We start from the raw sequence: 288,358 nt of genomic DNA, 5'->3' as shown, positions 1-288,358 counted from the left end.
AACTCATATTATTGTTCAAAGATATGATTGTAAAAAACAATTGTCATAGCAATGAGGTAAATTTCATATCTCAGAAATTCTTCTCAAAAAAGGAGGTAAATATCTTGAACATTATGTTTTGTATTTTAAAATACTTTTTCTGTAAACAAATAACTCACTCTATAAATTAAAATGTATTTTAACTTTTCTGTCCTTCATGTTTCCTAAAATGTTAGAATAAAATAAATGTTTTTGATTGCATAAATGCTTCTTAATGCATTGCACTAAAATTGATTATTTTAGCTATTTCTCAAAAATGTAGTGAATATAAATATGTTGGGAAGTGTTAAGACTAAAATATCCTATTGAACTTTGAATAATTTACTTTTGGGGAGTCCTGTTCTAATGTGTACTTCTACCTGGAAACGACATAATATTACAGACCTTCTTTTACCCATTATCATACATCAAATTGAAGTTGTTATGCATAATAAAAAAAGGAATGTAAACTGTACTAACTAAAGTGGAAAGGAATGTAAGCTGTCCAGACTAAAGCTGAAAAGGATTTTTAAATGAGCACACATTTTACCACTTACTACAATAAGGGCAAGTTGAAGTCAGCATTTGCATCTAAGCTTTAATGGAATATCGCATAATTTGTTTAATGTTTAGTGAGTCGTTAGATAAACCTAATACATACACAGCACAAATCAACATTAAGGTACTACTAAGAAGAGACAGGAAGATCCACAGCTTCCTATTTTACTTCCCAGTGAGCCTGAAAACCCTCAGAGGAATATGATGACGAGAACATCGTTTCCGCAAAGGCACTGGGCACACCCTGTGCATGCTGTGGCTTGTTGACATGAAGCAGGGCAGGCAGACACCAATAATACATGAAGTGCGGTTCAGAGGCAATTAGGATCAGTTGTCAAGGCCAGGCCATTAATGAAAGAACATGTCAGAGGAGCTGGAGACTTCAATGGTTGAGGGCAAGAAGGCGATTTAGTGTGACAGATCGAGTCCTTCCAATGTCCTCAGTGGTACATGCTAATACCAGCCTTAACAACCTTTTGTGGCAGTGTATAATGCGACTAACATGGACTTTGATTCAGCAAAATGACTGCTGCCACTGTTAGTCTGTCTCATTTTGAACAACAGTAAAAGCATTGCTACAAATAATTACCCACTTCCGTCCCTCCCTCTGCCATTTAAAACACGCGCCCTTTGTGCATGCCATAGTTGTGTTACTAGAGGTTAGGGTGTATTTCACTTTTGGTTCATGTGATTTTTTTTTTTTTTTTTTTTTTTTGGTCAGTACATATAATCTGGACTAATTAAGTACAATGGATTTCAGAAGGTAAAATAGGTAATAACACCCATCCCATTTTCATGTTGTTAATCCCAACACAAGTTAAGTTTGCCTAAAAGAAACAATGTCCACCATATAAGTTACCAAAAGGCAAAAAGGAAAGTTGTTTTAGGCTACAAAACCATTAAGAGAAAATTAACCTAATCCTCAAAGTGAAGCAGAATATTACAGAAAACCACTCCACTGCTACTTTTAAAAGCTACTTTAAAAAAAGTGTTTGTAATTTGGTAGGAATTAAAACATATGTACCTATAACTTGACAGTCGGCAATAAGTAGGAAGAACATACTAAGCACTTACTACTCCTAAGTTGTCTTTATGTACTGAGGTCTGTTATTTGTTACTCTTTGGCTCTTCTACATTTTATTTTCTGTTTATTTGAATAAGATTTTTTTTAAAAGGGGACATAATTTAAAGGAAAAATTTAAATCAGTAAGAAAATTAATAATCTCTTAATTATGATCTCTTAATGTTCCCACCCCTCCCAATTTTCCAGAATTTACTTGTAGCATGTCAGCTACAAAAGATGATATTATGATATTTTAGGGTTTAAGGGAGATAGCTCAGCCTTATCTACTTACTAATTACTGCAGACATAAAGAATGGTATTTAGGTAGAGATTAATGGGAATTATGTTGTCAGGGTGGGACTTTATGATACACAGTCCCCTGCCAGGTCTTATTTTCCTTCTCTTTTGAGAGTATTCATATCTTTATTTCCTATCCCATATACTACTGTTCTTTGTTATTTCGTTCAATTCTCTTTGTTCATTTTTTTTTCTGAACTTGGCCACTGCCATTCTTTCCCTGTAATATGTGATTCATTACCAGCTTTCTTGATTCTTCATATAAGAACTTTTATCCTTTTGAGGAGAGCTTTCCAAACCTAGCCTTAAAAGGAGTACTAGCAAAAAAAATATATCTAAACATTCACATATTTACATATATTTGTATTTGTATATTGGCAAAGGCATCTCAATATTCAAACTACATTTTCATAATTTTGTGATAACAAATATTTAGGAAAAAAGTTTAAACAATAAAGGTAAAAATATATTCTTTGTACCTGTGTTCAAAGAACCACAGTCTAGACACCTAGCAGTGCCCACAAGCTATTAATACATTAGAAAATAAACTACAAATATAAGTGTCATAAATGTCTACCTGGTCTTAAGCAATGATGAATACAACTCTTTCTAGAGAGAAGCTCAGTAGACCAATGAACTACTCTTGCTCAGTCTGCAAATCATTTAGCTTACAATCAGCCCTCCATATCTGGTCTGGGTTGGGAGACATGATTATTTCTCTACCTTAATATAAGAATATTTGATACCTGTTCCCCCCACTAAATATTTAGGACTAATATAATAGAACTGATTCAGCTGGTGACAGGTATGATCTTCCTTATTTTTTTTCAGACTTCTAGGCTTCATGATACAGACATGAGCCTACTAGGCTAAAGTTAATATGTGAAGTTAGTTTTAGTTCTACCCATTGGTGGGATCTCGACTTTAAAGCTCACTGAAATAAAAACCATTATGTATTTATTCATTTGGTTAATAAAAAAATCAAGTCTATTAAAAGGAAATCCAAGAGACTTTCTATTTTCTTTTTTCAAAAAAGCACTTTATTTTTGAAGTGAGCAACTTTTTTTTGAGATGGCATTTGATACTGTGTTCAGTCTCTTCTACCCTTTGTCTGAAAATCTGGCATTTCTCATCTGTCATAATGTGTTTACCTTGAATATATCATTTTAAAGGTATTATTTTGCCCTCTAAAAACTTACTCCGAGAAGGTTTGTTTTACTTCACAAGCATAATTATATCCAGTTTCTTCAATCATTACCTCATATTTTAATAATATGCTGCCATTTGGGTACAGCTATAACTATAATAATGAACACAGAGTTCAAAGATCAGTAGATATATAGATGGCATGAACCATTAGCAAGAAATATTCTACAGCATAGCAATCTCACATTAAAAAACTCTGAAATGCACCATAGAATTTGCTATTCTGACTAAGGCATCTTCCTGTGTAATTAACATAAATCTCTTTATAAAACATGCTAGTTTTAATAACAAATAGGGACATTTTACAGGAAAAATAAAGAATAGAACACAAATAAAATTATAATATGAATAATTTAGTTATCTCCTCATATCTCATAATGACATTGTGCAGCTATAATAGACCTAAACCGGAACTATTCACTTAAAAAAATAGGTTTATCTCCTTTTCCTATATGTCATTGGTATTCATATCACCACTTCCACACAAAAACACATAATTAATTCTAATTGTTTCCAACACTCTGCAGAGGAGAAATGGAATCTGTGGTTTCTCTTTTATGTGTGTTAAGCCTTTCTGGCCACAAGGGCATCATTTAGTAAATTACTTCCTCTGAAATGCTGGCCAGTGCCCTCTTGGCCTGAAGGAGTTAATGCAGTTGCAAGAGGTGATTCACTGAATTCCTGTGTGACAGAAAGATGAAACTCAGTGATTGCTCAGAGGTGTCCTGCTCTGTTATGAATGATGATCCAGTAAGGGGGAAAAAATCACTTCTCACACGCAGGTCTTAACAAGACAAATGAAGAATATGCACTGTAAATGCACAGGGTGTGTGTGTGTGTGTGAGAAAGGAATGTAATGGTGTCCTAACTGGCAACAAAATTAAAATGGAAAAAGGATGAAATTTTCCCTTGTTGTGATTCTTCAATGTTGTTATGACTTTTGTCCATGATGCCTAGTTATATTTTACTGTCTTACAATATTTGTCTTGGGTGACACCTGCTAGCATAAGGTGTGAGCACCATTCCTATAAAACCTTTAGCATTCCATCCTCAGTTCTAAGTCTTACTTGGTGTGGGGAGAGCCCCACATTTTAGTCAGTCAAGTTGTTTGCTCCAATTCTCCCTAACTCTGTCATTCCTCAGATAACAGTCTTTGGCACAGCCACATTTCTAGAAGTGCCCCAGTTCCTGAATCTCCTCTAAATATATCCCATTATTTCCTTGCTTCAAAATATTCAATGTTACTTTCTGTCCTACTGACAACCTAACTTTCCTTACATTTTATCTCCTTTCATCCCAACCCCCACTTCTTCTTTCCTGAATCCACCATGTTCTCTCAGATGCTTCCAGAACCATAACAGTCGTCGTTTCTTAGTCAAGACTAGGTTTGAAGAAGCTGACTTAAGTCGCCTCTAGACTTTCATTGTTCACCAAAATTTCCATCTCTCACTCATTTGGTGACTATTATTATTATTACAATAGTGTTTTTGCTTTCAGACACTACGTTCTTAGTATTGTCCCTTCAAGACCAGCTGGTCATATTCATAAGGATTGAGCAATAGACCTTCAAAAGAAGACATACTGATTGGGGTAAGAAGCCTCACAACTTAAACAGTATCTCCTGTTGGTTCTATTTAACTTCCTATGACTTGTTTTCTGTTATCAATTTCTGAAGTAGTAATTAATTTATTAAATGTAACTCTGCTGAGCACCTACTATATGTCATACATTGTGTTTGAGACACAATAATGAACAACAAAGGGTATAGCTCCTTTTATACAGAACCTAGTCTAGTAAAGTAATCAAACTCACTAAAACACTCCCACAGACAGGTGTAAAACTGACATATGGGGAAAAGGTGAAGTGCAAGGTGCTATGAGTCTGGTCAGGGAGATCCTCCTAAGGGTGTGAGGCTTGTGCAGAGATTGGACAGAAGTTGAACAACTAGCTAGTCTCCAGGTTCAGGGTAAGATATGTGCTAAGGTCTTGTCGCTGAGTGAATTCAAAGGGCTCAGTGGCATTGCCTCTGCTCACAGCTCCAATCTTCCTGCCTATTGCTACACTGGCTACTTCAGGTTTGAAAGGAAGTTCCCAGAAGTGCTTTGCTATTATAAGGCCACTCTTCCTCACCCAAAATGCCACTATTCTCATCTCTACAAAGTAGCATGGAAAACCAAGACTGAAAAAGAAGGATAATATGGAGTGACTAACAACATTTCCCTAAATTCCCAACAAGACTAAATGGGTTCACCTTTACTCTCAGTTCAAGCCTCCCAAGTCATTTTCATTTGACCTCATCTCCCACCCATCTCTATCTCCCAAAGCCTTTCCTGCACTCTAAGGAATCTCTCATCAACAAGATCGCTCCCATATTCACAATCCTTTCCTTTAACTTTACTTCACTTTTCTGCTTATAATGAGACCAAGCTATATTTTAAGTTTACATCTTTCCTTGAGTCCTTCGAAATGGAGTTGTTTTTCCTTTTTTATCCCCATTCTAGGACCTGGAGCTGGGGAGTTTTCCCTAGTGCTTTAAAAATTCCAACCTCTTAGATTCACAAACCACCACCAGCTTGCTACCACTTCTCCTCCTTAATATTGTAAAGGACTTATCAGCTGGGCACCATAATCTTTAATGAACCAATTGAGCACCTATTTCACTGTCTACCTCCATGCAGTTACCCTATCAGCATCCTTGGTGGCCTCCACGTTTAGGTAGATAATCCATCTTCCATGCTTTGAATGTGTCCCCACCACAGTTCATGCATGTTGCAAATTTAATCCCATAGATTTGTATGCCAATAGGATGTAAGTGGTAATTAGTATTAGATGAGGTCATGAAAGTGGGCCCCTATGATGGCATTGGTGGCTTTATAAGAAATCAATTGTGTTATATGCACGTACAGATATGCTAAAATTAAGTCCATTATCCTACATAATATGTGCTAATAAAAAAGATCATATCATATACCAAAAAAAAAAAAAAAAAAAAAAAGATCTAAAGAGACTTGAGATAGTATACCTGCCTCATCTCACTGTGGGTTGACCTCTGCCATATTATAGTGCAGCAAAAAGACCTTCACCGGCTGCCAACACCATGCTCTTGAATAATCAGATTTTATTACATGAAATAAGGTAAAGACTATTTTGTGCAAATTTCTTTCAGATGCATGTCCTATACAAACATGTGAACTGAGGATGTTTGAAAGCCACGTTACTTATTGTATCCTTTCTAAAAAGTTTTAGAAACATTTATCAACCTTTTTATTACTAGTAACCACATAATTCCAAAATCCTGGTTTAAACATCCTATTTGTTAACTACCACTTCCAAATTTTAGAACATAATTATTCTAGTATACTTCCTCTATAATTTTTTAAACTCATTAAACTCATCCAGGCTTCCAATTTTGTTGACCCTACTACTTCTTACTCTTACTCCACCATGATCCCCATACACTCACATCCCTCCTTACCGGGTTCATATTCCACATTTTATCACTTAAATTATATCCTTAATTCCTTTGTTTCTTGCTACTTTGTTGTATTTTCTTGTTAAAATCTCAGAAGCTACATCCACCTCTCCAGCGTTGTGTTCCCATCCAAGCTACTGAATGTTGCTAGATAAAAACATAACTGTGCAGACAGACATCACATTAAATTTATGATTACAAATTTTGAGCAGGCTTTAATGCTGTTCAATTCTACTACACTTCACTAGTATTTTAACTTCCTCATTCTTCTGACACCATTTTATAACTCACCTTTCTAAAGTGCTTTCCTGGTTTCTTGTTTCCTCTGATAAGTACCAATCTCCAAACTGAGTAACCCATATACTGCACCTTCCCATAGATCACAACAGAATCATTCTCCTATTTAAGACTAATCACTCCAAGTTTCCACCCATCTTTCCAACACAAAGACTTCTATTCTGAAGTCAATTTTCACTGTCCTGTGTTCAGTTTTATTCTCTATAATAGATTACACCTGTTAACATAAAAATGTTGTAATGACTTCCAACTTAAAAATATTTTTTTACTCCTTCTACCCAATTTCCACTGTCCACTGCAATATTTCTGTTCCCCTTTTTTAGCAAAATTCCTTGAAAGTGGAGTTCATATCCACTGTCTCTTCTCCCACTTTCACTATGAAAAAATATCTATCAGGCATTTATATCCACCAATCTGTTGAACCTAGGCTTGTCTAAGTTCTCAACAATTTTGATTGTCAAATCTTGAGCTCAGCTCCTGGTCTTCATTTTATCCTTTTCAGAGCAGTTTGCCCCATTACCTCTTTCCCTCCCTACTCTTTCATCCCCAAAATACTGTCTTCACATCTGAGATGTCATACAGTCTTGGTTTTCTTTTTATCTTTAACAGAGATCCACATAAGGAGATAACTTGATTCTATAAAAAGAACTATAGGCCTTGATCCCTTTCTCTTTTTAAAAAATTTTTCTTTATTTTTTATTTTTTTATTGTAAACAAATGGGGTACAACGTGTCTCTCTAGTTGTACATGAAGTAGAGGCATATCATTTGTGTAATCATACATTTACACAGGGTAAGGGTGTTTGATTCATTCTCTTATTTTTTCCTCCCCTCCACCCCTCCCACCCCTCTTTTCCCTTTATACAGTCCTTCTTTCCTCCATACTTGCCCCCCTCCCATCCCCCATTATGTGTCATCATATGCTTATCAGCGAGATCATTTGTCCTTTGGTTTTTTGAGATTGGCTTATCTCACTTAGCATGATTCTCCAATTTCATCCATTTGCCTGCAAATGCCATAATTTTATTATTTTTTCATGGCTGAGTAATATTCCATTGTATATATATATACCACAGTTTCTTTATCCATTCATCAAATGAAGGGCATCTTGGTTGGTTCCACAATCTGGCTATTGTGAATTGAGCAGCTATGAACATTGGCTACATCAATGGCTACAGTGGCTACATCACTGTAGTATGCTGATTTTAAGTCCTTTGGGTATAGGCCGAGGAGTGGGATAGCTTGGTCAAATGGTGGGTCCATTCCAAATTTTCTAAGGAATCTCCACACTGCTTTCCAGAGTGGCTGCACTAATTTGCAGCCCCACCAGCAATGTATGAGTGTACCTTTTCCCCAACATCCTCACCAGCACCTATTGTTGCTTGTATTCTTGATAATCACCATTCTAATTGGAGTGAGATGGAATCTTAGGGTAGTTTTGATTTGCATTTCTCTTATTACTAGAGATGTTGAACATTTCTTCATATCTGTTGATTGTCTGTAGATCTTCTGCGAATGTCTGTTTATTTCCTTAGCCCATTTGTTGATTGGGTTATTTGTATTCTTGGTGTAAAATTTTTTGAGTTCTTTATATATTCTGGAAATTAGTGATCTATCTGAAGTACAAGTGGCAAAGATTTTCTCCCACCCTGTATGCCCTCTCTTCACATTGCTGATAGGTTCCTTTGCTGAGAGAATGTGTTTTAGTTTGAATCCATCCCAGTTATTGATTTTTACTTTTATTTCTTATACTATGGGAGTCATGTTAAGGCAGTCTGATCCTAAGCCAACAAGTTGGAGATTTGGACCTACTTTTTCTTGTATAAGATGAAGTGTCTCTGGTCTGATTCCAAGGTCCTTGATCCATTGTGAGTTGAGTATTGTGCAGGGTGAGAGATAGGAATTTCGTTTCATTCTGTTGCATATGGATTTCCAGTTTTCCCAGCACCATTTGTTGAAGAGGCTGTCTTTTCTCCATTGCATGTTTTTGGCACCTTTGTCTAATATGAGAAAACTGTATTTATTTGGGTTTGTGTCTGTGTCCTCTCTTCTGTACCATTGATCTACCTGCCTATTTTGGTTCCAATACCATGCTGTTTTTGTTACTATTGCTTTGTAGTACAGTTGAAGTTCTGGTATTGCGATACCCCCTGTTTCACTCTTCATGCTAAGGATTGCTTTAGCTATTCTGGGTTTCTTATTCTTCCAGATGAATTTCATGATTGCTTGCTCTATTTCTGTGAGGTACATTATTGGGATTTTAATTGGAATTGCATTGAATCTGTATAGCACTTTTGGTAGTATGGCCATTTTGACAATATTAATTCTGCCTATCCAAGAACATGGGAGATCTTTCCATCTTCTAAGGTTTTCTTTAATTTCTTTTTTTAGAGTTCTGTAGTTCTCATTGTAGAGGTCTTTCACCTCTTTTGTGAGATTGATTCCCAAGTATTTTAATTTTTTTGAGGCTATTGTGAATGGGGTAGTTTTCCTAAATTCTCTGAGGATTCATCACTTTCGTATAAAAGTGATTAGATTTATGAGCATTGATCTTATATCCTGCTACTTTACTGAATTCACTTATGAATTCTAAAAGTTTTCTGGTGGAATTTTCGGGTTCCTCTAAATGTCTAATCATGTCATCAGCAAATAAAGAGACTGGCAGATTGGATTAAAAAGAAAGATCCAACAATATGCTGCCTGCAAGGGATTCATCTCATAGAAAGAGATACCCACAGACTAAAGGTGAAAGGATGGGAAAAAACATACCATGCACATGGAATCAGCAAAAAGCCAGAGTAGCCATCCTCATATCAGATAATGTGGACTTCAAGCCAAAGTTAGTCAGAAGGGATAAAGAAGGACAATTCATACTGCTTAAGGGAAGCATAAATCAGGAAGACATAACAATCATAAATATCTATGCCCCAAATAGTGGCTCATCTGTGTACATCAAACAATCCTTCTCAGTTCCAAGAACCAAATAGACCACAACACAATAATACTAGGTGACTTTAACACACCTCTCTCTCCACTGGACAGATCTTCCAAACAAAAATTGAACAAAGAAACCATAGATCTCAATAACACAATCAATAATTTAGACTTAACAGACATTTATAGAATATACCATCCAACAAAGAGCAAATACACTTTCTTCTCAGCAGCACAAGGATCCTTCTCTAAATAGACCATATATTATGCCACAAAGCTACTGTTAGCAAATACAAGAAGATAGAGATACTACCTTGTATTCTATCAGATCATAATGGATTAAAATTAGGAATAAAAAACAGAAACTACTCCAACACATGGAGATTACATAATATACTATTGAATGATGAATGGATAACAGAAGCCATCAGGAGGGAAATAAAAAAATTCTTAGAGGTAAACGAGAACAAAGATACATCATATCAAAATCTCTGGGACACTATGAAAGTAATACTTAGAGGAAAATCTATTTCATGGAACGCATTCAATAAAAGAAGAAAAAAAATCAACAATTAAATGACCTAACACTACAGCTTAAAGTCCTAGAAAAAGAACAGAGCAACACCAAAAATAGTAGAAGACAGGAAATAGTTAAAATCAGAGCTGAAATCAAGGAAATTGAAACAAACGAAACAATCAAAAAAATTGACAAAATAAAAAGTTGGTTCTTTGAAAAAACAAACAAAATTGATAAACCCTTAGCCACACTAACAAAGAGAAGGAGAGAGAAAACTCAAGTTACTAAAATTTGGAATGAACAAGGAAATATCACAACAGACATGATTGAAATACAAAACATAATTAGAACCTATTTTGAAAATCTATACTCCAACAAAACAGAAAATCTCAAAGACATCAATAGGTTTCTAGAGACATATGAATTACCTAAACTGAACGAGGAGGACATACACAATTTAAATAGATCAATTTCAAGTAATGAAATAGAAGAAGTCATCAAAAGCCTACCAACAAAGAAAAGTCCAGGACCAGATGGGTTCTCAGCCGAGTTCTACAAAACCTTTAAAGAAGACCTCATTCCAATACTCCTCAAAGTATTCCATGAAATGGAAGAGGAGGGAACCCTCCCAAACTCATTCTACGAAGCCAATATCTCCCTGATACCTAAACCAGACAGAGACACATCGAGGAAAGAAAATTTCAGACCAATATCCTTAATGAACATCGACGCAAAAATTCTCAACAAAATTTTAGCAAATCGCATACAAAAACATATTAAAAAGATAGTGCACCATGATCAAGTGGGTTTCATCCCAGGGATGCAAGGTTGGTTCAACATCCAGAAATCAATAAATGTAATTCATCACATCAACAGACTTAAAGTTAAGAATCACATGATTATTTCGATAGATGCAGAAAAAGCATTTGATAAAACACAGCATCCCTTTATGCTCAAAATACTAGAAAAAATAGGGATAGTGGGAACATTCCTTAACATTGTAAAGGCCATCTATGCTAAGTCCATGGTCAATATCTTTCTAAATGGTGAAAAACTGAAAGCATTCCCTCTAAAAACTGGAAGAATGCAGGGATGCCCTCTTTTACCACTTCTAGCAATTAGACAGACCAAAGAAATTAAAGGGATATGAATAGGAAAAGATGATCCCTGTCTCTTGACTTCTCTCTTTTTCTTTTTCTTTTTTTTTCCCCCTGTGGGGTGGGGGATTCGAACGATGGCCCTTGCGCATGCTAGGCAAGAACTCTACAAAATGAATCATTTCTTCATCCCCGGCTTCTCTCTTTTTCTTTATAGGAAACTTTAATTCCCAGATTTTAATTACCATCTATATGCAGTGACTTTCAATTTCATATTTATTGCCTCTCCTTTAGTTCCATACTCATATAATTATCTACATGTTAAATATGACCATTTAGCTATCTATCAGATACAGAAAATATAACCTAACCTACCCCAATCAATCCCTACTCCCTAAGAAAATTTGATTTTTTCCCACTCCTACCAAACCTGCTCCTTCTCTACTCTTTTGCATTTCAGTTTATAAGACTACAATTCACTTACTGACCAAGGCAAAAATCTAGCCATCATCCTTATTATCTGCCTTCCCTTTAGTACCCCATCAGCAACCTCTATTAGCTCTACCTCCAGAATATGGGCCAAATTCATACACTTTTATCTCTTATCACCACCTCCAACCTCTCTCTCACTTTATCTCTATTTTCCTTCAAATTCACCATGTTCCTCTCCTACCCCAGCTCCTTCCTGCCTCTCCCCAATTCTTCACCTAGCAATTCCTTGGGGAAAAGACTTCCTTAACTTTGTAACTTACAAAATGGATCCCCCACAATTATTCTCTATTTCTGTGTCCTGATTTATTTTTCTTATACTATTAGCCAGAATCTGAAATGATTCTATTTGTTGGTGTGCTTACTATCAGCTTCTCCACTAAAATCTAAGCTCTTTAAAACCAGGGATATATGTTCAGTTCATAGACTGCAATTGAATGGAATGGGATGGAAAAGGAACATAGGGGTTCACACATACATACCCTTAAAAATATTACCCTGGTTAGAGAGCCAGATACCAAGAGACAGGTAAGGAAGCTGCTAGAACAGTCTGTGTAAAGGATAAGGGAAACCTATGCTAGCACTATGGGGGGAGATATGATAAAAAGTGAATGGATTTCACAGATATTTAGGAAGAAAATCACTTGTATCACAATTGAATAAGAAAGATGAGGATAAGGGAAAGGAATATTTAAAGAATGTGATCAAGATTTTGTTTTATACCTCACGGACTTAAGGACATTAGAAGAGGCCAAGGTATAAGAAATAAATCATGAAATGTTTGGGGGTATGCTGTACAAAATTTTTGTCCTTGAGTGCCAACCTTTTTTGTAGTGATACTGGCCTTCAGATTCCCCAAAGATTCTCCTGACTATATAACATGGTTCACTTTATTACATGTGAAGTAGCATAGTGTAATGGGGGTAATGAGTAAGAACATCTGGGTTCAAATTTTGTTTCTGTCACTTTCTAGTGAGTTACTTAATCTTCCTGTGCTTTGGTTTTCTCATCTATAAAGAGAGAATAATAGTAGCATCTATCTCATAGGACTGTTGTGAGAAACAGAATTTATTTAAAACACTTAGCATAGTCCTGGTACATACATAGGAAGTGCTCAATAAATGTTAGTTATTAATATGCTATTTGCCATAGTCACTGAAAAATCTGGCTTCAAATCATCATTGCTGGTCTATAACCATCACTGGTGGTAGGATAGGGGTTAGAGTGAAGGGTGAGTAGAAATAATATTTATTAGAGTAGACAGGCAGGACTCTGAAAAGATAATCTGATTTGCAAAGAGAAGCCAACCATACAGAGGCAACAGTAAATGAGGACAAGCTTTGCATGCTGAATGAACCTAAGTAAAAGATGGTGTGGCTGGAGTATAGTGAAAAAGAAGAGAGTGGCAGAAGATGAGGTAGACAGGGATTCTATCATGTACTGCTCACAGGCCACAATGAGGAGCTTAGATTTTATTTTAAATGTATAGCTACTGAATTATGTGATCAGATTTATTATAGTATTAGAAAATCATTTTGAGTTCTATGTGGAGACTAAATTGTAGGAGATGGGACAAGAGAAGTGGGGAGACCAAGTAATATGGCTACTATAAAACCATGGAGATGAATAAAGGCATCTTGACCTATGATTGTACAGGTGGAGATGAAAAGCAGCAGGTAGATTTTGATGGGTTTTGGGAGCAGAAGTGGCCCAATTAGTTGATGGATATAGTGAACAAAAGAGGGAATGTGAAAAATCTAGGTTTTGGATCTGAGCAACTGAGTGAATATTTACCCTTTCTTCTGAGATGGGGAAGGAGAAACAGATGGATCTAGGAGATGGGTGGGAATTCAGTAATAATGAACCATCATGTTGTAAATTATCTTTTGCCCTAAGTCATAAGTCTGGATATTATTTCCCACATGACTCTGGGGACTGTTTCCTTCAATTAGTACCAAGGACTGGGCTCTCATATTCTCTGCAACACTGAGAAGTAAAGAATCCCTTTGACCTTGATTTTCTGGAACCCACGTAGGTCTCAGACACCTATGGTATCATCATTATGCTGGGTCCTGGACTTTACTTCACTCCACTGAATACTAATAGGAGGATTCAATTATATATTTCATCTTTATCTGTCAAGATATGAGAAAAATCATGTACTTTCCAAGTGTTAGAACTGAAGGGTCACATTGGAATTATATGAGATTACTTCTTGACCTGAGCAACAACAAAATGGTTTCATTTCCAAGTGAAATAAAGAATCATATGAATCAAGAACCAAGGATTTTCAACCTAACACTAAACTTCACCAATTATTTTAGATAGTGCTATGTATGTTAAAAGAAATTTTAAAGTACATATATTATTAAAACATTTCCTCCCACTATTCTTAACCATATACTTTAATGGAGGATCATGCATTTTTGTTATTCAAGCAAGGACATTTGTGAGAGTAAAAGAAGGTGCTATAAATAATTACAAGTAAATGTTAGGACTCTCTGGGCATACTGGGATCTAAGATCATTCCATTCATAAAGCATGAGAACTTAAGAATAAGATCTCAGATAGCATCTGGCTAAATTAGGTGGTAATATAGAAAGGATAAAATGAAAGTAAAGTCAAGGATTCTGCATTTGCTTAATTTTCTCTCTCTTCTTTATCATTTAGTTGATTTAAATGCTAATTATTGACCAAGTTTGTTAATTTAAATTTGTAGTAGCAAATTTAGGTAAAATCCTCATTTTATTAGGTCAACCTAGGTCTTATATTAGGGCTTTAAAAATATAAATAGGATGCTAAAAAAACCCCATTATCTATATCTTAAAAGGAAAATTAAACTAATTTCAAAGGCCAAAACAATAAAATGATAAAGATTAAAAGAAAAAAAAAACTAATGTATTGTAGTCAGTACATAAAATGTTTATAAAAATATAAGCATATAAAGGAAATGTTTCTATATAGTGTAAAGTAATCATATCTAAAACTAAGCCAGATCAAGCTGAATGCCACATGTTTAGTAACCAAAGGGAAAAGGTTCCCTCCTAATGTAAATAGATACTTCGGATGTTTATTTTCTCATTTTCAGTTATCATTTTCAAAATATGCTGTATTTTCTGTGTAACCCATTTTTCATCTGCCCAATTACTAGCAATCTTTTTTCTACTATCAAAAATGATCATTTGTTTCTTTATTGTAGTAGATAAAACATCCTTTCATTGTTTCAGCTCACAAGCTGTGCAGATCCTACCCACTGTTCTTGCCTCCAGCACTTCACATTATTGGTGTATTATTTCATGCATGCCCTACTCTTTTATCAATTGCTTTTGAAGTAATGTTAATAGACTAGAAAATTGAGACATTTATGAAGTATAGGCAGTGTTTATGAAAAAATCCATAAAATATGACACAGGCAAGACAAGATAAAAGCAGCATTTTAATAGATTATGGCAAAGAGATCCTGTCAGAGTTGACAACTGACTCCTTCGAGATCACTAATTTTTATGGGATTAATTCTGTGTTATAAAAAATGAAGTTAAATGTCCTAATTAATCTGTAAATAGCACACCCACAATTAAACCTTGTGGCCCTTTCTTGGATTGGGACTGCAATTTTTGAAAAGTAATTATCTCATATTCATAATGAAGAAGGTTTTTCTTTTTTTTTTTTCCTTGTGACATTGTAGCTAAATATGTACCTGGATTCCAACTAGAATAGCAGTCTTCTGATATTCAAATCAGTTCACAGCTTGGTATGGAGCCACATCAATAATTGTAAGCTATATATTTATTAACAGTTTATGTATTAAAAATAAAATTTGGGGAAATAGTGTAGGAGTGTGATAGTAGAGGAAAGTTAGGATTTCTATATTTGAGGGCAACTATTCTTTGCTCTACAATTTATAGCAACTAGGGAGGAATTAGTTTAGAGAAGGAATAAGTATTTTTTTCTTATAGAAATTTGATGTGGTATGACCCTATGTCTTATGAAGGAGTTAGAAAGTCCATTATGTAGTAGTTTAAAAATAAAGTACTGTCTGGCTTTTCTATCATGCTGTGGCAGAGTCCTCAAGAAATACCGGTTCCATCCCTCTTCCTTCCTCTCACCTTTAATATTTGAATTTGATATCATTTTCTGTAAATGTATGATGTTATCTGTTTGTAATTAGATGGAAGTAATGCAATTCGTTAAATATAAATATTTTTAAATATTTTAGAGAGTATTAATAATAATGCATACCAGTTTTTAGGATTTACCTTCGTTATTTCATTTGATCCTAACAGAAGCTCCAAAGACAAGTATTACTGCTACTGCCTTATTAAAATGAAGAAATTGAGGCTCAGAGATGTTAAAAGAATTACCCAAATCTCATTGCTGCTCCTTTATTTAAGTTGAAGTTATGTCCTAGTAAATCCACAGTAAAGTAAAAATATCATAGATTAAAAATACATTTATTACACCTAACCTGCTGAACATCTTAGCTTAGCAATATGGTATCCTCTAGAGGTTTGGTTGTTCCCCTCATGATCCCATGACTAACTGGGAGTTGTGGCTTGTGGGTGTTTTCCAGCAGCACAAAATAGTATTAAACTTCATATCCTTAACCTGGGAAGAGACCAACATCCAAAGTTTGAAGTATGGTTTCTCTTGAATATATATATATATATATATATATATATATATATATATATATATATTTGAACCATCACAAAATCAAAACATTATCTGTAGAACCATTATAAACTTGAGAGTGTCTGTATATAGTAGGTAATAAAACACATTCTGGAAGGTAGCTCTCCTGACTCTAAATTTTATGTGTTTGTAATCATAAGTATACCCTAAGGTTATGTTTTTGAAATTAAAATTAACCTGTTGATAAAGTATCAGTTTTTGTAAGGAGTAAATTATTAAAATCAATAGTTCTTATATTTAAAAAAGAGGGTTAGTTGTGCATTCACCTGTTTTTCATTACTACATGAAGTACCTGAGATTAAATAACTTTACAAAGGAAAAAGTGTCAAAGATGAAGGTCCAAGACTGTCACACTGAGGGTCAGTCTTCCAAAACATGAACCCTTGAGAGATAAACCACATTCAAACTACAAGTGACTACTTTCTTTGCATTTAAATATTCTGCTTTTTTGAGGAATAGAAATATAGACGTCTTTTTAAAAAGAAGGACAGTTATATTCTTCATGAATTCCAAAAGAAAGATTGTGAAAGCTAATCATTTTATCCCATTTAAACTCTATAGTCCTGGTAATAGATAAGTCGTGGTGTATTCTGAAGATAATACTGCAACAAAATGGTATGATACTATGGTGTTTGAGAGAAAGATCTTCTTTATATTTTTCCATTATTGGGAAAGTAGTGCAAATATTAAGAAAGCAAATATTGAGGATCCCAGATATAACAATCTAGTTTTCTGATACTTTTAGTCTTAAATTTTAAGCCATCTATATAATTACCATATCAACTGATGATTTGATTAAATGGCATATTTATCCGATTATCTAACTGAATGAACTATATAAACTTAGCCCAAACCTCTCATATTTCACATGCAAAAACAAAGAATTGAGATACCGTATGATTTTCTCGAGAGCATGTACAAATTATGTTGCAAATATTTTACTGGGATTCACTGCTTCTGATTCTAAATCCAAGTTCCTCTTTAAATCAATTACCTTACTTAATTTTATTAGATGATTATTCAGTCAAACCCTCAGGAACACACATTCTAAGATTTTAGAACATCCTCTGATGGAACATCTATCAATGGGTGAAATACTAAGAAAAGATAGGCCCAGTATTATAAACAGGATTGCAAAGAGAAGTCCTAACCTGATAGAAAGAAAAAATAATAAATGGCACCTTTTTCATCTCTAAACTCTCTAATTCCAAGAAAACACCCTAAAGCCTTTGCCTTGGGTAAAAAATATTTGAAATGCCAAATCTGGTTATCAATTCATCTCTATGTATGTTGGGAAGGATTACTCTCCTTAAGCATATTCTAAGCCTGTTTATACCCAGCATTACTCCTGATGTTCCAATAAGAGTGCCTATTTTTATTTTCAAAGTGACACTAACCTGAGAAGAAAGGAAAAAAGGATATGTTTAAGCCATATTTAAAGCTCATCTCTATGAAGCTATTTTGATAGTCAAAAAAAAACAAGCTGCTGCTACATTAGTCTCACTCTCACATTCTTTGAATACAATTAAAAAATGAATACGAAGCACAAAGATTATCAAACTTGTAATTCTGTTTATTTCATACTGTAACTATGCCCTAGAATTAAAAACAGAGACAACAAGTCACAGAGGGACACTTTTAATATTGCTGTTTTCATATCTTCAAATGAGAATGAATGGGGAAGTCTTCTTAGTAGCCTGGTGCATACACCATGGAATTTTCATATGACAAAACCATAAACTCAAAAATGCAAAAGAGATATGAATAACGGTTTTTAAGTGATTAATCATATTTGTTGAATTAACAAAATTACATGCCTTTGAGTCAGGTAGTATGCTATTGATTCTGTGATATATGATGCTTCATTTTAAACATCTTTACTGGTTTTATAGTAACTATTTTCTAGGATGTATAATGCCTCAAAAAAATTATTAATAACATTGCTTACACTCAAAAAGTGTTCAATACTATTAAATAGAAAACCGTGACTACAGTCTTAAAGAACATAGAACTATTTTTCATGACTTCAACCACATATCTATCCATATTCTACAACATTTTCTAAATCACTTATGTGTTTAGTTTCTGATTACTCTCATGATTCAAACCACTTACATTTTCAGTTTCAGATTATTCCTTTTTATATTCAATTACCACTTAAAAGGTTGATAATTGATTTGAGATCTATCATCTATTTGCCACAGAATGCTGTGTTAGGGTTTGAGGAAATTTGAGGCAAATATAGAGGAAATTACAGATTCTTGGTTACCATGTTTGACTATATTAAAAATCTATAAAAGTTCTCATACCAATAGAACTGTATGCATATTTCTAACAAAGATTAGTTACAATTTTATTTTCAACTTTTATAGGAAATTCTGTTCTTTTTTTTTAATAGCTATCATCCAGGAGACACAAACTAAAATATATTAAGATAAGTATAGAAATTTAAAAATTAGCATTAAGGAAAAGAAACACACAAAGAGACCTTAAGGGTCAATGTGGTAAATAAAGTTCTACAGTTTTTTTAAAGATTATTCTGTTATTCTTATTCTTGTGTTGGGAAATAGTTTTCTTGGAGCAGTGAGTCTTTAACATCTGTGCACTCTGGATCACCTTAAGCCAGCTGGTTCCCCTCAAAACTGTTCATCTTTTGTTCTTAAGATGTTCTGACCTGGGCCTCTAGCCTTAAGACAGCAATGTGCTTTCTGAAGCCAGGATATCCTCTTCAAGAGAGTCAGACAACTTCAAATGATTGATGTGCTAGTCTGGTACTCTGGTATTTTTCTCTTCAGTATCAAGTAAATCTACAGCTTATTCTGTAAAAAATGCTAATTAGACCTACTCTCACTATCTTTCTGCACATTTTTCTTCTTTTTCTGTTTCTTGAAGGTGAATTTGAAGTTTATAATACAGTGTGTTGCCAAAATAGTTTTTACAATATTACATATAAATAAAACATATTTCCCACCATGGGAACCAATTCAAGCAGTGAATTTAATTGGCTCTCTTCTTTCCAGGACTCTGCTATGCATCCATACTGCAAGCCTGAAGCATGATTCCTAGTCCTCTGAAAATTAGAAATCATTTCATTACTTGTTTCTTACTTCTTTTCTCCTATGAGTCCTTACTGTGTATGTTAGTTATCTTTCTGAACAATAGTAAATACCTGGGATAATCAACTTATAAAGAGAAAAGATTTATTTTTGTTCATAGTCTTAGATATTCTAGTCCATAAACCTCTGGTGGAGTTGCAGGAAAATATGATAACCATTTGGTAGAAAAATTGGGAAATATCTGACTGAGTTATGAAAACACAATTTCACTTGCTTTGTATTAGATACAGGTCACAAAACTTCAGTTTGCCCATTAGGGAACATCACACACAAACAAGGCAAAGACTTTTTATTATCAAAATTAGAATTCAGGCTGGGGCTGTAGCTCAGGGGTAGATCACTTGTCTTGCCACATGTAAGGCACTGGGTTTGATCTTCAGCACCACATAAAAATAAATAAATAAAATAAAGGTATTGTGTCCATCCATAACTTTAAAAAAAATTTAAGTATTATTATTATTTTAAAGTATTATTGTTTTCAAAATTGTCAATGCTATAAAGACAAAGAAAAGCTTCATAGAAATGTTCCATAGAAGAAAGTAAATGTAGTGATCCTAGGTTAAGTCCTGTACTATAGGAAAAATAATACTGTAAAGAATATATTGAGTTAATTTATAAAATTATAATACAGATGAAAGATTAGAATGCATCAGTTTTAAATGTATGTAAGACAATATTCATATTTTTAGGAAATAGACACTGAAGTATATGGGAATAAAGGGCTGTGCCACTAACTTTTGAAAGGGTCAGAAAAATGTATGTGTGTATACATACATACATGCTTGTACATACTATATACATACATGTTTTATATATCTATATGCTATTAAGTAATGCATATACATAGGCAGAAAGAAAAAGAGTGATGAATGTACTCTTCTATAAAGCAAATGGGGCAAATATCAAAAACAGGTGACTGTGGGCAGAATGTAAATATATGAGCATTCTATGTACTATCTTATTTTTGCTATTTTTCTTACAATTAACTGCAAAATAAAACTCTGAAGATACAAAAACTGCTTGAGAATGTCAAAAACTTCTACAATATACCATACCAGAAAGCATGTGATGTAACGGATATGTTGACCAGCTTGATTTAATCATCCTACAATATAAATGTGTATCTTCTATAAATATATATCTATATATATATACACATATATATAATTCTTATTTTTCAATTAAAGATGAAGTTTTAAAAATCCAAAAACAAAAACCAAAACAGAAAGATACAGCCAGCTATAGTAAGAGGTAGGGAAGACCTGAAAAAGGGATGAAATTTGTAGACAGAAACCTCTTAAGTACCTAGTAGTTCAATTGGAAAAGCAATTCCCATTGAGATTAGAGTATACACTTACGCTTATGGAAGATTCTTTCTTCTTCACATGCCATAAATACTTAGGAATCAAAATATCTTGCATTGTTTGTACTACTACACACTTAATATAATAAATGTAATTGGACTGTAACAATAAGATGATCATCACTGTGAATAGAGTTAATATGTGTTTATCTGAAAATTAGCAGATAAAGAGACATTGCCGTAATAAATTAGCCAAAAACTGAGAAGGGCAGTCAAAGTACATTATTGTGCTACTAGAACATCTGGTACTAACACTGTCAAGTTTACATATGTTCTCAAATACTTATTTATGTAACAATCAAATGCTAAGCATTCCAGCTGCACTTGTAAACTTTTTATGAACTGAAGTCATATGCACAAGCTCAGCTAAATATACTTCACGGAGGAAGGAGCGTGAGGAAATTATTAACTCTCACAACTGAAGTTTGATTGCGGTCAGGCCTTCTGGCAGTGTTATGGACCTGGGACTGGTATGAGGGCTGAGCTGCTGGCTCAAGTGAGATTCATTTCATTTTAGCAGGTAGAATCATAAATATCGAACCAATGGGTCGTGACCATGACCATGACAGTTACCTTTTTTGAACATTATTTACTCAGGAAAGAAAATGGTGTAAGGGGAACAATTAGAGCAAATGACACAATAAACTCATTAAGAGAAAGAGCATTTGATATTAAAGTGAACAAAATATTGTTCTCAATCTATCCTAGAGCTAGAATAGGTAGATTGTGGCAATGAAGAAAGTAGAAAAGATAGCAAAAGAGAGGAGCCATTTTGGTACCATAATTATCTAATATTACTCTTAGTCAGAATTTGTTGTGTGAAATTCCCTCCTTGGATGCAGAATCAGTAGAAATAGCCTTAGAGCCATTTTTTTAAAAAATAAGAAGGCAGAAACAAAGAAACAAGTATTTCTATGCTCTATTTTTCTCTTTTTCTAACAAGGAAGCAGATACACCTATTTTCGCCAAGGTTTACCTAATCATTGCTTTACTGCAATTTCTAGAATATGAAATATTGCAAAATAGAACTAACTCGCCATGGTCTTTATTTTATGAAGAAGATCTTAAAGTGATTTCTGTTGAGTTGTGGTTAAAAGATCATATTTGGGGTGGGGATACAATCCCTTTCCACTCTTGATATGACTGGCCGGATTCTGAAAGTTCACCTTTGAATTAACCATATATTTCAGAGATCTGTTGATCTTGAGGGATGAATAGTTATAATCTGTGGGATCCTTCTGCGTGTACTTTTAAACTGTCAGTAGCAGTTTACTGGTTCCAGCATTGCAATCACAAATCTTGAGCCTGTCATAGTAACTTTAGCATGGCAGCTCTCAACTTAAGATGCACATTTGAATCATTTGGGGATTTGGGGAGCTTTTATAAATTGCAAACCCAGGTCCTATTCCAGACCAATTAAACTGGAATGAAACTCAGGCATCAATACTACTAGATTGTGATGCCAAGGTTGAGAACATTGGTGAGAATGAAGATGGTCATTCTTTATGGATCATGGCATTTGTTTCACAAAAATGGAATTTTTGCAAAATAATTGAAGCACTAGGCACTTCCCATTGTGCCTTTTCACTGGGCTCTGGAAATTTGAGAGTTATAATTACAACAGTTCTGACTCTTCAAACTTCACCTCTTTTCAGATCTTGGAAGCAGCTTCAACGCACGTAAGTGACTATCTGAGGCCAGGCATTCTTCTAGCCTTCCACACCCTGTGTTTTCCCCTATTTTCACAGAGGAAAGGAGGAGCAAAGCAAAACAAATTGACCCCCACCCTCTGCATTTTTGACATATTATGAAAAAGTGGAAATTTTTACATTCGAAACTACATTGCATAATGGTAAATGTGAAGAGGGTAGGATATAGGTGGGAACATAAATAATAAGCAGAATAGGACATAATAGCTTTTAGGAATGCCTATTAGAGCTATTTGAAACAGTGTGGCATATATATGCAAATTTCCGGGTAAACAGCATAACTAGTAGAATTCTGTTCAGTTTAAAAAAGGACTGTAAGACCTGGTCTGCCTGGATTGTGCCCATTAATTATCTACCATCTCAGTATAATAACTCATAGTATCTTCTTTGACTCTCAGTGTTTTAGATCATAAATTATATTTAAAAAGTTGAAGAGTTCTTATTGAGCAGAAAAGTCCAAAAGTAAAGACAAGATACATGAATTGCATATGGTATGTACTCAATAAATATTAGCTGCTATATGGTTATTGCCATTATTATTAATTCAGAATAGGTTTTTAAATACAATCTACAAGTACGGAAAGAAAACAAATGCATGCCCCTTAATTCATTTGCATATTGGAAATTAAAGATTAGTTTTCTTTACATCCCCACAAATGGTTATGCAGCAGTCTTCTTACTCTTTTTTCTATACAAAAATATAATTTAAGATTATTATATAGATTTCTGTCTTCAGAACGTCAGAGCAATTTGTATATGATAAAGACAGTGTTTTAATCATTACCAAAATGATGCCCTGCCTATGATTATTAAATCAAATTCAGTAATTTATGTTCAATGCTTTGGTACAAGAAAGCAAGAGATGGGGGAGAAGGAGGGGGCAGGAAAAGGAGGAGTGGCACTTAGATCTGCTTTAAGTACAGCTATCTGAAATGTTCTCTTGTTTTGACGTATTCCAGAAGGACAACTAGTAACAATGAGTAAATGCGTATAAGTTACAAGGAGGCATATTTTAGCTCAACATAAGGATTTTTAAAATAGAGTTGTCCAACAGAATGGATTGTTTCAGGAAATGATGAGCTCCTTTACTCAAGATATCCAAATTGAGACCGGATGAGCATATGCCAAGGATGCTGCAGGAAACATTTCTGTACTGAGTGGGAGGTTAGCCAACAGAAGATGATGTCTTAGGTTCCTTCCAACATTAAATTTTATAATCTCATGACTATTTCCAACATGAATAACTACTTTAATGATAACAAATCTCAAGTTTGGTTAAGAAAATGAAAAATGACAACAACAAAACCTAATTCTCCAACTGAAGAACAAGAAATTATTTACCAAATTTTTAAATTGTACAATAGAAGAAGATAAGAATTTAGGCAGAAAGCCAATGAAGGGCTGAGCAAGGGTTTTCACAGTCTCACAGTCCTATAGAGACAAAAACTGAAGTTCAGAAACTTCTAAGGGGGAGAAATCCTGACTAAAATTCCCAAGATCACAACTGGGGATGCAGGTGTCCACATACTAGAAAATCAGAGATAAATAAGGGGCAGACTGAGTATTATGAAATCTGTAATTGAGTCCCAGAATTAGAATAAAGCAATTGGCCAATACTCTGTTGCTTAACCAGATACATGGAACGCAGTAACATTATCCAGAGGCAGTATAGTTTAACAAGCATAATACTTAGCATTAATAAAAAAAAGATGCAACAGATAAGACACAAAACAGGACAGGAAACAAAACAGATACATAGATGTCTCATTTATTAGAGTTATCCAGTTGGATAAAAGTAGTTATGATTAAAATGTTAAAAAATGAGGGACATGGTAAATATTTATAGATTCCTAAGGATCTAGAATTTATAAAAAGGAATAAAATAGAAATTCTGGAACTAAGGAAAAATAAGAACTGAAATCAAGAACTCAATAGATAGGCTAAGTAGAATATTAATGTAAGGATAATGATCTGGAAGAAATACCAGAAAGTATTTGTGCTAAAATTAGGTGATTCAAAAGGGTGGAAATATTGGAAAGATTATAGCTGCTAGTATTGCACTGGTACAAAGGCATACCTAATTGGAGTCCAGAGAGTATGCAAGAGAAAAAATTAGAACTAATTGAAGAAATAAAAGTAAAAAATTTCTAAAGTGAAAGATATTAAAGCAAAGAAAAACACACCTGAGTACATCACAGTACAACTATTAAAAATAAAAGACAAAGGAAAAGAAAAAGAAAAACTTGAAAATAGCTAAAGGGCAAAATATATATTACCTTCCAAGGTACAGCAATAAGATGTACAGTTGATTTCTCATGAGAAATAATAGTAGACAATGGGATGATATTTTCAAGCTGTTAAATGAAAACTGTCTTCCTAGGATTTTATACCTAGCAAAAATGCTCTCCAAAAATGAATATAGATAAATACATTTGCAAATAAACACAATTCAAGTAAAAATTTCACCAGCATATATTCAGTAAAATAAATATTAAGGTGAATTCTGTTAGCAAAGGAAAATAATTCTAAATGGAAAGACAGAAATTTGGTAAGGAATGAAGTATGACAAAAAGAATAAAAATATGGGTAAATACAAATGATTATTGACTACATAAAATAGTAATTATTATATCTTCTGGTGAATAAAACATGTGGGACTAAAATGATAGAAAACAATAATACAAAGGATGGTGATATAAATTAAACTATTCTAAGATCCTAGTCTCAGTCAGGAAGTGTCAATGTGTGAAGTTATATTTGGTTGCAGTAAGTCTTGGCATTATGCTGCATTCATTAGGTTATGTACTAAAAACAGTAAAATAATGTTTAACTAACAAACCAATAGGGAAGGGAACAGAATAATAAAGGATTTCTAATCTAATTACCCTTATATGATGTAAAGAAAGAAAGAAAAAAGGAACATTAAAGCAAGTGAGACAAACAGAAAATAGATAAGCAAATATATCAGTACACAATATGTCAGCAAATATATCAGTAGTTGCATTGAAATTATTCCAATTAAAAAGTAAATGTTTTAAAATTGGATTACAAATGCAACAGGATGCTACTTAAGAAATATTCCTAAATGTAGAATGGTGATTGTCAAAAATACTAGCAACAATAGGTGTTAGTGAGGATGTGGGGAAAAAGGTACACTCATACATTGCTGGTGGGGTTGCAAATTAGTGCAGCAACTCTGGAAAGCAGTGTGGAGAGTCCTTAGAAAACTTGGAATGGAGCCACCACTTGACCCAGCTATCCCACTCCTCAGTTTATATCCAAAAGATGTAAAATCATCATACTACAGTGATGTCTATAGCAGCTCAATTAACAATAGCTAAACTATGGAACCAACCTAGATGCCTTTCAACAGATGAATGGATAAAGAAACTGTGGTATATACACAATGGAATATTACTCAGCCATAAAAAATAATAAAATTATGGCATTTGCAGGCAAATGGATGAAATTGGAGAATATCATGCTAAGTGAGATAAGCCAATCTCAAAAACTCAAAGGACAAATGATCTCACTGATAAGCAGATGATGACACATGATGGGGGGTGGGAGGGGGGCAATAATGGAGGAAGGAGGGACTGTAGAGAGGGAAAAGAGGGGTGGGAAGGGTGGGGGGAAGGAAAAAAATTAACAGAATGAATCAAAAACTATTTAACCTGTGTAAATGTATGATCACACAAATGGTATGCCTCTACTTCATGTACAGAGAAACAAGATGTATCCCATTAGTTTGCAATACAAATATTTTTTTTAAAAAAAGAAATACTCCTAAATGTAAGGAGGAATAAGATATACCATGGAAAAATTAACCAAGAGAAAACTGACATATTATTGTATTATTAATGTAGAACGTGATAAAAGGAAATCTAGTAGCATAATAACATAAATTTAAATGTGATTTCACGTACCTTCAATATCTAAAAAATTTGTAAAAGAGGATAAAATAGAAATTCTGGAACTAAGAAAAGAAAGTCGGGCATGGTGGTACACACCAGTAACCCCAGCAAATTGGGAGGCTGAGACAGAAGGATGGCAAGTTTCAGTCAAACCTTAGCAACTAAGTGAGACCCAGCCTCAAAATAACAAATAAGAACAAATAAAAAGGATTGGGGGTGTGGCTCAGTGGTATAGTGCCTTTGATTTCAATCTGTGGTACCAAAAAAGAAAGAAAAAATTAGCAGGGATATAGATCTAAAAGATGTTTTAAAAATAAACCTTATTTAATTGGCATATAGAGAATATGACACACAAAGACACAAAGATAACAGAGGTAAACATTCTTTTTAAGTATTTATGATCAATTGCCAGAACTGGTCACGTGCTGGGCCATAAGGCAAACCTCAAAAAGTTTTAAGAGATTAAAATCATATACTGTACATTCCTTGATCACCACTTAATTAAGCTAGAATTCAATGACAAAAAAAAATAACAAATAGCTTGCTTCACATCGTAAACTGTTTACAAAAAAATATCTGCCAGTCTTCCTTGTAGAAAAGGATCCAAAATCATTTTAAACATTTAAAACTGAAAATTATAAAATTTAGAAAATAAATTTATATTTATTTTCAATTACCAAAAAGTATGTATTGCATGTTTCAAATATCTTTTTATAGATGAAATCATATATAGGCTTGTTTTTCTTAATTTTTTTAGCCTACAGATCAAGTTGCCCAATTTTAATGTTGTCAATATACATACCTGAGATCACTATGATTTATTCGTAAATTTGGTTAATACAAGAGCTAAGTGGTCAATTTACTTCACATACTTACTTGTTGCCACAAAAGAAAGAAAACCTTAAACAAGTCTACTAACCTTGACCAACCAATTATTTGGTCCATGCTAGCTGGTGCCCACAGAAAAATAAATACTCTTGAACATGAAATGTCTGGAGTGTTCTCACTCCAAAGAGATCCTGCATATTCAGAGTATTGGTCTCATCACCAAGTCTCCATGTCACTTGGGTAAACAATGCAATCTATGAAAAAATACTGGTTTCTACACACTCCTTAAAAAAAGAAATTTAGCAGAAAGGAATAATGTTAAGTGAAAGGAAGAAGGGAAGGCAAGCAGACAGGCAAGCTACCTATTAAATGTGGAAAGATTGTTCTCTCCAATCTTAAGATTATTGTTGTGATGAAGGACAACTAGGTTGGTTCCATAGCTTGACTATTGTGAATTGAGCTGCTATAAACATCGATGTGGCTGCTTCACTGTAGTATGCTGATTTTAAGTCCTTTTGGTATAGACTGAGGAGTGGGATATCTGGGTCAAATGGTGTTCTGCTGCAAATTTTCTACGGAATCTCCATACTGCTTTCCAAAGTGGTTGCATCAATTTGCAGTCCCATCAGCAATACATGAGAGCACCTTTCTCCCCACATCCTCATCAACATTTACTGTTGCTTGTATTCTTGATAATTGCCATTCTGACTGGAGTGAGATGGAATCTCAGTATAGTTTTGATTTGCCTTTCTCTAATTGCTAGAGATGTTGAACATTTTTTTCATATTTTTTTAACCATTTGTATTTCTTCTTCTGTGCCTTCAGCAGATGAATGGATAAAGAAAATGTGGTATATATACACAATGGAATATTATTCAGCCATAAAGAAGAATGAAATTATGGCATTTGCTGGTAAGTGGATTGAACTGGTGACTGTCATGCTAAGTGAAATAAGCCAGTCCCCAAAAAACCAAATATCTCCTTAATATATGGATCTTAACCTGTAACAAGGAAGGGTAGGGAGGGGAAGAATAAAAGTTCATTGGATTAGACAAAGAGGAATGAAGGTATAGGACGGAGGAGGGCAACAGAAAGAACAGTAGAATTAACTGGACATAACTTCCCTATCCTTGTATTTGAAAATATGACCAGGGTAACTCGGCATCATGTTCAACCACATGAATAGGATCCTAATTAGAGTAAGTTATAATCCATGTATGTATAATGTGTCAAAAATATTCTATTGTCATGTATATCCAAAAAGAACAAATTTTTTTAAAAAAGATCATTGTTATGGTTCAAGGAGACTGATTGAACCTAGTTTATTTCTTGTCCCTCCACAAAATCCAGTGAAGTAACAGTAGAAATACAAATCTAAAAGCATAACTTTAGTAAAACTATAAGTTAGGGATGTACTACCAGCATATAAGGAAAAGGAATTTATGGAGGATATGAAGCAAGAGTAAAAAGACTGATAAAGAGTTGAAACAAGGATAAAAATCTTCGGATTCCCCTCTATGCCATTTTACACGGGGTTATGTGACAATTAGGTGTTCATTCTTCTGGTTCACCAAAGTGAACTTTAGTTGCTTCTATTATTAAGCCTAATTACTGATTATATCATTTCCACCCCATGTCCTCCCTCACCAGATGTATTATCTGCTTGAAGTCACTAAAGATAAAAAGTAAAATAATTTTGAAGTTCTTTTTGTTTACAAAGTTAATTTTGTTTCCCCACAAGTTATATTAAGTGTGATATCTCTTTGAACTTATGTTGGTTATTCTTCAATGTTTGATTCTTCATTTTTTATTTTTATAAACAAGGGTCTTGACAGCTGAGTATTATTAACTGGAGTGTATTTTAAGAGAGAGTGTTCGCCTGGCTCTGATGGTGAAGATGATTAATGACTACATGGGCACTGGGCACTGTTAGGCTGGATTGAGTAGGTGGTATGCTGCTATGGTTTGGATGTAAGATGGGCCCTGAAATCTCACATGTGAGACAAGGAAAGCAGGTTCAGAGGGGAAAAGATTAGGTTGTGAGAGCCTTAACCCAGTCAGTGAATAAATCACCTGATGGGATTAATTGAATGGTAATTGAGAGCAGGTAGGGTGTGACTGGAGGAGGTGTGGCATTGGAGGTGTGGCTTTGGGGTATATATTTTTATCTGGCAAGTGGAGATGTCTTTCTCTGCTTTCTGATCATCATGTGAGCTGCTTCCCTCTGCCACATTCTTCTGCCATGTTGTTTTGTCTCACCTGGAGACCTGAGGAAGAAAGCCTGTTGTCAATGGACTGAAACCTCTGAAACTGTGAGCCCTCACATAAACTTTTCCTCTTCCAAAGTTGTTCTGGTTGGGTTTTTTAGTCATAGGAGCAAAAAAGCTAACTAAAATAGAAAATAGTACCAGAAGTGGGGTTGTTGCTGTGACTAACCTGACCATGTAGTTCAAAAGATTTTGGAGCTTTTTGGAATTGGTGGGAGGAATTTTGAGATGGTTAGCAGTGCAAGCCAGAAAGTTTTAGATTACTGTAAGTGGAGCTTAATGGACAATTCTGGTGGGAACTCAAAAGACCAGAATGCCAGTAAAACTGTTAACAGTAAATACAGGGTTCAAGAGGTAAAAAAGGATACTACTGGAATTTGGAGTAGAAGCCATTTGTGTCATGTTCTAGTTGAGGTCCTGAGACTTCCTGTGAAGCTGATTTTAAAAGTGATGGCCTTTTGTTGTTGTTGTTAATTTGTTGTTTTTGATATACATGACAGTAGAATGCTTTTGACATACCGTACATACAGGAAGTATAACTTCCCATTCTTGTGGTTGTACATGATATGGAGTTATGCTGGTCATGTATTCATATATGAACATAGGAAAGTTATGTCCAAATCCTATCTCCCTTCTCTTCCCCTCCTCCCCCCTTGTCCAAACTGGTGAACCTCTTAAAAGTGATGGGCTTCTTAATGTGATTTTAAAAGTGGTGGACTTCTTAATTTGGCAGAAGAAATGACTAGGCAACATAGCATTCAGGTGGTGACATGGATATTGCTGGTGGATTTTAATCAAATTTATTGTGATAATCAGGAACAGAAAGCAGAGCAGAAAGATTAGAAAAACTTGGACTGAGACCTCTGAAATTGTGAGCCATCAAATAAATTTTCCCTCCTCTAAAGTTGTTCTGTTTAGGTCTTTTAGTCACAGCAGTGAAAAAACTGACTAAAAACATGCTTTTTTGGGTGAGTACACTTGCTTCTTTTTCCATGCCCATACTCAGGGACTTTTTAACCAGTAAAAGTCTACTTTGAGAGTACCCCTCATCAGATTTGGAGTTCCATACTTGTGACTTTATTCTGTACGTAGGTAAGTTAACTACTGTGAAAGAAGGGCAAATGCAATTGCTCTACCAGCCTATAATTGATTAAATGACTAAACATACATAGTATATTCCTTCCAGTTCCCTATAGTCTTTTTCTTGGGATTATTTCCATGATCTTTTTGGTTTGGAGGATCTCTTCTACCTCTGTGGAACTGCAGAGTCCACTTTGTTGGAATTTGCCATTCTACTTACACTATTTCTTTTATATTGTCTAGAATTCACACTGATTAGCCTCAAAAAAATAAAATACTTGGGAATCAAGCTAACATAAGAGGTGAAAGACCTCCTCAATGAAATCTACAGAACACTAAAGAAATAAATTGAAGAATACCGTTCAAGATAGAAAAATCTCCTATGCTCTTGGATAGGCAGAATTAACATTGCCAAAATGGACATATTACCAAAAGTTTTATACCAACTTAATGTGAATTCCAACCTTAAATTATACTATCAAGCCATAGTAACAAAAATGGAATGGTATCAGCACCAAAAAAGACAAGTAGACCAATTGTACAGAATAGATGACATGGAGACAAACCCACATAAATACAGTTATCTCATACTAGACAAAGGTGCTAAAAACATACACTGGAGAAAATACAGCCTTTTCAACAAATGGTGCCGGGACAACTGGAAATCTATATGTAGCAATATGAAATGAAGCCCCTATTTCTCACCCACCACAAAAATCAACTCAAAGTGGATCAAAGACTTAGACATTAGAACAGAGACCCTGTGCCTAATAAAAGAAAAAGTAGGCCCAAATCTTCATATCAGCTTAGGAACTGACTTCATTAACAAGATTCCTGAAGGGAAAGAAGTAAAATCAAGAATCAATAAATGGGATGTATTTAAACTAAAAAGCTTCTTCTCAGCAAAGGAAACAATAATGCCATGATACAGCCTACAGAATGGGAAAGAATCTTTACCATGTACACCTCAGATAGAGCATTAATCTCCAGAATATATAAATAACTAAAAAAAAAAAAAATACTAGGGCTGGGTTATGGTTCAGTGGTAGAGCACTTGCCTAGCATGTGTGAGGCACTGGGTTTGATTCTCAGTACCACATATAAATAAACAAAATAATGGTCTGTCAACAACTAAAACAAAAAATCTTAATACCAAAATAATAAACAAACAAACAAACAAACAAACAAACAGATTACCTAAGCAATAAATGGGCTAAGGAATTGGACAGACACTTCACGGAAGAAGAAATATAATCGATCAACAAATATATGAAAAAATGTTCAATATCTCTAGCAATTAGAGAAAGGCTAATCAAAACTACACTGAGATTCCATCTCACTCCAGTCAGAATGGCAATTATCAAGAATACAAACAACAATAAATATTGGTGAGGATGTGGGGAGAAAGGTGCTCTCACATATTGCTGATGAGACTGTAAATTGGTGCAACCACTCTGGAAAGCAGTATGGAAATTCCTCAGAAAACTTGGAATGGAACCACCATTTGACCCAGCAATCCCACTCCTCAGGCTATACCAAAAGGACTTAAAATCAGCATACTACAGTGAAGTAGCCACATCGATGTTTATAGCAGCTCAATTCACAATAGTCAAACTATGGAACCAATCTAGATGCCCTTTAACAGATGAATGAATAAAGAAATTCATGGTATATATTCACAATGGAATATTACTCAGCCTTAAAGAAGAATGAAATTATGGCACTTTTCAGTAAACAGATGGAACTGGAGAATGCCATGCTAAGTGAAATAAGCCAATCCCAAAGAACCAAAGGCCTAATGTTTTCTCTGATATTTGGATGCTAATTCATAGTAAGTGTGGCGACTAGAGAAGAATAGAGGTACTTTGGATTAAACAGAAGGGAGTGAAAGGAGGAGAGGGGGTATGGGGATAGAAATGATGGTAGAATGAATAGAACATTATTACCCTATGTGCATATATGATTACATGACCTGTGTAACTCTATATCATCTACAACCAGAATAATAATAAGTTATACTTCATTTATGTATGTGTCAAAAATGCATTCTTACTGTCATGTATAACTAATTAGAACAATTTTTAAAAATAACAACAACAACAAAATAAATAGAAATTCACATTGCTGATGGTGTCCTTCCCTGCTTTTTAAAGTTGGTATGGATTTATTACTGTTTTATAATTTTCTTTCATTTCAAGGGAAGTTTGATAGAGAGGAAACTAAAAAACAGTCAAAATGTTCAGTGAGCTCTCTTGAACCAATATATAAATTTCTCTGTCACTTCCTTTGCATTATCTGAGCAATTAAACAAATGAAATCTAATGGGACTTTTTTGGTTTACTAAGATGGGAGCCATCTGTCTTAATTCCAATTCTGTACTCCACTAATGTTTTAGTAAATTCACACAGCAGCTCCTTCTCCAATCATGCTTCAGCTTAAGTACACTAACTACTCCCCTCTCATCCACACATCTTCTTCTCCTTTCTTTTGCATCTCTTTCTTGGGCTTCTTCCTTTCTACTACTATAGATGATAAATCTTCTCTATTCGAAAGCAGTTTCCTCCATTTTACCTCCTCCTATCCTGCACAGAGATATATTTCACAGAAAAATAGTATTGTCTCATCAGTGAATCATTTTTTGTTTATTTACTTATGATGGGTCTTCAGTTGTTTTATAGGAGGCCTATTTTTTTATCTATAAGCTTGTCAAGAAAATGTTTTCCTTTCTTTCATCATTCTATTATAACACAACATATCAAAATTACATGAATGTCTGCTTTTTTTTTTTAAAAAAAAAAGCAAAAACCTTCCTATAAAATTGACAGCACTATGGAAATTACTGGAATTTTCTTTAAGTATTTTCTATTATACAATACAAACAATGTTCTTTTCTTCTTTTCTTTTTTACCTTGAAGTTTATTTCAAAATATTTGGAATTAAATATTAGTCAATTTCCTTATTTAGTCTCATGTAAGCAAAGAAACAAAACCTAGAGTTTGGTTGTTTGAGATTATGTCTGAATCCGGGTCTGAAAACATGCCCAAATTAGACCATTTGAAAATAAGTATAGACTGGAGGTTTAGAGGAGAGATGAACAAGGGAAAGAGTCTACTAGATCTGTGAAGAGTCCATCTTTACCTGTCCAATATTAATTTTTCTCTCCTTATCTCCCAGAATCCTTTTACTCCTTTCATTGTCCTTTCCTTACATTTCTCTTTTTCCTTGGAGTTGTAGAATGTGACCCTGACAGCATCCAAGAATAGTTCTGGGTGATGAGTTTTAATATGAATAATCATGTCTTTTTAAATTAAGGATAATTTTCTTCTATTTTCAAAAATTATCTTTTCACTATTACCTATTTGGCTTTCTTTAGAAGTAAGATCTCCTAGAATTTTCTTTCATATCTTTAATTTTTTGCCCATATTATTCAAAGAGTTTTATATTTTGGAATATATCTTGGATTGATGTGAAGTTACCAGAATAAGTCATCAACTTATTCATTCATTTTAAACTATGTTATGTGACTCTGAAAATTATGTCAGTCTCAGGTTATACCTACTCGATTGCTGGAATCTCATCAAAATCTGAAAACTCTACAGGTTTCAGAACAAATTTATCAATGTCTTTGAAACATCTGCATTTTCGCCAAATTTAAAAAAAATTATTCAAATATTATTTAAACAAATGAAAGAACAAAAGAAAATGATAAAGAAAATGCTCACGGATGAGTTTGAGAAGGATTTTAAACCCTTTAAAAAAAATCTCATATGGTAGAGACACGAAGTAATTAAATTGAATTTTTAAAAAGTTACAAGGATCTAAATGTGGCATATAAGAAATCTATTTAAAGATGATGTTTTGAAGGTATAAGAGGCTTTAGACGTGGCATTTCCCCATGAATGCCTTTGAGTCAATGTTCTTATGGACAATTCTGATTTTATGTTGGCTTTAAACATTTTTTTGGTTTTCTTTCAATGAACATATTTGTGGGACTACAGCCAAGAGAATGTTCCACTTAGGGAAGGAGGGGAAACGTTTGTTTCCTTTTTTATTTTTTCCCTAGGGATATTTTTGTTTAGAATGAACACAGGATGCCATCTAACTTCCAAATCTCAACAGTAGAGGTGACTTTGTCAGTATCACTTTGCTCTTGAAGTTAGTAGCTTTCCAAAACAGTGCAGTTGCCAACTGACCTCTTTAGTTACTGTCACATTTGGATGCTGAAATAAAAGCCTATTGTTCACTTTAAGATGTATCACTCTATCTTTACACATTGTGTACCAAAGGTGAATTTATTTATAAGTAAGGATTAATTTGCCATCAAATTGCTTTCACAACACTGGGGAATTATTTTCAGTTACTAATAGACTAAACACAGCATCAAACTCCACCAGCATTTGCTGAATGCTGAGAAACTACTGCTATCAACATTCCATTTAAAATAATTGTACAGAATATGACAAATTTCTATACTTAAATTTCATGCTTAAAATTTCATATCAAAGTACTTCTATTCTTACAAAATCCTTCAATAACAGGTTATAATGTATGTACATTGCTGACCTGTGGAGTAGACATATTGCACAGAGTTAAAGTATAGGTATTAGAGTCACTGTGGTTGAATATATTTCACCAAGTTATGTAAACTTGGCTTAGTTAACTTCTAGATGACTCAGTTTCATCATCTGTAAAATGGGGTGATAATAACATATAACATATAGGATTGTTGTAAGGATAAATGAGTAAATAGAATACCTGGCACAAAATAAATATTGTATAAATTTAGTTAATTCCTCATCCTTTAGAGTGGGGAAATGACAGTAGAGATACAAATGTATCATACAAAGTTATAAGGCAGCTTTCAAAATAAATAAAAATTGTTAATTATAGAAATAAGAGAGATGGAAGGGAAAACAGACCATTATTTTTTCTTAAACTCAAGAAAAATATAATATAGAATATAATAAAGGACATCAGTTACTAAAATACAAAATTGCTCCTTCCTCCCACTGTCTTTTAATTTTGTTACTTCTGTTATTCTCAATCCTTTCTAGCAGTTACCTCTAAGACCAGATATTTCATCTCTCCCTCTCTCTCAAACTTCTGGCATTTAGACCTGTTTCTTCTCCTATTCATCCCAAGTGCTAAGATTTTTGTTGTATTTAAACTTATATTTAACTTTCAAAATGGCCAGTTTTGGTTAAACAGATATATCCTCCTTAATTCTTCTGATACTAATTATAATACTTAGTTTTCTTTTGTTAAGCCTTTTTGTTTGTTGAGTTTGATGATTTTCTTCCCTACCTGTGTCGGTTTTACTCAAATTTTGATGATGTCAATTGCTGTTTATAGTTATGATTAAGCATCTAGATTCCTGATTGTCACTAGTTACCATGTATATCCCCAGTTACAGTGACAATCTTCTCTCCTGATTTGGGTGAAGTCTGACTGAATGACTTTGTTCAAGCTGCCATATCAGTTCTAGTAGGTTCCTTATCTTTTGAATTTTAAGCATAACTTTTTTTTTAAAGCTGACCCTAGCCTACATCCCTGGGTCCAAATCTCCCTCTAATAATTTGTTCATGGGAGTTAGATTCACATACATACAGCTTTGACCTGGGTTTAGATGGCAAATTCAACTGCTTTGAGAGTGAGAACCCGATGGAATTGTTCTACCATTTATAATTGAATAAGAGGCCAGACAGATCCTATCTTTCCTAGTTTACTACTGCCTTTAATCGCGGGTTTAAAAATTTCATGCTATTTTGCTTTATATATTTCTGAAAAATCCCCCAAAATTAAATATGGAATTTAACAAAAATTAAATAAGTAATTTAGCAAAGGTATATGAAGAATATATCAAATTCATGAATGAGAAGTTTTAGTATTACATAAATCTCAATTATACCCTAATTAGTTTGTATATTTAAAGTATTTCTCATCTGAGAAATATTGTTGAGGGATGTTGAAATTGATACACTAATTATAAAGTGTTCGTGGAAATGCAAAAGATAAAAGAGAACCAATAGAATTTTTAAGAACAAAGCTGGACAGCTTATTCTACTATCAAGACTTACTTACAAACTACTATGATTCAGATATTGTGGTATTAGAACAATGATAGGCAAATCTACCAACAGAATAGATCAATGAGTTTGGAAACAAGGTTACAGTTTTATAAATACTTAGTTTTTGAGAAAAGTAACTCTGTAGAACTCTGGAGAAAGAATTGTCCTTTCAATCTTTCTTTAAATCAATGGTGCTGTTTCAACTGTATATCCATTTGGAAATCATAAAATCTGAACCTTACTTCATATGTATAAAAAATCAACTCTGAGGGTAGAAGACTATAGATCTAAATGGGAGACATAAACAATAAACCTTCTAGTATATGTGATTACATTTCTTCATAGTTTTGAGCTTATAAATGTTTTCTTAAATAGAACACTGAAAGCAGTAACTATAAGGAAAAAGTGATAAATTATACTATAATAAAGTAACAAATTCTGCTCATAAAAGATACCATTAAGTGAAAATGCAAGCAACAAAATGGGCAAAGATATGTATAGCACATGTTTGACAAAGATATAATATCTAGCACATATAAAGGATTTTTATATATGAAGAAAAGGGGCATACAATAGAAAAATAGACACTTAAAGAGGCATTTCACAAAAAAAGTATCAAAATAATTGATGAACATATAGGAAGATGTTCAATCTTATTAGTAATTAGAGAAATACAAATTAAAATCAAAATGAAATACCAAAGCATACCTGGAAGAGACAACATTTTAAAAAATCAAAACAACTATACCAAGTGTTGGCAAGGATATAGAACTAAAACAACACTCTGCTGTTTGAAGTGGAAATTGCACCAGTATTTTAGAAAACTGTCAGTATCTTCTGAAGTTGAACATTTGTAGATTTACACTACCTCTTACCTTTACTTTTTTATTGTATACCTTTTTGTAATATTTAATTTTTTTCACATCCATACATAAAAGTGTGGAAAAACATTAAGTTTTAGGATTTAGTTCAGATATTTACTAACTTAAAACATTACACCATTATTCTTGAATACAAACAAAAACATGCTGATTCCTATTTGTCAAATATAAAATATAATCACCTATTAAAGTTAAGTGGTCTTTGAAAATCATGTAATGGAAATATTGTTATAATTTCAAAATCAAATTTTCTTTTAATTTCTTTTGAACTTATCAAATTTATCTCATTATAATTTTTTTACTGTAGAATTCAATATTTATTGAGGACCTTCCTCCCTACTCCACTGCCTCGACCTGCGTGGCTGAACCCGAGGTCCAGGAGAGGGGTGATGGGGGAATAAGAAACACACACACACACACACACACACACACACACACACAGATAAGAAGAAAAAAAGGCAGGGATCAGGTGGAACACTGCTCTCTGATGGAGGAACAGAGTCTAAGGAGTTGGCCCAGCAAGTTTATTTACATAGGGTCTCATAATCAAGAAGTAAAGGACTATAGAGGCATTGCTCTTTGTGCACTACAAAGTTACAGGGCAAGAACTATTCTTGTAGCTATTTTACTGTTGCAAAGTTTGAAGCCCACTGTAGTACTCAAGAAGCCCATTGTCTAAAGTTACTGTTAATCAGGCAGGCTGGAAAGTAGCAGCACTGGTGAAACATCTAGTTATCTTGCAATGTTCAGAAACTATCCCTGGGAGCTGGCATCTGAACTCAAAGCCATGAGCTAATGAAATCTATGGAAGCACAGAATTCTCCTTTTAACAGGGGTCACCATCAACTGGGCAGTTTTCAATCAGCACCTTCCTACTGAGAAATTCCTGGGAGTGGTGTCACCTCTGTCCAGGGATCAGTTCAAAGTAATGATTCATTCACCACTCCTGATATTCCAAGGACTTATATTCTAGCTGAAAATCAGAGACAACAAGTAAAGCTGAAGACATAAAACATATTTCATGCTAGATACAGATGAGTATCAAAGAGATATTTAAGACAAAAAAGCAGTAAAGGAAATATCAGAATGAATGTAAGGCATTCATAGATAGAGTAGCCAGGGAAGACCTCCCTGAGCCAGTGACTTGCCCCTAAAGGCAATGAAAGAGTGAGCTATGCCCATACTTGGAAGAACATTCCAGGTTGACTGAACTGCAAGTACAAAGACTCTATAAAATACTAGAAACTTCAACATAAGAAAGCTGCCTTCTAGATTTAATCATTCCAATCTTGTCTTCTGGTTCAGTGGTAAAGAATTTGTCTAGCATGACTGAGGCCCTGTGTTCATTTCCTAGCACCAGACACACACACACACACACACACACACACACATACACAAAACCTTGCATTCTGGAACCTATACTGGGTACATATTTGCTGTATGCTATAATTCCAGATGTGGCAAGCTTTTGCAGCAATACGGATTTTAGTTCTTCCTTAGCAGTTATAATCTTGGTGGTAAAAATTTCCGAAAATCAACTTTCTAAAATCAAATATAATTTTTCTACCTAAAAGTAATAACTAAAATCTCTAGAGGAGATTCTTTAAATAAAGTTGAGTGTGAAAGTCATGGTTCTAGTCCCATCTCTGCTACTCACTTGCTGTGAGACATTGATCTCTAACTTCTTCAGTCTTCAGTGTTCTCACCTAGGAAATGAGATAGGTGGGGTGATTCAGGGATCTTAACTTCATGCTTCGTTAGATGAATAGAGTGTTTTGAATAGCTTCAGATTGAGCATACGTTCTCTAGTTTATCTTTCTACTTTGTCATGTCACAACTCAACACCTTATACCTGCCCAACTCCTGGTCAAATGATCCCTGTGGGCTTTCCCAGGTGTAGCACCATGATGTCATATCTCGGCAGAAACATACCTGGGATGCAAGCAACTACCTTTTTTTTTTTTTATTTTTATTTTTTTTTATTTTTTATTTTTTTATTTTTTATTTTTTTTTTACGTTTACATAGGGTAATGATGTTTATTTTATTTTTCCCCTCCCCCCACCCCTCCCACCCCTCTTTTCCCTCTACACAGTCCTTCTTTCCTTCATTCTTACCACTCTCCTTAGCCTAACTCTAAACCTAACCCTAAACTTAATGCTACCTTTAATGAAGTTCCCAGAGGTCAGGTGCTGGGAGAGTTCACAGAACAAAAGTACAATTAGAAACAACTCATAGAGTTTATTTTTCTTACAAAAATACTCTATCTTAAACATTAAACACAAATTGGATATATAGATCACAAGGGCAGGTCTTCTTCCTTAGTTGTCTTTGTATCTCAGTGGTACAACAGTACCACATACAATACAGGCTTAATGCATGCTTACAGGATTAATTTATGTTAATTTTTTGCCTCTTCTGTCACTATTTTCAGGTACTATAATTACACTTTTTCTTACTTCTAGGCCTTAAAATGCTATTTATTGTCCCAGATAATTCCTTGTCTTACAGGCACATTTCTTATTTCTCCCATCTTTACTGGTAACTATCTAGACATCTGGAATACAAAAATCTAATATACGTGCATCTCTTTCTCTTGCTCTATATTTGTTGCTGAGTGTGGTAGCACACGCCTATAATCCCAGTGGCTTGGGAGATTGAAGCAGGAGGATCCTGAGTTCAGCCTCAGCAAAAGCAAGGCACTAATCAATTCAGTGAGACCCTGTCTCTAAATAAAATACAAAACAGGGCTGTGGATGTGGTTCAGTGGACAAGCACCCCTGAGTTTAACCTCTGGTACTGAAAAAAAAAAAAAAAAGATAATTTGAAATTAAATCTTAAAAAGTCTTTTAAAACTAGCGCGACATAATGATTGCTAAAAAAGCTATAAAGTTGAAGACTCTTTATAGATTACCATTCTTAATATTAAGATTTATTTTCTATGAATTGTTCCAAATAGGAAGGAAAATAATGTCATTAGTCCAAGAAAGGACACCTCCTTAGGGGTCAGTAAAAAACATTAGAAAATATAAACTAATGATTATTGAGGTGTAATGAAGCTGGGTAAACCATAGTCTCAGCTGATGGCAATGTATATTAGCTATTACTAACATTCTGAACACATTGATTCCTAAGATTATAATACACAAATGCTATCTGGCAATATTTGTTTTTGTATCGTATGTAAGAAAACAGAGTTGAAAATTATGAGAGAAGCATCTGCTTTCAAGAAATTAATACAAGACCATAAACTATTTGCATTAATAAGCAACTTAATATTATTTAAGCTCAGTTGTAAAATTCTAAATTCCTAAATTTCTAGGTTTCTAAATTCCTCTGACAAAATGTATCTTCCTTGGGGATTATTAAATCAATTAACCTTGCAGAGGGAAGGTTAAAAGGACTGTGTGTACTACATTCTCACAGCATGAAAGAGAGCAGGCAGAAGCCTGAGTGAACTGCTGGTAGGGTTCAAGGCAAAGCTTGTATAAGCAGATGATCAGCTCTGTTCTTGCTAAAATTTGGCAAAGAAACACATTGTGGTTTCTTCAGATGACAGCATCGTAATTCATTTAACTCTCCCCTACCTTTTCACAAAAAGGCCAAAACCCCACAGGAAATGTGAGCACTGACATTTTCTACCGAGGATCAAAAACTCACCATTTTGCCAGAAATTGAAAACAATATAGCTAAAACAGTAAATACGTGGTAATACTTTGAAAGAAACAGCCTGCTGGACTGGTCAGTGACACAATTCATCATTTCTATTTTCACTTCTGATGGATAAAAAGGTAAAAAATATGTTTGGATTGGCAGACTTCCATGCAAATATAATGAAAACCAAATAAATGTTAAAGAATCCCTTTGCATTAATTTACAGATTATGTCCCAAAGATTTATGCTACACACTGTGCCTTTAATGGCAAGTTTGATTATACATTTCTAGCTGATTTCCAGGCAGTTAAAAGCTAGCTTAAGGGCCATCTAGAAGGCATGATTTCTTTGCTTCTTTATCATTCTGTATTCAGTCATGAACTCAGCTGCACAAGCCAAACGTAAAGATTTTATGGGTCAATCTATCATGCGAATTCGTGAACAAGAATACAAGCCTATTCATGCAGACACTAGGGGTAATTTCCATTTTTATGAATGAAAAAGAAGCCTGCATAAACATTCTTTATTTAAAGTTTTAAATGAAGAAAGATGCAAAACAAAATGGGAGCATTTTGTTTTATATGTCAATATCTTGTGAGAGGAGCAAAGTAAGGAATCTGGCTCACATGATTCCCAAGACAGCAGTATCTCCTTTGCATTAAGTACATAAATGAGATTTATGGCCACTGACCTAATCTCGGATGCCAAAATGTACAGCAGGAACAGCTTTCTGGAAAACTTAATTTAAAATTATGGCGTTAACAAAAGCACTTTAGGAAGCAAGACAACCTACCCAGAACACATACACACATGCATCTAAGAGACCTGGCCATAGAAAGGCGCCAGGGTTATTTGAATATGGCTATAGAATACATTTCAGAGATAAATTCACAAATCTTACATCTTCTCCCTACAACATTGTTGTTTATGAATTCCAAAAAAATTCATATCAAACACCAATTTTAATCATTAAAAGTCATTTAATATCAGATATTCATAGGTTCAGGTTTGGGGAGGATAAAGAAACTAGTAAGTCAGTCAATTTACTTTTCTGTGTTTTAAAAGTGACTTTCCTCCTCACTAAATATTAACTAAAGTACTACCTTCGAGAGAAGAAAAAGCTTGAGCAGTTACATAAAATATACTTTCTTTACTGATTGAGAGAAATGGGCTGTGATGCTGCTAATCCACAGGTAATCACTGGGAGATTTTCCTGAACACACTGGTTTCTGACCTTGAAAAGACCAAACAAGAACAATAATACCAACAACAAAAACCAACCCAGTAAGTGAGAGTTGTAATAATAAATGTCAGATCTATACTTTCCTAACATAATCCTAATATAACCCCATAAAACAGAATCTTGGGGAAAAAAATAACATCCTGAAGAATGAAATGTCATGTTAAAGAAATGTGTTACATTTCTTATCACTGGGTTCTAACAAGGTTCTAACAATGCATGCTTTAGAGAAGGTAAATATGAAGTAACCAATATTTCTCAAATGATTTCAAACTTTTATTTTTAAATATGAATTTGAGCCACTTGTGGTGGTATGTGCCTATAACTCAGCTACTCAGGAGGCTAACAAGTTCAAGGTCAGCCTTGTCAAAATAAAATAAAACGGTAAAAAGGACTGAGATGTAGCTCAGTGGTAGAGTGCCACTGGGTTCAATTCCCCAGTACCCACCCCCATACATATTTATGGAAACGATATGAACATTTCAATGATACATAAATCTATTGTCTCTCTAAAACAGATAACTCATGATACTATGTAATAAGTACAGAGAGCTAAAAAATTTTTAAAGTGCATTGAAATTTTGAAATTAAAATGTACTATCCAAGAAAAATACTGCATTCCATAAATTATTAGATCCAACTTTAAATTTCTATCTTAATTTGGATTATCCAAAAGGTGTCTAAAACTAGAAGTTGGATGTAGATAATTTATTTGGTAGATGAATCCCAGGAAGTAGACAGAGGGAGCATATGAAGTGAGACAGAGAAGAAAAAGCCTATAATAATGCTATTGAGATGGTTTTTGGAAAACTTAATTTAAAATGATGATGTTAACAAAAGTACTTTAGAAAGCAGATGACCTACCTAGAACAAATACACACATGCATTTGGGCAACCAAGGATCAATTGTACTAAGGATTGTCCAGGGAACTCTGTAGTATGTGCCTCAAAATTGCTCATCTGAAGGATATTAGACTGGTGCACGTATTCACAAAATCCTGCCCTGTCTCCCTATCTGAAGGTTGCTGCAGATGGCAGTGACTCCCTCATTCTTTTAGACTTCACTGACAAGAACTAAGTAAACTCCTTTGGCTTCAGAAAAGGGCCTAAGGCAGAAGAATAAAGAAATGCACAGCAGGAATGTATGGTAGAATATTGTCAGTGTGCCCAGATCTACTTGGCACCACTGTAGCTGGGATAAGAGCTGGGAAAACAGCCTGTGATAGGGGCACAAAAGCCTGTGACTTAACATGCCAGGTCACCTACAAAAACTTTGATTATGCTACTTTGAATCAGCTCCCAAGATGGAATTGGTAAGATTCTTCATAAATCTAATGTTTGTGTGTTCTAAAATACATTACTATTTCTATTTTTTAAATCTGAAAACATCTGATTCATAAAAATAATTCATATGTCCATATATTCAATCTGATTTCTCTTCCAACTAGCATATATTTGACATGTGAATGCACATGGGTTTTTGAAAGAAACTGAATCTAAAAACAAGGCCAAATGATAAACTGAAATTAAAAGAAAAAGGAAAGGAGTTGATGACAGTAAAAGAGGAAGAAAAAGTATAACAACTAATTTTCACATTGTATCTGCACTATAAAATGACTTAAATGATTTTAATGGAAAAGAATTTGATCAACTGTATTATTTTTTATCTCAACGAATAATCTATTTTGGATTAATTTCACATTTTTAGAATCAGGAAAACACTTTCTTAATTGTAATTTTAAAAAGTCCATGTATCATAGGGGATAAAATTGCTTAGGCCTTAGGGGTCAGATGCTTATGTGAGAATTCCCACTCTAAAATTTACCAGGGATAAAAAATGGTGATAACAGTACTTAATAATATATTTAGTAATTGTCACTTTAGGATTAAGGCATATAATGCATATGCAGCTTTCAGGAAGGTATCTATTTCATAATGGTCAGTATTATTAGTAATGATGATTATTATATTAGGAGGTAAAAGTCATATCAGCACATTTGTAATTATATGTCCATTCACATACAATTATACTAATAGGAATAAAGAAGAAAAAAAAAGAATACAACTGAACAAAATATTCACTCACTCTTATGTAGAAGGGGAGTCAGTGATGATCAGATGGAATAAAATTTCACTTTGGTCTTCTTCCTCTAGTAGAGTAAGGATCTCATCCTCATTATAGTTCACCGTCACATGGGCAGTTATCCACAAACATCTTGTCTCAGGATGCCAAATGCTAAGAAAAAAAAAATATTAGCAAGCAGAATAAAAATAATCAGTCAGGAAACCAAAAAAAGCTGATAGTAAAGTGCAATTTACATTTACTCAGAGAAATACATAAAATGAGAAGTTTATCCATTAATACAAAAATAGTAATATCTTCAAGAAAACAAGTTGGTATTGATACAAATGTTCAATAACCAATGTAAAATCATGGAAAGCATACTGTAATCATATGCATACTTGGTACATTGCAAAAATACAAGAAATAAAAAGCATGTTATAATAGCACAGAACTGTGAATTACTAAAAGGGAAAATATTATATAGCTCTTAGAAAACACAAATGTAAAAAGCATACATTAAAAAAAATGCTAGTAGAAAAAATGTTGATCATCAGTAGAAAGTCATAGGCTAGTACCATTAAAAAATGAGTTCAATTACACCAAATTAACAAATGAATTCATAACATTGTTTGAAGTAGGCCACTGTAATATAAATGAAGAAACCAAAAGAATACTTGTAATAAACTAAGTTTACATTCAATCTGGAGTAAATTTGTTATTGCAAATTGGTACAAATTGATCTAAAATACCAGGGATGCATAACGGGCATCAAACAGGCAGGAGATATCTATTTGCAATCCTTAAAACTTCTCTAATTTTATATTTAAAAGTGAAACAGGAAAGCACACTTATTTGAGATTTTGGTAATTTCAGTTTTAAAAGGAACTTTTTTAGAAGATGAAATGTAAAGTCAAAGAAATACTTTCATCAATTAATTCTAACAGGCTCTTGAATTTCTAACCATGTTTAGTTTAAAATAGACTATATATATATATACACACATATATATGTATATATATATATATATGTATATATATATGTACATTTTATTTTCCTATTTTAATATACAAATTTACTTTCAAGATATATTTTATGTTTATATATATATATGTATATATAAACACACACACATGCATATATATATATATAAACATAAAATATATCTTGAAAGTAAATTTGTATATTAAAATAGGAAAATAAAATGTATTTGTCCAGTTTTTCAAAGTAGTTTCTTAATGGATTTTAAACTGGAATTTCATATCAAAACAGTATTCTTATATGAGTTTTTAAAATATGAACCTTAGAAAAAAATGTCAAATGTTTTCCTGTACAACTAGCCAATAAATTGAAGGTTATAGAAAAGTCAAGATGATTAATTCATATTCATCAGCAACTGTAAATGGAAGTAATTCGTGGGTTACTGGGTTCCTTTCTTCAGATAAAATCAAATGAGAACTCAATTCAGTCCGAAATTCCTCCTTCCAGCTTTATAAACTTTTAGCTCAGGGAAAATCCTTTTCATTTATACTTCCTACTACTTCTTCCTTTACCATGATTACATAAAGGCAAATCTTAGATTCAGAGCATTTCATTTGTATATATTTCATAAAAGATAGGGAACTCTTTTATTTTTACATATAACCTGATTACTATTATCACACCTAAAAGTAATTCCTTTAATGTTAACATAAAAATTAAATAATCATATGATTCTTAACCTTAAGTCTATTGATGTGGTGAGTTACATTTATTGATTTCCAGATGTTGAACCAACCTTCAAGCCTGGGATGGACCCCCACTTGATCATGGTGCACCATCTTTTTAATACGTTTTTGTATGCGATTTGCCAGAATTTTATTAAGGATTTTTATATCTATGTTCATCAGGGATATTGGACTGAAGTTTTCTTGCTTTGATGTGTTTTTGTCTGCTTTTGGTTTTAGGGTGATAAAAACTTCATAGAAAGAATTTGGAAGGGTTCCCTCTTCTCTATTTCATGGACTACTTTGAGGAGTATTGTATTAGTTCTGCTTTGAAGGTCTTGTAGGACTTGGCTGACAATCCCTCTGGTCCTGGGCTTCTCTTGGTTGGTAGGCTTTTGATGACTTCTTCTATTTCATTGCTTGAAATTGAACTGTTTAAATTGTGTGTGTCCTTCCGATTTAGTTTGGGAGGATCAAATGTCTCTAAAAATTTGTTGATGTTTTTGAGATTTTCTATTTTGTTGGAGTACAGATTTTCAAAGTAGCTTCTAATTATGTTCTGTATTCAATGGTGTCTGTTGTGATATTTCATTTTTCATCACGAATTTAGGTAATTTGAGTTTTCTCTCTCCTCTTTATTAAGTGTGGCTAAGGGTTTATCAATTTGGTTTATTTTTCAAAGAATCAACTTTTCGTTTTGCCAATTTTTTGAATAGTTCTTTTTTTTAATTTCATTGATTTCAGCTCTGGTTTTAATTATTTCCTGTCTTCTATAGCTGTTGGTGTTGATCTGTTCTTTTTCTAGGGCTTTGAGATGTAATACTAGGTTATTTATTTGTTGATTTTCTATTCTTTTAATGAATGAGCTCAATGCAATGAACTTTCTTCTCTGCACTGGCTTCATAGTGTCCCAGAGATTTTGTTTGTTGCATCCTTATTCTCATTTATTTCTAAGTATTTTTTCATTTCATCCCTGATTTCTTCTGCTATCTATCATTCAATAGTGTATTATTTAGTCTCCAGGTGTTGGAGTAGTTTCTGTTTTTTATTTTATCATTGATTTCTAATTTCATTCTGTTATGATCTGATAGAACACAAGGAAGTATCTCTTTTTTTGTATTTACTGAGGGCTACTTTGTGGCATAACATATGGTCTATAATAAGGAAATAAGGTTAAAAATTAAATCAATCAAATGTAAACATGTAATAGACTAACAAAACCTATTCTTGGAAATGAGATTGAGTTATGGATGGAGAAGGCACAAATAACCTGCACCAGAAAAATTTTAAAGAATCATTATAGTTTCTTCTGATGGTAATATTTCCAAATATTCTGTATCAATAAACTTGAAAACAGCTGAAATGGAAAAAAAATATCTAAAATAATTTGACACCAGAGAAATAGGCAATATGGTGAATAGTTGCATATTTATTAAATAAATTAAATCAATTTCTAAAAACCTTCATTACTTCCAGGCCCAGATGATTTCATTTACATTTTATAAAGTAGTTAAATGGTAAGTTGCTTGATTTAAAGAAAATTTTCTGGAAAAGAGGAGGGATTCATTTTTTTGAGATCCATATAATCCAAATTCTGTTAACCATAACTAGCATTTCTGTTGGAAATATTTTAGAAAGGATGACTAAATGCCCTTTCAATGTTATTCTGGAGTACTGCTGAAAAGACCCAGTCAAGGAATATTCAATTCTCTAAGAGGTGAACTTTTTTTTCACTTATTCTTTACTGATTATAGACTAGATTCAGTCAAGTTACGTATTAATATGTAGATTTTTGTCCAGTAGTAATATAAATGGCTTGTGTCATGTAGAAAAGATAACTCTCAAATTATAATTTTATTGTCTTATGGGTTATTTACAAGTTTTGTATATTATCCATCAATCTTGTTCCAAAATACTTTCATTACATATGTATTTTCTCTGAGATTCTCTTGAACTAACTTTTCTCAATGGGTCAGATCAGTGTTTATTGATATTGAAAATACATTCAATCTATATTTTCATTAGTCTCATGTTTTTCCAATTTTTTAAAAATACAGTTAAAAAATAATAAATCCTGGTTATAACCTGAGGAAATAGGAAAATTTTATCAGTCTCACTTATTAACATGGATTCTTAAAATCATTAATAAAAAAATTAAATGGAATCCAACTATATAGGAATAATATAACCACTGAATTATTTCAGAGATGCAAGACTGATATAACATCTGCAAAGTAGAATGAATTCACCATATTAAAAGAAAAGCATGTGATAATCTGCAATAGATATAAAAAAACTTTGTTTTTCAAGGTGAACTGATGAAAGCTTTTCTTTTAAGTTTAGAGGCAAAGTAATTATGAGTGAATGCCTAAATCTATTCAAAAAGGGAAAAGGGAAGAAAAATAAAAGCATAAGCAAAGGAAAGGAAGAAACAAAACTATCATTATTTGCAGATTATGACTATAAAAATAAAAATGCAAAACAAATCTGCAGATATTCTTTAAACTAGTACTGAATTTGGTAGGTTTTCTGGATACAAGTTAATATCCAAATCAATTTTATCTATATAAACCAAGAAACAGAAAATATGTAAGGTCACCTTCTATTTTCATGTCCAGTGACTTTGAACATATTTTCTAAACCCTCTTGACTCAGTTTCATCATCTATAAAATAGAGATGGTAATGTTGTATTTTATTATTTTTCTCTTTTCCATGTTTTAAAATTCTTAATTTTATTCCATATTTTAGCATATTTCTATATTTTTTTCTAGTCAAGCATGCAAAACACATTTTCCTCTCAAAAATGGTTCTCTTTTCAAAGAGCATACCAAAGACAAATGATTAAAGGAACGTTACAAATAAGATTTTTCTCTTTTTTAAAAGCAATTTCCCTGGATTACTTTCAAAGATAGTTCAAATTCAGTTTGAAATAGGAGAGGAACTAGTAACTGCTTATGTTTTTGCACATTCTTTAACTGTGACATAATACATAATGAAGACTTTCCATCTTCATTGTAAATGAATTAAGTTTAGAACAGAGTTACAAACTCCAGTACCTACTTTTTGTTTCTAATGTGGAGTATGGATCACATATATGGAAAATTATACATTGCCTTATATCATATACTATTTAATTATTTTTGTTAATCCAATTTGACATCTATGATTTGATCATTTGTTTGCCTAAATATGGGCATATCTAATGAGGGACTATAAAGTCCTTTTAGAATGTAGCATTTTTGCAACAAACTTTCTTTTAAGCCTCCTTCAACTTATTTGCTAAAAGACTAGGGGGATGTCTTTCCTGAGAACTTTCAAATATACAGTTTTTACTTAACTGGAGACTTTCTTTCCTTAGGTCAAGTATGCATGTGTACTTTGAATTTTTGGTTTATATTGTTGACCCAAAGCTAATTATAAGTTAAGGGTCAGTTCCCTTGCATATAATGGGGCTTTCAGCTTAGAACAAATATTTTTCTAAAGACAGAGAACATTTTTAAGTGGATTTAAAATCAGCAATTTACATTTCCTCTTTGAACTTAGTATATGTTCTGCCAATCCATTTTCTTTCAGTCTGTCCTCTCTTTATCATTAGTGATAATCATAAACTTCTGAAAAAGAAAGCCATTATTATAATAAAACATAGACTTGATGTTTCAAACTTATCTTAATTGATTACTTCAGACTTAATTTCAAGTTGTTTAACTTGCCTTAAACACAGCTATTATTGAATTTTAAGAGTAATGCAGTCCTACCCATAAAAAAAAAAAAAAAAACCTAGATTAATCAGTTTAGTCCTACTAGTATTGGTTGAGTGGCCTTCTGTATGCAAACTTCTTGCCTCTCCTCATTTTTCCCTAGCAAAATCCTATTTTCCACATGTGAGACACATGTTGGATATTGATTTAAACATCACATTTCCTGATTTTAGAATAAGATTTACTTGAGCCTTCCTTTGGCATATTTTTTGTGTTTTTGTACTAACCCAAATGATAAGATTGACAAATAAGGAGATCCTTTTTCTCTTATTGATTACTAACATCAATAATACATATTACATCATAGAACATTAGATATCACATAGGCATTAATAAATATTTGTTGAATTAAGTTGAATTGAGTTAGGCTTTACGTTTGTCAAAGGATAAGTAATTTATATAACCCACCTTTTAAAGTAGTCTAGAGTCCTATCTATTCATCACTACCACAGATAAAGTAGTTACTGGGACATAAGGTAGTATGAGGCTGTCATGTAACTAGAAAGATCACATGGACTTTTGTGTGGTGTGCCTAGAAGCAACACTGCCCCTTTTTAATTTGTGTACATGTATAAATATAGGAAGTTAAGGTGATTATTCACAGAAAGAAGTTAACACAGGAGATATCTCATTAGTAAATGCAGAATTTTGAAGTCAAAATCCTTTTGTAGCCAGGCATGGTGGTGCACATCTGTAATCCCAGTGGCTTGGGAAACTGAGGCAGGAGGATCACAAGTTCAAAGCCAGCCTCAGCAACTTAACAAGGCCCCAAGGGACTTAACAAAACCCTATCTCAAAATAAAACATAAAAATGGTCTGGGGAGGTGGCTCAGTGGTTGAGCACCCCTGGGTTCAATACTCAATACTAAAAAACAAAAAGAAAAAAGGAAAAAAAACCACTTCTGTATTGATTATCAGAGACTTCAAATTTAATAATAGTGGGTAGTTAAGAACTTTGCCTGATAATAAATCATATGAAAGGAATCATTAATTACTAAATGTGTTGTAAGAATTAAGGAACATATTACCTGTGGGATTTGGTATTGGCCACTTATTACACTATTTGTTGAGATGTCTTATGTTTTGTTGTATTTCATTCAGTTTTTTAAATTTTTAAAAAAATTTTTATAGACCGCATTTTGATTCACTGTACACCAATGGGTTACTACTTTTCATTTCTATCGTTTTACACAATGTAGATTCACACCATTTGCGTGATCATACATGTACATGTAAAGATGTCTCTCAGTTCACTATCTTTCCTTCTTCTGCCCCCTGCCTCCCACTTCCCTCTACACAATCCAAAGTTCCTCCATTCTTCTCTTACCTCCCAGACGTCCCCCTATTGTTGTGTATCAGAATCCACTTATTAGATGCTGATTTGCCCTTTGTGGAGTTTTGGGGATTGGCTTATTTCACTTGGCATGATATTCTGCAACTGCATCCATTTACCTGCAAATGCCATAACTTTTTTCTTCTTTATGGCTGACTAATATTCCATTGTGTATATATATGTGTATATATATATACACATATCATAGTTTCTTTACCCATTCATCTATTGAAGGACATCTAGGTTGGTTCCACCATCTAGCTATTGTGAATCGAGCAGCTATAAACATTGATGTGGTGGTATCAATGTAATATGCTGATTTTAAGTCCTTTGGGTATAAACTGAGGAGTGGGATAGCTGGGTCAAATGATGGTTCCATTCCTAGTTTTCTGAGGAATCTCCATACAGTTTTTTAGAGTGGCTGCACCAATTTGCAACTCCATCAGCAATGTATGAGTGTACCTTTTTCCCCACATCCACACAAACACTATTGCTTGTATTCTTGATAATAGCCATTCTAATTGGAAAGAGATGAAATCTTAGGGTGGTTTTGATTTGCATTTCTCTTATTGCTAGAGATGATGAACACTTTTTCATATATTTGTTGATTGCCTGTATGTATTTTTCCATGAAGTGTCTGCCCAGTTACTTAGCCCATTTATTGATTAGGTTCTTTGTACATTTGGTATAAAGATTTTGAAGTTCTTTATAAATTGTGGAGATTAGTGCTATATTCAAAGTGCATGTGGAAAATATTTTCTCCCACTCTGTAGGCTCTCTTTTCACATTATTGATTGTTTCCTTGCTGAGAAAAAGCTTTTAAGTTTGAATCCATTCCATTTATTGACTCTTGCTTTTATTTTGTGTTCCGAGAGTCTTGTTAAAGAAGTCTAGTCCTAAGCCAACATGATAAAGATTTGGACCTACTTTTTCTTCTATTTGATGCTGGATCTCTGGTGTAATTCTTAGTTCCTTGATCAATTTTGAGTTCAGTTTTGTGCAGGGTGAGAGATAGGGTTTAATTTCATTTTACTGCATATGGATTTCCAGTTTTCCTAGCACCATTTATTGAAGAGGCTATTTTTCTCCATTGTATGTTTTGGCACCTTTGTCTTGTGTGAGATATTGTATTTATTTGGGTTTGTGTTCATGTCCTCTATTCTGTACCATTGATCTACCTGTCTATTTTGGTGCCAGTATCATGCCATCTTTGTTACTCTTGATCTATAATACAGTTGAAGGTCTGGTATTGTCATACTTCCTGCTCCACTTTTCTTGCTAAGGTGGCTTTGGCTATTCTGGGTCTCTTATTCTTCCAAATGAATTTCATGATTGCTTTCTCTGTTTCTATGAGGAATGTCATTGGAATTTTAATTGGAGTTGCATTGAATCTGTATAATGCTTTTGGTAGCATGGGCATTTTGACAATATTAATTCTGCCTATCCAAGAACATTGGAGATCTTTCCATGTTCTAAGGTTTTCTTTAATTTCTTTCTTCAGTGTTCTGCAGTTTTCATTGTAGAGGTCTTACACCTCTCATATTAGATTGATTCCCAAGTTTTTTTTTTTTTTTTTTTTTTTTTTTTTGAGGCTATTGTGAATGGGGTAGTTTTCTTAATTTCTCTTGCAGAGGATTCATCACTTATGAATAGAAACACATTCAATTTATGAGAGTTGATTTTATATCCTGCTACTTTGCTGAATTTATTTATTAGTTCTAGAAGTTTTCTGGTGGAGTTGTTTGGATCCTCCATAGAATAATGTTGCTGCCAAATAGTGATAATTTGAGTTCTTTTCCTATTCCTATCCCTTTAATTTCTTTGGTCTGTCTAATTGCTGTCTAGAGTTTCAAGGATGATGTTGAATAGAAGTGGTGAAAGAGGGCATCCCTGACTTGTTCCAGTTTTTAGAATTTCAGTTTGCTCCATTTAGATTGATATTTGCCTTGGGCTTAGCATAGATAGTTTTTACAATGTTGAGGTATATTTCTACTATCCCTATTTTTTCTAGTGTGTTTTGAGGATGAAGTCATACTGTGTTTTATCAATGCTTTTTCTGCATCTATTGAAATAATCATGTGATTCTTAACCTTAAGTCTATTGATGTGGTGAATTACATTTATTGATTTCCAGATGTTGAACCAAACTTTCAAGCCTGGGATGAACCCCACTTGATCACGGTGCACCACCTTTTTAATATATTTTTGTATGCGATTTGCCAGAATTTTGTTAAGGATTTTTACATCTATGTTCATCAGGGATATTGGACCAAAGTTTCTTTCCTTGATGCATCTTTGGTCTGCTTTTGGTATCAGAGTGATACAAGCTTCTTAGAATGAGTTTGGAAGGGTTTCCTGCTTCTCTATTTCATGGACTACTTTGAGGAGTATTTGGTATTAGTTCTGCTTTGAAGGTCTTGAAAAACTTGGCTGACAATCCCTCTGGTCCTGGGCTTCTCTTGGTTAGTAGGCTTTTGATGACTTCTTCTATTTCATTGCTTGAAATTGATCTGTTTAAATTATCTATGTCTTCCTGTTTCAGTTTGCATGGAGCATATGTCTCTAGAAATTTGTCGATGTCTTTGAGATTTTCTTTTTTGTTGGAGTATAGATTTTCAAAGTAGCTTCTAATTATGTTCTGTATTTCAATTGTATCTGTTGTGATATTTCATTTTCATCACAAATTTTAGTAATTTGAATTTCTCTTTGTTAGTGTGGCTAAGGGTTTATCAATTTTATTGATTTTTTTTCCAAAGAACCAACTTTTTGTTGAATTTTTTGAATTGTTTCTTTTGTTTCAATTTCATGGATTTCAGCTCTGGTTTTAATTATTTCCTGTCTTCTATAGCTGTTGGTGTTGATCTGTTCTTTTTCTAGGGCTTTGAGATGTAATACTAGGTCATTATTTGTTGATTTTCTATTCTTTAATGAATGAGCTCAATGCAATGAACTTTCTTCTCTGCACTGGCTTCATAGTGTCCCAGAGATTTTGTTTGTTGCATCCTTATTCTCATTTATTTCTAAGTATTTTTTCATTTCATCCCTGATTTCTTCTGCTATCTATCATTCAATAGTGTATTATTTAGTCTTCAGGTGTTGCAGTAGTTTCTATTTCTTATTTTATCATTGATTTCTAATTTAATTCCATTATGATCTGATAGAATGTCAGGTATTATCTTCATTTTTGGCATTTGCCAAGAGTTTCTTTGTGCCCTTAGATATGGCCTATTTTAGAGAAAGGTCCATGTTCTGCTGAGAAGAAAGTGTATTCAATCATAGATGGATGGAACATTCTATATGTCTGTTAAGTCAAATTACTAATTATATTTTATAGTTCTATAGCTTCTTTATTTAGTTTTTATTTGGAGCATCTATCCAGTGATCAGAGATGCATATTAAAGTCATCTGGTATTATTGTGTTGTGGTCTACTTGATTCTTGATATTGAAAGGGTTTTTTGGATGTATGCAGATGCCTCAATATTTGGCCCATAGATATTTACAATTGTTATGTATTTTTGGTGTACATTCCCTTAATCAGTATGAAATGGCCTTATTTGTCTGTACTGATTAACTGTGGCTTGAAGTCCACTTTATCTGATATGAGAAAACAAATCCCTGCTTGTTTATATGTTCCAAGTGTGTAATGATTTTCTCATTCTTTTACTTTCAATCTGTGAATATCTTTGCCTATAAGGTGAGTCATTGAAGACAGTATATTGTTGGTTCTTGTTTTTTAATCCAATCTGCCAGTCTTTGCCTTTTGATTGATGAGTTTAGGTCACTTAATTCAATGTTATTTTTGAGATATGATTTTTATTACCTGTCATTTTGAGTTATTTCCTGTTTTTAATTTGTGTTAGTTTCTCCTTTGATTGACTATTCCTCTAGTGTAGTTCCTCCCTTTGTTGTTTTCACTTTTATTTTTCACTTCTTCATGAAATATCTTATTGAGTATGTTTTGTAATGCAGGCTTTTATATGTGAATTCTTTTAACTTCTGTTTATCATACAAGGTTTTAATTTCATCATCAATTCTGCAGCTATATTTTGCTGCACACAGTATTGTAGGTTATCATCCATTTTCTTTCAGAGCTTTGTATGTTTTATTCCAAGACCTCCTAGCTTTGAAGGTCTGAGTTGAACAATCAGCTGAAATTCAGATTGGCTTCCCTCTAAATGTTATCTATCACTTTTCTCTTGCAGTCTTTAAAATTGCATCCTTATTCTGTATGTTAAGCATTTTCATAATAATGTGCCTTGGTGTGGGTTTTTTGTAATTTTGTATATTTGGGTTTTGTATGTCTCCTGTATTTGATTTTCCATTCCATTTTTCAGGTTTGGGAAATTTTCAGATATTATTTTCTGGAAAGGATTGTGCATTTCTTTAATTTGTACCTCTGAGCCTTCAACTATTCCAATAAATCTTAAGTTTGGCCTTTTCATGTTATCCCATAATTCTTGGAGTTCGGGTCATGGTCTCTTAACATCTGTTCTCCATGGTCAACTTTATTTTCAAGATTATAAATTTTGTCTACATTAGCTGAAATTGTCCTCCAAGTTGTCTAGTCTGCTGGTGATACTTTTCAATGAATTTTAAATTTGACTTATTGATTCCTTCATTTTGAGGATTTTTGACTGATTCATCTTCAGGATCTTGATCTTATTGAAGTGATCTTTTATTTTTTGTATTTTTTCTCTCTGACTTCATTTCTTACATCATCTTTTACCTCATAGATCAGTTTAACCATGAACTTTCTGAATTCCATCTCTGATATTTCCTCTACTGTGGTGTCAATGGAGCCTATTGTTGAGGTGTTCTGTGTAGTTTGGGATGCTTTGTTCCCTTGATTTTTCATGTGGTTTGTGTGTCTACCCATATATCTAGATGACTGTGAAGTTGTAGAGTTTCAAACTTATGAGTTTAGAGTGTTGCTCTATGTTACTAGTACCTCACAGATGAGGGGGAGAAACCCAATGATAACAACAATCAAACAATATATAGCAGTAGACTAGGTACTTAGTTCTTATTTTCATATCTACACTGTTAATTGGTACAATATGCAAAAATAGTGGGATCAGCAATTTTCATCTGTAAAAGCAGTAAACAATCATGAATTATGCCTGGCTTAAAATCAAACAATAGGTGTTGTCTATGACTTCTGCACATGCCTATAACCATAGGGACTCAGGAGGCAAAGGTAGGAGGATTGTAAGTTTGAGACCAGCCTCGGAAACTTAATACTCAGCTACAGAATTAAAATAAAAAGGCTGAGGATGTGGTAGAGCACCCGTTGGTTCAATTCCCAGTAGCCACCCCTAACAAATTACAAATGAATAAACTCCAAGAGATATTGTATTATTGCTACATATAGTATATATACACATCTGCCAATGTGACTAAAATGTATTGTTATATATTCCCACATTTACTCTTTCATTGCTCTTCAATCTTTTCTGCATCTCTGACATTCCATCTCAGATTATTTCCTTCTGCCTCAATATCCCTAACTATCCTTTGGTGTGGAGCTACTAGTAGTACTAGGTTTTGTTGGAAAATTTGCTAATTTCCCTTTTATCTTTCTCAAATTTTATGAAGCAAAGTTTTAAACATACAATTTAAAGGATTTTACAATTACCACCTAAACTACCGTCTAAAATCTGTAATTATCATTGTATTATTTTATCATAAATCTAGTCATCCATTCACTATTAACTATCATATATATGAGCATTTTCTAATAAATTGCAGACTTTATTCCTAAAGGCTTTATTAGGCATGTTATTAATTAGGTTAAATATTTGTTTATTTCTTCAACAATGGAACAGAGTGAAATGTAACATCACACACTCACCATTGAGTTTTGTCAAATGTATTAATACTAGTTTGGAATTTCTGTTTTTTTTTTTTTTTTTTTTTTTTCTTTGTACTGGGGATTGAACCCAGGGCCACTTAACCAATGAGTCACAACCCCAGCCCTTTTAAATTTTATTTTGAGACAGGGTTTCACTGAGTTGCTTAGAGTCTTGCTAAACTTCTGAGGCTGGCTTTGAACTTGTGATCTTCTTGCCTCCACCTCTCAAGCTGCTGGGATTACAGGTGTGTGCCATTGGGCCTGGCTTGTTATTATAATTTTTTAAAATGTGCAATTGATGTTTATCTGAATGGATCAATGAGACATAGCTGTTAAGTCATTATGTAAGAAAAAGTTGCCAAGTGCAGGAGTTACATATATAAATATACCTGTGCATTATATTGCATGTAATTGTAGACATTTTGATTTACTTTTTGGGATATGTAATTTTTAAAATATTTGTTCTAATTAGTTGTATATGAGAGTAGAATGCATTTATACATTTTGATCGATCATATATAAATGGAGTGTAATTTTTCATTTTTCTGATTGTACATATTGTAGGATCACATTGGTCATGCAATCATATATGTACATGTGGTAATAATGTATGTTTCACTCTATTATCCTTCTTATCCCCATACCCTTTTCCCTCTTTAGTCCCCTCTACCTAATATACAGTAACTCTGTTCTTTCCCAACCCTCCTCTCCTTATTGTGAACTGGCATATCAGAGAAAATTTTTGATCTTTGTTTTTATTGGGGTTTGGTTATTTCATTTAGCATCATATTCTCCAGCTTCAAACATTCACCAGTATATGCCATAATTTCATTCTCTTTAAAGCTGAATAATATATATATATATATATATATCATATTTTCTTTATCCATTCATCTGTTGAAGGGCACCTAGGTTGGTTCCATAATTTAGCTATTGTGAGTTGAGCTGCCATAAACATTGATGCGACTGCATCACTCTAGTATGCTGATTTTAAGTCCTTTGGGTATAAACCAGAGTGGGATAACTGGATCAAATGATGGGTCCATTCCAAGTTTTCTGAGGAATCTCTATTCTGCTTTCCATAATGGTTGTTCCATTTTGCATTCCCACTAGCAATATGAGTGTACCTTTCCCCCCGCATCTTGGCCAACATTCATTTTTGCTGGTATTCTTGACAATTGCCATTCTGATTGGAGTGAGTTGAAATCTTAGTTTTGATTTGCATTTCTCTAATTGGAAGAGATGTTGAACTTTTTTTCATATATTGTTGATTGGATATCTTTGTGAACTGTCTGTTCAGTTCCTTAGTCCATTTATTGATTGTTTTTTTAGTGTTAAGTTTTTTGAGTTCTTTGTATAATCTGGAGATTAATGCTTTATCTGAGGTACCTGTGGTAAAGATTTTCTCCCAATTGGTAGGCTCTTTATATTATTGATTCTTTTGCTGAGAAGCAGCTTTTTAGTTTAAATCCATCCCATTTATTGATTCTTGATTTAACTTCTTTTGCTTTAGGGTTCTTATTAAGCAAGTCAGATCCTAGGACGACATGGTGAAGTTTCGGTCCTACTTTTTCTTCTAGTCGTCATAGGGTCTCTGTTCCGGTGCCTAAGTCTTCAATCCACTTTGAGTTTTGTACAGGGTCAGAGATAAAGGTTTAATTTCATTTTGCTACATATGGCCCAACTTGTTATTTTTGAAGGGTATATTTTTCTGGATTGTAGTTATTTTATGTAGCACTATAAAAGATATGATTCCATTGTCTTTTGATTTCAATTTTGTTGTTAAAAAGTTGGGTTTCATTCTAATTGTTGCTTTTTTGCAATTTTTTCTTTGCCTTCTTATTTCTAGTTTTACCATCATGTGCATAATTTTATTTGAAGTTCATAAGACTTATTGAATCTATACCTTGGTGTATTTCACCTTGGAAGATTTTCAGCTATTATCTTTTAAAATATGACACCTTCCCTATTTCCTATCTCCTCTTAATGATACTACAATTATATGTATTTTGGATCTCACTGTATCTGTCTCCTATCCTTTTTTTCTTTTTGGTACCAGGGATTAAATCCAGGAGTACTTTATCACTGAGCCACATCCCCAACCTTTTTTTTATATTTTATTTAGAGACACACTGTATTTTATTTAGGACCTCACTAAATTGCTTAGGACCTTGCTAAGTTGCTGAGGCTGGCTTTGAACTTGCTATCCTCTTGCCTCAGTCTCCTGAGCCACTGGGATTATAGGCGTGTGTTACCACACCCAACTTATGTGTCTTTTATCTTTTTCTTCATAACTTATTCTGAATAGTTTCTTTTGAACTTTCTTCTAGTTCACTGATTCACTGTTTGGCTTTAACTACCTCTTCCTCACCCCACCTCAGGCACTCAAACTCATAATCAACATCTGTCAATGTGACCAAAGTAACTGATGTTTTGACCCTCAATCTGGGTTTAAATCTATCATTTAATCATCACATCTCTGGGCAGTGAGGCAACTTTTCCACCATCCCCTCTACTTTATGTATGTGATTTATTTGTTTGTCTTTCTTACTCCTTAGGACACATGTTCCAGGAAGGCAATAATTTTAGGCAGTTCAATACACTCCTATATCCCCAAAAGCCTAAACAGGTCTAGGCATTCTATAAGCACTCAATAAATATGTACAGAATGAATAAATGATAAGTTGTTTTCATTTTTAAGTAATCACCAAACTTTCTGAAAAGACAAATTAAAAACTTTATTCCTTAAAATTACAACAAATGTTGCATGAAATAGCATAACAATAAAGTAAAAAGTTTGAAAGCAGTGAAGGAAAATAGTTGATTGCTTATTTGTTATTTTCTTCTCCCATATTAGTCAGCTGTCCATAGATTTAGGGTACACAATCTTCCATTTCCCACTTTGAAGCCTGACTCCCTGACTTATGCTTTGGATAGGTGATACTCTCCAAAAGCTCATGTATGATAATGCAAAAACATCCAGAGGGAAATGATTAGGTTATGAGAGGTATAATGTAATTGTTGGTTTAATCCACTGATAAGGAAACTGGGTGGTAACTCTAGGCAGGGAGGGTGTGACTGGAGTAGGTAGGTCACTAAAGGCATGTCTTTGGTGTATATACTTTGTCTCTGATGAGTGGAACTCTCTCTGCTTCCTGGTGGTCATGTCCTGGGATGATATTTTTCCACCAAGCCTTTTTGCCATAGTGTTCTGCTTCACCTCTAGTGCACAGTAATGGAGTCAGTCATCTACAGACTAAACCCTACGAAATTACATGCCAAATAAATTTTTCTTCCTCTAATCATTCTTGATAGGTCTTTTGGCCACAGTATAAAAAGCTAACCAAACACCAACACAATGATAGGTCACAGCTACTACTATAAATAGACTGTGAAGTCTATTTACTAGGGTTAGACATGAATCAAGTAGCCCTAAATTTGGGTGACTCTAATGTTTGATTTATTATTAGCTTCAATGATCACCTGCAGCATCAACCCAGTAGTTACTTATGGTGCAAGGCTCATCCAAGTCCCAAGTTATATCATTTAGGTTTAAATACCTTGTTTTAACCTTTCCAAAGAAGCTTTCTTTTCTTTAGACTGATGGAAAATGTTGGGAGAAGGTCAATTAAAAAAAAATTTGTATTAGTTGTAGGAGGACATAATACTTTTACTTTATTTTGATGTGGTGCTAAGGAGTGAACCCAGGGCCTCACGTGTGGTAGGTGAGTGCTCTACCACTGAGCCACCTCCCCAGCCTCAAGATTAATTTTTTTTCTTAATCAAATTTTTTTTTGGAATTAAAATGTATGCTCATTATAAGAAGACACAAATTACAGAAATAAAAAGAAGCTTCTCTGTGTTTTTCTCCTTCTTGGTCCCTTCCCCCATACCTAAATCCAATTTCAATATAGCAGTTTTATATGTAGCTCTTATTGTTCACATTCATACACAAATAAACATTTTTATAAGTTCCCAGTGTCTACTATAAAAACATGTAGATACAGGAGAAAAACAGATCCATAACCTAAACATTATTCTTCATTTCTGAATCAACAATATAGTATGGCCATAACTTTAGTTCAGATTAGCTAACCTAGTGATATTTGTTGCTATAATCACAGCACTGGGAATATAAATGCCAGTATAATTTGTACTTAATGTCAAAACTAGAATTATTCTGTAATTTGCCCATATTTATAGTTAATTCCATGTAGAACTGAGTAAATGCTCAAAGTTGTAGGTTTGATGAAGAGAAAGATAAAAGCACAAAGTTGGTTTAATGTTATACTGTTTTTCAAGTATTTGATGACATATCTAAAATACTGTAATTTTGAAAATAATGCAAAACAAAATGAAAGGCAAAAAAAAAATGATGATGAAAATGATGATGTCTTTCAAAGTTACAAATTCTAGGTTTTTGTGCTTTAATAATTATATAAAACATAATTTCCTATGTAATTATTTCAACAAAAACAAAGTGCTAAGCAATTAAAGGATAAAATTGTAATCAGATGATTATTTGCATAAAAGCAAAATTAACTACTAAGTCATAGTATAGAAAATTAGCAAAACTGAGACTAAATTTCTGTGAACCTTGCTTCTTTATAAATACATTGGCTTTGCTAACAATTAATTTGAAATACTATTTCCCAAAAAGCTATCTGAAAACAAAACAACTATATAAGGGAGAGTTTCTGAATAGCTACAAATAAAAGTCTTGATTTTTTTCTTTTTGAAGGTTATACATTTTAATATGATCTTTTGGTTGATTTATGTAAAGCTTTGTATTTTTCATTTTCTCAAGTCCATCACTGCAGTGATGTATAATACATTTTAATATCAAGTTTGCCAAAAGCAATAAAATCAGGGTCTCAAAGAAATTTTAATGTATTTCTCCTATTTTTAACTCAGAGCTTTCCATTATTTAACTATTTTGCTTGACATCTCATGTTTAGGTGATATTTTAATACTTATATAAATAATTTAAGATTTTAACTTAATGGTAATATTTAAGTAAATGAAAAAGTTTAATGGTGGTCATCATATATAAAGTGAAAATCTAAATGATAACTTAAAATACACACCAACAATCTCTAAATGTTGAATTTTATATTCTAGTTTGCTTACAGCATTTTTCTATAATGAAAAAAATAAAGGGACCCATAGAATGGTATTAACATGAAATGGAAAACATCTCTAAGAGTCTTTATGAAGAAAAAATGAAGTGTAAATAATTTGAGTTAAGTTGAAAACTTCTACCTAACACTTCAAAAGCTAAATCAGAGGATAAGACAATGAAAAAGGATCAGTCCTCAAGAAATTTGCAACCTAGTAGAAATAATTAAGTCCTTGATAACATAAAGCTGAATAAAGTTATCTGTCATAAAAAGGGAAGAACAAAGTGTTAGGGAAGTTTATCTTGTTGACTAAATGCATAAAAGTATTAGAGCTCAAGGTTGTATCATGGATAAAATGTAAACAGTTAAAGGGAAGAAGAAAAGAAAGCAGATAAGACAAAATAAGCAAAGATAAGAGAGGACAGAAGCAGAAGGGAATATTCAAAATGGTTCAGTATTATTAAAGCAAAGGATACATACAGGGGAGGCCTAAAAGAAAGACTGAAAAAGGATCCTATAGACATATGCCAAATGGCCTTCAATTCATGGCCAATCATTTTATAACTTTAGAAAGGAATGTAACACTATTGTGGAATTCTGTGCAGGGAAATGAACACTAGAAATGAAAATCAATACAGCAGTGGAATTGACTATGGAAAGTATGGAAGCTAAGAGTCAACTCAAACTAAAAGAATTTGGGTAATATACAACTTTAATTGGAGAGATGCACATAGGGTAAGAGAAATATTGAAACTAGAATATAAAAAATGAGATAACCAATTGAATGTTTATGGTGAAGAGATATAGTTTATAGAATGATGCCAAAATTCTGTGCCTGAATCATTAAGGGTATATCAGTTGTGCTAAATAACAAAATGGGGGAAAAAATACTTGGAGTAGGAAATGAGTTCAAATTTTATACATAATGACACATAGTCCTAAGTCCATATTTAATATATTCAATTTTACGATGGATATAAAAGCTAACTAAACAGAACTCTGATGAACTAAATAAAAGTTCTAATAAATAACTAAATAATATAAACTAAATCAAAGTTTTGAGAACTGAATATGTGGGGAGACAGGGCATATTCATACACAGGGAGATTCAACATTACCAAAATGTCAGTTTAACTTAATATGTCATTCAACACAATTCCAATAAAAATCCCAACAAGGTATTTTGTGGACTAGAAACAAAAGACACAGTATAGTCAATATAATATTGAAGAAGAACAAAGTAAGTCAGAAGACTGACACTATCTGATAAGACTTACCATAAGGTTAGAATAATCAAAAAAGTGTGGAGTTGGCAAAGGGGTAGGCAGGACAATGGAACAAAACAAAGAGTCCAGAAATAGTTCACACAAATAACTAAAATAACAAGGCAATAAATGAATAAAAATGGCGCTAGAACAAATGACTATTTAATTTTAAGAATAAATGTATACACTGATTTTATGTCCTTTACAAAATCAATTCAAAATGTATTAAAGACCCAAATGTAAAACGCAAAATGCTATCCAACTCTCAAATATAACAGAATAAAATCTAGGTAACTTGGGTTTGGGTGTGATTCTTTAGATATAACAATAAAGATCCAATAAAAGAAGGAAAGAGCTGATAAGCTGGACATTAAAATTAAAAATGTCTGCTCTGTGAAAAACACTAGTATGAGAAGGAGATGACAAACTACAGGATGGGAGAAAATATCTGCAAAAGATATATCTGATAAAAAAGTGCTATTCAAAATATATGAAGAACTCTTAATGTTCAATATTAAAGTAAATAATCCAATTAAAAATGGGCAAATGATCTAAAGAGAAATTTCACCAGAGAAGTTATATGAATGGCAGATAAGCCTAGGAAAAGATGCTCAACATCATAAATTGTTAGAGAATTGCAAACTTAAACAACAATGAGATAACACTACAAACCTACTATACTGGCAAAAATTCAAAACATAGACAACATCTAATGCTGGCGAGTATATGGAAGAAAAGAAAGTCATTTATTACTGGTGGGATGCAAAATAGTACAGCTATAATGGAAGACATTTTGTTAGTTTCTTACAAAGCTAAACATCCTTTCATTATACTTTTATAGTAATGATACTCATTGGTATTTACACAAATGAATTGAAAACTTACATTTACACAAAACCTGCACATGGATATTTATAGCAGTTATATTCAAAAGTGCCAAAAGGTAGAAGCAACCAAGATGTCCTTCAGAAGGTGAAAGGATATAATAAACTTTGGTATGTTCAGACAATAGAATATTATTAGGTACTAGAAAGAAATGAGCTAACAAGACTTAAAAAAACACAAAGGAAGCAAATTTATAAGTGAAAGAAGCTAATCGAGAAAGGATACATACTAATGATTTCAACTATATGACACTGTGGAAAAAGCAAAGGTATGGAGACAATAAAATGAGTGATTGCCAGAGGTTAAAGAAAACCAAGGAAGAAATGAATAGGTGGAAGAAAGATTTTAAGGGGACAAAACTATTCTGTATGATACTGTAATGGTGGATACATATCATTTAACATACAAAACCCATAGACTGTAACACATCAACAGTGAACCTTAAGGTAAACTGTGGGCTTTTAGTGATAATCATTCATCAAAACAGGTTTGTCGACTGTAAACATATAGGACTCTGGCATAGGAAGTTAATGGTGGAGTAGGCCATGCTTGTGTGGAAAGGGAAGTATATATGGGAACTCTGTACTTCTCAATTTTGCTGGAAATTAAAAACTGTCCCCTCCCCCTGAGTCTTTTTTTTTTTTTTAAGTGTGTAAGGTAAACATGGTTGTAAAATAACAAATAAATGTTATGGTATTATTTCTACTTGTCCAGTAATATTGATACTTTTGAAACATAAACATATTCAAAACAAAAATGAGAGATCACTTTGGTGATATGCAGTAAAATAAGCTTGACTGGTTAAATAAAGCGATAGACTTTTCATATGCCTCTGTATTATGACGAAGTTTGCAGAGATAGGAAGGAGAAAGAGGAAAACAGTGGGATGAAATAATTGCACACACAGGAGATGCAGTAAAATTAAAGGGGAACAAAAGGGACATATGTCACATAGAGGTCACAGAAAGTCTGTGTTAACCAAAGAAAATTCAGCACAGAGAAGTTGGCAATGTTAATGAATAAGCCACTGACATTTTTTCAATTGATCAATGTTTCCATTAATTTCTTCTTAAAATGCTTTTTCAAAAATTATGTATATAAGTAGATGTTTTGTAGTTGTCAGGCTCTGGAGATACCTAAAAAAAAGAGAGAGAAAGAAAAAGAAGAGAAATGCACCATTTTATTTTTATTCAATGTCAGTAGATATCTCACCTTAAAGATATAACATTGTAATGTGCTATAGGGAAATTGACTGTGAAGACTGATGAAATACCAAAACAGTAAGATGAATAGTGAACTGTTTAGATAGAGTAATGGGAGTAGTATCTAAAGAATTTAGTGGTTTCAGTATTGTGCAGCAATAGCTGAAGGACCTAAAAGTAAGGGGTTCCTTTCAGTAAGTCTGAGAAATGTTTGGATAGTATTACTTCATACTCTTGAGGGTTACCAGTTTTTTGATAAAAGGCAACTAACAATCATCTTCCAGCCCAACGGACTGACCTATTTTCAATCCTGTTCATCATCATCTTTCTGGAGAACTAGTACCAGTAACTATTTTCCATTATGAAAACTCACATTCAGACATTTTGGCATTACCATTCTTCTCCTACTTTTGATGAATCCTCATTAATCGTTTTGATCCTTCAGATTTCCTATCACATATATGTAAGTAGAGTGTGTCTCAAGATTTGGGGAAAAAAACAAACACACAGAAGACTTTTTCTAATCTTTTTTTCCTGTCACTACTCTCATTCCTTACACAATTTCAGTTAGTATTTCTATGAAGACAGAAATACATAAAGCAATATCTCAAGGATCAGACCTTTCAATCAGATGATCTAATCCAGATCTTTACCAATTCCAATGGACATCTTTAAATTGGTATATTGCTCTATTAAAAAAAACTCTATTGTACTTCTGCCTCACTTTCCATCTTTCTCTTGCACCTCCATTCTGAATATTTTCAGGAAAGCTGTTATAGCTCCTTTCTTATTTGTATGAAGAAGATCCAATTCATCATCAATCTTCCCTGTAATGCTTATGCCCAATAACCTAATTCTTATCCTGCTACATGATTTAATACTTGGTTTTATATTGTCCTTCATTTTCTTATTGTTTAAAGTATATATTATTCCCATTTCATTTACTGTAAGCTTTTCAGAAACATAATGTCTTTGGATCATAAAGCTCTTAAAATTATAAGCAGTTGTAATATTCTTAGTTATTTACTAAGGACCTGGAAAAAAAAATCACTAATGACAAAACCCATTTTCTTTTTCGTGTTATGTACTGTCATAGAATTATATATACAGAGTCAATGTGTGTATCTCAGTTTTCTAATAAAATCACTGTGAATTTTAGATTTACTTGCCTTGTCTTCCAAGTGCAATTCTAAAAAACGTAGATAAGCCACAGGTGCAAATGCATCAGCTGAATGTACAACTACTTCCGAGGAATCCCTGAAATATAATTTATAATGCATTTACTACACAAATTATAGCAAATCATTCCTGCTACTGACAGAAGAAACCAAAAATCCTCACTTTGTACTAATTTCCATTGATGTACAATATGCAGCGATTAACATATATTTTTAAAGATTAACTGGGAAATAGGATCAAGAACAGTAAATTTTTAAGAAAAAACAGTGAAGTTTTTCATCTTTACAAGGACACATAGTTCAACTTTCAGGTTCACTCAAAGCCCTGGGAACAATTTTAAGACTTAAACTTCTGCTCAATTTCATTTTCACAAATTTGCTTAGTAGGGGCTAAACATTAAACATTAGTGCTTTATCTTCATTATTCTTTTCATTTTCAAAAGGTAATTCATTCAATGTTTCACACAAAATTTCAATTATCCTTCACAAAAGCATTACCCAGGATGGTTTAAGCCTTGGCTGAACTCTTCACACTGCAATATCATTGCTATTAAAATTGATCGTCTGACATAGTAATTACCACATTCAGGCAAAACAGTATGAACTGCTTGCTGGCACCATATGGATACAGGTAAATTAACTCAACTTTTATCAGAGATACCCTGTAAAGCACATAAGAATAACTAAGATTATGTCTGAAGTTCTAATAACTAATTGTTTTTTATTATTGCTTATTGGCAGTGATAATGCTTTGCATTTTAACCAAAAATTCAAATAGAAATACCTCTTTTATCTCTTCAATGCCTTAGAAAGCAGTTCCATTGTTTGTATTAATATTGTTAGCATTTTGATCACTGTAGTAGAGCAGAGTAAATCCTTACTTTGACCCCTTAGTCACTAAGGCAAAAAAAATTTTTGAATCAACTTTTGTGATGCAAAGTTACTTAGTAGCAATAGAAGAAAACTCAAAATACTTGACCACAAAGTACTAAGTTTTCATGAGCAATATGTTTACTTTCTATTTGAAAGATTCAAGAGAGATTTAAAAACTATGTTTGATGCCAGGCATGGTGGATTATGCCTGTAATACCAGTGATTCAGGAGGGATCCTTGTCAGGAGGATTCCAAGTTTGAGGCCAGACTTAGCATCTCAGCAAGATTCTGTCTCAAAATGAAAAAATTAAAAAGACTGGGGATATAGCTTAGTGGTAAAGGACCCCTGAGTTGAATCCCCAGTACCCCAAACAAACAAACAAAACGAAAGTATGTATGATGATTTTTAGAGACTGAGTTACATTCATGAACCTTTATATCTTCTTTCTGCATTTTGTTAATTAGATTAGGAAAAGCAACATTATAAAAGACTTCTTTTATATACAATTATAATGTACCAAGATATTAATAATAACAATAAAATGATCTACTAGAGTAGAGGAAACAGATCAGGGGAAGGGAGGTTGGGTGGGAAAGTATTGCAGAATGTGACTAATTAGTTTATGTTATATGTGCATGTACAAATACAGCATAATAAATTCTATTACTGTGCATAATTATAAATCATCAATTAAGAGACAGAACTTCTTGGACATTAAAGGAAAAGTAAAGTATAACACATAGAAATAGAATCATTGGTGAGTCAGGATCCTGATGAAAAGATATGACTTACCTTCACAGGTTACATCAACCAAACAGAAAGATAAAGTATAGAGGAGCCCTCTTGCTTGCTACCACCTACCTCTCCGGATTGATCCCCACTTGGTTTGTTACCCCTAATTTGTTATTTCTTTATTTCTCAGAGTTGTCTACTCTAGTTGTATTTTGGCTCAGCAATCAGATTCAACCATCAATTCTTGTTACAATATCACTTAACAGATTAAATTTTAATCTGTTTCTGAACCTGGCATTGGAAACTGATCCTGAGCCTTAATTATGCCTAATTTAGGCAGCTTGGTTTTGATATCCTTGACAAAAAAGTGCACTAAAACTATACTTAATCTGAACCAATATTATCTACTGAAAGGATCTATCACAGTAGAAGGGGTGCATGTCTTCCCTTCTTATGTCAGTTATCTCTATTAAAAACAGAAGGATGACAGCAAATAGTTTACTTAATTGATGCAATTACTGCATTTGGAATCAAGGTTTTATCAAGAGAGAATACATTCTTAGCATTAAATGAAAAGGAAATGCGATTTTTGTCGATTCTATTAAATCAGTAATCTCTAATTGATTAAACATCATTTCATTCATTTATATAAAGCAAGAGTCAACTAGAAGAGACTAGATCTAAAACCAGAAGTTTTTAGTTTTAGAATATGCTACTATTGCTCTTATTTCTGAAGCTACTTTTTTTCAAGAATGCCTAGTCTCTATTTGCATCACATACTTCTGAGTTCTAAATGCAGGATCTGTCAGTACATCTTCAAATAACCCAGAAAATTAAGATCAATTGTGCCACAGCAAAAACACTTTCTAATTGGCTGCCGTCTTCCCCATTACCTATTAACACAAGTAATCAGTGTGTTACTACCTCTCCTACAAGTGAGGCTTTTCCATTCTAAGAGCTTGCCCATGTTCCCTTTCATTGCTATATTGGGCTCATCCCTACTTACTACTTTAAAATGGCAGCTAAGTCTGGTTTGAGCCTCTTTCCTGAGGCCACTCTACTGAGGTATGAGAGAACCTCAGAAGACACCCTCACCTCAAAAGAATCTCTTACCTCAAAAGAAAATCCCTTGTATTATCTATTGAGCCTTAGAAATGGCCTTTGTTCTTTCCTCTCCTCTAAAAAGACAACTGTGATAGGTTGGGGGCAAGATACTGTACACCACTCCTGTTCAAACATATGGTCTCTGTTTTCACTAACATATACACAGATAGTCTCTGTGGACTCACACCTACCCTCTGAACAAATATCTAGATGTGATTTCTGTGAAGCCTGTCCTGACACCCACAGTTAGTGCTGGTTTTCTTCTTTGTGTGTTTTAATATTGTCTTTCTAGCCCTCTTGTAAAACATTCACTGTAATTGTGTGAGAGGTATACACAGAAGTATATGGAACAAAGCATGTAAACAAAATAATAATGATGATTTAATTATCCTTAATATGCATATTACATTCATGCACACATACATATTAATAATTTCATATAATATTCCTAGCATAATAAAAATAAAGGTTAATGGGCCTAAAAATCTAAGTACAAGAAAAAGAGTTAATACATTTAAATAAATTCTCAGGTAATACAGGATCAATATGAGATGGCAACTAAGTTAAAGTATTTGTTTCCTTCTCACAGTAAAATGCCACAGTATGGTGTTCTGTACTGAATCATATCTTGAGTAGTAGCAAATGTGAGTAGTTTGGAAAAGTGGAAAATGAATGGATTTTTTTTAATCTTGTGATTTAGTCCTTCCTTTCTTCCTTCATTCTTGTTTTTCCATTACCCTATAAGTAACAACTTCATAGTAGTAGTATAGTAATACTGACTATTCAAAGGGAAATACAGGCTTATCTCAAATACTGACATTAAAAAGAAGTATTCATCAACAGAGAAAAGAAAGTGATTATTTTCATTATTATAACTTTAGGATTTAAGTTCTGATATATATGTATAAAATAAGAGAAGTTGTAATTTCCTGGCAATTGTCCTCTTTTTTTAAAAGCCAGGTTATAATTCTTTTCATCAGAACTTCTAAGGAAAAAAAAAGATCCTCATTTTCTGATCTAAAATTTGTATTTTAGAGGTAAGTGATTTTATATATTATTTACTATAAAAATGAATTAAAAAATGTTCCAAGTAGAATTTTTAAAAATTACTTCTAAAGGTTTGAGACTTTCATAGAAGAGTTTTAAAATGTTAAACTTCTAGAATCACTTCAATCTCTAAATTATTTTATCATACAAGGATTCAATCTGTGTTTAAAATATTCCTAATAATAATCAAATAATTTTGCATGTGAAAGTTTATTTTTGTCCTCTTAGATGTGGCCTTTTCCTTTTTTTTTTTTTTTTAAATAAAAAATGTTATTTGAATCAGACATTTGAAATAGGAATCCTGGACTGGGGTTGTGGCTCAGTGATAGGGTGCTTGCCTAGCACATGTGAAGCACTGGGTTCAATTCTCAGCATCACATAAAAAAATAAATAAAGATATCATGTGCAACTACAACTAAAAATATTTTTAAAAAGAAATAGGAATCCTTATAAATACTCATTTGTATGCTAACTAGGGCAGACCAGTATTTATTATATAAAACAGAAATTATTAAATTTTCCCAAAATGAATTCTAAGGTAGAAGAAGTTCCATCATTATTAATGGTCAATTATTAAAGTTATGTTTTGATTGTATCATATGGAAAAGTATCTCTAAGTAAAATCTTTCATTTATACATAGTTTTAGAATGGATAATGCATGTTAACTTACATTTGATGTATATTAGGCAGGCATGAGAAGGATATTTGTATCTTAAAGAAGAGGAAAGATTTTGTACATATTAAGAGACATCCTTTTTCTAATGAACCAGGATAATTCTCAGTCTGTAACCTCTAAATATAACCTAAGAGAGGAATACATAAAAATATGCGAAATAAAGCATGTAAACAAAAATAATAATAAATGACAATTTAACAACACAACATTTATCAGTGCCTACTGTATGTTTTGAGAGTTCAGGTATAAGAACAAGCACTGGAAATGATGGCAGCTCAAATCTTCAGAAAGGGAAAGGTCTAGCAAAGTGGGGAGAAATAGGAAGGTGATTTAAAGAAAAGAAATCAAGTAAGAAAGAAATGAAGCTGAAGACAGGTATAACCTATGAAGAAAAGAGAGAAAAGGATATGCTTAATAATCAGAATATGATTGGTGATAAACTGACAAATGAGTAAGAACAAAAAGGCAAGGCTTCCTTTGTGTTCTCACGGTACACATCTGTATAGTGGCACTTCTCATATATTGTTGATTTGTCTGTTCACCTCTCTTTTTACAGGAAGAACTCTTGCAGAGAAGGGAAGTAGCTTGCAGTTTCACTTACAAAAACCTTCCTCAATAAATGATTATTTGGCTGCAGTGAACAGTTCAGATGAACAGATGGTTCTAATACACCTTCTCTGACATCTTTTCTTGAATAGTATGACAAATTTTCCTCAAGTCATTGTCTCCATCAGGCTTAAGGGATAGAGATGTCCACAAAATTAAGAGGCTGAAAAACTTCATTTTCTAGGGTAAAGTACTATGATAAAGAGAGGTCCTGGTTGTGAACTGTAAAGCAATACATGTTTTATAATTATGGGCTGTCCATAAAGACTTCTGGAGTACTCAAGAACTTCAGTTTTTCAGGTAAATGGGCAGTCTTATTTGTTGGCATTTCTTCCTCTTAATGTCCTCCCCCGCTGCCAAATTTGGCTAGTCTCATATTAATAAGTAAATATATATCAAGTTTTCCATTATACTACAAATTCACCCTAGCATGTGGATGCTTTTCTTAAATAATCAAACAATGCTATTTCATGGAAGTGATACCTTATGCATGTTTCATTCATGAATCATTGTGTGATCACCATAGCCAGAAGAAGTATCTCCCATCTGGAGTTTATGACTCTTATTCCTTACTACCTTGTATTGTAATCATATAACAGCTATGTCTTCCTCCCACTCCTATGAAGGTAGACACTCTCTTTGGACATTAATAGTTTTCAGTAAAATGATCTGAACATAAGAGATACCTCATAATTATTTGTTAAATAAATCATCATTATGTTGATTATTAATAGGAAAGAAGTCAGGAAAAACATGAAAGAATACATGAATTTTGTACAGGAATTTTGTGATGAAAATATTTTGCCATGTTCTATTAAATAAACATATTTTTTTAGAAAATCTACCTTGAGCTGTCTTAATTTTCTTAAATCACATCCTCTCTTATTAATATGTACACAGAATTCAAATCTTATTTTTGAAAAGACCTAAAACCGTCTCTCTAGTCAAGCATAATTCAGACAATCTTTTCCAAGAAGCATAAGAGTTCAGGAAAAGGAGATAAAATGCTCTCTTAGCATATGAGAAGAGTGACATACATTAGAACATGGATAATGATGTAATAAACTGAGGAAAATTCCTGTTTTTCAGTATACTAATTTTAACAATTATGGTAAATAAATCAGACTACTCAACATAAATTGAACCCATTTAAAAAACCAAGTTTACACATGAAAATAACCACAAGTAACTGAAGAGAAATATTTAGCATTATTATTCTAACTTTTTAAAGCCAAAAATAAAAGGAAAAAGAGGATGGAGTTAATGGAACCTACAGGCTACTGATGTGGCAGTTTATCAAATGTAGCTGTAATGAAAGATAAATAATACAGGCAATTCACACTTCATGAAAGGATAAAAGTGTCAGTGTGTAGGTACCAGTTTTACTGCAGGCCATAATCAGCAAGTAAACGAAAGTGCAATGTCTAAAAAGTTTATAGCCTTCTATGAAGGCCTCGTCTTGTCAGGTATTGATTTAAGTATTCAGACGACTTCACTGGCATTAAACAAATTGAGTGTTTGTGAACTTAGAGGACAAGTTCTATTTCTCCCAACAAAAGTTGCCTCAAGCTTAATGTTAAGTTGCTTCTATCACTTAAATTTAAGGAAAGGAAAAAAACTTCTGAAATGATATCTTACACAATTATTTTCTTCTTAAATAGAGGGGAATCCAAAGTGAATGTTTCATATTCTCCACCTTCTCCACATATATGGACTCCATATTTCTTAGAAAGCTGAAAATAGGAGGGGGTGGAAAAGTAATAGAAAATAAAATTAGCAAAAATGCCCACTTAACCTGTATTATTTTGTACTAAAAAAATCATGCAGGAAACTTTGATTCCAAAATAGATTGCAAGCTACAGGAAAATAATCTTTCTGCTTAAAACACATTTAAAATACTTTCAAACATTTTATCATAAAGCATAGGATATTCAATAGTCTCAAAACCTTTACAAAATGGTGAAGGACCAGTATTTTTATTTCTAGTGTCAATACTTACAGATACTGAAATTTTAAGAGTGATACTAACTTTAGATTCAAAATGAGGTTAAGCTACTAAGAAGTAAATAATCTATGCAGCCAAACTGTGCTCTCCTTGTCCTTTGACCTTTAAGTGTAAGCGGGAAACCCTTTTCTTAGGCCTGTGAACAAAAAGAAGTCACATACATGGTTATTATACTTGAGGTTATTACTATTAGGTAAATTCCAAGGCTACTAAAAACCAGTGAAGGTCCAAAGTGGTAAGAAGTCTTAAAAAAGTTTAAGTCCAAGAAAGATTGAGAGAGCTTGTAAAGTTGTCAAATCCTACTTGAAATTAAAAGATAAGCAAAGAAGCAGAGACAAAATTTATGATTCTCACTTAAAAATAAGCCATGTTACTAAAATGAACCTGATACCAGAATTTTTAAAAAAATCTCCTACTTGGCTGGTTCATGGATGGTATCAATGCTGGGGAACATTCTCACTGGCTGTTATCAATGTGAATCTTTTGGCTCCTACGTGAAGTCTTTATCACTATGATTCCATCTCCTTTATTCTGAATGTCACAGCTTTTTCTGCTTATAGCCTTTCTTTGCCTAATGTTTTCATAGCCTAAAGAAGAGTGAATTGTTTGATGTTCTGTTACTGCTAGTGCTAGAACTAATGCCTGAGTCTTCAGCTTTACATACATAGTTACAAATTTATTAATTTGGTTATTTTTGAAGCTGTGATACTATTCTGAACTTATTAAATTTCAACTATGGACTATATGCCTTTAGGAATGTAAAGCATGGGTATAAGAGAATTCCACTTTTCCCAGTAAGGATGAGTAGTTATGTGAGGCATTATAAAGAAAAAAAAAAAAAAAAAAAAAAAAGAAAAGAAAACACAAGAAAAGTGAAGGGGAAAAAACAGAGTGATATTTTCTAAGAGGGTTCCCAAGAGTAAAGTAGATACATTTTTACCATGCTGGGTCATAAAGCAGAGAGTTAGCAAGGTCAAATTATGAGTTGGTCCCATGAGTCCAAACAAGAGGAACAGACTACTTTATATTAAACAAAATTTAATTTTTATCTGCTTTGCAGTGAAAACAGGGATAATAATGTGATAAGAATTATAGGGGTATTTCTCTGTTTTGTTGGTTAGTACCTATCCCCTTCTTTTCATGGGTGATCTCTCATGCAAACTTTCCACTGAGTGAACCTTCTAATCTCACATTTATGACTTACTGCTAGCCTCTTTATATGAGTCTACTTTATCATTATTAGTTTTCTTTTGTTAGAAAATGCTTCATTGATTCTTTACATTATTTTTGTAATCCACTATCAAAGAATAACTGGCTTTTTAAATTAAAATTTGGATGGTTGTTTTGTCCTTAGTAGAAATTATGGAAGCTGTTATGTTAAACCAGTACTCTTTACAAAAGACTGATATAGTCAAGATGGTGCTCATTAAAATCTGGACGTACCCTGTGATATTTTCAGTTTTTAGAAAATATTTCTATTCATTCAATTAATTCTTTAATAAATACTTATTGAACAATGATTATTAGCTAGGACTTGCTAGATGTTGAAGATCCAAAAATAAGCAAGACAATGTCCTTTGTCTCTTTAAGTTTATCAAATATATTTCAATACTATAAAATAATGACATGACAGTGATGTTGTCTCGATAAATGAATATATACAATTTTTTCTGCCTTTCTATGAATGATTCAACAGCATAGACACAGATTCCAAGTCACGAAATCTAGATAAAGGGCCTAGATTTTTAAGATTGAGAAACCAGTTAAGTATTCTGACCATGATTCCTTATAATGTCTCTTGTAGCTCCTCTAAACTATACTAGCTTCAAGCTCTAATATACACAAGTACTCAAAAGAAAAACTCACCTTTACTGGCTTACTTTTAGCCAGCTCCAAGGCCTTTTGATGTTGTGAGAGAATTGCCCCATGAAGCAAAGCCTAAGCTAGCCACATTTTGAAAATTTCACTATGAAAAATCAAACCCTTAGTGGCACAAAAGTATGATTTATGCATGTAATAGTATCATTTAAGGTAAATGAAGGACCCAGATATACACTTTTCAGAGACACATTTATGGCACAACCTTCAATTCACTTTTCTAAAACTCATAGGTCAATGTTACTAATATTTTGTAGAAAACAACAACTTTATTTCTAATACATCTCAGATACGTCTCTGGCTTACCTCAAAATTGGAATTAATGTATGCTATCACTTAGGCATTCCAAATGCAATTTTTGCAGTTATCTTTGATAAGTTTTTCTATCAGCATTATTACAAAGAAAATACTAAAAATCTACACTGGCCCCGGCACAACGCCCACGATCTCCAGCAATGACCAGGACCAGCCTGCAGTCTAGTGCCAGCACCCTGCGTTCCACATGGTCTAGCGCCCATGCTGTGGCTGACCATCTAGCAATACGTGGAGTCGCCTCTGCCCACTAGCATGGATTTTTCCCAACCTGGAGGCCACCGCTCAAAGTGGGGCAGCTCCCTTTGTGGGACACTGCATTATCAAGTACCTCTCAGGCATCCAGCTTCTGGAGAATAGGAGGTTTCAACAGTACAGTAAAGTTTTATTATAGATTATTTTTTAATAGTAGTATTATTACAATTATTCCCATTATACCTACTATTATTCCTACTTTTCTTTTATTAATATTTTTTCTCACTCTATTTTCCTCTTATCTATCTATTTCCTTAGAGACTTTTTCTCTCTTTTCTCATGCTAATAATCAATTTCTTTTAATTCCACTTTCACTAATCCTGTAACCTAGTACCTCTATAGACTCACTTCTTATTATCATTATATCCTACACCCTTCTCTATCTTAGAAATTGTGGTCCTCATTGCAAACCTATTTATGCTGTAGATAATAATCAAACTCGTCATCTCTGTTTAAGACAATACAGTTAATATCTTAATAGGGACTATTTGGGTTAAGGATGCATATTGTTTGTATGGTGTGCTGCTAATATTGATCTTCCACTTAAAGGTGAGGTATTGGAAACCTGCAGAGACACTATAAGTCTATGGGGGGAAACTGGAATAGCTCAGATTTGCACTGCTGGAGGGGAAGATACAAGAATAACATGAGAAAACAAAGGAAGAAAGTGTCCCAAACAAACCCAGATGCTATATTAAGAGAATCCAATGACAGCATGGAAGAGGAAATGTCAGAAAGGGACTTCAGAATGTAAATAATTAAAATGATCTGAGAAGCACATGATGAGATAAGAGAGCAAATGCAGGCAATGAATGACTGCACAAATAAACAGTTAAAAGAGCAAATGCAGGAAGCAAAAGATCATTTCAATAAAGAGATAGAGATTCTGAAAAAAACAAACAGAAATCCTTGAAATGATGGAAACAATAAACCAAATTAAAAACTCCACAGAAAGCATAACTAACAGACTAGATCACTTGGAAGATAGGACCTCAGACAACGAATACAAAATATTTAATCCTGAAAACAAAGTTGACCAAACAGAGAAGATGGTAAGAAATCATAAAAAGAACCTCCAAGAATTATGGGATATCATGAAAAGACCAAATTTAAGAATTACTGGGATTGAGGAAGACACAGAGAAACAAACCAAAGGAATGAATAATCTATTCAATAAAATAGTATCAGAAAATTTTCCAAATCTGAAGAATGGAATGGAAAATCAAATACAAGAGGCTTACAGGACACCAAATATACAAAATTACAACAGATCCACACCAAGGCACATTATAATAAAAATATCTAACATACAAAATAAAGACAGAAATTTAAAGGTTGCGAGAGAAAAGCATCAGATTACACACAGGGGGAAACCAATATGGATATCAGCAGATTTCTCAGCCTAATAAAAGCCTGGAACAACATATTTCAAGCTCTGAAAGAAAATGGATGCCAACCTAGAATCTTATACTCAGCAAAACTTACATTCAGATTTGATGATGAATTAAAATCCTTCCATGATAAACAAAAGTTAAAATAATTTACAAACAGAAAGTCTGCACTACAGAACATTCTCAGCAAAATATTCCATGAGGAAGAAATGAAAAACAACAATGTAAGCCAGAAAAAGGAGGAACTACCCTAAAGGAATAGCCAATTAAAGGAGAAACCAAGGCAAGTTAAAAACCAAAAATAAGGCAAAATGACCAGGAATACAAGTCATATCTCAATAATAACCCTGAATGTTAATGGCCTGAACTCATCAATCAAAAGACATAGACTGGCATATTGGATTAAAAAGAAAGACCCAACAATATGTTGCCTTCAAGAGACTCATCTCATATTCTATATATGTCCGTTAAGTCTAAATTGCTGATTGTGTTGTTGAGATCTATAGTTTCTTTATTCAATTTTTGTTTGGATGATCTATCCAGTGGTGAGAGAGGTGTGTTAAAATCGCCTAGTATTATTGTGTTGTGGTCTATTTGATTTCTGGAATTGAGAAGGATTTGTTTGACGTACGTGGATGAGCCAATGTTCGGGGCATAGATATTTATGATTGTTATGTCTTGCTGATTTATGCTTCCCTTAAGCAGCATGTAATGTCCTTCTTTATCCCTTCTGACTAGTTTTGGTTTGAAGTCCACATTATCTGAGATGAGGATGGATACTCCAGCTTTTTTGCTGTGTCCGTGTGCATGGTATGTTTTTCCCCATCCTTTCACCTTTAGTCTATGGGTGTCTCTTTCTATGAGATGTGTCTCTTGCAGGCAGCATATTGTTGGATTTTTCTTTTAATCCAATCTGCCAGTCTGTGTCTTTTGATTGATGAATTCAGGCCATTAACATTCAGGGTTATTATTGTGATATGATTTGTATTCCCAGTCAATTGACTCATATTTGTTTTTGACATGATTTGGTTTCTCCTTTATTTGGCTATTCCTTTAGGCTAGCGCCTCCTGTTGCTGAATTGCATCGTTGTTTTTCATCTCTTCCTCATGGAATATTTTGCTGAGATACACTTTCTTCTCAGCAGCACATGGATCCTTCTCTAAAATAGACCATATTTTATGCCACAAAGCTACTGTTAGTAAATACAAGAAGATAGAGATACTACCTTGTACTCTATCAGATCATAATGGATTGAAATTAGAAATAAATGACAGAATAAAAAACAGAAACTTCTCCAATACCTGGAGACTAAATAATACACTATTATATGATGAATGGATAACAGAAGACATCAGGAGGGAAATAAAAAAATTCTTAGAAGTAAACGAGAACAAAGACACATCATATCAAAATCTCTGGGACACTATGAAAGCAGGACTTAGAGGAAGATTTATTTCATGGGGTGCATTCAAAAAAAGAAGTAGAAATCAACAAATAAACGAGTTAACACTACAGCTCAAAGCACTAGAAAAAGAAGAGCAGACCAATACCAAAAGTAGTAGAAGACAGGAAATAGTTAAAATCAGAGCCGAAATCAACGAAATCGAAACAAAAGAAACAATCGGAAAAATTAATAAAATAAATAGTTGGTTCTTTGAAAAAATAAATAAAATTGATAAACCCTTAGCCACACTAACAAAGAGAAAGAGGGAGAAAACTCAAATTACTAAAATTCGGAATGAACAAGGAAACATCACAACAGACACGAGTGAAATACAAAACATAATTAGAAGCTATTTCGAAAATCTATACTCCAACAAAACAGAAAACCTTGAAGACATCAACAAATTTCTAGAGACATATGAACTACCTAAACTGAACAAGGAGGACATACACAACTTAAATAAACCAATTTCAAGCAATGAAATAGAAGAGGTCATCAAAAGCCTACCAACAAAGAAAAGTCCAGGACAAGATGGGTTCTCAGCCGAGTTCTATAAAACCTTTAAAGAAGAGCTCATTCCAATACTCCTCAAACTATTCCATGAAATAGAAGAGGAGGGAACCCTACCAAACTCGTTCTATGAAGCCAATATCACCCTGATACCTAAACCAGACAGAGACACATCAAGGAAAGAAAATTTCAGACCAATATCCTTAATGAACATCGATGCAAAAATTCTCAACAAAATTTTAGCAAATCGCATACAAATATATATTAAAAAGATAGTGCACCACGATCAAGTGGGTTTTATCCCAGGGATGCAAGGTTGGTTCAACATTCGGAAATCAATAAATGTCATTCACCATATCAACAGACTTAAAGTTAAGAATCACATGATTATTTCAATAGATGCAGAAAAAGCATTTGATAAAATACAGCATCCCTTCATGCTCAAAACACTAGAAAAAATTGGGGTAATGGGAACATTCCTAAACATTATAAAGGCCATCTACGCTAAGCCCATGGCTAATATCATTCTAAATGGTGAAAAACTGAAAGCGTTCCCCCTAAAAACTGGAACAAGGCAGGGATGCCCTCTTTCACCGCTTCTATTCAACATCGTCCTTGAGACTCTAGCCAGAGCAATCAGACAAACCAAAGAAATTAAAGGGATACGAATAGGAAAAGAAGAACTCAAACTATCCCTGTTCGCTGATGACATGATTATATATTTAGAGGAACCTGGAAATTCCACCAGAAAACTTTTAGAACTCATAAGTGAATTCAGTAAAGTAGCAGGCTACAAGATCAATGCTCATAAATCCAATGCATTTTATACATAAGTGATGAATCTTCAGAAAGAGAAATTAGGAAAACTACTCCATTCACAATAGCATCGAAAAAAATAAAATACTTGGGAATCAATCTCACAAAAGAGGTGAAAGACCTCTACAATGAGAACTACAGAACACTAAAGAAAGAAATTCAAGAAAACCTTAGAAGATGGAAAGATCTCCCATGTTCCTGGATAGGCAGAATTAATATCGTCAAAATGGCTATACTACCTAAAGTGCTATACAGATTCAATGCAATTCCAATTAAAATCCCAATGATGTACCTCGCAGAAATAGAGCAAGCAATTATGAAATTCATCTGGAAGAATAAAAAACCTAGAATAGCTAAAGCAATCCTCAGTAGCAAGAGCGAAGCAGGGGGTATTGCAATACCAGATCTTCAACTCTACTACAAAGCAATAGTAACAAAAACGGCATGGTATTGGTACCAAAATAGACAGGTAGATCAATGGTACAGAATAGAGGACATGGACACAAACCCAAATAAATACAATTTTCTCATACTAGACAAAGGTTCCAACAATATGCAATGGAGAAAAGATAGCCTCTTCAACAAATGGTGCTGGGAAAACTGGAAAACTATATGCAATAGAATGAAATTAAACCCCTATCTCTCACCCTACACAAAACTCAACTCAAAATGGATCAAGGACCTCGGAATCAGACCAGAGACCCTGCATCTTATAGAAGAAAAAGTAGGTCCAAATCTTCAACTTGTTGGCTCAGGATCAGATTTCCTTAACAGGACTCCCATAGCACAAGAAATAAAAGCAAGAATCAACAACTGGGATAGATTCAAACTAAAAAGCTTTCTCTCAGCAAAGGAAACTATCAGAAATGTGAAGAGAGAGCCTACAGAGTGGGAGAATATCTTTGCCAACCATACCTCAGATAGAGCGCTAATTTCCAGAATCTATAAAGAACTCAAAAAACTCTACACGAAGAATACAAATAATCCAATCAACAAATGGGCTAAGGAAATGAACAGACACTTCACAGAAGAAGATGTACAAGTAATCACCAGATATATGAAAAAATGTTCAACATCCCTAGTAATAAGGGAAATGCAAATCAAAACCACCCTAAGATTTCATCTCACCCCAATTAGAATGGCGATTATCAAGAATACAAGCAACAATAGGTGTTGGCGAGGATGTGGTGAAAAAGGAACACTCATACATTGCTGGTGGGGTTGCAAATTAGTGCAACCACTCTGGAAAGCAGTGTGGAGATTCCTCAGAAAGCTTGGAATGGAAACACCATTTGACCCAGCTATCCCACTCCTTGGCCTATACCCAAAGGACTTAAAATCAGCATACTACAGAGATACAGCCACATCAATGTTCATTGCTGCTCAATTCACCATAGCCAGATTGTGGAACCAACCTAGATGCCCTTCAGTTGATGAATGGATAAAGAAACTGTGGCATATTTATACAAAGGAATATTACTCCGCAATGAAGAATGATAAAATTATGGCATTTGTAGGCAAATGGTCGAAATTGGAGAATATCATGCTAAGTGAGATAAGCCAATCTCAAAAAACTAAAGGACAAATGATCTCGCTGATAAGCGGATGAGGACATATAATGGGGGGTGGGAGGGGCTAGCATTAGGTTTAGGGTTAGGTTTAGAGTTAGGCTAAGGAGAGCAGTAAGAATGAAGGAAAGAAGGACTGTGTAGAGGGAAAAGAGGGGTGGGAGGGGTGGGAGGGGTGGGAGGGGTGGGAGGGGTGGGGGGGAGGGGAAAAATATAATAAACATCATTACCCTATGTAAACGTAAAAAAAATAAATAAATTAAAAAAAAAAAAAAAAAGAGACTCATCTCATAGAAAAGGGCACCCACAGACTAAAGGTGAAACAATGGGAAAAAAACATACCACACATACAGACTCAATAAAAAAGCAGGGGTTTCCATCCTCATATCAGATAAAGTGAATTTCATGCCAAAATTAGTCAGAAGGGGAATGGAAGGACATTTCATACTGCTTAAGGGAAGCATAAATCAGCAAGACATGACAATCATAAATATTTATGTCCCAAACAATGGCATATCCATGTATGTCAAACAAATCCTTCTTAATTCCAGGAACCAAATAGACCACAAAACAATAATACTAGGTGACTTTAACATACCTCTTTCACCATTGGACAGATCTTCTAAACAAAAATTGAACAAAGAAACCACAGAACTCAGTAATACAATCAATAATTTAGACTTAACAGATATATACAGAATATTCCATCCAACAATGAGCAAATACACCTTTTCTCAGCAGCACATGGATCCTTCTCTAAAATAGACCGTATGTTATGCCACAAAATAACTCTTAGCAAATACAAAAAAATAGAGATACTTCCTTGTATTCTATCAGATCCTAATGGAATGAAATTAGAAATCAACGATAAAATAAAAACAGAAACTATTTCAACACCTGGAGACTAAATATATGCTATTGAATGATACATGGATAGCAGAAGACATCAGGAAGGAGGTTAAAAAAATCCTTAGAAGTAAACAAGAACAATGATACAACACATCAAAATCTCTGGGATGCAACGAAACAGTACTAAGAGGAAAATTCATTGAATTGACTATGTACAATAAAAGAATAAAAAGTCAAAAAATAATTGACCTAATGTTATATCTCAAAGCCCTAGAAAAAGAACAGATCAACACCAAAAGTAGTAGAAGGCAGGAAATAATTAAAATCAAAGTTGAAAAATCAATGAAATTGAAACAAAAGAAAAAATTCAAAAATTGAAAAAACAAAAAATTGGTTCTTTGAAAAAATAAACAAAATTAATAAACCCTTAGCCATGCTAATGAAGAGAATGAGATAGAAAATTCAAACTACTAAAATTAATGACAAAAAAAAGGAAATATCATGATAGACACTACTGAAAAACAGAACATAATTAGAAGCTATTTTGAAAATCTATACTCCAACAAAATAGAAAATCTTGAAGACATTGACAGGTTTCTAGAGACATATGATCCACCCAAACTGAATCAGGAGGACATACACAATTTAAAAAGATCAATTTCAAGCAATGGAACAGAAGAAGTCATCAAAAGACTACCAACCAAGAAAAGTCCAGGTCCAGATGGATTCTCAGTTGAGTACTATAAGACCTTTAAAAAAGAACTCATTCCAATACTCCTCAAAGTATTCCATGAAATAGAAAAGGAGGGAACCCTTCTAAACTCATTCTATTGAACCCTTCTATTCATTCTATGAAGTGAATATCACCCTCACATAAAATGAGACAAAGAAACATTGAGGAAAGGAAATTTCAGACCAATATCCCTAATGAACATAGATGCAAAAATTCTTAACAAAATTTTAGCAAATCGCATAAAAAGTATTAAAAAGATAGTGCACCATGATCAAGGAGGGTTCATCCCAGGGATGCAACAAGGTTGGTTTAACATTCGGAAATCAATAAATGTAATTCACCACATCAACAGACTTAAGGTTAAGAATCACATAATTATTTCAACAGATGCAGAAAAAGCATTTGATAAAACATAGCACCCCTTCATGCTCAAAACACTAGAAAAAATAGGGATAATAGGAACATATCTCAACATTATAAAGGCTATCTATGCTAAGCTCACAGCCAACATCATTCTAAATGGGGAAAAACTGAAAGCATTCCCTCTAAAAACTGGAAAAAGGCAGGGATGCCCTCTCTCACAATATTTCTATCCACCATCATCTTTGAAACTCTAGCCAGAGCAATCAGACAGACCAAAGAAATTAAAGGGATATGAATAGGAAAAGAAGAACTCAAACTATCACTATTTGCCAATGACATGATTTTATATTTAGAGTATCCAAAAAATTCTACCAGAAAACTTCTAGAACTATAAAAATAAATTCAGCAAAGTAGCAGGATATAAAATCAACACTCATAAATCTAATACATTTCTATTCATATGTGATGAATCCTCTGAAAGAGAAATTAGGAAAACTACCCCATTCACAGTAGCCTCAAAGGAAAAAAAAAAAAAAAAAAAAACAAAACCTTGGGAATCAATCTAACAAAAGAGGTGAAAGACCTCTACACAACACTAAGTAAAGAAATTAAAGAAAATCTTAGAAGGGGAAAGATCTCCCATGTTCTTGGATAGGCAGAATTAATACTGTTAAAATGGCCATGCTACCAAAAGCGCCATACAAATTCAATGCAATTCCAATTAAAATTGCAATGATGTACCTCACAGAAATAGGGAAAGTAATCATGAAATTCATCTGGAAGAATAAGAAACCCAGAATAACTAAAGTAATCTTTAGCAGGAAGAGTGAAGCAGGTGGTATCAAAAAACCAGACCTTAAACTATACTACAGATCAATAGTAACAAAAATGGCATGATATTGGAACCAAAATAGACAGGTAGACCAATGGTACAGAATAGAGGACACAGAGACAAACCCACGTAAATACAGTTTTCTCATACTAGACAAAGGTGCCAAAAACATACAATGGAGAAAAGATAGCCTCTTCAATAAATGGTACTGAGAAAATTGGAAATCCATATGCAGCAAAATGAAACTAAACCCCTATCTCTCACTCTGTACAAAACTCAACTCAAAATGGACCAAGGACTTAGGAATTAGAGCAGAGACCCTGCACCTAATAGAAGAAAAAGTAGGTCCAAATCTTCATCATGTCGGTTTAGGACCAGACTTCCTTAATATGACTCCCAAAGCACAAGAAATAAAAGCAGGAATCAATAATTGGGATAGATTCAAACTAAAAACCTTTTTATCAGCAAAGGAAATAATCAACAGCCTACGGAGTGGGAGAAAACCTTTGCCACACACTCTTCAGATAGAGCACTAATCTCCAGAATTTATAAAAACTCAAAAAACCTTACACCAAGTTTACAAATAACCCAGTCAATAAATCGGCTAGGGAAATGAGCAGGCACTTCACAGAAGAAGATCAACAATCAACAGATACATGAAAAAATGTTCAACATCTCTAGTAATAAGAGAAATGCATATCAAAACTACCCTAAGATTTCATCTCATCCCAATTAAAATGTCTATAATCAAGAATACAAGCCACAATAGGTGTTGGTGAGGATGTGCAGAAAAAGGTACACTCACACATTGCTGGTGGGTTGCAAATTGGTGCAGCTACTCTGGAAAGCAGTACAGAGACTCCTTAGAAATCTTGGAATTGAATCACCATTTGACCCAGTTATATACTCCTTGGTCTATACCCAAAGACTTAAAATCAGCATACTACAGTGACACAGCTACATCAACGTTTATAGCAGCTCAATTCACAATAGCTAGATTGTGTAACCAACCTAGATGCCCTCAATAGATGAATGGATAAAGAAACTGTGGTATATATACACAATGGAAAATTTATTCAACCATAAAGAAGAATAAAATTAGGGCATTTGCAAGTAAATGGATGGAGTTGGAGAATATCATACTAAGTGAAATAATCCAATCTCAAAAAAACAAAGGCTGAATGATTTCTCTGATAAGTGGATGATGATACATAATGGGGTGGGGGAGGCAAGAATGGAGAAATTATGGATTGTATGGAGGAAAATGAGGGGTTGGGGAGGGGGCCCGGGGGAAGGAAAGATAATAGAATCAGACAAACATCATTACCCTATGTACATGTATTATTACACAAACAGTGTGACTCTACTTCATGTACAACCAGAGAAACAAAAGTTGTACCCCATTTGTGTATCATGAATCAAAATAAAAAGAGAAAATGAAAAGAGAAATAAAATAAAACCCTTTGTTAAACTCTCAAAAAAAATCTAGACTGTTTTTCTAAACTTGTTTCTTGCTGAATTTTTGCAATTCCATAATTTAGATATATCAAATAGCAGTCTATATTGAAAAAATATTTTCATGTTGTCTATTCTTTCAATAAGAACTAATATTTTTAATGATTAAAATATATTCATGCTTTTTACTTAGTACTGTATATGAAAAGTAGAAGCTGACAGTGTTTGTCATCATAACAAAAATGTCAGATGGGTTATAAAACTGTGCTTTTATAATCCAGAGAGCTGAGAATGCAGTCATGTGCACAAACTAAATTACAGATCCATGAGCCTTTCCTACATGAGTGAAATTCCATGACTACTTTCTTAATTGGGAAACAGATGCAAATCTCCATAGATTAAAGGATTCTATCAATGTATATTGAAAGTAGCCAAACATTTATGAACAGTGGACTTCTCTGATGAATTATTAAGAGTCTTGAGGCAACCCATGGAGTCTTTTTAGTCTGCCAATTCTTTACCACAAATACTAATCAAGTGCACATAGTGACTACATGCAGTATGCTGGAGTTGGGACAGAAAGGAAGTAAAAGATCCCTTGGGAACACCTGCTCATTCAAATCTTTTCTATTAAGCTTCCACTTCACCAAAGACTGGGGACAGGGTAGGAAAATTGAGAAATTTCCTCTAGGGTTTGGAGGAGCTGACAGTAGTAAATTCTTGTAAAAACAGAACTGGATATAAAGTGAGGATGGGGCCTTGGGTTCCTTAGACTCACTGGAGTTGAACTCCAAGCCCAGATGAAAGGAGAGTCCTGATCTTGGACTCAAAACAACTTCACGAAGTGCATACTGAAATGAAATGCAACTAAGAGCAGTCCCAGTTCAACTAGAGATTAGTCTGAAGAGAATAAACACCCCAGACTAGCTGCCAGATGGAGAAAGGGGTATGCCTTTTTCTGGGGTAAGGATTATTTACCTCAGTCTCTACTATTCTGTTTTATTCAATATCTGACATAAAATATAAAAGAGATGTTAAAACATGCAAAATGTGACCTATAATCAAGAGAAAAAAGAAAAACTCAAAACAAAAGGAAATAGAAACCAACCAACACAATAAACAAATGTTGAACTCAGTAGACAAGGACCAAAACTATTATATTATAGTGCTTAATAGAAGAGGTAGATAAAATTCATGAAAGATGGTAACTGCAACAGAGATGAAAAATCAGGGGTAGATTCATCTAGTTCCTATAATGGCTGTAATACTTCTTGGGCATGGGACCTTGGATAAACTGCTTAACTTCTCTGAATTTTGGTTTGCCTAGGTAACAGCTTTTGGGGATGTTGTGAAGTTAAATAAAATGATATATACAAATCTCTTAATAAGGTCTGGCACATAGAAAGCACTCAGTATATGCTATCTTCTCCCCATTAGATTAATTTGCCCTTCCCTTGAGTCTTCTGCTCTTTTATCTATTACCACTACTATTATCCGTTACTTTTATGCAAATAACTCTTAAAACTCCAAGCAAACAATCTCTCTCCAATATATTAGTTCCCCCAAAATGTTTATTGAATGTTTTATTTGGAAGCATTATTTTAAATTTAACATGAATAAAACAAAGTTCTTGGTTTTTCTGCTCAATTCCCTGTAATAGTCTACATATAAAAAATTAATTCATTTATTGAATCAACAAATATTTGCTCAGTACTTAGTAAATGCCAAATCTATTTATAAATTAAAGGATACGGCAGTGAACAAGACATATAAAGTACACAGTCTCTTCTATCCTAATATTGTGATGACCACTCTGCACTTCAACCATTACAAGGATCTCATCTTCCTACTTTGTTTTCACCTCTCCCAAACTCCTTTACTTGCTATCACAATTACTTTCCTTAACATTATATTATTGTGGCACACATCTGCTTACTTTTGGTGGCTGATAATTTTCTATTCAGTAAAAATCAAGATCCTTAAACTGAAAAATCAAAGACTTCAGCTAACTCAAAAGGACTCAGTTGACTTGAACAAACCCCAAAGACTAATCTTATAAAATATAAAGACATAAAAATAAATTCCAAGATGTACTATTTTTTCTTCTCTTTAACTTAGAGAAATCAGCCTATTTTCTGCCTGTGGTACTATCCCATCCTACCTTGAGACTATATTTCCAAAATGCATCAGCATGTTACTTCTTGAATTCATATAGCTTACATATGTGACTTTTACATGTCAACAATTTCTAAATTTCCAAGACCCTCTCTAAGGGCCTTCTGAGTAGTGTGTAGCACATGGTTCTCAATGGTCAACTGGTTTTCTTCCCTATGGTTCAAACATTGATGTATGTCCCAGAAAATAACCTCACTGGAATGTACTGATAGGTCTAATCTGAACCAGAAATAAATGCTACATCTAACCAGATAAATTATTTTTAATAAAACAATAAGATCATTTTTATTTTATTGTACAATTTTCATTGTATAAAAGTATATTCATTGTTTCACATATATCTGAATTGTTATGTTCTTTTTCAGATAAAATTTTTAAAGAAAGAATACTGGTTTACCATCTAACTGTATTGTTAAGGTAAGCTTTAAAAATATTTTTGAACAGATGTGGCTAACTTGAGCATTTCACAGCTTACAGGAATGCCTTGGAGTCTCAGCAGTTAAAAATTCCTTATAAATGAAAAGTAAATTGCTACATAAATATGTTTTAATTATTAATAACAATGCCATGTGAACACCACTGATTATTGAACTAAAAATGTTAAGGGCATCGTGATTTCTCTGTTTAATTTTTTAACATCTTAAAAGACTGGAATAACACTAATGTGAGAATTTCTTATTAAAGACTTTTCTTCTTTTAAATGAACCTCTTCTGTAAGTCATTTTTTAAACTGAAGGAAAAAAAAAAAGCCAAATCAAATTGCACTTCTTTACCTTCTACCTTCACCTAAAAGACACCATAAGGTTTATAAAAAGCACCACAATTTCATTTTATAAATTGTATCTTAAAATTTCATGCTGTATAGATTTACTGATAGCACTTTTCAAAAGTATTTTTTGATATTTACTAAAGGTGGTACTGCAGATAGTAGTGTGAGGTACTAACACAAAGTTAAAGAAGCAGTTCAAATAAAGAACAGTGATTGCTTTAGCAGATGCATATGAAACAGTGGAGTTCAAAGCAGGGAACCCACCTAGAAGGAACCCAAAAGCCTCCTCAAAGTAAATAAAACTTGAGCTGAGACATGAAAGATATGTTAACTAGGAAAGGTATATGGCAAGAAAGATAGGAGAGAAGGAAGGGGTATTCCAGAAGAAATAGCATGTGTAAGTCACAAAGCACACAATGAATTCTAGAAACTAAATTAAGTTTGGTCTAGCTACAGCCAAACAAGATGAGTAATGGGGGGTGAAATGATGCTGAAAAGTTGGAAAAAGGACAGATTTTATTGCACTTTATAAGCGATGCTAAATTCTGTGAGAATCCATAGAGAAATTTTAAGCAGAAAACTGACCTGACTGCATTTTTATTTTATAAACATTGTTTCGGCTGCACAATGGAGAAGGGCCAAAAAGGGAATAAATTTAGAGGCAAGAAGAACTGAGAAGTTGCTGGGAGAATGTAGACAGGAGGTGAAGATTTTCCGATCTGGAAAGCAGCACTGGGAATACACAGGAAAGGGAGTATATCTTGAGAATTTTTTAGGTGGTTGAAAGTATACATAAGAAAAAGTGACACCTTTTTGTCATCCACTTAATATCTGAGACCTCTTTGAGAAAAGCCAAATTAATAACTTTTATTAATAAGTTTTATGTGACATGAAAGCTTACATAAGAAAATGAAGACACAAACAGGGAAAATGGTGTCTTCTTCAGGACAGTCATGCAGTTATGACTGGAGGACAAAGGGGTATGATGTAATGGTAATAAACTAGTGGGAACTTAGCAAGAACTGTTCAGATTCTTTCCTACATTCTGGTGTGATGTGCCTTTCTTTCATGTATAGGGAGGAACCCTTCAGAATGAAGGTCCTATGACTGCATTTAGAGGAAGGTCAAGAATTCTTTACGACTTGCTTCAGGGAAGAACAGCAGAAGAATGTTACAAGTGACTTTCCTGCTTCAGGTGTTTCCTCAAATGCCAAGGTACCATACTTTTGGGCAGCATGTCCTGAACTCTATGAAAATTAATGATTAGCTGCTGGAGGACTAAAAGAAATTTAAAAAGTAAGGGAAATTCTTAGTTTTCTGCATTGAGAAACTGAATGAATAGTGATCTATTCAGTTTTCTAGGTAATAGTTTTCTAGGAGGGTCCAATGACCTTATCCTTTTCCAATTTGTTTGGCATGCACCACCATTTAATTCTCGAATCTTTGTAATCAACTTCCTCAAGCTTTCATGTTGCTGTATTTTCTAAGTCACTGTTATGCTTCTTTGCCTCCTTTCTTTTCTGCTGTTCCTAAATCTTCCTCATGTTTTTTTTTTTTTTTCCTATAATGTTCTTCCCTCACAATGTATTCCCTCTAAGATGTCATGTATTTCATGGCTTCAACCATTACCTTGATGCTAATATGATCACTATAAATTACAGACTATTTGCTTTATGCCTTAAAGTTAAGACAATGATATTATCTTATTTAATCCTTAAAATAATTTTTCAGAATAAAAAAGACCAGAGACTCTGAAACCAGATAGGGTTAGGCTTAAATTCTAGTTCTGCTATCTCCTAGTGTTGTAGCTTTGGAAGTACTTGCCCTATGATTGATTACTCATCTGTAAAATGCAAACATTAATAGTACCAACCTCATAGATTTGTCAGATGATTAAATAAAATAAGGCATGAAAAGCACTTAGCACAGCGTATGGCACTAAGTGAGCACTTGAGAAATGCACAGTTTAATTACAAGAGTAAGTAAAGCCCATGTAGTCAGGCACTGTGAAAGCACCACTGCATAAATTATTATCAAGAATAGTCATATTTTATTCCTGATTTTCAGGAATAAAGTTATTTGAAATGTATGCCAAGTAAACTGTCCAGCACCTAATACATACTCAATAAAATTCTTGCCAATTTAATATTTTTCCCTGCCATATACTGGTATGGTACAGGTTGAGTATCCCTTATCTAAAATACATAGGACCAGAAGTATTTTTGATTTCAGATTTTAGAATAACTGCATATATATATAATAAGATATTCTGGGGAAGAGACCAAAGTCCAAACATAAAATTCATTTATGATTTATGTATATTTATATGTACTAAATGTGTAACTGTGTGAGAGAGATTATCAATCTATTGATATAGATAGGCTAGGGAACTGGAAACTGAACCCAGGCCCTCAAGCACTATACCACTGAGCTATATTATCCCTACCCTCTAAGGTAAATTTATACAATATTTTTAGTGTACCTGCGTTTTACCTGCAACCCATCACATGAAATTAGGTGTGGAATTATCCACTTGTGGCATCATTTTAGTGCTCAAAAAGTTCTAAACATTGGAGCATTCAGATTTTTGATTCTTTGACTACGAATGCTCAAACTGTATAAATTATTTTCTTACCTATAAATATTTAATCAATCAAAAAGAAATTATTCAAAAAAGTTATCATTTGAATCCACTACAGCTATCAATTTATCTCTTAAATTATACCAAATTCTCTCAATATGTGTTTTTTTCCTTCGAAGTCCTATGATACATGTTTTTTAATTTATTTTTATTGTAAACAAATGGGATACATGTTGTTTCTGTTTGTACATGGAGTAACAGCATACCATTTGCATAATCATACATTTATATAGGGTAATGATGTTTGATTCATTGTTATTTTTCCTTCCCCCCCACTCCTCCCACCTCTCTTTTCCCTCTATACAGTCCCTCCTTCCTCCATTCTTGCCCCCCTCCCACCCCCCATTATGTGTCATCATTCGCTTATCAGTAAGATCATTCGTCTTTTGGATTTTTGAGATTTGCTTATCTCACTTAGCATGATATTCTCCAGTTTCATCCATTTGCCTGCAAATGCCATAATTTTATCATTCTTTATGGCTGAGTAATATTCCATTGTATATATATATACCACTGTTTCTCTATCCATTCATCAATTGAAGGGCATCTAGGTTGGTTCCAGTCTGGCTATTGTGAATTGAGCAGCTATGAACATTGATGTGGCTGTATGTCTGTAGTATGCTGATTTTAAGTCCTTTGGGTATAGGCCAAGGAGTGGGATACCTGGGTCAAATGGTGGTTCCATTCCAAGTTTTCTAAGGAATCTCCACACTGCTTTCCAGAGTGGCTGCACTAATTTGCAGCCCCACCAGCAACGTATGAGTGTACCTTTTTCCCCACATCCTCGCCAACACCTATTGTTGCTTATATTCTTGATAATCGCCATTCTAATTGGGGTGAGATGGAATCTCAGTGTAGTTTTGATTTGCATTTCTCTTATTACTAAAGATGGTGAACATTTTTTCATATGTTTGTTGATTGCTTGTCGATCTTCTTCTGTGAAGCATCTGTTCATATCCTTAGCCCATTTGTTGACTGGGTTATTTGTATTCTTCGTGTAGAATTTTTTGAGTTCTTCATATATTCTGGAAATTAGTGCTCTATCTAAAGTATGAGTGGCAAAGATATTCTCCCACTCTGTAGGCTCTCTCTTCGCATTGCTGATAGTTTCCTTTGCTGAGAGAAAGCTATTTAGTTTGAATCTATCCCAGTTGTTGATTCTTGCTTTTATTTCTTGTGCTATGGGAGTCCTGTTAAGGAAGTCTGATCCTAATCCAACAAGTTGAAGATTTGGACCTACTTTTTCTTCTATAAGATGAAGGGTCTCTGGTCTGATTTCAAGGTCCTTGATCCATTGTGAGTTGATTTTTGTGCAGGGTGAGAGATATGGGTTTAGTTTCATTCTGTTGCACATGGATTTCCAGTTTTCCCAGCACAACTTGTTGAAGAGGATGTCTTTTATCCATTGCATATTTTGGCACCTTTGTCTAGTATGAAAAAATTGTATTTATTTGGGTTTGTGTCATGTACTCTATTCTGTACCATTGATCTACCTGTCTATTTTGGTGCCAATACCATGCTATTTTTGTTACTATTGCTTTGTAGTATAGTTGAAGTTCTGGTATTGTGATACCCCCTGTTTCATTCTTCCTACTAAGGATTGCTTTAGCTATTCTGGGTTTCTTATTCTTCCAGATCAATTTCATGATTGCTTGCTCTATTTCTGTAAGGTAGATCATTGGGATTTTAATTGGAATTGCATTGAATCTGTATGGCACTTTTAGTAGTATGGCCATTTTGACAATATTAATTCTGCCTATCCAAGAACATGGGAGATCTTTCCATCTTCTAAGGTCTTCCTCAATTTCTTTCTTCAATGTTTTGTAGTTTTCATTGTAGAGATCTTTTACCTCTTTGGTTAGATTGATTCCCAAGTATTTTATTTTTTTTGAGGCTATTGCAAATGGAGTTGTTTTCTTCATTTCCCTTTCAGATGTTTCGTCGCTTGCGTATAAAAATGCTTTAGATTTATGGGTGTTGATTTTATAGCCTGCTATTTTGCTGAATTCATTGATGAGGTCTAGAAGTTTTCTGGAGGAGTTTTTTTGATCCTCTAAATATAGAATCATGTCATCTGCCAATAGTGACAGCTTAAGTTCCTCTTTTCCTATTTTTTTTTTTTTTTTGCGGTGCTGGGGATTGAACCCAGGGCCTTTGCTTGCGAGGCAAGCACTCTACGAACTGAGCTATCTCCCCAGCCCCTCTTTTCCTATTTGTATCCCTTTAATTTCTTTGGTCTGCCTAATTGCTCTGGCTAGAGTTTCGAGGACAATGTTGAATAGAGGTGGTGAAAGAGGACATCCCTGTCTTGTTCCCGTTTTTAAAGGGAATGGTTTCAGTTTTTCTCCATTTAGAATGATGTTGGCCATGGGCTTAGCATAAATAACCTTTACAATGTTCAGGTGTGTTCCTACTATCCCTATTTTTTCTAGTGTTTTGAGCATGAAGGGGTGTTGTATTTTGTTGAACGCTTTTTCTGTGTCAATTGAAATAACCATATGATTCTTATCCTTAAGTCTATTGACATGATGGATTACGTTTATTGATTTACAGATGTTAAATATGATACATGTTTTTAATTTTTACAGTACATTTTAATATTTTGTAATTTATGTTTTTAATAGGCACCTCAAACATAAAGTTCTGTATATCCTTCTTACTCATATTCAAAGTTTAATATCTCTTATAAATGAGGTTGTGCTTCCTCTTCACTTAGAAGGTCAGTTACAGGTGTTCTTTTTCCACAGAAATGGCATAAAACCACAAAGATGAAGAATACAAGGGACAAGGTGACAGCACTAACCAATTTATTGGAACCAAGAACACTGACTCCTAGGACAACAGTGGGGAATGCTGAATATCAACTGAATTACTTAGAACCACCAAAAGGGAGATAAATTAGAGGCTCCAGTTACCTCTGGAAGTGAGGGAGACAAAAAATCAGCAACAAAGGAACAAAGTCTAAACTTTTTGTCTCTCTCAAATGCAGCATGAAATCAATTTACATAAAATTATCTTTCCCTTTTATTTTTAAAGTGATTTATAACTGGAATTGCAAATTGTGCTTTTGTCAAACCAATAAGGAAAACAAGTTAACTTCTATAAAAGAGGGAAGAAAAAGTGTTAATCACCTTTCTTATGATCTAACCTAATCTCTTATGAGATTCGGAGAAATTTGGGAAAGGAAGTATTTTTAAGTAGTTGCCCATTTTGATTTTCAAATAAATACATTCCCTAGCACTATTTTTAGCTTGAAATCTGAGTCATATTTATCCTGGTTTAGATTGTATTGCATCCAGAAGAGTGTAATGCTTCTTAAAAAGTACATATCTGTTTATCCTGTACTCAAGGCAAGAAGGCCAATTTCCCAACTCTATGTGAGCTGCCCTAGAAAGAGAAAAGAAACCAATAAACTCACAATTTTTTTTTTTTTTTTTGGGTACTGGGGATTGAACCCAGGGACACTTAACCACTGAGTCATATCCTCAGTCCTTTCCTGCCTCAGTTGCCCAAGCTTCTGGGATTATAGGTGTGTGAAATTGTGCCTGGCCAAACACACATTTTTTTACACAATGTAGTTCTGATCTTCTATCTTTCTAGTAGACAATGTTTACTTAGTTGATCTTAAAAAAATCTCTTGATTAAATAAAGAAATATCTTGATTAACAGAAATGGTTGCTTACAGTAATAGTGGATTAAATCCAACATATCTATTTCCATGCCCTTTTAAAATTCTAAGGCAAGGAATTTCATAAAAAAGACATAAAACCACAAAAACTGAAATCCACAAATGAGGAGGTGACAGTATCAACCACTTTGCAGAAGCAAGAATACCCAATTGTAGACCAACAGAGGGGAATGTTGAGGACCAATCTAATTTACACAGTACAACAACCAAACAGGTGATGAATTAATGGCACCAGGTAACTCTAGAAGTGAAGAGGAATAAAAAAAGGGCATTAAACAAGAATTGATTGACAGTCTATATGACATGCAGTCAGATTCCTAGATCCCTTTCCTCTAGTCTGGCAGCTTTTTCTTTCTCACCTTGGCAGAACAGTAGAGGTTTATTCTCTGCAGAGAGTAAAAGAAAAGAAATAGCCTGGGAGAAAGGAGGCACAGTTGAAGGCAGAGGTAGTATAATAAAAATCGAGAGAATCAGTTAACTTTTGTACGCAAGATTGATTCTAAAACCATTAGCTATTTTTCCTCTCAATTCCTAGTGTTATGGTTTATATGTGAGGTGTTCCCCAAAAGCTTATTTATGAAACAATGCCAGAAGGTTTAGAGGTTAAATAACTGGGTTATGAGAGCCTTAACCTAATCAGTTTGTTAATCCTCTAATAGGGATTAAATGAGTAGTAAATACAAGCAGGTTGGAGGAATGGGTCACTGGGGGCACATCTTTTGGGTATATATTTTGTTCCTGGCAAGTGGAATCTCTTTCTCTCCTTCCGGATCTGCGTGTCCTGAGTTGCTTTCCTCTACCACATTCTTCCACCATGATGTGCTGCCTAACCTTGATCCCAGAGGAGTGGAGCAACCATTTGAAACTATGAGCCCTCAAACAAACTTTTCTTCCTCTAATTATTCTTGTCATGTTTTTTAGTCACAGCAGTGAAAAAGCTGACTAAAACACCTAGAAAAAAACCAGGAGACTGGAAAACCCTTTTCTGTGGAAAATGACCAGGGAGAGTATATGTATTATCTATATTTCCTAGATTATTATATGTTTTTTGGTCCTGGTTCCTAAAACAAAGCTCCTAAAACCCTTGTTGATGAATGCCAGAATAATTTTTTGGTTTAATATTTAAGGACAACCTGCCTTTGGTTGCATGAACTAGTGCTTTTTTTTTTTTTTTGCATTTATTGGTATATTATAGTAATACAATTGGGTTCATTTTAGCATGACCATACATGTAAGGAGTTTAATTAACTCTGTATTAGTCCCTGGCACCCCCCCCCCCACACCTTTTTCTTCCCTCTTTCCTCTTCCTGTTTCCCTTCCTCTACTTTACTGGCCTTTCTTTCACTCTTTTATATATTCATTTTTAATTGGTGCTATGTAGATACACATAAGGATAGAATTTACTGTGGTATATTTATATATACACATAGTGTAATTTTGGCAAATTCATTCCTCAATTCCTTCCCTTTTCCACTCCTACTCTTTGCTCTTTAATCTCCTCCTTCTACTGCACTGATCTTCCCTATATTTTTATGATACCTGACACTCCTTTTTTTCTTCTTACTATGCTCTAGCTTTTCCATATGAGAGAAAACATTTGACTTTTGATTTTCTGAGTCTCATATTCCACTTAGCATGATGTTTTCCAGTTCCACTAAATTATTGGCAAATACCAAAATTTAATTTTTCTTTATGGCTGAGTAAAACTCTAGGTGTGTGTGTGTGTGTGTGTGTGTGTGTGTGTGTGTGGGTGTATATCACATTTTCTTAATTCATTCTACTGACATGCACCTGGTTGGTTCCATATTTTGACTATAGTGAGTTGCACTGTTATAAACACTGATGTGATTGTATCATTATAGTATGCTGATTTTGTATAAATTTGGAGGAGTGGGAGAGTTGGGTCACATGGTGGTTCCATTCTAGTTTTCTGAGGAACTGTCATACTATTTTCCATAGTGGATGTACTAATTTGCAGTCTTATCAGCAATATCTGATTGTACTTTCCCCCCACATCCTTTCCCACATATATTATTTTTATTCTTCGTAATTGCCATTTTAATTGGAGATGAAAGCATTTCCTTAATTGCCGTTATTTGTTGGCTATTTGGGTTTCTTTTTTTGAGAAATGTTCGTTGTGTTCTTTCATCCATTTCTTGATTATGTTACTTGTTTTCTGGGTGTTAAGCTTTTGAGTTCTTCTTATATTATGAATATTAATCCCCTATGTGAGGAGTAGCTGGCAAAGATTTTCTCCCATTCTGTAGGCTCTATCTTCACATTCTTGTTTCCTTTACTGTGCAGAAGCTTTTTAATTCCATGGCTCCCACTTACTGATTCTTTTTTTTTTTTTTTGAGTTTTCAGTGTCTGATAAAGGAAGTTTGTGTCCACACCAATATGTTTGAGTGCTGACCTCATGTTTTCTTCTAGAGATTGCAACATTTTTGGTCTAATTTCTAAGTCTTTGATCCACTTTGATTTGATGTTTTTGCAGAGTAAGAGATAGTCATCTGGTTTCATTCTACTTAAGGATATTCAATTTCCCCAAAAACATTTATTAAAAAGGCTATCTTTTCTCCAACATATAATTTTAGCACCTTTGTCAAGTATTAGATGATTGAATCTGTTTCAGTGTCTTCTACTATGTTCATGTGTATTTTGTCACCAATACCATGTTGTTTTGCTACTATAGCTCTATAGTATAATTTGAGATCAATTATTATGATGCCTCCAGTATCATTTTTGCTCAAGATTATTTTGGATTTTCTGAGCCTCAATTCTTCCAAATAAACTTCAGGACTTTTCTCTTTTAGTTCTGTGAAGAATGTCATTGGTATTTTGATGGGGATTGCACTGAATCTGTATAGTGCTTTTGGTAACATGGCCATATTAGCAATATTTATTCTGCTTATTCAAAAATAGGGGAGGTCATTCTATCTTCTAAGGTCTTCTTTCTTTCTTCAGTGTTCACTATAAAGATCTTTTACCTTCTTGTTTAGATTAATTCTCAAGTATTTTATTTTATTTTTTCAAGGTTATTGTGAATGGAACACTTTTCCTGATTTCTTTCTCAACAGAATCCCTGTTGTAGTACAGGTAAAACTACTGATTAATGAATGTTGATCTTGTATTCTGCTATTTTGTTGAGTTCATTTATTAGACCTAGTACTCTTCTGGTACAGTTAATTTTTTTTTTGGGGGGGTCTTTTAGATATAGGATCATGTCATCAGAAAACAATGATAATTTGACTTCTTTTCCTATTGTATCCCTTTAACTTCCTTCTTTTGCCTGATTGCTCTGTATAGAGTTTCAAGAACTATACTGAATAGGAGTGGTGGGAGTGGACACCCTTGTCTTCCTGATTTTAGAGGAAATGATTTCAGGTTCTGTCTATTCAGTACGATATTGGCTTTGTGTTTGTCATATTTAGACTTTATAATGTTGAAGTAGGTTCCCTCATTTCTCCAGTGTTGTAACATGAATGGGTGATGGATTTTATTAAGGTCTTTTATGCATCTATTGAAATGATCCTATGATTCTTGCCTTTAATTCTATTTATATAGTGAATTAAATTTATTGATTTGCATATACCGAACCAAACTTGCATCTCTGGGATGAAATCCACTTGATCATGGTATAGATCTTGATGTGTTTTTTAATGTGGTTTGCTAATATTTTATGAAGTATTTTTGCATCTGATCATTAGGGATATTGGCCTGTAGTTTTCTTTCCTTGATGTATCTTTTTCTGGTTTAGTATTAGGGTTACACTTGCTTCACAGAATGTATTTGGGAGTGTTCCTTCCCTTTCAATTTCATGGAATAAATAGTTGTTCTTTAAAGGTCCGGTAGAACTCAGCTGAGAATTCATCCAGTCCTGGGTTTTTCTTTATTAAAAGGCTTTTAACTATGGTTTCAATTCCATTGGCTTGGTATTGGTCTGTACAGATTTTCTTTATCTTCCTGGTTCAATTTGGGCAGATCACATGTGTCTAGGAATCTGTCAATGTCTTTGAGATGTACCAATTTACTGGGAATATGTATTTTCAAAACAGTTTCTGATTCACCTGAATTTCCAAAATGTGTGTGGTGACATCTCTTTTCTCATCTCTAATTCTGTTAATTTGCGAGAAACTGAGAAAGAGAAATCTCTCTTTTTCTTATTTTGGTTAAGGTTTATCAATCTTGTTAATTTTTTTTTTGTATTGATCCTTTGTATTATTTTTTTTTTATTCTCAAGTTCGTTAATTTTGGTTCTGATCCGAATTATTTCATGTCCTCTATGATTTTGGTGTTAGTCTGTTCTTTCTAAGGCCTTGAGGTTTTAGCATTAGCATTATTTATAATTGGAATTTATTTTTCAATATAGGCACTCAATGCTATATTTTTTCCTCTTAGAAATGCCTTCATGCTGTCCCAGAGATTTCTATACATTGTATCTCTCTTCTCATTAGTTTCTATAAATTTCTCAATTTCCTGTCTAATTTCTTCTATGATCCTTCCCTCATTTGAGTATTGTTCAATCTGCATGAGTTTATCTGGTTTCTATAAATTTTCTTGCTGTTGATTTCTAGTTAATTTTCATTATAATCTAACAGTATACACAGATTATTTCAAATATTTTTTGTATTTCTTAAGAGTTTACATTATGATCTAGAATATGGTCTGTTTGGAAAAGATTCCATGAGCTGCTAGGAAGAAACTGCTAGTGAATTCATCTGTTTTTGGATGAAATATTCTGTAGATGTCTTTTAGGTCCATTTCATTTATGGTATTATTTAGGTTGCAATTATCTTTATTGATTTTGTTTGGATGACTTGTATATTGCTGATAGGAGTGTGCTAAAATCACCCTGTATTATTGTATCTGGGATTTAATGCCAAGAAGTAATTTTTTAATGCAGTTAGGTGCACTCACATTTGGGGCATAAATATTTACTACCATTATATCTTCCTGTTAGATTATCTCCTTAAGTATGTAGTATCCTTGTTTCTTGTGATTAATTTTTTATTAAAACCTGCTTTGTCAGATATGAGAATAGTTATTCCTGTTTGTTTTCAGATTCTCTTGCATAGAATATTTTTTTCAATTCTTTTACTTTGTCTATGTGTGTCCATACTTATGAATTTCTTGCAAAAAGCCTTGTAGCCTTGTTTTTAAATCTATTTTTCCCTTTTTTTTTTGGTACTGGGGATTGAACCCAAAGGTGCTTAACCACTGAGCCACATCCCCAGCTCTCTCTATAATTTATTTAGAGGCAGGGTCTTGCTAAGTTGCTTAGGGCCTCATTAAATTGCTTAGGCTGGCTTTGAACTCAGGATCCTCTTGCCTTAGCCTCCCAAGCTGCTGGGATTACAGGCATGCCCCACCACACCCAGTTCATCTGTTTTTTAATTGGGGAGTTACTTTTACTATCATTATGGACAGATGTTTGCTATTTCCTGCCATTTTGTTTTGTTTTCTATATTTAAATCAGTCTTGATATTCATTCAGTTGTTCTAGTGAGCTTCATCTATTTGGGATCTTTGGGGTTTGTTTCTTCTGTATGCAGTATATCTTTAAGCATTCTCTGAAGTGTTTCTTTAATGGTCATAAAGTCTTTTAGTCTATCCTTATCATGGAAAGCTTTTATTTCTTTGTTGTTTCTGAATGACAGCTTTGGTGGATATAGTAATCTTGTCTATTGTTTTCTTTTAGACCTTGGAAGATCAAATTTCAGGCTCTCCCTAATTTGGGGTTCTGAGTTGAGAAGTCAGATGTCAGTCTTTGGGGTATGTCTCTAAATGTGATCTGACCTTTTTTTCTTACATTTTACAATACTTTTTCCTTATTTTCTGTTAGGCATTTTGATTAAGGTGTGTCTTGAGAGGTTTGAGAGGCTCTTTTTTGATTTTGTTTATTTGGGGTTCTATATAATTCCTCTATGTGGTTGTCTATCTCATTTTTAAGGTTGGTAAATTTTTCTTCAAGGCCTGAAGTTCTGTCTTCGAGGCTTGAAATTCCAGTTTCTATGCAATCTAATCTGTTGGTAATACTTCCAATTGAACTTTTTTTTTTTTTTTTTGGTTCTGGGGATTGAACCCAGGGCTTTGTGCTTACAAGGCAAGCACTCTACTGACTGAGCTATCTCCCCAGCCCCTGAACTTTTAATTTGATTCATTGTGTCTCTCATTTCTAGGAGTTCTGATTGTTTTTCTTTTCAATATTCTTTTCTTTATTGAAATGATCTTTAACCTCATGTATTTGCTTTCTTAATTCATTCTTCAGATCTTCTTCTAGTTCATTGAACATTTTTAGAATCAATTTTTTTATAGTCATTCTCTAGAATTTTATTCACTTCCATATCTGTGGGTTCCTTTGTTGGGGGGATTGTGAATTATGGACGGAGATTTGTTTTCTTGTTTCCTCATTTTTTCGGAGGTCTTGTACTTGTGCATCAGTTCAGATAGATTCCTCTACCTCTTTTGGACACATGTCCTTTTGATGCAGCCATCTTTTTTGTTCTAGGGTTTGCTTTGTTTTTGAAGGATGAGATGTTCAGTGAGTGGGACCTGAGGTTCCCCTCTACTTGTTACTCCTTGGGAAGAGCTGGTTTGGGGTTTTTGTCTCCTCCATTCTATGTGCTGAAGTATTGTTGAGACTTGACTGTGGCTAGTTTATGTGGGAGTGAGGTACTCTGTCAACTTGATGGGTCCCAATCACTCCCCAGTCCCTCTTTGAGATGAGGGGAGCAAGGAATAGAAATAAAGTTAGCAATTAATGTACAACCTTAAAATAAAAGTGCAATGTCTACTTTGAATTCTATAACACTAATGAATATCTGTATAGAAATGTTGGGGTCAGTATTTAACATAAGCACCAACAATAAACAATCATGAAGCAACAAGTGTTCCCTATGTCAGCTACTGTAATAATCACATGAATGGTGTAGGAATTCCATAACCTATATAATTCTATTGGACAGAATTGTAGTTTCTAAAATGAAGAGGAAATAGGATAGGATGACAAGCAAAAAGTTGAAAATATTTAAGAAGTGAACAGTGGTGAAGCATGAAGTAGCATATGATGGTTATAAAGAAGGAGGAATAACAATTAAGAGTAATAAAGAGAGGAAGAAGGAACAGGAAAATTTTGCTGTTGGTGGGAAGAGAGTGAAGAAGGGGTAATAGAAGGAACAAAAACCAAGGTACAAACAAACAAAAATAAGATCAAAACAATATATAAAATTTCATCCCACCAAAGTAAAATCAAGTCTAAATAATAAATGGGTGAAGAAGAAAATGGAAGTAAAATTACATGATTATATGTAATTCTACATATGTGTCAATATATAATTTATATTTAATTTTATGTAACATATATACAAATTTATATAATATATGAATATTTCTTTGTATATATGTATACATACATGTGCAGTTACAACATGCACACACACACACACACATACACATAATCGTGCAGAATGGAAAACAAGTAAAAAGTAAATATATAAATAAAAATTCAAAAAATATAAAAGTAAAAATTAAAATTCAAAAAGAAGGAAAAAAAGGAATGGATAGGAAAAAAGAAACTTTCTTAATGAGAAATAAAGTGCTTATTTCCATTGAGGTGGTCAAAACTCTTGGTAAGTATGGCTTTTCATTGCTTATGCTGTTGGGCCATTTTTTGTATTTAATTTTGGGCTCTGGGGCTGGGGTTGTTAAATGTCTCTGTGTTTCTCATCCACCTGCCAGGAATTGTGGCCAGGGGCCAAAGCTGGTTATAGTAACTCTCTCCCATCTCTAAGTATACGATGGGGAGTGCTGACAGATGATGTACTCCTATAACAGCCCTGGTACAGAGTTCTACATTGAGGGTTTCAACAGTTGGGAATTTAGTCTTGGTTGACCACTGGAATTCTGTTGGTGGGTATTTGAGATTTAATCAATATTCGCTATTGCTGAGGAGATGCTAATCTCTGCTGGAGGTAAAAGTCTCAGGGGTCTTCTGAAAATTCCACTTTTAGGGTGAGGAGTCTAAACTTCCACAAGTCTTGCATTCACTGCTGTGAATACAAATTACCCAGGATCAGACATGGATTGCAAATACAGATGTCTGGTTAGTTATTAGCATCTATGGGGTGCCATTAACAAAGAGCTCTCTTCTAGGCATCCTGAACTTGGATTGCCTTAGGCACAAGTCTCCCTGCACCTGGTTCAATCATGACAGTCCAGGCACACTCTGGACCCCATTACAGGTAACTGTTGGGTGAGAATGGTGACTTCTTTTATGAGTTTCCAATAGCCCACTTTTGCTCACTGCTGGGTAGCCAGTTCCCACTACCAGGGTGACTCTGGTTCTAGCTGGAGTTTCTGCCCAGGGGGGGTGATTTGGTAGTTTTTCATTCAACAACTTCTCCCACTGTATTTGAGTCAAAGATCAGTGGCCCTTTCTATTCTGCACGTTAGCCCAAGTCAATTTTATTTTCCCTCTTTCTTCCTCCCTCTTTGCCTGTGCTTCCCCTCCCCACAGCAGAGGGCTGGCATCACTGATGCTAACACTGCCACTGTCAGTCAAGTTGTCATGTCTCTAATGTATTATTTTTTATGTTATATTCAAGGTTTTCAATATTTTGTATCTCTATGATTTTTTTTAACTGTCCAATGTTTACTTTCAGTGAATTCCTTTAGAAATTTCTGAGGAACAAACTTCTTGCTTTTTTAATCTTGAGCTAAGGAACTGCTGGGGAGTGTACCCTTCCTTTAATATGCAATCTTCTTCTCCAATGTACTTGGTTTTTAACTCAGGTCCTGATACAAATCTCCTAAGACATTTGTAACTTCTTGATAGGAGCATCTAACATAGAGGTCCTAAATCACTTAGAATTTCCTGGGTGGTAGAAATAGCTCTTGTTGTGATGAGAAACCCTCAGTGGGTTCCTGGATAGCTTCAGGTTGGGAGCTGGTTTCTAGGAGAAGAAATCCCATGATTAAGGATTAGAACTTGAAGTCATAACCTCTGACCTTTGGGGAAAAAAAGAGGTGCTGAGGATGAGTTGATCAATGGCCAATGATGTAATCAATCATGCCTATGTAATGAAGCTTCCGTAAAACTCTGAAATGAAGAGTTTGGAGAGTTTCCATATTGTTGAACACACAGAAGTCCCTGGAGGGTAGTATAACCAGAGAAGGCACTGAAGCTTGCACCCCTTCCCATATACCTTGCGTTATAAATGTCTTTATCTGGCTATTCATACCAATACTTCAATAATAAACCAGAAAATGTGTTTCCTTGGGTTTGTGATAAGCTCTAGTAAATTAATCGAACCCAAAGAGAAGGTTCTGGGAACTGGATTGGTCAGAAGTATAGGTGACAACATACTATTTACAACAAGCATCCGAAGAGGAAGAGTCTTATGGGACAGAGCCCTTAATTTCTAGGACCTGACATTATCTTCAGGTAGATAGTGTTAAAATTGGATTGAATTGTATACCACTCAGTTGGTGTCTGTTGGAGACCTGGTTTTTGTGGGGAGAACAATTTCACAAATCTAGGATCAGAAACATTGTGCTAAATGATATGTGAGAATAGGGAGAAAAATATTTTTTTTCCTCCAGATTTCCCTATTAGAGTGAAACTCAAGGTCAGAAATCTCTATCTATACGCTTAGCGCTTACAACAAATTTCCAAGAACTGAAATTTCCGAACTAAAAATTCTTCCTGTCTCAGAACAGTGGATAAAAGTATACAAACGCAGGTTACATCACATAAGATTGTACAATCTTAGGGGCAAAAGAAATAATATACACACTTCCAGAGAGTTAGTAGGAAGAAAAGAGAAAGCCACATACAGATAGGAATCAGAACAACTTCGAACTTTTCTACTATATCATGCTATATGCCAATGAAGCGAATGTATCAATATCCTAAAGGAAAATTATTCTAAAAAATAGAATCCTATTGCTTACTAAAGAACCAATCAAAAGTGAGGAAAGACATTTTCAGATATGCAGTCTGTAAAAATGTACTTCTCAGTGGTCTTTTCTTAAAAGTCTACTAGAGAAAGTATTTCACAAAAGAGTAAATAACAAAAAAGGAAGACACTGTCTCCAGGCAACAAGGGATTCAGCAAAGAAGGAAGGTAACAGGAATCCCAGGAATACAGAGAGGTGCTGGAATGTCATTCTAACAGACACAGAGAGAAATGGGTTCATATTAGACCAGGTCAGAAGGTTCTGGAAAAACTTCAGTAGTAAGAAACCGACAGAATAATTCACATATTCAAACATATGGACACAAGATTAGAAAACTGGTCAATAGCGTAGCATTGAATTAGTGATTATTACACAGAATATTAAATAAATAAAGAAATCAAGACAATTATTCACTCAAGGGAAAAATAAGAAGTTGTACATTACCTGATTTATTACCTGATTCAGTGGGTATTGGGTTTTCAGTTATTGTAATGATAAACACTGAACACTGATTCAACAGAACTGCAATATAACCACATGAAAAAGATGGAAGGAGGGAAAGTACACGTATGTGATGGAGGCAAAGGAAGTAAACACAGCTAAATTTGCATATTTCAGAGTGGCAAATGGATAAATTATGCTAACACTGTGTAAGACTTAAAGATGTTGTTCTTTAAAACTGAAATTACATTCATAGAAATTTATCTTATGAAAATAATAATCAGAAATGTACATGAAGATTTATTAGAAAACATCATAATCCTAATAATTTAGAAATAACCAATATTGCAAACAAGTGATAACTTGTAATCTCTTTTATAAAGATCAAGCATATTATATAATGTAATATATAAATATGACATGATACATTCATATGTAGAATATAAATGTTGGGATCTACACAGCCTCTAGTTAATGTTTTTCAAAATACACTTAGTTATGTGAGAAAATGAATATGTATGTCTGGAAAAAAAGTTGATAAAATTATATGTATAGTTAACTCCATAACATAAATAAAATCTGTATTAAGTATTCAACTACATGAATTGACATATGAAACAAACTCTCAGAAAATAAATCATTAGGGAATATACTAATATGTTAGAAGTATGCACTATGGGATAGTTAGAACTATAGTTTTAAATTATTTCCCTACACTTCATTATATTTCAAATTCTCAGCAAAAGGTAGGCATTTTTATGTTTCTGTTTTTTAAAAAAATTCCATTTATCTTTACTCCTTATTCCCCCTTTTTTCACTATTATAGACAGATATTTTAAAATATTTAATGTATATCTTTTATGTCCTTGTAAGTATATTGGTACTCTGTGATGCCTGAATTTTTAAACTATTTATATGTTGATTGTTTTCACTTAGCAATATTGTTACTATAAGTCCTTTGAGTATATTTTCCTAACTTTGCAGACCTGTATTTTATGATGTGCATCTACAGCATTTTAATATCCTCTCTTTCAGGAACTGGTATTGATATTGCCTCCAATAACCCCACCACCACAAAAAATTAACCCTGATAAGACTCTTTTTACTAATGTCCCTTTATAGACTAGTAGAATTGTTATGTTAAGGGGGATAGTTATATTTAATCTAGGTATTTCAAGATTGTCCTTAGAATGGAATTGTCCCTGTCTATAGTCCAGAGGGGTTCTATAAACCAACTCCTGCCAACAATTGGCATTATCTGGCTCTGTAATTTTTCAAAAAATATTTTTTTAATTGTAAATGAACATAATATCTTTATTTATTTATTTTTATGTGGTGCTGAGGATTGAACCTGGTGCCTCACACATGTGAGGCAAGAACTCTACCACTAAGCTACAGCCCCAGCCCTGGCTTTATAATTTTTGACAAATAGGTAAAAACTAACAACTCCTTATTGCTTTAATTTGCATTTCCCTAACTGCTAAATCAGTGAGCATCCTTCATATTCATATTAGCTTTTGAGACATTCTCTTCTGCATAGTGGTTCTCCATAGCTTTTGCCTATTTTTTCTGTTAGGATTATTATTTTATATGTGTGAGATAACAATCCCTTGACAGTTTTGAAACTTATTCTCATTATTACCCAGTATTTGATATATTTTGAAAAGCAGAAAATTTTCTGAATTTTTCTTCAGTAATCATGAACCTTATGACAGTAAATATTGCTAACATTTACTAAACAGAACAAGTCAGATACTGAACTAGGCAAATTATGTATCATTTCATTGTTATTTCTTCCATTTTACATATAAGAAACCACTGAAATTTATGTTTCAGGTAAGCAAAAGGCCTAGAATTCACATATGGGCATCCACGTATAGTGATGCTTTGCTGATGATCATCCCGCACCTTCTTTCACTACATGTGATCCGAGTGAACTATAAAAACAGTTTTTAAGCTGGGCACAGTGGGCGAGTCTGCAATCCCAGTGGTTCAGGCTGAAGCAGAAGGAACGCAAGTGCAAAGCCAGCCTCAGCAACTTAGTGAAGCCCTAAGCAACTTAGCAAGACCCTGTCTCAAAATAAAAATATAAAGGGTTGGTGAGCTGGGTGACGTGGCATATTCCTGTAATCCCAGCTGCTTGGGAGGTTGAGGAAGGAGGATTGTAAGTTCAGAGCCAGCCTCAGCAAAAGTGAGATTCTGAGCAACTTGGTGAGCCTATGTCTAAATAAAATACAAAACAGGGTGGGGGATATGGCTTAGTGGTCGAGTGCCCCTGAGTTCAATCCCTAATACCAAAAGGGTTGGTGATATGGCTCAGTGGTAAAGCAACCATGGGTTCAATTCTCAGTATAAAAAACACAAAACAAAACGGGGGGCTTCTGCCCAAAGTTGTCTTCTTTCTACCATGGCTACCACCAACCTGTCTGTAATCTCACAATCAAGTATTAATATGCAAAAGGAAAACCATTACAATATATAGATATTCCTTTAATTAAAAATATTAATCCTTAGATATAGTAAAATATTAAAACAATGACAGTGGTAAACTGATTTATTACAGTTAACTAGTAATATCCACCTGTATTACACAAGGAGTACATAAGAGCTATCTCAGGGTCATTGAGGATGGTGAACAAAATAGATTAGGTTTTCCTATATCTAACCCTTTGTCTCTAACATATACATGTTCAAGGGTTATTTGTTTCTCTCTCTTGCATGTGTATTCCTTATTATTCATGGGACTGTGTCAAAGGTTGAAAAATAAACATGGATAATCTTTATCTGATTTAATTAAATTAATCATATTTATCAAGATAAAGAGACATTCCCTGCCATCTGATTTGTCTTAGGTAATGATGGAACGTATAGTTGGAAGTAATAAGTTAAACAAAATATACTCTCTAAGTGCAGAAAGAAGATAAAACTTAGGTGACTCATTCCACTTTATATAAGAATCATCATGCTCTAGATACATCAAGGCTCCTTTATGAGCTTATGCAAAAATGAAAGGTAAAAAGCGGAGAGAAAAATGTGGGGAGTCTAAATTAAGACCTGGGTTCTATAAGATAACTGTTGTGAATGATGTGAGAAACAAACTGTTGTATGTGTAAACATTTATTTAGCAATCACTTTATGGACAAATCAGATAGATTATACCTCAGAGAAAAATTTAGAAGATGACACTCAGATTGTCTTGTATAATTTTCTGTACCTCTCAGGAAAAGAATTTCTGTTCAAAATATATAATTATATTAATATCCTTCCCTACCAGGTAGAGCAATTTTTATAATCCTGACAAACTACTTATCAAAATCAGCAAAAATATCTACAGCTAGGTTTCACAATATAATCTCTTGAAACATTGCTCTGTTCTATCCTTTCTCCCTTTCACTCCTGAAATTCTAATTGCACGTGTATGATGATGATATTTCCTCTGCATCTTTTATGTATTTTTTTCACTATTTTCCATCCTATTTTCTCTGTGCTTCAATATGGATATTTTGTTTCACTTTATCTTCCAGTCACTATTTGTATATAGCTGTATCTGATCTACTAGAAAACTCATATATTTATGTTCTTAATATCTGGTACTATTATTTTTAAGATCCAAAATTTCATCTGCTTATTACAGATTCTAATTCTCCCCTAAAATACTACATCTGTTTTATTGAGCACATTAGCCTTAACCATTTTGGAGTGTAAATCTGATAATTCAATTAAATGGATATACATGAATATTCTCTGGGATGTTTCTATTGTCTGTTCTTCTCTTAGTTTCAGTTAATTCATCAGTTCTCCTGATACACTTGGCAGTTTTTGATTGCCTGCTGAAAATTGTAAGTAAAATATTGTAGAGGTAATTTGAGGCTCTGAATCAAGTTATTTTCCCCCAGAAAGAAACAGGCAATAAAAGTAAACTCCATCACTTAATTCAGTCTAGAATTGATATGACTTTAAAAGACAGATAAGAATATTTGCAAAGGCTACACTATTTTAGATTTACCTTTACTCCTAAGATATAGTCTATGCAGTAGTTACAACGAAAAACAAGGAGGGATTACCAGGTCCACTCTACTTCAGTTGCTCTGAATGCTAACTTTTGTCTCCCTTGCCCTGTGAAACTGAATGCCTTATTCATCTTAGTTGGAGTTTTCGCCTCAGCTTCTTAATATCTCAGCACTATTTCTGAATCAGAAATTACTTTGAAGGGAAACTAGGCAATGTTCAGACTTCTACTTTCTTTGAAATTCTGGTCCTTCAATTTATTACAGATCTGGCAATTCTCTAATGCCTTCATAAGTTATTTTTCTTTAAATTTCATACAACTTTTCAAGTTGTGGCAAAATTGGTCTGATGTAAGTTATTCCACCATAGCTGGAAATGAGTGTCTTCAATTTTTATTAAAATTTAAAACATATATACCCTCAGATTCAGAATTTCCACTTCTAGTATTTTATCCTATAGAAAAACATAACATGGACCCCAAACATATGTACAATAATGTTCAACCCAGCATTATTTGTAACAACAGAAGACATGTAAACTCAATAAAGAATAATGCCCACTAATAAAAAATAGGCTTGAGATATTATAGCATATCCATGTAATGGAACACAATGATTATAAACAAATGGCATGGATTTGTACATGTTAAAATATGCAAGGTGAAAAAAAAAATACAAGAGTATGTACCAATTTAGGTAAAAATGGATAAACACATGCACATATATTTGCATATGCCAAAATGTTTCTGAAGAAACACATTAGAATAGAAGAGAGAGGTTGCTCTGGGAAAGAACACAAAACCTGGATGCTTGGAATCACTAGGAGATTCTTAATTATTTTTAGTCTTCAAATTTATTATTTACACAATACAAACCTTAAGTCTACAATAAACACTGAGAGAAAAATAAAATATACCATGTGAAATATAAATAAGGAAAAGAGGAAACTGCTACTCCAAGAGGTTTTTCATTTTTTAAGCAAGAAAGTTTCACAGTAGTGAGCAATGAACTTAGACTTTAAATCAAACAAACAAAAAAAAAAAGAAAGAAAGAAAGAAAAGAAAAGAAAAAAGAAGATGCCCACAGTGCAAAGTCTAGCCTTTTGTAACCTTCATATTATACATTAGGACTATAAGCCATTGCTAGCTCATTTTGAATTTAAATGTATAATTTTTGTTTTATTTTCTCTCTGTGGGGAAAATGATGCTTGATCCACCAATGCTCTTTTTAATGTTTTATAACTATGTATGTAAACAAAATAATATGTATGCACATGTGTGTGTATATATCTATGTATCTATATACATATAGATATATAGAGAGGTTTTGAGACAAAAAATGCAGAACGTGAAACTGAACTGAAGAGTATGTGCCGTAATTACTTGAATCTGGTCTCCTTGGCACCCGGTTATTAAGAACTGAATATTTTTCCACTTGAATTTAGTGCTATTAGAAATTTAATATGTGCTTCATTTACTTGATTTTTTTGTATGACTGATGCAAAGTTTGACATTTTCACTCAATAAAAACTAGAAAAAAAAGATAAAATGGATTTATCTAAGTAAGGGAGGGATAGCATTCAGAGAAGGTGAGTAGAATCATCAGTAGTTCAAAACTGATGAAGCATAGGATAGATGTAGTAGATTGTCATCTTACAAGTCTCATTTTCCTCAAGGACACAATGAGTCAAGGGAAGGTGTTTAAGTTTTATTTTGAGGCAAAGAGAAGCAACTAAAAAATTTATAAGGAAAGATCACCTTTGCATTTCCTGTACATTGTGATGGTGAAATTGTGGACAATGAATCAACAGGGAGTAAGACAAGTAGGAGAAAAACTGAAGCTGGAATGCTACAATAACCTAGAGGAGACTCTACCGGGGTAACAATGAGTATAAAAAGGGGGCAGATAATGAGATATTTAGAAGGTGAAATTAAAAGAGGGCCTTATTTATGAACAAAGGAGCGCAAGAAATCATGTATTACAATTTACTTTTTTGAGCTGAACAATGAGCAGATAATGGAGCTCTTCACTGCCAGAAAATGTAAAAATGGCACTGATTAAGTTAGCATAAGTAGAATTCAGTTCTATGTAGAGGTTGAGTATTTGGGGACATTTCAGAGATGAAGGTGAATTCAAAACTGGTCAGGAAATCAAGTCAGGAAAACGATGGGGAACATATTTAATTGTTCTAAGAATAAAATTGGTAGTTGAAGCCATTGAGATATTTAAGATCATCACAAAAGGAAGGCTAGGGATGCAACCATACATATAAGGAAAAGAATCTATATGGAAAGTCCCAACAAGAAAATAAGTACTCATAAAGTCTTCAGAAGTAAGTAGTACCATAGAAGCAAATAGTCCACAGTTTCAAGAGGGCACATATTTTTTCAGAGAAATATAGAAATACAGGATCAGCAAAGTGTCAGTGGTATTAAGAAACTAGAAGCTGATACATTGTACTTGATCCCTGTGTCAGAATTACCTAATGCTTGATTAAAAGGGTCATCATCACATTTTGTCCCTCTGAACTGAAATTTCTTGAGGTTGGATGAGTATATGATTTTTAATAATGTCACCAGGGAACTACATTCTTAGGTCTGAAAACAACTAGAATAGATTGTAAATGCCTCAAGAATAAGGATCATAATTGATAAATTCATCATGTATACTTAGTGCTCTCTGTAGCATCTGTCACATAACAGACCCTCAAAGAATGTTGACTAGTGTAAATATGGGATGAATGGATAGATGGAGAGATGAATAAGCACCTGAATGAAGAACTAAAGAACTAATGCTTGCCAAAATTTTGGCAAGATTATTAGAGTTTAGATTCTAGAGTGGCAAGGGAGAGCAATAAACAGATCCATAAGATAATGTGGAAAGACAGCTTTATGTTGGCTAGCTAGGAAGAGCTTCTCTGAGATGACTACATAAATTTAATCTGTCAAATTATGAAAAGATATTAATCTTGTGATGGTCTGAGGAAAACATGTCAAGAAGAGTAAAGTTCAAGGAGAAAAATGGAAGTAAACATGCTTAAGTTATACAGAGGTACATGTGGCTATGGTTCAGTGAACATGATAGAAATCAGTAAAAGATAAGCCTGGAAAGACTGATGATACAGGGTCTCAAAGGTTGTGATCTCATAGGAGTTTAGATTTTAAATTTTAAACAAAGCAGTAGTATAATTTGATTTACACTTTAAAAATATCACTCTGGCATCTGTATGAATAATGAATCACAAAGGGCAATGGTGGAAGTAAGTAGACCTGTTAGGGGCTGATGTAGCATGCCAGACAAAAGATGCTTATGGCGTAGAGGTGGCAGTACAGATGGTAAAGCAAGCTTGAATTTAGAATATATTCTGGAGACAAAGCAAACAGATCATGTTCATGTATCAGATATAGAAGAGGAGGATAGGAAGAATTCAAAGAATTTAGATTGAACCTGCAGACAATGAGGTTCATTTAATTTTGAGGCATGAGGCAAAATTTGGGAAATAAAATGGAAGGCAGAGGAAAATTTGGAGGGGTCAGTGATAGTCTAGGTCTAAAGAGACAGGCATCCGTATTAAGATGAAGACAAAAGGAATGGTAAACAACAATGATACAAAAGCAAATCAAGTATGTAGGGATGTAATTTGTGGTCCCTCTGAGCAGTGGAGCACAGGAGAGAAATATGAGCTAAAAATATATGAGTAATCAGAACAGACCTAATAATTAAAGCCACGTGAGTGAGTTACTGTGATCACCCAGAAAAAGTTTATATAGAAAAAATGGAACCTCTACTATAAACTAACTGGCAAAAGAGATGAAGAATGACCAGAACAAAAAAAGGAAAACTAGGGAAGTGTGGCACCATATATGTGAATAGAAATAGTTCAAGAGTGCTTATAACTGGCAAAAAAAAAAAAAAAAAAAAGAATGTCCATTGAGTTTAATAAAACAAAGTTGTGATGATCTTAGAGCTGTATCCTTTTAGAGATGGAAGAATTCAGACTCCAGGTATGAAGTATCCAAGAAGTATTGACAAAAAATACAGATAACACTCCTAATTTTTTTTGTTTGAAGCAAAGATGAATTTTCATAATTTTAAACACATTCTTATATTCATTAGAAGCATAATTTTTTCATAAGGCATATAATAAATGTTATTTGAATTTTTCTAAAATAAAAACCATTTTTATAGTCATATCATGCATGGCACTTCTTTTTTTCTTCCCTTATATTTCTATATTTTGAAAATTAGCACGAATTCTTACCTCTAAGAGATAAGGCTCCATTTCATCCAGCGTTTTCCCAAGATGTTTATCTGGATCTAAACCTGCCAAGAAAGATTAAATTTTTCTAGATAACTATAGATAGGAATTTTAAATTCACATTCATCTTCCCTTTGCCCCTCTCACCTAGGAAAGCATGAGAATATATTTTAAGTTGCTTTTGTCTTAAAGTAAAATGTACTTTGCTAGTGTTTACTTTCCTATTCTTGTAGAGCTAATTTTCTTGCTCCTAAAAATAAGTTTCAGTTCATTTCAATAGCACTGCATCAATAATTAGATGCATTATTTTGATTCCTCTCTCTTTTTTGAGGAATTATAGTTAGAATGGGAAAAAAGTATAATTTTAAAGACATGAAATTTAAATTTTTGGTATTTTAATCATTGCAGCTTATTTTAATCATTGCAGCTTATTTTACTCATGAACAACAGTATGACTTTTCTGATTTATCCTTATTTAATTCAAACTTGAAACACTGCACTTAAAAAAAAAAAAAGGTAGCTAGGCATGGTGGCATATGCCTATAATTCCAGCAAGTTGTGAGGCTGAGGCCAGAGAATCGTAACTTCGAGGCTGGCCTGGGCAACCTGGGGAAACACTGTCTCAAAATAAAAATAAAAAGGATTGGGGATGTTGCTCAGTGGCAAAGGACCCTTGGGCTCAATAGCCATGAATGAAAGTAGAAAACAGAAGAGAGGTAGACTGTTTTCTATGTAATTAATTTGCTTAATAGTAGCACATGGGCATAAATAATTATATTATCAAATAAACCGACATTTCATTTTAATGACCACTTGTGCAACAATGTGTTTTCCAAGAAAAAAAGAGAAACAACTATGAAATCACTACTGTGCCAAGAGCATTTTGTTACCCTACAATAAACAGATTCAACTAATGTAACAGTAGAGTATGTAGGTGATGGAGCAATAATAAGAGTGGTGAAAAATCTCATACCACAAATCAACTACAAAATTAAAGAATTCATTTTAGATATTTATTTCCATATATACATTTGTGGGTGTAACTTCATTTAAGTAAGTTGTTTTTATTATTATTGATTAAACCATTCAGATTCTTAATTATACAAACTGATTAGTAGTTTTCTATTTTCATTTGGATGCCTTTTTTGGGTAACATGACCTTTTTCTCTTTTTCTTTCTTTTAGTATTGGGGATTGAATCTGGGGTGCTCTACCACTGAACTACCCCCAGTCCTTGTTTATTTTGAGTCATAGTTTCACTTAATTTTCTAGGCTGAACTTAAATGTGCTTTCCTCATTCCCCAATCTCCTGAGTAGCTGGGATTTCAGGAGTGCACCACAACCAGACACAAGACATTTCTTACAGTCAAAATATCACAGCACCAAAGAGAAAGGCAGAACTTATGGATTCTTTTGCTACTGTGTATTGTTAGATCATATTTTTAAAAAAAGCAACTCACACTGGTAGCACTGGGCACATTATTTAAATCAGTTTCCTTCTTAACAATCCTATTCTTGTGGAAGAGTCATTAAAATTAAAATTTCAGTACGTTGGGGTGAACACAAATGAACTCTTGACTTTGTTCAAATATATTGCAATTCAATATATAAAATGAATAAATAAATGAAATACTTTGAAACAACATCCATGAACATCCAGATTTAATAAGAATTAACATTTTGCTACATTTCTTCATAAGCATTTTTTTTTTTCTTTTTGCAGTATTGGAATTGAATCCAGGGTCTCACTCATGCTAGGCAAGCGCTCTACCTCTGAGCTATATCCCCAGCCCACACTACGACCAATGCAATGGAATTTCACGATATATCTACTTCTAATCAATATGCCCTATTCCTTTCCATATGAACAGTCACTCTTCTGAAGTTAATGGGATATCTATGTCTATTAAAAACGCATTTATTATTGTTTGTGGACATTAAAATTTTGCACAAATGATATTATTTTAACTATTTTTTTCAATTCGCACTGCTAATGAGTTATACATATTTATTACTGTGACTTTGGTTCATTTATTTTACCATTGTATTACATTTCATTATGTGGATATAGTCTCCAGTAGATAGACACTTAGGGATTAGGTTGGTTCTAATTTCTTATTTACTGCTGGTACTTTTTGTACTACAGTAAATATGCTTTAATATGGAATTACTATGAGAGAGAATAAATATTTTTGTTTATGTGTGTGCATGCACATGTATCTTTCAATTCTATTAGGTACTGCCAAATTTTCCCCTAAAGCAGTGTTACTAATTTATACTTCCAACATCAGGGAATTATAATTTCCATGTCATATATTGCAAAAATAATTTAGTGTTGTCAAATGCTTCATTTATTTATTTAATTTTGTGTTGCTATAGTTTGAACCCACATCTTTACTCATGTTAGGCAAGTATTTTAGCTCTAAGTTATACTAGATGTCAGATGTTTTAATCTTCGGCAATCTGATACATATACACACAAACACAGAAACATTTACACATACATAAGTATTTATATAAAATTTTTTCACATATTGTTTTAATTTCCATTTTGTGATTATTACTGAAAGTAAATATTGTTTCATATTTCATTGCCTACTCATTCAGGCTCTCATTTCTATGAATTATTTATTAAAATCATTTGGCCACTTTTAATGGTAAGTTTTATCTTTTATTTGAGATTCATAGTTCTTGATATATTCTGAATGCTAATCTTCATTGTAATAAGTATTAAATATCTTCCCTACTCAGTCGACTATCTTTATACTTTGTTTTGGTGGTAGTAGTAGTGTCTTTTATTTTATAGTAGACAAATGTATATTTGTAATTTTTTTCCCCTTTGTATTGACTGTCCATGTGCTTTACAATTTTTCTAATAGACTATTCCTCCTTTTTCCCATAATTCTGAAACAAACAAAGCCATTATTAGTTTTGTACTTATCAACTGTGTTTGTATGATGAATTTGTAGGATGTCATTTGTATGATGAATTTATTGGGGCAGAATAGTTTATTGTTGATTGCTGTTTTGTTCTCGGTAGATCTTATCAGATGTTTGGCATCTAAGGGTCTCATCAAAGTGCCAAATTTTTGTTTATGTTTTTAGTGTTTGCCTTTTCATTTTCATAGATTTTAGTCTTATCTTTACCATTTCCTTCCTTCTGCTTTTTAAATGCTTGCTAAGTAGCTTATTTAATTCTAGTTTCTTAATTTGAACACTTGATTCACATATATTTACATATTTTTTTTAAATAGAAGGATTTAAATACCAATTTTGCTGCATCCAAAAAGATTTGAGAAATGGCACTTTTACTGTCATTTAGTTTTCAGTGTTTCATGAATTTTATTGCTATTAAGGAATTACTCGTGTGTGAACATGTTTATTTTCACTACTTTTTGTTGTTCACTAACTTGATTGCCCTGAGGTTAAAGATTGCAGTCATTATGATAGTAACTCTAAAATATGGTTAAGTTCGACAGAAACCTTACAAAACAGAATGCACCAGGACCACACAGGTTCACTGGTAACACCACCAAACATTTAACAAATTATACCTATTCTCTACAGTTTCTTTCAGAGGACAGAAGCAGAACATATTTCCAAAAACCCATTGTATGAGGCCAGCATTATCCTAATACCAAAGTGAAAGCAATTACAAGTACACTAAAAACTAGTATCTCTCATGAGCACACGTAAGCTTCAACAAAATATTAGCAAACAGAATTTAAAAATACATAGTTATATACTATGAGCAAGTGTGATTTATCACTGGTATGAATGGCTGGTTGAACATCTGAAAATCAAGTAATGAAATCCATTACATTGGCAGAATCAAATGATAGAAAAAAATCATATGATCATATCAATAGATGTGAAAAAAGCATTTGACAAACCCAACACCCATTTATGATAAAACTTTCAGTAAACTAGAAAATAAGGAGAACTTCCTCAACTTGATAAAGAATTTCTGCAAAAACTCTACTGATAACATCATACTCAATGGTGAGAAACTCAAAGTTCTCCTACTAAGATGTGGAACAAGGAATGGATATCCCTTTTCCCTACTCCTTCCAAAAACTTAAATTCTAGCTAATGAAATATAAAAGGAAATAAAATGTATATAGAATGGAAAAAAAGGAAAGAAAAAAAACTACATTTGTTTGAAGATGACATAATTATATATGTAGAAAATATGAGTCAAGAAAAGTACTACTGAAACTAATAAATGATTATAGCATGATTGCAGAATACCAAGTTAATACACAAAACTCAACTGCTTTCCTATATACCAGCAATAAACAAATGGAATTTATAATTAAAAATACAATGGCATTTAATTTAGTATCTTCTAAATGAAATATTAGGGTATCTGTTGAACATAATGTGCACAAGATCTACATGAGGAAAACTGCACAATTCATGAATGAAATCAAAGAATTAAATAAATGAAAAGATGTGCCACACTCTTGTGAACAGAATCAATAATGTCAAGGTGCCAGGTTTTCCCCACTTATATATAGATTCAAAGCAATGACAAACTACCAGCATGCTGTGGGTTATCAACAAACTAATTCCAAAGAATATATGGAGAGACAAATGACCCAAGGTAGTCAACACATTAAAGAACAAAGTCAGGAGACAGAAAATACTTCAAGACTTACCATGGTTACAGTAATTGAGACAATGTAGCATACTGGTAAGAGAATAGAGAAATAAATCAAGGAAATAGAATAAGGAAACCAGAAACAGTGCTACATAAGTATAGTCAAATGTTTTTTGGCAAAGGAACAAAGGCAATACAATGGAGAAAATAAAATCTCGAAACAAATGGTTCTGGAATAGCAGGAAGATTCATATGCAAAAATGTATCTAGACACAAACCTTATACCCTTCATAAAAGTTGATTCAAAATGGATTATAAACAAAACTTTAAGATGCAACACTATGATTCCTAGAAAATAATAACAAAGAAAACCTACATCACTTTGGCTATGGCAATGACTTTTTAGATATGACACCAAAAGCAGGCAATAGAGAAAGAAAGTAAAAAACAGGGGGTTTTCAAGATGGCGGACTAGAGGGCGGCTGCATTTCACGTTGCTCCAGGACGCAGGATTCAAAAGAGGAGATAGTGAGAGGCTTGGGACCAACTCAAAGCTGCTGGGTGAGTCTCTCCCTTTGGGGAGGCGTCCTGGATGGGGCGGTAGCCCCGGAACGCAGGGAACTTTGTGAAGTAGAGTGGCTCGGCGAGACGCCCCTCCCCCCACAGGAGCAGTAAACACGGACAACTGGGATCATCATAGAGGAGGCGGCTCACCACAGTGCTTGGACTCAGAGCAACCACTGGGGCTCCGGGCGGCTGCCTGAGGAGGAGCTGCGTGGCGAGCTGTTTAGACTCAGAGCGAACGCTTCTGAACACCGGGGGGCTGCCCGGAGGAAAGGAGAAGTGCGGCGGGTCGCTTGGTCTAGGAGTGACTGCATCAGAGTCACAGGCGGTTGCCAGAGGAGGAGCTGCGTGGCGAGCTGTTTGAACTCAGAACGAACGCTCCAGAACACCGGTGGCCTGCCTGGAGGAGGAGCGCGGTGGGTCACTTGGTCTCGGAGCCACTGCTCCTGAACACCTGGGGGGCTACCACGAGGAGGAGGAGGAGGAACAGGGAGGGTCACTTGGACTCGAAGTGACTGCCTAGGGCTATGGGCGGCTGGCGGGAGGAGGAGACGCGAAGTGAGTTGCTTGGACTCCTAGTGACTGCGTCAGAAATCTGGCCGCTGTCCGGAGGAGGAGGTGTGTGGCGGGTCTCTGGGTCTCGGAGCTATTGTACGGGGCTCCAGGTGGCGGCTCAGAGGAGGGGCCGCATAGCCAGGTGATTAGGTGCAGAGCAGGGTCCCAGGAGCTAGGTGGCTTCTTGCTGGAAGAGCCACACAGAGACACGCCTAGGGACGGAGCGAAGTTTCCAGGACTGCGGGCAGATTCTCTGGGAGAGGCAGCCTAAGGAGACTCGTCTGCGAAGGGTGAGGCTCCCAGGCCCAGGAGGTACGTCCGGGCCCCTGGGAACGTTGCAGAGGAAGACAGCCCAGCCCAGGCGGTAGTTGTAGATTGAAGGGAACCTCTAGGAGGGCAACTGACCACGAGACATCCCCACCGAGTGAGTCTTCCCTGCCGGGGGAGGTTTTCCCACAGGGACGGTAAAACCAGAGACACAGGCACAAACAGGACTTGCCTCAGCCCACAGCCTAGTTCCCCACTGGATGACCATTGGTCAACAAATGGAGGCACCTCTGCCCACTAGCAGGGAATATACACCACCTGAGGGTCACCACCCCTAGAGAGGCAGCTTCTTCGTGGAGCTCCTCATTATCAACTTCCTCCAAGACTTCAGACTACTGAAGGATAAGAGGGGATATACTAGCAATCTTCAGGGACATTATAAGTCGATAGAGGAAATCTGCAATACCTCAATGACCCACTGATTCCTGAACAATATGAGAAAACAAGGGAAGAAAATGCCCCAAACAAATCTAGATGTTACATCAATAAAATCCAACGACAGCATGGCAGAAGAAATGACAGAAAGGGAGTTCAGAATGTACATAATTAAAATGATTAGGGAAGCAAACGATGAGATGAAAGAGCAAATGCAGGCATTGAATGATCGCATCAATCAACAGTTAACAGAGCAAATTCAGGAAGCAAAGGATCATTTCAATAAAGAGTTAGAGATATTAAAAAAAAACCAAACAGAAATCCTTGAAATGAAGGAAACAATAAACCAAATTAAGAACTCCATAGAAAGCACAACCAATAGGATAGAACACCTGGAAGACAGAACTTCAGATATTGAAGACAAAATATTTAACCTCGAAAACAAAGTTGAACAAACAGAGAAGATGGTAAGAAATCATGAACAGAATCTCCAAGAACTATGGGATATCATGAAAAGGCCAAATTTGAGAATTATTCGGATTGAGGAAGGCTTAGAGAAACAAACCAAAGGAATGAACAATCTATTCAATGAAATAATATCAGAAAATTTCCCAAATCTGAAGAATGAAAAGGAAAATCAACTCCAAGAGGCTTATAGGACTCCAAATACACAAAATTACAACAGACCCACACCAAGGCACATTATAATGAAAATACGTAACATACAAAATAAAGACAGAATTTTAAAGGCTGTGAGAGAAAAGAACCAAATTACATTCAGGGGGAAACCAATACGGATATCAGCAGATTTTTCAATTCAGACCCTAAAAGCTAGAAGGGCCTGGAACAACATTTTTCAAGCTCTGAAAGAAAATGGATGCCAACCAAGAATCTTATACCCAGCAAAACTTACCTTCAAATTTGATGATGAAATAAGATCCTTCCATGATAAACAAAAGCTAAAGGAATTTACAAAAAGAAAGCCAGCATTACAGAACATTCTCAGCAAAATATTTCAGGAGGAAGAGATAAAAAACAAAGAAGCATCAGCAAAGGGAGGAATTATCCTAAAGGAACTGTCAAATAAAGGAGGAACCAAGATGTGTCAAAAATTTTAAATATGAACCAAATGACCGGGAATACAAATCATATCTCAATAATAACCCTAAATGTCAATGGCCTGAATTCATCAATCAAAAGACATAGACTGGCAGATTGGATTAAAAAGAAAGATCCAACAATATGTTGCCTGCAAGAGACTCACCTCATAGAAAGAGATACCCATAGACTAAAGGTGAAAGGATGGGGAAAAACATACCATGCACATGGACTCAGCAAAAAAGCTGGAGTATCCATCCTCATTTCAGATAATGTGGACTTCAAGCCAATGTTAGTCAGAAGGGACAAAGAAGGACATTTCATACTGCTTAAGGGAAGCATAAATCAGCAAGATGTAACGATCATAAACATCTATGCCCCAAACAGTGGCTCATCCATGTATGTTAAACAAATCCTTCTCAATTTTAGAAACCAAACAGACCATAACACAATAATACTAGGTGATTTTAACACACCTCTCTCACCACTGGACAGATCTTCCAAACAAAAATTGAACAAAGAACCATAGATCTCAATAACACAATCAATAATTTAGACTTAACAGACATTTATAGAATATACCATCCAACCAAGAGCGAATACACTTTCTTCTCAGCAGCACATGGATCCTTCTCTAAAATAGACCATATATTATGCCACAAAGCTAATGTCAGCAAATACAAGAAGACAGAGATACTACCTTGTATTCTATCAGATCATAATGGATTGAAGTTAGAAATAAATGAAAGAGTAAAAAACAGAAACTAATCCAACACCTGGAGATTAAACAATATGCTATTATATGATGAATGGATAACAGAAGATATTAGGAAGGAAATTAAAAAATTCTTAGAGGTAAACGAGAACAAAGAAACATCATATCAAAATCTCTGGGACACTATGAAAGCAGTACTTAGAGGAAGATTTATTTCATGGAGCGCATTTAATAAAAGAAGTAAAACTCAACAAATAAACAACCTAACACTACAGCTCAAAGTCCTAGAAAAAGAACAGACCAACACCAAAAGTAGTAGAAGACAGGAAATAGTTAAACTGAGAGCTGAAATCAACGAAATTGAAACAAAAGAAACAATACAAAAAATTGACAAAATGAATAGTTGGTTCTTCGAAAAAATAAACAAAATTGATAAACCTTTAGCCACACTAACAAAGAGAAGACGAGAGAAAACCCAAATTACTAAAATTCGGAATGAACAAGGAAATATCACAACAGACACGACTGAAATACAAAACATAATTAGAAGCTATTTTGAAAATCTATACTCCAACAAAATAGAAAATTTCGAAGACATCAACAGGTTTCTAGAGACATATGAATTGCCTAAACTGAACGAGGAGGACATACACAATTTAAATAGACCAATTTCAAGTAATGAAATAGAAGAAGTCATCAAAAGCCTACCAACAAAGAAAAGTCCAGGACCAGATGGGTTCTCAGCCGAGTTCTACAAAACCTTTAAAGAAGAGCTCATTCCAATACTTCTCAAAGTATTCCATAAAATAGAAGAGGAGGGAACCCTCCCAAACTCATGAAGCCAATATTACCCTGATACCTAAACCAGACAGAGACACATTGAGGAAAGAAAATTTCAGACCAATATCCTTAATGAACATCGACGCAAAAATTCTCAACAAAATTTTAGCAAATCGCATACAAAAACATATTAAAAAGATAGTGCACCATGATCAAGTGGGTTTCATCCCAGGGATGCAAGGTTGGTTCAACATCAGGAAATCAATAAATGTCATTCACCATATCAATAGACTTAAAGTCAAGAATCACATGAGTATTTTGATAGATGCAGAAAAAGCATTTGATAAAATACAGCACCCCTTCATGCTCAAAACACTAGAAAAAATAGGGATAGTGGGAACATTCCTTAACATTGTAAAGACCATCTACGCTAAGCCCATGGCTAATATCATTCTAAATGGTGAAAAACTGAAAGCATTCCCTCTAAAAACTGGAACAAGGCAGGGATGCCCTCTTTCACCACTTCTATTCAATATCATCCTTGAAACTCTAGCCAGAGCAATTAGACAGACAAGAAATTAAAGGAATATGAATAGGAAAAGAAGAACTCAAACTATCCCTATTTGCTGATAATATGATTGTATACTTAGAGGAACCAGGAAATTCCACTAGAAAACTTTTAGATCTCATCAGTGAATTCAGTAAAGTAGCGGGATATAAGATCAATGCACATAAATCTAAGGCATTTTTATATATAAGCGATGAATCTTCAGAAAGAGAAATTAGGAAAACTACCCCATTCACAATAGCTTCGAAAAAAATAAAATACTTGGGAATCAATCTCACAAAAGAGGTGAAAGACCTCTACAATGAGAACTACAGAACACTAAAGAAAGAAATTAAAGAAAACCTTAGAAGATGGAAAGATCTTCCATGTTCTTGGATAGGAAGAATTAATATTGTCAAAATGGCCATACTACCAAAAGTGCTATACAGATTCAATGCAATTCCAATTAAAATCCCAATGATGTACCTTACAGAAATAGAGCAATCATGAAATTCATCTGGAAGAATAAAAAACCCAGAATAGCTAAAGCAATCCTTGGCAGAAAGAGTGAAGCAGGGGGTATCGCAATACCAGACCTTCAACTCTACTACAAAGCAATAGTAACAAAAACGGCATGCTATTGGTACCAAAATAGAAAGGTGGATCAATGGTACAGAATAGAGGACACGGACACAAACCCAAATAAATACAATTTTCTCATACTAGACAAAGGGGCCAAAAATATGCAATGGAGAAAAGATAGCCTCTTCAACAAATGGTGCTGGGAGAATTGGAAATCCATATGCAACAGAATGAAACTAAACCCATATCTCTCACCATGCACGAAACTAAACTCAAAATGGATTAAGGATCTCGGAATCAGACCAGAGACCCTGCATCTTATAGAAGAAAAAGTAGGTCCAGAGCTTCAACTTGTTGGCTTAGGATCAGACTTCCTTAACAGGACTCCCATAGCACAAGAAATAAAAGCAAGAATCAATAACTGGGATAGATTCAAACTAAAAAGTTTTCTCTCAGCAAAGGAAACTATCAGCAATGCAAAGAAAGAGCCTACGGAGTGGGAGAAAATCTTTGCCAATCATACTTCAGATAGAGCACTAATCTCCAGAATCTATAAAGAACTCAAAAAACTCTACACCAAGAATGCAAATAATCCAATCGACAAATGGGCTAAGGAAATGAATAGACACTTCACAGAAGAAGATCTACAAGCAATCAACAAACATATGGAAAAATGTTCAACATCTCTAGTAATAAGAGAAATGCAAATCAAAACCACCCTAAGATTCCATCTCACCCCAATCAGAATGGCAATTATCTAGAATACAAGCAACAACAGGTGTTGGCGAGGATGTGGGGAGAAAGGTACACTCATACTTTGCTGGTGGGGCTGCAAATTAGTGCAGCCACTCTGGAAAGTAGTATGGAGACTCCTTAGAAAACTTGGAATTGAACCACCATTTGACCCAGCTATCCCACTCCTTGGCCTATACCCAAAGGACTTAAAATCAGCATATTACAGAGATACAGCCACATCAATGTTCATAGCTGCTCAGTTCACAATAGCCAGATTGTGGAACCAACCTAGATGTCCTTCAATTGATGAATGGATAGAGAAAATGTGGTATATATATACAATGGAATATTATTCAGCCATAAAGAATGATAAAATTATGGCATTTGCAGGCAAATGGATGAAACTGGAGAATATCATGCTAAGTGAGATAAGCCAATCTCAAAAAACCAAAGGAAGAATATCGCTAATAAGTGGATGATGACACATAATGGGGGGTGGGAGGGGTTAGTGTTGGGGTTGGAGTTGGGTTTAGGGAGGGGGGCAGGAATGGAGGAAGGAAGGACTGTATAGAGGGAAGGGAGGGGAGGGGTGGGAGGGGTGGGGGAGAAGGGAAAAAATGGCAGAATGAATCAAACAACATTACCCTATGTAAATTTATGACTACACAAATGGTATGCCTTTACGCCATGTACAGGCAGAGAAACAACATGTATCCCATTTGTTTACAATAAAAAAGAAAAAAAAAACAAACAAACAAAGAAACAAAATAAACTGCAAGGAATGTAAAAAAAAAGAAAAAGAGTAATGTCAAAAGCAAAAACTGAAGCCACTGATTGGGAGAAAATATTTGCAAAATATAACTGATAAATAACAATTCAAAAATATAAAAACCACTCCTAAAAATCAGCAACAAGAAAACCACACACACACACACACACAGACACACACACACAGAGTAATATTACTTAGCCTTAAAGAAGAATGAAATTATGGCATTTGCCAGCAAATGGATGGAACTGGAGAATATCATGCTAAGTGAAATAAGCCAATCTCAAAGACCCAAATGTCAAACTTGTTTTCTCAGATATGTGGTTGCTAATTTACAATAAGGGGGTGGTGGTGGTGGCTTGGGAATAATAGAGGTACTCTGGACTAGATAGAGGGAAGTGAAGGGAGGGGTGGGGGTGTGGAGGTAGGAATGATAGTACAATGAATTGGACATTATTACCCTATGTGCATACATGATTACATGAACGGTGTAATTCTACATCATATACAACCAGAAGAATGAGAAGTTATATTCCATCTATGTATGAGGTGTCAAAATGCATTCTACTGTCATGTATAACTAGAACAAATAAAAAATAAATGAATGAAAAAGAAAACAAACCACAAACGACCTTAATGGTCAAGTAATCATGGAAGATATACAGATTGCAAAAAAGCAAATGTAAAGATACTCTGCAACTTATGTCAAAGAAAAATACAACTTAAAATATTGAAATCCCACAACAAACCTATTAAAATGGCCAAAATATGGAACACTGACACCACCATATGTTGGCAAAGATGTTTCTAAAATCATTGCTGCTGAGAATACTAAATGGTAAAACAGCTTAGCTGAGCAGTTCCTTACAAAACTAAATATACTCCTACACATATAATCCATCAATTGTGCTCCTTAATGTTTAACCAAGGGTGTTATAAATTTATGAGCCACAAAAACTTGCCCATAAATGGAAATAGCAGCTTCACTCAAAATTTCCAAAACTCAAAGCAATGAAGATGTTTTCCAGTAAGTGAATAGAAAAACTGTAATACATACAAATAATGGAATATTACACAGCACTAAGAAGTAATAAGCCATTAATCCATGAGAAGACATAGAAGAAACTTAAATGCACATTACTAACTAAAAAGCCAATGTGAAAAGGCTATATACTATATGATTTCCACTATGTGACATTCTGGAAAAGGCAAAATTTTACAAGTAGTGAAAAGATCAGTCATTGCGGGAAGGGAAGCTGGGGTAAAGAGGCCTGGACAGGAGGAAAACAATTTTTAAGACAGAGAAAATACTCTGTATTATAATATAATCATGGATATATCTCATTATACATTTGTCCAACTCCATTCAATGTATAATACTGAGGGTGAAACTTAATGTAACCTATGGAATTTTGGTTATAATGATGTCTATGTAGGTTCATCAGTTTTCAAAAATTTGCCACTTCTAGTGGGGATATGTTGATTATAGGGGAGGCTATGCCTGTGTAGGTGAGGGGATATATGGGAAATCTCTATACCTTCTCCTAATCCTGCTCTAAGAAGTCTTGAAGTATTTGGTAAAGTTCCTCTATGACTTAAAACATGGTCAAACTTTATAAATGTTCCATTTGTGCTTGAATGAAAGTCTATTCTTTGTGGTTCAAAGTCAAGATTCTGTACCAAACACACAAAACCATAACACTTGTTAATTTTGCTGTTCAAATCTTCTACAACCTTAACATTTGGTTTCCATGAACCATTAGTTTCTAATAAGGATATGAAAAACTTTCCATTATGGTTTTGGTTTTAATATTTTCTTCTTACAATTCTGTCAGATTTGCTTATATATTTGAAAGCTACTACAGTGTTGTGTGCATACAAATTCATAACTTGAAAATTGATGGAATCATTCATCTTATCAAAAGGTAGTTTAATTCTTTCACTGATTTTATCTTTTATTTGCCTTCTATTAATATTGCAATACCAGATTTATTTTTGCTAATATTTTTCTAGTACAAATTTTTCCATCAGTTATTCTGAAATGTTTTATGTGATTATATTTTAGGTAATTCTTATAACTTTGTTGTTTGACAAAATCTCATAAATTTAACTTGAAAGAACTGAACTCAATCATTTAACATTTAATATTATCTTCAGGAACCTGTTTTTATCATTTTGGTGTCTCTATTAGCCCATTTTGCATTACTATAACGTATTGCCTGAGGCTCTGTAACTTTATCAAGAAGAGAGATTTTGTTTTGGCTCATCATTCTAGAGGTTCACGGACAAGGGACTGCATCTGGTGGTGGCATTTCTCCTAAAAGTCCCAGAGTGGCATAGCGTATCACATAGCAAGAGACAAGGAACAGGCGAGTGCACTATTCTTTATGTTTTAATAAAACTCCATTGTGTATATATACCACATAATTTTTTAAAATGTACTTATCTGTTGACAGGCCCCCAGTCTGGTTCTATAACTTGGCTATGACTATTGTGAATTGTGCTATAAACAGTGATATGCATGTATAACTACAGTATACTGAAATTTAGAATATAAAAAAGGATTAATGCAAAAGTGTTGGTTCTTTGAAAAGATAAACGAGATTGATAAACCCCTAGCCAAACTAACCAAAGGAAGAGAAAAAATACCTGAATCAACAAAATTAGAAATGAAAAAGGATGTAACATCACAGACATTTATGAAATTCAGAGGATCATTAGGAACTATTTTGAAAATCTAGAAGATATTCAAAAATTTCTAGACACATATGATTTATTCAAATTGAACCAAGAGGATATAGAATATCCTCTAATATTTTTAATTGTTTTCTTAATTTGTGTTCTCTCTTTATGTTGGTTTATGGGTAAATTACTTTTTTCCTTTTTATCAACTTCATTCACTCTCTCTTTGACTTGGCATATCTAGAGTTTACTGTGTCCAGTTTTTTGCTTTTTTTGTTTATTGTTTCATTTCCAGAATTTCTAACTGGTTATTTTTCAAGTCACCCTGTTATTATTTCATACTGGATGATTTATATTTCTAATTATTATTATTATTATTTTTGTTCCAGAGATTGAACCCAGGGGCATGTAACCACTGAGTCACATCCCCAGCCATTTTTATTTTTTATTTTGAGACATGGTCTAACTAAATTGCTTAAGGCCTTGCTAAGTTGGTGAGGCCGGCTTTTAACTTGCAACCGTCCTGCCTCAGCCTCTGGAGCTGCTGGGATTACAAATGTGTCCCACTCTGCCCAGCTTACATTTTTAATTGAATACTATTTAAAAACATGTATTTTACATTTTTATTTCCTTGGGTTCTCCCATGTGGGGCACTTTCAGTGTCCATTTCCTCACTAAATATGTTTTACCAATTGTGTTTGTTATGTTTCTGATACCTAAATTACAGCCCACAACTTTAGTCCTGCTTACTATTTTTTTATGTCTCTTTCATTTCCATTTCACAGAGATTTTACAATGTTTTCCAGTAGAGTTATGTCTCCCATTTTTCCTTCTTAATATTTAACTATGACTGCCTGGGTTTGGGTGTGAATGTGGAAAAGTCAAAGAACAAATGTGAAAGACCAGCATGTATGGAAGTCACTTTTTAGCTTTCCTTCAAATTCCTTGATTCTTACATCTCTATCAGTCAAACAACACATAAATATCTCATTTAGCATTCAGGTATCAGGATACGTATCATTAAAATACTTTAAAACACTCATGACTAAATCTAAGAATTTATGTTTTACATTCTACATAAGAGTATAAGAATACATTTTTATTGGTGTAAAGGCATGAAAAGGAATTTAAGAGCACGTGGTTTTTATACAGGTAGGCACTGGAAGGTCAAACCGATGGAGTTCTTATATTTCTTACATTTTATCTTACTATAGAATTATCAAGTCCTAATTTGGAAACTGTTGAAGTAAAAAAGCAGCTGCTACATATCTCACTTCAGAAATGGCTGTATTTTATAATAAATATAATTTGGCTTGCTTTCAGAAAACTCAGTAAAATATCTAAACATAAAGCACACTGGGAACAATTTTTTCTACACAAATTTGTGGTTATCACATACATATCACTAAGTTTGGTAAAACTTATTTGATTAAATTTTTTTGTATTCATAAAAATATTTTAATTAATTAATTAATTTTATTTTTATTTATATAGACACATTTTGATTCATTGTATAACTTTTCATTCCTATGGTTGTACACAATGTAGATTCACACCATTCATGTAATCATACATATATACAGGGTAATACTGTTTCATTCTACTGTTTTTCCATCCCCACCCTCTCCCACGCCTTTTTTCTCTACACCATCCAAAGTTTCTTCATTCTTCTCTTTCCCCCAATACCCCCATCGTTACATATTGTCATACGCTTATCAGAGAAAACATTTGGCCTTTGGAATTTTGGGCTTGGCCTATTTCACTTAGCATGATAGTTTCCAACTTCATCCATTTACCAGCAAATGCCATAATTTCACTCTTCTTTATGACTGAGTAATATTCCATTGTGTATATATACCACAGTTTCTTTATCCATTCGTCAATTGAAGGGCATTTAGGTTGGTTCCACAATCTAGCTATTGTGAACTGAGCTGCTATGATCATTGATGTGGCTGCATCACTGCACTATGCTGATTTTAAGTCCTTTGGGTATGAACCAAGGAGTGGGATAGCTGAGTCAAATGGTGGGTCCATTCCAAGCTTTCTGAGAAATCTCCATACTGCCTTCCAGAGTGGCTGTATGAATTTGCAACTCCACCAGCAATGTATGAGTGCCTTTTTCCCCACAACCACGCCAACACTTATTATTGCTTGTGTTCTTGATAACAGTCATTCTAATTGGAGTTAGATGAAATCTTAGGGTGGTTTTAATTTGCATCTCTCTAATTACTAGGGATGATGAGCACTTTTTCATATATTTGTTGATCACCTGTATATCTTCTTCTGTGAAGTGTCTGCCCATTTCCTTAGCCCATTTATTGATTAGGTTCTTTGTATTTTGGGTATAAAGTTTTTTAAGTTCTTTATAAACTTTGGAGATGAGTGCTCTATCTGAAGTGTGTGTGGGAAAGATTTTCTCCCACTCTGTAGGCTCTCTTTTCACATTATTGATTGTTTCCTGTGCTGAGAAAAAACTTTTTAGTTTGAATCTATCCCATTTATTGATTCTTGCTTGTATTTCTTGATCTATGGGAATCTTGTTAAGGAAGTCTGGTCCTAAGCCAACATGATGGAGATTCGGGTCTACTTTTTCTTCTATTTGGTGAATGGTCTGAGGTCTAATTCCTAGATCTTTGATCCATTTTGAGTTGAGTGTTGTACAGCGTGAGATACAGGGGTTTAATTTCATTTTACTGCATATGGATTACCAGTTTTCCCAGCACCAATTGTTGAAGAGGTTATCGTTTCTCCATGTATGTTTTTGGTACCCTTGTCTGGTACGAGGTTACTATACTTATATGGGTATGTCTCCATGTCTTCTATCCTGTACCATTGATCTACCTGTCTATTTTGGTGTCAGTACCATGCTGTGTTTGTTACTATTGCTCTATACTCTGGTATAGTGATACCTCCTGCATCACTCTTCCTGCCCAGGATTGCTTTGGCTGTTCTGGGTCTTTTGTTCTTCCAGATGAATTTCATGATTGCTTTTTCTGTTTCTATGAGAAATGTCATAGGGATTTTAATTGGACTTGCAATAAATCTGAATAGCACCTTTGGAAATATGGCCATTTTGATAATATTAATTCTGCCTATCCAAGAACTTGGGAGATCTTTCCTTCTTCTAAGGTCTTCCTCAATTTCTTTCTTCAATGTTTTGTAGTTTTCATTGTAGAGGTCTTTTACCTCTTTGGTTCGACTGATTCCCAAGTATTTTATTTATTTTTTTTGCGGCTATTGCAAATGGAGTTGTTTTCCTCATTTCCCTTTCCAATGTTTCATCACTTATGTATAAAAATGCTTTAGATTTACGTGTGTTGATTTTATAACCTGTTATTTTGCTGAATTCATTTATTAGGTCTAGAAGTTTTCTAGAGGAGTTTTTTTGATCCTCTAAATATAGAATTATGTCATCAGCAAATAGTGACAGCTTAAGTTCCTCTTTTCCTATTTGTATCCGTTTAATTTCTTTAGTCAGTCTAATGTCTCTAGCCAGTATTTCAAATACAATGTTGAAAAGAAGTGGTGAAAGAGGGCATCCCTGTCTTGTTCCCATTTTTAAAGGGAATCCTTTCAGTTTTTCTCCATTAAGAATGATGTTGGTCATGGGCTTAGCATAAATAGCCTTTACAATGTTCAGGTATATTCCTACTATCCCTATTTTTTCTAGTGTTTTGAGCATGAAGGGGTATTGTATTTTGTTGAACGCTTTTTCTGCGTCAACTGAAATAACCATATGATTCTCATCCTTAAGTCTACTGACATGATGGATTATGTTTATTGATTTACGGATGTTGAACCAATCTCACATTCCTGGGATGAACCCCACTTAATCGTGGTGCACTATCTTCTTAATATGTTTTTGGATATGGTTTGCCAATATTTTGTTAAGGATCTTTGCATTTATATTCATCAAGGATATTGGTCTAAAATTTTCTTTCCTTGGTGTATCTTTGCCTAGTTTGGGTATGAGGGTGATATAAGCTTCATAGAATGAGTTTGGTAGGGTTCCCTCCTTTTCTATTTCCTGGACTACTTTGAGAAGTATTGGAATGAGTTCTTCTTTGAAGGTCTTGTAGAACTTGGCTGAGAATCCATCTGGTCCTGGGCTTTTCTTGGAATGGTAGGCTTTTGATGGTTTCTTCCATTTCATTGCTTGATACTGATCTGTTTAAATTGTGTATGTCCTCCTGGTTTGGTTTGGGAGGAGCATATGTCTCTAAAAATTGGTCAATGTCTTTGGTATTTTCTATTTTGTTGGAATACAGATTTGCAAAGTACTTCTCATTATGTTTAAAGGAAACATAAATCAGGAAGACATAACAATCGTAAATATTTATGCCCCCAACAACGGTGCATCCATGTATATCAAACAAATCCTTCTCAATTCCAGGAATCAAATGGACCACAGCACAATGATTCTGGGTTACTTTAACACACTACTGTCATGACTGGATAGATCTTCCAAAAAAAAACTAAACAGAAACCACAGAACTCAATAACACAATCAATAACCTAGACTTAACAGACATATATAGAATATTCCATCCATCAATGAGCGAATTCACTTTCTTCTAAGCAGCACAAGGAACCTTCTTGAAAATAGACCATATGTTATGCCACAAAGCAGCTCTTAGTAAATGCAGAAAAATAGAGATACTGCCTTGTGTTCTATCTGATCATAATGCAATGAAATTAGAAGTTGATGACAAAATAAAAAACAGAAATTACCCCAATACCTGGAGACTAAATAATATACTATCGAATGAAACATGGATAACAGAAAACATCAGGGAGGAGATAAAAAAATTCTTAGAGGTAAATGAGAACAATGATACAACATATTGAAATCTCTGGGACACTATGAAAGCAGTACTAAGCAGAAAATTCATTGCATGGTGCGCATTCAAGAAAAGAATAAAAAGTTAACAACTAAATGACCTAACATTACAGCTCAAAGACCTAGAAAAAGAAGAACAGAATAACAGCAAAAGTAGTAGAAGACAGGAAATAATTAAAATCAGAGCTGAAATCAATGAAATTGAAACAAAAGAAACAGTTCAAAAAATTGATAAAACAAGTGTTGGTTCTTTGAAAAAGTAAACAAAATAGACAAACCCTTAGCCACACTAACAAATAGAAGGAGAGAGAAAACTCAAATTACTAGAATTCGTGATGAAAAAGGAAACATCACAACAGACACCACTGAAATACATAACATAATGAGAAGGGATAAATTTGAGTTTTCTCTCTCCTTCTATTTGTTATCCCTTCTAACTTTGGTTTGAAGTGTACTTCATCTGAAATAAGGATGGAAACCCCTGCTTTTTTACTGAGTCTGTGTGCGTGGTAGGTTTTTTCCCATCCTTTCACCTTTAGTCTGTGGATGTCTTTTTCTATGAGATGAGTGCCTTGAAGGCAGCATATTGTTGGGTCTTTCTTTTTAATCCATTCTGCTAGTCTATGTCTTTTGATTGATAAGTTTAGGCCCTTAATGTTCAGGGTTATTATTGAGATATGATTTGTATTCCCAGTCATTTGGGCTTATTTTTGGTTTTTAACTTGGCTTGGTTTCTCCTTTGAATAGATTTTCCTTTAAGGTAGTTCCTCCCTTTGCTGACCTACATTGTTGTTTTTCATTTCCTTCTCATGGAATATTTTGTTGAGAATATTCTGTAGCACAGGCTTTCTATTTGTAAATTCTTTTAATTTTTATCATAAAAAGATTTTATTTCATCTTTGAATAGGAAGGTTAGTTTTCTGGGTATAGGATTCTTGGTTGGCAACTATGTTCTTCAGAGCTTGAAATAAGTTGTTCCAGGCCCTTCTAGCTTTTAGAGTCTGGGTTGAGAAGTCGGCTGCTATCTGTATTGGTTTCCCCCTATATGTAATCTGATGATTTTCTCTCGCAGTCTTCAAAATTCTATCTTTATTTTGTATGTTAGGCATTTTCATTATAATGTGCCTTGGTGTGGATCTGTTGTGATTTTGTGCATTTGGCATCCTGTAAGTCTCTTGAATTTGATTTTCTATTTCATTCTTCAGGTTTGGGAAATTTTCTACTATTATTTCATTGAATAGGTTGTTCATTCCTTTAGTTTGTATCTCTGTGCCTTTCTCAATCCTGATAATTCTTAAAATTGCTCTTTTCATGATGTCTCACAGTTCTTGGAGATTCTGTTCATGATTTCTTATCATCTTTCTGTTTGGGCAACTTTATTTTCAAGATTAAATAGTTTGTCTTCATTGTCTGAGGTTCTGTCTAGTCTTTTGGTGATGCTTTCCATTGAGTTTTTTATTTGGTTTATAGTTTCCTTTATTTCAAGGATTTCCATTTGGTTTTTTTTTTTTTTTTTTTTTTGAGAATCTCCATTTCTTTGTTAAAATGATCTTTTGCTTCCTGCAGTTGCTCTTTCAACTGCTTATTGGTATTATCATTCATTGCCTGCATTTGTTCTCTTATTTCATCCTTTGCTTCATGAATCATCTTAATCATGTATAAAATCTAAAGTCCTTTTCTGACATTTCTTCTACCATACTGTCATTGGATTCTATTAATATAGAACCTAGATTTGTTTGGATCAGTTTCTTCCCTTGTTTTTTCATGTTGTTTATGTATCTTCCTTCCAGCAGTACAGATCTGGGGTATTGTAGTTTCCCCCGATAGGCTTATAGTGATCCTATAGGTTCCCATAACCTTTCTTTAAGGGGGAGATCAATATTATCAGTGCCGAGTTCAGACAGTATGCAATCCTAGACCAAATAGCCCCTATGAGGACATTAACAATACTGTCATAATAAACAGAATGAGTCCGGTTATTACATTCAGTATAACAAACAGATATGTAATAAGGTCTGCAGTTTTTAATGGAGGACAAAGGATGCGGAGGGGTGTGGGATGTAGCTGTTAATGGGATAAGAAAAGAATATATAGAAGTTCTAGATAATAGAATGAGAGTGTAATCAAAAGAAGTTGGTTGTTAGCATGTGAAAGGGAGAAAGAGACTCTGAGGGAACAGGTAAACAAAAGGAAAAGAGAGCGAGAAAAGTAAATAAAAACAAAATTTTTCAATAAGGAGAAAAAAGAAAATCTATACTAAATCAGTCATATAGTATTCAAACCTCCCAGTCTTCAGTAGTCTGATGTATGAGGGGTACCTGACAATGAGTTTCAAGTCTCCAGCAGGAGTCTTAGGATGAGTTTTTTCGCACCTAAGGATCGGAGCTACTGCTTCTGGGATTATCCAAGATGGCCACTCTAGCTTCCATATGTGTTAGCAAATGGGGAGCTGCAGCTTGGGTGTACGTGTGGTCAGCTGGAGGTCCTGGAGGTAGGGTACGGTCGGTCTGGTTGCAGGATCCTGGAGGCAGGGTGAAATCAGTCGGTCTGGGGGTCCTGGTGGCGGGGAGCAGTCAGTCGATGAGGGCCCCCGGAAGCAGGGAGTGATCAATTGGGCTGAGGGATCCTGGAGACGGGGCTCAGTCAGTCAGCCAGGGGTTCTATGGGGTCTGGCTGTTGTCTCAAAATGGCAGCAGCCACGTGTAACCAAACCTGCAGGTACTGTGACAGTGAACTTCCAGGTAATAGCAGGCAGCTGGTGCTCCACTGGCAGTCTTCGGTCAGTTTGCTGACTGCTGTTGGACGATCAAGAGGTGAACCTCAGGCGGTGGGTGATGGGTAGATGAAAGGCAGGCTATGGACAGGCAAGAGGCAGGCAAATGGCGGACGACAGATGCCTGACAGTGAGCAATCTGCACTCAAAAAGGTGGTGATATGCTGGCAGACTGCAGGTGGTCGCAGTAGACAAATGGGGTAAATAGCAGGGGATCCATAAGCAGCAAAAACTGCCTTACCAAGAAACAGATATCCTCTGCTTGAAACCTGAATTACAGAGCAACAAGGAATGCAGCCTCCCTCTAGTCCGCCATCTTGGATCTCCTCAGGAATATTTTAAACTTAATTATTACTGGGTTAAGCACTGAAAATTCTGAGGTTAAAATTACTGAAATAAATCAAAATTTAAAACATTATGAAAGATTTTTGAATATTTTCCTAAAACACACTGTAGTTCACTTCACTATAGCAGTATATTATAGTAAAACTGCAAAATTGCTAATGTAAAAGTGTGATATTTCTTTTCTCTTAGAGTTAATAATGACGTAAGTACATGTGTGGGTTTTTATAGGTTTGGTAATGGGGTCTGCACCTAGTTCAGTAAGGGTGATATGTATTGTTAAGATCCATAGATCTCATGCTTCAGACATTTCACACAGGGCCGATCAGCAGCATCAATATTCCACATACACAAAAGATTATTGCACTGGGAATACAATACCAAGGTATTGGCAGGAAAATTTATCAGAGGTAATTACTCAGGCTACCTAGATAGGCTTTATTGGAGTGAACAATGATTTAGGAATTTTTATCTCATGATGAGATACTATTTAAACAAATGGTAATTCTTTTCCAAAAAATGTCCAAGTTTTACAATTAAATCATGCTTGTCTAGATTCAATATAGTAGCCTAGGTACTCATCTTGGATCTTTCAACTTTAAATCAATGCTGTATAAAATATATACTTGTGATAAGCTAATATGTCCCACTATACTTTATTAAAATCACTACTAAGATATTTTTCTTCTGATGTCTTGCTTGTAATTCCATCTGAGTACAGTCTGCTTTTGCTACAATTTCTGTTCATTAGCAAGTGACACGTCATTGGGGACCTCATGATCACTGGCCATATGACCTGAATTTCAGGCTGTGTTTAGAAAATACTTTCCTGGATGAGATCTAGAGACTTCTAGCAAGTGAAGCTACTATCCTTGAGAAAGCAATGACCTAAAACCACTTTGATCTCAGATCTCTTCTCAATAAACCGAAACTATAATATGTGGAATAATATTAGTCAGGGATACACAGGACATTATTCAACCTTCCCCAGAATATATTCACATGCAGAATTTTTCTCAAATTCTTAATGCTTAGAACAGTCCATAAATATTAATGACATGCAAATTAAATACTTATTATTATAAATATTATTAAAAACTGAACACTTAATTTTCTTACAGTTATATTTTTGTATATATTTTTTCTATATGCTTCCTTGTTTAGAAACATTTTACCATTGTATGTATGATCTTTATGCTATTTTGCTTCTCAAATTAAATGGTTAGCTCATCTATAATATAACAGTTTGGTTTTGGAATTTTCTAACTAGATGGTGTACACTGCGAATGCTAATATTCAAGATCATTTGTAATTGATAAGAGGATGAATGTCAAATTAGTATCCATAAAACATATTTATCATTGGACTCATTTTGAATTTTTATAAATGGTTCAAAGAGAAACATTTTAAATAATCAAGTCAATGTTTGAGTTAAAGTTTGGCACAAAACTTAGAAAAAATAAATCACTTATCAGTTCAATTTGTTTAGTTTATCAAAAAGAATTCATTTATATTCCTAAGCACAACTAAACAATGGTGCTAATATACCAATGTATTTATTTTCAAATAATTCTATTATATAGTATAAAATTAAAATGTATTAATATATAATAAGACCTCAGTAGTTTTCAAACTTATCTTACACATTTCCTTCTATTTTCAATTTTGAAGAAGTACTATTTAACTAAATATAACCAGTCCAAAGAGTACAATCTTTTCTTTCAATAAACTCTACTATTAAGACCCACTATAGTTTTGGTATAATTTGAAAACTCTTTCTCCTAATTTTTGCAATGGCATCATTCCTATTTCATTCTATACAAAACTGTGTTATATTAAAACGCTTTGAGGGACTATGAAAAGCCTATGTAAAAGCCCCCCACAGGCTTTTTCAGTGTAATTCAACTTTATTTAAATGCTTCAATTTATCCTAATCCTTAAACAAGATGTTTCTCTTTTAGGTTGATTCTATTTAGTTTATTGTCTAGTGTGGATGGACACAAATTTTGACTCACCAAGTCATAAGTCAGTTCAATTTACCTCCTCAACTGGTCAACTATGGAATATGAGTCTTGATGCATCTATCTTTTCTACAGAAATCTTTATAATTATTAAGATGTTTACACTTACCAATGCTGATATAAATGTCAATATCAGAAAATATCAATAATAAAAAAGATAGTCCATAGAATCCAAGTTGTTGTTATATTTAAAGAACATTTTAATTCAAATACATGAATAAGTTCTTTAAGTTACTAACAAGCTTTTCTTCAAAGTACAGAAAAAAATTAACTGTTAAGTCCTGACATCTAACCATTTAATCATGTCTTACAGACATTCCTTGATGGAAGCTGGGTGGATGAATAAACCCACAACAAGACCTAGGCACTGGATAACTCCATGCAGAATTAAGAAATTAATTAGGAGGAAGAACCATAATTTGCAGAACTGACATCTATTTTACTTTACTTGCATGTATCAATGGGAAGCAATTACAATTCAATTAAAATATTCAATTTTATTACTTTACTGACTGACCTTGAAGTTAATGCCTGTTTTATTTAATTGCATCATCTATGAATAAATGTTAACCCTACAATGTTATGCCCCATTATTTTCAATGCATTTTGACTTCTCAACTGAATTATATCAGTCAATTTATTATCTACTGTCATAGAAGCAAGTGAAGGTTTATTTCTTCACGACAGTACAATATATGAAGAGAGAAACACCACTAAATGCTTAATAATGCTATTTTTAACAGTCAAGTAAAATGAATTGTGTTCTCATCTCAAGTTTTGTGGCTTAGACTTTTACTATAAAATCAGTATGTGATATTAGTAAAGGTATAATCAATTTTAAAAGCAATTTCTAGTCTGCCTCTAATTCTTGATTAATTCATTATAGACAGGGACTAAATATCCCATGTAGTTTTAAAACTAACACACACACACTCCTGATAATCTCTTCTTATCTCTACCAGGTTCAACTTCCCACCAGAACAAGGAGTTTCATTTTTTAAAAAAACCTTTATTTTAAAACAAATATTATTTTATTTTTTTCCAGAGTCCAGATAAACATATCATTATTCTATAATTGAGCATTATTCTATAATTGAGCATTTTAGAAGTACAATGAAAAATTTGTGTTAAAAAAGAAAAGACAGAGAAGAAGACCTATTACGTGATCTCTAAAATAAAAAAAGCTAAAATATTTGAGTGACTATTTATGGAGAGACCCTATTTCAATTTCTAGATTTTCACTTCTACAATCAGACCACCAAATGCTATTTGCCTAAAGGCTTACATCAGGGCTTAATCTGATTTTCTGAAATCTATAAAATGGCATTTTACTTCAGTATAAGTAACATAAAGTAGATTCAAACTTTATGGATTCACTTTTAAGATCTATGGCATACATGAAATGAATGACCAATAAATCATATTAAATACAATTATGCAGTTAATGATAATCAATACTTGCTAGGAATATTTCAAATGATCATCTTGTCTACCTTAAAAAATACTATAGTTTTTAACATGTAAAGAATAAAAAGTGAAAGATATACAGAACGAAGAGGTTTTGTTCCCTGAGGAAAGGATTTGAAATATTTCTAGTTAATATTTCACAATAGTTTTCAACATGAAGACTACTAGAAACTGAAAGTAGCTCAATCTGAGTAGATAGTGTTCAAAGCAGGAAAAATTAAAAGTAAAAATGTAGAGAAGAGTCAGATCCTATAGCAACTATTGTTTCATTTTAAGGAGTTTATATTTGAAAGGAAGGCCAGAGAGAAGACTGAGAAAATTCTAAGTAGAAGAATGGCATGATCTAGTTTGATTTATAGAAAGGTCATTCCAGTTTTGGTCTAGTTCTAGGAAGGGAACCAAGATTGAAGATAGGAAGGCAAGTAAGAGGAGTGCTGGAGTGCTGCTATAGTGTAGGTGAGAGAGGATGTGATAGACAAGATCATATATATTAAAAAAAAAAAATATATATATATATATCTTGCTGACAAACCAGGTACGGGAAATCGGGAAATATAGGAAAGAGAAAAGGCAAAGATGATTTCTAGGGTTTTTGGTTTTAGACAAATTAAAAAGAGAACAGCTCTAGCAGCCATTACATCAGATGCAGAATAATAGAACAGATATAACTTTGGGAAGGAAAATAAAGGGTGAATGCTATTTCAGACACTGAGATTCCTATGAATCACCAGAGAAGAAATATCTAACTGGCAATGAGGTTAACGGTTCAGAGTATAGGTAAGAGGTCTGGGATGGATACTAAACTAGAAATAGAAATTCTTAGATGAAATAGCTCATGAAAAATACATAATGTGACCAGAAAAATACAGGAAAGATCCTGGAGGGATATAAATTTTAATGATTATAGTAAGAATAAACTGTCCGAAATGTAAATCTGATTTAGTCATTTTCTTATCATCTGCAAACTTTACTGAAGTATAACTGGCAATTAAAAATTGAATATACTTCAGGTACGATTTGATATATGTATACATTGTGAAATATTCACTAAACTCAAGATAATTAACATACCCATTATATGATAGTTACCATTTTTTAATATGGTGAGATACCTAAGATCTATTTTCTGTACCCCACAGATTTGTATCATTACTATGTGTCAATTAAAAATAAACAAAATACTCAAGAAAAGAAAAATTGAAAGTCAAACATCTATCACTTTCACAAATTTAAGTATATTACAATATTATTAACTAGAGTCACATTATTGTACATTACAGTTCCAGAACTTATCTTGCATAATTGAAACTTGTCCCCAAATGCCCTCTCTCTCCCTGGCTGTGTGTAAACACCTTTCTATTCTCTATCTTGGTGAGTTTGCCATTTTTAGATTCCACATATAAATGAGATCATGCAGTATTTGTCTTTCTCTGTTTTATTCGGCATATTGTCCTCTGGGTTCATCCACGTGGTTGCAAATAAAATGATTTTCCTTGATTTTAAGGATAAATAATATTTCATTATATAGATATACTACATTTTTATTCATTCATCCAAAGATGGACAGTGAAGATGGTTCCATACCATGGCTATCGTAAATAATACTGAAATGAACATGGGAGTGCAGACATCTCTTCAAGATACTGCTTTTATTTTCTTAGGATATATACCCAGAAGTGGGATTGTGGGATCATATCATAGTTCTAGTTTTAAATTCCTAAAGAACTTCAGAAACTATACTATTTTCCATAATGACTGTACCAATTTACAATCCCATCAATAATTCCTTTTCTTTCAACATTTATATCTTTCGTCTTACTGATAGATAATAGACAATCTAACAGGTGTGAGGTGATTTTGTTTTGTGGTTTTGATTTCCATTCCCCTGATGATTAATGGATAATCATATAATTCTTGTGTATGTGTACCTTTTCATATAATTCTTATGTATGTGTACACCTAGTTTTCCCAGAACCATTCGTTGAAAAGATCACCCATTCTGCATTGTGTGTTCTTGGCACATTGGTGTAAGATATGTTGGTCACATGTGCATGTATTTACTCATATATCTGCTGTTTTCTTTTTTAAAAACTCTGGCTTTATGACATGTTAGGAAATCTGTAAGTATAATGTTTCCAGCTTTATTGTCACTCAAGATTAACATTATGATATCTTGGGGATACTTTTGAATATTGGGATTTTTTTTCCATGTTTATAAAGAATGCCAATAGGATTCAATAAGGATTGTATTGAATCTAGAAGTTATTTTGGTGTGTATTATCATTTTAATATTAATTATTCCAGTCCATAAACATGAAATAATTTTTCATATTTATCTTTAATTTAATGTTTGTATCTTCTTTCATTAATGTTTTAGAATTTTCAGCATACAAGTCTTCTACCTCTTTAGTTAAGATTATTCCTAAATTACTTTATTCTTCTTGTTTGCTGCTGTGAATTGATTGTTTTCTTGATATATTTTGCTGATAGTTCTTTGCTTCTATACTAAAATACAACTATTTTTAGTGTGATAATTTTGTATCCTGCAACCATACTGAACCTAGTGATTAGTGCTGACTTTTTTGTAAAGTCTGAAAAGTTCAGAATGTATTTGATCATGTCATTTGCAAGTAGGGAGGATAACTGTGCTTCTTCGTTTATTATCTGGGTCTCTTTACTTATGTTTTTGTCAGATTGCTCTGATTAACTAGCTAGTACTATGCCAAATAGAAGAGTGGGCAACCTTGCCTTGTACTATGATCTGGGAATTTTCTACTTTAAAATCCTTAATCATACTACTAGCATGACATTGTTCCTTTTCTTCCCATTCCCATTTCAAATACTACTGAAAAGATTATAGAATGAAGGTTAAAGAATATATCAGGACTACAAAAGTAGTAAAAAAAAAAAAATACTATTCACATACCCAGAACCTGAACTAAATTCTGCTTCAGTGAACGTGGAATCAAATTAAAAGGAAATGCTCTCCTATGACTTGTCCAGTGCAAGAATAACTGACTAGAAAAAGACATAAGAAAAACTATGGACAACACTGATCACAGCCTACCTTAGACCTCACCTTGGTCTTTAATACCTCATCTGGTTCCTATGTAAGTTTAATATGACTGGGACATATACATGATTATAGAAATTTACCTACATATGTTTATGCAATCAATACAATAGTATCTATTTGTAAGATAATTCTTTAAAGGATAAGCACTTTACCTTTTTTAGCACCTCCTTGCTCCAAGCAGTTTTAATACATGCATACTGGGCTTTCAGCTAAGGTAAGACATTAAATTTTATCATTATGACAAATAAGGAATATTTGTTTTAAGGTGTTAAACCTAAATATCTGCTTAGAAGTAAAGTCATTAAATAATCTGACTGCTATATAGACAAATAGAAAAATACTTGCTGACCTACTTTTTATGAGGCGTTTTCAGGTAATAGTCACATATGAAGATGAAAGTGATTTTAGTGTAAGTTGCCTGACACAGTCATATGTGGTTACTACAGAAGGTAAATTTTTATAATATCATACACTATAATTGAATTCTCCCCTAATTGTTTGTGAATATTATGGTTTATATATTTTTAATTTTAGGAGGAATTAGAACTATTAATTGTGATGAAGGCAGAAAGTCAGCTTTTATAATTATGGAGTAGTTTTTTATATATATACATAAATATATATACATGGTTATATATATATACAATATAAATATGTATATACTTTTATGTATGGAGTTATAGGAGATATATATGTATGTATTGGATAGATAGAATCTTAATCCATTCAAAAATTTAAGGAATATAAGCACCAAGTAATTTTAGGCCTAATTTATTTTTAGAACATCTTGCACTATCTAGTAAAGAAAACAATTTATGTCTGTATGCCTGTATGTATGGTAAAATGAAACATAATAGCATTTCTTTCTCCTGCCATTATTATATGCTGCTCCCCTTTACAACTAAGCAAACAGTAACTCTGTTCAGAGATGGATGGCTATGTGACCAAAAGTATTTTTATTTAAAACTACATAAACAGAATTTGATATTTAATCATTAGTGTTGTTTTTAAATTGAAAATGTAGGTAATTCACAATACATTTTGGAAACTGTTAAAACTCTCAACTTTTGATGTTTCAATTCTTGAGTCATAAGTTTAAAAACTCTGTGCTAAATCACTCTGAACAAAGATAGAATATATTTAAATCACAATTAACTATACTTGAAAGCATATTAAGTAATCTTTTTATAAAAAACAATTATTTGAACAAAGTTCAGGTGTAAAAAATGTTATGTTAACTATAGAATATGAAAGAATAACAAATTGCTTTTAACCTTTACTGCTCAGCATTTTTTTCTGGGGAGGCTATTACAATGAACAATTTTAATTATGTCCATTATTATCCAAATGAATGACAGAAGAGCACAATGTGTAGAAGCAATAATTAACATGCCTTATCTTGGCTTATTGGGCAGTGATAAAAGAGGAATCAGATTAACATAACATATAGGAATTATTACAGGTGAGTATGCGTAGGAGTGGGAATCGGCAACTGGGATGGCTGTTCATGTTCTAATTAGCATGGGCATCTCTTAATGTTAACCCAAAGGGTGAGAATTTTAAAGTATATGTTAAAAATAAGGAGAAAAGTCTGGTTAGCAGCCTTCCAAGAAGGAAGGAAGAGTTTAAAAATCATCTGAGCAGCTTTGAAGACAGATAAAGACACTAGCTATGAGAGATAAATGGGCTGTGACATTATTTGAAAGGTCAAAAAAGAAGTCGGTGGATTGTGTTAAAATAAAAAACTGGAAACAATTTGGAAGAGACATTTATGAATAAGTTTAAAGTATCTAGAGCATTTTATAATCTGACATTTTAAAAAATGACACCAAAAATGCAGCCAGGAAAGGAAGAATCTGAAAAATACAAAGGCGAAAAGTAACATGAAGATAAACAGGCAATGTGAATGACTGGACTAACTGCTGAGTTTCTCATTAGATAGAGCAAGTAGAAGGATAAGAAGTAGCAGGGAAGTTTAATTCAATTTTATTTTGCATTGACCTTTGCTATACAGGATAGTGAGGGAAACGACTATTCCAAGGGCACTTTCTGAGAAAAACCTGTGGGGCAGTAACAGAGAGTAATCTCCTAGGAGGAAATAATAGAGCAACTTGAGAAATTCTACAGCAATAAATCACCATGGCCAGATGGTATTCAACTGAGAGTTTCTGAAGGAAATAAAGTGTGAAACAGTTAAGCTAAAGATGAGGATATACAATGTATCTGAAAACCAGCACTGCTTCTAAATATTACCATTTTGCTAATATGAAGCTTTTCTTTAGGAAAGAAAAAACAATAAAATTAACATTTATAAAATCACAGAAGTGAGGATTTCTTGTTGATAGTGGAGAAACTGATAGAGTCTAATTAAGACTAGCTTTCTTTAACATCAGGATAAGGTTAACCTGCTGAGGTCAAATCGCCCACTGAGTCTATAAAGAACACTGTTTCTCTCCATCCTATTAAACTTATCTGGAAATGTCAATAAAATACTAGAGAGAAGTAAACCAGTAAATGTAATTTATTTGGGAGTTACATGAAGCTTTTAACAAGGTCACATGAGACTGCTGGGGAAAATAAACAAGAAGAGTCTTTGGGAAGGAAGTCATAAGAGAAACTTCAGTCATTAATTGCAAAACTTGCTAAGTAATGAAAACAAAGTTTCAGGAACAATTTTTCTTTGCTTCTCTAATACTGGGTTGCCTGTTCCAGAAGTATAGATCATTTTCAAATGAAAGAATAAAAATAATTTCACTATAGACAAGGAGGGAAGGAAGATGAGATTCCAAATCAAAAAAGAAAACAACAGATACACAAGCAATGGTAAAATAAGCATATTATAAAAATATTTATTCATGAAATGCAATCTGAAAGCTGCAACTGAGTATAAGTTTTTCATCAGTGTGCTTTTGGTAAGCCTAAGATTTTACTAAAAAGTAACACATAATAATATAGAGATCAATTTCTATGTATTCAATTGAGGGTTATCTCCTTTAATGTGGTCACTTTGGAAAATTATTAAATAGTATATATTTGCCCTTGACCCAATTATTTTTGAAAATACTATTGTAGAACTGTCTTTATAGTCAATAGTATATTGGTCTGAAATTAATCAATAATTTAGAGTGGAACAAGAAATCACTAGGGAAAGAGGGAATTTGCCTCCAAGAAGCAAACTTAATTAGCATGCAGCTAAGTGTGTATTTAATTCTACAACCTTCAATTACTTCTCTGTCTCATCATGGAGCACTGTTATAAAGGGAAAGAACAAGGGCCATGCAATAGAAGCTTCAAGAAACTCATACAAGGGCTTGGGGTACCATCCTATAACACTATATGAGAGCCTATGTTAGAAATTAAGATCTGTTTCACATAACTTCTTCTGGCTCTTAGAATTGTTCTCTGAGGCCACTGAAAGTACTAGGTGCCTTTCAAAAATTCCTGTTCTCCTTGGCCCAGTAACCTACTACCTTCACTTGAAGTTAAATATAACCCCTTTAAATAGGTATCATATGGTACCATGAATTATCATTTCATTGTCCTGGTCATTTACCACTATGTATTGTAGTTGTTTCTGTGTCCCCATCTTAATGTAACCTTTTCCCATTTAAAATGGCAATTTCTACTCATTATAGGAAATATGGAAAAACCTGAAAAAGAAAATTTAACTTTTTCATATTAATACTGGCTGGAGGTATCTGTTGCTAATACACTATCATTTTCATTTTTAAGGCTTTTTTTCTATGAATACCTTTAGTCTAAACTTGAGATCCAATTGTTTTTACTGACTCTTCCTTCAATTACTGTTAACTTTAACCCTCATAAGTGAAAATGCCTATAACAAACAAGATACTTCATATTAACTTGCTAATGCAACCTCTTAGATCTGATTACCCGTTTTGGAAGCCACAAAAGACAACTGACATATATTAAGCATAGTACATAAAACCTCTAATTTTTTTCTCTCAAGTGCTAGTGTTTAATCATTTCCTCTCATCCTATATTGTATAACTGGTTTTAAGTACTGACATTCAGAAGTCTACATATACCTATTACAGTTCACCTAGTTAGAGGTAGTCTCTCATTTTAACCACTTATTATGAATCAGTATTCCAATTCTGTTATTCAAAGTATTACTGATCACAACAATCTCTGTCATCTGAAAATCTAATCAGCATGCTATTAAAAAGTGGCCAAATAATTGTGTGAAAGAGTTAAAAGAGTTGGATAAAGAAATAATGATGTTACATATCAATAGGTGCCTTCCTACCTGCTGATACTAACCTATTACCAACTTCATATTAGGTTCATTTGTTTAGCCAGTTGAATTAATTTATTTGCTTTATATTATATTCATTACACACTTTCATATATACATAAAGTCTGATGTCTTTACACAAGAGATATGTCTCTGAGAAACTAAAAGCAAGTTACATCACATTTTAAATATCAACAAAATTCAATTTGAAAGGATCTGTGTAATGGAAAAAATCTACCCCTACTATGAATATACTTTGGTAATGCTGTTTTATCTTAACTGTTATGTTGGTGTGCAATTGTAATGAGTCAGAATTGCAAAATCAAAACTGATTTAACAGGAACTAAAGATTTTAGAAAGAAGAGATAAACCTAGTATAGTGGAAAAAAGAGGAAAAGATTAATTTGTTAATGTGGATCTCAGAGTTGGAGCAAACTAACCTTATTAGCTTGCAAAGAATGGACTGAAAAAAAATTATTTACCTGTTATTTACCTGATATTTACCTGTTCAAATATATGTTATTAAGTGAACCTGGAGCTTTTCCAGAGAAAAAAGATTGAATGAAGGGGGGAAAAAAGGTATGGTAATACTAACACATGCAGGATGCAGATCTAATAATTGCATACTAGCAGCAGCATGCACTTCTGACTATAGTCTATTATTTGTTGATGTATTCATTGCAACTTGGTTCATAGAGTATGTATGGTTTTTTTACCTACAAGATGAATAGATAATCTGTACTTTAACTTGTTTTGCTATTTTATATATTAAACAACCTTCATACTTTAAAAAATGCAATTATTGTAGCACAGCTGAATGAATGGCCCTAGAGCACACAAGCTCCATTAAATTTGCTTACATTTAATTACTCCTGCCAAAGGTAGGTGAGAAATAATTCTGATAAGATCTTTATCCTGGTAGCCAAAAAATAAAATGAGATAAAATCAGTGATTTCCAATCAAATTACTATCTGAAACTATTTGTAGCATTTGCCCTTTAATACCCTATAAAACTGGGCTTTGTGTGATAACCATTATAATTATGTTAACTGGTAAAATCATTTCCTCCTAGAAAAATTAGTGTAAGTCATTAGTGTGAGCCATCATCAAAGTCAATTGTGAATGTACTTCCTGTATTTTTTCATGTTAAACATTTTAAGGTTAGTTAAAAACATCATTATTTGAAAATTGTGATACTATTTCAAATCTCCTAAAACATATCAATATTTGATCTGAAATATGTTTAACAAAGTAAGTAAAAATGTAAGATTAACAAGTATATATAAATCCAAAATGCTCCAAGACTGAACCACAGTTTAGACAATGATTTTTATGAATCTGTCAAAAAAAATGAAAAGAATATCTTCTAGTTCCAGTTTCATTGAAAACTATAAGCTTTGTGTTTTTACTTATATTCCATTTGTTTCATGGGAAATTCTCAAAGATTTTTAAAGGTGAAGAAAAGAAAGGGAGGTGTTCTGAATTTACATTGAAGAGTAGTTGACACTTAACACCTATGTGACCCTTAAGGTTGTTCTTTGCCAGATAAGAAAGTGAAACATGTAAGAAAAACCTCAGTTAATATTTTCACTTGTTCTCATATATTACAGTATATCAAAAGGTGCTCCACACTTACAGGTATGAGGTTATATAGTAGTATTTATGTGTGTAACACATTCAATTATTCAAATAAATTTCACACATACTGTCTCATTTTAATAGTAAAATTACAGATTTTTGACTTTGAGTCCAGTAGTCTTTCCTGAAGATGAAATTAAACCATAATAAAATAAAGAAGTGATCAGAAAGCTAGTATACAGTCATGGTTGTAAACCACTGATACAATGTCGTGCAAAATATGGATGAACAAATAAGGATGTTGAACAAAAATAAGGATAAGTTCTCTAGTTAAAAAAAAAGCAAAGAAGTATATGATACAGGAATATAAGAGAAGGAAAAAAGCCTATATGATGTTTCATACATGAAATAGGCTAAACTGGGAAATATTTCATGCAAAATACATAGTTGATTTGTTGAAGGAAATTCTAGTCTTACAGCATGAGTTGCAGTGGGGTTTCCTGTCACCATTCACTATCATTATGGATAGGTTTTTCAGACTCTCATTTATAACAGATATCTTAGACTATGTACAGGTCTTACTAGAAATAAACCCAAAGAGTACAACTGGAAAAAGAAAAAGGAGACTTATTCTGGTAGTGGCGGTGGTAAGAATTGTTGAAACAAAGCCAGGTGTGGTCATATAGGCCTGTAATTCCAGCAGCTCAGGAGGCTGAGGCAGGAATATCACAAGGTCAAAGCCAACCCCAGCAATTTAGCAAGGCCCTAAGGAACTCAGTGAGACCCTGTCTCAAAACTTAAAACGTAAGGGGCTGGGGATGTGGTTCAGTGGTGCTCCTTGGTTTAATCCCCAGTACCACTTACCCCCAACCCCCATTTTAGTCAGTTTTTTTTAACCACTGTGACTGAAAGACCTGATCAGAACAACTATAGAGGAGGAAAAGTTTGAGGACTCACAGTTTCAGAGGTCTTAGTCCATTGAAGCCCAGCTCTATTCCTCAGGGCTTATGGTGGAAGAGTGTGGCAGAGGGAAGCAGCTCACATGGTGATCAGGAAGCAGAGAAAGAGGTCTGCACTTGCCAGATACAAATATATACCCAAAGCCACACCCCAGTTCCCATCTCCTCCAGTCACACTCTACCACTTCAGTCAATCTCTATCAGGAGATTAATTCATTGATTGGGTTAAAACTCTTACAATCCAATCATTTCTTCTCTGAACCTTCCTGCATTGTCTTACTTGTGAGATTTTGGGGGACACCACATCTAAACCATAACATCTCCCTAAAAAAAGTGTTGTTGAAACAAACTAAAAGCATTTTCTATATCCCAGGGAAGAAGGGCACAGGTATATTCATAGAAAGTGTTGAACTATTAATAAAAATAATCGCAAATGAAGCAAACATCAGAGTTATGTCCTAAAAGGGGGGAAAAAACTATCCCTAAATGTTAGCTTTCACATGTTGATACAAATGAAAGATAATCTGGGATCAGAGAAAATATTTTTGAAATATATATAATTCCTGAGACAGGTATGGAAGATATATTCCACCTGAATGAATTTAAAAAAAAAATAAGTGAACCAAGAATAAGGAAGGTGTGTCATAAAATAATTAGTGACGAGCATTCAATAAAAGTTCATTACCACATTAAGTGGTAAGCCAGATTTTGGCCTTTAAGTTAATGCAGTAATATTTGACCAGTAGTTCTCTGCCTTGGTTTACTACTGGAATCAATTCATAATGCAGCTCTAAAACATACTTGTGCCTGGGTCCTATCTACAGATATTCTGATTTAATTGGTCTGGACTACTGGAATTTTAAAAAGCTTAACAGCAAACTGTGATGTACAACCAAGGATGAAAACCATTGTTCTAGGAACCTGACCTGGGCTACTGTGTCTATGAAAAAGAAAAGAAAAGGGAGATAAAGTGTCTTTATTTGGCTGTGACATCCACAAATGTACAGGTTGCCCAATACAATATATAAACTGTCAAGGTACAAGAGCACATTGCCCTGAAAATATTCATATGTATTTCATTATCAATTTATAAACAAGTGCAAATCAGACTCAAAACAGGAGACATATTTCTGAAAAAATGCAGGAGGGGATGGTTTGAATCAAAGATCAATCCTATGACTCTCTGAAATCTAAGCATCCCAAATAAGACCGCATGTCTAGACTATCTATAGGGCCAATAAATTAAATTCCTTACATTGACTAAAAAGGCTAAAAAGATACTATTACAATTTTGATGATGTTGATATTTAAAGAATTATAAGTTAAAGAATACTTTTGTAAAGATTAAACCTAATTATTAGTGGGTTGTATTCCTCCCCAGAGGACATTAAAATATTCCATGTAGCAAAAGATAGAAAATAAAGGAATAAAACATGAAAAATTGATATATACAAAGAATATAATAAGATTAAAAATTAAGAAATAGCTTATCAATTCTACCAGTAAGCATAGTGAATTAAAAAATTTAAAGACAAATATTGGATTATAAAAAAATCAAATGCTATGTTGATTATAAAACACCCATCTAAAAGCACATGCACACTCAAAGAAAGGCTAAAAACAAATGAACCAATAACAATATAGGCCAATGTAATGAAATACTGCAGTAGTCCTATCATTAATATCAAAGCAAAAATCATAGCAATGATGATTTTAAAAGGATTGCTTTCAAGTGATAAAAATTAAATGGAGAAAAAATAAATTGCTGATGAATATTTATGAGTTAAATAATACTATACTGTTACAATAAAAAGGAAAAGTTCCTTTCCCACAGAATACCCAACTATATGGCCTTCCCACAAAAATATACCTGGATGATGCACAGATCACTACAAATATTTTTAAAAGATACTGTTGGACTCACAAGAAAGAAAATGTCTGAAGAAAAAAAATAAGCCAAAATCAGAAAATGAGTGATAAAATGAACATAAAAATCAGAAGCCTTTGGATAAAACTAAAACTATCATTAGAATCAGGAGACTCACCTTAGGATCTACCTGAGGTAGGGGAACTACTTTGAGAATTCTTCACAAGCTAGAACTCTCAAAGGCAGCTAAATTGGTCTGAAGATAATGCCATATTCTTTCTTCTAATATAAAGAGGAAAAGGAAAGCCCCATATACACAAAGACATTCCCAGAGGATTTTAAACACATTAAGTTTAATCATGTAAAACACAAAACTAACCAAAGAAGGAAATATGGCACTCGAAACAAGAACTGGTATCTGATTCAGTATACAAAGAAGAACAGAAATTTAGACCAATGGGAATTTCAGATATTAAAATGGTCAAATAAAAGACTATGTTTTGGGTTTTTTCAAGATTGCAGAATAGAGGAGGCTTTGTTCCTGGCTGCTCCTTGGCGTGAAACCAAGAAAGCAGTCAACTTCTTTGCAAGGTGGGCAAACAAAAAAAAGGGGAGGGGGGTGGGATTTACTGGAATTTAAAATGGGACATTCAAAGCAGACCAGGGACACAGGAGGTTGAATATAATAAAATAAGGAAAAATAATCCAGTGGCTACCAAGGCCAGGCCTGAAGCACCACCCAAAGCAGTCCCTCTATGAGCATAGTAGAGGGATAAGGGAATTAAAGGAACCTGCATTTTTGGGAGTCCAGAGGTGTGTCTGGGTATGGCACATTTAGACACCAAGATGTGCTACACAATGTCCCTGTGCGGGGAAAGAAGCTACCATCTGTTCAGATGGTATGTAGAAGACAAAGGAAGGAACCATTTTGCAAATGCAGCATCAGGGCTGCGGCTGAGGAAGCCAATTCTTGGCAAACCCAAGTTTGCCCTGTAATACACACATTTCATAGCACAGAATGTGCTTAAATGGCCAGGAGAAAATCAAACCTGGAGAGAGATTTACATAGGGGACAACTGGTCTCAGAAACCAATCTGGCTCTACCCCTCTCCCTCCAACAGGGCTGCTTGCAGATCTGCTGAGAAATATGCATCTGGTTGAGAACTCAGAAGGGTGGAAGTAGGAGAGATTGTTTAGAGAATGACCCCAAGATCAGGAACGGTGGGGTCTGCAAGTGACAGAGGGGACTAATAATTGGCTCCCCCACCACATGAGTAGAAGCCAGGGGAAATCTTTGGGGTAAAGACTTCCATTGTGGACTAGCAAGTACTGGATGCTGAAGGAGCACTGATTTAAAATCTCTAGAACAAATGGATTTCAGCAAAGAGATGGGAGACCGCCTAAGCCTAAACCCTGCCTCCAGAAATTTCACCTACAGGATTAGTGTCAGCAATCCAGAGGGTGGAGCATCAAATTCCAGATGACTCTACCTAAAACTGCTGAGAAGAGAAGTTGAGAATATTTTGAACTCCAACAAAAAGAATTCTTTAATTTTTCATCAATATTTTTTTCCATTTTTATTCTTTTTCTATTTAATAGTGACCTTGATGTTACATGGACATTTATGCATTTTTATAATTTTTTTCTCATTTCTATCATTTTTGAAGCCAGTTATTTCTTATGGATTATTTTTTGTGAACTAAGATATGTGATTAAAATATTTTAGTTTTGTTTTGTAGTCTCTTATTTTTATTTTTGAATTTTTTAAAAAGTTTTACTTCATTTTTTTTCTCCTACCTGTCTCCCTTGATTCTCTTTTCTCCTAACAGCCAATCTCTATTGTTCTTTCTTTCACTCTTCCTTTAATCATTTACTTCTGTCTTCTCTCCTCCTCTCTCATAATCATCACATCCTATATCACTTCTGTTCTCTCCCTGTCCAACATTTGAAGTTGTAAACCCTTTGCAAACTTGCTATTTTTATTGTGGGCAATAACTGATTATACCATTTGTTTATTGTGATAATTAACATTGTAGATGTCATAGCAGGAACTATTTGGTTTAATGCTGTAAATTGTTTGCATTGACCACTGTTATTATTTGTTTCACCTAAACAGTGAGGTACTGGAAACCTTCAGGGACACTATAATAAGTCCACAGGGTAGAAATTCTACTGACTAGGATTCATACTGTTAGATGGGTAGACATACGAACAACATGAAAAAGCAGAGGAACGATTTCCTCAAACAAACCAAGATACTTCTACAATAGAATCCATCGGCACCACAGTGGAAAAAGGGTCAGAGAAGGCATCTAGAATGTACATAGTTCAACTGATCTGTAAAGTAAAATGCAGTATGAGGAATGAAATCAAAGAGGAAATACAGAAAGTGAAAGATCACTTCAAAATAGAGGCACAGGAGAGCCTTTCTACACAGAGCCAGCCACAAGTCCCCAAGCCAACAGAGAGCTCCAACCGGCAAGCAGCCTCTCGGATCAGGGCAGGGCAGCCAGAGACTTCTCCAGGCGGCCCTGCCCCCTCCGGCTGCAGGCTCTTTCCACGGGGCGATCCAAGATGGCGGACTAGAGGGAGACTGCACCCCCAGTCGCTCCAGAACCCAGGATTCAAAAAGGGGAGGCATTGAGAGACTCGGACTAAAATAGAGCCACGAGGTGAGTCTCCCCCACCGGGTGAAGCTTGGTCTGGGTGGCAGGCACAGATAGGGGTGGCTTATCAGAGCAGGGCAGGGCAGCTAGAGTCTTCCCCAGGTAGTCCTGCTCCCTCCGGCGGTGGGCTCCTCCCACACGGCCAGCTTCTCGGAGCAGGCCCCCCAGTGAGAGCCTTTCTGCACAGAGTCAGCTCCAAGCCCTGGAACCAGTAGCGGGCTAGGGGCAGCTTTCATCGGAAGCACTGCATTATCAAGTTCCTCCAAGACTTCAGGCTACTGAAGGCTGGGAGGTGATAACACTGGAAATCTACAGGGACACTATAAGGCAATAGAGGAAATCTGCAATATCTCAGAGTCCCACTGACATCTGATCAATATGAGAAAACAAGGGAAGAAAATGTACCAAAGAAACCTAGATACTATATCAATAAAACCCAATGACAGCACAGCAGAAGAAATGTCAGAAAGGGAATTCAGAATGTACATAATTAAAACAATCAGGGAAGCAAACGAGGAGATGAAAGAGCAAATGCAGGCATTGAAGGAGGAGATGAAAGAGCAACTGAAGGCATTAAATGATCGCACCAATCAACAGTTAAAAATAGCAAATACGGGAAGCAAGAGATCATTTCAATAAAGAGTTAGAGATACTGAAAAACAAAACAGAAATCCTTGAAATGAAGGAAACAATAAACCAAGTTAAAAACTCCATAGAACGCATAACCAATAGGATTGAACACCTGAAAGACAGAACCTCAGACATTGAGGACAAACTATTTAATCTTGAAAACAAAGTTGACCAAACAGAGAAGATGGTAAGAAATCATGAACAGAATCTACAAGAATTATGATATATCATGAAAAGGCCAAATTTAAGAATTATTGGGATTGAGGAAGGCTTAGAGAAACAAACCAAAGGAATGAACAATCTATTCAATGAAATAATATCAGAAAATTTCCCAAATCTGAAGAATGAAATGGAAAACTAAGAACAAGAGGCTTATAGGACTCCAAATATACAAAATTAAAACAGACCCACACCAAGGCACATTATTATGAAAATACCTAACATACAAAATAAAGACAGAATTTTAAAGGCTGTGAGAGAAAAGAATCAAATTACATTCAGGGGGAAACTAATAAGAATATCAGCAGATTTTTCAATCCAGACCCTAAAAGCTAGAAGGGCCTGGAACAACATTTACCAAGCCCTGAAAGAAAACAGATGCCAACCAAGAATCTTATACCCAGTAAAACTTACTTTCAGATTTGACGACGAAATAAGATCCTTCCATGATAAACAAAAGCTAAAGGAATTTACAAAAAGAAAGCCGGCATTACAGAACATTCTCAGCAAAATATTCCATGAGGAAGAGATGAAAACAATGATGCAAATCAGCAACGGGAGGAACTAGCCTAAAGGAATAGCCAAATAAAAGAGAAACCAAATCATGTCAAAAAACAAAAATGAGTCAAATGACTGGGAATACAAATCATATCACAATAATAACCCTGAATGTTAATGGCCTGAACTCATCAATCAAAAGACATAGACTGGCAGACTGGATTAAAAAGAAAAATCCAACAATATCCTGCCTGCAAGTGACTCATCTCATAGAAAGAGATACCCATGGACTAAAGGTGAAAGGATGGGAAAAAACATACCATGCACACGGACACAGCAAAAAAGCTAGAGTATCCATTCTCATTTCAGATAATGTGGACTTTAAGCCAAAACTAGTCAGAGGGATAAAGAAGGACATTACATACTGCTTAAGGGAAGCATAAATCAGCAAGACATAACAATCATAAATATCTATGCCCTGAACATTGGCTCATCCATGTACGTCAAACAAATCCTTCTCAATTCCAGAAATCAAATAGACCAAAACACAATAATACTAGGTGATTTTAACACACCTCTCTCACCACTGCATAGATCTTCCAAACAAAAATTGAATAAGAAGCCATAGATCTCAATAACACAATCAATAATTTAGTCTTAACCGACATATATAGAATATAACATTCATCAAAGAACGAATACACTTTCTTCTCAGCAGCACATGGATCCTTCTCTAAAATACACCATATTTTATGCCACAAAGCTACTGTTAGCAAATACAAGAAGATAGAGATACTACCTTGTACTCTATCAGATCAAAATGGATTGAAATTAGAAATAAATGACAGAATAAAAACAGAAACTTCTCCAATACCTGGAGATTAAATAATACACTATTATATGATGAATAGATAACAGAAGACATCAGGAGGGAAATAAAAAAATTCTTAGAAGTAAACGAGAACAAAGACACATCATATCAAAATCTCTGTGACACTATGAAAGCAGTACTTAGAGGAAGATTTGTTTCATGGGGCGCATTCAACAAAAGAAGTAAAAATCAACAAATAAACGACTTAACACTATAGCTCAAAACCCTAGAAAAAGAAGAGCAGACCAACACCAAAAGTAGTAGAAGACAGGAAACAGTTAAAATCAGAGCTGAAATCAAGGAAATTGAAACAAAAGAAACAATCGGAAAAATTAACAAAATAAATAGTTGGTTCTTTGAAAAAATAAACAAAATTGATAAACCCTTAGCCATACTAACAAAGAGAAAGAGGGAGAAAACTCAAAATTACTAAAATTCGGAATGAACAAGGAACTATCACAACAGACACTAGTGAAATACAAATCATAATTAGAAGCTATTTTGAAAATCTATACTCCAACAAAACAGAAAACCTCGAAGACATCAACAGGTTTCTAGAGACATATGAATTACCTAAACTGAACGAGGAGGACATATACAACTTAAATAAATCAATTTCAAGCAATGAAATAGAAGAGGTCATCAAAAGCCTACCAACAAAGAAAAGTCCGGGACCAGATGGGTTCTCAGCCGAGTTCTACAAAACCTTTAAAGAAGACCTCATTCCAATACTCCTCAAAGTATTCAATGAAATAGAAGAGGAGGGAACCCTGCCAAACTCGTTCTATGAAGCCAGTATCACCCTGATACCTACAGCAAACAGAGACACATCGAGGAAAGAAAATTTCAGACCAATATCCTTAATGAACATCGACGCAAAAATTCTCAACAAAATTTTAGCAAATCGCATACAAAAATATATTAAAAAGATAGTGCACCACGATCAAGTGGGTTTTATCCCAGGATGCAAGGTTGGTTCAACATCCGGAAATCAATAAATGTCATTCACCATATCAACAGACTTAAAGTTAAGAATCACATTATTATTTCAGTCGGTGCAGAAAAAGCATTCGATAAAATACAACATCACTTCATGCTCAAAACACTAGAAAAAATTGGAATAGTGGGAACATTCCTTAACACTGTAAAGGCCATCTAAACTAAGCCCATGACCAATATCATTCTAAATGGTGAAAAACTGAAAGCATTCCCCCTAAAAACTGGAACAAGGCAGGGATGCCCTCTTTCACCACTTCTGTTCAACATCGTCCTTGAGATGCTAGCCAGAGCAATTAGACAAACCAAAGATATTAAAGGGATACGAATTGGAAAAGAAGAACTCAAACTATCCCTGTTTGCTGATGACATGATTATATATTTAGAGGAACCTGGAAATTCCACCAGAAAACTTTTAGAACTCATAAGTGAATTCAGTAAAGTAGCAGGTTCCAAGATCAATGCTCACAAATCCAATGCATTTTTATACATAAGTGATGAATCTTCAGAAAGAGAAATTAGGAAAACTACCCCATTCACAATAGCATTGAAAAAAATAAAATACTTGGGAATCAATCTCACAAAAGAGCTAGTAAAAGACCTCTACAGTGAGAACTACAGAACACTAAAGAAAGAAATTAAAGAAAACCTCAGAAGATGGAAAGATCTCCCATGTGCTTGGATAGGAAGAATTAATATTGTCGAAATGGCCATACTACCTAAAGTGCTATACAGATTCAATGCAATTTCAATTAAAATCCCAATGATGTACCTTACAGAAATAGAGCAAGCAATTATGAAATTCATCTGGAAGAATAAAAAACCCAGAATAGCTAAAGCAATCCTCAGTAGAAAGAGCGAAGCAGGGGGTATCACAATACCAGATCTTCAACTCTATTACAAAGCAATAGTAACAAAAACAGCATGGTATTGGTACGAAAATAGAAAGGTGGATCAATGGTACAGAATAGAGGACACGGACACAAACCCGAATAAATACAATTTTCTCATATTAGACAAAGGGACCAAAAATATGCAAAGGAGAAAAGATAGCCTCTTCAACAAATGGTGCTGGGAAAACTGGAAATCCATATGCAACAGAATGAAATTAAACCCCTATCTCTCACCCTACACAAAACTCAACTCAAAATGGATCAAGGACCTCGGAATCAGACCAGAGACCCTGCATCTTATAGAAGAAAAAGTAGGTCCAAACCTTCAACTTGTTGGCTAAGGATCAGACTTCCTTAACAGGACTCCCATAGCACAAGAAATAAAAGTAAGAATCAACAACTGGGATAGATTCAAACTAAAAAGCTTTCTCTCAACAAAGGAAACTATCAGTGATGTGAAGAAAGAGCCTACAGAATGGGAGAATATCTTTGCCACTCATACTTCAGATAGAGCGCTAATTTCCAGAATCTATAAAGAACTCAGAAAACTCTACACCAAGAATAAAAATAACCCAGTCAACAAATGGGTTAAGGAAATGAAGAGACACTTCACAGAAGAAGATCTACAAGCAATCAACAGATACATAAAAAAATGTTCAACATCTCTAGTAATAAGAGAAATGCAAATCAAAACTACCCTAAGATTTCATTTCACCCCAATTAGAATGGCGATCATTAAGAACACAAGCAACAATAGGTGTTGGCGAGGATGTGGGGAAAAAGGTACATTCATACATTGCTGGTGGGGTTGCAAATTAGTGCAGCCACTCTGGAAAGCAGTATGGAGATTCCTCAGAAAGCTTGGAATGGAACCACCATTTGACCCAGCTATCCCACTCCTTGGCCTATACCCAAAGGACTTAAAATCAGCATACTACAGAGATACAGCCACATCAATGTTCATTGCTGCTCAATTCACTATAGCCAGATTGTGGTACCAACCTAGATGCCCTTCAGTTGATGAATGGATAAAGAAAATGTGGCATATATATACAATGGAATATTACTCTGCCATGAAGAATGATAAAATTATGGCATTTGCAGGCAAATGCATGAAATTGGAGAATATCATGCTAAGTGAGATAAGCCAATCTCAATAAACTAAAGGACGAATGATCTCGCTGATAAGAGGATGAGGACATATAATGGGGGGTGGGAGGGGTTAGCGTTAGGTTTAGGGTTAGGTTTAGGGTTAGGGATAAGGAGGGTGGTAAAAATGGAGGAAGGAAGGACTGTGTAGAGGGAAAAGAGGGGTGGGAGGGGTTGGGGGGAAGGAAAAAAAATAACAGAATGAATCAAACAACATTGCCCTATGTAAATTAAAAAAAAAAATAGAGGCACATATTCTGAAAACAAATGAACAGAAATCCTTGAAATGAAGGAAACATTAAACCAAATTAAAAATTGAAGAGAAAGTATCACCAACAGACTACACCACTTGTAAGACAGAACCTCAGAGAAGGAAGACAAAATATATAATCTTGAAAACAGAGTTGACCACAGAGAGATGTTAAGAAACCATGAACAGAACTTCATGTTATAGGATAACATGAAAAAACCAAATTTAACATTTATTGGGATAGATGAAATGCAGGGATACAAACCAAAGGAATGCACGATCTTTTCAGTGACATAATATCAGAATACCAAAACCAAGAGAATGAAATGAAGTATCAAACACCAGAGGCTTACAGAACCCCAAATGTACAAAATTACAATAGACCCAAACCAAGGCATATTATAATGAAAATGGCTAACACATGGAATAAGGGTAGAATTTTAAAGGCTGGGAGAGAAAAATATCAGATTACATATAGGTGGAAACCAATTTGGATCTCAGTTTATTTCTCAACCCAGACTTTCAAAGCTAGGAGGTCCTGGAATAACATACAATGCTCTGAAAGAAAATGAATGCTAGCCAAGAATCCTATATCTAGCAAAATTAAGCTTCAGATTTGAAGACAAAATGAAAACCTTTGATGGATGATAAACAAAACTTAAAAGAATGCTCAACTAGAAAGTGTGCACCACACAATATTCTCAACAAAATATTCCATGAAGATGAATTAAAAAAAAAAAAAAAAGGTGAAAACCAGCAAAGGGAGGAACTACACTAAAGGCACAGCCAATGAAAGGAGAAACTAATTCAAATTAAAAACTAAAAATAAACCAAAATGACTGGGAATACAAATCTTATCTAATAATAACCTTAAATGTAAATGGCCTAAACTCATCAATCAAAAGACATAGATAGCAGACTGGATTAAAAAACAAGACCAAACAATACAATGTCTCCAAGAGACTCACCTCATAGGCAGACATTCACAGATTAAGGGTGAAATGATTAGAAAAAAAAAAGCACTCATATGGATCTCATAAACAAGTAAGGGTTTCTATTCTCATAGCTGACAAAGTGGAGGTCAAGCCAAAGTTAATCAGAAGGGACAAAGAAGGACATTTCATCCTACTTAAGGGAATTATACATCAACAAGACATGACAAGCATAAATATTTATGTACCAAACAATGGAGCATTCACGTACATCAAACATTCCCTTCTCAATTTCCAGAATCAAATAGATCACAACACAATAATACTGGGTGACCTTAACACACCTCTTGCACTGCTGGGTAGATCTTCCAAACAAAAACCAAACAAAGACTACAGGACTAAATAATACAATCAATAATTTAGACATAACAGACATATAGAATATGTCATCTAACAATGACTGAATATACCTCCTTCTTAGTAGCACATGAATCCTTTTATAAAATTGAACATATCTTAGGCCACAAAGCAACTCTTAGCAAATACAAAAAACAAAAAACAAAAAAAAAAACAGATAATGCCCAGCATTCTACCAGATCATAAAGGAATGAAATTAAAAATCAATGACAGAATAAAAAGCAGAAGCTACTCTAATACCTGGAGACTAATACACTACTGAATGATAAATGGATAGCAGAAGACACTAAGGAGGAGATTAAAAAATTCTTAGAGATAAAAGACAACAGCAATACAACATATCAAAATCTCTGGGACACTATGAGGACAGTGCAAAGAGGAAAGTTCATTGAATTGAGCTCATTCATTAAAGAATGGAAAGTCAACAAATAAATGACCTAACATTATATTTCAAAGCCCTAGAAAAAGAAGAAATCAACACCGAAACCAATAGAAGACAGGAAATAATTAAAATCAGAGCTGAAATCAATGAAATTGAAGCAAAAGAAACAGTACAAAAAACTGACAAAACAAAAAGTTGGTTCTTTGAAAAAAATCAATAAAATTGACAAACTGTTAGCCACACTAACAAGGAGAAAGAGAGAGAAAACTGAAATTATTAAAATTTGTGATGACAAAGGAAATATCATGACGGACAATACTATTGTTTGGATGAATACAAACAACAATCAGAAACAATTTTGAAAATCGATACTCCAAAACATAGAAAATCAATGAAGACATTGGCAAATTTCGAGAGACACATGACCAACCCAAATTGAATCAGGAGGACATATACAATTTAAACAGATCAATATCCAGCAATGAAACTGAAGACTCCATCAAAAGCCTACCAATCAGAAAAACCCAAGACCAGATGGATTCTCAGCTGCATTCTATCAGACATTCAAGGAAGAACTTACTTCAATACTCCTCAAATTATTTCATGAAGTAGAAAGGTAGAGAACCCTTCTAAACTCATTCTATGAAACCAGTATCACCCTCATACCAAAACCAGACAAAAAAGAAGGAAAGAAAACTTCAGACCAATATCCCTGAAGGAATGCAGATGCAAAAATCCTCCATTAAATTCTGACAAATTGCATACAAAAACATATTTAAAAGATAGTGCACTACAATGAAGTGGTGTTCATCCCAGGGATGCAGGGTTGGTTCAACACAGGGAAATCAATAAATGAAATTCATCTCAACAAGAGACTCAAAAATAAGAATCATATGATCATCTCCATTGAGGCTGAAAACGCATTTGACAAAATATACCACCCCTTCATGTTCAAAACACTAGAAAACCTAGGGATAATAGGAACATACCTCAACATAGTAAAAGCTACATATGCTAAACCCAAGGGCAACATCATTCCAAGTGGAGAAAAATTGAAAACATTCCCTCTAAGAACTGGAACAAGACAAGGATGCCCTCTTTCAGTACTTTAATCAACATCGGCCTTGAAACTCTAGCAAGAGTAATTAAAAGAAATAAATTAAAGGGATACAAATAGGAAAAGGACTCAAACTATCACTATTTGCAGAGGACATGATTCTATATGCAGAAGATTCAAAAAATAACACCAGAAAACTTCTAAAACTAATAAATTCAGCAAAGTAGCAGGATATAAAATTAACACCCATAAAGCAAATGTGCTCCTACAAATCAGTGATGAAGTCACTGAAAGAGAAATTAGGAAAACTACCCCATTCACAATAGCCTTGAAAAAAACAAAATACTTGGGAGTCAATCTAACAAAAGAGGTGAAAGACATTGACAATGAAAACTACAGAACACTAAAGAAAGAAATTGAAGAAAACCTTAGAAGATGGAAAGATCTCCCATGTTCTTGGATAGGGAGAATTAACATAGTCAAAATGGCCACATTAACAAAAGTGTTACACAGATTTAATGCAATTATTATAATCCCAATGACATTTTTCATAGAACTAGAAAAAGCAATCATGAAATTCATTTGAAAAAATAAGAGACCCAGAATAGCCAAAGCAATCCTTAGCAAGAAAAGTGAATCACAATACCAGACCTTAAATTATACTTCAGAGCCACAGTAGCAAAAAAGGCATGGTTTTGGCACCAAAGAAGATACATAGACCAATGATACTGAAAAGACACAGAGACAAACCCATACTCGACAATGGTGCAACAAACATACATTGGAGAAAAGACAGCCTGTTCAACACAAGGTACTGGGAAAACTGGAAATCTGTATGTAGCAAAATGAAATTAAACCCCTATCTCTCACTTTGCACAAAAATCAACTCAAAGTGGATCAAGGATTTAAGCACTAGAATAGAGACCCACTGCCTAATAGAAGAAAAAGTAAGCCCAAATCTCTATTATGTTGGCTTAGGATTTGAATTCCTCAATAAGACTCCTAAAGAGCAGGAAGTAAAATCATGAATCAACAAATGGGATGGTATCAGAGATGGGGTTGTGGCTCAGTGGTAGAGTGCTTGCCTAGCATATGTGAGGCACCGGGTTTGATCCTCAGCACCACATAAAAATAAATAAATAAATAAAAAGTCCATCAACAACTAAAAAATATTTTTTAAAAATGTCAAGAGCGAGCCCACAGAATGGGAGAAAATATTTATCATGTGCATCTCACATAGAGCACTAATCTCCAGGATATAAAAAGAACTCAAAAAACTTAACACACACACACAAAAACAAATAACCCAATCAATAAGTGGGCAAAGGAACTGAACAGATACTTCACAGAAGAAATACATTTGATCAACAAATATATGAAAGATATTCAACATCTTTATCAATTAGAGAAATGCAAATCAAAACCGCACTGAGATTCATCTCACTCCAGTCAGAATGGCAATTATCAAGAATACAAGCAATAATAAATGTTCGTGAAGATGTGGGTAAAATGATATTCTTATACACTGCTTGTAAGACCAATCTGAAAGCAGTATGGAAATTCTTTAGAAAACTTGGACTGGAACCACCATTTGTCCCAGTTATCCCACTCCTCAGTTTAGAGGACTTAAAATCAGCAGGCTACAGTGACAGAGTCACATCAATGTTTACAGCAGCTCAATTCACAATAGCTAAACTATGGAACCAACCTAGGTGCGCCCTTCAACAGATGGAAAAGAAATTGTGGTAGTACAGAATGGAATATTATTCAGCCATAAAGAAGAATGAAATTATGGCATTTGCAGGTAAATGAATGGAGCTGGAAAATATCATGCTAAGCAAAATAAACCAATCCCAATGAACCAACAGCTCTATGGTTTCTCTGATATGCAGATGCTGATTCACTATAAGAGGTGGGGGAGAACAGAAGTACTGTGGATTAGACAGAGGGCAGTGAAGGCGAAAGAATCAGATATTATTATCCTATGTGCATATGATTACACAACCTGCATAACTATATCATGTACAAATAGAAGAATGAGAAGTTCTACTCCATTTATATGATATGTCAAAATGCATTCTATTGTTGTATGTAAATAATTAGAATACATTTAAAAAAGAACAGACTATGTATGAAATGTTTAAAGAATTTTTAAAAATGAATTTTATGGTAAGAAAGTAAGTAGAATTTCCACTTGTTCCCAAAAAAGAATGATACATAAGGGAATTCTATAAACAACCAGAAAACCGGATTAAATTAATCAAACAAAGGATTTATTGTACAAAATAAGTAGCAGATTAGAAAGAATGATGAGAGTCCCAGGTTTTCACTTTGTTTCTGTCTGCAGGTTATTTTCAGACTTCAGTGTACAGAATGGAATCTATACTTAGTCCAGTGATCCTATTTGAAGAACTAAAGATTTAAGGAAACTGAGGTGCCTACAATATGTAAAACAGAATAACAGAAAAAAGTTACAGAAATACAGAGTTCTAGAAAAATCTGGGGTCTCTCAGATTGTTGTCTAAAGAATAATCTGCCAAGGTACACAGTGAAACTGTATTGGACTAATTAAAGAACACTTGTTGGAGAAGAAACCAATTAACTCTGGAACTAAACAATTTTTAGAACTTATACAAGGCGGGGCATTATCTGGGTTCACACCAGTCAGGGAGTAGGTTGTGGAATATAGATGACATTCAATAGAAACCCCAGAAAAGTCAGGCCTTAGAGTGCATGTAAACTAGTCCCCAAGTACAGGTTACTCTAGCTGTTTTCTAAAAATAACTTATGAACAAGTGTTAAAGAACTAGTAGACAAGAATACACCAGAAATGATAAAAGCTAAGATAAAAGGCATATATCTATAGATTGAAGACACCAAAGTATACTGATCAGTTAAAAAAAAAAAAAAGAAAACCTGTTATGCCAGTGGCACGTACCAAACTAAAACTATAAAAATGATACAGCATAGATAATATGTCTTAATACAGAAAATAAAGAAATACCATCTATAAGAAAGAAAAACTAAAGAAATAATTACATTAGAAGCAATCTTCATAGTACCAACAATGGAAACCAGAAGACAGTGGAATAGCATACTCAGAGTGCTGAGACAAAATGACCATCAATGCAGAAATAACAACAATAAAAAACCCTATCTTTCAGTAATGATAAAGAAATAGTCATTTTTCAGAGAATAAAAACTAAAAAGCTGTACTTCTCTTTGGAAACCTTTAATGGTTAGATGGCAATAGTCAGGAAAGAGACCTAAAAAGAGAAGCCTGAAGTACAATAAGGAATGAAAAGCAACATTTAAGAAACTTAAACACTGTATAAACAATAATAATAGTAATAATAAATGTTTCATTAGCAAAATTAAAAACAAAATTAAAATCTAAATAATTTAAAAATATGGCATATAAATCATGATGGAGAAGATGAGTCCAAGCATTGTAAGGTCTTGTATTATTTAAGCACAATTTCACTGCTAATTAACATTAGATTGTATTTCCTTGTTAAAAATGGCTTTAAAAATGGAAGAAAAATTTATGCATGTTGAAAATCTACGTTAAAAGAATATTAAATTGAGTTACTCAGGAAGAAGAAAGAAATGATCCAAGAAATATACAGGACTTTAAAGTGGAATAAAATTAAATGGAAGGGATACTGCAGGTAAATATAAATGAATTTTGTGAAAACAAAAACAAATATTATAAGAATAAACCTAAGTAGATAATTAAATGCAAGACAACAAAAACACAAATTCAGGATAGAAATAGAGTTAAACTAACCACCAACAAAGAGCTAAAAAAAACAGGGTGCAGTTTATTAATTGCATAGCTGGAAAATCAAGAGAAACCGATACATCAAAAAAAAGGCCAGAAATAAGGGAAAAGGGATCATTAAACATCTTTTCTAATCAAGATAAATAGTAAGTTAAGGATAAAAATCCAAATACAGGAGACAAAAATGGCAGAAGGGAGCTCAACAGCAAGTCCCCAATTTCTTCACAACACAGAAAGGGGGCAGGAAAAGAAAAAAGAAAAGAAAAGAAAAGAAAAGAAGAGAAGAGAAAAGAAAAGAATAGGAATTGGGTAACAAAACAGATGCTCTAAGACTCAATATTACAAAGTCTAAGATGTAGAAAGACTTCAAGAAAAGGTACCACAGTAAAGAAAAAGCACAGAGCTCCCTCCCACTGAACAAGTCCAAGGTAGGGGAAGTGGGAAGGGTAACAAAGATAGACAATGTGGAAGTGAAAAAAAAGTCTAAAACTCACCGACTTAAAAACATTTGGAAAGGCAGACAAAATTAAAAGTGAGACAGGCACAGCAGGGCCTTTAAAATAGCTAAGAATTTAAAACCAAGAAGTGAAAAGAAAGCTGAGCCCAGAGTCAGCAGCCAGCTTGTAGAGACCTCCTCTGTCTAGTCACCTCCTTTAATCAATAAAAGTGTTGTCCTATGCCCAGACACTACAAATTAAACCAGAGAGAAGTCTCTTGCAGTAAGATCTCTTCTGAATCTGGCCAGAAATAACTTTTGGAGAAACCCATACTAGCTGAAAACCACAGAAACCCCCGCACCCTCTTCCTCACCTGGGGAGTCAGGTCGTATGGACCTGTCTCAGGAAGTACACCCAACCCACAGCTCTACTCTGCCTCTGGGACCCAAGCGAGGGTGGGAAGTTCTGTGCAGCATTCGCTCAACTCAGTGACAGCAACAAAGCGGCTTTGGCCCGGAGCAGAGGAAAGCGGATTCATCTGGTCCTGACCCCTGACATTGGGAAGCTTTGGGATGTCCCCTGGTATTGTGGGGCCCTGCTAGAGAGAATCTGTCTGAATATCCACTGACATACAGACCTGGTTCTTGGATGGTGACAGTCATGGACATAGGCCTGCTACAATAAATTCCCTCAATACCCCAGGAAACTTCTGTGGAAGGCACCTACGAATACAGCCAAAGGGAGGTAAGTTAAGGTAGAAAATTACTAGAGTCTAGGCGACAGGAAGTGGCTTCTCCCAGCCTTAATTGGTGGGCAGCCTGACCTGTGATCAGTAAAAGGGCACTGTTGGGATAATGGCGGTACCTTGCATTAGACACAGTGAACACTCACCACTCACAACCTAGGGCAGTTGAAACTACAGCCCAGGTAAATCATGTGACTCCCTTCACTACAGTACCCGAGAGTGATAATAGCCAGGGGAATACTTCTACACCACAGAACATGCAGAGAAAAACCCAGAAATAGTAACTGTGTTCACAGACAGCCACCAGGATCTTCATCACCACAAAAAGGATCCTGTAGAGGGCAGCAGGTACACGGTACCCACAGTAATCACAGGGACATATCCAGAGCCTACATCCTAAACTGCACACAACAGCAAAAGGTAGGCCACAATACTGCATCCTTTGAACAGTCAGATGCAGGTTCCTGAACTGACAAACCAGAAGCTGCTGTTGGGAAGTTCACTGCAAATAGGAAATTTATTTTTGTGTCCCTGGAACTCTGGTGAGATCCACAGTCAAAGACTGAGGGGTATCACTAAATGTTCAACACCAGTGAAATCCAAACCAAGATTCAACAAGAATTTTCTTCACCTTGACATGATTTATTATAAATAACTCTAACATCATCTTTGATCATATAAATAGTTCTTTAACTTGACTGATAATTATTATCCTAATAGCCAACATTGTACCTTCGACCCAATATAATGTATTTTATCTAATAGTTTAAAGCATTAATTACAATCGATCTTCCTATCTTTGTTTTCCTAGCTCTAGTTTATACTTGCTCCTCTTACCCTCCATTCATCATTTTGCATTAACTGCTACTACCTCAAATATTTAACATTCATCTATTTCTCTTTACTACCTTGGTATGAATAATTCTATATCTTTTCTCTTTCTTTTTCTTTTTTTTGTCTTCCCCCTCCTCTCCTTTTTGCCCAATCTTTCTTCCTCCCCCTTTTAACTCTCACATGGGATTATATTAAATTTACTAAATTTAGTAAGCAATTTTTTGACCTACTTCAGAACAGTGTTACAAGTTTATAGCTGGATTTGAGGAACCATGGAGAACAACAGCAACAAGTTTTTGTTTCTTATAAGGTTAAACAGAACGAGACTTGGCTCTGAAGAGATTACAGTAAATAGGGCTCAGTGGTATCTCTTTTAAAGTGGTGCTGATATTAGAATTAGCGAGGTCATACACTGACTTAAAATATTATCATCTGGATATAAGCCCAACCCAGGGCTCTTATGAGAAAGAAGCTCACAAAGCAGTCACTTGAAAGAAGTGAGAACTATATCAATAGATGGGCAGATAGACAACAATATGAAAAAGCAAGAGAAAAAAACCATCTCAAATACCCCATAATGCTTCAACAACTGACTTCATCAAACCACAGTGAATGAAATGTCAGAGAATAAATTTAGAAAGTTCATAGTTAGAATGTTCTATTAGTTAAAAGAAGTTGTAAGGAGTGAAATCAGAGAGATAATATAAGAAGTCGAAGACTACTTCAAGAGAGAGAGATTCCGAGGAAGAATCAAACAGAAATCCTTACAATGAAACACTCAATAAAACAAATTAGAAATTCAATGGAAAGCATCACTAAATAGATTAGATAACTTTGAAAACAGATTTAGGCCTTGAAGACAAAGTATAGAATCTTGAAAATAAGTTGAACACACAGAAAAGATGTTACAAGACCAAAACAAAATATTTAAGAATGTGGGCAGCCAGGAACCCCCTCCACCCCCACCCTGGCCCCGGTGGCAGGCCTGGATCACAGGCAGCTTTTTGGAGAAGGGTCGGCCAGTGAGAGGCTTCCTCACACAGCCAGGCTCCCCCTGGCCCCTGTGGAAGGCCCAGACTGCAGGCAGCTTCTCGGAGCAGGGCTGCTAGGCGAGAGGCTTCCACGCACAGCCATGCTCCAGCCCGCAGACTAGTTCCCTTTTGGCTGACCATCAGTCAACAAGTGGAGGCACCTATGCCCACTAGTGGGGAATATACCTCACCTGAAGGCCACCACCCCTAGAGGGACAGCTTTCTTGTGGAGCACCGTATTATCAAGTTCCTCCAAGACTTCAGGATACTGAAGGCTAGGAGGTGATATACTGGAAATCTACAGGAACATTATAAGCCAATAGAGGAAATCTACACTATCTTAGCATTCCATTGATACCTGACAAATATGAGAAAACAAGGGAAGAGAATGTCCCAAAGCAACCTAGATGCTATATCAATAAAATCCAATGACAGCATGGCAGAAGAAATGTCAGAAAGGGAGTTCAGAATGTACATAATTAAAAGGATCAGGGAAGCAAACAAGGACATGAAAGAGCAAATGCAGGCATGAATGATCGCACCAATCAATAGTTCAAAGAACAATTACGGGAAGCAAAAGATCATTTCAATAAAGTTAGAGATACTGAAAAAAAAAAAAATCCTTGAAATGAAGGAAGCAATAAACCAAATTAAAAACTCCATAGAAAGTATAACCAATAGGATAGAACACCTAGAAGACAGAGCCTCAGACACTAAAGACAAAATATTTAATCCTGAAAACAAAGTTGACAAAACGAAGAAGATGGTAAGAAATCATGAACGGAATCTACAAGAATTATGGGATATTATGAAAAGGCCAAATTTAAGAATTATTGGGATTGAGGAAGGCACAGAGATACAAACCAAAGGAATGAACAATCTATTCAATGAAATAATATCAGAAAATTTCCCAAATCTGAAGAATGGAATGGAAAATCAAGTACAAGAGGCTTATAGGACTCCAAATACACAAAATTACAACAGACCCACACCAAGGCACATAATGAAAATATCTAACATACAAAATAAAAACAGAATTTTAAAAGCTGTGAGAGAAAAGAATCAAATTACATTCAGGGGAAAACTGACACAGATAACAGCAGATTTTTCAATCCAGACCCTAAAAGCTAGAAGGAACTGGAACAACATTTTTCAAGCCCTGAAAGAAAATGGATGCCAATCAAGAATCTTATACCTAGCAAAACTTACCATCAGATTTGACAATGAAATAAAATCCTTCCATGATAAACAAAAGCTAAAAGAATTTACAAAAAGAAAGCCAGCATTACAGAACATTCTCAGCAAAATATTGCATGAGGAAGAGATGAAAAATAATGATGCAAAACAGCAAAGGGAGGAACTATCCTAAAGGAATAGCCAAATAAAGAAGAAACCAAGTTGTGTCAAAAAATAAGATGAGCCAAATGACCGGGAATACAAATCATATCTCAATAATAACCCTGAATGTTAATGACCTGAACTCATCAATCAAAAGACATAGATTGGCAGATTGGATTAAAAAGAAAGATCCAACAATATGCTTCCTGCAAAAGACTCATTTCATAGAAAGAGATACCCATAGACTAAAGGTGAAGGGATAGGAAAAAACATACCATGCACATGGAATCAGCAAAAAAGCCGGAGCAGCCATCCTCATATCAGATAATGTGGACTTCAAGTCAATGTTAGTCAGAAGGGATAAAGGAGAACATTTCATACTGCTTAAGGGAAGCAAAAATCAGCAAGACATAACAATCATAAATACCTATGCCCCAAACATTGGCTCATCCATGTATGTCAAACAAATCCTTCTCAATGTCAGAAATCGAATAAACTATAACACAATAATACTAGATGATTTTAACACACCTATCTCACCACTGTATAGATCTTCCAAACAAAATTGAACAAAGAAAACACAGATCTCAATAACATAATCAATAATTTAGACTTAACAGATGTATATAGAATATACCATCCAACAAAGAACGAATACACTTTCTTCTCAGCAGCACAAGGATCCTTCTCTAAAATAGACCATATTTTATGCCATAAAGCTAATGTTAGCAAATACAAGAAGATAGAGCTTTTACCTTGAATTCTATTAGATCATAATGGATTGAAATTAGAAATAAATGACAGAATAAAAAACAAAAACTACTCCAACACCCGGAGATTAAATAATATGCTATTGTATGATGAATGAATAACAGAAGACATCAGGAGGGAAATAAAAAAATTCTTAGAGGTAAACGAGAACAAAGAAATATCATATCAAAATCTCTGGGACATGATGAAAACAGTACTTAGAGGAAAATTTATTTCATGGAGCGCATTCAATAAAAGGAAAAAAGAAAATCAACAAATAAATGACCTACTGCGACAGCTCAAAGCCCTAGAAAAAGAAGAAGAGAGCAACGACAAAAGTAGAAGAAAACAGGAAAAAGTTAAAATCAGAGCCGAAATCAAGGAAATTGAAACAAAAGAAACAATTGAAAAAATTGACAAAATAAAAAGTTGGTTCTTTGAAAAAATAAACAAAATTGATAACCCCTTAGCCACACTAACAAAAAGAAGGAGAGAGAAAACTCAAGTTAGTAAAATTTGGAATGAACAAGGAACTATCACAACAGACACTAGTGAAATACAAATCATAATTAGAAGCTATTTTGAAAATCTATACTCCAACAAAATAGAAAATCTCGAAGACTTCAACAGGTTTCTAGAGACATATGAATTACCTAAACTGAACGAGGAGGACATAACAATTTAAATAGATCAATTTCAAGTAATGAAATAGAAGAAGTCATCAAAAGCCTACCAACAAAGAAAAGTCCAGACCTGATGGGTTCTCAGCCTAGTTCTACAAAACCTTTAAAGAAGAGCTCATTCCAGTACTCCTCAAAGTATTCCATGGAACAGAGGAGGGAACCCTTCCAACTCATTCTATGAAGCCAATATCACCCTGATACCTAAACCAGACAGAGATACATCAAGGAAAGAAAATTTCAGACCAATATCCTTAATGAACATCGATGCAAAAATTCTCAACAAGATTTCAGCAAATCACATAAAAAATATATTTAAAAGATAGTGCACCACGATCAAGTGGGTTTTATCCCAGGGATGCAAGGCTGGTTCAACATCTGGAAATCAATAAATATAATTCACCATACCAACAAACTTTCCAAAGTCAAGAATCACATGATTATTTTGATAGATGCAGAAAAAGCATTTGATAAAATACAGCAGCCCTTCACACTCAAAACACTAGAAAAAAGAGGGATAGTAGGAACATTCCTCATGGCCAATATCATTCTAAATGGTGAAAAACTGAAAGCATTCCCCCTAAAATCTGGAACAAGGCAGGGATGCCCTCTTTCACTACTTTAATAAATATCATCCTTGAAACTCTAGCCAGAACAATTAGAAAGACCAAATAAATTAAAGGAATACGAATAGGAAAAGAACTCAAACTATCCCTATTTGCTGATGACATGATTATATATTTAGAGGAACTGGGAAATTCCACCAGAAAACTTTTAGAACTCATAAGTGAATTTAGTAAAGTAGCAGGTTATAAGATCAATGTTCATAAATCTAATGCATTTTTATACATAAGTGATGAATCTTCAGAAAAAGAATTTAGGAAAACTACCCCATTCACAATAGCATTGAAAAAATAAAATACTTGGGAATCAATCTCACAAAAGAGGTGAAAGACCTCTACAATGAAAACTACAGAACTCTAAAGAAAGAAATTAAAGAAAACCTTAGAAGATGGAAAGATCTCCCATGTGCTTGGATAGGAAGAATTAATATTGTCAAAATGGCCATACTACCAAAAGTGCTATACAGAGTCAATGCAATTCCAATTAAAATCCCAATAATGTACCTCACAGAAATAGAGCAAGCAATCATGAAATTCATCTGGAAGAATAAGAAACCCAGAATAGCTAAAGCAATCCTTAGCATGAAGAGTGAAACAGGGGGTATCGCAATACCAGAACTTCAACTGTACTACAAAGCAATAGTAACAAAAACAGCATGGTATGGAACCAAAATAGGCAGGTAGATCAATGGTACAGAAGAGAGGACACAGACACAAACCCAAATAAATACAGTTTTCTCATATTAGACAAAGGTGCCAAAAACATGCAATGGAGAAAAGACAGCCTCTTCAACAAATGGTGCTGGGAAAACTGGAAATCCATATGCAACAGAATGAAACGAAACTCCTATCTCTCACCCTGCACAATACTCAACTCACAATGGATCAAGGACCTTGGAATCAGACCAGAGACACTTCATCTTATACAAGAAAAAGTAGGTCCAAATCTCCAACTTGTTGGCTTAGGATCAGACTGCCTTAACATGACTCCCATAGTATAAGAAATAAAAGTAAAAATCAATAACTGGGATGGATTCAAACTAAAACACATTCTCTCAGCAAAGGAACCTATCAGCAATGTGAAGAGAGGGCATACAGGGTGGGAGAAAATCTTTGCCACTTGTACTTCAGATAGATCACTAATTTCCAGAATATATAAAGAACTCAAAAAATTTTACACCAAGAATACAAATAACCCAGTCAACAAATGGGTTAAGGAAATGAACAGAACTTCACAGAAGATCTACAAGCAATCAACAGATATATGAAAAAATGTTCAACATCTCTAGTAATAAGAGAAATGCAAATCAAAACTACCCTAAGATTCCATCTCATCCCAATTAGAATGGTGATTATCAAGAATACAAGCAACAATAGGTGTTGAAGAGGATGTGGGGAAAAAGGTACACTCATACATTGCTGGTGGGGTTGCAAATTACAGTCACTCTGGAAAGCAGTGTGGAGATTCCTTAGAAAACTTGAACTGGAACCACCATTTGACCTAGCTATCCCACTCCTTGGCCTATACCCAAAGGACTTAAAATCAGCATACTACAGTGATGCAGCCACATCAATGTTCATAGTTGCTCAATTCACAATAGCCAGATTGAGGAACCAACCTAGATGCCCTTCAATTGATGAAATGATAAACAAATGTGGTATATATATATATATATATATATATATATATACACAATGGAATATTACTCAGTCATAAAGAATAATAAAGTTATGGCATTTGCAGGAAAATGGATGAAACTGAAGAATACCATTCTAGGTGAGATAAACCAATCTCAAAAAACCAAAGGACGAATGATCTCACTGATTAGCAGATGATGATACAAAATGGGGGGTGGGAGGGGGGTAAGAATGGAGGAAGGAGGGACTGTGTAACTGTACAGAGGGAAAAGAGGGGTGCGAGGGGTGGGGGGAAAGAAAAAATAACAGAATGAATCAAACACTATTACCCTATGTAAATGTATGATTACACAAATGGTATGCCTTTACTTCATGTACAAACAAAGAAACAACATGTATCCCATTTGTTTACAATGAAAAAAAAAAAAAAAAAAAGAAATGTGGAATAACATTAAGAGGCCAAATTTAAGATCTGTTGGGATAGATGAAGGCTCTAAAACATGCTAAAGGGATGCACAATCTTTTCAATGAAATAATATTAGAAAATTTTCTGAACCTTAAGAATGAAATACGAATTCAAATACAAGAGGCCCAGAGGACTCCAAACATTCAAAATCAGAACATATCTACTCCAAGACACATTATAATGAAAATGCCTAACATACAAATAAGGATAGAATTTTAAAAGCTCCAAGAGAAAATAACTGGTCACATTTAGAGGTAAACCAATCCAATTTTCAACTAATTTCTCAATCCTGACCCTAAAAACCAGGATGGCTTAGAATGATATAGACCAAGCTCTCAAAGAAAACTGATGCCAGCCAAGAATACTATACCCAGCAGAATTAAACTTCAGAATTGAAGATGAAATAAAAGCCTTCCATGATAAAAAGAAGCTACACAAATTCAAAAGAAGAAATCCTGTACTACAAAACATACTCAACAAAATATTCATGAAGAAGAAAGGAAAAATAAAAATGAAATCCAGCAGAGGGAGACATCACACTAAAAGAACAGTGAATTAAAGTAGAATCAATTATCATTTAAATATTAGAAATAAATCAAAATGGCAGGAAACAATCATCTCTCAATAATAATATTGAATGTAAATGGTCTAAACTCCTCAATCAAAAGTCATAGGCTGAAAGACTGGATTAAAAAACAAGACCCAAAGGTATGGTGTTTGCAATAGACTTACCTCAAAGGCAAAGACATCTACAAGACTAAAGGTGAAAAAATGGGAAAAAACATACCATTCACACGGGACTTGTAAACAAGCAAGATTGCTATCCTCATATCTGCTAAAGTGGACTTACAGCCAAAATTAATCAGAAGTGACATAGAAGGTCATATTGCTTAAGGCAGTCATATATCAACAAGATAGAATGATTGTAAATATTTATGCCTCAATCAATGAAGCATACCCACACATTGCAAAGACCCTTCTCAATATTAAGAATCAAATAAATCACAATAGAATAATACCGGGTACCTTTAATATGCCTCTTTCACACTGGATAGATTATCTAAACATAAATTGAGTAAAGATTATACAGAACTAAAAAATACAATTAATAATATGAACCTAGCAGATACTTGTAGAATATTTCATCCATCAATGACTGAATTCACTTCTCAGCAGCACTTGGAACATTTTCTAAACTAGACCATACTGTAGGTCATAAAGCAAATCCTAGAAAATAAAAAAAAAACCCAGAAATATAGAAATAATACCTTGCATTCTATCAGATCAATATGGAATGAAATTAGAAATCAAAGATAAAAAACAAAAAACACTCTTAACACCTGGCAATTAAAGAATACACTTTTGAGTGATCAATGGACAGCAGAAAAAATCAGGGGAGAAATAAAACAATTCTTAAAAGTAAATGAGAACAGTGATATAACATCAAAATCTCTGGGACAGTATGAAGGCTGTTCTAAGAAAGTTCTATCACTTAACTCATACATTAAAAGATTAGAAAGATACCAAATAAATAATCTAACATTATATCTCAAGGCCCTAGAAAAAGAAGAATAAACCAACATCAAAATCAGTAGAAGATATAAAATAATTAAAATAAATAAAACTGAGAATAAGAACAATACAAAAGATAAGACAATTTGTTTGAAAGTATAAACAAAATTCATAATCCCTTAGCCAAACTAACTGAAGAGAGAAAAACTCAAATTAACAACATTTGTGATGAAAAAAGAAATATCTCCACAGACACCATGGAAACTCAGAGGATAATCAAAAACTATTTTGAAAATTTACATTCCAATAAGCTAGAAAATACTGAACATATTGATTTAAAAAATGATCAAAATTTTGAGCAGCCACTCAAAATTTTAAAGAACTGAAACAGATTCTAAGTATACTATCTGACCAAAATGCGATTGTGCTAGAAACAAAACTTTTAAACAGAAAACTCTTGTTTGGAAATTAAGCAACACACTTCTAAATAACTCATGGGCTGCATAAGGAATTTCAGTGGAAATTGGAATGTATTTTGAACTAAATAGTAATGAAAATAGAACTATATCTGAAATTAGAGGAAAACGTATAGGTTTAAATATATACATTAGAAAACAAGCATGAAATTTAATATCTATGCATGCATCAAGAAATCAGAAAACAATAGCATGTTAAAGCCACTGAAATAAAATCAAGGAAATAAAGCAGTAGAAATTAATGAAATACAAAATCAACAGGTAATACAGTATTATCAAGGAAACAAGAGAACTAATAAAATCAAACATTTATAATACTGATAAAGTGGAGGAAAGGAGCAAATTATCCATTGGAATGAAAGGATAACATCATTACTGATCCTAGAAATGATAAAAAGACAATAAGAAGACATCAGGAACTACTTAATACCTATAATTTCCAAAACTTAACAATAATGGTCAAATTCAGAGAAAAACATACCTTATCAAATAAAAAAAAAGAGAAAACTGAATAGTCAAAATCTAACACAGCAATGGAACAGCTAATAAAACCCTTCCCCAAAGGAAATCATCATTTCCTATGACTTAAGCAATAAAAACTTCTAAACATTAAGAAAAAATTAATACCAATTTCTTAAAAAACACCTTTCAGACAACAAAGCTTGTTTTACAAAGTCTTATTATCCACACCTGTCACTACTAGGAAAGTGAAATTATAGATCAATCCCTCTTATGAACATACATGCAAAAATTCTAAACAGAGTACTAATAAAATCTATCAAGCAATGTATAAAAAGAATAATTCACCACAACTATGACATTCCAGAAATACAATCAAAATGATTTTTGGTAAACAAAGTAACAGAATTTGGTAATTTATTTCTTAAAAATATTCATAGATGAGAATTACTTCAATTTGATAGAGATTTAAAATAAACATGTTCACAAAATCTATGAAACTCATCCCAATAAAGAAGTGGAGTTTATGACCCTGTCCTTGAAACTCAGTGGGTTTGTGGCTGCTTTGACCAATAGTTCAACAGAGGAAATATATGTCTTTAAAGACTAAGTGAAAAAAATCTATGTAGTTCCTATCTTGAGGACAACTTTTTGGTGATGTGGGCTACCATGTAATAAATAAGACTACCTTAATGATATCATGATGTTAGCAATACTGAGCACATTAGCCTCATACAGGCACTTCACTCACAAGGTACAGGTGATGACAGGCACAAATGATGAAGTACCAGATGATTGCACCAGTCAGTCATTTAAGTCATCCTGAGTTGTCCAATACTTTCCAATTGGTACCCCAAGTGTCAAGGAGAAAAAAAAAAAGTTATTTGTCCTTTCCAGATTACAGACCCACAGATTCTATAAACATAATCAAATGCACATTATTTTATGCCATTTGTTTTGAGTAGTGTGTTTTCAGGAAGAGGTAACAGAATGTAACAAATTTCTAGAAATATTTACAGCAAAAGTCATTTTAAGGCTCATTGAAACCTTTCTTATGGGAATTATACCTATAACTACCATTTTATTCAACACTGATGATCCAGGGCTTCTTCCCATGACAAGAACCTACACTGTTAAGAAACTTCTAGGAATAAAATAGAAATTGAGCAAGATAGGAACAATTGAGCAGAATAAAGAAAAGATAAGCTCAAATAAAAGTGGAGAACAAAACCAGGAAATCTCAAGACATATATAACTATTAGAAGAAAACATAGAAGTCAATCTTTATAACAGAATTAGGCAATGATTTCTGAGATATAATACCAAAGAAACACTGTTATAAAATCAACCGATTAGGGTTGGGGATATAGCTCAGTTGGTAGAGTGCTTGCCTCACATTCACAAGGCCCTGGGTTCAATCCCCAGCACCACAAAAAAAAAAAAAAAAAAAAAATCAACCAACTAAACTTTTAAACTAAAGACTTTTGAACTTCAAGGTACACCACAAGAAGGTAGAGAGAAAATCAGAATGGGAGAAAATATTTACAAATCACACATCTGATAAGGCATTCATTTCAAGAATATATGTATAAAAGAATTATCTCCAACTCAATACATGAGTGAAAAGACAACTCAATTTAAAAAAATGGGTGAAGGACTAAAATTGTCATTATTCCAAAGATGACATACAAATGGCCAATAAGTACATAAGGAGATGCTCAACATCATTAGTCCTTAGCAAAATCCAACATAAAATCATGATGAGATACAACTTTACATTACTAGGATAGCTATGGTATGAAAGACAGGAAGATTATTATTTTTATTACTTATATACAGTAAGTAAACAATATCCTTCTGACTTTTTTCTTTCCTAGTTCTTACCCCAGGAATGAAGTGATGAGGATGAGATATAATCTTGTAATAATTTCTTTTACACTTGGTAAGGTGCCCCTGTTACCTTTGGAGATAATTTTCTTTAAAAGTAAAAATAAGGACTGTGCCTTCACATTTTGGAAAGTAAATAAACATTTGGTGGGGTGGATGGGCAAAAAGCAGTGAATCCGGTTTTACAACCCTGGAGATGTCTCCAAGATTCTGTTTTCATCCCTGACTTCAAATATAATCACATACTGCTAGAGATAAATCTCTCGGGTGTTCCCAATATCTATTCAGTCATATGTTAAGTTCTAAAGCTTGTCTTTTAGTCTAGATCCCAAGTTTCTTTAAAATTTGCTCAGAAAGCACCAACTTCAAAACTTTTAAAATATTTTCCTCACAACCCCACATATGTAATGCAATACAAAATAAATAAGAAACTGAGTTAAGCCAAAATATTAGATTGTCAAATCATACCTCGGAAAAACTAGAGAATTTAATGAGAATTCTAGGAATAGAAGTAATCAAACAACACAGCAAATCAGGTAGAGGTTCAGAACCATAAGAAGAACTCTCCAGGACCTTCTCTACCTACAACATTACCTATATTCTGACTAATAGTAGCACATATGTTTAATCAGAATTACAGTACCACTGTCCATTTCACATTTACGGTGACTAGCACAGTGAATAAATTCTAGATCTCATCTTGTTTGAGGATGTAATTATATACCAGATATCACTTATATACCAGATAAAAGTGTAGCTTTTAAGTTATTGGCTTCTACATGTCATTGTGCCAACAAGTTCCCTTCAAAACAATACAATGTCATTCCTTTGATTCTGTCCAGTTCTGATCAATGTTTCATGATGACAAATTCTCTTTTTAACAATAATACCTGAGCCATTCATGAATAACTGTAAAGGCCATACTGTCCTGTATCGTCCAACCATAATTTAGGCTAACTATGGTATTTCCCTAAGTGGGCATCCTTAACTTGGTTCTGGCCAGACACCCATTGTTATTTAATAACTTCCCCAGTGATTAGAATATTTAATAGTCTTCCCTGGGTAAGGGGAATAGCCCTCTTCTTGTATTGTTGACTGATAGGATGTCCCATTTATGTAAATATTCTATTAGTCCAGCCATTTAAAGTTTTCTTGTCCCTTTAGGGTCATCTCCAGATATAACCAGTCTCCTGGAAGAGAGCTCCCTCTAGTGTCTCTGTTTGAATTAGTAAGTCTTTTTTTATCATCATGAGCTTTCAGGAATATTGATTTGTTCTGATGTAATACCCCAATCCCTGAGACTAGTATCAAAAATTCCTACAGAATATGAAGACAGCAGGGAAGACACTGGTTAAGCCATTACATGGATTATTATCATGGTTTACTAGTGAGATTTGTGAAATTTAGGAAAATGGTTTGTACACCCCCCCAAAAAAAATATGTTCCAAAGATTGTCATTTGTTATATCAAATAAAGCTCTACTTGGATATCACAGGTTTTCCATGAACATACTTTGCACAACTCCAAAGAGGAGTTATCAGCAATATCTATTTATTAAGCCATATCCAAATCTATCTCCCTCAAGGGTGGTCTTCTAATCTTCTTAAATGAAATCTAAATTCCATTCACATTTACAAATTCTATTTGGAGGAGATCACATAATGGCAGACAGTAGAAATTTACCTTCCATTTTAACTAGGTAGATGTCATAGTGACATACTGTTTTGATTATTCTTACAAAGAGTGCAAAAGCTTTACTATTTAGAATTTCCCACTTACATAATTCATTCTGAGTAATTAAGTCATCAGAAAAATGACCAGAATAATAAACACAGTCTATGAACCAAGAACTGAGTGGTTAATATGGGTACTAAACAATCCATAGTGAATTACCCTAATATAGTTGAGTTATCAAGTAGCACTGTCACTTTTTATCCAGGTAGAATCTTTTTAGGTGGAGTTTGTACATCATCTATTTCCCTTCTCTAGAGAAATCAAATCCAAAGTGTTTTCTTAATATTAGGTAAGTTTAGCATCAGATCTGTAAGAGATACCTAACAGTATCATTCTCCAGTCTGGAGGCTCTGGCATGGGGATCACATGATTATATCCCTCCTTAGGATGTTCACTCATTTTAAAGTTCCTTTCCATCTTTTAAGATTCCCCTCATCTCCATTTATTACCTATGTTGATATATATTCTTTCCTCTATAATTAGGATTTCTAGCTCAGTAGTTGTATTATAAACCCATAGGGCCAGTAAAAACAGCAGACTTGGGAATACTTCTTGGGTAGAAATTATAGGGTTTGATAGGCAAGGAGTCACAGAACACTTGGTTTTGTGTTTAGAGATAGGTCTTAAATTGCCTAAAATGGGATTAAGTTATATACACACCTAAGAGTCTTAGGAATATGTGTTGTCAATCCTTTTGTCAATCACCCTTCATAAGAGTGATGATTGGCATTTTATACCACTATGTAAGATCACCACCCTCAAATCTTGTTACAATGTTGGTACATTGCCTGTTTGATATGGGGTGGGGGGAGAAAAAAAGAGAATATATGTTATCAAATTTAATGGTATTGATATAGTATTTTGTAGACTGATAATACTTTCCACTATTTGGTATATGCAACTTTGAACTCAGGTGTGGGTCTGGTAAAGCAGGCAAAAAAAAAAAAAAAAAAATCTGCAAAATTGTGAGGCAGAATTGTGTTCTTGTATCCTTCCCTCTTCTCCCCACATCGCTATCTCCCAATCCCTGAAACCTGACCAGTAGAGTCCTGTCATTACTCCCTTTCACATTCAATGTTAGCACAAAACCATTTAATTGATTAAGCTAACCCTTAAACTTGTATTATTTTTTCTAGTGATCAATTCATTTACTTTGCTAACAAATATATCTTTCAAGAAGATCTTCCAGTAATAATCAAAGTGGTTTAAAGCTTTTTCTCTGTCATATCCCTTTCTCTTTTTTAGCAACAAGACTACTATAAGTTTCATCTAAAGATGAAACTCTGCCCCTCTAGTAAACACGATAATTTTTTGCCAAGTTTTTGTCACAAGGTTGCAACTAATGTATGTATAAGGAGATTATATGAGTTCTTCCTTCTTTCTTTCCAAGCTGTGTACTCTAATTATTAGAAAGAATGGATTGCAGACCTGTTTTCTGATCCTTTTGTTTTCAATAATTATTAGATTTTCTAAAAAATATATCCTCTGTTCTTAAGAATTAAGATTTTCAGTGTGGAAGAGAAAGGAAGAACAGAAAGAATACAGAGTAAACATTATTTCATCATTCAATGACATGGATGAATTTTATAAACATAATATTGAGCCAAAGAAGCCAGAAGTAATAGAGAATACACTCAGAATATATAGAGAATATAATTAACATATTCATTAATATAAATTTAATAACAGGGTTTGGCTCAGAACATTTGCAAATAGTTCAATCCCCTGTACCACAAAACCAAAACAAAACAAAAAAAATTTTCTTAAATTAAAAAACAGGAAAAATCATATCAAGTATTGGGAGACTTGTTAACTTTGGGAGGGCAAATATTGACCAGCATAATGTTAGCAATGCTAACATCTGCACTCTTTACCTTTCTTTGAAGCTGTTTGAAATGTGAATTTATTTATAAAGCTTTTCACAGCTTGAGACCTCTTTATTTCAGAAATCAGCAAGGTAAACACTTATATGAGTTAGGCTTTGGAAATCCTGAGGCTCCAGGGCATTTTCTATAATAGGTTCACAAAACAAATGCACTGGGCTCAAACCCTATAGTTCCTCAAAACCCAATATATTTATAAAAATTCAAAATAACAACTTATACATGTTCATATAAAATATCTGCATTTGAATCAGATTACCACCTGCCTGCTAATATCTATGATAACTAATCAAACAGTATTTCCTCAAACATGATTTTGTCACCATCCCCAACAAAAACCCATTACTGTGTTTATTTCTGATAACACAAAGTAAATCAATCATAATTTTAGTATTATTCAAAATATGTTAAAAATATAAGAGGAATATCATGTGTTGTGCCAAATACATATTTTAAGAATTTTTTGAAAACAAACCAAAAAATCCCAAGGATCCCTGTATTTCTTATTTCCTACAAACCTGAATTCCAAATCCTGTAACAACTTAAATGAAAGAAACATAACACAATATCAATTTTAGAATCAGTTATATATTCAAAAAGAGCAGCTCACTTTTAATCAGTTTAACAAATGTTCAAAAGCCAATTTTAACACTTTCTCTTCTTTACAGCATGTGTTTAATTTCTTTTAACTTGTGACTACTAATTTTTATATTCTAAATTGTTCTTACTTTTTCATTTTAACTGCTTATTAGTGAACTAAGATTATCTATGTGCCAAAAGTCCCTTTTAGAGTCTAGTTACATACCCAGGGCTGCTACTTTGATGATCACTGCTTGAATGTTAGATGCTATCATCTCTCGGAGCAAATCTTCTTGGTTCCTTTGCCAAAGGTAAGCCAAGAGCTGGAGATTAAGCCTTTTACACCTAAAAAGAAAAAGAAAAAGAAAAAGAAAATGATCTTTTAATGTTCCATACTTAGATCTACAGTGATTACTTAGATTTTGTACATAATGCTTTCTTCAAGGATTTTAGTATTTAACATGCTTTAGAAAACATGTCTTGCCTAATGAAAATTTATATGTATATACATTTATATATATATATATATATATATATACATTATATATATTACATAAACATATTTAACTCCTCTGGACTATGCATAAACATGAAAAATGAAATCTCCAAGTCAACTGGATATATTAATGTTAATAAGGCCCAGAGTTTAGAAATCTATGTAAAAAGGCTTACAAATGTCAGTGGATGATTAATCTCATTTTGAAAACTTCCATGATTCCAAAATTGTGAAGCATATACAATTAGGAAAAAAAATTTATTCTAATAACCATATATTTTGTAAATTTACAATGCCTATGAACTAATCTATTCACTTGGAAATATGTTTTAAGAATTTAATTGAAAGGAAAATAACAACAAAAAGTACAATTCACTGAGTATATGACACACTGTAGGCATTGTACTAGATACTTTATACTCTTGGTACAGTAGAAAGAATATGGGTTTGAAGTCAAAACATCTGGGTTTGAAACCTCATCTGTATTCTACCTGGATGGTTTTGGCAATTCAAGTAAACCCCAAGATCTTGCCCTTAGTTCTGTAGTTCATAAATAGGGGCAAAAATATTTCCCTTCAAAGTTCTTGATAAGATTAAAAGATGGAAAATGAAGTCATGATTTGTTCTTGTTTCACATTCTTCACATTCCATACCCAATCTATCACCATGCATAATGTGATGAGTCCTCATCAGTACCACTACTAAGGATCTGAGTCACCCTATTCTTTTTTGGTGGGAGGAGTACCAGAGATTAAACTCAGGGGCACTCATCCAATGAACCCTTTTTTTGTATTTTATTTACAGACAGGGTCTAACTGAGTTGCTTAGTCCCTCACTGTTGCTGAGGCTTGCTTTGAACTCGCAATCCTCCTGCCTCAACCTGATGAGCTTCTGTTAAGTCACCATTATCTCATATCAATACCTTAATTTCTTTTCCTGTTTCTACCCTCTCCCTTTTAAAATTCATTTATAATATCACAGCCAGTGTGATCCTTTTAAAACATAGATCATGGAATTCCATGCAATACTGGCATCCATGTTTTATACTTTTCTTTGTAGCGGTCTTTCACCTCTTTAGTTAAATTTATTCCTAGGTTTTTTTTTTGGTCAGCTATTGTAAATGAGACTGCATTCTTGATTTCTAATTCAGATAACTGGCTACTGATGTATAGCAATGCTACAGATTTTGCCTGGCTATAAATACCAAGGAAATAAAGAGTATAATGAACAGATATCTGCACTCCCATCTTTATTGTAGCACTATTCACAATAACCAAGAAATGGAAACAACCTAAACATCCATCAACTTATTAATGAATATGGAAAGAATACATATAAATAATGGAATAATATTCAGCCATAAAACATGTAATCCTACCATTGTGACAACATGGATAGATCTGGAGATCACCATGTTAAGTGAAATAAGACAGGCACGGAAAGACAAGTACTCATTCACACATGGAATCTAAAAAATTCACCTCAAAGAAGTTGAGAGAATGTTGGTTACCAGAGTTTGGGTGGAGAGGAAAGCAAGAGAGGGATGGGGAAAGGTTGATTAACAGGTACCATGTTACAGTTAGATAGGAGTTAAGAAGTTCTGGTTTGCTACCGTATGTCAGGGTAACTACAGATGACAATCATGCACTGTATATTTCAAAAGGCTAGAGGAAAGGATTTTGAAAGTTTTTATCATAAAAAATGACAAATGTTTGAGAAGACGGACATGTTTCACCTGATTTAAACATATGATACACACATATATCAAAACATCACATGGCTACCTTTTTAATATGTATCATTTTATGTATTGGTTAAACATTTTTAAATCCTTGCAATGAACCTACATAAATCTCACCCTTGTTAGTTCCTGTTCCTTACTTACATCATGACTTTGCTTAAATGTCACTTCTCAGGAAGGATTATAATCGATTAATAAATTAAAGGTAATGTGGATAAAGAATGTAACAGAATGCTAGATAAAATAGGCACTCACGAAATTGTTGTCAAGCCAAGTGACTTGTCCAAATCTCATAAGTAGCTGAGATCGATTTCCAACCAAGAATATAAGTCTAAAACCCATCATATCTAGTGTCTGTAAGGTTTATTATGCTAAAACCTATCATCCCTAGAATCTACATGGTTGCTTAGCTGACTATTCTCAGTACCTACTCAATGTACCAAATGTCATTTACTCACAAGTGGTATTAAAAATATCACAATCTTTTCAAATACATACATCCTGACTTTCAAAGAAATCAAAATCTTCTTTATTGAAGAGATTTTTATGTCATTTTTGGCTTTGTAAAATGTCTCAAAGCATCTAAAGCAATGCTGAGGCAGTTATTCAAACAAAAATAATAAAATTTAAACTACCATATTGACACAGCACTATAGTTCTTGCTTTCTTGTCACTGATGTTTAATGCCTACTAATCAAACTAGATTCTCTACCTTTTCTTGTTAAGATTTTGGTTTTATAAAAAAGACTTTATTCCTTCCAGTCCTCACTGCAAAATTCCTGGTTGTTGCTTTGGAATTCACAACATTGAAAAAATATTTTAGACTTAAATCAATCTTCCGATCCTATTTAAATTCTTTAACAGTTCAAAATATCTTGGCTCAAACAAACTCCCTTTGAAAATCACAGTTGTATTTGAGCTTGTAAAATTTATAAAACACTTAAAAAAAAAAATGAAACTGATGCAACACAAATTATAAATTGAGAAATAAGGTAATTAAAAACTGAATGCATAGCCATCAGTGGTTTCCCAGTTATACCACATTAAACTTTCTGAAGTTAAAATTATTGCAGAAATGCTTCATGATATAAAATACAGTCATAAACCATGTGTTGAAGTATACTTGAACTATGTTTTGAGAAAGCCTTGCCCTCTATCCATTGGTATGCCATGAGTCATTCATATGTATGCATGTGCATATGCAGCTTCCTAATCAGATGCACATTTTAATTTGGCTTTTTAACTTTTTGAGATGTCAGCCCTATACCTACTAATTCCTGTAAGTTTGAACTTACAAATAAACATTAATTTGTAAACTAAGTAATTCTCAGAGAAAATGACGCAAAATTGCTGAAAATAATATTTCTAACTTAAGGCTTAAAGGATATGTAATCCATCTCCATCTGTAGATCAATTGTTCTCAATTGCAAGCATATAGAACTTAAGGAAAACATTCTCAAAATTCTGGGGAATGTTTGACTTCCTCTTCTACACCTCCATCCTCCATTACCCAGAGATCTAGATATACTCCTAAAATGTGAGATCATATGCTTTCCCCTCCTTTCCCAGCATTTACTTTTAAAATCTGTATTTTTTAATAGGCTTAAATTCACTGTGAAATTAGAAAACAAATAAAAATAAAATTTTGTTTTCAAGTCTATTAATATGCATGTTTTTAACGAGACAATCTGAGATTTTATAAAAATTATGAAACTATTACATAAATCATCCATGTATTACTTCCATTTATCCTTTTGAATAGTAAAATAATTTATTTCCAGTCAAGATTTACTTAAGATAAATACTGGAGTACACATTTTCTTTTTTGCTAATATAATCATCCACATAAAAACTTTTGTTTAACAAAACCAACATTAATAATTAAAAATAGTATGATTTAACCTTATGATTTTTGAATAGATCAAAGGAACTGACTGCTTCTAATTGTAGATAAGACAAAAATGTTTTAAGTCATCCCTCAGAGACTGATGAGATGAAGGGGAGCAACAGTTTAAAAATTCACTGAAATCAGCATGAATTCATATATAAGTATTTCAATCACAGAACTGATTTCTATGGATCAAAAAGGAGGAGATTCTAGAGTAAGCTTTTTTTTCCTTTAAAATATTACTGCATTTCTTTTACTAGCACATGATTTTTATTACTAATGATGATGAGTTAAAAGAAATGAAATAGGTATATTCAATCAAAGAACGAAAAACTGAAGATTATCTACCACTTTAAAACTCTGTCTCAGGGATGGGGATGTAGTTTAGTGTCCTTAGTTTTCTTGTGTAAGGAAGGTCCTAGATTTGATTCTGAGCACCACAAAATACAAACAAAAGAACTCAACGTCTGTCTAAATTTTTAATTACAAATTATTTAGGAGCTGAAAGAAGTAAATCTGACTTTTGAAAATGTACACACACATTTTCACAAGGCATGTATAATGTATTTATGATTTAGATATAATTATTTTCACTCATTCACATTATTCTATTTTTTTGTGTCTTTGTGTGTGTGTGTGTGTGTGTGTGTGTGTGTGTGTGTGGTGCTAAGGATTGAACCCAGGGCCTTCTACATGATAAGCGCATGCTCTACCACTAAGCTATACTCCCAGCCCCTCATTCACATTCTTAAAATACAAATACTTTAAAAACTATAGGACAAAGTAATGTTTTCTTACACATTTTCTACTCGAACATGTTGATAATCAGAAAGTATAGCACCTACTGATATCCCATCTACTTCTTCTTTTTCCTGAAAATAAAGGGAAAAAAAAAAAAAACTTAAACATTGCTCTGCATCATGCTCTGAAAATTATAAATGAATTGCATCTCACCTAGGAAACCACCTTTGATGAAGAGAAATTTCCTGAAAGTAAAATTTAATTCAGAAAAAAAGTGCATACATATGTTTGAATCCTCTTATCTGCAGTAAGAAAAGTAATTATTATTATTTTTTAAATTAAGTTACTAAGTCACTAGAGATCCCTTTCCATGGGAGAAAGCAAAAACTTGGGGAATACTTCCAAACTTTCTTTACACTTTTATATTTAAATACCCACTAATATTTGATGCAAAATTTTGAGAAATTTCTATTTAAAAATCATATTTTTGCAGGTTGTATAACTTTCTTAGAAACTGTAAGCAATGACACAGATGATACAACACAATGATTTTTATCTGTATCTTAAAAAACACAATTGATGTAGGAGCATCCAAGAAGCAGGAGATAAGCATAGTAGATACAGAACTGTATAATGGGATGGAAACAATGAGTTATTATTGATATTGTTATAATTGAGAACATCCAGCAATATAAACCAGCACAGTCCCACAGGGACAAAGACTACCCTGTCTAGTATACTCATTAATGAGCTGAAGGAAGATGGAAATTCAAGTATGATCAAATACAATACTAGGATGAACTAAAAAGAAGATCAATCAAGTACATGGGCAGATACGAACAACTTGGGGATTTGGAAGGACAGGTAAAAGATGAAATTTAATGTAAAGAAGTATAAGATAACACAGGGAAGAATAAAACAAAATATGGGTATAAAAGAGGGAACCCTTGTTTGTAAAACAGACCTGAAAAAAGTGACTAGGGGGTAATTACTAATAACAAACAGAATAGGAATTCTCTGAACAGACCTAAAAGAAAATTCATCCTAGCATATGGATATATAAGAAATTACTTCAGAGAGATGACTTCATTAATAATATTGTTTTACTAAACAAGGTAACCTAGAAAGAGAAACAACAGCATTTTCAAAAGAAACAAGTCATTACTTCCATACATACTGAAATAACCCTGAGACATACCATTTTAAAATGCCATAATAAATAATCAAAAATGCACAACAGGAATTTCTCAAGTCTTTGGAGATAGTCAATTTAAAATTTCCCCTCCAAAAATGGTAGAACTACTCGCCCAAACTACTCCAAAATAAAATGATTACTTCTGTCAAATAAGGTTTCAGAAGAAGAGCTACTTTTAATTATTTTCCAATTTCAGCAACTTTGTGAGAACACTTGCTTATAACCTTTTTCTAACACACAAACCTAGTCATTTTCTTTTCATAAAAGTCATCGTATTCATTTGGAAAAAGTCAAAGCACATTGTTTCTCTTTAAGTGCAAATAGAGCACTGATCATAGAGTAGTGAAGTTATAACAAGAGCAAAATTTTAGTTATATCCCTATTCAATATATTTGTTTATCTGAAGTTCTGCCCTAAGAAAATGAGGTACAGAATGTTAAATACATATGGATGTAGGTATATGTGTACATGTGTATTTCTCTGTAATTCATGGAAACAAAGACTAGAACCACTAGTGTTTTTCCTCCTAAACTATCAAATCACTGTTAAAATAATAATTGGAATTTGTTATCCACGTTACTACGTACTGTTGTGCTATGGTTCTCATTTAAACATCATCGCAACCCTAAAACATCTATTTAATTTCATCTTAATATGCATTCATTTTCTAGAATTCTATCCTACTTACATCGCTCTCTTTTTTTTAAATGTGGTAACACCTAACAAATCAGTTTAAGAATCATATATCAGGCCGAATTCTGACTTCTTAACACTAAACCTATATAAAGATTATTAGTTGTGTTTGTTCAACAATTGTAATCACTACTACCCAATAGAAATCTGGTCCTACCATCTACTAGTTCCATGATTTTGAATAAGTTACTTAATTTCTCTGTTTCAGATTCCTCATCTATAAAGTGAAAATAATAACAATTCCTGTTTTCTAGGGTTATTGTGAAGATTAAAATAATTTGGGTACATAACACAGTGTCTAGCACCCAGTGAGGGCTCAGTAAGTATTTTTTTTTTAATTCCATTATCATAATCTTTATTATTCCTACTACTTCTATAACTACTTGTATTACTACTTCTACTACTATCACTACTACTACTACTACTACTACTACTAGTACTACTACTGGTACCAGCATGGGATAAAGACCTAACTATTTGATTTGACTGACAAAGCCCTTCATTCCTGGACTTTAACACTCTTACTCATTATTATTTTTCAGTACTAGCCTACTTTGACTCTCAACTCTGGTTGCAACAAACTTTTTCAACATAGTAAGTCCTGAAATATCCAGGGATCATCGTGACTTCTACTGAATTCTTCATCATTCTGAATATAACCACAAACTTCAAAGAAAGGTAAAATAGACCCTTAAGAGATGAAGATCTATATATAATCAGTCCTCTCTGTATAAAAGATACAGCTAGGCTCACTCCCTAATCTACACCTTCTATCTTGGGGGGAAAAGTCAGTAACTTAATAACAGAGGCAAAATGGCAGGAATGGATGTGTCAGAAGAAAAAAGAATGCCTAAGATTAAAAGGCATCATACTGAGACAGTATAAAAGTATAACCAAATAAATGGTCTTGTGCCTAAAGCTGAAATAAAATAAGTGTGCTTTAGCAAAGAGTTAATATAGACTCCAGGACCTAGAAGTTTAGGAACATTCAAACCAACTTCCAATGATCCAATTCTATGTCCATCAAGCAATATAAAGACTATAATTTAGGCTGCCTTCTTACTTTCTATCCCTAAAATTTTATGCTAGTCTATCAGCACAAGCTGTCACCAAAAATCAGAGAATCTGGAGTTTAATACATATTAAATTACATTCTTGTCATCAGAATAAACAAAAGGTATTATGCCAACTGAAGGAGAATAAAATAAAAACAAAAAATAATGATGTCATAGAGAAATTAAGGGCAAACTGGACCCTAAATGGCCTGGCACATTGCTAAGACACAGGGGTTCTCAAACACGAGTGGAAACTCTTCAGCTTATACCATTATTATTATGAATGATGGATGTATAAATACAACTCAGGAAATAAAGTCAGCAACAGCATCATTGACTAATAGATAGAGCAGAGCATAAAGTCATTAAACACTTATATTAGGTACTGCTCTCAACAATGCTCCTTGAGGTAGATTATCATTATCTTTCCCATTTTTTAAATAAGGGACATTAAGAGATCCCTACAAAGTCAGCCATGAGCATACGTGTGAAACAGATATCACAGGCTCATTTGTAGCTTCAATCACTGTCCATAACCCTAATCTTTGTCAGGATGAAAGAGGCCTGTGGAATGCCTGGAAAGCTAGTCCAGGAAGCTATCTTACCTACACTGACAATCCTAGCAGAGAGGGCACAAACAACCTAATAAAATATAACTTCAATATTACCACTATTTCCACACTAACCAAAAGGACAGATACACCAAGAATTTATTCAGAAAGAATCTACATATCAACCCAAAACAATTAAGGATCTAAGGGCTAAATACAGATGATCAGCCATGATTCCTGCAACGTATTTTAAATTGTTCATGTTATGTGGAAGAAGAACCACAGCAATTTCTTCACTGAGGCTGGGAAGTAGCCTGTATGTATAGCAATTATGAGGCAAACAGTTATTTTTGTAGAATTAGGTGTACCTATACATATGAACATACAAGTACAGCATAGAGGTATAAGAAGTCCTATAAAAGAAATACTAAATTATAGTGAATTTTTGTTTTGTTTTTTGTTTAATAATAAGAGAAAGAACAAATTGCTTCTGGAAGAACACATGCTGTTGCTAATAAGCAGGACAGGGTGGAGAATAAGGGAAAGGGATAAGGACTTGTACTTTTTACTTTATACACTTCTGTGTTTCTTGAATTTTTTTCTGCAAAAATATGTGATAGGAAATTTCTAAACATTTACATTAAGAAAGCAAATAAGGGATATTGTTCTTCAAAGAATAAAAAATAGCCATTAAAACCATATTTTCCAAGAATATGTAATGAGTTACTTATGATATAAAATTAAGTGGAAAATATCAGAGTGTACACTAAAATATATAAATGAATCCAATAAACACAGAAAAAGGACCAGAAGTAGACCAAACTATAAAAGTACTTATATATGCCTGAATAGTGGTATTTCATTTTTTTCTATTTTATTTCCAAACTTTACTTCTTCAATGATTTTACAAAACACATATTGCTTTTGTAATTACAGGGAAAATTATTTAAAATACTTCTATAGATATAGACATTCATTTCTTGTCCCATATGCTGTTAATATGGCAGGCAAAATTATTCATGGGTTCATCAAAGAGTAATTTAGAAAGCCTACTGTGTGACAAGTTTAATATCATATTAGGAAAAAGGAAATATGAAAATAGCATAACTGAGGGCCTTAAGAAATTAAAATCTAGTAGTGAAGGATGCAGGGGAATGGATACATAAAGAAATAAATAAAATGTCATGTAAGTCTAAATACAGTATAATGGACAACAAAAGATAATATTAGAAATTATTTTTTAAAATTATACTCCAAACATGAAATATTCAATTATTGAATTTTTATTCTTCTAACTATAATAAAACATGGACTACAGGTAAAGCTCCTACTACTAACTTCCTGCATTCTCCTTAATATATACAAAGTCCAAAAAAATTTTTCAGAGAAACAAATCTGGTTCTATGAAGAAATAGAAATAATTTATCACCTTACAATTTGAAATATTCTTAATTGTCAATCTCCATTTGATAGTTGATTGTACAGTTACATTTTCCAGTTTATGCAAATAATCAATAAGGTCCTAATATACCATAGTATTATTCTAATCACAAAAAGAGCTATAAACATGGATCTATTCATAAGAGTTCAAAACCTAGTCCTGAAGAATTTTTAAGACTACTCTAGAAACCTAAATATTAAAGTATCAGGAACACACACACAAAGGGATAGAACATGCATTTCTTATACAAAATGTACCTGATGCCATGCTCTTATTCATACACAAAGCTCCATCAGACAAGAGTGGAATGATGAAGGCATCCAGCCATATGGTAACAGTGATAATTACAAGTTTGAGAGGAAGGTTTGAAGGTAGAAATTCAGACCCAAATTAAGACTCTGTGTATTCAATATTCACTTGTCTCAATCCAAAAAATTGGCTCACAAAGTCAACAAAATAAATTGAAAACAAGCTGTTCTTTTTTTTGCAAATAAAAATGGGATCTACTTATTCTAAGGAAGATAAGCAGCTTGCAAGTATCAGAGACATTAGTTTCTTTGAAAAATGCCTCAGTTGCCAGTATTATTCTGTTAATGAGTTCTTGCCTGTTGAGAAAAAATGATCTGCTGAATTAAAGTGGGTTTTCATCTGAAAGACATTCTAACATTTAAATATGAACCATTCATTAAAGAAGTGCACTAGCATTATAGCTCTGAATGGAAATATTTAGACTTTTGGCAACATGACATTATTAAATAAAAACATTTATGAATGCCAGTGATGTTATAGGGCCTGGAAAACTAGAAATTTATATGGCCAGTAAAGCATTAGTGCCTTTTCCTTAAACTTCCAATTCTTCATTTGGTAACATTACACAGTTTAGACTAATCAAAAGTACCATAGAAATGAATAATATTTCATATGAAAGCATTCTGAAAGTGATGCTTAGAATAGCTGATAAAATATTCAAGCATCTCACTGAGAATTTTGCTTAAGTGACTGGTTTAAAAAGTATTTGTTTTTCTTAGCATCATCAAAAAAACAAATTTCTTTTTCGATGCTATTGTGAATGGGGTAGTTTTCCTAATTTCTCTTTCTGAAGATTCATCACTTATGTATAAAAATGCATTGGATTTATGAGCATTGATCTTGTAACCTGCTACTTTACTGAATTCACTTATGAGTTCTAAAGTTTTCTGGTGGAATTTCCAGGTTCCTCTAAATATATAATCATGTCATCAGCGAACAGGGATAGTTTCAGTTCTTCTTTTCCTATTCGTATCCCTTTAATTTCTTTGGTTTGTCTGATTGCTCTGGCTAGAGTCTCAAGGACGATGTTGAATAGAAGCGGTGAAAGAGGGCATCCCTGCCTTGTTCCAGTTTTTAGGGGGAACGCTTTCAGTTTTTCACCATTTAGAATGATATTAGCCATGGGTTTAGCGTAGATTGCCTTTATAATGTTTAGGAATGTTCCCACTACCCCAATTTTTTCTAGTGTTTTGAGCATGAAGGGATGCTGTATTTTATCAAATGCTTTTTCTGCATCTATTGAAATAATCATGTGATTCTTAACTTTAAGTCTGTGATATGGTGAATGACATTTATTGATTTCCAAATGTTGAAACCAACCTTGCATCCCTGGGATAAAACCCACTTGATCGTGGTGCACTATCTTTTTAATATATATTTGTATGCGATTTGCTAAAATTTTGTTGAGAATTTTTGCATCGATGTTCATTAAGGATATTGGTCTGAAATTTTCTTTCCTCGATGTGTCTCTGTCTGGTTTAGGTATCAGGGTGATATTGGCTTCATAGAACGAGTTTGGTAGGGTTCCCTCCTCTTCTATTTCATGGAATAGTTGAGGAGTATTGGAATGAGCTCTTCTTTAAAGGTTTTGTAGAACTCAGCTGAGAACCCATCTGGTCCTGGACTTTTCTTTGTTGGTAGGCTTTTGATGACCTCTTCTATTTCATTGCTTAAATTGGTTTATTTAAGTTGTGTATGTCCTCCTCGTTCAGTTTAGATAGTTCATATGTCCTCTAGAAATTTGGAATCAATCTCACAAAAGAGGTGAAAGACCTCTACAATGAGAACTACAGAACACTAAAGAAAGAAATTCAAGAAAACCCTTAGAAGATGGAAATATCTCCCATGTTCCTGGATAGGCAGAATTAATATCGTCAAAAGGGCTATACTACCTAAAGTGCTATACAGATTCAATGCAATTCCAATTAAAATCCAATGATGTACCTTGCAGAAATAGAGCAAGCAATTATGAAATTCATCTGGAAGAATAAAAAAACCTAGAATAGCTAAAGCAATACTCAGTAGCAAGAGCGAAGCGGGGGGTATTGCAATAACCAGATCTTCAACTCTACTACAAGCAATAGTAACAAAAACGGCATGGTATTGGTACCAAATAGACAGGTAGATCAATGGTACAGAATAGAGGACATGGACACAAACCCAAATAAATACAATTTTCTCATACTAGACAAAGGTTCCAACAATATGCAATGGAGAAAAGATAGCCTCTCAACAAATGGTGCTGGGAAAACTGGAAACTATATGCAATAGAATGAAATTAAACCCCTATCTCTCACCCTACACAAAACTCAACTCAAAATGGATCAAGGACCTCGGAATCAGACCAGAGACCCTGCATCTTATAGAAGAAAAAGTAGGTCCAAATCTTCAACTTGTTGGCTTAGGATCAGACTTCCTTAACAGGACTCCCATAGCACAAGAAATAAAAGCAAGAATCAACAACTGGGATAGGTTCAAACTTAAAAGCTTTCTCTCAGCAAAGGAAACTATCAGAAATGTGAAGAGAGAGCCTACAGAGTGGGAGAATATCTTTGCCAACCATACCTCAGATAGAGCGCTAATTTCCAGAATCTATAAAGAACTCAAAAAACTCTACACGAAGAATACAAATAATCCAATCAACAAATGGGCTAAGGAAATGAACAGACACTTCACAGAAGAAGATGTACAAGTAATCAACAGATATATGAAAAAATGTTCAACATCCCTAGTAATAAGGGAAATGCAAATCAAAACTACCCTAAGATTTCATCTCACCCCAATTAGAATGGCGATTATCAAGAATACAAGCAACAATAGGTGTTGGCGAGGATGTGGTGAGAAAGGAACACTCATACATTGCTGGTGGGGCTGCAAATTAGTGCAGCCACTCTGGAAAGCAGTGTGGAGATTCCTCAGAAAGCTTGGAATGGAAACACCATTTGACCCAGCTATCCCACTCCTTGGCCTATACCCAAAGGACTTAAAATCAGCATACTACAGAGATACAGCCACATCAATGTTCATTGCTGCTCAATTCACCATAGCCAGATTGTGGAACCAACCTAGATGCCCTTCAGTTGATGAATGGATAAAGAAACTGTGGCATATTTATACAATGGAATATTACTCCGCAATGAAGAATGATAAAATTATGGCATTTGTAGGCAAATGGTCGAAATTGGAGAATATCATGCTAAGTGAGATAAGCCAATCTCAAAAAACTAAAGGACGAATGATCTCGCTGATAAGCGGATGAGGACATATAATGGGGGGTGGGAGGGGCTAGCATTAGGTTTAGGGTTAGGTTTAGAGTTAGGCTAAGGAGAGCGGTAAGAATGAAGGAAAGAAGGACTGTGTAGAGGGAAAAGAGGGGTGGGAGGGGTGGGGGGAGGGGAAAAATAAAATAAAAATAAAAATAAATAAAAAATTAAAAAAAAAATAAATACATTTTGAACTTAGAAAAAAAAAAGAAAAAAAACAAATTTCTAAAACAGGAAATGATCATCATCTGGAATTCTTCCATTAAACAGTGAACTTCTGGAAGAATATTAGGTCACTTATTTGCAGCATTACTATCTTTCTTATGAGTTTTCTCAAATAGGGGAAAAAGTTGTTAAGACTAAAAATCAAATGACAAATAAATTGCAGAGGATTGAAATAATGTCAGTTATTTACATTTAAAAAACTAACAATTATTTTACTTTTAAATCTCCATCTTAGTTGTAATAGCATGAAGGCATCTGAGATCAAATGAATCTACAAATGAAGGCATCTACAAATGAAACTGAAAAGAAGTGTAAAACTACAGTTGCTTTCTTTCCTTAAGCTCCCAAGGCATTCTTCTTGTTAAAAGGATTAGGTGGCATTTTGAAAACTTCTATGGAATGCTTTGACAACAGCAATAAATAAATACATAAATTAAAAAATGAAGGATTAAATTGTTCAATCCTTGTTTTAGGAAAATGAAGCAACACTAAGGATGAATTCATTTCTAAGTAGCCCAGTTTAGTAGCAAGTGTTTTATCTATTTAGAAGCTGCTTTCTAAATTTATTTTCTAAGCTGCTGAGGACATGTTCTTTGATTAATTTGATATGACTTTAAAATGCAATTTATACAAACAGGGCTAGTCTGTTCTAAAACCTACACTTAAACCAGTTCTATAAAGAAAAAATAATTTATATAAAATTCCATTTGCAGTAATATGACCACACAGAAATGTACATATATAAATATTATGCATGTTTCATAAAACTCAATTCCTCGAAGAATCTTCATTGGATATGAGTAAGTCTACTACTCAAACTTTATCCTGCTTCAGTATTCACTTACTTAACCTGAACTTATTATGAAACTATCTGGAAAGCACTATGCTTATCACCAATACTGCATTATCTCATTTGATCATCTCATAATCCTTCAAGGGAGATTTGATCATTTTCATTTTAAAGATGAGGAAACTAAGGTCAAGAAAGTTTATATAACTTGTCCAAGGTCACTCGCTAATAAATAAATTAAAACTAGGCGAAAGTCTATGCTTGGAACTGTCATTGAGCTGTTTATTCACCTGCTGTGAGCCACAGATTATTCCAGCACTTGCTTCACAGTGCTTTCTCAATGTTCTTGGAAGAGTTAAGGGTATTTTTGTTTTTTTGCGTTTTTTTTCTTTTGATAGGCTCAAAACTTTTCAATGGTCATGTGTCACTCAAAATAAAATAAATCCCCCCTTCCTTCTCTATTTTCTTTTACTACTCTCCCTCTCACTCACTCCACTATAGAAACAAAGAAGGCATCTGAGGTGGTCTAAACTGAGGAGCTAAAGTTTGAATGCAGTCATGAAGAACCAGCCCTGTCTTGAGGAAACAAATCTGTTACCCCAATGGACAGGATTTTCAGAGTTGTGGGGCAAAGAACTGAAATAGCAAAGGAGAAAGCGAAAACTGGTGAGAATGGAAGAAAAGTTAAGGCTCATGTTGAAAGGGGGCAGTGAGCAAGAAGATGAAACTAAAAGACTAGGCAGAAGCAACAGCATGAACAGCATTGTATAACACAATTTTATAGACTATAGTAAAGAATTTAGGCCATATACTGAAGAAGGAGAAGGAAAGAAGGAAGGAAAGGAAGACTGACAGACTTTTAAGTATTATAATATCAACATTAGATTTACTTTTGTTAATGTGGTAAAATATACCCAACATAAAATTTACCATTTTAATAATTTAAAGTGTGTAGATAATTAAGTGTTTAGGCATTAAGCACTTTAACCCTACTGTACAATTGGTTTTACATTTTAAAAAGATTAAGGGAAACTACTGCTTTTAAAAATGTCTGAAGTTAGAAGCGGAGTAACTACTTAGGAAACCCTAAAGAAATATGAGTAAGAAATGAGAAAGTCTAAACTAAGTCAGTGGCTATAATTACAAGAAGGCGGCTGATTTGGGCTGTTGATAGAGAATGAGCAACAGATTTTGGTGATATGTAGCTGAGAAAGGAACCTGAAATACTTTCCAGTATTTGACTTGGTCACTTGATGGACAGCAATGGCATTGGTTTGATAAGAAATGCACAACTTCGGAGGGGAAGTTGCTGAGTACTATCTTGGGTCACTGAGTCATATGTGTCCTTTTGCCATTCAGTGGGAAGTGTCCAGGGGTAGTTGGGTATGGAGCACAAACAAACAGGTATAATGATGTGATATAAATGTGTATACCAGAGGTAGCTAAAGTCATGATAAGAGATGAGATAAAACTGAGATTGTAAAAAGTAGATAATGAAAGGGAAGGTAAAGAATGAAAACAGCCTTGAAGGACTAAAACATTCACAAAGTGTTTTAGTCAGCTGTTTCGCTGTTGTGAATAAAAGATCTGGTCAGAACAATTGCAGAGGAGGAGAATTTTATTTGAGGGCTCATGGTTTCAGAGGTCTTAGTCCACAGAAGGCAGGCTCCATTCCTCAGGGTTCAAGGTAAGACTGAACATCATGGCAGGACAGGGTGGTGGAGGGAAGCAGCTCACATCATGGTGATCAGGAAACAGAGAGAGAGACTCCACTCTCCAGATACAAAATATATATAACCCATAGTCAAGCCCCCAATTAACCACTTCCTCTAGCCACACCTGACCTGCCTCCAGTTAATCCCATCAGGGATCAATTCACTGAGTAAGACTCTCAGAGCCCAGTCATTTCTCCTCTGAATCTTCTTGTATTGTCTCACATATGAGCTTTTGGGTAACACCTCATATCCAAACCATAACACAAAAGAAGAAAGAAGAGTCTTCAAAGAAAACCAAAGACAGACAGATACAAGGAATACAAGGAGGAAGGGATATCATGAAAGCAAGGTCAAAGAGGTTTTATAAAAGGAAGGAGAATCTATATTGCCAAGTATCATAAAGAGGACAAGGAAGGAAAATACTGGAGATTTAAGAAAGAAGAAAAATTGTCCACTGGATTTGGATGTTATTGACCTTGACAAAAGAAGTTTCAGTAAATTGGGAACTAAGCTGCAATAGGATAGGAGAATGAGATGAGAGAGAAAATAAATATAAATATTTCAAAAAGATTTGTTACAAACAGACATTACAATTGCTAGAAATAAATGTAGGATCAAGGGGAATGTATCATATTTTATACTAAATCAAAAACAAGTGATATGATTTATATAAGTTCACAAAACATGCTGGCAGCACCATTATGAAAAGAATGATATGTCATTTCCCAGTTCATTCTTACTTCTGCTGGTAAACAGAAACATCATCTAGTTCAGGAAAAATAAAGCCATGAAAAAAAAATGTATCTAAATTTATGGTATTTAAAAACATAGTTGACCTCTCAAAAGCAAACTAAATAAAAATTCCTATCTTTAATTATAAACACTAATTGCACTATCTAGAAAAAAAACTTTAAAAAGTGTATAACTTTCCTTTTAAAAAACATTTTCAAAATTAAACTTATCAGTGAGGCACCACACACATCAGCTTTCTTCTAATTAGTAGAGGGACTGTAATTGAGGGTCAAAAGAATACGTGATTTTAAATGTGGTCAAAAAGAAGATTAAAAAAAAAAAAGAAAGAAAAACAGGTCAATAAGAGAACTTCTAAGTTAAAAAAACACACAACTTTACAATGAATCCAGTAAAAAAAAAACAAACTTATAAACTCTTACAAGCTTGGTTTTCTCATAAAATACATATGACAATTCCTACTTCATAGGATTGTGTGAGGCAACTACTGTAACATATGGGAATGCACTTGAATAATCATAAAGGACAATGCAAATATTACTTATTTCCTCCTTAATCTACTGTATGTCCTCCTTTCTCTATTTTTGTTACTAGTGTCACATAGGCTTAAACTGTACAAGTGATATCTGACTCTCCTCTCTGTGAGTGCTTATCTGATGCCAGGTAGACTAAAAGGATGCTCTCTCCACTTTCTGATTTCTTGGCCCTCCATCTGGTACAACTAATATTTATCTTCTTAAAATCAATCCCTCCATGCCAAACAAAATTTTCTCTCTAATCTAACTTTATTTTCATAAACCCCTTTCAAAACTATCTACGATTTGGTTGAACACCCTAATTTCCTATCTTCATGCCTTTGTTTCTACTCTTCTTTTCATTTGGAATTTTCTCCTAATCCCCTGCCTTCAATCTCCATCTAGTAAATCCTATTCATTTCTCAAAACCTGTGAAGCCTGATCCCACTAACCAGAAGCAATCTCTCACTTCTTTAAATTCTTTATATCTCTTACTTTGAATGCTTCTTGAGATATTTTAAATGTCATTTCATACATGGTCTAGGTTCTATTACATTCTATTAGCATCCACACACTACTAAGCATAGGGCTTTATATTCAGTTATCAAAAAAGTACAGAAGAATAATTCAGTCATTTGTATGGACTATGTCAGTCAGGGCACAACTGGAAGAACAGAAAACATTCTAAGAATTTGAATAAAAGTATAGGGAATTTATTATAGCTGACAGAACTAAGAAACTAAACAGAGGACAGTGAGGCACCACACAGATCAGCAATAACAAAATGCAGTTAAACTATCCCTAGACCAAAGAAATAGAGAGGAATATACCAGAGCCCAGTAACAAAATACCCATCAGAAGTAACCTCAACAGATCTGTTCAATAAGAGCTAGATCTAGGGCAAGTGGTGAACTAGCAATAGCATAGGTTCCACCCAGACACAGAAAGGGGGAAAAGTCACGAGTCTTCCCTTCCTCTTGCCTTCTTATCTTCCCAGTACCTCCCTTCCACTTACCAAGTCTCAGAGAAAGCCAGCCAACACGGACATTTTATAAGTCAACCAAGCTTCCCTGGGATCCCAAGCCAGTGCCTGAAGTGGGGCAAAACAATGATTAAAAAGGTAAAAAGGCTCAAGAGCAGCAGAAAGATCTTAACAGGATGTAATCATTTTTTTAAAATTGAAAGTAGGGGAGGAAAAAAGAACAAAAACACAAACCAAATAAAAATGTTCCCAAACCAGCAAGAATCAGATCCCAATAGACTTTATTTTCCTACTTAGTAAATTATTTAGCAATTATTAGAGTTCCCATATGCTCTGCATTCCAGAGAGCACAATATACAAGCAGACATTCCTGCATTCAAGGAAATCACCATCTTGCAAAGGTATCTAGGACACACCAACCCTCACAAATAAGATAGAGTAAAATTCAGTGGCTTCTAGCATCACCACATAAAGCACTAAGAATTAAGGGCTATCAGCTCTATTTGAAAATTTCTTTTGATTCTCTTTTATCAAATCTGGACACTGACAGAAGCAACTTACCTAACAGCACCAATGAAAATTCAGGAGAGGAAAGATACCCAGTTTGAAACTACAGAATATTCTGCTAGGAATCAGGGGTAGCAAGATAATCTTTATTTAATAAATGCCACATAAATTACTCAACAAACAGGAACTCTCACATTTTCATGTAAGTCCAGTTATCAATTCAAAAAAGAAAGAAAGAAAGAAAGAAAGACATGGTGCCAGCTTTCAAGATGAAGCAAGTGCTGTAATTTGTGTAAGTTTGTGAACTAAATCAGAGGTATCATTATCAGGAAAAGGATTCAGGTATTTCGTTTTTAAATTATGTGCTCCTTTCATAAGGAAATGAAAACAAAAGTCTTGATAAGAAAAAACAAATATGTAAAAGCCTATCTAGCTTCATATTCCTTATAAATGTCTTTTTTAAAAATGCTCAATTACCTCAATAAAAGAACATGAAAGATTTCATCAAAACCCAAAAGACCTTTAAAGAAAACAGAAATGCACATTAGCAAACCTATCTTAGAAGGCTTGAACTAGGATTAAGGCAATATCTATTAATATTACAAACACACATTTCCTTGGACTCAAAATTCTACCTAAAAACTTACAGATATGGTAGAGAATGTACCTACCATGCATGAGGCCTTGGGTTTGATCCCCTGGCCCACAAAACAAAGAAAAACAAAAAACAAATCAATAAAACCATAGATATATTTACACACAGAAAAATAATTAGCAGAATATTTGTAGTTACAGCAAATAATTGGAAAAAATCGAAATGCCCATCATATAGTAAAGAAATGATAATACCTACATATAATGGAACATGACTCAATCATTAAAAATGAGAAAGCTCTTTTGAAGTGAATTACGTCTAGAATATATTATTCAATGAAAAATTAAAGGGATAGAACATTGTACACAGTGTATATGTTTCCTTTTATAGACATGAAATATTTCTAGAAGTATAACTGAAAACTAACAACAATGATTACAGAAGAAACTAAGTACTAAAGGAAAGGACATGCCTCTGAATTGTGATTTTTGAACCAGATGCCTGTTCAATAAATAAACAAAATTAATAGCAACATCAGCAACAGTAAAATCCTCTAAATCTTTGCCTTTAGCAAATCTGGCAAGAAATCAATTGATTTCTGAACTAAGTTAGTTTCCCCTGTTCTTTAAGACAGAAATTTTCAAGGGAAGGATTCCAATCAGCCTTGATCTACATATTATTGCCTGAAGTGGTGTTACCACTATAAAGTTACTGGGTTTCAAAACTGTTGCAGAATGTTGCTACATAAACATATGCAATTGCACACTGAAATAGCAAATACTGGGGACCAGTTACATTCTTCTCTCTTTTGCCCTTGATAAACTCCAAGAAAAAACCCAAAATCCACCAACAGCCCTACCAGCAAAATTGTAAGGCAGACTATAATCTCCAGAATTCTTTTATGGTTAACCTGCCCATAACCTCCACATGGTTAGGTAAATTAAATTAAAACACAGACCTATTAGCTGATTCTTCTTGGTACAGTATCTTTTAGATACTCAATTTAGAATTCATGACAAAAAAGAATGCTGACTACCAGTCAAAATATGCTTCTCTCAAACCCTATTTGAAACTATGTGAATTAAAATACTTTTTCAAACATCTATTATTTGTCATCAATAAGTATTATCTGAATATCAGCTCCATGACTGTACTGAAAAGTAGAAAATACATGAAATATCTTCATTCTAAAGATTTTTTGTTATCAAGAGTTGGTACATAAAGATCAAGTCTATGAAAAGTGTTAGAACACTGCCCCTCAGCTACCTGCAAATTATCACACTTGGGAGAATAGAACAAAAAAGCTTAAACAGCTATCATCATTCTTGATTTGATCCCTCCGTCAAACTTCATCCACCACAAATGGACAATGAAGCGATGCACCACTGGAGACATGTAGTAAAATACATTTAATATAAACAATAGTTATCCTTGTTCTAGCTGCCAAACATTAAATCTTGTATTACATAGAGATAGGTTGGAGAGTAAGAGTCACACAAAATATGGAGATGGTCTTTTGTAGGTCTGCACTGCATCCCATGTTAAACTCTATGTACATTAGAGGGATCAAGAGATTGCCAATGTGATTTTCTAATTTCAGAATAACATATCAGCTGTAAGTAGATCGAGAAATAAACCTAAGGATCAGAAGTGGTTTTAGAATCTGTAGATATCAATGCATATTTGGGGTCTCTGAGGTACCTCAGCAATCAAAATGAGAAATCATAAAATTAGAAAACCTAATTAGAGCCAGTATTTCAAACTTGCCAAAGCCAAATATTGACTAAAATAAAACTTCAGCATCAGGTGACAAGTAAAAAGAGACTCCAGTGCTATTGTAAACACACTGCTTAAGTTGAATAATATATTTCTTTGGTCAAACCTTTAGTATTTTGTGGTCTATTACGGAAAAGCAGACTTTTCTGCTGCAGTTGTTAAAGAATGCTGCTTTGAAGCATTTTCTATCCTGCCAGTTATATTACATTAATATTTTAATATCACTACTTTATGGACATAATATATCAGAGGGAACAAACATTAACTTAGAAAGGACTGGATAAAAAGACGGTCAAAAAACCAGGTAAGAGTGGCAGAGCAAAAATAATAAATGTACACAAAAAATTAAACTGGGAAAGTATATGTAGCAATGTAAATCAGAATCTGTCCTTAAAAAGTATATAGGCAGCTGGATAAAGGACACAAGAATAGAGAATAATACAAAAAAGTGAATTAAAAAAACAACAATTTTATAGAACAAAAAATCACGACATTGCTGTGAGTGGCTACTAAGGGGACAGAAGAAATGAAATGATTTTAGACAAAAGAAGTCTTACTAGTTTTTAACAAAAAACCTTAAAATGTATAGCCACTCGAAAATATAACAATCTTTTTTTTATTTTTGTTTTTAACTTTTTTTAGTTATAGATGGACACACTGCCTTTATTTACTTATATGTGGTGCTGCAGAGTGAACCCAGTGCCTCACATGTGCCAGGTGAGCACTCTACTGCTGAGCCACAACCATAGACTCTGAAGATCTTTAAATAATCTATAAAAGTAAGAAATATCCTTAAATGAGATCTCATAGAAGTAGCATTTTACTAGACATATTTTTGATGATGACTAACTATGAGATGTTGGCCAAGATTTCTAACTTCTTTGGATATAAGATCCCTCACAAATAAGAGGTTTAAAGTCTGAATGTCTATTATTCTGATACTGAGCATTTTCTTTCTATGAAAACTACTCAACTTTTCTGCTCTAAAATGAACATGAGATCTTCGAAAGCAAAACAAAAGCAAATATATTGTTTTTAAAATTTTTTTAGCTGTAGATGGACACAATACCTTTATTTATTTATTCATTTTATGGGGTGCTGAGGATTGAACACAGTGCTTCACACGTGTGAGGCAAGCACTCTATCACTGAGCCATGATCCCAGCCCAGATATATTTGTGAATTATGGCAAAAGACATTTAGCAGTGGCATAATACTTTACTATATCTACAAAGATAAGACTTCGTAATTATGGGTTTTATTTCTCATAGCTCTGAAACTATTACATTATTTTAGTTTTTATTATATCCTATTGCATATTATTAATGGAAGTGAGAAAAAAAAACGGGAGGGTTACTGCTAGATTAAAATGTACAATTATATAATAACTATATACCAGAATATAATATTTATTGTCTGAATTACATACAACTTCAAATACATCTTGTTCTAGATACTTTCTTCTATTGTTTTGTTAAGAAATTTTTGAGAAGGGTATGTTTTTTAAACTGCCGTTACTATTATGCTTTGTTATACAGCATGAAATATTTTTAGAAGTAGAAAATAAATTATATTACAAAGTGTTAAGAGCTATGTAACAAACAAAGGTACCGCAAGGGTCCCATAACATCAGTGTACTCCATCAGTCCAATGTATTCCTTCATTAGAGTAGTGCCATCACACATGTGGATAGTAGTGATGCATTGGTTTCCAGTAGATGTATTACTATTACAGCTCAGACTAATGTAATACTTTATAAACCTACAATATATAATGATTCATTCATTTAGAAATTTCCTACAATGAACTCTTCTAAACATTCATTCACAGTGATTTCATTTTCTATCTAGATATACAGAAATGTTTTAACTGGCCAACTAACTAACTGTTTAAATTGGTGTGACTACATGGGCTTTCTTCAATTTCACATTCTCACTTCTTATCCGGCTATCTTAGGGTTCAGTAAAAAGAAAATTAGTGATAATGCTTTCAATTTAATTAGTATATTACACACACTGTAATTATTAGCAGGAAATGTTATATTAATGAATGTAAAAGTTAGCTGTAAATTACCTTATAGCCATTATCAATTTCCCAAGCTACTGCTCCTTAAGATAACCCTCTCCCTATGGTCCTTCCGGTAATTTTTCTTTGCCTGATAAACATGATGATTAAATAGCACACAGAGCAAACCTTTGATACTTTTTAAATTAAATCCATGCCCAGCCTAAGGGCTGTGTCTGATTTCAAGTAAATGTGTCAGTTAATCAGATAAAAAATTATCAGTAACTCAGAGAAACAGCAGCCGTAGGCTTCATCAGTGCCAGGGAAGGCTGAACAAAATAAGACATTCAGACAATATCACATTATGTGTAAAGGTTACTGATAAGTCTATAACTAAAAAGATCTGCTTACCACTGTAACAATGTCTAAAAAAATGTTAATTCAACATTCAAATTATCTTTAAAATTTTAAAGAAAAAATATAGAGAAAAGTCTGAGAATATTTTATCCATCTATCCATATACACATATATACAAACAATCCCACATAAAGAAAGCAAAAATATGCAGCAAATTTAGAAGAAAAATTCTTAAAACTCTTCTCAGAGAGGTTTTATTGAGAAAGAATTTAAGGAATACTAATGCAACTTGCACTAGGATACTGTAAGAATTATAGAAAGTAAACTGATTATTTTATGGTTTATAAGGGAAGGTATATATGAGTTTAATTTGTCTACACAGTTCTACTCAGTGCCTCAAAACAGTTTTGCGCAATTTCATAAAATTTTCTAAAAAATCTATTCGATGACCATAGGAAGATTCTAATTTAATTAAGAAAGATCATTTTTGACCTATAACAATGAGCACCAACAGTCATTTGCAATATTACCAGTTAAAATAATATCAAGGGTCTGATTATTTTAATAAGAGGATTTAAAAGTTCCCACAATTATTAAATAAATCAGCTGGTAAACCCTTACACTCTCAGAGCATATTATGATTTTCAAAGCATTCTCAGATACCTAATTAAGATTACTTTAACTATAGAAGAAGGCTATCTTATAAACTGATATATCAGTAATAACTGCAAAAAAGAAAATTAAATCTGAAAAGAATAGAAAATTATCTTTGAAAGACATAATGGGTAGTAGCTATGAGCAATCCATTTATAAAGCAGAATGGGAAGCCCAAGTATTCTGACAAAGAAAATTTCAAATTAATACCCTATCATCTTTATTCTTGTCTTCTACTGTGATCAGATAATTTATTCAACTGCAATAAGATTCTCATTCCTCTTCACCAAGTGGAACTTCAGTTAGTAGACTTCAGAAAGAAGTGGGTCAATTTTATACAAACAAACTGCTAACTATCAAACACCCATACAAATTAAAGAAATCCAACGATTCTAAATTTATTACACATGTATGGATATAGGGTCATTCTATCTTAGAGTTGTGATTTTTAGTACACTGAAAAGTTTAATACAGACTCTCTGAAATCACTGTTTTAATCGAGAACTTTTGAAATGCAGAAGAAGTAGTATTTCTTTCCTAACTGCTATAAGCAGCGATGTATAACTTTTAGGAAATACTTTTGAAGAGGAGAATCAACGAAGAACTTACCTTGGTTAAACTAGGTTAATGCTTCTCCAATACTTCTAAACATTTGAGTTCACTGAAGAATAACTCAAAAATTATCTTCGGATTACAGGATGAACATCAAACTGGTCACCAAGTGGTAACTTAATTGAGCTGCATCTACCAATCCCCAGGGCTTTCTGGTCTCCTCTTATATATCAGAGGGTTTAATTATTAATGCCTGCTCCCTTTGACCCTCATATGTCTTATATTAATGCACACAATACTGACTCTCTAACACTCCACAACTGGACATCTATGCCAGAGTGTTAATACATTGTTAAAGTGAAAAGCACAATGATTTATTGTTCTTAAAAATTCTAAGTGAAAATAAGATTGTTTTTTAACTTACTACAAAAAAAAACTTGACAAAAGAATTCCAGTGATGTTCTATAATTATAATACTAGGTCTATCCTCTAAAATTAACTGAAAAGGAAATAATAATAGTAATTTATTATAATGATATGCTTATTATTGGATTAAAAATACAACTTACATTTTTCAAATGTATATTCCCACAGTTGCTGTAGTATGAATGTCCCTTCTAAAATACATATTGAAATTTAATTGATAATCAAACAGTATTGGAAGGTGGGGCCATTAAAGAGATATTTAGGTCATGAGGGCTTGCTCTGCCTTCATTATGAATTAAGACCATTATCACAGAATCAGGTTAGTTATTGTGAAAGTGAGTCGTCACAAAAGCAAGTGTGGCTTCTTTAGTTTTATCTTGCTCCTAATGCTTGCTTTCTTGCATGCTCTCCTGCCCTGTGATGTTCTCCACTATGCTATGACACAGCATAATGGCCTTTGCCAGATACCAGCACCTACATATTAGACATCTCAGCCTCCAAAATTGTGAGAAATAAATTCATTTCTTTATAATTTACTCATCTCAAGTATTTTGTTATAGCAGTACAAAAAGAGACTAAGATAATGGTCGAAATGCTACTTTTTTAAAATAAGTAATGATAAAATTCATTTTGGTAAGGAGTGATTTAAGTAAATCAAAATATATTAAACTTCAAAAACCAAAATAAAAGTTAATCTTAGAATAAATTAAAAAATAATTTAAAAATCAAACAATTTCTGATTTTATAATAATAGCCTAATTTTGCTCCTGGGTTGGATTCAAGGCATAAGATTTTAAAACCATATGAGGGAAAAAAAGCACCCAATTATCAGGTATAAGTTTATTTGCTGTCATATGTAATTTCTGTGGTCTCGTACTTTAAAAATTTGAAAATTTACAGAATGCATGCCTATAGATAATTGTTTTAGGAAGTCCTATGTAGTAAGGATGACGTCTATCAGACATCTGATGATGGTGTGTATTTAAAACTGAATTTGGGGTTTGGGGATGAACCTTAGAAATAAAGAGCACACTGAGATTTCAGCTCACACAAGTCAGAATGGTAGTCATCAAGAATACAAATAATCATAAATGCTGAAGAAGACGTGGGAAAAAAGGAACACTTTTATAATGTTGGTGGGATTGTTAATTAGTACACCACTATGGAAACCAGTATGAAGTTTCCTCAGAAGACAAGAAATGGAACCACCATTTCTGACCTAACTATACCATTCCTTAGTGCTTACCCTAAAGAATTAAAATAATGATACTACAGTGAAACATGCATACTATATTTACAGCAGCACAATTCACAATACACCAACTATGGAACCAGCCTAGGCGTCCATCAATAGATGAATGGATAAAGACAATGTGGTACACACACACAATGGAATTTTATTCAGTTGTAAAGAAAAATGAAATTATGTTATTTGCAGAAAAATGGGTGGAACTTAAGAACATTATGTTAAGTAAAATAAGTCAAACTCAGAAGGCCATAGGTCCTATGTTTTCTCTTATATGTGAAAAGATAAAGAGAAAAGAGGATGTGTGTATGGAAGGGGTCCTCATGAAAATGGAATGGGACCAGGGAAGGGAGTAAAAGAGGGAGGGGGAAAGTGCTAGGGAATGATATTGGTCAAATTATCTTGTTATGTTATATGCATGTATGAATAAATATGTAACAATTCCCACCATCGCGTACAAGTATAAATACCATTAAAATAATGTGGTTAAAAAAAGGAAAACCAAAACAATAAAAACCCCAGAACACTGTAACAAATTTACAAAACAACTGGAAATTTGAACACTGATATGTAAAGAATTAAAGATTACTATTAAGTACCTTATTTGTGTGATTATGGTGTAGCCATTATGTTAAAAAAAGAAAACCTTACCACTTATTACTGAAATATTTACAAATAAAATATAATGTCTAGGATTTACTTCAAAATAATAATAAAGGGAGGAAAGCAGGTGGATATATGAATAAAAGAAGATGGGTTACAACTTAATTGTAGCTAGCTAATAGGGATGTGAAGACCATTACATTACATTTTCTTTAAACTGTTTACATTTCACTATACTGCACAGGTTAGCCTCCAGTTACTAGGCTCAAATGGTCCTCTGTCTTAGCCTCCAAGTGGTTGGGACTACAGGTGCCCACCACTGCATCTGATTTCAAAAGTTCATAATTTTTTGAAAAGAAAAAATTATAGCATAAATATTTTTTTTAAAAAAAGGTAGAATTTCAGTATTGGCAAATCCTGTTCCACCCAAGCAATGATAAACCTGGACAAACTGTCACAACAACCATCTCAGGAACCTGGAAACTGACCAAAGCTAAACATCATATTAGGAAATGTTATACATGAAAGACTACTGAGCTTTGGCAGTTTATAGTGGTCTTGCCTCATGTTGCTCCCATAGTCAAGGTAGAATAAGATATAAAAATCAGCAGTTTTACTAGTAGAGTGGGTTGACTGAATTTGCAGTGGGATAAGGAAAGTCCCCACCACCAGCAACATTATCAATAACTAACAGAGGAACTGAGAAGACCAATGTCTCAGCTAGCTTGAGGTTGCAGTCCTGAATGAATCAAACAATGAACCTTCAGAACAGCCATAAATTTAAAAAGGAGATCCAGAAAATGAAACAGCATAGAATAAGTTGATACGCTCTACACACATTATGTTGAAGCCACCAGGAAGGTCAAACTAGCAACAAATTCCTAGCTGATCATGAGCTTGTGCAGAGAACACACAAGAACAAATGGGAAAACTTACACTACTTGATTTACTAAATTTAGTATAAAATCACAATAAAGATGCCAGATGAAGCATTGGATAACTTCATTAATGCTCTGAGGAGTCTACACACACAGCAGATTAATGGTTGCCTGGGACTGAGGTGTGAGAGCACGGCTGACTGCAAATGGCATGGGGAAACTGACTATGGTAGTAATGTTCTAAAACTGGATAGTAATGACCGCACAACTCTTCAAATATTATCACTGAATTGTACACTTAAAATGGGTGAATTTTACAGCTTCAAATTATTTCAATGCTTGAAACTATGTTCCAATAAAATCATAAAAATAACCAGATAGGAATAAGGGGTGGGAAGACAAGGATAAAACAAGTTGTTTTTTAGGTAGTCATCCCTCAGTATCTATGGGAAACTGGTTCCAGGACCCCCTGGGAATAGCAAAATCTAGGGAAGTTCAAGTCTCTTGTATAATATGGCTTAGTATTTGTATATAACTTGTGTGTATCCTCCTGTAACCTTGAACTAAGCTCTATTATTTATAGTACCTAATACAATGTAAATGCTAGGTCAATAGTTTAGTCAAAATTGTTTAAGAAATGTCAAGAAAAAGAAAGTATGTACATGTTCAATACAGATATTATTTTCTTTTTTAATATTTTCTATCAGCGGTTGGTTCAATCTGCAGATGCAGAACCCACAGATATGGAGGGCCAACTCTATATTAATAATTTTTAAATATGGGTATATTAGTAGCTGCTGTACTTTGAATATGATTTGTCCCCACTAAAACTCATAGAGAGACTTAGACTCCAATGTAATGGTATCAGGAGGAGGTGAGGCTTCTTTAGGAAGTGTTTAGGGTTAGGGAATTTGTCATCATGAATGAAATAATATTGCTGTTGTTTTGCCAGAATGGGTTAGCCATAGAACCCTTTTTAGCCCTCCTTTTCTCTATTTTGCTGTCCACCATGAGTTGATATAACATGTGGCCTCCATCAAAGCAAAGCAGATGCAGGTGACCAATTTTGGACTTAAGCCTCTAGAACTATGAGCTAAATAAAATTTTTTTTCTTTATATATTACCCAGTATCAGGTATTCTGTTATAGTATTACTAGAACAGTAACCTATTGCTGAAGAAGAAATTAACTCAAAACTTACTGGCTTAAAACAAATATTTATTATTTCACAGATTCTGTTTTTCAAGAACCCATGTACAGTTTAACTGATACATCTGATGCAAAGTCTCTTTTGAAGTTGTAATCGTGCCATCAGAGATCTCCTCTGTCATAAGCAGTGATTTTATCTGAAGACTCAATTGGAAAAGATCTCCTTCTAAGCTCACTTGGGCAGAATTCAATTCCTTGTGAACTGTTTCTCAGTGGCCATTAGCCATTTCCTCAGTTTGTTGTCACATGGAATGCTTATAACATGGCTGCTAATTTCTCTCAAAGTTACTGAGCAAGAGGGCATGAAAGAAATCATGCAAAAAAAGTCTTTTAATATATTTTTTTATAATCTCACACTTACATTCCATCACTTTTACTCTAGTTCATAGGTTAAAAGTAAGTCATTAGGTTCGCCCACAAGAGACTGAAGATTATAAAAGGGCATGAATACTAGCAAGCAGAGGATGCCTCAGGACGACTCAGCAGCTGCCTACAATAGGTGATAACTAATTGGATTAGCTCTATTATTCCTTTTATTTTTGTGTGTTTAAAAGTTTTTATAATAAAAAAATTTACAAGGTGAGAGAAAATATTATTTGCAGAAATTAGTAGAAGAAACCCAGTTCTTGCTTAACAAAATTTAGGGGCTTTTACAAAGGAGCAAAAAACAGAAAATGACACTTTTTAAAAAGTTTAACACTTATTGACCACTTACCACAATCACAAAGTGTTCTAATGCTTAACATGTTTAATAATAGTTCATTCTTACAACAAATAGGTACTACAATTATCTCAACTTTAAACATGAGAAAATAGAGACTGAGAGATTAAATAATTTTTCCAAGGTCAAACAGCTAATAAATGATATAACCGAAAAATTCCATGAGTGAGTGATAGGAAGGAAAAGGCACACAAGAAACTCATCAAAAGTTTAGAATTAGGAATTCTTGGTGAAATTGAGATTCTGGGGGTTGCCAGATGCTGTCTTATTAATGATTAATCACTGCTACATAATTTGTATGTTAGAATATGCTATTGTATCAAAATAACTAAATGTTCTTACTCTTCTTTACCAAAATAGGACCATTAAAAACACAAGTTTATTCTATGATTCATCTCTTCCTCAAAACATCAGGATGAATTATGTTTAGATACAAGCAATATTTAATAGTTAATTTAATTTTCTCATTTATATATATCACAAATGTGGCCAGCTGTTTCTTTCAATTTATTCTTTATTCTTCTATCAAATCACATTTCTTCCTCAGTCTCTGATCAGTTGGCAAGAAAAAAAACTTTTTCCTATGCTTCACTTTCCTTGTGTAAAGTCAAATGTGTAATACTGATTTGTTTGAATACAATGCTTAGAATTCATGAAGTACTCTCTCTCATATATGTTATGTTATTGGATCTTTCTCACAAGAAGCCTATGATAGCTTGACAGTTTACTGTAGTATTGCTATAAAAGGACTGCGGTGATATGATGAATATGCAATGACTTAAACTGACACTAATGACACTAATGTAATACTGGTACACTTCAGACTTTGAATATAGCTCTTGCTGCCGGGCTGTTAAGATTTAGGACACCTTTCTTCCTTTTCCTCTTCCTCTTCCTCTCCCTAATCTGGGGAAAGCCAGATTACCCTTCTTCCCCATCCTAATCCAAGTTATCTGTCCTTGGGCATACACCCATCCCAGGAATGAAATAGTTCGGACTTGGGGATGGCACCAGAAGATCTTAAGAAATTTCCCAAATTAACAAGTGAATTACACCTCACCACCACTACCACAAGGGGACACACCTAGAATGTAGACTTCAATCACTTCTTTAAAAACCCTGATCCCTTCATGGGAGGAATCATAACCTATGTCTTTCTCCTTCACTAGCAAAGCAATAAAACTTCTTTTTCCTTTATCTCAAAACCATGTCCTCATTATTGGATTGGCATTGGGAACAAGGACTGAGCTTTCTGTAACACTCAGACTTCTGCTTTTTATTTCAGGGTCCTTCCTTCCCAGTATTCACTATCTTCCTCCATTTTGGTTCCAGACTGTAAAATATGAGAAATTACTAGCAAGCTTAAGTAGTTATAAACCAATTTAAAAAGAAAAAAAGTTGTACATTACGTAAGAATTCTGCTGTGCTGTAAAAGACATAAAAATGATGGGAAAGGAAATTACAATCAGAAAATGTAACTAAGAAGTCTGGGTGGGCTGGCATAGTGGTGCAGGACTATAATCTCAGTTACTTAGGAGGATCCCAAGTTCACAGCTACCCCCGGCAATTCAGCAAGACTTTTTCTTAAAACAAAAAAGAATGGGGGCCTGGGATATAACTGAGGGATAAAAGATCCTGGATTCATTCCTCAGTACTGTGTGTGCAAGACACACACACACACACACACACACACACACACACACACAAACTCAAATTTTACTAAATTCCCTAAAATTACAATTTTGCTACTCCAACTTTGCACAGCAAGCTATAAAGTCACTTAGAAGCTTGCAATTTCAGGCAAGTGATATAGTATATGCCTACTGAATTGTGTGCCCAGTATCTTTTTCCTGGAAAGCACCCACCCACCATCTAAGTGGTAATTATAGCCACTGTTTATAAGATGTCCCTCTGGCAATAATTAATTGGTTTAATAGAGGACATTCCAAACTAGACAGTAGTTTGTTTTTCAGATATCTGAAATAGAAATGGAGAGATTTTAATCTCAGGCTAAAATACACTCTTTAACAAAGAGATATAATCTTAGAAAGTACAAAGCAGCCATATTTTCTTCCATGTGATCTGGGAAGCTGAGAAAACCAGTCCATTAAAAGAAAATGGAGTGGATAAGCAATGCAAAGCAGATAAAAAAAAAAAATTTGGAAAGTGTTCTAACCCCAGGTCCCAATTTTATGAAATTCCCTTCTATCCTAAAATCACACATGTATTTTTTTTTTAATTTTAAGTTAGCTTAACTTGGTTTCTAACACTTGTAAACAGAATCAATTAATACATTTCTCAAAGAAATATTATGCATATTTAAAATAATAACTAGAATTTCAGTGAATATTTGTTCTCTAAACTCTTGCAGGTAAGGGCCCTAAATCTCTCTCATATTTCAATTTATGTAAACAATCATCAAAAATACTGACTCAAGGCAAATATTTGGACATGTTTCCTCAACATAATATGAAATAGGAAAAGAAAAAAAAAAAGAAATGGAGGTATATAATATACTAAAATACATTTTTCTGGAGTTATATTAAAAAAACTATCAAATGTTTTGCTTTAGGAGGATGAAATACAAATTCTATACCTTCAAATGCAGGTTTATTTGCCTAGCAATGTACTTTTTAAAAAGAATGTTCACAAGAGTTATCATTATATTTATCTGTATTATGTTTTCAAATATTTTTTTAAATTAAAAACCTAATAACGACTACTTCTAAAAAGTAGCAAAGCTATTTTTGACAAACAAACTTTTAGACAAAACCATTGAAAATACATAAGCCTAGAAGAAAAGCTCTTTATGCAGACGGGGCATCCAAATTTAAAGAAAAGACCCCAAGGCTAAACGAAGACTATTTGAGCAATTATCTCCTTACTTGGCCTAAATCTATTCCAGGCTCCCTAGATCTTTTTCAATTGAACCTGGATCCTTGGGTTAATTTGCACTTCACTTAATAATAAAGTTTGAGATTCCTGTGGCTCCTTACTCTTAATAAAGGGAAAATGAGAAGAAGGGGCGCGAGGTGGGAGTGGGAAGAAGACAGGCTGAACTGTCAGTCATAAAAAGAGATTTGTAGTAGACCAAATAAATGTGGGTTATAATACACATAAATGAACTATACTCCATCACTGTAAAATAAAATTTCTTTAGTTTATTTGACCAGAAGAGGAATAATTATGAATGGCTGTTCTTAAGCCATATGTGACCATATAAAGCCACATAATGATAGCAATCTGTTGTGGCAACATTTCATTTTCCTTAGGTCCAGGATTACACAAAAGAATATTTTCTTGTAATAAATTCATGTGTGCCACTTCATGCTATTTTATTTAGAATTTCTCTTCTCTGAGATAGCCTCCTGAGACATGCATCTCATTTTCATGAGGGTCCCTGAGAGACTTAAGCATACAGTATTTACTTCAGTATAATATCAACAACATATTGCAGAACATTTCATCTAAAATAATAATAGAAAATGTTGAGCCATCTTTCCAGAAAAATATATCTGGAAGAATGTGATGTCTGACGAAAGGCACATTGCTTAAACACATTGTGCCATCTCAGCCTGCTTTGAGAATTTAAAGGGAAAGCGTGTGTGTGTGTTTGTGTAAAGAATGGAAGAATGAAGACTGATAGAAGGCTGAGCAACACTATGGAAAGAAAAGTTAATGCCTTTCTACAAGATGTGACTCACATAGAGTAAATAAGGGCACCATAAGGTTAATGGGCTGCCTAGATTGATCAACAATAAAATGACTGAATCTTCAGATAAACAAAAATTTTCTATAAGTTACTAAAAATAGCTTCAACAAAATTCAACTGCTTCTTCAGGGGCACTGTCAATTAATCATATGACCTCTCATGGCCAACATCAAATATGGAGTTGTATTATTCAGGTTTCTCCAGAGAAACAGAATTGGGGTGTGTCTGTGGGGGAGGGGTATACATTTACAGATGTGAATATATAGTTACTATAGGTATTGGCTCAAATGCTTATGGAGACTGAGAAGTCTCATAATCTAGCACCTGAAAACCAGAAGCCCAGGGAGGCCAGTGGATTACTTTGAAGGCCTGAGAGCAGACAGCCAATGGTACAGATTCTTGTACAAACCTGAATGTTTGATAATCAGGAGCTCTGAGAGTAGGACAAAATTGATGCTACAGTCCATGCTATAACAGAATCAGAAGCTGCTTTTGCTAAAAAAGCTCAGTCTTCATTTAGGTCTGCAAATTCCTAATGGGTAACTGAAAGCACCAAAAAGTTAGAATCTCTGCCTTTATTTTATATCTGTCTACAGCTCTGCATGTAGGCAAGCTAATTTAAGGAGTGTTCATCTAAAAATTGGTAATACAAGGTTTATTAGCCCTAAATTTACCTAACCTATCTTGTCCCCCTTCAAGACTGAGGACAAGAAGAGTAATTAAGGTATCTTTAAGATTTGTAGGGACATTCAATGACTACTTTTACAACTCCTGTTCTAGGCCCCTGGAGTGGTACCTGTCATTGCCCTAAATGTGCTAGGAACAGGAAAGCCTTGCAAGCAGATCAACTCAAGATGATACTGCACCCAAAGCAAAGAAATCATCTCAGGGAAACCAAATAACCCCCTCCCAGAATCACAGGTCTGACTGATAAACATCCTGCATCTGGGAAGCAAATGGAGATTGCTCCCTCAAGGGATAATGACTTCTCTGGAACCACTCTGCAGAACCAGAACTGAGATAATGGTCAACCAAAGCATTTATCCAAGACTGCTTAATTATGCATACCTCTCCTCCCCTGCCCTAATTTTTTCCCTACTTAAATCTAAAGCTCATACCAGTACCCCCAAAACAGGGCTGAGATGCTTCATCTTATTGTGCCTCCCCAATAAGGTCATACTGATCTAAGTTACTTTCCTTCTTTCCTCGATTACTTTCTGCATTTGGTTTTTGGAGTTGGTGACTCAACCTTATTTGTTTGACCAGCAGAATCTGGTCTCTGGTTACAAATCTGGTAACAACACAGTCTAGAAGTCGAAGGGGGTGTGGGGGGAGAGAGAAAAAAAAGGGGGAGAGAACAAATTGCCCCTACCTCTACCTTTTTTTTGTTCTATTCAGGATCCCCAATGAATTGGATGATACTCACCCACAACAATGGGGAGGGCAATATGCTTTATTCAGTTTACCAATAGAAATGCTAATCTATTCTGGAAACACCCTCATAGACAGACTCAGAGATAATGTTCAACTAGACATCTGGATGCCCAGATACCTGAATGCAATCAAGTTGACATATAAAATTATCACAGAGGACAATGAAGAAAGACAATTTATTTACTTATTATTCAAGTTTTCCATTCAGACATGAATGTATCTGTTAGGTCGGAAATTAGGCAACTGTAGGGGGCAGAGCTGAGCAGCTGGAACAAAGAAGTTGAGCAGCTGGAACAAAGACCAGCCCCCAAAGGTGACTAGAAAGTTCCCAGCACAGTGAATGGAAAGTTCCACTGACCATTCACACCCACTTGTCACTCAACAGGACCCCCTCCCATCCCAGCCTATAAAACCCCCGGGGAAGCCAGGGCCACTGTGCGATTTTCTCTGGGTCCCTATACCCTGGGGATCTGGGAATTTTGCCTGAGAGCCAAATTCCAATAAATGTATGTATGCTCTGGTCACTTTCTGTCCATTTTATTTGGCCGCTAACTATGCCCACTGAGCCCGCCAAGCTTACATTTGGTCCCGCCGCCGAGCCCGCCCGAGCTTACAATATCTATCAGTAAATAAATGAAAACTATATCACATAAGTGCTAGAAGGGAATTCATAACAGTTCTCTCTCTTTTTATTGGTAATAGTAGTAACCTATATATTGGAATAAGATTTCCTAAGATTCAGAAATATTTTCTTTTCCCCAGATTATTTTCATTGTCTACCACTGACATATTTTTAAGTTTGAGAGCACTACTAAGAAACACTGAGATGTTAATACACATGCACACTCTCTGCTACGGAAATTTAAAGGTATTATTTTATTTAATCTTCACTACAACTTCAGGATATATGTTCTTTTATTTTTGATTTTACAAAGCAGAAATGGAAGCAGAGGGTTTTAGTAACTTCCAAAACAACATACAACTTCTAAGTGCCATATGGAGCAAGATGTGAACCCTGGCAGGTAGATCGAGTCAGCATGTCAAGACTATACTAAAACATCAGAGTGAAGGCATAGAAAGAAATGAAGTTTGTTATTTTGGTTTACTAGACAGAGGAGAATGCATTACAAATATAGAGTCTAATGTACTAATTACTTTGGTAAGATTTTTAAGGCTTTTATGAGGAAAAGAAAAACAAAAAAACATGGATATATTCCTTACCACAGAAAAGACACTACCTTTAAATCATTTGTCTAATGGCTTTAGAGCAGATTCATGTTAATTCATCAGAGTAGATTTATGCTAATTCATCAACATTCTCTCATTTTCAATCAAAATAAAAAACATTTCAGATGATTCTGTTTAGAGAGTGACTCTAAAATCACAAATGAAGCCAGTTGGTTCACCATTATTTCCACCAGCTGAATTAAAAAGTCACAAATATCAAGCATATTAAATGTTCATATAACAATATGAAGCATGTATGTAGACATCAACCCACAAAGGAATTACACTTCATGAATCTATTCCATTTATTTTTATTTTTGGTGCTGGGACTTGAACTCATAGCCTTGTAAATGCTAAGCATGTGTTCTGCCACTGAGCCTTACCTTTAACTCCACAGAAATCTATTTTAAATGATGGTTGGGTTCCTAAGCTAAACTCCTGAGCTAGTAATTTTATGTTACTATATGTAGTAATTAGTATTTCTATCTTTATAATGAAAAAGAATAGAAAGCAATAGAAAAAAATAAGAAGAAAAAGAATTGTACTGTACAACAACAAAACACTTAGACATGAATCTGAAAGAATATGTGTATGATTTCTACACAGGAAACCTCGAAACATTACAAAGAGGAATAAGGAAGCTTTAATTTGCCATATCTATGGATTGAAAAATAAACATTTTAATGATGTCAATTCTCAAATTCGTCTATAGAGTTAGTGAAATCCCAATCAAAAATAATCGCAGCATATTATTTTTGCAGAAACTAGCAACTTGATTCTAGAACAGTTGAGAACGGCCATGGCATTCTCTAAAAAGAATAAAGTTTAAATAATAATAAATGCAGGAGAAGATGTGGAGAAAAGGAACACTTTTACACTGTTGGTGGGATTGAAAATTAGTGCACTACAGAAATCAGTATGGATGTTCCTCAAAAGACTAGGAATGGAAGGACCCACCATATGACCCACCTATACCACTCCTCAGCATTTATCCTAAAGAAATAAAGTTAAAATACTATAGTGATACTTTGTATATCCATGTTATAGCAGCACAATTCACAATAGCCCAACTATGGAACCAGCCTGGAGGTCCATCAATAGACCAATGGATATAGACAGCATGGTATATATACACAATGGAGTTTTATTTAGCCATAAAAAATGAAATTATGTCATTTGCAGGAAAATGGGTGGAACTTGAGAATATTATGTTAAGTGAAATAGGTCAAAGTCAGAAAGTCAAGGGTCATACATTTTCTCTTGTATATGAATGCTAGAAAAAAGGAAAAGAAAGGTGGGTGGGGGAGAGGGGAATCTCATGGAAGGGACCAAAAGGTGGGGGCAGTGATGCCAAGGAATGATATTGGTTCAATTTTATTTTTAAAAATAATAAAAACCAAAAAATCTTGCAATACTAAATGCTTACAATGATGTGGAGCAAATAGAACTCTCAAACATTGCTGCTGAGAATGCAAATTGGTTTATCTACTTTGGAAAACTACATTACAGTACATACTAAAGCTGAACATATGCATATCCTTCAATCCAGCAATTTGACTTTTGTACATCTTACTAACAGCAATAGAAACATACGTAGGCCTAAAATAAATAAAAAAGTATTCATAAAAGCACCTTCTGGAATAGCCTAAAACTAGAAAAACCCAAATGAATACCAATGTATTCACATATTGAAATACTATGCTATAATAAAAATGCATAGATTCCTTTTATATATTAACACAGAAGTATCTAGTAGACATAATATAAAGCAAAAAAGCTAGATATAAATTCATTCATATTATGATTCCAATTATATGAAGTTTATATGTGGAAAAATAACCTATGGTGACAAGTCAGGATAACAGTGGCCCTTGGGGAAGGGAGAGTGGTGATTGGGAGTAGGTACAAGAGGATTTCTAAGGTGTTCTATAGTGTAAAATTTTAAAGCTATAAACTCATCATTGAAATACACTCCAAAATTTTTTAAGTAAACTTTTTAAATGAAGTATATAATACACACATAGAAAAAAAATCAGATTGCTTGACAAATACTCAGAAATAAATAACATATCTAACTGCTCCCCAAATCTACATACTTCTCCAGGTTGTTCAAATATCACATCAACTTTCACTGTGTGTAACACAGACACATTGGCTTTCTCTCATCCTAATCCTACTCACGAGGCTACTTTATTTCCTGCCAGAGGCCTTTGCTCAAGCCCATCTCTCAAGAAGAAACATCTTTCTTGCTCAACTGGAAATACCTCTTATACAAGTCTTCCTTAAAGTAGACTTTTCTAATTTTTGATCAGCTCAGTAATTCTCATAACCTCTTTCTTATATTTTCCCTCTGAATTACTTGTCATAGCTGCAATTTCATAGTCTCAATGGTTTATTTAATTAATGTCTGTAGACACTAACAGCTAATTATGTAATTAATTGGTAATTAACACAGCCATTAATTACCAGAATATAAGCAGATGCTTACAAAAAGTGCATTTCTCTTTGTTAACCATTATATACCAGCAATGAGCATAAGGCCTGTCACTCAAAAAGCACTTAACAAATACTTATTAAGTGAATAAAGGAAAATATCATGAAAGCAAACTGTAAAACAGTATCATAAAGTCAAGAAATGGATACTAGTGAACTTTCCTTTACATCGCAACTTTTATTTTTGTTGTTCCTCAAGAGCCAATTTTCAACTCTACACATTTTAGAAACTATCACTGACATTAAGGTCTGACATGAAACAGCATAGTTAGTAGCAGCTTTATTCTCTAAACTGTTGCTTTTCATAGACAAGTTTCCTTGCCCAAAGCAGGTGACCCCTAAGAAAATAGCCAAATTCATTATTTAGAAGTTGAGAGAGTAGAGCTCCATAACATGGCTAATTCACTGCTAGTAAAAAAAAAAAAAAAAAAAAAAAAAGTCCCTTCTTTTAATCAATTTCTGTATTCTGGGGTTGCAGGGGTTGGGGGGAGAAAGACTATTAATGATCTATCAAAAGTTCAATCAACCCTCAATAAAATGATGGAGGATGAAAAATGACCCAAAATCATAGTTAAAAGTAATAAAACCAAGGCACAAATTGGATCTAATTCAAATTTATTTATTAATTACTTAAATGTTATTCCAAAACAATTTACTAAAAGAACCAGATATTCAAAAGACAATTGCTCTTCTACTAACATTACCCAACAGTGTAAAAATAATATGATGATAATATGATGATTACAACTGTGTAGAAATAGCAAATATCACACGAACCAATATTAACAAGCCAAAATTCTCATCTGTTAAAAACAACTGGTTACTGAGCTATGCTCTTCCTTTTTCAATACTAGATGGAAACTTATACATTGTTAGTCAATCTGAAAACCATTCTCTTCACTTTCTGTGGGTTGACACAAGAGTATTATTATAATTATTCATAGCATCATGCAAGTTCATTTTTAATTGTTAGCACCTTCATTTCATGGAGGCCAAAGATGTCCTCAGTTCAAAAGTTAAAAAATCTATGTTCTTCAAGGGTCAAATATGGTAGGGAGGATATAGGCTGCAGATTTCAATTCCTCCACAGTTTGGAAGGAAAGCAGTAAATGAAGTTCATTGGAGAGGTAGATGACAGAGAAGATACTGATTCACAATACTGGAAGGTCAGAAACTTGGAGGGATTCAGACACCTTGGTTCCAGGAACAGGAAAAAATCTGTTAACCCAGAACCAGTACCTGCACCATCAGGGCAGGTCTGAAGGAAGGGTAAACAAAGGGAGGATGAGGGAAAGGTAAGGTTGACAAGTTTGCTTCAAAAACAGTGGTAGAAGAGAAAGACTGAGTAAAGCTGGAAGGACCAGCAAAGCCAACTCATCAATAAGTGCTGTTAATTTGCTGATAGAGAACTATGGGAGACAGCTATTTTGCAGAGTCTACCTCTAAACTTAGAGCACAGAAAGCAATTAAATCTCTATAGCTTCACCCCACCTATAGATATCAGCTAATAATCATAGGGAACAACTTTGAAGTAGGCTGGCCAAGTAACCTGTGTAGTGGGACAGTTGTGAGTTGAAAGCTGCTGAACACCACTCCTTAGCACCCGCAATAAGGGTATGGTAGAGCAGAGAACAGTATGCGACACTTTTAAGGAGTGCTGCACCTAGGAAGCAATGTATGCCTCTACCATGGGCCTCCCACAAACACATCTACCAGGGAAGGTGGCACTTAGAGAGGTACCTCTGCCATGGGTCACAGCCCTACACCCTGGCCGCTGCCAAGCACCCTGCTAAGACCCAGACACTAGCCTCCACCCTGCACATTGGCTGCCACACTGCATATCAGTCAAAGGCCACCACTTCACACCCCATGCCTCTGCATATGCCACCTTACAGGAAGTAATGAAAATTACAAGGGAAAGTCCACACTTGCTTTTATAACTGAGAGCATGCAAAAGAAATACCTCCATTTTAAATATCATGGCAAGAAGAATATTGAATTTTTAAATGAATGTTGCATTAACTGGTTTGTATAAAGTGTTTTATCTTCCCTCATTACATATTTTTTCACAGTTCCAACTCATTTTCTGTATACTTTTACTTAACTGGATTTTTTCTTCTTTCACATCACCATTCCCCTCCCTTTTCTCTATTCCTCTTTGCTTGTTTGTTTTTCTACATCTCTTCCCTCCATTACCTGTTTTTTTACATCTCTTCCCTCCCTTACCTGTTTTTTTCCTTTCTATTCTTTCTTGCCTTTCTAATATAATTTAGTATGAAGTATAATATCATTAATATTTGACTTTTTAGACTATTCTGTAGTACTTCTCCCTCACTTTTCTCATTGGTTTCAGTGGACTACAGAGGTCATTAGCAGTAAGTTTTTCAATATGTTGATAGATGGTTTGCTTTTACATTACCACTGCTACTGATAGCAGCTCTCTTCTCTTAAAGTGGTGCTGGTAGTAGAACTGAGCAATTTACAATGATTAGATGTATTTACACTAAGATATCTGATCAGCCCAGGATTTATCCTAAGAAGATAAGTGCTAAAAGACTCTCTCATAAAAGAGGAAAAGGAACAAAGCTGAAGTACAAAAATAAGATCTCAGAAAACATGAGGAACAAACAAGAAAATGTCATTTTGATAACCCTAAAACAATGAATCCAAACATCAAAGTAGATGAAAGATTTCAAAAAGATGACTATTAAAAGATCAAGGAGTTAGAAGAAGATCTAAGAATAAACTAAGGGAGAAATGAAAGGATACATAAGAGCATTTCAATAAAGAGATTCTGAAAAAGAACCAATTGGAAATCTTGGAAATGAAAGGCACATTAAGTCAAATAACTCAGCTGAAAGTCTCTTGAATAGGACAGATCAAGTGGAAAACAATTTCAGAGTTTGAAGACAAAATGGACACTTTAAAAATTAAGAAACTGTGATCAGAATATCCAAGAACTCAGGGAGAACATTAAAAGACCTAACTTATGGCTCACAGATATTAAGAAAGGAACAGAGATACAGGTTAATGTCATTTTTAACCTATTTAGTGAATTAACTGCAGAAAAATTTCCAAACTTTGGGAATAAAATGAACATCCAGAGAGAAGGCATTTAGATATTAGAGAATTCCAAAGAGAGAAGAAAGGAACCTCACTATGACAAATAATTAAAATGCCAAAAATCAAGATCAAGGAAAAAAATCTTAAAAGCAGCAAGAGATTAATAGCAGGACACTCTAGAAGAAAACCAATCAGAATAACAGCAGATTTCATAGAAGAAAACATGAAGTCCAGGAGAGCTTGGAATAACATATTTCAAACCCTGAGAGAAAATAGATGCCAACCAAGATTACTATACTCAGCAAAACTATCATTCAGAACTGACAAATTGAAAATCTTATAAGATAAGCATAAACTGAAAAAAAATCATGACTACTAAGGCAGCACTATAGAACACATTTAATGGACTCCCACACAGAAAAATAAAGTGAACTAAGGAAAGAATATCTCTAATCAGAAGAATATAAAAGAAAATGAGACTAAGGATCATATCAAACATTATAAATAAATCAAAATGGCAGAAAGTAATAAGTACTTCTCTGCAGAGATAATGTAAATGGTCTCAATTCTCCAGTTAAAAGACACAGACTGACAGACTCAATTAAAAAAAATGAGACCCAAATATGTATTAGCTGCAAGAAACATATCTCATAAGCAAAAACATCCATAAGCTGAAAGTAAAAACATGAAAAATGATATTCCATGCCAAGGAAACCCAAAAGCAAGCAGGAAAGACTACTCACAGATCCAACAGAGTATAAGCCAAATTCAGAAGAGACAAAGAAGGTCACCACACAGTGACAAAGGAACCACTACAAGAATTCAACAAGAAGATATAATGATGATAAATATCTATGCCCCAAACATTGGTGGACCCAATTACATAAAATAAGCACACGATATAAAATTACAGACACATCTCAATATAAAATACTGGGTGATTTAACACACCTCCCTAAACAGAAGATAGGATACAGACATAAAATCTACAAAAATTATACAGATTTAAAACTTACTATATATCAAATAATTTTAACACATACTACAGAAAATTTCATCCAACAGCAGCTGAATATACTTTCTTTGCAGCTACTCATGAAACTCTCTAAAATAGATTGTATTTTAGGCCAAATGTTAGCACATAAAAAAGTGTTGATATAATTCCTTGCATTTTAACAGATCATAATGGAATGAAATTAGAAATCAATTAGCAAGAAAAATTATATAAACTAAACACATGGAGATTAAACAACATGATTTTTTTTTTATACCAGGGATCGAATCCAAGAGCAATTAACCACTGAACCACAGACCCAGCCCTTTTTTTAATACATATATTTTATCTAGAGACAGGGTCTTGCTGAGTTGCTTATGGCCCTTGCTAAGTTGCTGAGGTTAGCTTTGAACTTGTGATCCTCCTGCCTCAGCCTCCCAAGCTGCTGGGATGTGCTGCCATGCCCAGTGAATAAGAGGCTTTTGAATGATGAGTGGATCATCAAACATAACCAGCAGAAAATTAAAACATTCTTAGACTCAAACAAAAATGGAAATACAATGTATCTGAAACTCTGGAACACCATGAAGGTAATTCTAAGGGAAAAGTTTATAGCTATGAGTGCCTACATTCAAAAATCAGAAAAGAGTCTAAATAAATAATCTAATGATGGATTTCAAGGTCTCAGAAAACAAGAATAAAACAATTCCCCCAAAAGTGGAAGAAAAGAAATAATAAATATCACAGCCTAAAGTAAACAGAGAATAAAAAAACAATGAAAAGATCACTGAAATAGTTGGGTTTTTTAAAAGATAAGCAAGATTGACCAAACAAGAGAGAAGACCAAAGTTAATAAAACTAGAGACCAAAGGGAAAAAAAAAAAAAAAAAAAAAAAAAGGAAATATAAGAAAAGACATCACTGACTGAAATCCAAGGGATCATTAGGGAATATTTTTGAAAATTTATACTTCAATAAATTAGAAATCTAGAAGAAATGGATAAGATTCTGGACACATATGACCTACCAAAATTGAATCAACAACATGAAGAGAGCCTAAACAGATCAATTATAAGCAATAAGGTTAAAGCCAGGGTTGGGGGTGTGGTTCAGTGCTAGAGCACTTGCCTAGCATGTGTGAGGCACTCGGTTCCATTCTCAGAACCACATATAAATAAATGAATAAAATAAAGGTCTATCAACATCTAAAATTAAAACAAAAAGATTAAAGTCAAAAGCCCACCCACAAAGAAAAGCCCATGACTGACTGACCTGATGGATTCAGAGCTGAATTCTGCCAGATCTTTAAAGAAAAACTAATGCTAATGCTCCTCAAGTGATTCCATAAAATAGAAAGATAGGGAACACTTCCAAACTCATTCAACAAAGCAGTGTAGCTCTCATACCAAAACCAGACAAGGACACTTACAGGAAAGAAATCTATAGAACTATATACTTTATAAACACAGATGTAAAAATCCTTAATAAAATATTAGCAAATCAAATTCAATAACACATTACAAAGATCATACACTGAAATGTAATATATCACATAAATAAAACCAAGGCCAAAATCACATAATCATTACAGTATTGCACAAAAGCCTTTGACAAAATACACCCATTGATGCTAAAAACCCCAAAGAAACTAGGGATAGAAGAAACCAATCTCAGTATCATAAAGGACATATATAACATACCCAAAGCCAACATCATACTGAATGGAGAAAAATTGAAAGTATTTCCTCTAAAATCAGGGCTAAGACAAGAATATTCACTCTCACCACTCCTATTCATATTGTACTTGAAATTTTAGCCAAAACAATAATGTAAGTACAGGAATTGAAAAGGATACATATAGGAAGAGAAGAAGTAAAATCATCACTGTTTGCAGATATGATCTTTAACTTAGAAGATCCCAAAAGCTCTAGCAAAAGACTGTAGAGCTGATAAATGTATTTAGCAAAGTATGAAAATACAAAAATCAATATGCAAAAATTAATAATAGGTTTTTTATACATCAATAATGAATCCACTGTAAAAGGAATCAATCAGGAAAATAATTTCATTCACAAAAACTGGACAGACACTTTACAGAAGAAAACACACAGGCAATTAATAAATATATGAAAAAGTGTTCAACATCTCTAGTAATTAGAGAAATGCAAATTAAAACAACTCTAAGATTTCATCTTACTCCAATTAGAATGGCTTTTATCAAGAACACAAACAATAATAGATGTTAGTGTGGATGTGGGGAAAAAGGCACACTTTTACATTGCTGGTGGAGTTACAAATTGGTGCAGCCACTCTGGAAAGCAGTATGGAGAATCCTCAGAAAACTTGGAATGGACCCACCTTTTGACCCAGTTATCCCACTCCTCAGTTTATACCCAAAGGACCTAAAATCAGCAAACTACAGTAACACAGCCACATCAGTTTATAGCAGCTCAGTTCACAATAGCTAGATTGTGGAACCAACCTAGATGCCCTTCAACAGATGAATGGATGAAGCAACTCTGGTATATATATACACAATGGAACACTATTTAGCCATAAAGAATAATAATATTATGGCATTTGCAAATAAATGGATGGAATTGGAGAATATTATGCTAAGTGAAATAAGCCAAGCCCAGAAAACAAAAGGCCTAATGTTTTCCCTGATAAGTGGAAGATGACATATAATGGGGGGTGGGGGTGGGGAATGAGAGAATAATGGGGGAACTTTAGAATATGTAGAAGAAAATGAGAGGGAGGGGGTGATGAAAAATGGTGGAACAAGACAGGCATCATTACCCTATGTACATGTATGATTACACAAATGGTATGAATCTAAATTGTGTACAACTGTAGAAACGAAATTATGTACCCCGTTTGTGTACAATGAATCAAAATGCAGTCTGTAAAAAATTAAAAACTAAATAAAAAAAAAACCTAAAAAAATTTTTTTCTAGGAATAATTCTAACCAAAGAGGTAAAAGATCTCTACAATAAAAATTTTAGCTCATGGACAAAATAAAAGAAGATGACATTAGAAGATAGGAAGGGCTTTCATGTTCATGGATTAGAAGCATTAATATTGCTAAAATGGCCATACTAACAAAAATGATCTACACATTCAGTACAATCCCCATCAAAATACCAATGACATTCTTCACAGAGCTAGAGAAAACAGTCCTAAAATTCATATGGAAGAACAAAGTACACAGAATAGTAAAAGCAATTCTGAGCAAAGAGAGCAATGCTGGAGACATCACAATACCCAATTTCAAATTATATTACTGAGGCATAATAACAAAAACAGTATGGTACTGGCAAAAAAAAAGAGAGAGAGAGAAAGAAAGATCGATGGAATAGAAGAAGACACAGAGATAGACCTACAGAGATATGATCATCTAATTACCTTGGGGTAATGACAACTTTTTAAACAAATGCTGCTGGGAAAACTGAATAGTCATATACAAAAATTAAAACCAGATCCCTCTCTTACTTTGCACACAAACTGACTCAAAATGAATCAAAGACTTAGGAATTAGATTTTAAACTCTGTAACTACTAGAAAAAAACAGGGGAAATACTCCAACATATAGGTGCAGGCAACAACTTCCTAAATAGTACTCCTAAATCTGAGTAAATAATACCAAGAACTAATAAAGAGGATGATAGCAAATTAAAAAGCTTCTGGACAGGAAAGGAAATAAGAGCATAAAGAGAAATCCCAGGCATTGGAGAAAATCTTTTCCAGCTACTCCTGTTACAGAGAACTCATATCCAGAATATACAAAAATTTTGAGAGACTTTACACAAAAATAAAATTAAAAACAACTCAAACAATAAGTGTGCAAGTGAACTAAACAGATATTTCTCAAAAGAAGAAATACAAATAGCCAACAAAAATATGAATAAATGTTCAACATCTTTAGCAATCAGGGAAATGCAAATCAAAACTACACTAAAATTTCATTTCACTACAGTTAGAATGGGAAACATAAAGAAATAACAATCAACAATAAATAGTGGTCTGGATATGGAGGAAAAGGAACTTTCATACTCTATTGGTGGGAAAGTAAATTAGTACAACCACTATGAAAATCAATATGGAGCTTCCTCAAAAGACTAGTAATGGAGCTGTCATATGATTCAGCTATACCACTCCTTGTTATTTATCTAAAAGAAGTAAAGTGAGCATACCATACTGAACACGAACACTCATGTTTATAGCAACATAATTCCTAATAGTCAAATTATGGAACCAGTCTACTTGTCTGTCAATAGATAAATGGATAAAGAAAATGTGGCATATATACACAGTTTTATTCAGCCATAAAGAAGAACAAAATTATGTCATTTTTCAGGAAACAAGAAACTGAGGACATGGGATCAATTTTTGATACGTGTAACTTTTCCTGGAAATCTTCTTCATGTTTCATACAGAAAGATGAAAATCACAGAAAGGTAATTGCTTACTACAACTTTTCTTCAATTTCCTGAGGAAAACAAAAGCTTAAGTCTGTTATACACATGAACTTAGAAAAAAATTTTAGGCATCACTAAGTTGATCTGAGTACTGGAGAAAGTACTGTTCTTCATTTTGTTTTGTTTTTCTTTTAAATAAGTACAGCAAATATGTTCTTGAAAAGTTAACCACAAAACAAAATTCTGGTCATATTTTTGTTCCTGCATTAAGAAACATCAGAAACACAAATTATTAAATCTACTAATTATCACATTTTTAGAAAAAAGTAGAAAGCTATTCTAACTTTAATTTTGTTCATATATTTCTAAGTGTGACTATATTTTAAGAGGGTTCAAAGAGTTTTCCTAACCAAGGTAAAAAGGACTATTCAATATGTCAAAGTTGACATCAACTCTGATCTTAACTCATTCAATTTAAGTTCAGCACACAACACTTCCAAGAAGTTTAGTTTTAGTTATCTGGATGGTAGACGTTCATAACTTGAATTTAATCTCTGCAATAAAAGACCTAGAATTATAATGCATTACTTTTCTTCACTGGAAAACCATAAAAACCATAATAAAAAAGCTCAGAGCAAGGTAGGGGAGGGGAATGCATTGCTTGAATGTCTATTTATAAGTAAATGAATTTTAAAAGCTACTTTGGACTTTTCTATATTTACAATCAAGATATGGTCTTTATTGGGCAGATAATGGAATAGATATTTTTCCAAAAAGATAGATATGAAAGGTCAATAAGTATATGAGAAAAATGTTCAACATCACTAATCACAGAAATGCAAATCAAAGCCACAATGAGATATCATCTCACCTCAGAATAGTTACAATAATAAAAGACTAAAAATAACAAATGAGGGTGATGATGGGCAAAGGGGAACTCTACACACTACTGCTGAGAATTTAGATCAGTACAGCCATGATAAAAAACAGTATGGGGATTCTACAAAAAAACTAAAAACAACTACTACATGATCTAGCAATCCCACAACAAGGTATATATCCAAAGTAAATGAAATAAGTAAGTCAAAGAAACATCTACACTCCTAGGCTTACTGCAGCACAAAATACAATAACCAAGAGACGTAATCAACTGAGGTGTCCACCAACAAACGAACTGATAAAAAAAATGTAATATACTGTGCGAGTGTGCACAGGGACACGGACATACATACACGGACACACACACACACACACACACACACACACACAAAGAGGACTATCATTCTGCCATAAAAAAAGAACAAAATCCTGTTATCTGAGACACAGAACTGGAAGATATTGTATTAAATGAAATAAGTTAGGCAAAGAAAAATACTGCATTTTCTTGCCTAAATATGGAAGTTAAAAAAGTTGGCTTCATGGAAGTAGAGAGTAGAATAATGGTCACTAACGGTTAGGAAGGAGAGGAATGATAGAGGGAGGTTGGATAATGCATACCAACATACAGTTACAGGAAGAATGTTCTATAGCATGGTAGTGTGACTACAGATCACAAAAATTTATTATATATTTTATAAAATAACTTGGAGTGCTTGAAGGCTCCCAACACAAATAAATGATGTTTAATGAGATGAAAAAAAGTTAATTAGTCTTACTTGATCATTGTATGTACATATAAAATAATCTCACTGTACCTCATAAATATAATTATTATATATCAATTAAAATAAAATAAGGTCACTATACCACTGAAATCAAGACATGATGAGGCACAGGGAGGTAAAGTAATTTGCCCAAAATCACATAGCTAATAAATGGTAACTGGGCAACTAGGTAAAAGAGCCAAAATACTCTCCACCTATGCAACACTATCCCTAGGTAAGCTTACCTGCTCACATGATTTTGATTATTAATTATATGCTGATGATCTCTACCATCAATTTATTCATTCTTGATTTCCCTCTTTTAAGCATCACTATCTCCTATTTTGAAATTCCTCAATCTCACTATATTCAAAAGGCCTAAAACCCAACTTTTCTCTCTATGCCTCTTCTTCATTACCATAAAATACAAATCTTCTCAGTTTGTATCTTAACTTGAAAATCTTCAAAGACTCCTCATTATCTGCAGAATGGGATCTTTACACTCTTCAGCAAGGCACACAGGCTCTGAACAAACTGCTCCCTATTTACCTTCTCACTCTTACTTCCTGTCATTACATATATATTTTCCCATCATTACATATATACATATATATATACACACACATATATAATATACACACATACACATATACACACATGGTTTAGTCACAACAAACTGAGAAGTATGTGCCACATTTTGTCATATCCCCATGCTTCATGTAAAATGTTCTCTCGTTCTGGGAAGTCATTCATCTTTCCTTTTTTGTTGAGGGCGTTGGCGGGGGAAACATACTGGGCATTGAACCCAGAGGTACTTAACCACTGAGAAACATCCCCAGCCTCCCCGACCCCACCTTTTTGTGAGACCAGGGTCTTACTAAGGTGCTTAGGGCCTCACTAAGTTGCTGAGACTGACATCAAACTTATAATCCTCCTGCCTAGCCTCCTGAGTCACTGGGATTATAGAAGCATGCTGCCAGCTTGGCCATTCATCTTTTCTTAGTGAATCATTACTCATATACATTTCCTCAACTGACTGTTGTGCACCTTTCCCGGTAAAAATTAATCTCTCTCTCTCTCTCCTCGTCTATATTCCCACAGCATTTATTTAAAAAAAAAAAAAAATTATCATCATAGTATAATGCTGTACTGTCATTAGTAATGTAGATTGTGAGCTCTAAGAGTGCTGGGTCATTCTTTTATTGATATTTGTATTCTGTATCCAGAAAAGAGCAGTCACTCAGAACACACTTGATGAATGAATGGTGGTGGCTCTTCTTTAATATTCAAAATCAATATATCCTAGACCCAGAAAGATAAATTAACATATCACAATATATATCATAACCTTAATTAATCATCATTTGCCTATGAAATGTTACAAATTTAGCAATATCCACAAGATATTTGTTTAAATATCAATATAAATATAGACCTTCTTTATTAAAATGTTAGTAATAAAGAACCCTACCCTATAATAATAGGGTATTAAATAATAAAATACATGAAGGCAAAAATAAGTAAGAAATGTTAGGCCTGTCTCCAAGCCAAACACTTGAACATGAATAGCCATCAATTTGTAAATATTACAAAATATGCCCATGAACCAAACAGTGAAGTTAGTCTCAACAGCTTCCCAGCTACATTAATTCCTACATGTACAAAATATTTTGGTACTGGTATGACAGTCATGGCTTTGACAAATGGTTAGCAAATTATATTCATAATTCACAACAAAGGCATCATTCATATGTTCATATATATACATGCACGCACACACATATGTATATATATATATATATATATATATACACACACATGTATATATACACACACTCAAGTACATGTAAGTATGAGGTGAACTGAAACTGTCTCAGCTTCTTGTGTGGAAAATGCATTGCTCATTTTTGCTCAGAAGAGTAAACTACACAAGTAGATCTTTAAAGAAAAAATAAACTAGAAAACAATGTGATTTCCACTAAGTTTTAAACAGTTATTTTCTCTGCAGGCATTTTCCTCTTAATTCTATTGAGAAAAAAATGTACAGGTCCAAAATAAGGTGATGAGAGGGATGCAAAGCAGCATAAACAAAGCAGAGTAAAGATTAAATACACAGTAGTTTGGTTACTTAAGCTACAATGAGGTAAATTAAATTTGTCTTTAAAATTCCCTTTAAAAATGTGGAATATCTAGAGAACTTTCACCTAATTTATATTACACTCTCAACATCAACCTTCTCTGACTGAATTTAATGAGTTGCCTTGAGTGATTCTAATCCTAAAGTCACGGCTTTGGCTATACTCAATGTTCACACATGGGTTGGCTTATAGTTCAGAGTTCAAAATAATACAACATGTAATATACATGCAATGAAAAATTATACCTAAGTCAGTCACCAGAACATAAAAGCAACATTAATATTGCTGTTGTAGACTAAACAAAAGCAGGAGTTGTCAGTCTTTAAAACTTTTACTGATTTTCTATCCTCAAACACAAAAAGCATTTTGGAAATAAAGAATTCATTAGAAAAGCCCTTTCAACTACTGTTGTAACTCATGTTTTTGCCTTATAGATGAGACTCCAAGACAGGATTTCATGACCATTCTTATTTACACTATCAGTATTTTGGAATTTTACACTCTAAAGAGAACAGCTGATATCTGACATTACAAAGTTTGACATTGCAAAGTGCACACAGTATGTTAAATCACTAGCAAGTCCAAGACAAAAGAGAAATAAAACTTTGATTTGTTACAGAAAAAACTTAATGCACAGTTCATTTTTCTTTTTGTATCACAAAGTTGATATTTTTGTCTTTACTTCAGAGCCATGGCTTAAAACTAAGATGAATAAAATTAACTAAAAATAATACAAACATCAAATCATCAAAATACTTGGGGGAAAAAAACAACTCTAGGAATGTTTAAAAAATTCTGGAGCTTGAAAGTTATAATGTAACAAGAGGGCAAGTAATAAAGATGGCTTGTATGACAATATTGTCTTTGTTAGTTTTGTCCCAAAGAACTAAAGATCTCCTGATTACAACTTTGTAATTTAAGTCAACTGAAAAGATTTCTGGGGAAAGGAAACAAAGCAGAGTCTGAGTGCCAGCATTTAAGTGAACTATATTACCTAAGTTTACTTTTCAGTGTGGGATACTGTAAGTAAGAAGGGTTCCTACTTCTATAGCCCATGCTAGGTCATGACCTGAACTCACCATATTGGTGTAAAAGAGAAAGTTGTGCTGGAGTCTCTGTTTTACATGCTTCTCTGCTTCACCTTCAGGATCCTGTAATCATATACGGCCTTACAATGAAGTGTTCACTCTGTACTGTAGCTCATTGTCACGATTTTTAAACAGTTGCTTTTTTATTGTAATGAGCCAATTATGAGCCAGTCACTCAAGCAGTCATTAACAATAGATTTTTTTAATTGCATTTTTAATGAATTTTATTTTGGATAAAAGCCCTTAAAAGTACCTATGGCAAAGGGTAATCATACATTGAATTAACAGCAAAATCTGTTTAATAATTACTTGTCTTTTATTTACTACAACAAAATAAATTCCATGAGAGAGCTAAAAAATTGACAGTGTCAGGGAAAAAAGGTTGGGGAGTGGGAGAGAGTTGTATACTGCACTGCTAAAATTTTTTAAATAAAAACATGCCTGTTTTGCATTGTATTATCTCCATGTTCTTTTTTTTAATTTTATGGTAACATATCTTGTGAACATAAAGTTTGACTCTATTTAGGAAATAAGATTTATTAACATTTTATACATGTTACTAGTGATAATATAATTATAAAGAAATAAATGGTTAGAGAAAGCAAACATAATACACTCGTTCTAAAGATGGATATACTGGTAAGATATGTTACAAGTTATTTTTTGAAACATTTTTAAACAAAACCTTTTGGTGTGAAAATCTTCATTTATCTCAAAATCTTTTTTATGTATGTGTGAACAGAAGTTTTGGCTGAAGATAAAAAGTAATCTCAAAGAAAATTTGAGTAAATATAATTGTGAATGATCAGATATATAAATGTAGATTTAAGTTAACCGTTATAAACTCCTACATATAAGTCTGAATTACAATAGAATATGTAAATATTTCTAGGTACAATGAATTTCTAGGTACAATAAAATTTTAACCTTAAAATTTTAACCTTAAAATTTTATCCCTGGAAAATTTTAATACGAGTTGCAAAAAAGTACCTCATTTAAAACATATCTATTCATACAATTCTGAATCCCTTAAATTAATTTACTACTATTAAATCATATTAAGAGATCTCTACTCAAGTATGATTTAATAAATCACTAATCAGGAATTGTTAAGGCTGTGTTCTGCTGCTAGAAAATCCTCTCTGGAGGACACTGGTTAGGTTTTAAAGTTTTTAATCCACTAAAATCGCATACTTATACAATGAGAAAAAAATACATGTACAAAATACAGATCCATATCTGTATATGTGTATGTAAGTGAAAAACAATTTCTGGAAAAAGTGTCTCTATGCACTCTTATTTTGTTAAGAAAAAAAAAACTTTTTTGAATGTTCAAGGTTTTTAAAAACCTTGTATTTTCTGCCTCAAGAATGGGCTGACTGAAATCACAAGGCTCTGCAGGAGGACTGTGCTGCCTCTGGTTAATTAATCTGCCAGCTGAATGACAGTGCGCCTAGGGGCATGGTGCTGGCATCCCACACAGGGTCCCAAAGTGCTTTAAGACTTGGATAGCTACATTTTGCACGCCAAGACTTTGCCCAATAAATAGTAGCACAGCCTTCAGAACCTTCCTTCTCCTGCCTGAGACATTCCATTTAATTAATGTAATCCCTCTTTATCTTTAAAGTTTTAATAAAAATTGAGGCTGAGGCAAAATCAACACATCTATGCCCCTGAATGCAGTAATCAGTTGCTCTAACAGTTTTCTTATGTATCTAAAAGGTTTCTTTACAAGGCATAAAGAAAATGAAAGCAAAATGTGCTACTGCATGCTCAGAAAGTATTGAACATGCTATTTGATTTATTTAAAAAATTTGTACAATCTAATTGTTTAAGAATTAAATTTAATGACTCTGGTAATTTCCATTTCAGTAGGTTTGTGGTTTTTTTAATTACAAAAATATAAATCATACATGTAACTCAAAACACTTTGAAAATTACTAATACCTAATCTTGAATAAGGTAAGGCTATTTTTTAGCAATAGGATACAAACGATACTCTCCTAATCCCTTTTACTGCCAGAACAAAACATCTTTGAAATCAAGATAAAATCACTACATCATGAATGTTAATATCATCCTGAGCAAAATAATATCTTACGACTAAAAAAGGCCATCCCTTTAGGGATAAATGTTGTGTTAAAGTGGATTATTCTCTTAGTAGTATAATAGAATGGCTCCCACCTAGTCCCAGATGGAAAACCAAAATCTGCATTTAAATGGAAATATTTTAAAATAGATAGGACAAAAGGCTAGAAAACATAAGGAATACCTATTTCCTTGCATTTTAAAACTCCAAAGTGCCACATGAGAACTTTTCCAGAAGGTTTTGGCTTAAAGATTAGTTTGTATATTTGTTTCATTTTTACAAAGAACTTCTAGCATAACATTATTTCGCAGTTCTGTGATTAACAGATATTACTTGTGCCTATTATATCAAATTTGCAAATTGAATCAAAAAGCTGGGCTGCACATTACAAGAAATGGATTTATGGTTTAGGCTTATTAGGTAGAGTTAAGAATGAGTCCTTTATTTCCTTTTTATGTTTAACCATGCCATTTTATAAGTAATTCTTACAAGGCAATAGTAGATTGTTGAAATCAAATAAAATCTGAGTTTGTTCAGCATTGATTCAAATCACCACTATGGCTAGAGAAAAAAGAAAGCAAAATGCTAGGCAATATTACAACAACTGCTCTTCGCGACCTGAAAGATTATTTTCAGTTCTTCAATAGTTAGGGCAATTTTCTTAAATCCTGAAGGAGCCTGACAGCACTGCACATTTCTTAATGCTTGCATTTACTTTTACATTATAAAACAATAAAACAGCAGGATAATGTTCATGCAGTTTAGAGACTTGTAACATTACCACAAATAATTCTACTGTATTATTGCAAAACATAAGCTTTTTAAATGTAGGCAGACTAAAGAACGGGTAATCTATATTCATTGAAAGCAGAGACAAATAAGGTTGAAAATATAACATGAATGTTGTACCTAGTTCTAAAATAAAGTTTGAAAAAGTAAAATTCACAATGGATGATTTTCTTTGGTCCTAAATTAAAATAACAATTTTCAAGCATAGTGCTTACTGGCAAGGGAAAGGTTTCCCACATTTCTTTGAGTTTATAATAAAGTATGTGACTTCTGCCACCTCAAGAATCAGTCTCATTAGTTAATCTGATCATTTTTTTATGGATGTTGTAAACTGAGAAATTTTACCTTAAAGATACAGGTGTTATGCAATAGTCACATTTGATTATTTGACCCCAAATCAAGAGTCGATCTGCAGAACTTAGTCATACAGCCCCTTTCTCAAATTTCCCATCATCAAATTACTATTCAAGTTTTAATACACACCCTTGTTGCTGCAAGCTCTGTCCATTTTTGTACAGGAAATCACGTGGATTTCTTTATATGAAAGACAACTTATTTAAAAGTATAACAGGAACAAAAGTTCCTACATACGTACTGGGTAATTTTCTTACTTTCAACAGGCAATTCATTTCAATTTTTGTTGAACGTGACTATTCTAGTGATAATCTTAAGAATGAGAAAGATAAAAATATGTTTGAGCTTGCTGAGCATGCACAAAACCTTGAGTTTAATCCCAAGCCCCGTTCCTCCCCCACCAAAAAAAAGGCATTTCTATTCAGTAACCTAGTTCTCAGATTTACCTGAGGAACTCCATCCCTGCATGCAGTTCCCTACCATATGTCCCATCCCTTACCTTCATCCCCCCAAAAATCCCCTAAAATTTTTCAACCATGGACCATCACCAAAAATAAAAAATTAATACATATAATCTTTAGTCTACACTAAGTAGTAGACTAAATTAGGGAAGCAGTATGTGAGGACCATCAAGGAAGATCTGACTCCCAATATTTCAAACCATTATCGTTAAAACAATGCCCAAACCACCGAAAACTGAATAAACAAGGCAAACTAGGTTTTAAAAGGAAATACACTCTTTCTAATTTCTGTAGGTACTGAATTCAGAGCTAATGTGTAAAAGAAACTGCCCTATAAACCTAAATTTTCCTATTCTAAATAAATGACACTCTCCATTAGTAGGAAACCCAAGTCTAATACCTGACTGCTCCAAGGGTAGCCTCAAATAAACAGCATTAGCATCACCTGGGAAGTTGTTTAAAAAAAAAAAAAAACTTTCAGGATCCACTCAAACCAAGAGAATCAGAGCCTGAATTTCAAATAAGATTCCCCAGATGATGTATGTACATAATCAAGTTTAAGACTCTCTAGCGTGTATCTGGTTCTTCCATTTATTCTTCACCTACAGACATAAAAAAGTGAAGAATAGAACAACCTGTACTCATTAAAACCCGTAAATGTTGTAGATGACCATAACTCAAATATGAAAAACAAAGAGAAATTATGAGCAAAATTGAAGTATTTGAATTAGATCTACATCCTATAATCTTTGTTTTTAACACTTAAAAATTCATTGATGTTGTTTATGTACATGCACACACATGTGAGAAAAGAAAGAAAAGACAGAAAGCAAAAACAGAATGAGAATGAAAGGCAAAAGAATAGGCAGAGAATAAAACCATACAAATGTGCACAGTAAGCATACATAGATGTGTTAACAGCTGGAAATTAGAAGAAACAAACAAACAAACAAACTCAGCAGTTTGGAAAAGAGCAGCAACATTCCCTCTCAACACTCACCTGTACACACCCAAGTCCACTTTCATATCATAAGTAAGGAACTACCAAAAGATAAGTATTCAAAAAATAGAGTCAAAGAGTCATTATTCTCTTAACCCCGTAAGAAAAGAAAACAGGAAATATTAGTACTGAGAAAGTAAAGAGACTACTGGCAAAATGTAGTTACAATACCAAGAAGGTTATGTAATATTCTTTTCCAAAGACTAAATAATTAGTAGTAATTACCATAAGAAATCATTTTATTGTTACCAAAAAACACCTATTACAATGTAGAAATTAAAAAGAGTAGCACAATAGTTTTGTTTGTTTTAAATGCCATTGTAGAAATTGCTAACATTAAAAAGTTAATTAAAAAGAAAACATGAAATATTTTCTATAGAATTTTTAGTGGACATAAAATAATGGTTTAAACCTGCAGTAATAATTTGTACAGTGTGATATAAATCTAAAACATTACATGCTTCATATAAAAACATACACTCAAAATGATTAATCTATTATGATTAAGTCAGTATTTGATCACCATTTGTTTACTTAAGAAAAAATTAGAAATCATTTCTAAATTCTGCCAAATGTAATGATGCCAACAGAAGTAAGTCAGTTGTTATCAAAGTGTGGTTAACTGAAAAATGGAACCTACTGGAAAAAATAATTATAACATCACATCTATAAACATTTAAAAAATAGCATATGTCTGTGTTCATCCACATGCACATTATTAGTATACAGCATACTAAAACAGCCCACTTTCAGGTGGTCACCAATCGAGTATAGTTCCATTAAACCCTAGAAACTGACTTCTCACAATGAGGAAAATCACCCTATGCTTTATATTACATGACTGACCTTCCCTAACATATTTCTTTGGTTTTGTTCCAAGAATAAAATGCAATCAAATGTAGACAGGATGCTATTCTCAGCTTGTATTCACCAAATTTAGAAACTATAAAAACAGAATTTCAAGTTAAGGTTTCACATACACTAAACAAAGACATAAAATTTCAAAATAAAAATAATAAATGCATAAATGGGTAAAGTATTAATGAAAATCAACCACACAATATATATCAATGGCCTTAGGAATTACTGGATACTTTGATTCATTAATTCTACATATGGAAATATATCCTGGGGAATTAATTTTGAAAAGGACAAGTTCCTGTTTCAATGTACTATTCTTTATAGTAATAGAATAGATTCAACCTAATTTACAAAATTGGGAATCATTAAGGAAGTTTTTATACAATCACATGTTGAAATATTATTAATCATTAAATTATGTTCATGAAAAAGTTCTAATGACATGGAAAAATATTCTTGGCATTTTAGATTTAAAAAAGTAATGTATAAAGGTTGTACGCAAATGATTATATATCTACATACAGATGTGTGAATCTGTGTGTATGTGCTAAATACATGTTTGGAGTATATATCAAAATATTAACTCTGACTAAAATCTTGAGCAATGTCTTCATACTTTTTATATTTTTATGCATTTTCTTTAATTTAAAAATCATAATTGCTCAATGTATCAAAGAAAATCAGGGAAGAATTTACACAATAAGTTTTTCTTAAAAAATAATAATACAATAAAACTATGAAGAAACTGCATGTGTCTACAAGGAGTACAAGGACTGTTAATATGTAACTATCTACTATCAGAAGATACTTACTTCAGACTACCTGAGTGGTAGAAGACAGATAAAACAAAACTGACAGTGAGGCATAAAAAATCAAAAATTAAAATGAAATAGCACAGAATTTCAGCTTTATTAGCATCCAGTAACTAGACAAAGTTACCAAAAGGGATAATGTCTAATGCCAATATTACTTTATGCAAATGTACCAAATAATTGAAATGAATAATTTAAAAAAATAAATAATAAGAATCCTTTTTTTATGAGGCTTATTGCAAGTCTAGATGACTATAAGGAAAAAAATTAGTTACTACCAAATTACAAGATGAACTATAAGTAGCATAATTTTGTTTTCTACAAAGCAGACACAAAGATTGTTCTGCTCTTTGCCAAAATATAGTTAAGACACATCTTTAAGTTGTCCAGATAATGAACATTATATACTCAAATATGTGCAAAATTATCAAGTTAGGGTTTTTTATCAAACAGTATTTTAGTCAACAGGGTAATTATTAACAGTAATCTGAAAGAAGTTGCAAATGCTTCATAATCATTTCCATTCCATATGGCTTGATTGATCAACTGACTCCAAGTCAATAAACACATGAGGTGAAGGGTAGGAAAGTATACACACTAAATCTATTGCATCTAGCAAGGAATTCAGTGATAGCAATGATTTTTATACAAAGTAGGGACTCAGTAGTTATGAATTAACCATAAAGAAGAAAGCATCAATATAAGTATGACATATTATAACTATTTAAATCTTTATACAAATTAGTTTTACCTATTAAAATAATATTGCTCTGTGCTCTAAAATAAGCACGAGTAACAGTTCAAAAAGAAATCTTACACAAAATAAAAACACATGAAGGATAAACAAAGCAACTCAAAGTTAAGACAAAATTTCTACATAATGTTCAAGAACTCCATCCAAAAACAAGACACCTTGCTACTACCAAAAGTTTTACAGAATGTCACCAAGTCTTTGAGAGAATCTAGTCCATGATAACACTAAAGAATATTTGACATAGATGATGCTTCTACAAATAAGGAGAGGTGTCTGGCTTTCCAAAGCAAGTAATTCAAAAGAGTAAAGTAAACTGTTTCTGATCCATAAACTCAGTATATGCCAAATTGGAAGTTTCATTTATTTCTGAATCATGACTTCACTTAGGCAAATACCTTATAGTGTTACCTTGGTGGAATCCATGCAAAAATGATTGTTAATATGTAACTATCTACTCTCTGTTGGGGAGGACCAGGAGAAAAACTGAATTAATAATCTCTGGAAAAATCCTAGAGACTCTAAACTAGTTAAGAATAAACTAACAAATTATTTCAAGGTATTACTTAAAATTATAAGATAAATTAAGAATCATAAGTATAATTTCCCAAACAGGTACAGATAGAGCAAGATGCCCTTATGGAATTGAGCACTCATTGCAAAAACTTAGTACTACTGGTTAGATAAGGAAGAATGTCACCATAGCATGAACAAGGAAGAAAGCACAAAATAATGTGCAATATTTTTAAAAGAACAAATAATCCATCATCAAAAATAATTTTGATTAGTTTATAACAGCAATCTTCTGCCTTAAAATTCAATGCTCAGTCTTTGAAACAGGCAAGCATCTACATCTGTGCCTTAATCAGCTACATCTCTAGCACGTAGGAAAATGGCCAGAACACAACAAGATAAAATAAATAAACAAGTGTATGTTACATTCTACGACTCATATGGCATGCGTAAACATTACAAATAATGACTAGATAGCATGTGACTTATTATCTTCACATCTATTTTACTTCTCATTTTATTGAAGCTCAAAAAGAAAAGCATATAGAAGAAATCCTCTTCTTAAGTTCTTCCTCATGTTGTTTTCTCATGTAACTTTTCAAGTTCCTGGTGATGTGTCTTTTTTCTACCTTACAAACCTTTCCTCATTAACAAGTTTTAGTAGGTGGTCATCGGAAAGATCATTTAGAAAAGTGAAACATGGAAAACATTCAATTAACTGCAGCCTATATGAAGCTAGAGCAAAGCCAAAGTACTAAGTTTGAGATCATATACACCAGAGCAAAAGTAGCTGATATGTAGAGTACTGAAAAGTAAAACAAAGACAAAATAAGGAGTAGCAGAATTTCCACCACACAATGCAGAGAAGAACATAGCTAACTTCTCTAAGAACCAGATCAACAGATAAACCATGACAGACAATATTTAGTTAATTATGAGAAATGATCTATGGTCTCAATGAAAGAACAAGTATTTTACCTAGTGACAAATAATAATGTAACAGAGTTAACCTTTATTGATGCTTCCCATATGAACTTTTCTACACATATTATTCCATTAAATGCTCACAATAATCCTTTGATTGAGGTATTACTAGTTTTACTTTAGAAGTGTGAAAGCTAAGTCAATAAAAAGTTTAACCAAGGTAAAACCAAGTGGTGGGTGCCTATAGCACAGGCAAGTCTAAACCTAGAGTACCTACTTATCCCTTGAAGGCAACAAAAAACAAACAACAACATTTCTTGTTAAATGCAGGATTCATTTTCTTAAACATTGAATTAAGACAATATCACTAGTCATCATGAAAGGGAGAAAATGTGCACTGTGATAGGGGTTTTTCAACCACTCTTTTGATCTCCAGAGACTTGTTCGTCTCCCTCACTTCTGTGCAATAATATTCCTCATCACAAAACAGTGATGGAGTAGAGGAAGAGCAGCTGATCTTGATATACCTACACTGTAAGAGATGTCTTGAGACATATTTATACCTTCTTACACCTTTATTTGTAGTAGTACTACTGGCTCCACCTGAGTTTTGCTTGTGGAGCCAAAAGATTTTTAAATAAAATAAATATTCAAAGAGTTTGCCACATTTCTCTCTTGTACAACTCATGACAAAAAAAAATCACATAATTCAAAATCAACTTATAATAAAGACAAGTGAATTAAGAAAAATAATAGCATGATTTTTTTTTCCTCAGGTTTAATCTGTTTCATTCAACAGCAGTAATAATCTTGTCTCCTATCCTACCACCTTGAAAAAAATTCAAGGATTTTGAGGACTACTATAAAATTATCATTGACATTTTAATTAAAAAAAAGAAATGTACACAGAATAAACAGGATGTTTCCTTTAACAGTCTGCAGTGGCTGCTCCATTGCTTCTCTGTACAGTCTTGGTAAATTATGCAGGCTCTCACTAGACAGAGCAGCTGTATTTCACTGTCTTCAGTAATGTAATATACATTTATCACTATTTTAATTAAGCAGATTCTTAATTTGGTACTCTCATTTCAAAGGAAAAATACTTTATTCCATTTATTTGGTAGACAGTATCTTGTCATTCTTATAAGCAAGAATTTAATTTTAAACATGTTTCTTAGTTCAATCAGTCATTATTTTGAAAAGAAATATATTATTTTATTAATTAAGTTTTGTTCTTTTTCATTCTATTGGTTTAAAACATTGGTTTCTTCTTTATTATGATAAAAAAGGTACTTTTGTGGCTCTCAATTTTAACTCAAGAAATATATACTAAAAAAATGTAGTTTATTACATTGCATTCAAAATTACTCCAAATCAATATGAAACACAAATAAGAACTTTATGAGAAAAATAAAAATTCATTGAATATTAAGAAAATTCAATTCAGAAATTATGTAGGATGATTTTTATCATTGGGTTATCTGAAATGTCTGAATCTTTAGCTAAACCATCTTTATAGAATCATCTTGAAGGTAAGTTCTGAATATTTTGTTATTCATTTCCTATTACTATTTGTAACTATAATAATTTAATTAAAAAACAAATTGATAATTATGCTGGAGGTATGCGTGTTTTACAGCATAACTTATTTCACAGAGAAATAATTATTACATGGCCTTGTTAGATTGTACACTTTTATACCTGTGCTATTTCCCATCTTATATAGCAATAAAAGAAGCCACGATGTTTGAAAAATTTTGTATTCAGCACATATTAACTGAGCATCTTCTATGTGCCAGAGAAACAGTTACTATAAATCCAAAGCAAAACAAAGGTCTTGCACAAAACAAAAGGAGTATTAGCCATCAACAAAACACACATAAACAGGCAGCCAGTGGCTTTTGAATTTTATTCCCTGGAAGAAGAGGGCCTGTTGGTCCCCATCTTCACTTCATCCAGCTAAGATCTATTTTACCTATCAGTTACTTACTGTAGCTGGTGTAAGAAGCAAAAGCCACTTACCTACAAAACATGAATAAGGTCTCTGGATGAGTACTAAGAACACGGGTAAATGAAAAAGTATCCTAAGTATTCCTTATTTTCTAAAGGAGAAAATTTATAACTTCTATTTCTTCGTATCTAAGTTTTATTTGTTATCAGTTTTTACATATTGCCATATTTTGGTTTGAACATAAATGCCTAACAGAATAAAATTTCTAAAAGTGGTCTGTTTAAGACTTTTGGAAATAAGGTCTGTAGGGAGTTAAAAGTAAATGCACACCTAATTTTGTACATTACCAAGAAATGCTGTGCCAACTTTCAGATTCACAGAAATCACCAGAAGTTGCCAGATAAAACATTTGAAAATGTAAAGTACATTAAATGTATTCTTGATTTTATATTAAAATTTCCTCACATAAAACAAAGTCATTTACCTTTGTACTGTGATATTTAAAATATAGTTATCATTTAAGAATTTATAATGACCTGGTCAATTTATATAAAGTATCTCTAATTCCTCACAAAAAACTCAAAGGATAAGCTTTTTTATTCCCATTGTGCAGATTAGAAAGCAGTCTCAGAGGACTGACAATGTGTTCAACATTACATAGAGAACACATGAAGAAACAAGGACTTCAGTCCATACTTTTTACTAGAATACTTTCAAAAGCAAAATAAACTTGATTCAGGTAAATTTTCACTTCTAATCATATTTAAACATGATGTCTGCTTTTATTATCAATTAATAACTCAACATCTAGTTGTATTTTACAATGAAAAACTTAGCTATCCACACTTTCAAATAGGTAACCAAAGAAGAGAGGAAGGGAAATCTAAAATTTAAATCAATGTTAATGAATGACAAATACTTCAGGCATTGTGTAACTCTCTTGGTTTGAATTTAAATAACATCAAACCAGGGTTATGCAACTCAGGAACAAGTAAAGTTAAGTTCTAGGCAGTCCACTCAGATTCTAATTAAATAAAAGAAACAAGTACAAAGGAGTTAAATTATTTTTTAAATACTCTTATTAGAGTTAAACCTCAAAAGATATTTCATGAAGAAACAGTGCAGCCTGTAAGATTCCTTGTATCTCAAATTACTCTGATGAATGTTTGATAAAACTTGAGAATTATCACTAGGTAACAAGAGGTAGCCAATAATTCTAAACGAAAACTCAGAATGGTCTTTTGTTTCCTTTGTTTCAAGTAAAGCCGCTAGCACAAACCACAGAATGTCTACTTAAGAGGTCTCTTGTCTGAGCAAAAATTAAATTTAAATATCTTGCTTACCTGAATATTTCAAATCATCTAAATCTAGCTACTGTTTGCTAAAAGACTATAGAGGGCACTGTTGCATCAGTTTTGAAGCTTTACAAAAGAAGCCTAAAAAAAGAAAACTGTCTATAATATAATTTCTCTAAAGGGTCAAATGTATGGAATCTACTAAGCCTAATATAAAAGAAAAAATGTATGTTTTTCTAAAACAGGCCAGACTTCGATAGGGAAAACTTAACAAAAACAACTGTCAAATTGAGAACACTGCATGGGACACATTTTGCATTTCCTTTTGTAGTGCTTTCATGAGAAAGGTAACTAATCATAGCACCTTCTTATCCACTGGAAACAGCACCCCATTGCAGAATTCTCTTCACAATCAATAGGAAAATGAATGTGGCACCTCATGCAATCCTTCCATAATTCTATCAAGAGAAAGAATGCAGTTTGTTTGCATACTTTTGTCTAAAAGGCCAACTCCATTTGTCCCCTCTTAGGGTAAAATGACAACTACAGATCAATCACACTCACATGAAAGTAAATACAATGGGGGAAAAAAAACCGAAATCCTCACTTTTTAAAAAAAATTTTTTAACACTCAAAGCAAAACAAAATATTTAGAGCTACTGTGAAACAGTACATGATATGAAATAAATGATACATACAATACTCAAGAATCTTGTAATTATGTATGAATAGTTTTCAATTAAACTTCCATAGATTTTCTGTTACATCGTTCCCGTTTTAATTCTTTGAACCCAAATTCAATGAAGTGCAGTGCAAAAGGGTTTTTTAGTACGTTTGCAACATGTACAATAAGACCAGTACATTACAACATAAAGCTTCTATTACACTACCACTTAAATTTTTCTACTTGTTTATTCACCAAAATTTTAAATTTTTTACCCTACAAATACTATAAAAGTGAAAGGAAAATCAAATTATTTCATTTGGGTAATTTAAAAATAATGTCCTGAATTGCTAATCTCTAGACAAACATATACATTAGCCATGAAAATTACAATACTATGGCCCAACAAATTAGAAATAATATGTAAAGTGTGGTACTCCATTACCACAAATCAGACTACTACATCTCATAGCAAACAGATCAACATTAATACAGGAACCATCATAAAACTGAGGCCTCTAATATAAAATTCCAAATTACCTAGAAAAAAGAGAATGCAACACATTTTTTCACTTGCAAACTTCCAGAGAGATTAGCACCTTCTCTGAAATCAAAGTTCACTCAAAGTGCAAAACTGTGAAAGTGGAAAAAATTCCTTAATAATATGTCAACCCTCTTATAATTCAAAAAGAGGGGAAGGGACTTTAGATGGTATATAGATTTCATTTTATTACAAAAGCTCCAGTTTAACAAGTTATTTTCAGCCAATAAAAGTCAAAAGTAAAGGATTGTTGAAGTCTCTAGTACTGACTCTAGCCTTTAACTTATTAACATAACCAAAATGGTACTTCATATTGTTCCCTTAAATTATTAATTTATGAGATTTGCTTAGTCTCCTCCTGAGGCAAGACAGTCTGTAGGTATTTTCAATGCATGTAAACAGAAAGCTTTTATAATGGTCTAATAATATACTAAACATAATAAAACAACTCTTTTTAATGAATGTTGAATGTACAATCCTATGAACTTATGTTTATATAAATGGACTATATAATTTAAAGAATCTGTTAAGATCCTTTAGGAAGTTAATACACAAATTTAGAAAAATTAAACATAAACCTATTGCTTCTTATTGATCTGATAAAATAAATGTTTATAACAGAATCAAAGTGCTGCTGTGACTAAGAAGACTCACATGCAGTTTCAAAGAAATTTAAAAGAAACTGTCATAAACTGTGAGAAAATGTATTTGCAATGCTGTTTTTTATTTACCACAAGAATGACTGTGAAAATCAGGTAATGTCTTTTTAATATTCAGGATTTTTAACTGGATATTTTAGTTTACTATTGTAGAAACATAACATATTAAAATCAATTTTAGTTAACTAATTTATGCAAAGCTTGATTATGAGCAATAGTTGCTAAAAGGATGCAGCATTGTTGATTCACATACAAGCATTTCACTTAACTACATTAGATAATAGCAGTGCTCCTAAAGGAGAATAAAAAGCAAAGTGATTACCAGTCATTACAGTTAATTAGTGCTCGCATTACAATCTTTGGGATGATTCTCCTTTAAGATGAATATTTTTGAAGGTTTGCCAAACCTTGCCTAGGTAAGCATTGGGATAAGCCGTCAACTACCAGTAAGAAGAACAAAAAACAGGGACAGATCAGTTCAGTATCCAATTAGTATGTCTTTTAAACAGGAAAAGGTTGAGGGGAATGAGTAAAACTGGAGACTCATACTTCACATTCTGCAATCTCACTGATAAAAGGAGGAAATGTGTGTTTATCAAACTTGCTGTGAGTGCACAGTTCATTTGGAATCCTGTAAACAATCGCCTGGCTTGCCCACTTCCAAATGCATGTGAAAATCTTGGAGATTCAGAGCATCATATTCAGCAAGCAAGGTCACTCTAGTGATGCCCTGGAAATGGGAAATTAGGAAAACGTGGCAATCAGAGGTTTAGGACTGACCAGAAAAAGCCCTGAGGCTGGCTTCCCATCTTTCACCACCAGTCAGGCTGTCTCTGCTTATTCAGTACTAAAACAACAGCATGTAAGCAAATGAATAGAACTCTAAGTACCTAACTAGAACACTGGTTTTCTTATTTAGAAAATACTGGATATTTGTCACAGCAAAAATTAAATTAATTCAAATTAAAAATAAATTTAAAAAAAAATCTTTCAAACACAATATTTAAGAAACAGCTCTGAAAGAAAAACAGATTCCTCATGAACCTTCAGAAAGGACCTAGGGAATGGCTGACATCCTGTTGATTATCAAGTTTCCTTTCCCCTATACCATTCTGGGAGTTATTAAACAGCAAACAAACCTTCAACAAAGAAGCCTGGAAAGCACTACATGCGCATTAGAAGAAAAATATTTAAAAACTCAAATGTGCAAAAATTATATAAACATTCTTAATACTGTTCAGACTTATAACATCTTTCATTTATTTTGTGCTTATTATATATATACATTTTACAAAAATGTTATTATATGGAGTACTTGGTTATCTGGTTCCTTCTCATAATTATATATACTGATGCAACTTTATTTTTATGCTATATATAGCGTACCACTAAATAGATATTTCATAATTTCAATCACTAATTACTTCTAAACCTTCAAGTATATCTTTAATTATTTCTTTAGTATGAATTCCCCAAAGTGAAATTGCTTGGTAAAAGGGGTTTATTTTTTTGTCTGATGAGCTCTCCCAAATTACCCAACAGGAAGGCTGAATCAATTTATAGGGGTTCCTGGCAACACATAAGAGCACCCCATTTTTCTAAAACCAGTATCACTTCTTTTTCCTGCCAAAGTGATAACTTGCATTTTTGAGTTAGTGAAACTGAATATTTTTTTGCTGTTTGAATTTATTTCTCTGTGAAGCCTATATTGAAGCTCACCAGTGTGATTCACATTAGCTTTCTGTTATCAAATTCAGTTCACACGACCATTTAAAGTAAGAAGAACTTGGATAAGGCTTAAGGTCAACACAAAAATGGCTATGAACCAATAAAAATGTTTAAAGGAACTAAATTATGAAATGTTCAAAAATCAAGAGCATGGGTTATTTACCAAATTATGATGGTTCTCCCTTCTCTCTCTATCTCCCTCCAACAGTACTTCCTAGAAAAGAGACCACAAAGGAATTGATCTTAAAATAGTCCATAGGCTATTTCAATGGCTCCATAATAAATCTTGTAGAAGGTGGCAAAGAAGACTTCACAAAGAAAAGAAATGAATAATAGTTTCTACTTCTTCTGATTTTTAAATGTATTTTTAGAGATATCTAAGATGATCCAAATTAACTCACCCTTGTCAAGATCAGATAGGCTTAACTTCGCTCAGTAAGTTTAACACTGCTCATTGTAAAACCATTTGATCCAGTACATGAAGTGACCACTTTGTGTGCACTGTAGAATACTATAAGTATGATATTTCTGTAGGTGGTGAGAGGAATTTACATACAGGAGTATATAGCTCCATTCTACACTTCTTAACATCCAAAAAGCCATTTTTAAAATCTTTTAATTTTTCAAATGCTCTTTGCAAAGTCTAAATCCTCTAACGTCAGTTCATCTAACTTTCAGATGGAAGAAGTGGCTGGAGGTTTTTTACAAATAAGTTAACAGAAAATGCATTGCTTAATTTTAAAGATAAACACAAAGTTAAATCCTAAAAGAATATGCCAAGATAAACTGGTAATGGAAAAAAACATGTATTAAATTAGAATCTTTGTCATCTCTGGGTTATCTCCTTTTTAAAAACTCCATGCCTCAGTTTTACTCACATAGGAAATATGAGTTCCATATGTCTCTTGGAAAGTGAACTATCTGACTGAAAGGGTCTAAAAATGACTCAGGAGGGTCAAAAATTATAGGCAACAAATGTAGAAGGATAAATTCAATTCAATCTATAATACAAATTTGTCCCCATTAAAACTTCATAATTTGAATGATGACCATTCTTTTTCTTGTCTGCATTAACTTACTAATAAAGCCAAGAAGAATTACACTCATCTCAATGCCCACTTGCAGCAACTATTTAATATTAATATCTTAATAGAACTTTGTATGCAATGAGAAAAATCACTTAACTTTACTGGATTATTTTGGTAGAAAGAAGAAAGACCCAATACCGACATTAGGTTGACATGATAAAAAATAAAACAAAACAAAACAAAAACTTAGAAATAAATGAATTTATACAGCAACTTTCTTTATAAAAACTTACAAAGGTTCTCATTTGTGTTCTCATTTTGTTCTCAATAAGGGTAAATCAAAAAAGCTCTCAAGAAGATGCTATACAAAAATATGATTTGGAAAGGAGAGGTAGTTTCTAAATAAAGCATAGCACTCATGCAGAAAAGACACAGGATATGTGGAGAAGAATGAATTCTAACAACAGTCTAGTTTAGGTGGAACATAGGTTACATGTAGGAGAATCTGGGAAATGATAGAAGATAAAGTTATTCTGGAGCTCCTAACAGATCAACAGTAAGCAATGAAGATTTTGCTGAAGAAGAGAAATGTGATTAGATCTACCCTTTAGAAATATGAACCTTGCAGGAATTTGTATGATAAATTATGGAGGGTAAGAGACTGGAGAGATACCACACATAGAACATAAGGGGTCAATTCATTTACAAGCCAAGAGCCAAGTTTAATCTGATCTGATGTCCCAAAGGCTACAGACCCTATTAAGATTTTATATTTTGCTTGATATACCAGTAAATAATTTTTCTGTGTGACTACTATAACAATTTGAATCCCATCTACATGGGTTATTATTATATTAAAATACATTAATATATATTTTGCTTCCTTCTATGAATCACTACTAGGTGCTTTTAAGAAATAAAGACAAAATATCATAATTTACTTTGGTTATCAATGTTGCCCAGTGAAAGCTGTGTAAATTAGCCATGGAACTGTCCATTTTACAGGTATTGTATACAGGCTGCTTGTCAATATTTCAATACCATCAAGCCCTACAAATTCCTCTTTAATGTCCTCTGTTCACATTTCCCATTGTTGATCCCCCAGTTCATATCTTTATAACCTTTCAGTTAGTCTATTTTTCAGTTTGAACCCTATATTTATAGTGTTGCACTTCTCTTATGTACTTCTTGCATTATTAGTAATTCAATCTGATGATCTTAAAGTTACCTTCAAACTCTACAATTCTACATCATTCCTTTGCAAATCCTTCAGGGTAGTGGTCTTCAATTTTGTTTGACTACAAGAACTTGTTTAAAAATAAGATAACATCCTAACATATACACAATGCATATGTATATACCCCACACACCCATAGCCCTTCCACATATACTCATTCAATAGTGTTCTGGAAGTTTTAGTCAGAGCAATTGAGAAAGAAATAAAAGGCATAAGAATAGCAAAGGAAGAAGCCAAATCATGCCTGTGTGCAGATCATATGATCTTATAAAAACTACAAAGAGACCACGGAAACCTACTATAAACAAATTAAGAAATGTAGAGGGATAAAAAAAATCAATATATAAAATCAGTAGAAATCATGAAAGAAATCATGAAAACAATTCCATTCTCAATAGTTGTATACACACACACAAACACACACACACACACACATGTGATACGTAACAAGTATGAAGAAATTTAACCAAGGAAATGAAATACCTCTACAACGCTAATTGCAAAACACTGATGAAAGAAATTTAACACACACACACATACACACAAAAAATAAAAATATTTTAAAAAAGGAAAGAATTCCCATGTTCATGGATTGGAAGGATTAACATTGTTAAAACACCCATACTACTCAAAGTAACTTACAGATTCAATGCAATCTCCATCAAAATATCAATGACATCCTTCATAGAACTAGAAAAACAAAATCCTAAAATTCAAATGGAGGCACAAAATACCCAAAATAGTCAAAGCTATCCTAAGCACAAAGAGCAAAGCTGCAAGCATGATAATACCCTATTTCAAGGTATACTAAGAGAGTCATAGTAACAAAAATAGCAAGGCATTGGCATGAAAAGAGACACGTGAACCTATGGAAGAGAATAAAGGATCCAAAAATAAATCCATGCATATTCAGACAACTGATTTTCAACAAAAATGCAAAAAATACAAATTATAGAAAGGAAAGCCTCTTAAATAAATGGTACTTGGAAAATAGTAAAAAGTATGCTTATGATTGAAACTTAACCCCCATCTCTCAACCTATGTAAAAACCAACTCAAGATGAATCAAAGATCTAAACATAAGGCTTGAAAATACAAAAATTACTAGAAGCAAACATAATGGAGATACCTCAAGGTATTAGTAGAAGCAATGACTTTTTACATCTAACTCAAAGTCACAGGGATAAAAATAAAATATAGATAATTGGAATTAAATCAAATTAAAAAGCTTTTGCATAGCAAACAAGAGAATGTAAAGACAACTACAGAGTAGGAGAAAATATCCACCAACTATTCATTCAATCAAGGCTTAATATTCAGAATACATGAGGACCTCAAGAAGCATCAGCAAATCAAAAAATCAAGTAATCCAATTAAAAAATAAACAATCTGAACAGGTGCTTCTCAAAAGAAGAAATACAGATGGTCACCAAATATATGGAAAAATGTTCACTATCATTAAGGAAATGCAAATCAAAACTATAAGATACCACCTCATTCCAGTTAGAATGACTATTATCAAGAAAACAAAATTTAACAAATACTAACAAGAATATGGAGGAAAAAAAAAGAACGATTGTCACTGTTAAGGGCAATGGAAATTGGTACTGTTATTATGGAAATGAACATGATGGCTCCTCCAAAAGCTAAAAACAGCATTACCATATGTTCCATTTATCCAACTTCTGTGTATATATATCCAAAAGAAATGAAATCAATATACCAAAGAGTTCTCTGCATACCCTTGTTTATTGAAGAACTATTTATAATAGATAAGATATAGAATCAGTCTAGGTGTTCATCAAAAGATGAATGGATAAAGAAAAAGATGCTGTATATATGGGTACAATGGAGTATTATTCAGCCATAAAGTACAAAAAAATCTGTTATAGCAAAATGGATAGAACTGAAGGATATCATATCAAGCAAAATGACAAGAAAAACAAGTATTTCATGTTCTCTCTCATATATGGCAACTAAAGAAGAAAATAAATAAATGAATAAGTCAGTCTGAAAGAAAAAGAGATTACAAGGGACTGGAAAGGGTGCAAGTAGAAGAAAGGTAGATGAACATGTTTAATTCTTATGTATGCATGCATGGAAATATCTCAGTAAATTCCATTCATCTATACAATAAAAAATAAAATAAATTGAAAAAACAAACACTGAATGTTACATGAAAGAATAATTCATGTTGCTGTGTACAATGCACCTTGACATTTTCTATTTTATTTTAGTCTTTTATTCAAAAAAAAAGGGAAAAAAAGGTTGTGACCCATAAAGTTGAGTTTGGAAAACACTACCACAAGGGCTTTCAATTTATTGAACAATCCCTGACTAAAATTTAAGATACTCTCTTTTTTTGGTTTCGATCCATCTTTAAAGAATTATTTTCCCTATTCCTCAAACTCTAAATGCTAGCCAAATTGAACTACTTTATATCCTTCAATATCTCATGATTTCCTGCTTCCATGACTTTGACTAAAATCTGCCCTTAATTTGCAACTTCCTCTTAACCATTCTGTTACACCTGTCTCTTTCGAAATTCAAACAACCTACAAAAATATTACATGAATTCCCCTGTAGGGCCTTTTCTGATTTCTCTCCTAATATTTTTTAGTCTGAACCTCTATAACCCTTTGACTACACATTCTTATGGCAACTGTATTTTGTGTTAGTTTCTCTGTGTATACATCTTATCTCCTCATAGTCTATGGGGAAAGAAACGATGTTTCATACAACTTTTTTATTCTCTAGTATTATTATGTTTTGAACTAATGTTTACTGAATAAGGACAAAAAAATTCTATAAATAGTAGTAATAAGGTAAAAGATAATAAGTCAAAATCAGGTAGGATGTACTTTTGATTTACTCAGTATTTTCTCACATCTACACATCACAGAAAAAGTTCTACTAACTCACCTCTTACACCAAAAGGAAAAAAAACTACAAATAAATATTTAGGCATATCACTTGACTTGTTTTATGACTATTTTATGATTGTGACACTATGAATTTACAAACTGAAGATATTTCCAATTTAAAAAGGCAAGCTGACATAAAAGATCATTTTAAGATATATCATATTATTGTATGACCACCAATAAAGTCCTGTACTCCAAAAATATATAAGGATGACAATAAGGAATCAATCTTGGTAATGTGTTCTCTGTCATTTAATCAAGAACATAGCAAAGACAAATAAACTACATCTAGAAATGAGGTAAAAGGCTATAGGACAGAAACATATCTAGCACTTCAGACAACACAACTCCAGAAGCAGACATCTGTGAAAAGTTTCTTTGAAAATAAACATATTCAGGGTTGGGGGTGGGGGAGCCAACAGGACATAATGCCAGAGTTGGAAAGCATAAAGAAATTTCAAAGAAAAGTCAAATGTACTCAACACACTTTAAAATACAAAGTAGCTGATTAAATAGAAAAAAAAAAATCTAATTTGCAGAAGTAAAGAATACAGGATATGAAAGTCAAATGGTAAAGTGATGCCCTGTGTTTTAGTCAGCTTTTTCATTGCTGTGACCCTGACAAGAACAATTTTAGAGGAGGAAAAGTTTATTTGGGGGCTCATGGTTTCAGAGGTTTCAGTCCATAAAAGGTCACCTCCATTTCTCAGGACTCAAGGTGAGACAGAACATGAAAGTGGAAGAGTATGATGAGAAGTGCCTTACATGATGATCAAGAAGCAGAAAGAGAGACTCCACTTGCCTGACATAAAATATGTATCCCCCAACAACATAGTTCTAATAACCCACCTCCTCCAGCCATACCCCACCTACCTTTAGTTAACACTCAGTTAATCCCATCAAGGGATTAATTCACTGATTGGTTTAAGGTTCTCATAACCCAATAATTTCTCCTCCTAACCTTCTTGCATTGTCTCACACATGAGCTTCTGGGGGATACCTCATATCCAAATCATAACACACTAAATCAGATAAAAGATAAACAGAAAGTCTATGTATGTTTCTACACAATATATACATTCAAAGAGTAACAAAAGTGAAGGAAGATCAAGATTGAGGAGACAGAATGAGTTTTACCAAAAATGAAGAAGTTATATTTTCTAGGCTTTAAGAGGAATCTATAGATGAAGACTCTGGACCTGTGATAAGTTTAGGAACAATAAGAATTACAAAGTATGTTACAGAATTTTATTTTCAAATAGATCTACTATCATGTACTTCCTCATGTATACCTGACCTTATCCTCTCAAAAAGCCAGAAATGACAGTCTCAAAAAAGCTGCACCTGTAGTAAAAATGACACTGGTCTGTTGTAATGCAAACTCTTCCTATTTGAAGTCCAGAATCAACACTAGAAAAGAATTTCTTATGCCAAGGGATCAGGTTAAATGTCTAAAATCTTGGGAAAAGACAGGGCTTACAGCAAGTTGTACAGTGCTCAAGAGCCAGGAATAATTTGTACAGTGTTATATGCCTATTTAATTAGCACCATTTCGGGGTCTCTCTGCAAATCAATCTTAGGGCCCTCTTAAGTTTCTCTCACTCCAAATCCTCTGTATTTGTCTCAAAGTAATCCACAATCCAAGATATTTCTCCCCCAAGATTTAAAGTAAAAGAGATTCACAAAGTCATTTTTTTACCATAAGCAGGTTTTCTAAAGTGAAGATGCCAAAATATTTTGAAAAGTGTTTGCTCAGCATTTTTATAAGATAGTCTGCAACTGGAAATTATTCTTGGTACAGATCATGGTAACACTGCCAAAACTGATAGAATGCCTTATTATGAAAACTTTCACTATGATGCCTATTCACATAAGCCTCTAGATAAAAAGCAAACACAAAATCAATTTACCACTGGTTTTATACCATATAATGAAACAATGTTGTGGTTCCTCTGCCTTACATAAATTATTAGTTTAAAAAAAGTGATAAATTTTGGACTTAACTACTTTGTTTAACAATTCTTTAAGAGCCTCCATATACCAGGAACTCTGCTAGGTACACTTGAGACACAAAACTGAAGAGCACTGAGCATGTCTTTGAAGGTCTCACAGTCTAACAAGAGAGACAGTTAAATAAACAATCCTAATACAAGAGAACCACAGTAGAGGTACAAACTGCCTTTAAAGAGATAGGAAGAAGGTAAATTAGAGCTGGTTTCACAAAAGGATATGAGGTGAGAAGGGGGCCTTTAGGAGAACAAAGAAATAAGAATCCAGAAAGACAAAGGTAAAGACTCAGACATGAAAAAAGAAAGCTTCTAGAAACCTAATTAGTTCCTTATAACTTGATCCCAGAGGCTTATATACGAATGGCAAGATCAGACTCATAGGAATGCAAGGGCATTCTCAAAGGATCTTCTGTGTCAGACTAATAAATGAGTTGTTCAAGCATCTGTATATTGACAACTATCTGTAGAAGAGCTAGTTGGAGTACAGGGCAATTCTGAAGGCAAGCTGACTAGTTCTGACTTGCATAATACATAAGAAAAACCTGTTGTGAGAATGAGGACAAAGGGTCAGATTTTAGAAATCACAGATGTATTATCTACAGATTCTAGAGATCTAATTGTGGTAGTTAAGGTGGAGGTGGAGGACTGAGAAAAAGTAAAAATCAAGTAGTGAGGACCAGCCTTATTTACACTTGGAGATTCACGATTTCCTCACTCCTAGAAAATGTGATCCCAATAATCTTGATTCCACCTCTCACTACAGAAATGGCAGATGATCTAGGCCTTTATAGTCAAATGAAATCATTTTCTTAAAACTATGACTGGATTCCCTAGCCCAGCCCACCTAGTCTTCCTGCCACAAGGTCCCACATACGCTGGTGTGGAGGGAGTAACCAGCCCAACCATCAGTGGCATGTCCTAGTAAGGAGTATGATACAGTAGCCCCATTCCCCACAAGTAGTGGGAGATAACTGTTTCACAATTTTCAGCGTCCAAACCTGAATTGAACCAAGAAAATGGTTAAAATGCCCTAGGCACAAAGTTTCTGCTAAAACCTGTCAGCTTCTTCTATATCTCAGTCAAGGCTCACATTGAAATGTAAATGGAGGAAGCCAGAATGCTTAGTAGGAGAGGGCCTCAAACCCAAGGAAAGAAAAAAAGAGCAAAAAGAGTCTTACCTGAACTCCAGCAAAAGTAAATTTTATGGTGCTTTACTAAAGTAATTAACGGCCGTATAATTTTTCCAGGACTCTTGTTTTTTTTTAATTCTACATTTTTTTGATCTCATGACTTTTTTGATCAGTTCTATTTTTTTATTCAACTATAGTTTTTGAACATCTGTTACACTGCAATGGAGATTCACCTATAAAGTTATAAGGCTTTGATTTTGTGTTATTTGTATGTTGTGCTGTCTGATGTCATGTTTTGTCTGTATCAAAACTGAGCACTCCTAAAATTAAAATTTAAAAATGGATCCAGACACTTTTAATTCGTGTGATTTTAAAAGGTTCAATTTAAAAGTAAAATGTCTTTAAAAATAACTCACAAGTCTCTAGGTGGTCAAACTAATAAAATGTTGATGTTAATAAAATGTTTAACATCGATTTTTCTAGGACTTTTCTTCAACAAGAAAAAGATGGCAAATACTTTTAAGGACACTTGTCTAATATCTTGGTTTTTTTTTTTAAGAAAATAAGTGAATTAGAGTTAACATGTATGCATGTATGGGATTACTCAAATGTGTTTGTAGAGACATCTGATTAATTTACAAAGTTAAAATGCTAATTGTTAAATAAAATGGAGTACTCTTAATTCCTTTAAAAAAAAAAACTATGACTAGATCATGGATGATAACAGTCAGTCAATGAAGTCTTTTGAATTATTAAAGAAGAATGGAGCTTTTTCTACTAGATTTGAACCAGGAAGATGTGTAACTGGAAGCAGTCCTCTAACTATAAAGGTTAGAGAAATATAAAAGACTTGACTGAGAACAGAGTCAACAGAGGTCTTATACTCACACATCTCTCCATGTGTGAGGAAAGAGTTATCTTCTGCCAATCACCCATCATCCTACACTTCATTCTATTAGAGCCAACGTAAGTTAATACAACCATCCTGGATTCTATCACTATAGTCAGAGGAATGCCCTGTTGTGACTGACTTTCACCAGGATTACATGCCCACCCATGAATCATCAATGGGAGAAAGAAGGTAGGGATATGCCATGAAATAGGGAATTATGGAGGAGATTCAGGGAAAGAATCCCTCTATGTTCACTGTGGCAATATTGTGACATTTTGGAACACTAAGCATAAAGACCCAATCATAAAATTTACAGAGAACAAAAACAAGTCACGTAAAAAAGAACAAAAATCAGATCAGCATCAGTAAAGGATAGAGGACAGTGAGCCTTTCAACAATTTGAGGAAAAAAATGACTTTCATCCTCAAATTCTAAATTCAAATAATGTATAAACTGTCCAAGAAGAATGAGAACATTTTAAAACTATAAGGAATGGAAAGCACCATCTCTGAAGAAGTTTCTTAAAGATGATTCCATTGAAGTAAAACTAAATAAAAAAGAAGAGGACATTAAATTCAAAAGGAAGTAGTCCCAAGCTAGTGGAAAAAGAAATAATATGATGATACTTAAATGTTTTCTATAGAAATATGATGCTTATGTGTGTCTTTTGAAAACTATTACATCGTTTATGTGATTTAAAAAGAAAACTCACACAATCTGAAAACTACTACATTTTTCAGAATATAATACAGGTTATCTATAATGCCAAATTAAACTACTTGAGAATCAAAGTTACATTTCTATATTAAAGAAATTCTAAAGAATAAAGATTAGTCACATAAAAGCCAGAAATTTTGCAAACACCTTGAGATATATATATCTCTGTCACAGATACCTGGTAATCTATAAGGCATAAAGGCTTATTACATTTCTATTAGTTTTCATAATTGCAACAAAATAGCTAGAAAATTTATAACACTATAAAGTATTCCAGCTTTTCCTCTCTTATTTTCAGCAATAAGTAAATTAAATTCCTTATAAAACAGAAAATCACCTCGCTCTAATATTTGCGTGGGGCAAAGAGCTACAGAAACAAAAAAATAAACTTAAATATGAAAGTTTCATAACTGAAACCTACTATAAATAAATGTTTGAAATGAAAATAAATCTAAATATTTTCAATGATTCATTAATATTCAAAGAATTAAAATGTAGTTCTGTATTCTTCTTAGAACAAATGAAGATAACTTTAAAAATTATAGCTTTTCTAGATTAGTTTTTTCCCACAATTACTCCATTATTCATTAGAATATGTAAGACCTCTACAGGAGTCTTTACACCAGTATTTCATAAATGGATTTTACTATAAAAGCCTCGTTACACTATGTCTTCCACAAAAATAATATATTTCTGATATTTATGTCCTTAAAATATCCTATAGTAAAATTAATATTTTTACACAGGAAAAGAAACTATTTAGTACCAGACAACTTGATAACATCTCTTTCAACTATAGTTATAATTATCATGCATGAAATTCCAAAGCAGAAGTTGTCAAGATTTAACATTAGCATTAATTTATGTCATAACTGACTGTTACTATAAAGATAATGGCAAAGAATCTCTTTCCCAAAGACAGCAGGGATCAAAGGGAAAATTCTTCTTAATTACTACTAATCTGCCCATTTTTAATTAAATTGATTAGTAATTTATTATCTTTCCTCTTCTTGGAGGGCTGTTATCACAGAGCCTCTTCAAAGTTACCAAGTCTGTGATTTTTATGTAACCCAATTACTTCTAATATGAGTTCTACCATTTTGTAATATTGGCTTATATTTCAAATTTCTTCTCCAGTTTCTGTGTACCTTGAAAGAGAGCTTTTGAAAGTGCAGGATTTGCACTCAGTATTTCACATCTCAAAGTGAACACTGTTGAAATCATAATTGTACCATTTTGTAAAGGCGCCTATTAAAAGCAAACTTGTATTCCTTCCCCTTTCTTTGATAATCAAAATAATTGTAATTAGCATGTTATCTCCCCTATGATTTCCTTTGAAAAGGATCTACTCCTTTTCATATCTATAGCTAAATAACAAATTATAGAACTGTTTTTCCTATCAGTTTTTAAATAAAAATGAAAAATTTCTGACATACAAAAGAACCACTCTAAACAAGAAAACTGTAAAAGAATTTAAATGCTTCATATATTTAAATCAAAATCCTGAATTCATATTAAGCTTTAATTGGTATCAAATTTAAAGTTGTAATGAAGGAGTTATTTGAGACTAGAAAATTTTCATGACAGAGGTTCATGATAATACTTCTGAAAAGGCTGAACTTATATGAAGCATGAGAAAATGAACTGCAAGATCCCCTGGTAGAGGAACGAACAGAGAAATCTTTCTTCCTTTCCCTTGTGAAAAGATTTTAAGATATCCAGGAAATACTCGTCTAAATGGCCACATCATCAATATACCTTACATGATTTGACTGTAGCTGACTGGATAAAAATTCACATTTAAGAAGAACACTGAATTTTACTGAATGGTTGGCTATCAATGAGAATGAAAAGATAACTGCTCAAGACAAAATCATCTTCATTAATTAACCTTAATGAGAATAATGCATATTAGATATAGGAGCTCCATGCTTCTCTCCTAAATTTTGCCTACTGAAATTAATTAGTGCGAAATTTATACACAGTACTGAAGTATTTAATTCATACTTCTTCCACCAGATTTAAGAAAGGCACACAGCTCCTACTTCTTTTAGGTTTACTTAATCTTTGTCTTATCTGAAAGATCTCCCTTGATCAACTATAGTACCACTCCCCGAGTCAGGCCCTGCTATCAGTTGCTATCTCCTTGACTCTGTTTCATTGTTCTCATAGTACTTTTCAACAGAAAACATGTTATTTGTTTGTTTATTTTCTGTCTTTCATTAGAAAGCGTGATCTATCAGAATAGGCCTTGTCTGATTTGTTTATTGCCCTATCCCAAGTGCTTTGCACCACATGCCAAGAACATAGTAGACATTCCAAAAATATTTTGTAAAAATATTACTGAATGGCCATCAGTCTCAATATTCTAAGGGAGAAAAAATTAAATATCATTTGACAAGCCTGAATGTCAGACTGTAACAAAACTTTCATTTTTAAATATCCTTTAATATAAAGGCATATTAACAGGGTTTTTTTTTTCTCCTCTAAGAGATAAAAATCCTTTCAGAGAATAGTTGGGCTATTAATAGTTATAAACCATTTACTACTAAATAAGTCAGCAATTTAAATTTTCAGTTACACACTAAATTAGAAAAATGTAAATGATCACTCTGTATACCTTAACAAGTTTCAGAAGTTCATAGAGATCTTCAACCTCATCACCTTCACGTTTGGTATACACTTGTCCTATATCCAAGCTCCTTCCTCTTATGGTTCTGCGGTAGAGGGGAAGAGCCATTGCTTCTGCATACAAGTCAATGGCATGATGACCCACTGTCTGATACATGTAGCTATCCAGTTCATCAGATCCCACTGCAACAATTAAAATGGAAATAATCAGTAAAACAGATTGAAAGTGTGGATTTCAAAGTCCATGTAGGTTTTACAGCTTGAAGAGGATCAACATGGACTTAAAAGCTTGCAATACTGTATCTCTCTGCATTTATGGTGAAATAACACCAAAAACTTTTACATTTGGCTGGGTGCAGTGGCAAATGCCTATAATCCCAGTAACTCAGGAAGCTGAGTGGGGAGGATGACAAAGTTAAAGGCTAGCCTCACCAACTTAGCAAGGCCCTAAGCAACTTAGTGAGACCCTGTCTCAATATTAAAAATAAAAAGCACTGGAGATATGGCTCAGTGACTGAGTGCCCCTGGGTTCTAACCCTAATACCAAAAAGAATAAAAAATCGCACATTTGTCCACAGCTGCTCTTAGTTAATACCAGCTCTAATCATCTATACTGTTAATTACAAATAAAACTATAAATTTTAAAACAAAATGCAGCAATGTTTAAAGAGCAATGTAACAAAAAAGTTTGATTATTTCATTCAATTAAAAATTTTATTAAAAAAATAAAATAAAATAAATTTTATTATATAAACGTTTTTTAAAAAAATCATTCAAGGTGATTCACAAAATCAGAGTTGTAATAAAAACCTTTATTAGTTAAATATCCATTTGGTTAATAGGTGACACATATTTATAAGAAAAAATGTATATGTTCCTTATATATTTTATATTTAGTACTTCAACAAAATATATATAAATTCAATATTGATAGACCACTTACACGTATGTATAGAAACATGGCAACTGAAGTTGTTCAATAACATAATCACTGGTTGTCACAAGATTCCACAAATACAATATGTGTAAAATATTCAAAACAGATGAGTCACATCAGATCTTATGGTGATATAAGTGAACTTAGAAATATGTTGGAATAGACTTCGATTTCATAAGTTTACGTTTTAGAAAAAGAATACTGACTAAACACCAAGATTATCTACAAATATATTCATCATACATTTATAATAGATTGAAAATTATAGTGTATTCATATAATAAAATACTAGGCAGCCAGTAATATAAGTGTATTTTCTAAAGAGTGTTCTATAGAATACAAATCCTATAAGATGTTAATAGCTATTGGATGAAAAAATGAATCCATGTCAAATAAGTTTGCAAAATATGAGGATAAAAAATGCTAAATAGATGTCTGCTGTAATTCTCCCCATACTAATATGCTTTTAGGCCTTCCAACAAGGGGAAAGAGGGTGACCTATCTCATAAATTTATCTATCCACAAAAATCTTACATATATGTGAATAGATACATGGAGGTATCTGTGTTCCAAAGATGATTTATGGAAAATGCTGTTGTAAAATGATATTTAGTAACACAGAAAATGTTTACAGCATGTTAACAAAAAGTTACAAAAATTATTTACTTTGACAAATAAGTATGTATGTAAGCCAAACAAATCCACTTTCCACTTGATGTGGAAATAGCCTATTAAAAGGAATGAATGGTATTTTAAGTACTTTTTCAACAATCAAAACTGTTATCACATGCCATTTTTCATTTTGGCTCACCAGGTTAGGTTTTTGACCCACACATCAGACTGTCTTCCTGCAGAATGGTACTCATATGATTATCAGATATCTGTCTTACTCCTAGTCCCACTAGGAAGTAGAGATAGATAGCCAGTTACCTAAAAATGTTTTAGCCTTCATCTCAAAGTTAAACTGGGTCTTTAAAATGTATCCTTTAATTAGTGTTAAGGGATACTGATATAATTGAATCGATTTATTCAAAGAAATTTGAGCTTCTTAGCAAGGAACTTCCTAATGTTAGTATAATTAAAACATTCTACTGGCTTCAAAAACCTAAGAGATAATTTTTCTTTAAGGCTCCATTTAGTCCAAACCACAATGTAACTTTTATTAGTGGAAGTTACATAGCAACCATGGGTGGGACATCAAATAAAACCAAAAGGCTCCACTGTTGCCTGCAGCACCTCTATTAACACACCACAAAAGTTCCTACTACAAATTTAAAGAAATGGTTTTGTGAATTTTATGACAAATGCATGTTATCCCCATAAATGTGAATAAATGCCTTTTCAGACTACTGAAAATCCAATGTGTGAATGCCTTCTAACCAACTCTGCTCTATAGTGGAGTCTTCTCTATCAGTCATTCTTCACTGTGGTTGCTTTTACAACTTGTTTAAGGCAGAAGTCATTCGATGAATCACTCAATGATCCCAACTTCCTGCTGACTTTAAATCAATATCAGCTAAACTCATCTACCAACCCACATTAATCTGTTCTCTTCTACAATAGTTTCAGCTGATTTTTCCAGAATTTCACTTTACAATATTCTAATTCTTCTTACTATTGAATTTTTTTTAATCACTAACATGATTCCTAAGTAAATGCCTCCATTCCACTAACAGGTCTAATTTAAAGATATACTTTCTTCTTTTGTAAGGTAGAGGTTACAGCAGTTCCTGATCACCCTCGGAGCGTTATCTCTTTCTTGAAGTTAGAACTAGAAGAACATTTTCAAGAAATCCTCACTACTTTAAAAAAAAAAAAAAAAAAAAAGTAGCTATCACCCATCAATAGAACCCTCAGAGTATGATTTACCCCTGAATCTCTATAGGATTATGTTCTATTTCTTTATAAATACTTGTAATCTCTATTTTCCACATCGCTTCCAACATTACTTGGGTCTTGATCACAGAAGGAAAGAAAATTCAAATATCTGACTGAAATAACTGCTCACTATTTCAGGGCTAATTCAAGTGTGTTCACTATTCATTGGTCTACCAACAAACTTTGAGTGAACTCTAACCATGGTCAAAAAGTTATCCCAAGTGCATAGAAATCCCCAAGAAGATAAAATTTATGATTTCTCCTTTCAAAATTATAATCAATTTACTTGGGGATACCAGGACTAAAGTAAAATTAATAGAAAACACTATAAAATTTAGATAAATAAAAATACTACTGACTGGCAGCCCTGAGAAGGCACAGGAGAAAAGGAAAGGAAGAAAAGATGGGAAGGAAAAAAGAATGCAGGAAGGAAAAGGGAAAAGAGAGGAAGGGAAGAAAGGAAATATTTAGTGTTACACTCTCATTCAACTAAATTTGCAGGATACCTACTTCATACCAGGAACTATGATTAATATTTTCACATATACCACTCATTTAATTCATTCTAAAATAACAGTAAGTGAAAAGCAGAGTCTGAAAATAAATTATATAAGGGGATGATAAAAATCTTACTAGAAGAGACGTGTATAAGTAAAAATTATAAAGTTAGGCCAGTGCTAATCTTTTCCTCCTTTAGACTTAGCAGTTTAATTATATAGATTTAACAAAAGAATAAAGCAAAATTTGTGAACACTTTTTTTTTTTTTTTTTAATTCTAATTGGGGGAAAAAAAAGAAAGAAAGAAAAGCCAAATGAGATCTGTGGTTCAAAGTGAAAATGAATTAAGATGTATGTCTGGGCTGGGGCTGTAGCTCAGTGGTGAGTGATTGCCTGGCATGTGTGAGGCCCTGGTTTTGATACTCAGCACCACATAAAGATAAATAAATGGAAGAAAGATATTGTGTCCACAGACAGCTTAAAAAAATATATTAAAAAAAAAAGAATATATGTCTTACTTCCAAGCTCCTTGACTCATGAGACTGTATCTTACCTACCTATATACTGCCTGCAACACTTGGAAATAAGGTTGTAGTGGAATGGCAGTGCATTCTGAAATAAAAACATTCAAGTCTCAGCTCTAGGAAGTTTGTGCTGGCTATTTTACTTTGGACAACTTAGATTCAGAAACTTCAGCATTCCAGTCTACTAAAAGTAACAATAATAATGCCTCTTTCTAGGAGTTGTTATGAAGATTAAAGGGTATGTAAGTAAAAACAATGATGACTTTTATGCAGAATTGAACATCTAATATGGCTAAATATATACTGATTCTTTTTTTCCCCTCTGTCTACTGCCTATAATAAAATTGCATATAATAGAAAGCACTTATAAATCTGAGTTTCAGTCATTTGGAGAAGTTCTCAATAAAATCATACACTTACCTTGGTTTCATCTGGTCTTAGATTTGCTAAAGCAACAATCTGATGCCCTGCAGCAATGCACTGCATCATATTATAACAGCTGTCTTTACCACCACTAAAAAAATAAATAAATAAATAAGAGAGCAAGAGAGAGACAGAGAGTGAGAGAGAGAACATGAATTATCAGGTTAGTGACCATCATTCAACACAAATAAATAGATATCAACATAAACACATTATTTACTCAGCTTTTCCAAATATATGAGGGACTGTTTCATAATAAGAATGCAGTAAGACACACCATTAATTTCCATATTGTAAGCAAATTTTTCTGAATGTCAAAAGTTGCAACTTAGGAGATCTTTTAAAATTATATACCATTATAACAAAGAGCATTCTAAATAAAGTATAATAACTCTTAGGTTCATGATGGTAGTTTTACTTAACTAAAAAGTGCTTTACAAATAAACACTACTTTAAAACTTACATCCTAGCTAAATATTTATTACATATATCTCTTAGACAAAATTCTATTAAGCTAAAATGAGTCCCAATTTCAAGACAAAGTGTGACATACATGGTTTCAGATTCTGTAGAGATGAAAAGCAAATGCTGATTAAAGTTAAACATCAGTACTATCAGTACTTCAGCTACCACTGTACATACAACTCATTCCAGACCTTCTCAAGGAGAAGGAGAGTGCAAAAGGCAAGGGAAGTATAAAAGAGTCCTCTCTCTCTTCAAATTCAGATACATCTAAGTAGGTCTTTCAAAACTTCCCCAAATAAAAAGAAACTAATTCTATGATATGAACAATATATAGAATATGAATAATTAAAGAGCATGCATTCACAATCAGAACTTAGTCTTACAATTTATTTTAAAATATGCTAACTTTTTATATATGGTTTCAAAGTATTATTTCTCAAGTTCTGTTCTACAGAACACTAGTGTCCAACAAATGTTAACTGCTCTGTAGGATTTCTCACCTAACACATAGTTGAAGAACAAAAGTTTTCAAGGGCAAACAACTTTGGGAAACGCTGACTACCTTACTCTCCTCTTAAAATTTCATGAATTATGCAGTACAGTAAACCCTCCTTCTCTATGGGTTCCACATCCATGGATTCAGTCAAGTGAAAATATTTGAAAAAATTGCATCTATACTGAACACATACACTGTTTTGTCAATATTCACTAATCAATATAGTATGACAGCTATTTACACTGTTAGGTATTATAAGTAATCTACAGATCATATGAAGTACATGGGAGGATGTGCATAGGATATATATACCATTTTATATGAGGCACTTGGCAATTGCAGATATTGGTATCCATGGACGTCTTGAAACAAATATCCCATAAATATCTGGGAATGACTGTATCGATGAGGTGAGAAATCCTACAGACCTGAGTTTTAGTTTCCAACTCAGGGATATTAAGCTAAATTATTCATTGTGCTTGGGTTTATAGCTTCATTATATAATTAGAGAAGGGTCTTCCTTAAATAATACTCAAGGTGTCATTCAACTGTAAACTCTGATGACACCTGTTTATGTATTAGAAAAATAATGTTATACAGTCTAACAATACATAACAACCTCAGTTTCAATTACTCCCTAAAATGCAAACACATATCCTACCTCTGTTATACAGCCATATATGCACAAACAAAATTGCAAATAGATTCTGTGTTCAAATTTAAATGCATAGGGCTGGGGAGATTGCTCAGTTGGTAGAGTGCTCGCCTCACAAGCACTAAGGCCCTGAGTTCAATCCCCAGCACCGCAAAAAAAAAAAAAAAAAAAAAATTTAAATGCATATATCTAATACATAACTATATAACATACATAATAGATAATACATAGGCATACATATATCGTAAGCATTAATATATGTATATACACATATGGCTTTGTATTCATTCTTATGGCGTATCTAACATTTATATAGCTATTGAAATTGGGCAAGAATTTTCCAACATTGCTTTCTTTAGTATATTATTATAAAAGTAGCAAATGCACTTTACAGAATATTTAGTGTGACAGACTACACTGATCTTCTCTCCTCCCCACCAATAGTCTAATGTTGTGTATTACGTTAATCCTTAGATTTTTTGGCAAAATGACTGTGGATGTGAGTTATTCATTTCCTGGGCTACTTTAATTCTAATATCTCTAGAGCAAATGAAATGCACAACGTTTAAAGCTTAATCATTCCCTTCTCATGGGCAATTTACTGAATAACAATGATTAGTGTGACAGTACAGTCTAGTTTTCTAAGAATGGCATTTAGGTAGGAGAAATTGGAATATTCAGTCACTACAGAGAGACTGGAATCTGGAGCCTTTAATTGGTCAATTCTGTCAATTACCATCAATTACCTAAAGCACTGAATTAAACGTTATGAAATCTACAAAATCTGTAAATGTATTGTGGCAGTGTATTTCAGGACACCGTTCCGATCCAAATCTCGGAAATATTTAAGTAGACTAAATTCCTTTTTGTAATATTGCTAGTATGTTCCCCTTTGCCTCAATTTATACATTGAGTATTGAGAAATGTAAACTGGCCTGGTTTGGGTTATCTATATACCTAAACAAGATGGGTCATTATATACTTCAAACTCCTGCTGGAATATTTTAACATGTCACTAGAGCAATGATGAACAGCTGAAGCAACTGCAACTAGATGTAGTATAAAATGCACAATTCCTTCTCCGCCAGAAGAGATTCCCACTTTGTACTTGAGTTCCAAGACAGAAACATGAGGATGCCATAAGCAATCCACCTCGCTCAGGCAAGCAACCCAAGTGCGATGGAAGACCAGGGAAAGGTGGCCTTACTGTGAGGGGCGGGACTAGTAGGTCCAGGGAAAAAGTTAGGGCACCGCGGCCAGGCGAACTTGAAGGAACTATAGAAGGGTCAGAAGAAAGCTGGGGAGAAAAGGCCAGGAGTTATTAAACGGAATAAGGGGAGTCAAGCAGTGGCTCTCAAACTTCAGAGCCTAACATTGGGGCTTTTAAAAATCCGACGCCCGGTCGCACTAGAGTAATTAAACCAGCGAGGCCAGCGGTGGGACCCAGGCATCAGGACTTTTTAAAATATTCCCAGGCGAATCCAAGTGTGTGGGCCCGAAGACGAGAGGCAGCAACGGCCGGGAAGGGCCAAGCGCTAGCCAGGGCCGGACCTAGCGGGCCAGGCAGCAACCCGACGGCTCCGCCTCTTCCTGTGGCCCGAGGAGCCGCCGAGGACAGACCTGCGACGGGGACCCAGACACCCGCTTGGTGGGCGCCAGCGGCTGCAGGAAGGAGCCAGAAGTAGGCGGCCCCGGCGCCACGTTACCTGATCAGGGCCGCGACCCTCATGCTGGGCGCAGTGCGCGTGCGTGCGGCGGGAGGGGCGGGGTCGAAGCCTCCGGGGCTGCTCGCGTGACGCGCCGGGCCTCGCCAGGGCGTTCACTCCACCCGCCTGTCCGCAGACCCGCGCTGCTGCGCCTTTTGCTGCCCGCGGGACGTCTGACCCCTGAGGGTGCGCAGCCTCCGCGTCATCGCCCTGTACCAGGGTCAGCCTGGCCCGGAAAAAAAAATAATGTTTAGGCACGGGCATAACCACCTAAGTGAGGGCACTGAAGCTGCCAGGAGAAGGGCAAAGGCCGGCCCCGCACCCCGGACCCCCGGTGGCGCTGAATTTGTTTTGGTAAGGGTACTGGAAGTCACATGTGCTCAGAATTGAAACTGCTTGGGAGAGGAAGTTTCCCTCCCTCAACCGCCCCCAAGAAACTAGCTACACACTTTAGCTGTTTGGCTTATATCGCCTGTATCCTCCAAACTTTGTGAGGTCCGGGTATAAAATTGGGCCGCTCAGGTGCAGGACTGTGGTGATTTTAAATTCCAGGACTAGCTCAATGAGCTAGACATCTCTGGTTATTGCTCTTTGTTATACACAGAAGCTGGGAAACTTACTAAGGCTCATAACCAAAGAACAGTCGCCTTGCAGAGAGAAAATCTAGCTTCAAAACAAATTCACCAAGTATTTATTGAGTTTTGCATACACCAGTACTGTTTTAGGCTCTTGGGATACATCCATGAATAAAACAGACCACTCCCCTCGTGGAGTTATGTAGAAGTAGGGGAAAGCAGACAGTATATATATGGGTTAAAAACCAAATAGTATGTTAAGTGAGATGTGCTATAAAGAAAAATTTAGGGAAATCAACACAGGGTAGAGGGGCAAATGCAGAATTAAATAGAGCTTCAGTGTAAGCCTTATTGGTGAGGTGAGTTGAATTGAGAAGAAGACAGCAACGTATATAACTGGAGATGTGTTCCAGGCAGAAGAAAAAACTATATCTAATGCTCTAGGTGCATTGTGGGATGGTGGAAGAACAAGCAGATGAGTAGGTGGAGAAGCCATAGTGGAAGAAGAGGTTAGAGTAATGGAGGGGAAGATCATGTCTGATCTTGTAGGTCCTCCCAGGCTTTAGAATAGACATGTGACCTAAAAGGTTTGAAAGGTTACACAGCATTGTTGAGAACACATTAGGAAACCATAATTCAGGAGGAAGATGCTAGGGCTTAGAGTCAAGATGATGAGTTTGATGAGGTGTGAGAGGATTCCAGCCCTATTTTGAAGACAGAATCAATAAATTGGATGAATTAGACATGGGATTTTAGAAAAAGAAAGCTATGAGAATGATGAACTAAATAAGACAATATATGTAAGAAGCTTGGTGTCTTATAATGTGCATAGGTAGGCATTAAATGTATTATACTGTAATGTTCTCATTAGCACCAAATACTTGGTATGGTTGAATACAGCAGTAACAATCTACATATCAGTTTTAGCATCTAAAATCACTTAGTTTTAAAATTCTGCAATTCTGAATATTTGCAAAGTGAGTCAAGTGTTCAAGTAGTTTGTAGTCTGGTTTGGGTAAGGAAAATACATTGAACAACAACAAGAAAGCAACATGTTAGGTGGTGCATATGTTAAGAACTAAACTAAGGCTGGAGTAAGGATAGGACTTGAAAGATGAGCAGCGTTGAACAGAAGAATAGGTAGACTTTCCAGACCCAGGCAGAAAGATAGGAATACATATGGTATGTGAATAAGTGGGCAGATCAACCTGACAAGTTGAGAGGGTACATTGGAGATAGGGAGAATAAATTTATGAGCCAGGTTGTCTAGGATCACAGAAAGCCAGTATAATGAATTTTCCATGCCAGGAAGGTTACTCTGGCCTTCTGCCATCATTTTTTTAGGAGATTGTGTGAAATTAGTAATAATTAACATGGTGAGTGATTTTGATGAAATGGATTTAGAAATCCCAAAACTCCTCTTGTATTTTCTTTTTACTATTGTTTCCTTGTTACTTTCCCGTAAAGATGGGGAGAGGAGACACTGAGGTCCTCTTTCTAAAAACCACATCCTTAAGATTATGTTTGTGTTTCTCTCTAATACAGTTATCAGAGCTCTGGAAGCTTTTTAAAAGACATCCTCTACAAACATTCATTACAGTATGTACATCCTATGGTTAAACTATATATTAGGAAATATGCTGAGGCCATTCTTCAGGTCACTCTATGTTTAGCTCCTGGGCTTCCTCTTAGGACCTTTGTTTTAAGTATCTTTCCTTCAGGTTCTTTTTATCCTTGAGAAAATTTTTCTCTCCGTATCTCTTTCCTCTTTTAAAACATCTTACATAAATTCAATCAATTAATGAAATGTTCTGGGTTTTCTAATATAACACTGTTACATGTATTGTCTCTTTTAAAAGCTTTGTATTTCCTCACTGTATCTTCTCAGAATCACCATGCAAAGCTCAATGCTAAATGTCCAATCAGGGCCACTATACACATAGTAGGTTCAATTTGTTATAGTTCAATAGACATATTTGCATTTCTAAAACTAAAATCAAAATGGTCTTGACCCAGCTATCAGTATTCTTAGATTCATAAAATTTTTGAGTTTTTTTTTTAAACCCAACAAAACCAGAGCAATTCTTGACCCTTTTTCAAAAAAAAAAAAGAACAAAGAAAAAGAAACAAAAATAAGTTCTATCAGAAGCTAAAGTTTGGGCTATTCTCTGCTTTTGCTACAGAGGTCTTAAATAATTCTAATCACCTAACGTGAATATCATTTTCTTTTGCCAAAATTAAGAACAGCAACAACAAAAGCCCAGTGTGTCATTAACCATCTCTGAGAAGCATTGCCAACCAGGGTTAGCAAAAGATTGATTGAAGAAATGGGAAGGAAAAAGGAAAGAGCAGAAGGCAGAGAGACTCAAATTGCAATGCAGGTTGAAACCTGTGAAAGGAGAAAGAATAGTAAGTAATAAGATTGCAGTTTGCAGCGCAATTCTGAAAATCTTGCCCAGACTGATAGGTAGCCCTAAACCAAAGAGGCGCATTAGAGGAATTTCAGATTGGCCAGTTTGGGTTCTTCGTTGTGCTTAGTCATCATTGCCTGAGAGCAGTGCAGGAAAAACACCTATAATATTTTATCTTTATTTCTTAAAAGTACCTTATGTGGATTCACAGAAGGAAGCAAATTTAGTAGTGCAGAAGTTAGAGACTACAAATCTATTCATATGTTTGTGATGTAACTTCTCCATGATTCCTATAAATCTTTCTTCCTAAGAATAAACTCAGAAAAGGAAGGTGGATGGGACAGGCTGTAGTCCTTATTATTGTAGTTGGTCTCAGGCCACACTGATACTTGTCCTGTCCTCACTACCTACTCCATATTTCCCTCACTCTCGGCTCTCACTTACTCAAATCATGTTGATTTACCTGATAGTATAATCCAAGAATTCATTTCTTAGGAGTTGTAAACCACTGGTCATCATCATCTTTTTAGTCTGAGTTGCTACACTTACCTATACACAAATACATTGGGTAAGGAATACTAAGAGGCTCCCAAGTAGATAACCTGGGTTCCCCATGTATATTACCTTATTCTCCATGTGTAAAAGTACTCTCATTTCCTCCTGCTAATCATTTTCCCCTGCATACTGACCCTGGGTGCAAAGAACCAAAAATGTACAACTATACTATATTATAACTTAATGAATCCTTGTTCTACCCCCCTTGCAAGAGAGGAAACCTTTGAAGACCAAGATCTCTACCTCTGCCCAGCCCAGAGTTTTGCAAAGCAAAACACAAAGTTCCCCATTGGTCATTGGGAATAATTGTAAATGGGCCCATTCTGCTTTCATGCCTTCATTCTCAGATCCACGTATTCCTACTAGAGACACATTAAGATCTCTGATGTAGTGCCCATGTTGTATCATGAATCATGGCCCACCATCCTTGAAGATTATTATCTCTGAGCTACTGGTTTAGCTGTGACTTCAGTAGGCCTTTACAGTACTTTATGAGGCTAGTTTCACCTAAATAATATAGTGTATAACAATTAGATCTCATGGACATAGACCATTCCTGTACCTCCTTTTCTATGAAGTTAACTTTCCGTGGATGCGGTGCTGGGTGGGATTCCAAGCCTGTAGAGGCGTTCCGCTAGCAGTACCACCTAAGGCTGTGCAGACAGGCGAGGCCTGGATGTGTACTTTCACTGTTCTCAAATGTTAGAAGTAACTGAAAGAAGCATGGTCCTGACATGAATTCCAACTGTATGGCAACTGATGTCTGTCAGTCATCTGCACTTTCCATAAGAGGTACTTTTGAGGGGAAATCTGAGTGAGACACCTCCATGGTTACCATACCATGACAAAGTGACTGTCCCAAAATCACATAATGAAAAGTGGGAATATTTATACTACTGTTGATATTGTGCCCTGCTGGAATAAGAAATGGAGAATGAAGAGTTTATTCAAATTAAGAATAGTATTTGAAGGAAAGCCAAGCTAAATTTGTGAAATTCCCAATTAATAAACAACAGTATTTTTAAGGAAATGCTTTAGTTTACTTCCAAACAAACATACTAATCTTGAACATACTAACATTAATATTGAATCCTGGCAAAATGTTTTTAAGAAGAATCATAAGTTAATAGGGAAAACTTATTTTAAACTACTAATATGCATTTGCCTATACATAATTTGCCCAAATTTAAAAAGCACTTGGTTTACCAAGACCCTATATGGACAATGTAAAATAACTTCAACCGAGTAAATGTCAACATGACATTTCTTATCAGTATAGCCTAAAGCAGCTCTGTTGGTAAGACATTGGAATGTCTTGCTCAGGATTCACTTTTCAAAGGCATTCTGAACTTCCTAGAGTTTCAAATTGTTACATACAAATGACTATGGATTGGCTCATAGGACCAACAAAATAGGTGAACAGAAAAATCAGCCTCCAAATCTCAATCTTTTGCCAGCTCACTTAAGGAACTCTCCATAGCCAAACACTGTTGCTGGTAATAAAACTTGCAAGCTGTCACTAAATTCTGCTTCCTTGGCAGTACATCTCACTGATGTACTAATTGATAAAGATTCAGATAATCGAATTGAAAATGCTACAGGTAGTTACTCTTCAGAAACCTTGAAAAGATTTCAGTCTATCTTCCTAAAGTCGTGATATATAGGAAGTTATCAGAATGAGACATTGCATTGTGAGGATTTAGTGAAAAAAATAAACACAATTATTTGAAGCACAAATTTAAAGGTATCAGGATGTGTTATGTCATAATTTCAGCTTACTATGGGCTAGTCACTTATTTAAATATCAGAACTTATGAAATAGGATGCATTCTTATCCCATTTGCAGATGAAGAGAACGGAACACAGAGAAGTAAAATGGCCTGCTAAAAGGCTAATAAGTATCAGAGCTAATAAGCATCAGAACCAAGATTAGAACACAGGCAGTGTAGCCCTTACCAGTATACTATAATCTGCCATTGAAACATATAGCTGGTTATTTTGGCTAAAATATCCTATCTTCAGGCTATATTTGGGAAGGTATTTCCATCATTGACCTCCTGAATCTCCTTTTTCTATGCTTCCAAGATGAACAGCACTTTTTCCGACAATGATTTGATTATATAAATTAATATATGAGGTAATTGGTAAGCATTATGGGACCAAGAGTCTGTCATTTTTAAAATATATTTCCTTTGTTCCTTATTGGAACAACACATTTAAAATCTATAGGATCCCGGAATAATAAGTGAATGAAGCGGTCTGGTGTAAGGCAGTTATTATTGAGGACTGTGGCAAATCATCACTTATCACTTTGTCTGGCTACCCTATGCACATATAGACCCAGTATTACCAGAGACTGATTTTTCAAGAGTGACAGAAATCTTCATTTTAGTTAACTCCTTTTTTTAAAGGTTAGAGACTAAGTTCAAAATTGAAACCACCATATACATCAAATAAAACATATCTGCCTATGGTTGAGTCTATAATTTAGCTGTAAAGAGCAATCTTTACTCACTCAACTAAAACTTATTGATGTCCTCTTACCTGTTCTTTTGTCAAAATTTAAACGTTAGACTTTTTTCTACAGAAATATTTGCAGTCATATATGTGCAAACTGTACAAGAGGGCTTGAACAGCAGATAAATGTAGCATACTTCACTAGCACGCACAATGTCCTGGGTTGGATACCCAGCACCGGAAGAAGAGAAGAAGGAATAGGAGGGGGAGGGGAAGTGGGAGGAGGAGGAGAATCCATTACAGCAGCATTTTCAGAATTGGAATCATCAGAGCAGGAAATTTGTTATTTATTTCTAGAATAGTCCTGGCATGTAATAAGTGCTTAATGATATTTGCTGAAAAAGATCTATAATTAATCAAAATGTTCACAAATAGAACTGTTTATTACATTTTTGTACCACCACATGAAATACTGTGTAACACTTAAAGAAAAATGGAAATATTCTCCCAGACATATTTCCACTTGTATCAAAGCAAAATTTAGCAAATAAATATGTAGAAATTTGTGAGTAAATGATAAAATCTCTACAAAGTTACATGATGAACTACTACAGTGATACTTCTGAAAAGAAGATTAGAAAATGAGACTTCGTTTTACTTAATATACATCTGTATTGACTATTTTAGAAGAATATATGTGCATCACTTGTACATTTTTAAAAAACTCATTGTTTAGAGCCATTCACAAGATTTTAAAAATTGTTGATAAGAGTTCAATATTGGCAAGAATATAGGAAAAGCCCACTGGGCACAGTGGCACACACCTGTAATCCTAGCTTCTTGAGAGACTGAGGTAGAAGGATCACAAGTTCGAGGTCAACCCAGGTAACTTTAGTGTAAGACCCTGTTTCAAAATGAAAAATAAAAAATAATGGGCTGGAGTTGTAGCTTAGTGGTAGATTACCCTTGGGTTCAATCCCCAGTGCAGAAAACAAAAGGAACAATCTCATTAAATACCACTTTGGTGTTATATATTAAATTTTTAATGTATATACATTTTGATTATGCATTCTCATTTTTAGGGATATATCTTAAGGAGATAATTGGAAATAGTACAGGACTGTATATACCAAAGTGGTTCTTTTTTTTTTTTTTTTTTTTTTGCTATTTAGACCTTATTTATAATTAATTTTTTTATTATTGTAAACCAATGGGATACATGTTGTTTCTCTATTTGTACATGGAGTCAAGGCATACCATTTGTGTAATCATAAATTTACATAGGGCAATGTTGTTTGATTCATTCTGTTATTTTTTCCCTTCCCCCCGAACCCCTCCCACCCCTCTTTTCCCTCTACACAGTCCTTCCTTCCTCCATTCTTACCACCCTCCTTATCCCTAACCATAAACCTAACCCTAACCCTAACGCTAACCCCTCCCACCCCCCATTATATGTCCTCATCCGCTTATCAGCAAGATCATTCGTCCTTTAGTTTTTTTGAGATTGGTTTATCTCACTTAGCATGATATTCTCCAATTTCATCCATTTGCATGCAAATGCCATAATTTTATCATTCTTCATGGCAGAGTAATATTCCCTTGTATATATATATATATATATATGCCACAGTTTCTTTATCCATTCATCAACTGAAGGACATCTAGGTTGGTTCCATAATCTGGCTATGGTGAATTGAGCAGCAATGAACATTGATGTGACTGCATCTCTGTAGAATGCTGATTTTAAGTCCTTTGGGGATAGGCCAGGGAGTCGGATAGCTGGGTCAAATGGTGGTTCCATTCCAAGCTTTCTGAGGAATCTCCATACTGCTTTCCAGAGTGGCTGCATTAATTTGCAACCCCACCAGCAATGTATGAGTGTACCTTTTTCCCCACATCTTCGCCAACACCTATTGTTGCTTGTGTTCTTGATAATCGCCATTCTAATTGGGGTGAGATGAAATCTTAGAGTAGTTTTGATTTGCATTTCTCTTATTACTAGAGATGTTGAACATTTTTTTCATATATCTGTTGATTGCTTGTACATCTTCTTCTGTGAAGTGTCTGTTCATTTCCTTAGCCCATATGTTGATTGGATTATTCCAAAGTGGTTCTTGCATTGTGGTTTACAATATTGCAAAGTAGAGTAAGCCAAATATCAATAATTAGGTAATTTATTAAATCAGCATACCATAGTATATCCAGACAGTAAGTGTATTATTGTACACCCATAGAGTAAAAATTATGCAACTTATAGAGTGGTGTATACCTATATTTATTAACATGTAAATATATCCATGAGATTAGTATGACTGCATTAGCATACGAAGGCTATGCATGTGCGCACGCACACACACACACACACACACACCACACACACACAACCTATGTATAGATTATGTATAGATTGTGGTTTAAAACTCTGGAGTCAGATTCCCTCAATTCGAATGTGAGCCCTGCCACTTACTGAGTTTATATGAGATGACTTACTGAAACTTTCTGTTCTTTAGTTTCCCAAACTAAAATAGAATGAATAGTATCTACATGCATAGTTGTTGTAAGAATTAAATAGTCCATTATAATTATAATAGTCTTATTATTTTACATAAAGCAAGGCCTAGAAAAAATCACCAACATGTCAATGGTGTTTGTCTCTGGTAGTGAAATTGAATGAATGTTTTTGCTTTCTCATCTATACCTTTCCATATTGTTTGAATTTTCCAAAATGAACACATTCATTATCTTTGTAAATAAAGTAGATGATAGAAGAATGGATGATTGGTAGGGAGGGGAAGAAGGGAGGGAAGAGGACTGATTCACAGACGCCTCTCATAGGTAAGCCATACAGGAAAGTATAGGATATACTCTTCAATTTTCCATAGTTGCAAATCTCAACTATAATGTTTTATCCAGTATAGATAATACTATAGGAAACTTATAGAAGCAAATTCATGACAGAATTTACATATTTTAGCCCATTCATTTTCCAGTGGGAGAATACAAATTGGAAATATATTCCTTCCTTCATCAAAACTTTGCTTGATAAATTAAAGACATAATGAGATATCAATATACAACTAATAGACTAGAGTTAAAAATAATGGCAATACCAAGTGTTGATGAGGACGTGGCACAATTGAAACTCTGATATATTAGTGGAAGTGTAAAACTGATACTATCTCTTTGTAAAACAGTATGATATAAGCATAAACAAACTTTACCTTATGACTCAGAAATTCTCATAAATACCCAGAGAGTAGAACACATAAGTTCTTGCAGAATTGTATGTGAATATTTACAGCAGCATTTCTGATAATAACTAAAAATAAAGACAATCCAAATCTCTATCAACTGGAGAATGAATAAACAAATTGTGGCATATGCATACCCATAAAATATTGCTTAGCAATACACATGGTGACATGGATGAATTTCAAAAGCATGCTAAAAGAAAGAAATCAAACACAAAAAACTATACTTTGTAGGATTTAATTTACATGGTGTTCTAGAAAAGACAAAATTTCCAGTGATAGAAAGCAGATCAGTCAGCATTCTGTGTCAAGAGTGAGGGAAAGTGGTCAAAGAAAAGGAGTCTTGAGGAAACTTTTTCAGGTGAGGAACCTGTTCTACTCTGATAGTAGTAGTACTTACACAATGCTGTGCAACTGAAAAAAATTCATTGAACTCTTAAAATTAGTAAATTAATTATATTATTTGGTGAAGATGAAATCAACTTCTCTTATCAAGTAAGCAGTATCATACATTAATTCCCTTTATTAATATATTCATTTTATACTCTAGGAGTACAAATAACTATCACAGAAGATAACTACAACATCTACATACATTGGTGGCATATCCTTTTTCTTTAATTATTTTCCCCAACAGTAGTAGTTCTAGAATTTCTGTATCAAAGACATTTTATTTCAGGGATGTTAAGAGATTGCAGGGGACCTATAAAATATAAAACCTCCCAAACCACCTTTAATGGCATTTAGACTTTCAAAGTCTGTATTGACTTCAATCAATTTCTAGTCAGTTATAAACATCTGAAAGGAAATATGCATTGCATACTAATCTCAGCAACATATTTTAAAAGTTTACCTTAAGAGTAATATTTTATCTTAGCAAATAGCTAACTCTTCATTCTTGCTTTACTGAATTCTGTTTTAAAAGGAGAGAGTGAGATACAGTACCATATTCTTGACTTTATTTCCATATTCTGGCATCTGGCAATCCATGATATCTAGAGCTCTTTCCTCTGTATAATATCCATGTATATATTCAATAATTTATAATAATAATTCAGTTTTAGCCACATTTCCCTTTTATGCACTGTGAACTATATCAAAGACTGAAAGGTTATTCCAATATTTTCCTAAAACTACAAAATATGTTTTAGAGTCAGACAAGCCTGGGTTTGAATTCTAGTTCTGAGACATTAATTTGTAAATTCAGCAAGATGTTTTTCCATCCTCCATAAAATAAGAATATTTATACCTACTTAATGAGGTGAGAATTAAATACATATAAATGCACTCATCACAGCATCTGTCATATGTAAACCCTGAAGAAAACAAAAAAATTACAAAATAAAGAATTATATTTAATAAGCCAAAAAGGAAATAGAGATTATATGAAATCATATAAAATACTCATGCTAAAAGAAGTCAGAAAAGAAGAGAGAAAATATGTGACAGAAAACAAATATCAAGTGGTAGATTTAAATCCAACAATATCAGTCATCACATTTAATGTAAATGTTGAACATCTAAAATGGAAATTGAAAGATTGAACACAAAACAAGACCCAACTACATTCTGTCTATATCAAGTTCACTTTAAGTATAAAAACACAGGCAGATTAAAAGTAACAGGATAGAAAAAGATAAATACTGTGCAAACACTACTCAAAGAAAGCTAGAGTGACTATGTACATATCAGGCATGTAGATTTCAGAGCAAGGAATAACATTATTCTTTATCCCTCCTCAGAACTCCAGTCCCCCAGGTCCCTTCCTGGGAGGCAACACATTACCCGTTTTTCTGTATCTTTCCAGAATGAGTTTATGAATATGTAAGTATATATCACTTTTATTTTTCACTAAGGGAAGCACACTATATTCACTGTTCTATACTTTGTTTTTTCAAATATATGTATGACATTATTCTGTATCACTCTATATAGATTTATCTCATTCTTTTTAACTACTATATAGTAAAGAAGAAAGATATTTTTTAAGGTCTTCATCAAGGATGCCAGCATCTCCAAATTCTAGCTAACAGAACTAGGTAAAGCACTCCAAAATGTGATTTAAAGAATGCTAGACACCTGCATCTATAGTATGTTCAGATCAAGGGTCAATATCTTGGTTTAGCAGATTCCTAACTGTCATCCCAACACACACTTAATCATCCCTTATTTTTAAAGGCATTGCCCTCTACTAATCTGGTTAAAAGTTAATCCCTACCTTTCCTTTTTTCCTTATCCTTCCCCAATCAGTAGCCAACATCTTAATACATTCTACTTTCAAGATATCTCATGAAATTGGAGATGGATGATGAAAATATTGTTAATTGTCACCTATCTGGTATATTAGAAATAAGGCTAATATTGCATTCAGTTTCAATCACCATTACCAGATTTTTTTGTAAGACAGCATCATTGAAGAACTTTTTTAAAATGATAAATTGATGTTTTTAATATTCCCTATTCCAAAAAGTTTCTTTCCAGATTCTTAATAATTGTACTCACTTTTCTTCTGATTCAAGATGTTTAAAGTCTGATGGGATATAAAGTGTTATATAATCATAACTTAGATTTATAGATCATCTTTCTTTTGACAAACTCCAACTACTTTAACAAATTTTATTTCATATATCCTAATAATAAACCTGTGAAAGAGGTTGAAGGAAATATATTTTCTTTTCAATTTACAAATGGAAGTACTGAAACACAGATTTATCTGGTAATCAGTTCTTGGCTACATAGTGTGTTAGTGGCAGAACTGGGATTAGAACCCAGGTTTCCTGACTTTCAAGCTAGAATATAAAGTTTCATAATCATAAAACTGTCTACTCTCCAATTTTTAAGACGTAACGACATATATTCTCACACATTCTAAATTTCTAGATCTGTGCTAGTAATCCATTAAAAATGAAAAATGTCTTCCCTGAGAATTTCACTGGAAAATTGTATTTTGCAAGAAATGTAGAGAATATATGTATTCAACTACTGATTCTCTTCAAGAACTTCTCTTTAAAGTGAGCTTAAAATGTGGTGACGTCAGGCTTAATGTTACACCCAGTTCATTTCTCAAATATCGCCCAAACATATAAATGTCCTGGACTCTGAATCAGTCATTTAAAACTGGTTGACTCTGGCTTTGAAATTATTGGAAGCATCATAAACATCATACCCACCTGTCATTTATTTTTTTTTTATCATGGAACATGTATAGTCTGCAGTTACTCATAGCAGTATCTCATGACTCTGGTGAAAATTTTGAATAGCCTTCTTTACCCAGCTGCATATTTCTGGGTAATTAAATGAATTTGAAAGTACAGCAAACTGAATTCTAAGTGGCAATTCAATGGTAGTGGGAACAATTGAATATTGTTTAAATGGAAACCCACATTTCTTTGAAGTAGAGCGATTTGCAAGAAAAACTAGGAAAGCTAGCCTATGAAAAGAGAATTTAAATTTCAAAATTTTTCATTGCAATTGTAATAATATGTTAAAATATGAACATTTTAATTATGGTCACTTTCTCTGAGCTTTTATTTCATCAAGAAGATGTCCTTACATTGACTTTGATCTTTTTGTAGAGACAGATAGATTAAATTTTTATTGTGTGTAGCAATGTGTCTTAGGTTACATGTGTACATTATTCTAATATTCTAATTTCTCATTTGTATATCTGAGAATGTGTACATACTCACAGAATAAGTGGTATCTAAGAAATATTCAAGTATGGGGATGGAGAACATATGATTGGTAGGGTTTAAATTATTTAAAATAAAAACAGGAGTTTTAAGCTAGCAAAATTTACTACATAAGCATCTATGGAATCAAAATAATGGTATATGTTTGATGATAAAAATAAACAATGAATACTTAAACTATTACTACACAATTGATATAGTTCCAGAAATTTAAGAAAGATCATTCTTCTGTCTTTTTATAAGCATTGGTTTAAATTTTTCCAAATTTTATTTTTGTTTGTAGCAAAAATGCACATAACTTTAACATAATTGTTACATGGGTAGACATAATTTTGTATTCTGACTTAGGAAAAATAACCAATTTTTACAGATAAAGTATACTTTATAAAATTTTGGTGAACATTAAATAAATTTTGTTTCAAATATTGATAGTAGATAGGAAGAATCATTCTGATAAAGTCCCCTCAAATATTTAAAAAATAAAAAGTAATGATAGAAAACAATAAGGAGCAAATACGTAAAACCTCTTAATATGTATTTAGAATTCTCATTTTCCCCTCTCAGGTGAAATGAAATTTATGTGCCCTTAACCTTGATTTCTTTTGAAATGCATAAAATTTTGATGTCTATTAGTTGAAATGTTGTGTTGCTATTAGTGCAGAATACTAATACATGAATAGATGGGAACATTCAATAGAAGCTATAGTATTAGAACAATATAGCCATTATCACAAAAGTGCACCAATAAAGGGAAATTTAGGGTGAGAAATACCATGATCTCTTCTCCAACTGCCCTGTGTCTCCTGCCAATACCTCCCACTGGTTGAATTCCACACAAAGTCAGAGGATAGGAGAACTAAGTGATATGGTTCATAGAGATCAGCTGCTTAGGGCACAGAGGAAGGCAAAAGATGAAGAATGGGAGGGATGGCAAGCAGAACAACCTACACACACCTCCTTAGTGTTATCTTTCCAGGTCCTCTTTGTTTTCTGAAGTACTGGCAGATATTTATTGGGTGAAAGAATGAGTAGGATAGATATTAAAAGTAAAATAATCTGGAAACTAAGATAAAGATGTATTTCTTGGGTTTTTTTTTTTTGGAATTGTTCTACTTAAGTTGTTACTAAATATGGTTGTGAGAACCTTTTAAGTATTTATATTAAGTACTTCAGAAAACATAATTTGAAAGGACACTAATATGTAAAATAATTTGGGAAAACCTGTCAGAGAGTCCATATCTGTGGGTAAAAAAATGAGGTGACTCATTTGAACAAGTTTTTAAGTAGATAAGAAGATGAGTCATAAATGGTAATTCATGGCGTGCAGTTAAAACACAGATTATCTCTGATGTAGCATTGGATGGAATATAACCTGGGGCAAAACATCAGGAGATGGTGATTACAAAGATCATAAGGCATACTGGCCATTTCTGTGTTGAGAAGCTTATTAAAAGAAAAGATAAGTTCATTTAGGACTCAAACCAAAGCATGAAGAGGCCTCCAAAGTTTCTGTGGAAGTTTTAAGCAAGACTTCTTATCTTGGGGTCTACGGTTAGAATTAATGTTTCTTATGCTGTAATAGGAGCACTTGTTGGGAAGAAGTGACACACTAATATTTGGGATGGAGACATTTGAGCAGTCCTAGATGAGATTAACAATTTAGAATCCTCAAGGACCTTAGAACCTGCCTTGAGAATGGAGGCAGTTTTCTTTTCCCCCTTTCTCTGATCCTGAATATAAAAAGTTCTGATGGCAAGTTAACGTTATATTGGAAGTTTTAGAAGTGAGCATGAATGGACTGAAGTCACTCCAGAACTGTAGCCTAACTGATGGGATTTAGCATCACATCTTGTGTTAGGCAGGTATTTCTTCCTCTGATTAAGGGATAAAATGAATGTTGTGACGCACAAATCGTAAGCTGTTCCATTTAATCTCTGTTCCCCTCTTTCCTTTTATTAGTTATCTCTTGATGTATAGAAGATTACCCACACCATGAAATCTAGCAGCTTCAAACAATCTTTTGTTTTTTCATAGTTTTCTGTGGGTTAAGAATTCAGATGGCTTAACTAGTTCCTCTGGCTCAGGTACTCTCATAGGACTGAAATCTCATTCAAAGATTTGACTGGCAAAGAATCCACTTCCAAGCTCACTCTTGTAGAGAGTGGTAGGAGTCAGTTCCTCATGAGTTGTATTGAAGGCCTCAGTTCCTTGCTAAGATGGAGATGTCTCTTATTTCCTTGCTCACAGCATGCCAGTTCTTCCATGAGAATGAGCAAGTGAGAGAACAAGAGAGAATATCCCAGATGAAGGCCAAGATGAAACCTTATCTTGGAAGTGAGATTCTAAGATTTTGACATGTTTTATTTGTTAGAAGTATATCGCATTCAGTTCACCCTCAAGGAGAGAATATTACACAAGCAAATAAATATCAGGAAGTATTGAGTCATCAGGGGCCAGCTGAGAGGCTGCCTCTTATATCCCAATTTGTTCTTGGTTTTGATCTGCCTTAATGCGGAGTCTCAGATCCATGGTAACAACTCAGACCCCTGCCCTTTGGCTTTCTGAGTTTGCCAGTGAGAAGCTCATGCAGAAGAATGGGAAAGGAAAGAGAAGTCACAAAGTTTCTTTACCTTCTTTCTTCCTAAATTTCATGCGATATTTTTGGATTAGTTGTATTCTTTATTAATACAACCTCAGCCTCATGGCCCCACTTCCATAGCCTCAGCCCTCATTGATCACTGATATCACTACCACACACCACATACTTTTTGTGGGATTAGAAATTACTTAGGCTTCCCAAAGTTGCCAGTTCCTGGATACCTTAACATCCCGTCCCGATCCTTTAGCTCCACCCACACCTTTATAAAATAGTTCTTTCATTCAATTCTCTTTTGTTTCCCTGCTAAGACATTCAGAAAAATATGTCTCTTAAGGGAAAAGGCTATATGCTATTTTTAAGTTTTTTAGTGCTAATGCTTGACATAGTTGGCACTTAATATTATATGGATGATAATGGGTAGATGGCAGATGAGTGAAAATAATTTGAGTAATATAAAAGAAATAACCTCAATTACATGAAAATTCTTTACTGATACAGGGACTTTAGGCCTCTTGTATTTTGTTTAAGACCATAAGGGAGAAAAAGATTTAAATGATCTCTAAGGCAAAGTGGGAGTTTTAAAGAAAAATATTTTTTATTCTAACAGAGAAGGAAGAAAAGAAAGTTGCTTAAATCGACACTAAGTCTACAACAGTGAAAGGGGTGCTTTTCAGTGAATTACCAAATTCATGGACGCATAAATGCATAACAAATTGATTTACTATTAAATAACTTATAACCAGAGGGTGTGATTATTTTTATACCATTCCTAAACATAAGAGGAGTCCAACTGTGTCATGAAAAAAATTTACCAATGATTTTCAACTTATATTAATAAGTAAAGGAAACTAAACTGATACTTGAAAGCATTTAAGAATTTTAGGCATAAACTACTTTATAACAAATCATACTCAGATTTAAAAAATAACGTATAGGAAATAAGGGACTCTGTGACTCTTACTAAAAAAAAGAACTAAAAAATGCACTAAAATATACTTTAATTCTACAAAATGTAATATTGCAGAAATTGGGCATTTTCACATTTTGTCAGAGTAGAGTACCATATTTTGAGATGTTGACTTGTGTTCCATTTATACCATATTAAAAAATACCCTTATTGTTCTGGATTATAATTTTTCTGTTTTCAGATAGACCTAAAGACTATCTGTTTTCATTCTGTAAAATGTTTTATAGGAGCCTTGCAAATAATTTTCAAAAATTTGACTTGCTCAATATTTTCTCTACCTGCCCTCCCTTCAGAAGGCATAAACTTGGGCAATAAATTAATTATCTTTGTTTCCCCCAAAATCTACATGGTTACTTGAAGCCTGTAGGAAAATATGGAACATTTGCAAGGC

At 33.8% G+C, this 288,358-nt stretch overlaps 1 protein-coding gene and 1 pseudogene across 2 annotated transcripts; one reads left to right on the top strand and one right to left on the bottom strand.

Annotated features, from left to right (window-relative positions):
• Positions 1–65,317: 65,317 nt before the first annotated feature.
• Dph6 (diphthamine biosynthesis 6) lies at positions 65,318–271,597 on the bottom strand. 2 transcript variants are annotated; one of them, XM_047538744.1, is made up of 9 exons: positions 271,461–271,597; positions 268,132–268,229; positions 263,868–264,061; positions 188,757–188,830; positions 184,060–184,178; positions 114,510–114,571; positions 73,797–73,891; positions 67,110–67,197; positions 65,318–65,874 (listed from the first exon to the last, which is right to left on the bottom strand). In XM_047538744.1, exons 1-9 carry the CDS (start codon positions 271,481–271,483, stop codon positions 65,821–65,823), a joined length of 807 nt encoding a protein of 268 aa, XP_047394700.1. In that variant the 5' UTR covers positions 271,484–271,597; the 3' UTR covers positions 65,318–65,820. The 2 variants fall into 2 exon arrangements, with proteins under 2 accessions (XP_047394700.1, XP_047394699.1); XM_047538743.1 differs by having other exon boundaries at positions 268,136–268,229; positions 271,461–271,508.
• On the top strand, positions 182,060–182,169 carry LOC124978552 (uncharacterized; annotated as a pseudogene).
• Positions 271,598–288,358: the final 16,761 nt, after the last annotated feature.

Source organism: Sciurus carolinensis, chromosome 2, assembly GCF_902686445.1.
Source record: "Sciurus carolinensis chromosome 2, mSciCar1.2, whole genome shotgun sequence".
Classification (NCBI taxonomy): Eukaryota; Metazoa; Chordata; class Mammalia; order Rodentia; family Sciuridae; genus Sciurus; species Sciurus carolinensis.
The sequence above is the reverse complement of the archived record's forward strand: the minus strand, read 5'-3'. Positions and strand labels throughout refer to the sequence as shown.

Coding starts and splice junctions, on each gene's coding strand:
- Dph6 (XM_047538744.1), bottom strand. CDS start 271,483: ATGAGGGTCGCGGCCCTGATCAG. Junction 188,831..263,867: donor AACTTCTGAAACTTGTTAAG/GTATACAGAGTG, acceptor CTTTATTTTCAG/GAAAAAGAAGAAGTAGATGG. Junction 65,875..67,109: donor AATTGCACTTGGAAGACAAG/GCAAGTAAATCT, acceptor TCTTTTTTTTAG/GTATCTCCAGAGCCTGACAA.